General features: G+C 42.3%; 6 protein-coding genes and 1 long non-coding RNA gene across 59 annotated transcripts; 1 reads left to right on the top strand and 6 right to left on the bottom strand.

Moving 5' to 3' along the window:
- Nucleotides 1-20,898: 20,898 nt before the first annotated feature.
- LOC135541463 (neuroendocrine convertase 1-like) lies at nucleotides 20,899-45,837 on the bottom strand. The gene is given in 15 exon segments (XM_064967773.1): nucleotides 20,899-24,299; nucleotides 24,527-24,688; nucleotides 24,887-25,020; nucleotides 26,239-26,396; nucleotides 28,123-28,356; nucleotides 28,460-28,560; nucleotides 28,685-28,897; nucleotides 29,244-29,416; nucleotides 35,297-35,385; nucleotides 38,259-38,335; nucleotides 39,559-39,705; nucleotides 43,711-43,833; nucleotides 44,122-44,154; nucleotides 44,156-44,227; nucleotides 45,566-45,837. Coding segments are annotated over 15 exon segments (2,340 nt in total). The 5' UTR covers nucleotides 45,755-45,837; the 3' UTR covers nucleotides 20,899-23,864.
- A 22,660-nt stretch (nucleotides 45,838-68,497) lies between these two features.
- Nucleotides 68,498-174,155, top strand: LOC135541457 (nascent polypeptide-associated complex subunit alpha, muscle-specific form-like). Of its 50 annotated transcripts, none has more exons than XM_064967723.1 (66): nucleotides 68,498-68,642; nucleotides 70,698-70,784; nucleotides 115,432-115,497; nucleotides 122,971-123,120; nucleotides 123,542-123,625; nucleotides 132,196-132,324; nucleotides 133,045-133,167; nucleotides 133,965-134,009; nucleotides 134,115-134,216; nucleotides 134,337-134,417; nucleotides 134,977-135,012; nucleotides 135,939-136,025; nucleotides 136,220-136,300; nucleotides 136,700-136,777; nucleotides 137,051-137,119; nucleotides 137,464-137,586; nucleotides 139,212-139,292; nucleotides 139,688-139,765; nucleotides 140,132-140,218; nucleotides 140,413-140,493; nucleotides 141,461-141,505; nucleotides 141,709-141,837; nucleotides 142,550-142,672; nucleotides 144,382-144,426; nucleotides 144,630-144,758; nucleotides 145,471-145,593; nucleotides 147,301-147,345; nucleotides 147,549-147,677; nucleotides 148,390-148,512; nucleotides 149,237-149,338; nucleotides 149,455-149,535; nucleotides 151,454-151,489; nucleotides 152,404-152,490; nucleotides 152,685-152,765; nucleotides 153,165-153,242; nucleotides 153,607-153,693; nucleotides 153,888-153,968; nucleotides 155,003-155,047; nucleotides 155,249-155,377; nucleotides 156,094-156,216; nucleotides 159,697-159,741; nucleotides 159,945-160,073; nucleotides 160,781-160,903; nucleotides 161,632-161,733; nucleotides 161,848-161,928; nucleotides 163,847-163,882; nucleotides 164,768-164,854; nucleotides 165,049-165,129; nucleotides 165,531-165,608; nucleotides 165,882-165,950; nucleotides 166,243-166,365; nucleotides 167,988-168,068; nucleotides 168,346-168,423; nucleotides 168,695-168,763; nucleotides 169,040-169,144; nucleotides 169,322-169,438; nucleotides 169,572-169,685; nucleotides 169,895-169,984; nucleotides 170,095-170,199; nucleotides 170,441-170,533; nucleotides 170,824-170,868; nucleotides 171,019-171,135; nucleotides 171,371-171,457; nucleotides 171,955-171,978; nucleotides 172,097-172,199; nucleotides 172,635-174,155. In XM_064967723.1, the coding sequence occupies exons 1-65, from the start codon at nucleotides 68,589-68,591 to the stop codon at nucleotides 172,193-172,195; spliced, it is 5,721 nt and encodes a 1,906-aa protein (XP_064823795.1). In that variant the 5' UTR covers nucleotides 68,498-68,588; the 3' UTR covers nucleotides 172,196-172,199; nucleotides 172,635-174,155. The 50 variants fall into 50 exon arrangements, with proteins under 50 accessions (XP_064823795.1, XP_064823799.1, XP_064823835.1 ...); XM_064967727.1 differs by lacking the exon at nucleotides 68,498-68,642 and adding an exon at nucleotides 69,268-69,369; XM_064967721.1 differs by lacking the exons at nucleotides 68,498-68,642; nucleotides 70,698-70,784 and adding exons at nucleotides 85,870-86,012; nucleotides 95,195-95,290.
- A 123-nt stretch (nucleotides 174,156-174,278) lies between these two features.
- On the bottom strand, nucleotides 174,279-179,246 carry LOC135541462 (uncharacterized). The gene is made up of 4 exons (XR_010455971.1): nucleotides 178,986-179,246; nucleotides 176,676-176,739; nucleotides 176,443-176,529; nucleotides 174,279-176,261 (listed from the first exon to the last, which is right to left on the bottom strand). It is a non-coding gene; the product is annotated as an uncharacterized LOC135541462 (long non-coding RNA).
- Nucleotides 179,247-202,778: 23,532 nt separating this feature from the next.
- On the bottom strand, nucleotides 202,779-218,881 carry zmat1 (zinc finger matrin-type 1). 2 transcript variants are annotated; one of them, XM_064967719.1, is made up of 7 exons: nucleotides 218,735-218,881; nucleotides 216,286-216,389; nucleotides 215,914-215,988; nucleotides 214,967-215,114; nucleotides 204,916-205,185; nucleotides 204,617-204,707; nucleotides 202,779-204,468 (listed from the first exon to the last, which is right to left on the bottom strand). In XM_064967719.1, exons 1-7 carry the CDS (start codon nucleotides 218,874-218,876, stop codon nucleotides 203,448-203,450), a joined length of 1,851 nt encoding a protein of 616 aa, XP_064823791.1. In that variant the 5' UTR covers nucleotides 218,877-218,881; the 3' UTR covers nucleotides 202,779-203,447. The 2 variants fall into 2 exon arrangements, with proteins under 2 accessions (XP_064823791.1, XP_064823792.1); XM_064967720.1 differs by having other exon boundaries at nucleotides 216,286-216,386.
- Nucleotides 218,882-219,969: 1,088 nt separating this feature from the next.
- LOC135541019 (progonadoliberin-2-like) lies at nucleotides 219,970-222,544 on the bottom strand. Its single transcript, XM_064967161.1, has 3 exons — nucleotides 222,407-222,544; nucleotides 220,842-220,925; nucleotides 219,970-220,062 (listed from the first exon to the last, which is right to left on the bottom strand). The coding sequence occupies exons 1-3, from the start codon at nucleotides 222,542-222,544 to the stop codon at nucleotides 220,024-220,026; spliced, it is 261 nt and encodes an 86-aa protein (XP_064823233.1). The 3' UTR covers nucleotides 219,970-220,023.
- A 9,879-nt stretch (nucleotides 222,545-232,423) lies between these two features.
- On the bottom strand, nucleotides 232,424-252,427 carry LOC135541455 (receptor-type tyrosine-protein phosphatase alpha). 3 transcript variants are annotated; one of them, XM_064967716.1, is made up of 20 exons: nucleotides 252,364-252,427; nucleotides 252,152-252,172; nucleotides 249,584-249,668; nucleotides 248,427-248,500; nucleotides 247,684-247,820; nucleotides 247,212-247,302; nucleotides 246,360-246,436; nucleotides 244,953-244,989; nucleotides 244,696-244,793; nucleotides 244,211-244,366; nucleotides 243,722-243,888; nucleotides 243,396-243,531; nucleotides 241,335-241,481; nucleotides 240,913-241,006; nucleotides 240,705-240,781; nucleotides 238,647-238,781; nucleotides 237,633-237,758; nucleotides 237,056-237,207; nucleotides 236,782-236,917; nucleotides 232,424-234,373 (listed from the first exon to the last, which is right to left on the bottom strand). In XM_064967716.1, the coding sequence occupies exons 3-20, from the start codon at nucleotides 249,643-249,645 to the stop codon at nucleotides 234,299-234,301; spliced, it is 1,977 nt and encodes a 658-aa protein (XP_064823788.1). In that variant the 5' UTR covers nucleotides 249,646-249,668; nucleotides 252,152-252,172; nucleotides 252,364-252,427; the 3' UTR covers nucleotides 232,424-234,298. The 3 variants fall into 3 exon arrangements, with proteins under 3 accessions (XP_064823788.1, XP_064823789.1, XP_064823790.1); XM_064967717.1 differs by having other exon boundaries at nucleotides 240,913-241,003; XM_064967718.1 differs by having other exon boundaries at nucleotides 244,211-244,330.
- LOC135541481 (uncharacterized) lies at nucleotides 249,645-253,086 on the bottom strand. The gene is made up of 4 exons (XM_064967792.1): nucleotides 253,002-253,086; nucleotides 252,484-252,785; nucleotides 252,152-252,172; nucleotides 249,645-249,668 (listed from the first exon to the last, which is right to left on the bottom strand). The coding sequence occupies exons 1-4, from the start codon at nucleotides 253,084-253,086 to the stop codon at nucleotides 249,645-249,647; spliced, it is 432 nt and encodes a 143-aa protein (XP_064823864.1).
- Between the last annotated feature and the right edge of the window lie 34,228 nt (nucleotides 253,087-287,314).

The raw sequence follows: 287,314 nt of genomic DNA, 5'->3' as shown, positions 1-287,314 counted from the left end.
GTCCACTTAGAATTAGTGGAAATGTATGCTGCTGACTGACACCTACAAAGTTTTTATCGTTGACATGTATTTACTACTGACAGGTATTACTTTTAAATTAAAATATTTATTCATTGCTTTTCACTGACATGATCCAGATTCTCTTACAATAATTTATAGTGAAAACAATATATATTCATTGTAGGGTATCATAAAGATGAGACCCCCATAGTAAAGTATAATAATCCTTCTCAGCATGTTTCTCTGGCTGACAGTGACATTGCCAAACCAACAAACACTACAAAAAGTTAAAATACTCTCAATAAAGGATTTGTAAAACAGAGTTAGTATAGTACAGTCTATATGAAAAGAAGCCAACTTTTTTAGAAAGTACAGTCTCTGTTGGCTCTTTTTTGTAGATCAGGTCTGTACATTTACTCCACTGAAGCTTATTGTCCAAAAGGACACTCATATATTTATATTCCTCTACAATTTCTATATTCTGACCTCTGATAGATGTTTGGTTTTGTATTTAAATGTGTACATGACACTGCAACAAAATGTCCCCATGGGGACAATAAAGTCAGTAAGTAAGTATATTAGAGGCATAATGGCCAAACCAGTAACCATGGAAGAGCAGTCTCAACCTTTTTTGGTTACATATTTAGCTTATACCAGAGTACCCCCGAAGTACCCCCTTGTGCATTTACCAGTAGGCCTATGTTGTTATGAAGCTCAATGGGGTGTGCTTAGTCCCATCCTGTACTGCTTGTTCACCCACGACTGCGTGGCCAGCAGGTATTGCCCTGGAGGCAGAACTGAGTCATTTCCCCTTAGATAGGCCAGCCGCAAAGTCAAATTTGGCTTTATTGTAAAAAATGATGACGACAAGGTTTAAGGTTAGGCATTAGGGTTAGCAGTGTGTTTAAGGTCAGGTTTAGGTTTAAAATCAGATTTGATGACTTTGTGGCTGTGCCGGCGAGTGACCACTGCAGAGCTGCCTCCAGACAAAATACGCTAACCTGCGGGTGGCCATGCAAGACAGAAATGGTGCTTTCAAGACAACTGGGAACTCTGGGAATAAACAAGGTAAAATCATGATGTCAGTGACATTCAGGTCGGAGCTCTAGAAAGATGCCAGAGTTTCCGACTTGGAATTCCGAGTTGGATGACAGTTCAAAATTATTTTCCAATTCGGAGCTTGTTTTTTTCCCCCCAGAGTTCCCAGTTGTCTTGAACGCACTGAAGTTGTAAGTCAGAGATTTCCCAGATCCAAGTTCCCAGTTGCCGGTGATCAGGCCTACCATCATCGTGTCATCAACTAGGAATTCCAAGACGGAAACTCAGGCATCTTTCTCGAGATCAGGATTTCTAACCCGAAGATCACTGATGTCATGATTTGACCTCAGATTTTTCGGAGTTCCCAGTTGTCTTGAAAGCAAAAAGGGACCTGGCAGTGTGGAAGAGGCTAAATGGACACGCCTGGTGCCTAAGTTGATGACATATGTCACGCAGCAAGAGTCGAGTAGAGACGGAATGGATTTGGTTCACTCAGTCATTCTGATGAGCCATTCCCAGCTAGCTAGTTGGTGCTTGTGGCTTCAGTAAGAATTTGAAACTTGTCTGTCAAAGTTGGGACTTGGGAGAGTGTTCAGAATCATTCAATTATTATCGGTGTAATTAAAAAAAAAATGATTTGTACATTTTCTGTCAAAATAACTTGCCTACAATAAATGTGCTTAGCTGTAACACTGGCTTGATTTTGGAGACACTATCTAGGTACTTCCCTCTCCTTACTGCAGGAGCAGAGGAGCGTTGATTTTTGTGGGGACAGTCGAGTGTAAAAAGGCTACAGAGACAAGCGGGAACCACAGGAACTTCTGTTATGAGTGTGGGGACTAACTGCTGCACAAGACACTCTTCTGTTTCAGCTGTCAGGAATGGAAGAGGAAGAAGGCATTGAATTTAATGAAAATGGGGATAAAAAAAGAGATAGGGGGGCGAAGACTGGTGGCAAGTACAGACAGTGAGCAGTACGCCAGGTCGAATGCTAGAGGTGAAATGGAAGTCAGTTAGGGCAAGCTAAGTGAAGGGGAAGGTGTGTTAAATTGTATCAGCATATCGATTGCGTAACCAGGGCTGGTAAAACCTTGGATCATTGCTATTCTAACTTCCGCGACTCATATAAGGCCCTCGCCCGCCCTCCTTTCGGAAAAGCTGACCACGACTCCATTTTGTTGCTCCCTGCCTACAGACAGAAACTAAATCAAGAAGCTCCCGCGCTCAGGTCTGTTCAACGCTGGTCCGACCAATCTGATTCCACGCTTCAAGACTGCTTCAATCACGTGGACTGGGATATGTTCCACATTGCTTCCAACAACATTGACGAATACACTGATTCGGTGAGCGAGTTCATTAGAAAGTGCATTGACAATGTCGTTCCCATAGCAACGATTTAAAACATTCCCAAACCAGAAACTGTGGATTGATGGTAGCATTCGCGTGAAACTGAAAGCTCGAACCACTGCTTTCAACCAGGGCAAGGTGACCGGAAACATGACCGAATGCAAACAGTGTAGCTATTCCCTCCGCAAGGCAATCAAAAAAGCTAAGTGTCAGTATAGAGACCAAGTAGAGTCACAATGCAACGGCTCAGACACAAGGTATGTGGCAGGGAATACAGTCAATCACGGATTACAAAAAGAAAACCAGCCCCGTCACGGACCAGGATGTCTTGTTCCCAGACAGACTAAATAACTTTTTTGCCCGCTTTGAGGACAATACAGTGCCACTGACACGGCCTGCAACCAAAACCTGCGGACTCTCCTTCACTGCAACCGACGCGAGTAAAACATTTAAATGTGTTAACCCTCGCAAGGCTGCAGGCGCAGACATCCCCAGCAGCGTCCTCAGAGCATGCGCAGACCAGCTGGCTGGTGTGTTTATGGACATATTCAATCAATCCTTATCCCAGTCTGCTGTTCCCACATGCAGGCCACCATTGTACCTGTTCTCAAGAAAGCTAAGGTAACTGAGCTAAATGACTACCGTCCCGCCCCGTAGCACTCACTTCCGTCATCATGAAGTGCTTTGAGAGACTAGTCAAGGACCATATCACCTCCACCCTACCTGACACCCTAGACATACCCCAATTTGCTTACCGCCCAAATAGGTCCACGCTCTAACCCATCTGGACAAGAGGAATACCTATGTGAGAATGCTGTTCATCGACCAGAGCTCAGCATTTAACACCATAGTACCCTCCAAGCTCGTCATCAAGCTCGAGACCCTGGGTCTCGACCCCGCCCTGTGCAACTGGGTACTGGACTTCTTGACGGGCCGACCCCAGGTGGTGAGGGTAGGTAACCTCTTCAAAGAATACCTAGGATAGGTACCTAGGATAGGATAAAGCAATCCCTCTCACCCCCCCCCCTTAAATGATTTAGATGCACTATTGTAAAGTGGCTGTTCCACTGATGTCAGAAGGTGAATTCACCAATTTGTAAGTCGCTCTGGATAAGAGCGTCTGCTAAATGACTTAAATGTAAATGTAAACAACATCTCCACCCCGCTGATCCACAACACTGGGGCGCCACAAGGGTGCGTTCTGAGCCCTCTCTGCTGTACTTCCATGTTCAACCATGACTGCATGGCCATGCACGCCTCCAACTCAATCATCAAGTTTGCGGATGACACTACAGTGGTAGGCTTGATTACCAACAACGACAAGACGGCCTACAGGGAGGAGGTGAGGGCCCCCGGAGTGTGGTGTCAGGAAAATAACCTCACACTCAATGTCAACAAAACAAAGGAGATGATTGTGGACTTCAGGAAACAGCAGAAGGATCACCCCCCCTATCCACATCGATGGGACAGTAGTGGAGAGGGTAGTAAGTTTTAAGTTCCTCGGCGTACACATCACGGACAAACTGAATTGGTCCACCCACACAGACGGCGTCATGAAGAAGGCACAGCAGCCCCTCTTCAACCTCAGAAGGCTGAAGAAATTCAGCTTGTCACCAAAAGCACTCACAAACTACAGATGCACAATCGAGAGCATCCTGTCGGGCTGTATGACCGCCTGGTACGGCAACTGCTCTGCCCACAAACGTAAGGCTCTCCAGAGGGTAGTAAGGTCTGCACAACGCATCACCGGGGGCAAACTACCTGCCCTCCAGGACACCTACACCACCCGATGTCACAGGAAGGCCATAAAGATCATCAAGGACAACAATCACCCGAGTCACTGCCTGTTCACTATCATCCAGAAGGTGAGGTCAGTACAGGTGCATCAAAGCAGGGACAGAGAGACTGAAAAACAGCTTCTATCTCAAGGCCATCAGACTGTTAAACAGCCACCACTAACCTTGAGTGGCTGCTGCCAACACACTGACTCAACTCCAGCCTCTTTAATAATGGGAATTGATGGAAAAGTATGGACAATATATCACTAGCCACTTTAAACAATGCTACTTAATATAATGTTTACATACCCTACATTACTCATCTCATATGTATGTACTGTACTCGATACCATCTACTGCATCTTGCCTATGCCGTTCTGTACCATCACTCATTCATATATTTTTATGTACATATTCTTTATCCCTTTACACTTGTGTGTATAAGGTAGTAGTTTTGGAATTGTTAGGTTAGATTACTCGTTGGTTATTACTGCATTGTCGGAACTAGAAGCACAAGCATTTCGCTACACTCAAATTAGCATCTGCTAACCATGTATATGTGACAAATAAATGTGATTTGTGCAGAAGAGCATGAGACAAAGGAATGTGTAGTATTGGGGAAAGAAGTGGTATGTGTTGGACATGATACTGGAGATCAGAAGTGTCCGGTGCGAGAGAGGCAGGTTGAAATTACCAGGGTTAGAGTAGTGGAGAGGGTGTTGTATCCTGAGGCATTGAAAAAAGTAGAGGAAGATGGATCAAGGGTTTGGAATCCTGGGAGTATATCCGTGAGTAGTAGATCTGTGCCACCACACAGGGATAGATCAATGAGTAATATATGCTTCAGTAAGGTTGGATTTTTAGCGTTCATAGCTATGGTTATCAACTGTACAGCAGAGATGGAATGTAATTCACAGAAAATAGTTGTTGTGGTGGCAGCGGAAATAAGTATATGAGGGTATGAGATTTGACTTCAGAAGAGTTACAGGTGGTGGTGTCCGTTGGCCTGGGGTTGGGACAGATAGGGTTAAATAGTGGAATAGGGTGGTGGGTTTTAATTACTATTATTTATTTCCTTTTAAATTCTTCCATTTTGTGGGTCAAAGTATAATGGATTTATATCCCAGTCTAGTTGGTGGCGGTAATGGAACATAAATTGGATGCCAACCGCCATTAAAGCTCACCAAAGAAGAAGTACTGCAGGAGGGAAGGACACTGTTCCCTGTATTATTTTGTTGCCGGCTTGCAGCGCAAACTCTCCCCCTTGAGCAATGGACTGTATCACAGTGACATCCAGATGCTTACTACCAATATTACAAGTTATTTTTCATGTAGGATGCTATCCTACTTGAAATATAAACAAGTTAGATGGAAGAAATTGGCCACTTTAGCTACCGCCTGCACCATGGGAAGAAACTGCTGCCCAGTGGGATGCAACTGAAAAAGCACCTCGATACAACACCATTGCACTTGTCATTCACACCGGCTTGTTATGTTAGCTAATTGGCATGTCACGGTGACATCCAGATGGTTACCAATACTACAATTTACTTCTCTCTTCCCATCAAAATAAACACGTTTTAACTAGCGCCATGATGCTGTTGTTGCCAGCTAGCCAGCCCTGTATATAAACTAGCTAGCTGGGAAGGGATCATCAGGACAACTGAACTGAATCCATTCATCTCCAGACTTGGCTCTCAGCTACATGACATACATCATCAATTTGGACACAGCAAATTGTGGACAGCAACCTCTCCCTCAACGGCAGTAAGACCAAGGAGCTGATCGGGAACTACAGGAAACTGGGGGCGTGCACGCCCCTATCCACCTCAACAGGGCTGTAGGGGAGCGGGTCGAGAGTGTCAAGTTTCTCTGTGTCTAAACAAGCCTAAATATCTTATATTGTTTTATAATTCTCTTAAAATGTCCTTTTTTCTTGTTTTTTTCATACCAAGCTAAATTATCTAATGCCATTTTTGCGGTGTTATTTACATATTGCATCCTGATTGGCCATATGCTAATGAAGTGGGAATTTAGAGGTTCATGAAGAAAGTGTCTCTCTCTCTCTCATGTGGCTTGTAATGTGAAGCAATGTCAAGTTAGCAATACATTTTTTAAACATTTTTTAACATTTAAGTCATTTAGCAGACGCTCTTATCCAGAGCGACTTACAAATTGGTGAATTCACCTTCTGACATCATGGAACAGCCACTTTACAATAGTGCATCTAAATCATTTTGAGAAGGATTGCTTTATCATCCTAGGTATTCCTTGAAGAGGTGGGGTTTCAGGTGTCTCCGGAAGGTGGTGAACTCCGCTGTCCTGGCGTCGTGAGGGAGTTTGTTCCACCATTGGGGGGCCAGAGCAGCGAACAGTTTTGACTGGGCTGAGCGGGAACTGTACTTTCAGTGGTAGGGAGGCGAGCAGGCCAGAGGTGGATGAACGCAGTGCCCTTGTTTGGGTGTAGGGCCTGATCAGAGCCTGGAGGTACTGCGGTGCCGTTCCCCTCACAGCTCCGTAGGCAAGCACCATGGTCTTGTAGCGGATGCGAGCTTCAACTGGAAGCCAGTGGAGAGAGCGGAGGAGCGGGGTGACGTGAGAGAACTTGGGAAGGTTGAACACCAGACGGGCTGCGGCGTTCTGGATGAGTTGTAGGGGTTTAATGGCACAGGCAGGGAGCCCAGCCAACAGCGAGTTGCAGTAATCCAGACGGGAGATGACAAGTGCCTGGATTAGGACCTGCGCCGCTTCCTGTGTGAGGCAGGGTCGTACTCTGCGGATGTTGTAGAGCATGAACCTACAGGAACGGGCCACCGCCTTGATGTTAGTTGAGAACGACAGGGTGTTGTCCAGGATCACGCCAAGGTTCTTAGCGCTCTGGGAGGAGGAAACAATGGAGTTGTCAACCGTGATTTGCCTTCATGAAGATACACCTTTAGTTGTTATTTTACTCACGTATAGACAAGGCTGATTACACGATATAGTTTCAGAAGGGGACTAGAACGAGTGTATTTAATAACAGAGTTTAGCTTATCGGGTTAAAAAGTTTTGGGAAGAAAATTGAAGAGGCTAATCAGCATGGAAGACGTCGCAGGAGAAGCGCAGCAGCCACTGGCAGCAGTGGGTAGAAGAAGAGCACACACTGTTGTCTAATACCAACAGGCTCCTGAACAGCTTCTTTCCCCAATAGAAGGGGATAGAATATATATATATATATACATACTATACGGACTGTCTGCATTGACCCTTTTATTTTTATTTTTGCAGACTATGCACACTCACAGAACTCTACACACTCACTCACACACACAAACTCATACTGACACTCAAACACACATACACACTTGATTTGCCCACACACACACGCACACACATTCATACTGACTCACACACACACACACACACACACACTCACTCACATACGATCATCATATATGCTGTTGCTACTCTGTTTATCATACATCCTGATGCCTAGTCACCTTATGCCGATACATACCTACTTACCCTTACCACTCCAGTATCCCTGCACATTGTAAATATGGTATTGGCACTGATCATGGAACTGATGCTGTATATAGCTTACTTACTTTATCATGTTCTTTCTGATGTGTTTTTGTTCTACTTTAATTTGTTTTATAGTACTACTGATATTGAGTACTGCATTGTTGGGAAAGAGCAAGAAAGGCATTTCACTGTACTTGTGCATGTGACAATGAAACTTGAAACTTATTCGCAAGTAAGTACCTTCTGGGGATAGGCCAAGTACCTCCAGGGGTACATCTAGGCTAGCCCAGGTTGACAACCACTGGTGTATAATGCATTTTTTTTTATCAGGCTTGGGAAGTGGACTCAAAGTCATTAAAGCACATCTCCTTGTCTGTACACACCTGTACTATCTCTCCCTGCTGTCAGTCCCTACAGAAGGGAGTGTATTTTGGTGTGGTGTAGCCTCAGGCAGGGTGTGGGAAAGCCTGTTTGAATCCAGCAGATTACTGGATTCTCTGTAGCCTGTCCACCACACCCATCCTGACACACACACACACACGCGCATTTAAGGCTTCTTACTTACTCAAAAAACATGAACATACACAAACACAGCGAATTACTTACACTCAAACAAAAAGACAGACAAGAACACACACACACACACACACACCTACCTGAAACAGTCATCAGGACAGAAGAGGTCCTGAAGACTGCTCCTATCCCAGCCAGGCACCCATGCCTGGCACATAATGTGCAATGGATGGGATTGGACTAATTCACTTCACAACCATTGTTTTTACGACAGCCTAACCCATCCTACAGCATCTACTGTACACTGTGTCACGGAAGAAAGCAACAAGCCTTTGGGCATAATTCATTGACATTTGCATAATGTTAGACAAAGCAAGACATCTGTTTGAATACTCCTCTCTTTGTACTCCTCTCTTTGTTTAGGTTGATTTTAAAGTGAAAGTGATCATGACATTGACCTAAATATGCCGAACTAATAATAAAACACATAGCCTAACCCTAAATTGTCTTTGTCACTTTTTTAAATCCAAAATGGCTTCTTTGGAATCATTAGGCTAATTCCACAATGTATTGTGAATACCGGCGGGTAAAATTCAGCACAGGGATTCTTGACAGCTGGGAAATGTGCATCACAGAGAGACAGGTTGTGGCTGAATGGCCTATATCCATATGTACATAGTAGAACTCTTTTCTTTCAATGGTCATTCATTTTGTAACTCAGACTCTCCTCCCAACTGATTCTAGTTTGAGGGACAAGAAAAGTCAATCATTAATCACTGTGCTATTTGGACAGGTTCCCTCATCGGTGATAATCAACAACAGCACATGCTCACTGGACTGCCGCTGAAGCCGCTAATCAGTACACAAAGAGATAAAGATGTTCTTTCTCCATTGCCAATACCCAGAGGTGCTGTTAATGAATGGGTTATGCCCCAGAACTGAGGTCAATTCTAGGATATTGATGTTTCATCACAAGCCTGAATTTGGGTTGGAAATAGCATTTGTAAGACATCCAGTAAGACATCCAATGTGGATATATTAATTTGTGTTTCCCCCCACCTTCACAATGTTTTACTAAAACCACTTCCCACATGAAAAAATACTATAGTACAGTCGTGGCTGTACTAAAGTTTTGAGAATGACACAAATATTAATTTTCACAAAGTCTGCTGCCTCAGGTTGTATGATGGCAATTTGCATATACTCCAGAATGTCATGAAGAGTGATCAGATGAATTGCAATTAATTGGAAAATCCCTCTTTGCCATGCAAATGAACTGAATCCCCCAAAAACATTTCCACTGCATTTTAGCCCTGCCACAAAAGGACCAGCTGATATCATGTCAGTTATTCTCTTGTTAACACAGGTGTGAGTGTTGATGACAAGGCTGGAGATCACTCTGTCATGCTGATTGAGTTCGAATAACAGACTGGAAGCTTCAAAAGGAGGGTGGTGCTTGGAATCATTGTTCTTCCTCTGTCAAACATGGTTACCTGCAAAGAAACACGTGCCATCATCATTGCTTTGCACAAAAAGGGCTTCACAGGCAAGGATATTGCTGCCAGTAAGATTGCACATAAATCAACCATTTATCGGATCATCAAGAACGTTAAGGAGAGCGGTTCAACTGTTGTGAAGAAGGCTTCGGGGCACCCAAGAAAGTCCAGCAAGCGCCAGGACCGTCTCCAAAAGTTGATTCAGTTGCAGAATCGGGACAGAGAGTTTGACATGCAGACTACTGCAACACCACAGAGAGGGAAAAAGGAAAATGATAAGGGGAACGTTCCCATGAATAAACATTTCACTATTGTAGCTGGGCCTCCGCCTGATTCATTTCAACCAGTTTCCTATAAATTCTGGGTTTCAGGCTGAGAGTAATATAATTTAATTGGGTTATGAACATTGAGAACAAAATTCTCATGACACCAAGGCGCAGCGTATGTTGAGTTCCACATAATTTTAATGAATAAAGTGAAACTTAGCAAAGACAAAAAACAAATAAACAATAAACTAACAATGAATCATGACTACAGAGATGCTACGTGCAGTAACTTTAAACAATATCCCATAACACACAAGTGGAAAAAATGTTACTTAAGTATGATCCCCAATTAGAGACAACGACGTGACAGGACGTGACACAATGACCATGAAAGGCTCATGTTTCTTGCACTCCTTGACCCACAATAGTTCCCAATATATAGGGAAACACCAAACTTTCCAAACGATATGTTCTAAAGTCTTGAGGAAAGCTATGGCCCGGCTTAAAACAGAACTCAACGTTATGTACTCAATGTCTGACGTCGAGGGTAAGAGCCCGGCTGAACTGCTCCACTTTCTCCAGCAGAAGAGACTAATTGATAGTATGCACCAATTGTATCTGCTTACCTGTCTAGTTGTGACCATTCCAGTGTCCACTGCTTCAGTAGAAAGAACATTTTTTGCACTAAAATGGATCAAGACATATTCCAGGAACACCAGTGGACAGGCCCGACTGTCAGCCCTGGCTTTGATCGCAATCCAAAAATAACTTATTTTGGATTTAAAATCAAAAGACAATCTATATGAAGCTGCCATTGCCCATTTCATAAAGAAGGACAGGAGAATGAACTTCGTTTTTAAATGATAATCATAATGGTGAGTGGACTTTTTGTTTTCATCGACAGCTTGCTTTTTGTTGTTATCTCATTTATATCATTTTGACCCCTTCCCTTTTTCCATATTTTGTTACGTTACAGCTTTATTCTAACATGTATTAAATAAATAAATAAATAAATATAAATCCTCAGCAATCTACACACAATACGTCATAATGACAAAGCAAAAACAGGTTAACATTTTTTGGGGCAAATGTGTAACACAAAATATTTAAAAAATATTCAGACCCTTTGCTATGAGACTCGAAATTGAGCTCAGATGCATCCTGTTTCTATTGATCATCCTTGAGATGTTTCTACAACTTCATTGGAGTCCACCTGTCGTAAATTCAATTGATTGGACATGATTTGGAAAGGCACACACCTGTCTGTATAAGGTCCCACAGTTGTCGGAGCAAAAACCAAGCCATGAGGTTGAAGGAATTGAGCTCTGAGACAGGACTGTGTCGAGGCAGAGATCTGGGGAAGGGTACCAAAAAATTACTGCAGCATTGAAGGTCCCCAAGAACACAGTGGCCTCCGTCATTCTTAAAATGGAAGAAGTTTGGAACCACCAAGACTTACTAGAGCTGGGTGCCTGGCCAAACTGAGCAATTGGGGGAGTAGGGCCTTGGTCAGGGAGGTGACCAAGAACCCGATGGTCACTCTGACAGAGCTCGGGAGTTCCTCTGTGGAGATGGGAGAAACTTCCAGAAGGACAAACATCTCTGCAGCACTCCACCAATCAGGCCTTTATGATAGAGTGGCCAGACAGAAGCCACTCCTCAGTTAAGGCACATTACAGCCCACTTGGAGTTTGCCAAATGGCACCTAAAGACTCTCAGACCATGAGAAACACGATTCTCTGGTCTGATGAATTCAAGATTGAACTCTTTGGACTGAATGCCAAGTGTCACGTCTGGAGGAAACCTTGCACCATCCCTACGGTGAAGCATGGTCGTGGCAGAATCATGCTGTGGGGATGTTTTTCAGTGGCAGGGACTGGGAGACTAGTCAGGGTAGAGGCAAAGATGAACGGAGCAAAGTACAGAGATCGTTGATGAAAACCTGCTACAGAGCGCTAAGGACCACAGACTGTCAACAGGACAATGACCCTAAGCACACAGCCAAGACAACGCAGGAGTGGCTTTGGGACAATTCTCATTATTGTTTGAGTTGCCCAGCCAGAGCCCGGACTTGAACCCGATCTAACATCTCTGGAGAGAGAAAATAGCTGGTGCAGCAACGCTCCCCATCCAACCTGACAGAGCTTGAGAGGATCTGCAGAGAAGAATGGGAAGAACTCCCCAAATACAGGTGTGCCAAGCTTGTAGCGTCATACCCAAAAAGACTAGATGCTGTAATTGTTGCCAAAGGTGATTCAACAAAGTAATGAGTAAAGTGTCTGAATACTTATGTAAATGTTTAACCAAGATATATAAATTAGCAAAAAAATTCTAAACCTGTTTTTGCTTTATCATTATGGGATATTGTGTGTAGATTGATGAGGGGGAAAAAACAAATTGATCAATTTTAGAATAAGGCTGTAACGTAACAAAATGTGGAAAAAGTCAAGGGGCCTGAATACTTTCCGAAGGCACTGAATACCATTGTAATAAACGTTTTTGTAGATTTGACATAGAAGTGGAGGCTTTCTCCTTAAGGAAACCTACTGGAGAAATAATTTGCCATAATCTGTAGGTAGGTAGGACTGGAGTCTGAACAAATAACCTGTAGGGAATATATGCAAATAAAACAATTTAGTATTTACTATAGATAAACAAGTGTGATGTTTTTGTGGACTGTAGTGTTCTTGAGAACATTACTGTAATATTTACTACCGTGTTTTTTTGTCGATAATACTGTAGTATTTACTATAGTATTCTACAGTATACTACAACAATATATATTAAGTACTACACATGATCAAGGGATACTACAATTTGTAGTATAGTATTCTGCAGTATACTACAGTTTACTACAGAATTCTATAGCAAACTGTACTATGTTTTCATATGGGTTTATAGGCCACCTTTGTACTTATTCTGAAATTGAGACCCTCAAGAGTTTCAGATTCTTGTCCAGGTCATAATTGCAATGATGATTGGTTCTCAATTGGTCCAATAATAGATTTTACAGTATTATTGGGAGAAAAAAGTGTGCTCAACGATTAATTTTCTTGTGGTCGTGTTTATTGAGATGTATCGTTCTCAAAATATGTTTTCTGTCAGAATAATATGGCACTTTGACAGAACATTTACATTACATTTACATTTAAGTCATTTGGCAGACGCTCTTATCCAGAGCGACTTACAAATTGGTGAATTCACCTTATGACATCCAGTGGAACAGCCACTTTACAATAGTGCATCTAAATCATTTAAGGGGGGTGAGAAGGATTACATTATCCTATCCTAGGTATTCCTTAAAGAGGTGGGGTTTCAGGTGTCTCCGGAAGGTGGTGATTGACTCCGCTGTCCTGGCGTCGTGAGGGAGTTTGTTCCACCATTGGGGGGCCAGAGCAGCGAACAGTTTTGACTGGGCTGAGCGGGAACTGTACTTCCTCAGTGGTAGGGAGGCGAGCAGGCCAGAGGTGGATGAACGCAGTGCCCTTGTTTGGGTGTAGGGCCTGATCAGAGCCTGGAGGTACTGCGGTGCCGTTCCCCTCACAGCTCCGTAGGCAAGCACCATGGTCTTGTAGCGGATGCGAGCTTCAACTGGAAGCCAGTGGAGAGAGCGGAGGAGCGGGGTGACGTGAGAGAACTTGGGAAGGTTGAACACCAGACGGGCTGCGGCGTTCTGGATGAGTTGTAGGGGTTTAATGGCACAGGCAGGGAGCCCAGCCAACAGCGAGTTGCAGTAATCCAGACGGGAGATGACAAGTGCCTGGATTAGGACCTGCGCCGCTTCCTGTGTGAGGCAGGGTCGTACTCTGCGGATGTTGTAGAGCATGAACCTACAGGAACGGGCCACCGCCTTGATGTTAGTTGAGAACGACAGGGTGTTGTCCAGGATCACGCCAAGGTTCTTAGCGCTCTGGGAGGAGGACACAATGGAGTTGTCAACCGTGATGGCGAGATCATGGAACGGGCAGTCCTTCCCCGGGAGGAAGAGCAGCTCCGTCTTGCCGAGGTTCAGCTTGAGGTGGTGATCCGTCATCCACACTGATATGTCTGCCAGACATGCAGAGATGCGATTCACCACCTGGTCATCAGAAGGGGAAAGGAGAAGATTGATTGTGTGTCGTCTGCATAGCAATGATAGGAGAGACCATGTGAGGTTATGACAGAGCCAAGTGACTTGGTGTATAGCGAGAATAGGAGAGGGCCTAGAACAGAGCCCTGGGGGACACCAGTGGTGAGAGCGCGTGGTGAGGAGACAGATTCTCGCCACGCCACCTGGTAGGAGCGACCTGTCAGGTAGGACGCAATCCAAGCGTGGGCCGCGCCGGAGATGCCCAACTCGGAGAGGGTGGAGAGGAGGATCTGATGGTTCACAGTATCGAAGGCAGCCGATAGGTCTAGAAGGATGAGAGCAGAGGAGAGAGAGTTAGCTTTAGCAGTGCGGAGCGCCTCCGTGATACAGAGAAGAGCAGTCTCAGTTGAATGACTAGTCTTGAAACCTGACTGATTTGGATCAAGAAGGTCATTCTGAGAGAGATAGCGGGAGAGCTGGCCAAGGACGGCACGTTCAAGAGTTTTGGAGAGAAAAGAAAGAAGGGATACTGGTCTGTAGTTGTTGACATCGGAGGGATCGAGTGTAGGTTTTTTCAGAAGGGGTGCAACTCTTGCTCTCTTGAAGACGGAAGGGACGTAGCCAGCGGTCAGGGATGAGTTGATGAGCGAGGTGAGGTAAGGGAGAAGGTCTCCGGAAATGGTCTGGAGAAGAGAGGAGGGGATAGGGTCAAGCGGGCAGGTAGTTGGGCGGCCGGCCGTCACAAGAAGCGAGATTTCATCTGGAGAGAGAGGGGAGAAAGAGGTCAGAGCACAGGGTAGGGCAGTGTGAGCAGAACCAGTGGTGTCGTTTGACTTAGCAAACGAGGATCGGATGTCGTCGACCTTCTTTTCAAAATGGTTGACGAAGTCATCTGCAGAGAGGGAGGAGGGGGGAGGGGGAGGAGGATTCAGGAGGGAGGAGGATTCAGGAGGGAGGAGAAGGTGGCAAAGAGCTTCCTAGGGTTAGAGGCAGATGCTTGGAATTTAGAGTGGTAGAAAGTGGCTTTAGCAGCAGAGACAGAGGAGGAAAATGTAGAGAGGAGGGAGTGAAAGGATGCCAGGTCCGCAGGGAGGCGAGTTTTCCTCCATTTCCGCTCGGCTGCCCGGAGCCCTGTTCTGTGAGCTCGCAATGAGTCGTCGAGCCACGGAGCGGGAGGGGAGGACCGAGCCGGCCTGGAGGATAGGGGACATAGAGAGTCAAAGGATGCAGAAAGGGAAGAGAGGAGGGTTGAGGAGGCAGAATCAGGAGATAGGTTGGAGAAGGTTTGAGTAGAGGGAAGAGATGATAGGATGGAAGAGGAGAGAGTAGCAGGGGAGAGAGAGCGAAGGTTGGGACGGCGCGATACCATCTAAGTAGGGGCAGTGTGGGAAGTGTTGGATGAGAGCGAGAGGGAAAAGGATACAAGGTAGTGGTCGGAGACTTGGAGGGGAGTTGCAATGAGGTTAGTGGAAGAACAGCATCTAGTAAAGATGAGGTCGAGCGTATTGCCTGCCTTGTGAGTAGGGGGGGGAGGTGAGAGGGTGAGGTCAAAAGAGGAGAGGAGTGGAAAGAAGGAGGCAGAGAGGAATGAGTCAAAGGTAGACGTGGGGAGGTTAAAGTCGCCCAGGACTGTGAGAGGTGAGCCGTCCTCAGGAAAGGAGCTTATCAAGGCATCAAGCTCATTGATGAACTCTCCGAGGGAACCTGGAGGGCGATAAATGATAAGGATGTTAAGCTTGAAAGGGCTGGTAACTGTGACAGCATGGAATTCAAAGGAGGCCATAGACAGATGGGTAAGGGGAGAAAGAGAGAATGACCACTTGGGAGAGATGAGGATCCCGGTGCCACCACCCCGCTGACCAGAAGCTCTCGGGGTGTGCGAGAACACGTGGGCGGACGAAGAGAGAGCAGTAGGAGTAGCAGTGTTATCTGTGGTGATCCATGTTTCCGTCAGTGCCAAGAAGTTGAGGGACTGGAGGGAGGCATAGGCTGAGATGAACTCTGCCTTGTTGGCCGCAGATCGGCAGTTCCAGAGGCTACCGGAGACCTGGAACTCCACGTGGGTCGTGCGCGCTGGGACCACCAGATTAGGGTGGCCGCGGCCACGCGGTGTGGAGCATTTGTATGGTCTGTGCAGAGAGGAGAGAACAGGGATAGATAGACACATAGTTGACAGGCTACGGAAGAGGCTACGCTAATGCAAAGGAGATTGGAATGACAAGTGGACTACACGTCTCGAATGTTCAGAAAGTTAAGCTTACGTAGCAAGAATCTTATTGACTAAAATGATTGAAATGATACAGTACTGCTGGAGTAGGCTAGCTGGCAGTGGCTGCGTTGTTGACTTTGTAGGCTAGCTGGCAGTGGCTGCGTTGTTGACACTACACTAATCAAGTCGTTCCGTTGAGTGTAATAGTTTCTACAGTGCTGCTATTCGGGGGCTAGCTGGCTAGCTAGAAGTGTTGATTACGTTACGTTACGTTAAAAGAACGACAATAGCTGGCTAGCTAACCTAGAAAATCGCTCTAGACTACACAGTTGTCTTTGATACAAAGACGGCTATGTAGCTAGCTAGCTACGATCAAACAAAATCAAACCGTTGTACTGTAATGAAGTGAAATGAAAATGTGATACTACCTGTGGAGCGAAGCGGAATGTTGACCGGGTTGTTGACGTTCAATTCGGTAGACGTTGGCTAGCTGTTGGCTAGCTAGCTAGCAGTATCTCCTACGTTAAGGACGACAAATAGCTGGCTAGCTAACCTCGGTAAATTAAGATAATCACTCTAAGTCTACACACTCTAAACTACACAATTATCTTGGATACGAAGACAGCAAAGACAACTATGTAGCTAGCTAACACTACACTAATCAAGTCGTTCAGTTGAGTGTAATAGTTACTACAGTGCTGGTAATCGGTAGACGGTGGACGTTAGCTAGCTGCTGGGCAGATAGCAGTGTAGACTACGTTAGGACGCCGAAATACGATAATAACGCAATTATCTTTGATACAAAGACGGCTATGTAGCTAGCTAAGAAGAAATTGCTAAGGTTAGACAAATCAAACCGTTGTACTATAATGAAATGTAATGAAAAGTTATACTACCTGCGGACCGAAGTGTAGATGCGACCGCTCGCTCCAACCCGGAAGCTGTCAATACATGAGACAGTAAAGAACCACATTTAAAGAACCACATTTACATGAATCAGTCACCGTGTGCTGCTAACCATCATGCTAGAGGCTGCAAGGTGAGGTACAACTGGTCTAACCTAGTCATATCATGTACTGAGAAAGTAGAAAGTAGGCTAAGGACCGAGAGAGACCGTGATCCTACATCTGTGTTTGTTTTCTTAGCAACAGCTTAGCATTACTGAGTTAAAAACTAGTGGTATAGGACCCCTGTCAGCATTCTTCTAGTCGCATGTCAAAATCACTTATCCCTTTAATCAGTGTTTAACGTTAATCAGTACTGTAGCTGTTTGTTTGATGATTAAACCAACAGATATGCAGATAGCATACAGTGCCTTCCGAAAGTATTCACACCCCTTGATTTTTTCAACATTTTGCTGTGTTACAAAGTGGGATTAAAATGTTTTTCTTGTGAAAGTGGAAGAAAAATTGGAATATTTCAAAAAAATGTTGTGAAAAATAACACTCAGCTTTAATTTGATAGTATTTTCATCCATATCGTTTAGAAATTACAGCTCTTTTTGTTCGTGGTCCCCCATTTTAGAAGAGCAAAAGTATTGGGACAAATGCACTTATATGTATTTGAAGTAGTAAGAAATTAAGTATTTGGTCCCATAAGTTTACAGCCAAAAGGACAAAAAAATGCATTACTGTCCTGTCACATCTGCTCCTGCAATGCCCTCTACTGCTCATCCCGTGTCTCCTTGACCTGTGTCACGTTCGTCATAACGAGGAGACCAAGGCGCAGCGTGAGATGAATACATTCTTCTTTATTTAAACAAAGAACATTAAACAAACGAAAGTGAAGCTATACACACAAGTGCTGACATGCAACTACACATAGACAATAACCCACTAAACCAAAATGGAAAATGGCAACCTAAATAGGATCCCCAATCAGAGACAACGATAAACAGCTGTCTCTGATTGGGAACCAATTCAGGCCACCATAGACCTACATTTACCAAGACAATACCAAAACCCCATAGATATACTTAAAACCCTAGACAAGACAAAAACACACATACCACCCTTGTCACACCCTGACCTAACCAAAATAATAAAGAAAACAAAGATAACTAAGGTCAGGGCGTGATAACTTGCCACCACTCCCCCAGTACTCTTTCCCACTCTCTCTCTCTCTGTGTGTGTGTGTGTGTGTGTGTGTGTGTGTGTGTGTGTGTGTGTGTGTGTGTGTGTGTGTGTGTGTGTGTGTGTGTGTGTGTGTGTGTGTGTGTGTGTGTGTGTGTGTGTGTGTGTGTGTGTGGGCGGAGACAGGTGTGCTGGAGTCAGAGCAGATCCCCACCAGCTCACCTGTTCCATAATCAAGACCTCGACAAATACTCATCCCTGCCGCTTCCACGCTTCTACATGTCTAGCCTTTTGTTACCATTCAGATCCTGTTGTGCCTGTTTTCCTTGACTGACGCTGTTTTCCTCTCCGCTGCAGTTCTGCCCATTCTGACTTTGGTCCCTGTCTCTAGTCCCACATATCGTCATCCTGCTACTCTGTCCTGGATTCCCCACTCTACTACTCCCTTGGATTCCCCTCCGGACCTGCTTACCCTGTCTTAACCCCTCTTGCTCCAGCCTCAGCCTCCGCACCTGGTTTCCAGCAACCCGCCCGAGCTTCTCCTTACCTGCACTCCAACTCCCCCCCTGTGTTTCAACAAATGCCTTGGTTACTTCATCCCAGTCTCCTCATCTGAGTCTGCTCTTGGGTTCCCCTGTTCCACTCCGCACAACATGTCCCAATAATTACTGAGGGCACTGTATCTTGATTCTATAAGTATTCAACCCGCTGTCAATACATGAGACAGTAAAGATTATAGAATTACTGCGAGAGAGAGAGCGAGAGTTTTACTGTATGTGTCATTTGCAGATTCTCTGCTCTGATGAAACCAAGATTGAACTCTTTGACTTAAATGCCAAGCGTCACATGTGATGGAAACCAGACACCGCTCATCACCTGGCAATACCATCCCTACGGTGAAGCATGGTGGTGGCAGCATCACGCTGTGGGGATGTTTTTTAGCGGCAGGGACTGGGAGACTAGTCAGGATCGAGGGAAAGATGAATAGAGCAAAGGAAAGAGAGATCATTGATGAAAACGTGCTCCAGAATGCTCAGGACCTCAGACTGGGGCGAAGGTTCACCTTACAACAGGACAATGACCCTAAGCACACAGCCAAGACAACGCAGGAGTGGCTTCGGGACAAGTCTCTGAATGTCCTTGAGTGGCCCAGCCAGAGCCCGGACTTGAACATGATCGAACAGAGACCTGAAAATAGCTGGCTCTGAAAATGAAGCATTGATTTGGGAAGAAATGTAAGTCCACACTGGGAATGAGAAGAATGCACTCACACTTTCGAAGCGTGACAAGTTGGAATTCTTTAAGAAGTGAAATTATCTCTCAATATCATTACATAACTTGTAGGCTGTGTCAATTTTTATAAAGACCATGAAATCACAGAGAGGAAAGGGAGGTATAGAGAGAAAGAAATAAAGAGTGAAAGAAGGAGAGTGAAAGCAAAAGGAGAGGGGGGGAGGGGCGCAACAGTGAGAGACTGAGTAAATGGTGACATGAAAGCATGTTGGTGGCAAAGTTGGACTGACCTGAGAGCAGTTTGCAGAGTGGGAACAGCACCATGCTCTGGACAGACAAGACTCTGCAGCATGACATGGCTTTGGGCTAAGGCCTGGATGTCTTCCAGGAAACTATTCTTTCTCTTTCTCTACGTCTAGCACTCTTTGTAAAGCTATCAATTCTTGTTCTCCATCATCTGTATTTGTGAGTTGTGTTTTTATCTCATATCCCACTCCCTTGGCTTCCCTCCTCTCTTTCTTTTCTCCCCCCTCTCCTTTCACTCTTACCCCCATCAGGCATCTGGACTCTTCTCTTCTCGGGCCAAAGCAACCAGATGTGTTAGGAATCTCGGCTGATGGGATGAGTTTGGAGAGACAAGATATGGAGAGGGACGGAGATGATAAGGAATGGAGGAGAGGAAATTAGAGAAGAGGAATGAAGGTGCCTTCATCTGTACAATGCTGAAAATACAGGATAGGTGAAAGCGATGAGGTGCTGGGAGTCCTCTCTGCAGGTTGACATTTATTTGGATGACTCATGTACTGGAGGCAGCTCTGCAGGGTCCTCACTACCTAAGCTGTTGTTACATTAAGTAATACCATTTGATTCTAACCTTAACCCTTACCTTAACCACACTGCTAACCTGAACCCTTACCTTAACCACACTGCTAACCTTATGCCTAATCCTAAACTTAAATGAAGTCCAAAAAGCACATTTTTACAATAGAGCAAATTTTGACTTTGCCTCTGACCCATCTAGTGGAAACCGTTCAGCTCGGCCTCCAGGACAAGATTCATGCTAATAAACATCAACCTGTGTCTGGTTTCACCTGTCCAGTTGTGTTGTAACTGGAATATAGAACTACAGTGATAGAACTCAGAATGTTGTCTATATGATTTAAAGTCTCTACCAGATCTGAAATGTTTATATGAACTGAAATGACTATATGAACTGAAGTGTCCCTATGAACTGAAATTTTAAATGAACTGAAATGTCCATGTAGTATGAACTAAAATGGCTATAGGACCTGGAATGTACATATTAACTGAAATGTCTATATGAACTGAAATGGCAGATCACGGTTGTAATCCCAACAACTCAGACACATTCACCAGGTTACTTTGCAGTTTATTACGATAAATCTCATTTTGTACATCCATACTTAAATAGCGACATATTTCAGCTCTTGTGAACAACATTGGACAGAAGCATCAATAAAATCCAAAATATTAACAAACAGATCAAGAACACTGGCTACATTGAAAGATGTATAAATTACAGGATGCATGTAAACCATTCTTCATCTGTCATCTCAATCTTTCACCTTGTTTGGCAGAGAGTAGAGCTAGAGCCAATACCACAGAAAACAGGGGATACTTAACACTGTAGTGTATGGGTCTTTACATACATAGGGCTATGTAGCACATTCATAGCAGTTCCTAACACTGTCATAATCACTACATAAGCATTTATACATGCAAATGTCAGCTAAGCTTATCAACCGCAAGTTGCCATAAGATAATGCAGTGACATCTACCAATCTGCAGTTGAGCATAAACGTGAATGTTTATGTAGGGCATATGAAGGCATTATACTATAAATGTGTTATGGTTTTTTGGTGTGAAGCCCCGCCTACAGTAAAGTATAACTGGATTGAATCATGAAAGTCCACTAATACCAAAATATTGTATAAATGAACATATCCAATAAGTTGCATATAACCATGTAGTTGTATTAATATGAGTTTGTAAAGAAGCAACAACATCGAAGCCTGTTTTACAATCACCCAAACACAGGAAAACTTTTACAAAATTTGGCAGCACAACAGTTTGGCAGTGTTCATTTCTATTAATAATTCCATTTAGTTTGTATTAATATAAACCTAGAATTTGACTAAATCTAAAATAAAATGACTTTAAGGGATATATATATATCAGTATATATATATATATATACATACATACATATATATTTTTTTTAGAAAAATATTTCATTTATTGCAGCATTGTACTTTTGAATATAAAATGAATCAAATTGCACAACATTTGTATGATACTTAAGAAAATGTTTTTTATAGTTATTTTATATGAGCAGTTAAAATACATAAGTATTCAGATGGTTTCAACATTGCCAATTTGCAAAAGCTTCAATCATATTCATCATATCTATATATATCTTATAAGGTCGGATAACATCCATAAAAATTACACAACCAATTGATTCTTGGTCACTTATCTTCCCAATTTATTTTGTTTTAGACTGTATGTTGTTGTTTAAAAATAAAATATTTAAAGAATTTCCCCAAGAACGGAACTGCTGTTCTCAAACTCTCCAATGCTTTGTTGACACTGTGAAGAATATGCCACATATCAACATCTTTGAGCTTTTAGTTTGAAAAACAATCAGTACGGGGACTGCATTTTTTAAGCATATTAAAGTAAAGTCGTAAACCTAACTTGAAATTGTGCATATATCTTAAAATCACATTCTTCAAATTAGGATTTGGGTTTAAGATACAGTAGCACAGTGAGTACTTCAACTCTTACAGAAAACAAATACATGTCAAAGTAAAAATATTAAATCGATATTTCAGAGTTGGAGTTTAGAGAGGTGGATATTTTAGAGGCCAAGTATATTTAAAAACAACATTACAATCATTGTCTTTGTATAATATTTGATCATGTCAGTCATAATACAATTATGAAATGTATATTCTGAAGGTAGCATGCTCAAGCAGGTGGTAGAGTGAAGGGAGAATAGGGCTGCGTCCCAAAAGTCTTAATGTTATTTCCTTATCTCCTTCTCTTGTCTCCATTTCTTCAATACCACTGATAGGTAAAGGTGATAAATAGAGCCTCAAAATATAATTGATATACTAAATATATACAATTATTAATATTTTTCTCTCTGTCTCTTGGGACTCAAAAATCAAGTTTGTTGTGTCTGACAATTCATACCCAAAAAGTTATGAACAGATGAGTCTATGTCCCGTGTCAAATCTTGAGTAGATCCAGCTACATATATATGCCAAATCTGGAATGAATGGAAATACCTTTCCTTAATCTGGAATGAATGGAAATACATTTCCTCATTTTATTCAGTGGCAATATTTTTTCATTAATTTGGGGTTGAGGCATACAGTTGGATCTAAAAAACACATGTCCTGGTACATGAACTCATCTCTACACCAGACCACTTTTGAGGCCTGAAAACATCTTACTAACTTTTGTTTTGAAGTGAAGTGTCCCTTTAAGACTATTGGGACCCATCCTGAGGTGGAAAGATGGCTGGAGGAAGGGATGGAATGATGGTGGATAGATAGCTGGTGGAGGGGTGGAATGATGGTGGATAGAGGTGGATAGGTGGTTGGAGGAGGTGGTGGATAGATGGCTGGAGGAAGGGGGTGGAATGATGGTGGATAGAGGTGGATAGATGGCTGGAGGAAGGGGGTGGATTGATGGTGGATAGAGGTGGATAGATGGCTGGAGGAAGGGGGTGGAATGGAATCTAAGTATTCTATATGGGCCCCCTTTCCTTGCCTCTTTTCTTTCATGCATTCTGATCTTAGAAGACTGAAACAATATGGCGGAAGTCTATGGGCTAGCTAGGTTTCACTACATTAGGAGGAGGGGGAGGAGGAAGGGAAGCCACTTCCGGGAATTGAGATGCAACCGACCTACAACTGTGCTGAATGAAAGACAGATAAACAGAGAGACAGGCTAGAATGCTCCAAGGTAAAAAAGCAGAGCTTTGGAAAAACAACAACACATTTGGCTGGAAGAGTTTCTCTCTGGCTTTCACTCTCCCACTCTCTCGCATGCTCCTTCCATGCCGAGCCGCCGCCTCCTCACCCTATCTCTCTCACACCTTACCCCGGGGTGGCCAATCTTGACCAAGGAGAACCGCAGGGATGCGTAGGCTTGAGCCCAGCACTAACACACCTGATTCAACTACTAAGCACAATCTTCAATGTAGACCATGATTAGTTCAATCGGCCCTGAATCCTACAGGGCTGGATATGTTGGTTCTGGAACAAAAGCCTGCACACACTGAGTTCCACCCCATGCCCCCCCTCCCTCACTGCCTGTCGTTAGAGAGCATGTTGAAGAGTGCCTGCAGCAGCCGGTCATCTCTGTGCCTGTAGGGCTTGGCGCTGTAGAAGCCGTCACTGTAGTCACTGTAAAGGCTTTCATCCTGCCCGGCCCGCTGGTACTGGTTGATCCTGTCCAGGGCCTGGTATAGCGTCTGGGGAGCGATGCGAGGGCCTGCTCCCCCTGGAATGGAGTATGGCCTGCCCTGGTGCTGCTCTCCCCTGCTAGAGGGGGCCTTTTCTGGGGACTGGGGCAGGGCGGCGGGGGTCTGCCGGTTGAAGGCCATCTGGAGGAGACGCAGGAGGGCCAGGGAGGGTGACAGGGGTGGGGAGGAGGGCCTCATCTGCTTCATCTTGGGGGTGGCAGAAGGAGGGGTTTGAGGCTTCTGCGGTGAGTGGGCCTCAGCCTGGGTGGACAGTTCCTATAGGGTTGGATAGAAAGAAAGACAAACAAACATACAGACAGAAATGGTTTAGTGGATGAGGTAAGTAAGTTACACAGAATTACATTTGAGGTCTGACGACAGTCGACAGACCGTATTTGCACATGTATATTTAACTATCTCATATGTAGACACTAGTATGGTTCGGGAGATAATAAATATGAAGTTAAAAAGAGGTGAAAAGTCCCTTTAATTATCGCACTCACCTCCATCATGTCGTCCATGTGCTCTACTCCTCTACGGTCATTCTGGACAGCGTTGTAAGGGACATACACTCGGGGTTTCTTCATGTGCTCGGGCTTCTCTGACGTGCCGTGGAGAATCAACTTCCAGGTCAGGATCTGGCCTTCATTCTCCATCCGCCCAGACTGACAAAGGGAAATAGAAAAATAGTGTAAAAAAACACCCTGTTTAGACAATATGTTGATACAACACAATGCCTATGCTATGTGGCATTTGGAGCAGTTCGACCACCGTAAATGGCCAGCTCCATTTTCTATAAAGTTTGAAATCGTCTAAACAAACTTTAGTGGAAAGTAATGGATTGGAACTATCCCTTGACTGACCGTGTCAGTTATCTTGAGGGTCCAGGTGCCAGTGGGGTCTTCTCCCCAGGTGTGAACAGACATGAAGTCCCAGTTCCTGAAGCCGTTAGATGACATGTCCCTCTCTCTCTCTGCCAGCAGGACCGTGCTAGTGACTGATACCAGAAAATAATAATGGTTCATATAGCCTTGTTTGGCTCCAGTTTTCAGTATCCTATTGTATGTATGTGTTTTTTGCTTTTACTATCCCGGGGACCAGAAGTCTTCACAATGATAGTTAAACAAGGCAAATTCTGACAAGTTGGGACATTTTGCCGGTTCCCACAAGGAAAAGGGCTATTTTAGGCTTACGGGTTAAGTTTAGGGTTATAGCTAAGACACATCGGTAGGATTGTTAAACGTTTGCCTGCCGACTGTACTTATCACCTCTGAACAGTGTCAGCAGTCAATCGCATTTGTGAAATCATCAGATACTCAATTAAAATCATCCAAACCAGAAGGTGGCAATAGCGTTGTTTGTCAATGCATGTCTGTGTGTGTTGCTTATGGTCTAGATTCCAGTGTTAGCTAGCTGCGCTAATGTTGGTATTTTGTAGAAGTCATTGCTGATACTAGCCAGATGGCCACAGCTAGATAACTACCTAGCAATATGACGAAGAAATACTTTAATTCACTCTCCATAATCCCATACTGCCAGTGCCAGCACATAGCCAACTGTTTAGCTAGCTAGCGTTAGCATATTTGCTAAAGGACACTGCTCTAATTCGGCAGCTAACACAGGCAGCTGTTTCATGTAAACCAGCAAATCCATTGTGATTTAATTGTAAGGTCAATACTTGCTACAGTGGTTAGCTAGTTTGGAGGACGTTTTTAGTGTTGTGTGTATTGCATCTGTGTACTTACTATAACTAGCTACCATCCCATATCCTACATTGCACATGAAGTGTGACTGGCTCATCTGTGGATGTACAGAGAAAATGCCTTCTTTCAAAAAAAATGTTTGTTGTCACCAATGTTGGCTGCCCCATGTGGGGGTTCCTGCTCTCTGATTGGCTCAAGTCAGGTTGTTGGTCACTATTCTACAAGGAGAAAGGGTAGGTTTGTCACTACGGGGTCAGCACGCAGCAGGTACCACTTTTGTTCGAGCAAGGGAAGTAACGTCGTCCCACTGTGATAAGTACCTATCGGCAGTCTATGGGTAGTGAGATTCTCGGTGTGCTTCATGCTTTAAGGTTACAATTACGGGTTGGGTTAGGAGTTAGGGTTAGGGGATAAGGTTAGGTTAAGGCATATGGTTAGGGAAAATAGGATTTTGAAATGGAATCAATTGTTTGATCCCCACAAGGATAGTAAAACAAACGTGTGTGTCTAACCTGATGGGGATGTGAGTGTGATGTGTAGGTCTCCTCTCCTGGTGTACTCGATGCTGGCCTCCACTTGCACATGCTCCAGTGAGAGGACAGCGTTGTCCTGGCCATTACAGGCCTTGGTGGGGATCTCAATGGTGATCTCTCCTGCTGCTTTCAATGCCCTGGGAAAAAGACACAGGACAGGAAGTTAGTACTGTGGTTGTACTACCACCATAACATACCAAACCAAACGACATTGGTTCAACGTATACTGGCCACGATTCATATATTGTACAATCGAATACAGTCAGACAAAACATGTTGTCATTATAAATCAAAATAGTGACATTTAACCATTATTTACTGGTTATATTGGTATGTATCCACAAGTGACATATTACTTGTGGATACATGTCAACATTCTGACATATTTCTAATGAGAGTTGTCTGTCTGAGTATATTACATAAATATGACATGTTATATTGACTAGGTATGACAACACATACATTTGGATAGCCAGTGGTTGGCTCAGAATCAGGGTTAATCCGTATATTCACCCAGGATGTGAATGGCTGGAGCAATGACACACATGGATGCTTAAATCCTTTGGATTATACAGAGGTGGCGTGATCATGATGGCCTAGGTCAGAGTTACCTAACTGGTGGCCCCCCAAGGGATTTTATTTGGCCCTCAAAAGTTTCTGAGCAAAATAAAATAATGCTTTTTAAAATATACATATATTTTTTAATTGTTGGACATAAAATACTTAATGATGATCCCTGGCCTAGGTAAAAAGGGAACTGGGTGGCATGCCAATGAGTCGCTTAATCCCAGCTGCCTGGCAAAGGGACATGATCAAGAATTGGGTTGTACAAACATGTTTTGTGTTTGTCCTTTGTGTTTGTAGTCACAAATAACTTTATCCATAGCTAATATTGTCTTCGTGACCTAATCTCTTCCATTGATGTTTGGTTAGCAGAGGCAAGTAAGGCTGTTAAAGGAAATCCGAACTGTGGACTACAGTCTCTTATAGCCTGTAAACTACTGTCAGGGTAAGGAAACATAACTGTAAACTCTAAAATACCAAACCTATTCTTTGAACTGAAGGTCATTTGGAGGATGTAGCCTAGGGCTGGTGACTAAACTATCTAGCGCTCACACGTCCTAAAGCAGTTCATCCGAAATGAAGGTAAACAGAACGTCTGCTCAGATAAAAAAAATCCTTCCTTCAGAGGTTTAATCTGGAAATAAATGTTGGCTTTGCAACATTTGCCAGCTAGCTTTAGCTCTAGCTTTAAACTCCTAAAGCCTAAAAACCTAAAGTTATTAGTAAATAGAAGATTTCTCCAAAGATTGTTTGAGCCTTCCATTAAAGAAATCTAAGTCGGAATCCTAGCTTTCCTATCAATACAGACCGTGGACATACATACACACATGTGCGCTTATGCACGTACACATAACATAAACACACAAAAACACACATCTCTGGCTTTCATTTGACTGTTGTTATAATTGTCCCATATGAGAAACAGGTCAAACTACAGATGTCATTAGAAGAGCCAAAATGTAAGGACATCTCAGGACACAGGATTCTGTCCCTAATGGAATTATCGGTGCAACTCTATAAATTTGCTTGTCCACCAGGAATTAGTCTGAATTGAACAATACATGGGGGCAGGTTAACAGCACTGGGTCAGTAGCCGAAAGGTCACTGGTTCGAATCCCCAAGCCTTCTACGTTAAAAAATCTGCCAATGTGCACTTGAGTAAGGCACTTAACCCTAATTGCTCCTGCGCTGGATAAAAGCGTCTGCGAAATGACTAAAATGTTAATGACAAATGCAAGTATGTTATGTCAGAAGGATTAGATGTTTCTGGTGTACTAGAATGTTAGAGTGTCTTTGTACCTGGGCTGGAAGGAGTCATCCCTGATTATGCACTGTTTCTTCTCAGGGACGTGTTTCCAGGTGGCTGGGTCGGCCAGGTCCACCAGGGCCTTGGCATTGAGCAGGCCGAAGCCAAAACGACTGTTGACCATCAGGCCTGCCCCGTTCCTCTTCCAGCCGGGGTTGTTGGCCAGCGGGTCGAACTCAGACGTCCACACCACCAAGTGCTGCAGATCCCTCCACGTCAGCTCAGGGCTGGGGTGAGGGGTTAGTGGGGATAGACAAATTAGAAGTCTGACATGTCTCTAAACACCTCGTTCATTAGTGGAAATCGTTTAAGTCATGATTGTTGCCTTACTTCTGTTCCAGTGCGAGGGCAAATATCCCAGCAGCTAGTGGCGCGGAGGCGGAGGTTCCTGTGTGTGTCTCTGTGCATTCATTATGCAAATCAGCACTGGTCTGCAGGAAGACAGAAGTAAACAAAGTTATCATAGTTATTACAACGTAAAGTAACAAAATGTGACACAAACACTCATCTCAATTATACAGTGGTGAGGGGGACCTGGGGGCTAAAGTCACTCACTATTCTCTGGTCGGTGTAGTCTCCGCTGCTGTAGGCGGTAGCCAGGGTGGAGGAGCACTTCTCAGCGTACCAGGGGGACAGGCCCTGCTGGGAGGCACTGCTGATGGAGATGGTGTAGATGCTGTCTGTGTAGCCGTCGCAGTCACAGTTGTCCCCCTGGCGGCCCCCGTTTCCTGATGCCCACACGAAGATAGAGCCCTTCCCTCCCCGGCCCTGAGGGGAAGGAGATGGGTGAGGAGTTAGTGTTAAGTTTGTTTTTAGTAGCCTTTTGCTTAGGTTTCTTGTCTAGCTTTCCTTTTTTTAAATCAAATTTAAATATATTTAGATTATTTGTTTGGATTTTAGTTTGTTTTGACTTCTATGTGGTTAAAATGGAATAATGATGTTGGAATAATAATATGAGTTCCTTATTTCTAAATGAGTCATTATGAAGTGTGGAGTGCTGTTGAACGGTCAATTTTACAATCAATATGCACTTGGTGATACAACAGAATAACATGATGTAGATTCATGGGATGCTATTTTTTTAAAGGAAAAAGAGGGGACTTTGGTGTGTTACCTTCTGGATGCCGTACTCAAAGGCTTTTGACGCAAGGCGACCGGGACCCTCGACCGTTTTTCCATCGTCGTTGGGTCCCCAGCTGGCACTGTAGATGTCCACGTGGTCCGAATTGAAGCCAATAGAACTGGCCTCGATGGCATCCGTCACGATACCGTCCAACATGCGGATCCCTGCAAGTCAACATGATGGAACACGTCAGGGATATATTTGATTGACTGTAGTTGAAGTGTTTTGCACGTTGTGCGGTCTTGTATATTTGATTGACTGTAGTTGAAGTGTTTTGCACGTTGTGCGGTCTTGTATATTTGATTGACTGTAGTTGAAGTGTTTTGCACGTTGTGCGGTCTTGTATATTTGATTGACTGTAGTTGAAGTGTTTTGCACGTTGTGCGGTCTTGTATATTTGATTGACTGTAGTTGAAGTGTTTTGCACGTTGTGCGGTCTTGTATATTTGATTGACTGTAGTTGAAGTGTTTTGCACGTTGTGCGGTCTTGTATATTTGATTGACTGTAGTTGAAGTGTTTTGCACGTTGTGCGGTCTTGTGCCCATATATAAAACATGTATCAAATCAAATTTGATTTGAGACATGCGCCGAATACATCAGGTGTAGACCTTACAGTGAAACGCTAACTTACAAGCCCTTAACCAACAATGCAGTTTTAAGAAAAATAAGTATTAAGTACAAAATAGATAATAAAATAGATAGTAAAAAATAACAAATAATTAAAGAGCAGCAGTAAAATAACAATAGCGAGGAAATATACAGGGGGTACCGGTACAGAGTCAATGTGCGAGGGCACAGGTTAGTCGAGGTAATTGAGGTAATATGTACATGAAGGTAGAGTTAAAGGGAGTATGCATAGATAATAAACAGAAAGTAGCAGCAGCGTAAAAGAGATGGGGACAGATGGACAATGCAAATAGTCTGAGTAGCCATTTGATTAGATGTTCAGGGGGTCGAAGCTGTTGGCTTGGGGGTCGAACTGTTCAGAAGCCTTGCCGTGCGGTAGCAGATAGAACAGTCTATGACTAGGGTGGCTGGAGTCTTTGACAATTTTTAGGACCTTCCTCCGACTCTGCCTGGTATACAGGTCCCGGTTGGCAGGAAGCTTGGCCCCAGTGTTGTACTGTATCGAAAGCACTACCCTCTGTAGTGCCTTGCGGTCAGAGGCAGAGCAGTTGCCATACCAGGCAGTGATGCAACCAGTGCTCTCGATGGTGCTCTCGAACATGCTCTCGATGGTGCAGCTGTAGAACCTTTTGAGGATCTGAGGACCCATGCCAAATCTTTTCAGTCTCCTGAGGGGGAATATGCTTTGTCGTGCCCTATTCACGACTGTCCTGGTGTGTTTGGACCATGATAGTTTGTTGGTGATGTGGATACCAAGAAACTTGAAGCTCTCAACCTGCTCCACTACAGCCCCGTTGATAAGAATGGGGGCGTGCTCGGTCCTCATTTTCCTGTAGTCCACAATAATCTCCTTTGTCTTGATCACGTTGAGGGAGAGGTTGTTATCCTGGCACCACACAGCCAGGTCTTTGAACTCCTCCCTATAGGTTTGTCATCGTTGTCGGTAATCAGGCCTACCACTGTTGTGTCATCAGCAAACTTAATGATGGTGTTGGAGTCGTGCCTGGCCATGCAGTCATGATTGAACAGGGAGTACAGGAGGGGACTGACCACGAACCCCGTGTTGAGGATCAGCATGGCAGATGTGTTGTTACCTACCTTTACCACCTAGGGGCGGACCGTCAGGAAGTCCAGGATCCAGTTGCAGAGGGAGGTGTTTAGTCCCAGGGTCCTTAGCTCAGTGATGAGCTTTGAGGGCACTATGGTGTTGAACGCTGAGCTGTAGTCAATGACCAGCATTCTCACGTAGGAATTCCTTTTGTCCAGGTGGGAAAGGGCAGTGTGGAGTGCAATAGAGATGGCATCATCTGTGTATCTGTTGGGGCGGTATGCAAATTGGAGTGGGTCTAGGGTTTCTGGGATAGTGGTGTTGATGTGAACCATGACCAGCCTTTCAAAGCACTTCATGGCTACAGAATTGAGAGCTATGGGTTGGTAGTCATTTAGGCAGGTTACCTTAGTGTTCTTGGGCACAGGGACTATGGTGGTCTGCTTGAAACATGTTGGTATTACAGACTCAGTCAGGGACAGGTTGAAAATGTCAATGAAGACACTTGTCAGTTGTTCAGCGAGTGCTTGGAGTACACATCCTGGTAATATGTCTGGCCCTGCGGCCTTGTGAATGTTGACCTGTTTAAAAGTCTTACTCACATCGGATACGGAGAGTGATATCACACAGTCGTCCAGAACAGCTGATGCTCTCATGCATGCTTCAGTGTTGCTTGCCTCAAAGCGAGCATAGAAGTAATTTACCTCATCTGGTACAGTGCCTTGCAAAAGTATTCATCCCCTTTGGAGTGTTTCCTATTTTGTTGCATTACAACCTGTAATTTAAGTTGATTTTTATTTGGATTTCATGTCATGGACATACACACAATAGTCCAAATTGGTGAAGTGAAATTTAAAAAAATCACTTGTTTCAAAAAATTCTACAAAATTAAAAAGTGAAAAGTGGTGCATGCATATGCATTCACCACCTCTGCTATGAAGCCCCTTAATAAGATCTGGTACAACCAATTACCTTCAGAAGTCACATAATTAGTTAAATAAAGTCCAGCAGTGTGTGCAATCGAAGTGTCACATGATCTGTCACATGATCTCAGTAGATATACACCTGTTCTGAAAGGCCCCAGAGTCTGCAACACCACGAAGCAAGGGGAACCACCAAGCAAGCGGCACCATGAAGACCAAGGAGCTCTCCAAAAAATGTCCAAAACTTTGAACATCCCACGAACCACCATTAAATCCATTATTTAAAAAATTAAAGAATATGGCACCACAACAAACCTGTGAAGAGAGGGCTGCCTACCAAAACTCACGGACCAGGCAAGAAGGGCATTAAGAAGCAACAAAGAGACCAAAGATAACCCTGAAGGAGCTGCAAAGCTCCACAGCGGAGATTGGAGTATCTGTCCATAGGACCACTTTAAGCTGTACACTCCACAGACCTGAGCTTTACAGAAGAGTGGCCAGAAAAAAAGCCATTGCTTAATGAGAAAAAATAAGCAAACATGTTTGGTGTTCGCCAAAAGGCATGTGGGAGACTCCCCAAACATATGGAAGAAGGTACTCTGGTCAGATGAGACTAAAATTGAGCTTTTTGGCCATCAAGGAAAACGCTATGTCTGGCGCAAATCCAACACCTCTCATCACCCCGAGAACACCATTGAAGCATGGTGGTGGCAGTATCATGCTGTGGGGATGTTTTTCATCGGCAGGGACTAGGAAACTGGTCAGAATTTAAGGAATGATGGATAGCGCTAAATACAGGGAAATTCTTGAGGGAAACCTGTTTCAGTCTTCCAGAGATTTGAAACTGGGGCAGAGGTTCACCTTCCAGCAGGGCAATGGCCCTAAGCATACTGCTAAAGCAACACTTGAGTGCTTTAAGGGGAAACTTTTAAATGTCTTGGAATGGCCTAGTCAAAGCCCAGACCTCAATCCAATTGAGAATCTGTGGTATGACTTAAAATTACTGTACATCAGCGGAACCCATCCAACTTGAAGGAGCTGGAGCACTTTTGATTTGAAGAACGGGCAAATATCCCAGTGGCTTGATGTGCCAACCTTATAGGATCATACCCAAAGAGACTTGCAGCTGTAATAGTTGCAAAAGGTGTCTCTACAAAGTATTGACTTTTTTTTGGGGGGGGGGGGTGAATAGTTATGCACGTTCATGTTTATTTTTTTTGTCTTATTTCTTGTTTGTTTCATACACAAAAAATATTTTGCATCTTCAAAGTGGTAGGCATGTTGTGTAAATCAGATGATACAAACCCCCCAAAAATCTATTTTAATTCCAGGTTGTAAGGCAACAAAATAGGAAAAATGCCGGGGGTTGAATACTTTCGTGAGCCACTGTAAACTCTTGTCACTGTGCAGCTTGCGGCTGTGCTTCCCTTTGTAGACTATAATAGTTTGCAAGCCCTGCCACATCTAAAGAGCGTCGGAGCCGGTGTAGTACGATTCATTCTTAGTCCTGTATTGACACTTTGCCTGTTTGATGGTTCGTCGGAAAGCATAGCGGGATTTCTTATAAGCTTCCAGGTTAGAGTCCCGCTCATTGAAAGCGGTAGTTGTACCCTTTAGCTCAGTCCATGGCTTTTTGTTGGGGTATGTACGTACAGTCACTCTGGGGACGATGTCATGAATGCACTTATTGATGAAGCCAGTGACTAATGTGGTGTACTCCACAATGCCATCGGAAGAATCCCGGAACATATTCCAGTCTGTGCTAGCAATACAGTCCTGTAGCTTAGCATCAGCGTCATTTGACCACTTCTTTATTGATCGAGTTACTGGTACTTCCTGCTCCAGTTTTTGCTTGTCAGCAGGAATCAGGAGGATATAGTTATGGTCAGATTTTCCAAATGGTGGGCGAGGGAGAGCTTTGTACGTGTCTCTGTGTGTTGAGTAAAGGTGATCTAGAGTTTTTTTCCCCTCTGGTTGCACATTTAACATGCTGATAGAAGTGAGGTAAAACTGATTTAAGTTTCCCTGCATTAAAGTTCCTGGCCACTAGGAGCTCTGCTTCTGGATAAGTGCTTTCTTGTTGGCTTATTGCTGTATACAGCTCATTGAGTGCCAGCATCGGTTTGTGGTGGAAAATAGACAGCTACGAAGAATGTAGATGAAAACTCTCTTGGTAAATAGTGTGGTCTACAGCTTATCATTATATACTCTACCTCAGGTGAGCAAAACATCGAGACTTCCTTACTATTAGATTTCGTGCACCAGCTGTTGTTTACAAATATACACACACCGCCGTCCCTTGTCAAACCGGAGGTGGCTGTTCTATCTTGCCGAGGCAGTGTATAACCTGCTAGCTGTATGTTATTCAACCACGACTTGGTGTGATCATAGTTCATCTATTTTGTTATCCAATGATTGCACGTAGGCTAGTAGTACTGATGGTAGAGGCAGATTACCCACTCGCCGTAGGATCCTAACAAGGCACCCCACCTACGTCCCCAATATCTCCATCTCTTTCTCATGCGAATCACCTTGTCTGAAGTAAATCCTTGGTGTCGGACTCGTTAAAGAAAAAATCTTATTCCAGTACGAGATGAGTAATCGCTGTCCTGATATCTAGAAGCTGTCACGTTTCACTTGTCCTTGTCTCCACCCCCCTACAGGTGTTGCCCTTCTTTCCTATTATCCCCTGTGTATTTATACCTGTGTTCTCTGTCTGTTTGTTGCCAGTTCACTTTGTTTGTTCAAGCTAACCAGCGTTTTTCCTGTCAGCTCCTATCGTTTCCCAGCCTCTCTTTCCTTTGCCTGTCCTGACCCTGTACCCGCCCGCCTGACCTATCTGCCTGACCCTGAGCCTGCCTGCCGTCCTGTATCTTTGCTCCACCTCTGGATTACTGAACTCTGCCGGACCCTGAGTCCACCTGCCGTCCTGTACCTTTGCCTTACTCTGGATTTTCGACCCCTGCCTGCCTTGACCTGTCTTTGCCTGCCCCTGTTGCTACAATAAACATAAACATACTTCAACAGTCTGCATCTGAGTCTTACCTTGATTCCTGATAGAAGCTCTTTTCGAGAATTAGAGATGGAGGCAGAAACATTATGTACACAAACTATTATGTACAAAACATTATGTACAAAATCAGCTACAAATAACGCGGGAGAAAAACACACAATAGCACAATTGGTTAACTGGTGTAGGCCTACTGAAAGATCTGATAGATTTTCTCATTTTAATATTAAACATTAGCTACCTCCTCTGTGGAACAGGTGCCCAATTGTTGCTCAGTCATTTGGTAAAGTGGTGTTGCGTAATCATCCACTCAAAAAAGTAGGCTGCCACCAGGACAACTTCCCTTCCAGCTGCTGCGTGGGTCACCCAGATGCACACACACACACACACAAACACACACACACACACCAGGTGTGCTTGCGTTACATCTATTACCTCCAACCCTGGAGTTGTACGCCACTCCGACTCCACATTTATTGTTGTCTGCCTGCATGGCGATCTCACCGGCACACCTGGTCCCATGCCTGAGTACATACAGAAGCAGAAAACACAATTACAACTAAACATAACTTTTTCTTTACAATCTGTCCGTAACGGAATGAAGTTATATTTTCATATACATGTAGCAGTGGATTCAGAATACACCAGTCTGATCCTAACTTTTGTGAACTGGTTTATGGTAAATCTCAGTATTGCTTACAGTAAGCTTTAAAATCTCATCAAAACTTTGCCGATCCACCATAAAACCTCTGGAAGAGTGCCAGTGTCACTCGATTCACTTCGGTTTTGGTTACCTAAGATCATTCATCTCATTATGTGCTTGCCATAGAAAATATTGATACTGAGGGGAAATCTTGTCAATTGAAAATGAAAGGCCCTTTGGTTTCATGTCATTTGGCATGCTTATAAGAGACAATAAACAGTCTGCTGCTGGAGTCTAAATTATACAGAGAGCTCCCAGAGTAGATTGACAACAAAAGAGTGGGTGGGTAGTGGGATGGGTTGAGTGTGTGTGTTTTTGTGTGTGATCCTCACAGCTGTTATAGAGTGAGTCCTCATTTAAAGGAGAGAGAGAGAGAGGAAGGAGCATTGAAACATTGAGGGTTTTAGTAAGTGGTTGTCTGTGTGATTTTCTCTCTCTCCCTCGGCTTCAAATCAATTTCCGACGATGTGGCGCTGTCAGAGGTCAAATTGACTCTTTTCAGTTGTTATGGTTAGGATCTACCATATTAATAGATTTACTATAATTATACTATCTGTAATATTGTAATTCTACCTCTATGGGATCTACCACCCAAGCAAGCACTACCAGGCACAATGGCAGAGAGTGGAAAGGTTTAGTCGATAGCCTGACGTTACATTTACATTTAAGTCATTTAGCAGACGCTCTTATCCAGAGCGACTTACAAATTGGTGAATTCACCTTCTGACATCCAGTGGAACAGCCACTTACTTACGTTCATTTCTATGAACTACTTTTACTGACCCACACACTAGCCTGTAACCTACAGTACAACCTGTAAAAAGTTTGGACACACCTACTCATTCAAGGGTTTTTCTTTATTTTTTTTTATTTTCTACATCGTGGAATAATAGTGAAGACATCAAAACTGTGAAATAACACATATGGAATCATGTAGTAACCAAAAAAGTGTTCAACAAATCCAAATATATTTTATATTTGAGATTCTTCAAAGTAGCCACCCATTGCCTTGATGACAGCTTTGCACACTCTTTGCATTCTCTCAACCAGCTTCATGAGGTAGTTACCTGGAATGCATTTCAGTTACGAGGTATATGGCTCCCAGGCTTGATCTCTTGGACATGTAGTAGAATAATTCAATATACAGCATTTTCCAGTAAATGTTGAAAATTGGTCAGTCTATAGATTCCCTGGGAAATGTATTTCCTTTTAAAAAATTCACATTTACAGTAATATATAAAGCAAGTCAACGAGGAACCCTATCAATATGACTGTTATAACATTATTTTACATCAACAGCTCCAGTTGGATCATCTGTGTGTGTCTGATACACAAAGGAGATGATTGTGGACTTCAGGAAACAGCAGAGGGAGCACCCCCCTATCCACATCGAAGTGGAGAAGGTGGAAAGTTTTAAGTTCCTGGGCGTCCACCCACACAGACAGTTTGGTGAAGAAGGCGCAACAGCGCCTATTCAACCTCATGAGGCTGAATAAATTTGGCTTGTCACCCAAAACCCTGACACACTTTTACAGATACACAATTGAGAGCATCCTGTCGGGCTGTATCACAGCCTGGTACGGCAACTGCACCGCCGTCAACCATAAAGCTCTCCACAGGGTGGTGCGGTCTGCATAACGCATCACCGGTGGCAAACTACCTGCCCTCCATGACACCTACAGCACCCGATGTCACAGGAAGGCCAAAAAGAAAATCAAGGACAACAACCACTTGAGCCACTACCTGTTCACACCGCTATCATCCAGAAGGTGAGGTCACTACAGGTGCATCAAAGCTGGGACCGAGAGATTGAGAAACAGCTTCTATCTCAAGGTCATTAGACTGCTAAACAGCCATCACTAACTCAGAGAGGCTGCTGCCCACATTGAGACCCAATCACTGGACACTTTAATAAATGGACCACTAGTCACTTTAAACAATGCCACTCTAAATAATGTCACTTTAATAATGTCCACATATCTTACATTACTCATATCACATGTTTATACTATATTTTATACCATCTACTGCACCTTGACTATGCCGCTCGGCTATCGCTCATCCATATACAGTGGGGCAAAAAAGTATTTAGTCAGCCACCAATTGTGCAAGTTCTCCCACTTAAAAAGATGAGAGAGGCCTGTAATTTTCATCATAGGTACACTTTAACTATGACAGACAAAATGAGGAAAAAAATCCAGAAAATCACACTGTAGGATTTTTAATGAATTTATTTGCAAATTATGGTGGAAAATAAGTATTTGGTCAATAACAAAAGTTTATCTCAATACTTTGTTATATACCCTTTGTTGGCAATGACAGAGGTAGGGTGTTACTGTAAGCCTGCCCCCTTCTGATATGGTTATTTAATCGACAGAGAGGATGCTGTCACTAGGAAGTGAATTACATGGGTTTTATGGCGGCCTTCAGACTGCATGGGACCCGATCCATGATGAATAACATTCACTATTACTACTGGAGATGACTCATTTTGATGGGATACTATGCTAGATAGCCCACATAAATATAGGCATACAGTATGCATGTAAATCATGAATATACACATTATGGTTTGAAAACAGATGCATGTGTGCAAAAGTCCTACCTACACACTTAAAGCCCTACCTACACACTCCCATATGTCACAAATGGCCATGGTAGCAGGTATGTCCCTGAAATAAATAACCAACTTACTTGTTCTCATTGGTGGAGTCGTACCTGGGGAAGGGGTCAGGGTCGTTGTCATTGAAATCGTAGCTGGCTGCTGTGTCCTGGATAAGGACGAGACAGGGAAATCACAAGGGGATTCAGAACCCAATCTGGCAACCCACTTAACAGGTTACTAGACCAAGGGCCAACCTATTGTCACTGAGATGGACTGTAAATAACATCTATGGATGGTTGAACACCAGACAAGAGGAACACAGAGGAAATTATTTAGGGCTGAAACAAAGCCATTCGGTTTGAGGGGAATGTATAACATTTGTCAATATATCTTTGTCTTAAAGGTTTATTGCTAAAAGGTTGAAGTAACTGAACAAGACAATATAATCTGCAGTTAAAATGAGCGTCTGGACAATGCATCTAATAATTCAAAAGTTTTTCTTTTGAATCAGAATCATTAAAACCAGTCTGCTCTAATGTACAAGAAAACAAATAAGATCAAGAAAATGACTTTTAGTGTCAATTAAGGCAAGAATTAATCTGTGAAAATTATGCAAACGAAAGCAGAGGGCATCGATGAGTGAAGATGGATGAGCGTCTCACTTGAGTCCATTGATTAATCACAGCCATACTAATTATTGTCAGTCTATTCTATCAGCCTTGTTGTCATACTTTCTCTCCCGCCCCCTCTCTCTATCTCTCTGTCTTTCTTTCTCTCGCAATCTGCCTCTCTATATGGAGATTCTAGTGCTAGTCTGTCAATGCCTGGTGTCAGACAGAAATTACTGTTTGCCACCAAAACGCAGATATCTCAAGATTCACAGATTTCCTCTCATTTCAAGATTTGAGAAATGTGCCAACATGACTGTCTAATGAGCTTTGGTTCATTTTACAAAAACACCTGACCCCCCAAAAATATGTTCAAAGCTATCGTCTCACTTGCGATTGGGTTTGGCCGCCTAAATGTTGATTATTTGAAACTTTGACAGAAACCTTTTCAAAATGAGCAAACACCAAGTCACTAGCTAAGACTTCTTCACTATAACCTTTAACCAACTTGAGAAAAAACGTTGGTAAATGCTAAAGACAACTTTGCAGTTATACTAACGAAGTATCATATCTGTCAAAGCAGCAACTACAAAATAATCTAGAACCACAATAACTTCTCCTATTATTGATGTCCAGTTCTGTCCTCAATACACACTATACAACCGTCATCACCACCTAACATATAGCAATTTATTACTGCTTCATGAATGGCTGTGTAAGTGTCACCGACATTGCTATGGGAACGCTCTCCCTTAATGTTGCCGTGGAAACGTGGTCTTACATAGTTCGGGTAGATGTCGGTGTGGTTCCACTCCAGACCGTCGTCCAGCACGGTGATGACCACTCCTTTTCCTGTGAACCCTTTCTTCCACACAGGAATCACGTGGAGGTCCAGCTTGGGCAGGGAGGACGACGTCCGAGTGTCTTGCTGGAATGGCCGACACAGAGGGGGAAGAGGAGAAGGAGAGAGAGAAGGAGAGGGAGAGTAGTTTAAGTTGTTTGTAGTTAAATCATGTACACAGTACATTAAGCAATAAAGGTATACTCCAGGATTTTGGCAACGAGGCCCTTTATCTATTTCCCTAGAGTCAGATGAACTCATGGATACCATTTTATGTCTCTGAGTGTAGTTTGACAAAATCCTGAAGTATCCCTGTAAGACAAGATCTCATGACATTGGCACTGGATTTACATATAGGATTTAGCTCCCATACGACTCAAACAATGGAAAAAGAACAGTACAGCTGTGGTGCCTTAAGAGTGAGGTACTCCAACTAAATTGCATCTGTGAATATCAAGTATCATAGGCCAGTATCCAAAACAACGGAGAAAGGTCAACTGAAGATGGCCACCTCGCTTTGCTAGCCCCCTCTTCGCTAATGGAGGCTGTCATGTTCAAAGTTGACCTTCAGGAATTCATTATCAGCTTGTTGCTTTCTTTGTCCTGGCTGAGTCCACTCTCTTGACCACTTACAGTAGGAAACCCTTGGCGTAAAGAGCATGCAGGTTAATACTTCAATACAACAAAATTACTCAACTAAGTGGATCACTGAAGACCGCACTAAGGTTGAGAATCTTGCGACGCAATGTAAAACAATAATACTTCATGATTGTGCCATTGTGTGAGGCCAAGCCTCTATCACCTCTACCAAGCCTCTGTCTAATCAGTGATACCTTTAATGTATTTCATGTAAATATATGTGTATATGTTTGGGGTACCCAACTAGTGTTAATTGGCTAATCAGTAGGGAGTGAGAGTGCAGCGGTCCTCCCTGAGGGGAGATGGGATGATTCAGAGCAGGAGAAGGGACTAAAAAAAGACTAGGAAAGTCTTGGAGCTGCTGTGTTCCCTCCCGCATCATGCACAGACACTGCAGAACGCCACCCAGTGCAATGAGTCATCGCTGTGATCTCTCTATCTCTCTCTTGCTCTCCTTTTTTCTCCTTTCTCCTCTTTCTCCTCGCTTGCTCCGTCTTTCTTCCCCATTTCTCCTCTTCTCCTATCTCTCTTCTTCCTATCTGTTTTGCACCCCCTTCTTTCTCTTTTCCTCTCTCTTGATCCCTCTTTCTTTCCCATTTCTCTTCTCTTTTGGGCCATCTCACTTATCTTTCCTCTCTCTCTCCTCTGTTTTTCTCTGACTACTAGAGGAAGTGAAGAGATGGGGGGTGGTAGTGGGAGACTGGAGACAGACTCTGTTTGAATGATCATCAAAACCCTCAGATTCATCCTTACAACACAAATACCACACCATTAATTTCTACAACAGGGACGGTTGACCAAACAATCAAATGTACCACATTTTCCCCATATAGATATCCTACCAAATGACCAAAACGTATAAATGTGTCAGACTATCAAATATTCTGTAAGAAATCAGGCTGTGGGGTCCTGTTGACGGCTTCTGTAACTCCTTTGTCTTGGTATCGTATTGGATGACTCATCTATTGACTGGCACGTAAGCTGTGGGCTCCAAACAGCCTTCCTCGCACGCACAAGCAAACATTTAGAATGGACACTTACAGTAAACAAACACATCGGCATCCACACACTCTTACAGTATGTGCACAAACTGAGACCTACACACACACACACACACACACACACACACACACACACACACACACACACACACACACACACACACACACACCACTTGACAGAGGGGGTAATCTAAATGTATTATGAGTCACTACTTTGATTGCATTATCAGGCAGTCACCCACTCCTACAATCTCTATCTCTCTCCATCTCTCTATCTAAACACCACTTTCTCCATCCAATCCTTCTCTCCATCCCTCCCTCTCTCCATTATGTTTTCTCCCTCACTGCCTTCTTCCCCTCACTCCAACCCCCCTTCAATTCTTCTATCCATCAGTACCTCCATCCCTCTGTCCAAGTCATGTTCTTCATTCCTCCCTCCGCCCTTTTGCCTCTCTATGCACTCCTTATTCCCTCTCCTTTCACTATCACTTTTTTCCCTTCAACTTCCATGTCATTCCTGATGTCTCTCATTAGCTTTATCTCTCTTCCTCTATCCTTCGTTTTATGTCCTCCCACACACACCCTTATTTATATTTTCCCTTGGGGATTACTACTATTTAAATCTTTATTTCTTTATTTTTCTTTCTTTCATATTTGATATCCCTGACTGAAAGTCCTTAGGGCTGGCTTAGACCAATCAGAGGTCTGTAACAAATGAGTGGACAGGTGTAGGTGTTTGTCAGCTATGCCCTCTCAATGGCAGACATAAACGAGCACGTCATGACCAATTCAATTAGGGTCATCAGCTCAGATGAGTAAAAAGGATCCATCCAGATTTATTTTCTTATGTCCTACAGTGAGTGACTCAGTTCATTAAGTTCAGGGAACATAGAAAGAACGGACAAAATACACACACTGACGCACGTAAACATACTCAAACACATACGCACGTGCACACACACTCACTGACGTACGTAAACATTCTCAAACACACACACATGCACGTCACAATATTAAAACACACACACACTGACGCACGTAAACATACTCAAACACACACGCACCTGCACACACACACACTGACGTACATAAACATTCTCAAACACACACACATGCACGTCACCATATAAAAACACACACACACTGACGCATGTAAACATACTCAAACACACACGCACGTGCACACACATGTCCTATCATTATGAGATAACAGATGTTGACTTAGCCAGCACTGCTGCCATGGAAAACAAATAACTAAATTAGAAATAATGACTCGCTGCATTTAATAAATGACCAAATACCGTTACAAAAGTTCTCTCCACTCTCACAATAATTGCAAGGGGTCCATAATAGAGTATCAATGTTAGCAAAATCCTATTGGCACGCAATTATAACACAACTTGTAAAAGTAATGACATAGAATAAAATAGTTAAAATGGAGTATAGATTGGTTCAGCCAAATCCTAAACACAGGATGAAGTGGATGTGTCTGTAGTGTATCCGGTAGGGAATACATAGCTGTGACACTGTCCTCCACTGGCTTGGCCTCAGTGGGCTGAAATAGCCATTGTGTACGGCTAAATTGGGTCTTAATGACAGTCTTTTCCGTTCCACTGGATTATGGTTGGAGAGAGAGTTCCCTTACAATCTCCTGCCAGGCCAGCATGTTCAATTAAACAAATGGGTTTTACTGGGATTTTGGATGATTACTAATTAATTTGACTGTCGCAGAGTTAAAACCTTTCTTTCACATTTCTCAAGTCTCGCACATACATATTCATGTGTGATCGCTGAAGATACTTGTCTCATCCTTACACACGTGCATGGCAATATAGACACATGCTGTTCCTCACACATGTAGGCTTTCCTTTCATTTGGACAGATCCTAATTGTGATAGGCAACAACATTAATACATCTAAGTCTTAAGCAAGACCTCTAATGAACTGGTGCTATACACACTTCTCTAAAAGGCTTGTGAAGGCAAAGCTTCTACTCATTAGGAAGCTGTCCGTCCCTGCCAGTGCTGAATCTCAGGGGCTCTGGGATTGTGTTAGCCTGGTCCCAGATCTGTTTGTGCTGTCTTTCCAATACCCAATGACTATGACCATTAGGATTTGGCACGACAGCACAAGCAGATCTGGGGGCAGGCTAGGATTGTGTTTGTGAATCAGGTCAACCAGAAGGCAGCAGCAGACACCAGCCGGATCTGAACTGACATCACTGATAGTCGGGTCAGAAAACATATTTTAGACTGCTGTTTATTCAGCTTTTCAGTTCTGGTCCTGGCTATTGGCCACCATGACAAGAAATAACCAAATAACTACACAGACAGACAAACAACCAAATAACCACACAGACAACCAAATAACCTAGACTATTCAAAGTGTAATTTTACACACTGGGCATGAATTATAGGAAACATATGGGAACATGTGGATATTTGGGACTTACCAGGTACCACTGCTGGTTCCACATAGGGTCATTGAACAGCTCGTCCACCGGACATTCCCGGCATGACCCCAGTGACGCCCGCTTACTGCGCCGCTTCTCATATTGTTGCTCCGCCCATGATACCTTGACGCCCAAAGAGACAGAGAGATATGAGAATTCTGCCATATTTAGGTTTATGCTGTATATTCACTTACGTAGCTAATTCAAACACACATGTGTTTTATTCTGAAAACTGGAGGTATTTAGCCGTGAGAGGAGTCTACCAGAAGAGACACAGACGCACAGTGTGTCCAATATGGCCCACTATTCCCTTTAGTGTACTTCCCTTCTCAAAAGTAGTGCACTATAAAGGAAATAGGGTGCCATTTCAGACACTGCCATAGACAATGTTACAGATGCAAGACTGTTTACCCGATCATCCTCGGACAGGCGTTTGGTGATGTGGATCGGCACTTCGTTTCGTCCTGCTGGGATGAGTCTGGTGTTTGAACAAGTAATGGTTTTCTAGCGCCCCAATCTGCAGACAGGAGGAGAGTGATTGGTTATTGAATATTTCATAGAGGTGATGTAAGACCATTATCCTCTTCCTGTCAATCCCGTAACATAGGACTGCCTGCAATTATTAATGCAATAATTATTAATTATATATTAATCAAGTGCCTTGGATCATATTACACCCGGAAGGACATCTCCCTTTAAATGTCTTGAACAGCTTGTTGAATCAATACCTTCGATCATTCTCAAACATGGGTAGCTGTTGATATTAAATTATTATATTATAATGACAGGAAGGCAAATACCGCCACAACAGCAATAGGCCTGCTAGTTTCTTTATTAGTTATATTTATAGCCGGCCTTGTTTAGCAATTTCCTGGGAAAGAGAAACACAGCTAAACCCACTGAATCTAAAAGTGTTTAGCAGAATAGCATGCACATTGTGCAAATAATGAGTCAATCACAGATACTGCTTAAAAGAAAAAGAAAAAGAACACTAATCTAGGATTTGAGTTACTCTGAGCCACAGTTTAGGCCTATTATTATTATGGAGTTGAAATGGCATCATACCCATCCCCCTAGCTGAATGGAAACACAGGTTAACCATTGACCTGTGTAGTCAGAGCGCTAGTTTCCTCTGAGTAGACTATAGAGAGATAACCTGGGGGTGTATAGGCCTAATGTATTTGTTTTGGACAAGGTAGAAGGTAAATTACAACATTGGCGATCGACATATTTACAGAAGGTGGCTATCATCAGTATACAGCACACAATGAGTCATTGTTACAGTCTATTACATGAAATATGGATTGGATCCCCATCATTCGCCCAAATACATTGATAGACTAATTGTTTGTACTTGTTTGATGATATACATGTACTTATTATAAAGTAACAGTGATACACAAATACACTGATTGTAAAACAACTAAAAAGCCAATAATGGACATTTAATAGGTTACACGAGGACCGAGTTTGTGAAACCCTGGGTTACACTATTGAAATTCCCTTCTCACTCTGACCAGACTTATGAAGATGATTGACAGAGTGCACCAATCACAATAGTTGCTGTTTTTAAATCTCAGTTAAAGCATGAGTTCAGTAATGATGCTGTCTGTGTAGACTACAACATCAGGAACAAGGCTGCCATGGCACCCTCCATCTCAGCTTTCAGCATGTATAGAACCGAATGAATAGTACTAATAAAAAAGTGGAATACTGTTACCAAGACAAGATACTGAGCCAAACTGAACACATAAATATGCATATTAATTGTATAGTGTAAAGAGATACACGGTTCACAGACCACAATTGTGGGGAGCGAACTTGTTACCGGGGCGTTGCTGTGGCTCTAACCTACCTGGCGGACTACTCGGTAGTCCAGTTCTTTGGCAATGGACCTGGCGGCGTCCAGTCCTCCGGGAATCTCCACCGCCCATTCGTTGAGGTACTGTCTGTCCCCGAATGAAGCATTTACGGAACGAGCGACGGAGCAGAGAACCGCAAGAGCACAGCACATCACCGTTGTTGGGCGACATCTCATATCCATCTCAGAGAAAATACGATTAGATTAAAAATATATTTGATTGATGCTCTTGGAAGGCATACAAGACAACAAATTAAAAACAAAAATGCAAGTAATATTAAATAAATTGTCTCGCCTTGCATGTATTTTTCCTTCAAAGTGCAGGGTGGGAAAGAGTACCTGTCACGGCGTTATTGCCTTATTGAACCATCTAGGAAAGCAAGCGGAGAGTAAACCTTGGAAGGGGGCGAGAATATTTACACGTCAAATTACAAATCGTCTCTGACGTCAACGAGCCTACATACCAAGGGGTAGGGTCTATGTTCGAGTCCCGAGAGAGACACGAGGAGAGAAGGAGCGTCAGAGGGGAGGGGAAAGTTATATCTAAAAATATCCCTGTATTTTTTCATTCAAGCTAGTAGGGGTGACAATGAATACTACTGTAATAGTAATGCATGTGCACCAAACATGCTGAGGAAAATAAATGTAGCACCATCCTTCTCTAATGTTTAGCCTACGTGATAGTCTACTTTCCCCACATTCAATAATATAGTTTTTTTAATAGAAGAGACCCCCACCCTCGTAACCCCGCCTCACTAACGCATAGTCTATGTCATCTCTATGATTTTTGTTTTTGCTGTGCACGGGAAATGCAAGAGCAATAATAGGTTAATATAGGCACTATATCTTTCAGACCACACTACTTGAACGGGGATTGACTATTAGTCTATGTGTGACAAATCATGCCAGCATTGCAATATAGGTCTTTGATATGTGTAAAATAATGGCACGACTTAATTTCAATACCTTAGATTGACAATTTTCAACAAGTGTATCTGTTACATGCACCCCAAAAGAGAGCTCACTCCGACGGAGGCTGTAGTGACGGCAATGTGCAGCGCACATCACTGGAGTGTAGACGCGGTTTCAGCACCACGGTATTGGACAGCTCCACGGGCGATGACAAGGTTCAAGCAAACAGGTGGTTTCATATGGATAAATGATTCCATCGGGGAAAAACTTGGATGATTGAAATATATATATAATATATAAGGAAAGGAATAACAGTCTATTTTGCTTGATCAGGCCTTCTAATGTTCTCTTTAGAACAACTACATAAAAAAGGCTACTGAAGTAGCCTAAGTAACCTAGTCTATTGGTATTTGGTAGACTAAGTAGGGTATGGTATTCTATAATGTTATGGATTAATTTATTGAAATGTCCACCACTATTAGCAACTTACAAATTCGTTTGTGCTTCGTTTTATTCAATGATAAGCAATCGTCTACATAAGAACATTTGTGTCTGTATTTACAGCAAACATTATAATCTAGTCTATTCTAAGAAGAGACATTGGAGTTAAATTAACCCGGCCCACTTAAAACACGCACTCACACACAATTCATGCTAATTCTATGCTCTCTCATCTCATCAAAGCAAGAAGCGCGTCGTGCTCACTTGGTTGTAAAAAAGCGTTCTATTTGATGTTGTTTCACTTCTTGGCAAGCTATTGTGCTGTGTTTGAGCTCGAGCCGCAATATCAATTGCTCTTCGTATTGTTCATGCTGATTGGAGTGATGCCCTCAGTCCAGGTTGTGCGCTCAATAATTGCCCATTGGCGGGAACCTTCCTTCACGCCCACCCGCACGCCTGCTCTATAAATTAAGTCTAACACATAGGTCTTACATGATAATATGGCTAGTTAGGGTTTCTGGTTTCTTTACCAAGTCAGAAATATAAAATATAAAACCGCCACTGCTTTCATGAGGTTGGAGTAATGACATGTTCAACTACTTACGACATTGGCTCGAATCTAGGTTGTGCCTTTATAAGGAATACTTTTTTCACTTATTTCATTTACTTTTTAAACCCCAAACCTTGGTCTGGTCTGTTTTGATCTGTTTCGCAAGCTTTCCCGCAAGTGTCGCGATGTTGCGCCTCTGGGTTTAGAAACTCACTCTCCAGGGGGGACAGCAGCTAGCTCATCTGTGTAGCAATGACTTGTTTTAGCTTGTTTTCTGTGGAATAGAGTGCTACTGCTAACAGAGTTCATGGTCATTGTGGCAGACGTTTTTATCCAAAACAAATTGCAGGTATCACATTGATTCAGCATATGTGACTTGTGTTGGATTTGAACCCACAATCATGGTGTTGCTAGCAGCCCACTGAGCCGTCAGTGGCATCTCTTTCTATAATAACATAATCAGACTTTGTTCTTGATGCTGTGCACTAGATTTGTATGCATTCTGCAGTAGGCAACTCAGATACTGTATCTCATTCATACGCACACACACACACACACACACCATTTAACAGTTCAGTGTCCTTTCTATTGCTTACAGAGCAGCAAGACTAATGGAGATCCCAGCATGGTCTGTAGGCTGCTTGGAGAACACCCACTCCTCACTACATTTTCCCTTTGGGCAGCTAATCTATATGGGTATGGTTGATAGCACAAATATCACATTTAAGATAGTGGTGACTGCTAAAATCAGAGACTTAGATAAACATCTATGAAGGCAGATGACAGAGATGGTCTTGAAGTCTCTATCCCAAAAAATCAACCAAAACATATTTAGGATCACAATACACCCCTTCTCCGACATTCATTAAAAACGCTATCTTCTTATTTTCTCTCTCTCTTTCTTCCCCTCTCCTCTGTGTCTCTACTTCTCCTAGTTCAACCATGCCATTCGTCAAGGATGTGTGGTTGTCACGGCAACCACCTCTCTCTCTCTCTCTCTCTCTCTCTCTCTCTCTCTCTCTCTCTCTCTCTCTCTCGGCATCACAAGGAGCAGATTAAATTCTTCCCATATCTCACCTAACAAGCTATGACAAAACACCCAGATTAGAAAAGAAGACAGAGAGAGGGAAGAAACCAATCTGCTCAGACAAGAAGGGGTGGGGGATGGAGATATAGGAAAGGAAAGAAGGATGGTTAGAGGGAGGGAGGAGTCAGTGAGAGGGAGGGTGATCTTCAGGGCTCCCTCCATCTTATGTTACTGAGGAAATATATCTACCCCAATGACAGTGGACATACACAATACACACAAAACAAACAAACAAGTCCTTAGCATTCTATTTATAATTATGATAATCATTAATGGGTTTAAGTTGTTTGCCTTTCACTAAGCTCCCAATGGCTACCTATGGGGGTAGGTAGCTCACCCCATCCACCACCAATGTGTTGCATCCATCAACTCAAACCTGCGGAACCACCTGCTTTGGAACGATCTTTGGATACAGCCATGTTTTGTCGTAACCTCGTCTACAGCTGTGACCGCACTGGTCTGGAAAGGAGGCCGTTTGTTAATGCAATATTTGCTCAGAAATTGGTTGATTGGTTCTCTCAACAACAACAAAATTCTTTAGAGACCTCTCGTTGTTTGGATTTGAAAAGGGAGACATTGTAATGGAAGGGGGCAGCGCTGGGGGCTGTGTTTGGCTGTGCGTGTGGGTGTTTGCTGTGCGTGTGGGTGTTTGAGTGAGAAAGACACAGAGGAGAGCCAACCAGTAAAAGCACAGCCCCCTTCATTATCAACACATTGTGCTGACGACATCAAAGAGCCATTCCAGGCTTGAAGAGTTAGGTGTTAGCCAGACTATAGGGACTATGCATCGACAGTGTCAAACAAATGGAAAAAGGGTAAAATATTGATAGAGAGATAATTAGAGGTTTTCTCTTTCTTCGCCTTGCTGTCTCCCATGGGCTATTTCTTCATACCAACTGATACAGGAACTGTTCAGGAACAGTTCTACAAACTGCAACCAACCAGGCTGGAGCAAGTGAAGCGTGGACATGAGAATATGTGCATATGAATGATATTGTTGGAAAAATTGATAGATAAAGCATAAACAATTATATGCCAGGAGACAAAAGAGGGACCAAAATACCAATCTGTTATGTGCAAACTTTCCCTCCCTCTGTACTCCTGCCATATAGTTTCACCTGAGAGAAATCCAGATTGAGGAGCAAGTGAGAAACTGTATTGATATGACCAGTTGAGATTGAGCCAAGGTCCAGGCAGTTTCAGTCCTTGCCAAGCCTCGCTTGTTGCCGTGTGTGTTTGTGGTTGTGTGTGTTTATGTGTGTGTGGTAAACACACCAGCTACTTGAGCAAATAATGTGAAGAGAGGACAGAGTGGAGGCCATCATCAAGCATCAGTGTGTGAAAGACAGTTACTGACACATCTGTCTGCCTTAGAGTCCATTGATTCTCCATTCAGGTTCGGTGAATGGAGAGGACCGCAGGTGACTCAAGAACTGGATGTCAGCCCAGAATTCAATTGCCACAGATAGCATTTCAAAGCGTAATCAACAGCAAACAATACATATCTGCATCTACCACAATTGGGATTGAAACAGATATTTTCAGGACAATATCTCCACAATTTACCGCTGTCAAAATGTCACCCTGAATGTCACCCAACCTCCAACACAACAATGGGGCTCGTAGACCTTGGAAACATTGAGGAAAACACTCCCAACATTTGTGCAGTAGCGATAGGCTGTTATCAGTGTGGAGGAGATACAGCCTGAAGGTCAGCTGTATCTGTGAAAGCCATTGCCACGGTTCACAGTGTTATTGTCACCTCTCAGGTCTACAAGCAGTTCCTCCTGGCACAGGGCTGAGCTCTACAAAAAACCCTGCTGCACACTTCATCCACACCCTTTCTGATGAAGGAGACAGAGATGAGAGACAGAGGACAGAGTGGGAAGAAAGGCAGATGAGCATTGACAGAGAGATAGAGCAATGGAGTCTTGTTTACAATCCTTACCATATAGGGGAGACTGGGGGCAATTGTAACACCTTGAATTTCTTGAAACAGAAACAATCTTGAGTGATGAAACTCACAGAGTATTATTTTTCACTGGTTATCCCCAAAGCCAACATCTCCTTTGGCCGCCTTTCCTTACAGTTCCCTGCTGTCAATGATTGGAACGAATTGCAAAAATCACTGAAGTTGGAGACTTATATCTCCCTCACTAACTTCAAGCACGTCTGTCAGAGCAGCTTACCGATTGCAGTAGCTGTACACAGCTCATCTGTAAATATCCCATCCAACCACCTACAGTGCCTTGCAAAAGTATTCGGCCCCCTTGAACTCTGCGACCTTTTGCCACATTTCAGGCTTCAAACATAAAGATATAAAACTGTATTTTTTTGTGAAGAATCAACAACAAGTGGGACACAATCATGAAGTGGAACTTTTTTAACAAATCAAAAACTGAAAAATTGGGTGTGCAAAATTATTCAGCCCCTTTACTTTCAGTGCAGCAAACTCTCTCCAGAAGTTCAGTGAGGATCTCTGAATGATCCAATATTGACCTAAATGACTAATGATGATAAATACAATCCACCTGTGTGTAATCAAGTCTCCGTATAAATGCACCTGCACTGTGATAGTCTCAGAGGTCCGTTAAATGCGCAGAGAGCATCATGAAGAACAAGGAACACACCAGGCAGGTCCGAGATACTGTTGTGAAGAAGTTTAAAGCCGGATTTGGATACAAAAAGATTTCCCAAGCTTTAAACATCCCAAGGAGCACTGTGCAAGCGATAATATTGAAATGGAAGGAGTATCAGACCACTGCAAATCTACCAAGACCTGGCCGTCCCTCTAAACTTTCAGCTCATACAAGGAGAAGACTGATCAGAGATGCAGCCAAGAGGCCCATGATCACTCTGGATGAACTGCAGAGATCTACAGCTGAGGTGGGAGACTCTGTCCATAGGACAACAATCAGTCGTATATTGCACAAATCTGGCCTTTATGGAAGAGTGGCAAGAAGAAAGCCATTTCTTAAAGATATCCATAAAGAGTGTCATTTAAAGTTTGCCACAAGCCACCTGGGAGACACACCAAACATGTGGAAGAAGGTGCTCTGGTCAGATGAAACCAAAATTGAACTTTTTGGCAACAATGCAAAACGTTATGTTTGGCGTAAAAGCAACACAGCTCATAACCCTGAACACACCATCTCCACTGTCAAACATGGTGGTGGCAGCATCATGGTTTGGGCTTGCTTTTCTTCAGCAGGGACAGGGAAGATGGTTAAATACAGGACCATTCTGGAAGAAAACCTGATGGAGTCTGCAAAAGACCTGAGACTGGGACGGAGATTTGTCTTTCAACAAGACAATGATCCAAAACATAAAGCAAAATCTACAATGGAATGGTTCAAAAATAAACATATCCAGGTGTTAGAATGGCCAAGTCAAAGTCCAGACCTGAATCCAATCGAGAATCTGTGGACAGAACTGAAAACTGCTGTTCACAAATGCTCTCCATCCAACCTCACTGAGCTCGAGCTGTTTTGCAAGGAGGAATGGGAAAAAATTTCAGTCTCTCGATGTGCAAAACTGATAGAGACATACCCCAAGCGACTTACAGCTGTAATCGCAGCAAAAGGTGGCGCTACAAAGTATTAACTTAAGGGGGCTGAATAATTTTGCACGCCCAATTTTCCGGTTTTGATTTGTTAAAAAAGTTTGAAATATCCAATAAATGTCGTTCCACTTCATGATTGTGTCCCACTTGTTGTTGATTCTTCACAAAAAAATACAGTTTTATATCTTTATGTTTGAAGCCTGAAATGTGGCAAAAGGTCGCAAAGTTCAAGGGGGTCGAATACTTTCGCAAGGCACTGTATTTGAAAATGAACTTTTGAAGGAGCGGATCTACAGTAAACAATTCTAGCGAGTGGTTAGTGTTATAGTTCTGAGCTCAGTTAACCCACTTTCCCATTGGCCTATATGCTGCGTTCAAAACAATTGGAAACTGGGACCTGGTAACTCCCCGACTTCCATCTTCAGTGATTTCAAGACAACTGGGAACTTGAAAAAAAAACTAGCTCGATGGGAAAAATAATTTTGAATGATTGTCCAACTCGGAATCGGAAGTCGGAAACTCTGGCGTCTTTCTAGAGCTCCTACTTTCCGACCTGAAGATCACTGACGTCATGATTTGACCTTGAGTCCCCAGTTGTCTTGAAAGCACCACAAGGCTCAATCTCAGCATCCCCCCCAATCCAACATTCTCACAAAGTCTCATCCAATGATGTATACTGAACAAAAATATAAACTCAACATGTAAAGTGTTGGTCCAATGTTTCATGAGCTGAATTAAAAGATCCCAGACATTTTCCATTTCTCTAAAATGTTGTGCACAATTTGGTTTACATCCCTGTTAGTGAGCATTTCTCCTTTGCCAAGATAATCCATACACCTGACAGGTGTAGCATATCAATAAGCTGATTAAACATCTTGATCATTACACAGGTTCACCTTATGCTGGGGGCAATAAAAGTCCACTCTAAAATGTGAAGTTTTGTCACACAACACAATGCCACAGATGTCTCAATTTTTGAGGGAGCATGCAATTGGCATGCTGACTACAGGAATGTCCACCAGAGCTGTTGCCAGATAATTTAATGTTCATTTCTCTACCATAACCTGCCTTTTACGCAGTTTCAGAGAATTTGGCAGTACATCCAACCGGCCTCACAACCACAGATGACGTGTAACCACACCAGCCCAGGGCCTCCACATCCAGCGTCTTTACCTGTGGGATTGTCTGAGACCAGCCACCCTGACAGCTGACAAAACTGTGGGTTTGCTCAACTGAAGCATTTCTGCATAAACTGTCATAAAACATCTCAGGGAAGCTCCTCTGCCTGTGGGCGAGAGGTTGCCGATGTCAACGTTGTGAACAAAGTGCCCCCATGGTGGTGGTGGGGTTATGGTATGGGCAGGCATAAGCTTCGGGCAGCGAACACAATTGCATTTTATCGATGCTAATTTAAATGAACAGAGATACAGTGATGAGATCCTGAGGCCCATTGTCGTGCCATTCGTCCGCCACCTCATGTTTCAGCATGAAAACGCACAACCTCATGTCACAATGATCTGTACACAATTCCTGGAAGTTGGCCTGCATACTCACCAGACATGTCACCCATTGAGCATGTTTGGGATGTTCAGGATTGATGTAAACAACAACGCATTCCAGTTCCCACCAACATGCAGTAATTTTGCATAGCCATTGGAGAGGAGTGGGACAACATTCCACAGGCCACAATCAACAGCCTGATCAACTCAATGCAGAGGAGTTGTGTCGCGATGCATGGGGCAAATGGTAGTCACACCAGATACTGACTGGTTTTCTGATCCACGCCCCTACTTTAAAAAAAAGGTATCTGTGACCAACAGATGCATATCTGCATTCCCAGTCATGTGAAACCCATGGATTAGGGCCTAATGAATTCATTTCAATTGTCTGATTTCCTTATATGAACTCTAACTCAGTAAAATCTTTGAAATTGTTGCATGTTGCATATATATTTTTGTTGAGTATAATTTAAAAGTATGCATTAAGGTGTCTGTAATAGAATAAATATGGCAAAAACAAATGTAGACATTAATAAACGCATTTCTAAAGCTTCCCCCCAAACAATTACACCAGTGGGGGAGTGCCAAGATGGAGGCCCAGTGGCTTCAAAACAGAGCCACTTAATAGTCATCTAGTCTGTATATAAATCATTGGTCTCATCAGCAAACAAGAAAACCTAATTCAGGAAGACAAAAGAGAAAGCCATTATATAAGACATTGCATCTTAATGATTCTGGTTGTTTTTATGTTCTAAATCTCTAAATGTTGTACAACTGCATCAAAACCTCAGTAAATGTATTCGTGCCTTTCTTTCCATCCATTCAAATCCATTAAAATCCTTAATATGTATGGCCTTTCCTTTCAACGTAGCCTAGCTATTTCGCTGCTTTGCGTAGCTTGAAGTAACTTGAGACGATTTCATATTTTGCTCATGCTTATTGCCTAAACATGTTGTTTAGCTATTGCCTAGGGTAAGCTGTGCACATTTTGCTGTGTCTAAATAATTTGACGCTTGTGTCCCTTCAGACAGAGGTAGCATACAGTATACAAGGTGTGCCTGTATTCATGACAGGGCAGGCTAGTGAGAACTGGACTGTCCACTTGTCTGAAACGTCATTGCCAATTCATACTTTTCACCCAAACGTTTTTGCGTTGCAAATTATTCTGAAGAAATGTGTCCATATATTGGTATTTTAGTGCCACTTATCAGTAGTAACTGTGGATGCTACATCGGTCAATGGCTGAGCTGAGTTGAGCAGTATGTCATTTTGTCAGATGATATGAAATATGCCGGCATCAGAGGCTATCGCTTGTGTATCTTGGCTCCATTGGTATTTACATTTGAGGGCAGGTTGATATCTATGAGTGCCCGTGTTTACGGATTTGGGGTTGTACCTGGTAGGTTCATTGATAATTTGTGTGAGATTGAGGGCATCTAGCTTAGATTGTAGGACTGCTGGGATGTTAAGCATGTCCCAGTTTAGGTCACCTAACAGTACGAACTCTGAAGATAAATGGGGTGCAATCAACTCACATATTGTGTCCAGGGCACAGCTATATCATAAAATCACCAGGATAAAAAGAAAACCCATTACAATTGAACCAGCCTTCTTTATAGTTGGCCTAGGGTAAGGGTAGCCTATGGAGGGATTTGGTTCCTAAAAATGGGAACTGGGAAACAAGCAATTGTTACAGGAAAAGATCTTCTAAATACGAGGTTTACCGGTATTCACCGAGGTTCTCATTTAGTTTCATGATGGGCATGGAAACATGTAGCCTACATAAATGGTAAAAACATTAGTTTCTTATGTTTCTAAATATGAGGTATACAGGCACCAAAAGCACACTACTCTTGGTCCATGTGCATGTGGGTAAAGTGCGTCATGGCTGGATAAGCTACGTTTCTGCTGTCAAAATTCCTGCCAAAAGTAACAAATAATTAAAAAGCAGCACTAACAAAACAATAGCGAGGCCAGATACAGGGGGTACTGGTACAGAGTCAATATGCGGGGGCACAGTTTAGTCGAGGTAATTGAGGTAATATGTAGGAAGAGTTATTAAAGTGACTATGCATAGATAATAATAGAGAGTAAAATAAGTGTAAGAGGGGTGGGTGTGGGAGGGGGGGGGGCAATGCAAATAGTATGGGTAGCCATTTGATTAGATGTTCAGGAGTCTTATGGCTTGGGGTTAGAAGCTGTTTAGAAGCCTCTTGGACCTAGACCTGGCTTTCCGGAACCCCTTGCCGTGTGGTAGCAGAGAGAACAGTCTATGACTAGGGTGGCTAGAGTCTATGACAATTTTTAGGACCTTCCTCTGACACCGCCTGCTATAGGAGGTCCTGGATGGCAGGAAGCTTGGCCCCCATGTTAAGGATCAGCGGATGTGTTGCTACCTACCCTTACCACCTAGGGACGGCCCGTCAGGAAGTCCAAGATCCTTCTACTCCAAGATGGCGTAGCAGTCGGGCGTGTGTTTTTGTCTTGTCCCTTCCTGTCCCTTGTAAACATCTTTTTTCCTTGTTTTTTTGTGTATATATTTAATATTTTAATATCACAATCTATCTACAGACAGAATATACTCTCCTGCAACCAGCCTCAACCAATGTGGTACGGATCTGCTATTTTTATACTTAAGAACTCATCAACTTATCAAAAGCTAGCCTGCTAACTGGCTACCAGCTAACTGGCTACAAGTTAACCATGGTCCGCTAGCTGTCTAAAGTATATCGAACTGTTAGCTTAAGAGGCCCATCGAACAAATTCTTTGGCCACTATACCCATCATACAGAGCCCTGCTGATTTGTCGTCTGAACCGGAACCCCAACAGAAGCTAGCCAGCTAACTAGCTACTAGTTAGTAGTCAGCTAGCCACTGCTAGCAGTCATCAGCCACCTCTAGCTTGGACAACTCTCGCCAGTCTGCACAGCGCGACTCAAACCAGAGCAAATCGTTCTTATTTTTATCCATATCTCCGGATTCCTACCGCAAGCTCTGAACTTTTTTTTTCTTCACCTGGATCATCGCAGCTAGCTAGCTGCTATTCGAGTGGCCACTCCTGGCTAACGTCACTGTCCCGAAGCAAGCTAGTACTGCTAGCTGTCCAGAGCACATCAGACTGTTAGCTTAAGAGGCCCACCGGACAAATTCCTTGGCCGCTATACCTATTCTGCCAATTGGCCTGGTTTACCACATGGAGCCCTGTTGATCCGTCTGCCAACGTAATTAGCACGAGGGGGACACAACAGACTTTCTTCCGTCGTGACATCTCTCCAAGGCCCTTCTGTTACCTTGATTGCCCCGGCCCACAAGTTGCCTGAAGCCACTCACTGTACTCCTATGATCACTCTGCGACGCATGCCTCTCGCTAACATCAATATGCCTTGTCCACTGCTGTTTTGGTTACTATTTATTGCCTTATTTCACTGTAGAGCCTCTAGCCCTGCTCAATACGCCTTATTTAACACTTCAGTTCCACCTACCACACATGCGGTGACATCACCTGGTTTAAATGATATTTCTAGGCACAATATCTCTTTCATCATCAATCTATGCACAGGTTTACCCTCACTGTATCCACATCTTTACCAAACCTATGTCTATACATTATGCCTTGAATCTATTCTACCATGCCCAGAAATCTGCTCCCTTTAATCTTTGTTCTGAATGTACAAGACGATCAGTTATTTTAGCCTTTAGCAGTACCCTTATCCTATTCCTCATCTGTTCCTCTGGTGATGTGGAGGTTAATCCAGGCCCTGCATTGCCTAGCTCCACTCCCATTCCCCAGGCGCCATCATTTGTTGACTTCTGTAACCATAAAAGCCTTGGTTTCATGCATGTTAACATTAGAAGCCTCCTCCCTAAATTTGTTTTATTCACTGCCCTACCACACTTTCCCAACCCGCATGTCCTAGCCGTTTCTGAATCCTGGCTCAGGAAGACCACCAAAAACCCTGAAATTTCCATCCCTAACTATAACATTTTCTGACAAGATAAAACTGCCAAAGGGGACGGTGTTGCAATCTACTGCAGAGATAGCCTGCAGAGTTCTGTATTACTATCCAGGCCTGTACCCAAACAATTCAAGCTTCTACTTTTAGAAATCCACCTTTCCAGAAACAAGTCTTTCACCGTTGCCGCTTGCTATAGACCACCCTCTGCCCCCAGCTGTGCCCTGGACACCATATGTGAATTGATTGCCCCCCATCTATCTTCAGAGATCGTGCTGCTAGGTGACCTAAACTGGGACAGGCTTAACACCTGGGCCACCCTACAATCTAAGCTTGATGCCCCTAATCTCTCACGAATGATCAATGAACCCACCAGATACAACCCCAAATCCGTAAACACGGGCACCCTCATAGACATCATCCTAACCAACTTGCCCTCCAAATATACCTCTGCTGTTTTCAACCAAGATCGTGGCCTCCAACTGCTCTTAAATGCAAGTAAAACTAAATGCATGATTTTCAACCGATCGCTGCCCGCACCTACCCATCCCGTCCAGCATCACTACTCTGGACGGTTCTGACTCCCCTTCCAGACTCACATTAAGCATCTCCAATCCAAAATTAAATCTAAAATCGGCTTCCTATTTCACAACAAAGAATCCTTCACTCATGCTGCCAAACATCACCTCGTAAAACTAACCATCCCACCGATCCTCGACTTCGGCGATGTCATCTATAAAATAGCCTTCAACACTCAAATCAAAAAATTGGATGCAGTCTATCACAGTGCCATCCGTTTTGTCACCAAAGCCCCATATATTACCCACCACTGCGACCTATAAACTCTCGTTGGCTGGCCATCGCTCCAGGTCATCTACAAGTCTCTACTAGGTAAAGCCCCGCCTTGTCTCAGCTTACTTGTCACCATAGCAGCACCCACCGTAGCACGCGCTCCAGCAGGTATATCTCACTGGTCACCCCCAAAGCCAATTTTTCCTTTGGCCGCCTTTCCTTCCAGTTCTCTGTTGCCAATGACTGGAACGAACTGCAAAAATCTCTGAAGCTGAAGACTCATATCTCACTCACTACCTTTAAGCACCAGCTGTCAGAGCAGCTCACAGATCACTGCACCTGTACATAGCCCATCTGTAATCAGCCCATCCAACTACCTCATACCCATACTGCATTTATTTATTTATCTCGCTCCTTTGCACCCCAGTATCTCTACTTGCACATTCATCTTCTGCACATCTACCATTCCAGTGTAATTGCTATATTGTGATTACTTCACCACTATGGCCTATTTATTGCCTTACTTCCCTTATCTCACCTCATTTGCTCTCACTGTATATATAGGTATCTTTTTTCTACTGTATGTTTGTTTATTCCATGTGTAACTCTTTGTTGTTGTACAGTATATGTCGAACTGCTGTGCTTTATCTTGGCCAGGTCGCAGTTGTAAATGAGAACCCTTTCTCAACTAGCCTACCTGGTTAAATAAAGGTGAAATAAATGTTTTAAATGTAATTTCAGTTGCAGAGGGAGGTGTTTAGTCCCAGGGTCCTTAAGCTTAGTGATGAGCTTTGAGGACACTATGGTGTTGAACGCTGAGCTGTAGTCAATGAAAATAATTCTCACATTGGTGTTCTTTTTGTCCATGTGTGAAAGGGCAGTGTGGAGTGCAATAGAGATTGCATCATATGTGTATCTGTTGGGGCGGTATGCAAATTGGAGTGGGTCGAGGGTTTCTGGGGTAATGGTGTTGATGTGAGCCATGACCAGCCTTTCGAAGCACTTCATGGCTACAGACATGAGTGCTACTGGTCGGTAGTCATTTAGGCAGGTGACCTTAATGTTCTTAAGCAGAGGGACTATGGTGGTCTGCTTGAAACATGTTACAGACTCAGATAGGAAGAGGTTGAAAATGTCAGTAAAGACACAGGCCAGTTGGGCAGTGCATGCTCGGAGTACACATCCTGGTAATCCGTCTGGTCCTGCGTCCTTGGGAATGTTGACCTGTTTAAAGGTGTTAATCACATCGGCGTTGGAGAGCATGATCACACAGTCGTCCAGAACTGCTGATGCTCTCATGCATGTTTCAGTGTTACTTGCCTCGAAGCAAACATAGAAGTAATTTAGCCAGTCTGGTAGGCTTGTGTCACTGGGCTGCTCTCGGCTGTGCTTCCCTTTGTAGTCTGTAATTGTTTGCAATCCCTGCCACATCTGACGAGCGTCGAAGCCAGTGTAGTACAATTCGATCTTAGTCCTTTATTGACTCTTTGCCTGTTTGATGGTTTGTCAGATGGCATAGCGGGATTTCTTATAAGCTTCCAGGTTCGAGTTTGCTCCTTGAAAGCAGCAGCTCTGCCCTTTAGCTCAGTGTGGATGTTGCCTATAATCCACCCCTTCTTGTTTGGGTATGTACGTACAGCCACTGTGGGGATGACATCATCAATGCACTTATTGATGAAACCAGTGACTGATGATGTGGTGTATTCCTCAATGCCATTGGAAGAATCTAGGAACGTATTCCAGTCGGTGCAAGCAAAACAGTCCTGTAGTTTAGCATCTGCTTCATCTGGCTACTTTTTTATATACCGAATCACTGGTGCTTCCTTCTTTAATTTTTGCTTGTAAGCAGGAATCAGGTGGGTCGATTATGGTCAGATTTACCAAATGGAGGGCGAGGTAGCGCTTTGTAACCGTCTCTGTGTGTGGGGTAAAGGTGTTCTAGAGTTTTTCCCCTCTGATTGCACATTTAAAACGCTGGTAGAAATAAGGTAATACGGATTTCTGTTTCCCTGCATTAAAGTCCCGGCCACTAGGAGCGCCACCTCTGTATAAGTGTTTTCCTGTTTGCTTATGCCGTATACAGCTCATTGAGTGCGGTCTTAGTACCAGCTTCGGTTTGTGGTGGTAAATAGACAGCTACGAAGAACATAGTTGAAAACTCTCTAGGTAGATAGTGTGGTCAACAGCTTATCGTGATATACTCTACCTCAGGCGAGCAAAACCTTGAGACTTCCTTAGATATCGTGCACCAGATGTTGTTTACAATATACATAGACCACCACCCCTTGTCTTACGAGAGGCTGCTGTTCTATCCTGCTGATACAGTATATAACCCGCCAGCTGTATGTTATTCATGTCGTTCAGCCACAACTCGGTGAAACATAAGATATTACAGTTTTTAATGTCCCATTGGTAGGATATACATGCTTGTAGTTCATCCACTTTATTATCAAGCGATTGTACGTTGGCCAGTAATACCGATGGCAAAGGCAGATTAGCCACTCGTAGCCAGATCCTCACAAAGCACCCCGATCTCCTTCCGTGAAACCTCTGTCTCTTTCTCCTGCGAATGACGGGGACGAGGGCCTGTTTGGGTGTCTGGAGTAAATCCCTTTCGTCCGACTCATTTAAGAAATATTATTTGTCCAGTTCAAGGTGAGTAATCCCTGTTCTGATGTCCTGAAGCTATTTTCGGTCATAAGAGACCACAGCAGCAGCATTATGTACAAGATAAGTTATAAACAATGCAAAAAAACGAACAAAATAGCACTGTTGGTTAAGAGCCCATAAAATGTCAGCCATCTTTTTAAATAATATAGTCTATAGGCCTAGGTGAAGTGCATGCTTGGAGAAGCACAGGGCAAAGTTATATTTCTAAGAGAATGTACTTCCTTCAAGAGTTTTTGTACTGCTGGGATGGTGTATATTAAACTAAGCTGCACTGTATTGCTCACAGCATGGGATAAGCTATCCCAATCATGAACCTTGGCCAAAAATGTAATATCTTTGTGCCCGGACAAGGCCTACTGATGTCCTGTTCAGTTTGGACAAATAGAGCCTTTCTAGGACCATTACCTGGGTTAGGATGGTTCTGCTGAGCCTGAATATGGGACTCGATCTCCCAGGAGACAGCAGCAACGATGCAGGTGGATGGCACAATGGTCTCTAGCTCGGAACCTGTGTTGTTGGCGGTGAACTGGCGGGAGAGAGAGTCAGGCTTGGTATTCCTAGATCCGGGGCGATAAGTGAGTGTGAAGTTGAATCTCCCAAAGAACAATGCTGGCTTGCCGGAAGTTCAGACGTTTGGCGGTCTGGATGTAGGACAGGTTTTTGTGGTCCGTCCACACAATGAAGTGGAGAACCGAGCCCTCCAGCCAGTGACGCCATTCCTCAAGAGCTAGCTTCACTGCCAAGAGTTCCAGATGCCTATTTCTTTCTGCAGGTGAGAGCTTGCGGGAAAAGAATGCACATGGGTGGAGCTTCTGATCAGAGGGGATCATTGAGACAGAACAGCACCCATCCTGGTGTTGGAGGTGTCCACCTTCGACGATGAACTGGAGTTCTGGGTCTGGCTAGGTGAGGATTGGAGAGGAAGTTAAACGGGGCTTGAGTTCCCAGAATGCTGCCTCTGTCTCAGGGGTCCAGTGGAACGGGGTGGAGGTGAGATGTGCTGCCAAATGGCTGTAGTTTTTATTTTTATTTAACCAGGAAGGGCTCATTGAGAGTAAAATCTATTTTCAAGAGCGCCCTGGCCAAGATAGGCAGCACCAAGTCATTACAACAAAAATTACAGACAGACATGAAAAACTACAAGTAATCTAGTAAAAATAATTGAATTCACAAGAGTATAAAACAGCAAATTAAAAACATTGACAGGTCAGGGAATCAGCCTCAAAATCCATCATCAGTGATTTAAAAACACCAATCGGGACAAGTTCTTCCAGTTTAAAAGTATTTTGTAAGGTGTTCCAAGACGATGGCGCAGAGTACATAAAAGCCCTTTTACCAAATTCAGTTCGGACATTTGGAACAGTTAGCAGGATAAAGTCCAGCGAACGAAGAGAGAACCCACCACATTTCTGAACAATAAAAATGCACAAAGAAAAAGGAAGTAAACCCAAAATGGCTTTGTAAATAAAAGTATACCAGTGACTGAGCCTACGAGAGACTAGAAAAGGCCAGCCAACCCTGGTATACAAAGTGCAGTGGTGTGTAAGGGTTTTGCAGTTTAAAATAAATCTCAAAGTGCCATGGTAAAGAGTGTCAATTGATAGTTATGGATGGATGAAATGTCTGTAAAAATTGGCAAACAACAGCTGTTGGAGAAAGTGTTGCTGGTGAGCCTTAGGGTCCTTTTAAAGAAATCAGAATGTCATTCACATAGACAATAAAAACTCCAATCACATCCTGCAAAATTTCATTAACCAGGCTCTGGAAAACAGCAGGATTGTTAGTGAGACCAAAAGGCATGACCAAATACCCAAGAGCAGACTCAGACGAGGAGATTGGGATAAGGTATCCAAGGTTATTGATTGAAAAGCAGGGGAAAGATGGGGTGCAGGCCAGGGGAAGCTTGGGCGGGTTACAGGAAGCCAGGTTCTGAGGCTGATGCTGGAGCAAGGGGAGTTGGGGCTGGGTAAGTACGTCCAGAGCGGAATCCAAGGAAGCAGTGGAGTGGGTGTTCTGGGCAGGGTGGCAGAACTGAAGAGACGTGGGGCTGGACACAGGGACCAGAGTGGACGGAACTGTAGCAGAGAGAAACCAGCGTCAGGCAAAGGCAACCAGGCTCAATGCATGAGCCAATGACTAAAACGCAGACTAACTGGGCAGAGGCAACAATCTGGCAGCTGTGAAGTGGCAGTATTTGTAGAGGTCTTGATTATGGAACAGGTTGCAGCTGGTGGGGATCTGCTCTGACTCCAGTACACCTGTCTCCAACCACACAATAACAGACACAGAGAGAAGGTGAGAGCACTGGAGGAGTGTCGGCAGGTCAAGGAGACACAGGATGAGCAGTAAAGGGCGTGGCAGGAGCAGATGTAATAGTAAATGAGAATATGTTACATTATTTCATGCCTTAAGAAATAGGCCTATTAATTGATGATTGGTTGTAAATGGTATGGTCCAGGTGGGATGTTCCTAGCTATTTAAACATGGTCATTTCTGTCTTGATGAGATAGGGGTAATGCCGCATTTACATGCTAGTTGGAACTAGGAAACTCTAACATTTTCGACTTGGAAACTTATTGTAGAAACATGAGCTCAGAGTTTTCCACTTGAAAGTAATAGAATCAACAAATAGGAAGCTCTATGCAAATAACTTACGTTAATTTTAACTCTGAGGTTCTGAGTTTCCGATAGCACATGAATGCAGCATAATGCTGCGTTCAAGACAATTCAGAAACTCTGAAATTTCTGACTTGTAAATTTGTTTTAGCAAGATGAACTCCGAGTTTACCACTTGGAAAATATCAGAACCGACCAACAGGAAGCTCTACACAAAAAACGTACGCACATTTTTACTTGGAGGTTCCGAGTTTCCGAGTTGTCTTGAAAGCACCATAAGGTTGGCATACTGCTGGTCTAGTTCAGTCATTATTGAGGCCTGGTTGTTATGAGCTCAACTTATTATTTGCTTTACTTTCAGTTTACCTGTACAGCCCATATCATGTTTGTTGTGAACTATTGTTCACTCTCCGCTAAGAGCACCTCCCTGCTTATCACTGAAACCTTCTCCGCTAAGAGCACTTCCTTCACAGCCAGAAAGCTCACCACACATAAGATATCACAGAGGTGGGGAGTGAATCATGCCAGTAAGGAAGCAGTGGATGGTTAGATGGTCAAGATAGAGGTTGCGTTCCTGGCCGACTACATGCATTGCATCAACCAATGGTTATGTGCCACGTTATTGAATGGGTAGTCTGGCCTCAGATTGCTATATCATATGTGGTTATCGGACATGTTAAACACCTATCCAGGCGTTGTGACATCTGGCATGTGTCAGGAAAAAAGTATGAAAATGTAGGCTCTCACTACTGTAAGTCGCTCTGGATAAGAGCATCTGACTAACTCACAAACAAATACAAATGTGTCTGCAATGTAGTCAGTTAAGAACGTGACCAGAAAAAGGGGCATGTTGGGGATTTAGCCAGGACACTTCATACTCTGTAATACCTCGGTTGGACATTTCATCCGAAGGATGTGTACAGCCACAAGTAATTTATGTGTTGTCATTAATTGACACAATATTATAACAAGTTATGTTATAACAGAGGTTGTGCCATTCTTATGACTGGACTGTGAAGGAACAGTGAGTTCTGAAGAGCAACCATATCTTACAGACGGTATCCCTCAGATGAAAATAGATTCGAGGAGGCAGGTGGCTAGTGGTTAGAGTGTTGGGCCATTAACCGAAAGGTTGGTGGATTGAATCCCTATGCTGGCAAGGTCAAAATCTGTCATTCTACCCCTGAACAGGCAGTTAACCCACTGTTCCTAGACCGTCATTGTAAATAAGAATTTGTTCTTAACTAACTTGCCTTGTTAAATAAAAGTTAAATGAAAAATAAAAAAGAGATTAATCGTCATATTTTCTCCTGCAAGCTCGCGTGCACACACAGACACACACATCTGATCCCTGGGTCACACATTGATGTTCACACACTCGCTGGTGACGCATGTTTCTCTCTCTTGTCTGAACACCAGGGGGTGGGGCGGTGGGCTTCACTGCTTCATTCCCAAACCCAACCCTTCTGATGAAATGCCCTCAACACGTTCCACATATTACATTGGAAGTAACCTGTGCTACAAATGTTGTTTTATATTGAGCACCATATGCTCATGTGATCTTTCACGTTTTACTGATATTATATAGAAATGTATAAGCATTTTTTCCATGTTCCAAATGAGGAGCATTTAAGCAAATGGACAAACGCTATGAAATGTCTGTAGGGTTAAATCAGTAACACCACTGCAGCAATTGGCCAAATTAAGACCTAAACAGTGTTTTGGGGGGAAATGGTAAGAATATTAGCGTTGAAACAAATAAAAGTAGAACAGTTAAATGGTCAAATTGCACCACCCCCTGGACAAAACTCCCATGCTGCTGCCTGTGGAAGCATCGCTATACCTGCAACCAATTACTGTCTTTTGTCCGTACACCTAGGACTATCAGTCTAACATTTTAGCCATTACACCAAGGATGTTGTTGAGTTGTGGATTCAAAGTTATATTTGTGAAAAAGTATTTTGTTGGCTACCCAAATTAAGTCGTACATAAGACACAACACCCCTTACGGACTTTAAACCTCAAAACTCTTCCGTTTTTGAGGAAGCTTTATCGCAGGTGTTTGTGTTGAGAATATAACGATTAATTTGTGAATTTAGATCAAATGTGTGGGAATATCCATGACGAAACATCCCCGCGCCAACCAGTATCATTGAATACCACCAGGTGGCATAACCGATAGATCTCCTACTGGGAGCGTAATCAAAACAATCGTGGTGGTGACTACGTTCTCTGTAATTATGGGGTGTGGCTTCTCACTCTGGTCTGAAAGACTGTGAAAGCTCCAAGAGTATGTTTACAACCGAGAGAACTTCTCTTTCCATTTAGTAGCCTAAGCGAAAGAAAGAAAAATCCACACTCTAGATAAAAAGACAACTGACTATTAGACCAACAATACACTAGTGAAGCTGTCATCAATAACATGTGATTGCATAAAGAGCATATAGGTAGAGCCACATCAGTTGTTTGAACATTGAAAAAATCTGAAACTTTCTGTCCAAAAATGATGCAGAAAAATTAATCCATGCTTTTGTCACTTCTAGGTTAGACTACTGCAATGCTCTACTTTCCGGCTACCCGGATAAAGCACTAAATACACTTCAGTTAGTGCTAAATACGGCTGCTAGAATCCTGACTAGAACCAAAAAATTTGATCATATTACTCCAGTGCTAGCCTCCCTACACTGGCTTCCTGTCAAAGCAAGGGCTGATTTCAAGGTTTTACTGCTAACCTACAAAGCATTACATGGGCTTGCTCCTACCTATCTCTCTGATTTGGTCCTGCCGTATATACCTACACGTACGCTACGGTCACAAGACGCAGGCCTCTTAATTGTCCCTAGAATTTCTAAACAAACAGCTGGAGGCAGGGCTTTCTCCTATAGAGCTCCATCTTTATGGAACGGTCTGCCTACCCATGTCAGAGACGCAAACTCGGTCTCAACCTTTAAGTCTTTACTGAAGACTCATCTCTTCAATGGGTCATATGATTGAGTGTAGTCTGGCCAAGGAGTGGTAAGTTGAACGCAACGAACCGCCCTTGCTGTCTCTGCCTGGCCGGTTCCCCTCTTTCCACTGGGATTCTCTGCCTCTAACCCTATTACAGGGACTGAGTCACTGGCTTACTGGGGCTCTCTCATACCGTCCCTGGGAGGGGTGCGTCACCTGAGTGGGTTGAGTCACTGATCATCCTGATCATCCTGTCTGGGTTGGCGCCCACCCCCCTTAGGTTGTGCCGTGGCGGAGATCTTTGTGGGCTATACTCAGCCTTGTCTCAGGATGGTAAGTTGGTGGTTGGTTCCCTCTAGTGGTGTGGGGGCTGTGCTTTGGCAAAGTGGGTGGGGTTATATCCTTCCTGTTTGGCCCTGTCCGGGGGTGTCCTCGGATGGGGCTACAGTGTCTCCTGACCCCTCCTGTCTCAGCCTCCAGTATTTATGCTGCAGTAGTTTATGTGTCGGGGGGCCAGGGTCAGTTTGTTATATCTGGAGTACTTCTTCTGTCCTATTCGGTGTCCTGTTTGAATTTAAGTGTGCTCTCTCTAATTCTCTCTTTCTTTCTCTCTCTCGGAGGACCTGAGCCCTAGGACCATGCCTCAGGACAACCTGACATGATGACTCCTTGCTGTCCCCAGTCCACCTGGCCGTGCTGCTGCTCCAGTTTCAACTGTTCTGTCTTATTATTATTGGACCATGCTGGTCATTTATGAACATTTGAACATCTTGGCCATGTTCTGTTATAATCTCCACCCGGCACAGCCAGAAGAGGACTGGCCACCCCACATAGCCTGGTTCCTCTCTAGGTTTCTTCCTAGGTTTTGGCCTTTCAAGGGAGTTTTTCCTAGCCACCTTGCTTCTACACCTGCATTGCTTTCTGTTTGGGGTTTTAGGCTGGGTTTCTGTACAGCACTTTGAGATATCAGCTGATGTACGAAGGGCTATATAAATAAATTTGATTGATCAGATATATGTTCCTATATAGATTTTTTATTTTATTTATTTATTCTGGCAAGTCAGTTAAGAACAAATTCGTATTTACAATGACAGCCTATACCAGCCAAACCAATTGTGATACAGCGTGGATTTGAACCAGGGTGTCAGTAGTGATAATTGAAGCACTGAGATGCAGTGCCTTAACCACTGCGCCACTCAGGATACCAAATGTAACCTAGGCTTGAGGATTTGGCTTTGACCCTTCCCTGTCTTAATTTTTACTCCACTAAACACATGATTGGGATGTGGTTTCAAATTAGGCTACTGTGTATGTGTTATGGGTGGTTTGTTGAGCTGTTACAGTTACTGGGGAACGACAGCAAGGAGGGGTAATATCTGATAAGAAACTAAATACAAAAGCCTCCGTTTCGTAAAGCGTTAATCAGCAGTTGAAGCCTGTTTCGATAAAAAGCTGGGGAATGGGGACGGAGAAATGTAACTAATCTCAAATTCATAGACAGAGCTATGGATGCAATGACTGACGATCCATGATAGCAAACGTATAGTTCTAACCATGTTTTGAGGCTATGTAGTGTTTGTTTACATTTACTTTGTTTACAAGCATTGAAGTAAAACAAGCGTATATTTGGGGTTTTGATGGGGTACTACAGTCGAACTAAACTCATGAGGCATTTATATTCTTCAAGAATCAATGGTTACATATCATTAATTTATAAGTAAAAAAATTGATGTAATAACTGGATATTGCCCCTTTAAGCACTTAAACCCCCCGATTTACTCACACACACACACTGACTTTATTTGAGCAAATAGATTTTGTCATAGGCAACGAAACAAAAACATAGGTGAAGAAATAGTTCTTGGCGGGAGGGGCAAGTACTTTCCCACCAGAGGGGCAGATTTGACTCATTCTGTTCACAGAAGTATATCTGTTGGGCCACCGTTAACCTTTGGCAATAGAAAATAAGATATTTTCGTTCCAGCAATGCCGCACAAAAAGAGAAGCCATGCCCATGGCCATCATAAAAAGTCACAGGAGGTGAGTTTTCAGTTTAAAATTATTTTTTGCAGTTTAGGCTACTTTTTCAGTCAACTTTTTAAAATGAAGAGACCTAGACCTAGCCATAACTGTGCAATCGATAAAGCAACGTTCCAACACATGCATGCTTTTGGATGCAGGAATGTCCGAAGAGTAAGCGCGAGTTTTGCCTCAATTGGCGTCATCTAACTCGTAGCCAGGTAGATGTCGTACTTTTTGTGACAAACTTTGAGAAACGATTTGCTGATATCCTTATGGATAAAGGAATAGGCTATATTTACAAGAATCTGGCTTTATTTGAGGCTTTAAAAAAACGTGTTTTTGCATTACGCACGAATTGCGTAATGGTTTTGGATGAAAGGCTGTGAATGCAGTTTTACACTCGACTGTCAATTGGTTTTGCGGAAACGATAGACTCGTCGGTTAAACTTATCTAAAAAGATACAGCTATATGCCGTAGAATGCAAACCTAGCAGTCTTTTGACATCACCACAACCGCCCCATATAGACACTTCGTTTAGGGTAAGATCGTTATCAGTCTACTGTAACATTGTTTGAACATAAGGGGGTGGTTATATTCCCGAAACGTATGGGAAATAATTCTGCTTAAAAAAGACACGGGAAACAGGCTAGACTAGATGCTACACATGTTCGGACAGAGGTATCCGTAGGCTATAGTCGATTCTTCTCATCTTAACTGCTTCTCACCGTTTTTCCCATGAGCCTTGTGAGTATATGGCTATTAGCCAGCTATTTCTCATTCAACGTCTAAATGAACATAATATCCTTCAGGCAGTAATATATCTGGGCCTGTGCATCTCCATCTGAGGCAGCATTATTTTAGACAGTTGAAATACTTCCACTGTTGGAAACAAAACAGCCATTCCAACTATTGTCTTGGTAAAGTTGATGTATTAGTTTACAATGAGTAGTAGAATACACAAGAAGCCTATTGATGTGAAATGAATCACATGTTATGTAGCATAAAAAAGGGTTGGGACACATTTCTTGGCAGGCTAGAACATTATTTAGTAGGGTGTGTGACTGTTTAAACTTTAGATATGATAAAATACACATTCAGCTGCAGGCACCATTGCTTGGAAATTGACAGGTATGGAGAGACATTGGTGTTGATCACTCAATTACCTTTAACTCTTATTTGGATAAAACATCACAGTATATCCAGTCTCTGAACATCTCCTGAGTGTGCAAGTTCAAGTTGAGACAGATTCATTATTTGTTATTTACATCTTCACGTGCACATATTGGCACATAAGGAGATCATTTTTGTTATTAAAGGTTAAATAAAAAATAATTTGTGACACCAATATGGCTGTTACATACCACCATCTGAATTTTCATTAAACTTTTTACAGTATAATTTGACAGGGTTATGTTAGTTGGCTTGAAGTTGGCTTTTATGACAGGTAAATGTCACTCTTAGAATATAATAAATGGGTATAATAATATTAATAATAAATGGCATTTAGCAGATGCTTTTATCCAAAGAGACTTAGTCATGTGTGCATAGATTTTTTGTATGGGTGGCCCCAGCAAGAATCAAACCGACGATCCTGGCTTTCAAAGAAAATGGAGCATTACTTCATTGGCTTCATAACAATTATGGCTTTACTAAAAGTTAGGGACTTTACTGTAATATCCAAAACAATACTAGTAACCTATCAGACAACAATAGGTGGAGATGACCACTTCCTTCCCAGACCCAGGTGGTTTTCTGTGGCTGTAACGGAATGCTCGGGTAGATAGCCAACAACAAGAGCAGACCTTAGAACTTTCCAAGGGTACAGTTAGTTATTGTTTCAAGTTATTGTTTCAATTTCAATTTCAACAATCTTCACAGTTTGGACTGTTTGAATGGAATTGTAAAAACATTTTATCTGTGAAATATATTTATACAATTTCCAGTTAATAGAATTAATGCACTTAGTATCAAAAAATGTATTTTAGGGATTTATTTTAAATCATTTCAACTTGTATTTATATATTTCCAGTATAGCTTTCTGAAGAGGGACATGTGTGTGTCTTTTGCAACAGAGAACAGCTTCTAGTACCACACTTGGAGAGCAGCAGGTGGATGACAGGCCCTATAATACTCGAGCTGCTGCAGCCTCTAAGGCTCAGGTAAGACCCTTCTAAACAATGTTCACATCATGGTGCGGATACACATGCCAATTACCACTGTTAGTGCAGATGTGGTGCACTCAACTACACTTATGTGATGAATAACTGACTGAGAACTAAAGACCTACAGTGTCGTGAAAAAGTTGTCACGCGGAGCAGAACAGGTGAACCCAAGAGCAGACTCCGATGCGGAGACTGGGATGAGGTAACCAAGGTATTTATTGAAACACAGGGGAAAGATTGAGTGCAGGCCAAGGGAAGCTAAGGCGTGTTGCAGGAAACCGGGTGCGGAGGCTGAGGCTGGAGCGAGAGGTGTAGGACCACAGTAAGCAGGTCCGGAGTGGGATCCAAGGGAGCCGTAGAGTGGGGAATCCAGGACAGAGTAGCAGGACTGACAAGAAGTCGGACTGGAGACAGGGACCAGAGTCAGAGCGGACAGAACTGCAGCGGAGAGGAAAACAGCGTCAGGCAAGGGCAAACAGGAACAACTGGCTAGAAACATGGACTGACTGAGCAGAGATTACGATCTGGCAGTGTGGAAGAGGCAGGACTGAGTATATGCAGAGGTCTTGATTAGGGAACAGGTTGCAGCTGGTGGGGATCTGCCCTGAATCCGGCACGCCTGTCTCCACCCCCCCCCCCCCAACACACACACAGAGAGGGAGAGAGCACTGGGGGAGTGGCGGCAGGTCAAGGAGACACAGGATGAGCACTAGAGGGCGTGGCAGGAACAGATGTGACGGGACAGTGAAGCATTTTTTGTCCTTTTGGCTGTAAACTTATGGGACCAAATACTTTAATTTTAACTATTTTAATACACGTAGTTGAATTAGTCCCAATACTTTTGCTCTTCTAAAATGGGGGACCATGAACAAAAAGTGCAACAAATTTTAAGCTTTGAAATGGCCTAGTCAAAGACAAGACCTAATCCCAATTGAGATGTTGTGGCAGGACGTGAAACGAGTATCTCATGCTTGGAAACTCACAAATATCACTGAGTTAAAGCAGTTCTGCATAGATGAGTCGGACAAAATCCTCCACAGCGACGTGAGAGACGGATCAACAACTACAGGGAGCTTTTGGTTGGAGCTAAAAGTGGCACAACCAGTTATTGAGTGTAAGGGGGCAATTACTTTTTAACACAGGGTCATTGGGTGTTGCATATCTTTGTTTATGAAACAAATTCAATAATTATGCAATTGTTGTGTTATTTGTTCACTCAGGCTCCCTTGGCCCCCTCAGGCTCCTATTAGGTTTTGGTTGAAGATTTGAATTTCAGTATTAAAAATATGCAAAAGTAGAGAAAATTAGAAAAGGGGCAAATACTTTTTCACAGAACTGTACAGTATGTTAGCCTGGGAGTCAACAGCCAGACTTTAACTCTGGAGACTTTATCGCCCTCGAGTGGGGTAAAGAGGCATGTGCTCAGTTACAGGAATGAGTGGTGCAACAGGTGTTCATGCAGGCTGCTAATTTCACCATCCATTTGATGGGATCCCTTGCTTTAGCCATCTCAGTGATTTGGTTTCACAAGGCTCTCTGGGACTTTGTTTTTTTTTGGTTCTTACTTCTGTACAAGTTTTTAGTCTCAATTTTAAAGATTTTGTTGAGTTACAGTACATAAGGAAATCAGTCAATCTAAATAAATAAATGAGGCCACTTGACTGGGCATGGGTGGGCCTGGGATGGCATAGGATGACCCACTGAGGAGCCAGGCCCAGCCAATCAGAATGGGTTTTTCCCTACAAAAGGGCTTTATTACAGACAGAAATACCCCTGAATAGATCTGTATTAATTTCTAGCTGAAGGGACTTATGAGGGGACCAGGGGACTTACGACATAGCGTTTGGCAGTGGTTCCAGGTCTGGTGACACGAGCAGTATGGGACTGTAATGAACGACATGTATCTAAATATAGTGAGGAGCCCCACTTCACCCGAGACTCCAGTTACACAGACAGAAACACGCAGCCCAGGCCAAGGGAACACAGCCCAGTACAGATGTTGGGTCTTAATTTGATCATTCTTTTGTCACAGATATTTTTCTGCGCATCATAAAATTCAAATGAGCTTGAAAACCTACAGTTTTATTTCCGTGCAGGGGCAGTGGAGTCACTCGGACTAGTGCCAGCTGGTTAAAAAGCACAAGACAGATTATTAATACATGTTCTACTGCTATTGCTGGCCTGTAGGTCATGTTACAACATCATTCCAATCGACACATATGTATCTGAAATGCATCCATACATATTAACATGTGGCGTTTCATATAGCTAAATAACACAAGATAGATATTGGTCTCCACTACGGCATACAGATGTCAAGTTTATCCAAAATGCAGCCGTACAGCAGGCTACACCTAAACTATAGCCTACCCTAGCCTATCAAAACAAATTACACCCCGGCCTATAATATCAGACGTAAAACAAGATGACATTGAGAATAGTGAGGTAGCCTATGGAATGGAGCGCAATGCCGCATGAAAGAGTTGCTTTGAAAAATAACAAAATTGACTTGACTTAGTTACACATTTAAAATATGGACAGTACAGGGATATTTTACCCCCGATCGTGATAAGAAATGATCACACCAGACACTTTTATTTTAAAGACAGTTGTATTTAATGGATAACATGTATAGGACACAAATAAAATAGTAACAGTAGGCTACACCAACATTAGTTTCATTCATACAATGTGTTGGGTAAATTGCCACAGTAGATTTGCCCTGGTAAACAAGGAAATACTTTATATTGTAAGGAATGCTTGTCAAATTGATAAATCATCCTTAGTCTGTTCCAAAATAACTAAGTTATTCCGATGATAAAACCAACCAGAGGGCGAACATATCTTGAAAGACTTTGGTTGCAAGCTAGACTAACACTGATAGCATCTTTTAGGAATCTGGAATGAGGTGACCAATGATGTGTGCAATTGAGATCAGCTGTGCCGGTGAATTTATCACGTATTGATGGTTTAACAAGACATCAGCTGGCGATAATCTAGTGCCATTGATGGTTGCAATATCCCCTTTGTTATTAGATCATATTCCAATACATTCTGTAGGCCAGCCATTCGCCTATCCATTTTCAAACAATAATAGGTGTGAAAAACAATAACAGGCTACTGTTTGTGTTTCCCTGGCCGAGTTGATGAGCTGATTTGGGCCATCAGGTGATTGACTGCTGTACTCAGTTTGATGCCGGCATTTGATGTCATCCTTGTGGAATGTAAGCCTATATTATGAGGATTTAATAATTCATTTTATAAAGCTGTCAAGATATTTGTGCATTTGAGCTTATCCAAAAACGATTTTGTTGATCTTAGATTGGAACCCATGCTGACTCTGGCATATGTGTGCTGAACCACACAGCCACTGAGGCCACCAATAATGTATTCTGCTTATTGCTTGCATTAAACATATACTGAAAATAAATATAAGGGGGTAATATATTTGATTGGAGATGTTTAATATGAGTCTTGAAGGAGAGTTTACAGTCTAGCCAGACACCTAGGTATTTATAGTTGTCCACATATTCTAGGTCGGAAGCGTCCAGGGTGGTGATGCTAGTCGGGCGGGCGGGTGCGGGCAGCGAACGGTTGAAAAGCATGCATTTGGTTTTACTAGCGTTTAAGAGCAGTTGGAGGCCACGGAAGGAGTGTTGTATGGCATTGAAGATCGTTTGGAGGTTAGTTAGCACAGTGTCCAAGGAAGGGCCAGAAGTATACAGAATGGTGTCATATGCGTAGTGGTGGATGAGGGAATCGCCCGCAGCAAGAGCGACATCATTGATATATACAGAGAAAAGAATACTGTCTTTTATCGATGGCGGTTATGATATCGTTTAGTACCTTGAGCGGGGTTGAGGTGCACCCGTGACCGTCTCAGAAGCCGGATTGCATAGCGTAGAAGGTACAGTGGGATTTCGAAATGGTCAGTGATCTGTTTATTAACTTGGCTTTTGAAGACTTTAGATAGGCAGGGCAGGATGGATATAGGTAACAATTTGGGTCTAGGGTGTCACCCCCTTTGAAGAGGGGGATGACCGTGGCAGCTTTCCAATCTTTAGGGATCTCGGACAATACGAAAGAGAGGTTGAACAGGCTGGTAATAGGAGTTACAACAATGGCGGCGGATTGTTTTAGAAATAGAGGGTCCAGATTGTCTAGCTCAGCTGATTTGTACGGGTCCAGGTTTTGTAGCTCTTTCAGAACATTTGCTGTCTGGATTTGGGTGAAGGAGAAGCTGGGGAGGCTTGGGCAAGTAGATGCAGGGGAGGCGGAGCTGTTTGCCGGGGTTGGAGTAGTCTGGAGGAAGGCATGGCCAGCCGTTGAGACATGCTTATTGAAATGTTCAATTATCATGGATTTATCAGTGGTGACCGTGTTACCTAGCCTCAGTGCAGTGGGCAGCTGGGAGGAGGTGCTCTGGTTCTCCATGGACTTTACAGTGTCCAAAAACTTTTTGGAGTTAGAGCTACAGGATGCGAATTTCTGCTTGAAAAAGCTAGCCTTTGCTTTCCTGACTAACTGCATGTATTTGTTCCTGACTTCCCTGAACAGTTGCATATCGTGGGGACTATTCGATGCTATTGCATTCCGCCACAGAATGTTTTTGTACTGGTCAAGGGCAGTCAGGTCTGGAGTGAACCAAGGTTTATATCTGTTCTTAATTCTGCATTTTGTGAACAGGGCTTGCTTATCTAAGATGGTGATGAAATTACTTTTAAAGAATGACCAGGCATCCCCGATTGATGGGATGAGGTCAATATCCTTCCAGGATACCTGGGCCAGGTCGATTAGAAAGGCCTGCTCGCAGAAGTGTTTTAGGGAGCGTTTGACAGTGATGAGGGGTGTTCGTTTGACCTCGGACCCATAATGGATACAGCCAATGAGGCAGTGATCGCTGAGATCCTGATTGAAAACAGCAGAGGTGTATTTGGAGGTCAAGTTGGTCAGGATAATGTTTATGAGGGTTCCCATGTTTACAGATTTACGGTTGTACCTGGTGGGTTCCTTGATGATTTTTGTGAGATTGAGGGCATCTATATTAGGATTATAGGACTGCCGATATATAAGCATATCCCAGTTTAGGTCACCTAACAGAACGAACTCTGAAGCTAGATGGGGGGCGATCAATTCACAAATGGTGTCCAGGGCACAGCTGGGAGCAGAGGGGGTTGATAGCAGGTGACAACAGTGAGAGACTTATTTCTGGAGAAGTTCAAACTGTTTTCGTATAGACCTGGAAAGTATGACAGAACTTTGCAGGCTATCTCTGCAGTAGATTGCAATTCCTCCCCCTTTGGCAGTTCTATCTTGACGATAAATGTTGTAGCTGGGTATGGAAATCTCAGAATTGTTGGTGGCCTTCCTGAGCCAGGATTCAGACACGGCAAGGACATCAGGGTTAGCAGAGTGTGCTAAAGCTGTGAGTAAAACAAATATAGGGAGGAGGCTTCTGATGTTGACATGCATGAAACCAATGTTTTTTCGATCACAGAAGTCAACAAATGAGGGTGCCTGGGGACACGCAGGGCCTGGGTTTACCTCCACATCACCCGAGGAACAGAGTAGGATGAGGGTACGGCTAAAGGCTATCAAAACTGGTCGCCTAGAGCGTTGGGGACAAAGAATTAAAGGAGCCGATTTCTGTGTGTGGTAGAATAGATTCAGGGCATAATGTGCAGACAGGGGTATGGTGGGTTACGGGTACAGCGGAGGTAAGCCCAGGCACTAAGTGATGATAAGAGAGGTTGTATCTCTGGATAAGCTGGTTATAATGCGTGAGGTCACCGCATGTGTGGGAGGTGGAATAAAGGAGGTATCAGAGGTATAATGAGTGGATCTAGGGGCTCCATTGTAAACTAAAACAATGATAACTAACCTAAACAACAGTATACAAGGCATACTGACATATGAGAGAGACATACAGCGAGGCATAAAGTAATCACAGGTGTTGATTTGGAGAGCTAGCTAAGACAACAACGGGTGAGACAACAACAGTTAATCAGCTGGTAAAATGCCTCATGTTTGGCGGCTGCGGTTGTTTGGGGTATTGAGGCTCTGTTTCGCAAAGCACAACATTCCCAGCTGGACTCTGGGGAGGCCTGGCTAACCGGATGTTCGTTCCTGATTCGGTCCCAAGTCCTGGAATGGGCTCACTCCTCCAGGCTTAACTGTCATCCTGGTGCTCATCGTACCCTGGCTTTTCTTTGACAGCGCTTCTGGTGGCCCATATTTCACCATGGCTCCTGATGTCTCGGTCTTTGTCGCTGCCTGCATGGTGGGTTCCCAAAGCAAGACTCCATGTCAAGCACTGTCTGGTCTCCGTCAGACACTTCCTGTTCCTCATCGCCCCTGGTCCCATATTTCCCTGGATTTTGTTACCGGGCTTCCTCCGTCAGATGGCAACACCCCAATCCTGATGGTGGTTGACAGGTTCTCCAAGGCCACCCATTTTATCCCTCTTCCTAAATGACCTTCCGCCAAGGAGACGGCCCAGCTCAACGTCTTCCGAATCCATGGACTCCCGGTCGACATTGTCTCAGATCGGGGGCCTCAGTTTTCGTCCCGGTTCTGGATGGCGTTCTGCACCCTTATCAGGTTGTCAGGCCAGCAAGTCCTCCGGGTTTCATCCCCAGTCCAACGGCCAGTCGGCGCGAGCTAATCAAGATATGAAGATGGTACTCCGGTGTCTTGTTGCCAGTAACCCCACCACCTCAAGTCAGCAACTGGTCTGGGTGGAATATGCCAGGAACACTCTCCCCTGCTCGGCTACTGGACTGTCCCCCTTCGAATGCTCCGTGGGATATCAGCCCCTGCTCTTTCCAGAGCAATAAGTGGAGGTCAACATACCTTCAGCCCAGATGTTCGTCCGTCTCTGTCGGCGTACCTGGAAAAGAGCTCGGGTGGCTCTTCTCAAGACAACCTCTAGGTATCGTTGATATGCAGACCGCCACCAGACTCTGGCTCCTCGCTGTCGGGCCAAGGGTATGGTTGTGCACCCACCTACCCCCTCCGGGCAGAATCCTGTAAACTTTCCCCCGTGTCATTGGTCCTTTCCCCATTTCGAGAGTCATTCGTCCCACTGCTGTCCATCTGCTGTTGCCCTGTCCCCTCCGTGTTCACCCTACTTCATGTGTCCAGGATTAAGCCCTTGTCTCACAGTCCTCTGTCTTGCGTTTTCTAGGCCCATCTCTCCCCTGGGTCATCGATGGCCAGCCGGCATATACGGTGAGACGCCTCCTGAGGGTTCGACCACAGGGCAGGGATTTCCAGTACCTGGTTGACTGGGAGGGTTATGGTCCGGAGGAGAGGTGCTGGGTTCCTGCTAAAGACATCCTGGACCTGACCTTCATCGCCAATATTAAACATTAAAACAATTCTCCCCTCGCCACCTTGATTAATGAAAATATTCTTGGCAAATGCTTTCGCTTTCGTCTGTCTTGCGCCGGTCTAAGAATTTCACCTCTAGCTGCACAATACGAATGCATTTGCCAAGAATGGTCAGCCAGGTATGTGCCCAGGTCGGATGCCAGGTGGCGTCCCTAAAGGGGGAGGGGGGTACTGTCATGCACGGATCTGTTTCACCTGTTCTTGTGATTGTCCCCACCTCCTCCAGGTGTTGCTTATTTTCCAGAGTGTATTTATTCCTGTGTTTACTGTCTCTCTATGCCAGTTCGTCTTGTATGTTTTCATGTCAACCAGCGTGTTTTCTATTCTCTTTTTCTTGTCTTCCCGGTTTTGACCCTTGCCTGTTTTCCTGGACACCATACCAACCTGCCTGCCCTGACATCGAGCCTGTCTTCCACTATTTACCTCTTGGACTCAGAATCTGGTTTTGACCTTTTGCCTGTCCACGACCATTCTCTTGCCTACTCCTTTTGGATTATAAATAAACTATAAAGACTCTAACTATCTGCCTCCTGTGTTTGCATCTGGGTCTCACCTTGTGCCCTTATAGAACCAGGGTGGACACTAACCTGCCCCAGAGCAGACTGTCACAATCTTCTAGCTTTCAATAACGCACCCAGACATGCATGGAGGGCACATGCAAAAGTACATACATGCACAACATTCAAATATGTGCACACTAATTCCCTTCAGAGAATTTAGATTTGCTTCATGTTATTGACTTTAATTTAAATATATCTTATCAAGTGATTCAAATCGAGCTGGTGGTAGTTCACAATGATTATTACCGACACTTGGGGGACAAAAGTAGTCAAATCTCTGAAACAAAACGCAACCATTTGGTGTTTTTAAATGACCATTTTGCCTCAGCTGCTCATCAATTTGAAAGAATAGTTTCTGGGAGTACCTTATTTACCTCAAAACAGACTATATTCAATTACGCAATCCCAGATACACATTCTCTAGTTTCATTTTAACCATTTTATGTATATGATGTACTAAGTAGCTTGCAAAAATCAATGATTATCTTGATCCCTACTTATTGCAGAATAATTAACCTATATTAACTTGACAATTGTTTCTGGTGTTATCCCTAAGATTTAGGAAACGGCTCATGTCCTCCCCCCTACACAAAGAAGGAGATCATTCTGACGTAGAGAAATTGGATGTTAGTTATCTTGCTTTTCCAAAGTTTTAGAATCCTTGGCCAACTCTCAGCTAATAACTTTAAACTTCTCATTCTATTCTAAATGTTCACCAGTCTGGATTTAGACCTGGACATTTGTAACGCTCAATGAGTGAATGGGTGTGGAGTCAGGCGCAGAGAGCAAAGGATGCGGGAAAAAACACGCTTTAATGTCCAAAAACTCACAGGAACAAAATAGTATTACCCAACACAGGTGTAACTATAAAACAAAATAGTACCCTATTGTGAAATACAAGGACAGCGAGAAAACCCGACAAAACACTAACCACTCTCACAACTACAGATGAACAGGTGAAACCAATTAAACAAAACCAAACGAACACAGAACAAAGGATTGGTGGCAGCTAGTAGACCGGCGACGACGACAGCCAAGCGCCACCCGAACCAGAAGGGGAGCCACCGTCGGTAATATTCGTGACAACATTGCATAGTTTCAGCTGCTCCGCTTGTTCTAGATCAGTGGTTCCCAAACTTTTTATAGTCCCGTACCCCTTCAAACATTCAAACTCCAGCTAGCACTAGGGTCAGCCCGCACTCAAATGTTTTTTTTGCCATCATTGTAAGCCTGCCACACACACTATGCTATACATTTATTAAACATAAGAATGAGTGTGTTTTTGTCACAACCCGGCTTGTGGGAAGTGACAAAGAGTTCTTATAGGACCAGCGCACAAATAATAATCAATAATTTTGCACTTTATTTAACCATCTTACATAAAACCTTACATAAAACCCAAATTGTGAATAAATCACCACAGGTTAATGAAAAGGGTGTGCTTTAAAGGATGTACATAACTCTGCAATGTTGGGTTGTATTGGAAAAAGTCTGTCTTAAATCATTTTCCACACAGTCTGTGCCTGTATTTAGTTTTCATTCTAGTGAGGGTCACATAGGTACGTGGTTGCAAAGGGGATCAGTGTCTTAACAGCGCGATTTGCCAAGGCAGGATACTTTGAGCGCAGCCCAATCCAGAAATCTGGCAGTGGCTTCTGATTAAATTTTCACAGAACTTGTTGCAATTTTGATGAGGCTCTTTTGTTCAGATATCGGTAAGTGGACTGGAGGCAGGGCATGAAAGGGATAACAAATCCAGTTGTTTGTGTCATCCGTTTTGGGAAAGTACCTGTGTAATTGCGCACACAACTCACTAAGGTGCTTCGCTTTATCACATTTGACATTGTCCGTAAGGTTGAGTTCATTTGCACACAAAAAATCATACAACGATGGAAAGACCTGTGTGTTGTCCTTGTTAATGGAGACATAGAAGAGCTCCAACTTCTTAATCATAGCCTCAAATTTGTCCCGCGCGTTGAATATAGTTGCGGAAAGTCCCTGTAATCCTAGATTCAGATCATTCAGGCGAGAAAAAACATCACCCAGACAGGCCAGTTGTATGAGAAACTCGTCATCATGCAAGCAGTCAGACAAGTAAAAATTATGGTCAGTAAAAAAAAACTTAAAGCTTGTCTCTTTATTCCCCCCAAAAATGTGTCAATACTTTGCCACTTGATAACCAGCGCACTTCTGTATGTTGTAACAGCGGTACGTGGTCGCTGCCCATATCATGGCATAGTGCAGAAAATACAAGAGAATTCAGGGGCCTTGCTTTAATAAAGTTAAACATTTTCACTGTAGTGTCCAAAACGTCTTTCAAGCTGTCAGGCATTCCCTTGGCAGCAAGAGCCTCTCGGTGGATTTGCTTGCACATGCGTTACCACTCCACTATGTCTCCCTGTCTTGGCTTTTGCGCCATCAGTACAGATACCCACATGAGCAGCAGCTACGTTTGACTACATACAGACTGTTCCTGGAATTCCTGCGAAAGAGTAAAGGTTAATGTGATTGGATGTTAATTATTTGACTAGGCCCCCTGTATTTGACATTGTGTTGTTACTTCGCTGAACACTAGATGGTTTAATTTTATTTTTGGCAGTGAAATGAGGCTACTCAGGCAAGAAAAAAACCTCACCCAAATGTACAGCACCGTTGGATAATATAAATGGACTGTTTGAAAATGTGAAGAGAAAAAAAAATGTTAGAGCTGCAATCTGACTTTGTTGCCGTACATGTTGGTTTAGAAGTTGTATTTAATGTGGGCAAGACTAAAAACACGTTCTGTAATTCTTGCAAAAATGTTTCAAATGGACTACATATTTATTCATTAGATGGTTTTTCCATCGATTGGGTTCCCGCCTATAAATATCTCGGCATTTGGATTGACAGACTTTATGTAAAAACTCAAATACAGCTGAGCTCGTTAATAAGCTAAGAATACAAGTGGGGATTTTTTTAAAGAGATCTCTCTGTCCCTCTGTCTCAGGAAGCAAAATTTACAGTCAACTTTCCTGCTAGTTCTTGACTATAGTGACACCATTTATCAGATTGCAGCAGCCTTAAACCTTTGGAATCCATCTGCCATAGCGCCCTTCACTTTATCACAGGTGACAGTTTTAATACTCAACCCTGCATCCTGTATTAAAAGGTATGGCTGGTCCTCATTAAAGTCTTGTAGATCACTTCATTATTCCCTTTTTGTTTTCAGAACTCGACTACACAAGCTTCCGACTTACCTAACTTCTCTGTTAAGATATAAAAGAACCAACCTTGTGAACGGATTTGGTATAACTCTTGAGGTTCCTCGGGTCTCCACTGAACTAGGTAAATCCGTTTTAAAGCACCTCATTTCTGGAACAAACTAAAAAATACATTTAAATTGGATGTTCTGGTGCCACTCTGACAATTTAAAATATAGATTGGGGACCTTCTAATTGAGGAATGTAATTGTTTTTGTTGAATATTTGTTTTGTGATGTATTTTAATTGTTTTATATTGTATTTGATTTTACATTTTGTATAAGAAATTGTGTAGGCAAGGCTCCCTTGTGGCAGAGACCCTGGTCAAATCAAATCAAATTTTATTTGTCACATACACATGGTTAGCAGATGTTAATGCGAGTGTAGTGAAATGCTTGTGCTTCTAGTACCGACAATGCAGTAATAACCAACAAGTAATCTAACTAACAATTCCAAAACTACTGTCTTATACAGTGTAAGGGGATAAAGAATATGTACATAAAGATATATGAATGAGTGATGGTACAGAGCAGCATAGGCAAGATACAGTAGATGGTCTCAAGTACAGTATATACATATGAGATGAGTATGTAAACAGAGTGGCATAGTTAAAGTGGCTAGTGATACATGTATTACATAAAGATGCAGTAGATGATATAAAGTACAGTATATACGTATACATATGAGATGAATAATGTAGGGTATGTAAACATTATATTAGGTAGCATTGTTTAAAGTGGCTAGTGATATATTTTATATGGTCTCAATGGTGACTCCCTGCTTAAATAAAGGGAAAATAAAGTAAAAACAAAACAGGTTCCAGTATGTCTATGTTGTTCCCCTAGGTGCAACAGCTGGTTTTACAGGCTTGGTGATCTTACACAACAAATCTTTAAAGGTGTGTCTGAAAGCGTGAGTGTGCTTGATGATGTGTGGACAAGACAAGTCTGGAATGTGTGTTTGTGTGTCTCAGTGTCTATCTATGTATGTTTGAATATGTAAGCTGTAAGAGTAGTGAGGCCACATTTAGATGCAACTGGTGGCAGAAGTGGGATCTGCAATAGCAACAGGTGCCTCCAGGTTCTAAAATGGTTACTCTGGCTGCATTTAGACAGGCATCCCACTTCTGATCTTTCTTTCACTAATTGGTCTTTTGACCACTTAGATTAGCTATGAAAAGGAACTGATGTGAAATTATCTGATGTTATTGGTCAAAATACCAATTATTGGAAATAAAAACAATTGTGTATAAAACCTGACAGGGATGACTGACAGGGGGCGCTGTATTGAAGCCACCACGCAGTGATATTAGCACTCCTCAATTGTAAAAAAAATATTTTGAAAGCTATAGAAATGCATTTATTAATGTCTACATTCGTTTTTGACACTTAAAAAAAATAGATACCTTAATGCACACTTTTAAATTATATTATGTGAACTAAAGTATTTTTGTTGTTGAGAGTACTAATGTTACTGTCCCCATGACAACAACAAAAACACAGGTACATTTATCTTTGAAAAATTTAATTTAAATACTGTAGAATTCCATTCATTCCTCTCAATGGCCAATGCATACTATTCAGAGTTGATATACGTCATTGGTCTAAACCCAGCCTATGTGTTTACATACTGTATCTATTGCCTGACCAATGCACTGAAGATATAATTCACTGCTTGGTTCGTTCAATATCATTTTACAGGTACCATAGAGTTCTTTCACAATCTCAGTCATCTGGTCTTACTCCGTTTCTCACACTCAGTGTCCTGAGGTATATGGTGCAATGGGAGTGGCGTGGGTTCGAGGTACCTATTGACTAAGGTGCCTCGTGGTCAGTATTAGAACTGCTCCTACACCTGGTAGTTTAATACTGAGACTACACCTAGCTAGTAGTTTAATACGGAGACTACATTCTGTCACAATGACTCACTAAAAGACTGCATTGTCTACCCACCCCACCCAAAGATTACTCACAGGAACATAGTGAGGTCATGGATTAGGTACAGTGCCTTGCGAAAGTATTCGGCCCCCTTGAACTTTGCGACCTTTGCGAATAGTGCAGGTGCATTTATACGGAGACTTGATTACACACAGGTGGATTGTATTTATCATCATTAGTCATTTAGGTCAACATTGGATCATTCAGAGATCCTCACTGAACTTCTGGAGAGAGTTTGCTGCACTGAAAGTAAAGGGGCTGAATAATTTTGCACGCCCAATTTTTCAGTTTTTGATTTGTTAAAAAAGTTTGAAATATCCAATAAATGTCGTTCCACTTCATGATTGTGTCCCACTTGTTGTTGATTCTTCACAAAAAAATACAGTTTTATATCTTTATGTTTGAAGCCTGAAATGTGGCAAAAGTTTGCAAAGTTCAAGGGGGCCGAATACTTTCGCAAGGCACTGTATATTTCTCTGCGATAAAATGGAGTGAGGGGATTGTTCTGTGCACTCTCAGCAGTTTATAATTACACCACAATCTGACATGAGGGAAAGATAATAGATACTAGAACGGATGCCTACACGTGCAATACCTGCAGGCAAGGCAGGTGGATATTTACATTTATGTTGAACTTGTTTGAGTTCCCTTTATCTACAGTCCACTCAAAGCACATTGCATTGTATATAGACCAGGACTATGGACGAACACCATGTTTCTGACATACGTACTATTCAAATTTTGTGAATAGGCGTCACATTGAGGACTCACATCAAATTAAAAGTTGTTTGTTTAAGACAAGCGAGTCGAATGAAGGCAGGTAAAGGTAACACCCATACCTCCAGTCCTCACAGAGCTATTTGTCGCAGATCTTTGCACACCCAAGAACTAAGCATAGCTACTGAGAAACTGCAATAGAAGCTATGTGACTTCGTTGTTTTGATTCTGTGTGCTCGTCTCCGGACAGTGGAATACTATCCTCTTCCAGGAGCCTCTAACCATTGGTGGTTATGATAACACAGTCTACAAAGTCCAAGTTGAACTTGGCCATATTTTGATTTAAAAAAATGCCCCTGCCTCCTCCTAATGAGCTTGTCCTGTTGTTTGCACAACTTATCTCTTGTTGCTTAGTGATTGTATGAGTTGTATTCCATGTGGAAGTGGGTGTGTGCTTTTCCTCTGTGGATAACTTATTTTATTTTTATTTTACTAGGCAAGTCAGTTAAGAACAAATTCTTATTTTCAATGACGGCCTGTTCAGGCGGCCTGACAGATTTGTACCTTGTCAGCTCGGGGATTTGAACTTGCAACCTTTTAATTACTAGTCCACCGCTCTAACCACTAGCCTACCCTGCCGCCCCGGCTGTTTGCTGTATTGGTTTATGTGTGAATTTACGGTTTTATGGGTTTCTTTCCTGTCAGTGCATTTTAGCACAGTGCGTGTATGCACATTTGTGTGTTTGAGTGTGTTCATGTATGTGCATTTTTATTTATTGGTGTATGTGTGTGCTCACACATGTCGGTCTTCTCTGAGAAGGTACTCAGATGTGGCCGGATGTCAGGCGCTGTCACTCTTCTATCAGAGTCTTTCTCTTTATAGCTCAAGCTCTACTGAATGCAGACTTGGTTTCAAATACTATTTGTCATCTTTTAAATACTTTTTTAGCGTTTCCTTTTGTCTACCTGAGTGCCAGATGGGCAGGGTTTGCAGTCTGACTTTTTTCATTGGTTCTTTAAGCCATGCAAGCTATTAAAAAAAAGGATAGAAAAATTATTTGAAATGATTTGAACCCAGGTCTTACTGACTGCTATGTGTGCCTTCCCTTTACCCCTGCTCTGCTCCCTGTCCCTCCCCTTTTCTCCCTGTTCCCTCCCCTTCCCCTGACCCCTGTTCTGCTCCCTGCCCCTTCTCCCTGTTCCCTCCCCTTCCCTAATCAAGGCTGGGAACTATGCTGCAGTTCACAGAGTAGGTACAGAGTAGGAACAGTCAGACACATACACTCACACAGACAGACGGTGAACATGGGCCAGTTACTCAGCTGGATCCGAGCTCCTCGGGACAATCAAGCCTTACAGGATGTGGCCGTGGAACAACAGGTGAGCTTTCATAATGCAACTCTGCTCACAGGTTAGAGAGGTGTCTGTGTGTGTGCACAAGTTGGAGCGAGTGTTTTTTTAGCATAAAGAAAGTTTGCGTCCGTGAAAAGGTGTCCATGGATGCGTGCGTGTCTGTATTTGTGAATGAGAGCTCTTTAGTGTGTGTGTGTGTATTGTTTTGTATGTTTAGTAGCGAGCTTATATGGGAAGGCAAGTCACAAAAAAAGTTTTGCTGGCATTAATCCAAGTCAGACATCTATCCCTGGGGTGTTTTCATTAAACGTTTTGCAACAGAAACCGTTTACTCCAAATGGAAAATGTTTTGCAACTAAAACAAGAGTTTCTATTGGATAAATTCAGGTAAAGTCCCTCCCCGTTTTGTTACGTTTTCTCTATTTGCTTCCATTTGGTTCTTAATTAAATGGTAAAAGGTTTCTGTTGCAAGACATAATGAATACACCCTGCTCGAGCTTAGAGAGGAGGAGGAGGAGGAGGAGGAGGAGGGAAGTGGCGTTGGAATACAGAACAGTCTGTATTATATTAAACTGAGACAAAGACAAAAGCTTTGCTGTGCTCTTCACAAAGCACCAGCAAAAGTATGTGTTGCTTCCAGTTGTGTCAGTGTGTCTATTTCTGAAGCATTGAAAATCATGGTAGTTGAAGTCTGTCAACCTCTGAACAGAAGAACAGTACAGTCTGTACTGTTGTCATGAATAGAGGATATTGCACCAAGGCGAAGACAAGGTCTGTGCTCTTCACGTGGCCCAGAAAAGTGTGTTGCTTCCAGTTATGTCAATGCGTCAGTCTCTGTAGTTTATTCATTTGCCCATTTTTTGTTGTGTGTGTGTGTGTGTGTGTGTGTGTGTGTGTGTGTGTGTGTGTGTGTGTGTGTGTGTGTGTGTGTGTGTGTGTGTGTGTGTGTGTGTGTGTGTGTGTGTGTGTTGGTTAGGGTATGATACAATCAACCAATCAAATATATTTTACTATTTTTACCATCATTATTATTATTACCTGGTCATACACTATTACCTGATCATAAATTATTACCTGGTCATACACCATTATCTGTTCATACATTATATCTGGAGATACATTATATCTGGACATACATTATTACCTGGACATACACCATTATCTGGACATACATTATTACCTGATCACTTCATTATTACCTGGTCATACACCATTATCTGGACATACATTATTACCTGGACATACATTATTACCTGGTCATACACCAGTATCTGGACATACATTATTACCTGATCATGCATTATTACCTGGTCATACACCATTATTACCTGGACATACATTATTACCTGGTCAAACACCACTATCTGGACATACATTATTACCTGGGCATACACCATTATCTGTACATACATTATTACCTGGGCATACACCATTATCTGGACATACATTATTACATGGACATACACCATTATCTGGACCTACATTATTACCTGGTCATACACCATTATCTGGACATACATTATTACCTGGCCATACACCATTATCTGGACATACACCATTATCTGGACCTACATTATCACCTGGTCATACACCATTATCTGGACATACATTATTACCTGGTCATACACCATTATCTGGACATACACTATTACCTGGATATACATTATTACCTGGTCATACACTATTATCTGGACATACATTATTACCTGATCATACACCATTATCTGGACATACACTATTACCTGGGCATATATTATTTCCTGGTCATACACCATTATCTGGACATACATTATTACCTGATCATACATTATTACCTGGACATACATTATTACCTGGTCATACACTATTATCTGGATATACATTATTACCTGATCATGCATTATTACCTGGTCATACACTATTACCTGGTCATACATTATTACCTGGTCATAAAACCATTATCTGGACATACACCATTATCTGGTCATACATTATTCCCTGCACATACATTATTACCTGCAGATGGATTATTACCTGGTAATACAATACCTGGTCATACATTATTATTATTGGGGTGGCAGGTAGCCTAGCGGTTATGGCGTTAGACTAGTAACGGGAAGGTTGCTAGATCAAATCCCCAAGCTGACAAGGTAAAAATCTGTTGTTATGCCCCTGAACAAGGCAATTAACCCACCGTTCCTAGGCCGTCATTGCAAATAAGAATTAAATAAGTATTATGGGTTTACCTTGTCACTTAAGGGCCAGTATGAGCAGCTAATGTTCTATTCCTTAATGTTTGTTTATTTGTCATGGTGCAACATTGAATAGGTGTTTATGATGATAGACACATTAACCAATAGAAATACATGAACATTGAATACATATTTCTGCAGTGGAGAGTGGAAACATGACCAACCCTGTTACATGTGTATAATTCTAATAGTGGAATATGTTCAGGCATGTTTTTGAAAATAGTTCCCATGTTTTTTGTTGTTGTTGAGTTACAGTTGCTTATGAGTTGGGTATGTTTGTATTTGTGCATGTGTTCTGGTAGTATTTGTATGATAACACAAGTATCAGTTTTGTGTTAATGATTTGCAATAATGACATGCTCACTGGCTCTCTTATGCTCTGGTTGTATAAAAGCACCTCTGGGAGGGTTTCCAAGCCTTTGGGCTTACCTGATAATGTGCTGTTTACCAGGGCATTGAACAACTTGGCATTTGACTATTTGCTTGCTCGAGTTCTTGTGTTTTGGGGGGGATTCTTGGCTCTGCTTTGGGCTAGTTGGGGTACTTTCCCAGACTTTTGTTGTCAACATACTGACTGTGCCCTCTGCCATTCAGGCTCAGAATCATCTGCTGCTTTCATCACACACACAGGAAACAGCCACAGGGGAAATGTATCTGTGATACACATACCCAATACATTTCCTAAGCACACATTCAGCATGTAACTATATAACTTTAAGCTGTACAAAACATGCTTTTCACAATATATACTGTATGTATTTAAATCTGTTGCTTCTCTAACATCTAATATATCGACACAGTATTGTTTACATGGATCTCAAGTCATGTTACACAATGAATATAGGAACATATTCACACCAAAAATGTAAAGGCCTATTATAGATCCAGTTAAGTAAAGGCCCGTTTTGTGGCAATGTGTGGATGTGTCTGTTGTATTGACCAGAGCTCTAATGTGTGGATGTGTCTGTTGTATTGACCAGAGCTCTAATGTGTGGTTGTGTCTGTTGTATTGACCAGAGCTCTAATGTGTGGATGTGTCTGTTGTGTTGACCAGAGCTGTAAAGAGGGGAGGGATCTGTATTCCAGCATGTGGAAATATCTGTGGTATCCTGAGGTGTGTGTGTGTGTGTGTTTTTGTGTTTCCCTTTGAATACATTCAGTATTATGTGTTTCTGTGTGCATCAGAAAGACAGTCCAGCCTTTAGATTTCTCGTTCCACTGTCAGTTTGGCTTGAACCTGACTGATGATCCAATAATGACATGCTCAGTGGCTCTCTCATGCTCTGATTGTATAAAACTCTGGGAGGGTTTCCAAGCCTTTGGGCTTACCTGAGAATGTGCTATTTACCAGGGTGTTGAACAACATGGCATTTGACTTCACTTGCTCGTTTGTTCTCCTGTCTATTTCCATCTATTATGGTTGAGGCAAACCCTGGCTCTGTCCCAATACTCTAAGATAACTTCCTTTCCTTGCTTCCTTTCGCATCCTTCCCTTGTTCCTTTCCTTCATTGCCACTGATAGGTGATCTTGGCAAAAGGACAGCTCTATTTGCTGGTACCAGATATATTTTAGTTTAACAGGAATGGACAGGCAATGTCCTGAGTAATCACACGCCCTGTAAAGTGTTGAGGTAATGCAGGTTGGCATTTATTGAAATTACTCATGCACTGGAGGCAGCTCTGTGGAGTGGTCACTAGCTGGCAGAGCCACAAAGTCATAAAATCTGATTTTAAACTTAACCACACTGCTAACCCTGAATTAAATTAAGACAGACAGACAGACAGACAAACATAGAGAGACATACATACATATATCATGAATATAGCGAGTACCATCCCCCACTCTCTCACCGACTCTCTCTTCCCCCTACACCCAGGTTCTGTTATCTCAGGTCTAAATTCCTAGAGGAGACTCTCTCCTCATTGCCAGGCAGTATACAGTGCCTTGCGAAAGTATTCAGCCCCCTTGAACTTTGCGACCTTTTGCCACATTTCAGGCTTCAAACATAAAGATATAAAACTGTATTTTTTTGTGAAGAATCAACAACAAGTGGGACACAATCATGAAGTGGAACGACATTTATGGGATATTTCAAACTTTTTTAACAAATCAAAAACTGAAAAATTGGGCGTGCAAAATTATTCAGCCCCTTTACTTTCAGTGCAGCAAACTCTCTCCAGAAGTTCAGTGAGGATCTCTGAATGATCCAATGTTGACCTAAATGACTAATGATGATAAATACAATCCACCTGTGTGTAATCAAGTCTCCGTATAAATGCACCTGCACTGTGATAGTCTCAGAGGTCCGTTAAAAGCGCAGAGAGCATCATGAAGAACAAGGAACACACCAGGCAGGTCCAAGATACTGTTGTGAAGAAGTTTAAAGCCGGATTTGTATACAAAAAGATTTCCCAAGCTTTAAACATCCCAAGGAGCACTGTGCAAGCGATAATATTGAAATGGAAGGAGTATCAGACCACTGCAAATCTACCAAGACCTGGCCGTCCCTCTAAACTTTCAGCTCATACAAGGAGAAGACTGATCAGAGATGCAGCCAAGAGGCCCATGATCACTCTGGATGAACTGCAGAGATCTATTCCTGAGGTGGGAGACTCTGTCCATAGGACAACAATCAGTCGTATATTACACAAATCTGGCCTTTATGGAAGACTGGCAAGAAGAAAGCCATTTCTTAAAGATATCCATAAAAAGTGTTGTTTAAAGTTTGCCACAAGCCACCTGGGAGACGCACCAAACATGTGGAAGAAGGTGCTCTGGTCAGATGAAACCAAAATTGAACTTTTGGCAGCAATGCAAAACATTATGTTTGGCGTAAAAGCAACACAGCTCATTACCCTGAACACACCATCTCCACTGTCAAACATGGTGGTGGCAGCATCATGGTTTGGGCCTACTTTTCTTCAGCAGGGACAGGGAAGATGGTTAAATTGATGGGAAGATGGATGGAGCCAAATACAGGACCATTCTGGAAGAAAACCTGATGGAGTCTGCAAAAGGCCTGTAAAGGCGTTCTTCATTTGTCGCAAGAAAGTCGGACCGAAATGCAGCGTGGTGGTTACTCATGTCTTTTAATGAAATGAATCGCGGTACATGAAATAACTGAGACAAATACAAAAACAACAAAACGGAACGTGAAACCTAATTACAGCCTATCTGGTGAAACTACACAGAGACAGGAACAATCACCCACGAAATACACAGTGAAACCCAGGCTACCTAAATACGGTTCCCCATCAGAGACAACAAGAATCACCTGACTCTGATTGAGAACCGCCTCAGGCAGCCAAACCTAAACTAAACACACCCCTAATCAACCACAATCCCAATGCCTACAAAAACCCCAATACGACAACACAATAACATAAACCCATGTCACACCCTGGCCTGACCAACTAATTAACTAAAACACAAAATACTAAGACCAAGGCGTGACAAGACCTGAGACTGGGACGGCGATTTGTCTTCCAACAAGACAATGATCCAAAACATAAAGCAAAATCTACAATGGAATGATTCAAAAATAAACATATCCAGGTGTTAGAATGGCCAAGTCAAAGTCCAGACCTGAATCCAATCGAGAATCTGTGGAAAGAACTGAAAACTTCTGTTCGCAAATGCTCTCCATCCAACCTCACTGAGCTCGAGCTGTTTTGCAAGGAGGAATGGGAAAAAATTTCAGTCTCTCGATGTGCAAAACTGATAGAGACATACCCCAAGCGACTTACAGCTGTAATCGCAGCAAAAGGTGGTGCTACAAAGTATTAACTTAAGTGTGCTAAATAATTTTGCACGCCCAATATTTCAGTTTTTGATTTGTTAAAAAAGTTTGAAATATCCAATAAATGTCGTTCCACTTCATGATTGTGTCCCACTTGTTGTTGATTCTTCACAAAAAAATACAGTTTTATATCTTTATGTTTGAAGCCTGAAATGTGGCAAAAGGTCGCGAAGTTCTAGGGGGCCGAATACTTTCGCAAGGCACTGTATATAGAGAGAGAGTTTCATAGTAGAACAAAGGAACTTCTTCTACAGCACATAACTTGAGAACTGAACAATATCCATGTTTTGGTGAATGTGTAAATGTTCGGTGGAGAAGCCAGCTACGACCGGTCCGTTTTGTTTCATGTTGTGACCTCAATGAAAGACAATACAGCCACATTACCATAACTCTGTTTATACAGGACCCTCCGTTATGAGGTTTGCATCTAATTATTGTATAAAATGAATGAGTAAAGATGAAACTATTTGTGAAATGATGTATGGTGATGTTGAACCATTAATGTAAGAGAATTGTATTCCATTCAAAGTTTAACTAAGTCATTGGCCCGCCACTGTGAGCACAGACATGATCTGGCTCATGGGACAGCCCTTTTCTACTGTTCCGAATAAAACCCCCACCTGAAGAAATCCTCTTTAGGCCATGCATACTCTCGGTCAGCTGAGGGAGTGAAGGTTTGAGTAGAGACCACCAAAAACCTCAATATAAGCTATGGTTGTAATGGTTGTTGAATTCCAAACCAAACCACGTGGAGCATTGGCTACACGGTTGGAAATGGTTAAACTCTGAGACTATCGATATCACGAGAGACTTCATGGGAGCAGAGACGATCAGATGAACTTTCCAACAGAAAGACGGACGATTCCAATAGGGATCGACACACTGAACGTAAATACATATTGATTGCAATTATTCCCGAATGAGTGAGCGTTCATGTGCAAAGGATTAGCATTTCGATTAATAATTATCAACTGTGTAGTGACTCTTGTAATTCCCGCCCTTCTGAGTCCACACCCACTTCCCTTTGTCCACCAAGCCACCATATCGGCTTAGCCCACTAGGGAGACTCCCCTATCATTTCCTTGTAACCATAACTGTTGTTTGTTTATTAAGACAATTGATGTATGAATGATTGATAGTAAAGCCTGGGTTCGTGCAGATAACCAACAATTTACGACATTTGGAATGAGACTAACATGAGGTAAAGAGTAATTCATTAATTAGAAGACTAATTGATCAGATATTAAAATATCTGAAAAGTTATATTAGGAAAATTCTAACTTGGCAATCTGAAGATTTTCCTTGGTGCCCCGACTTCCTACTTAATTACATATACATGATTAGTTTAATCACAAAATAATAATTACAGAGAATTGATTTGATAAAAATAACAGTCTTCAAATTAATGATTCCAAAGACACGATACAGACAGACAGACAGACAGACAGACAGACAGACAGACAGACAGACAGACAGACGTAGAGACAGAGAGAGAGACAGGCGTAGAGACAGAGAGAGAGACAGGCGTAGAGACAGAGAGAGAGACATTGACACTTATGTAGCCAGTCAGTCTGCTGTCATATCAGTCAATGCATGTTCAACAGAAAGGGATTTAGAAAGGGATGTTTCAAGACAATTGTCTTTTGAGTATTCACCTGCATGGCAGAACTACACATCTGTGTTTTATTTACTTATCAGAGATAAATGACTTGACAGCTGTGACAATGTGAAGACTGACTAGTGTGTGTACATTTTTTAAACCTTTATTTAAAAACTAGGCAAGTCAGTTAAGAACAAATTCTTATTTACAATGACGGCCTAGGAACAGTGGGTTTACTGCTTTGTTCAGATGCAGAACAACATATTTGTACCTTGTCAGCGCAGGGATTCAATCTAGCAACCTTTCAGTTACTGGCCCACACTAACCACTAGGCTACCTGCCGCCCCAACACACATTTGTGTGTTTACATGTGTGTATTTTGTGATATTATTCAATAAAAAGTATACTTATGTGTACTTATCTGTTTGAAAGTATATGTGTGTCCATCGTGAAATTGGGATTCTTTGTGTGTATTTAGGGTGGCACTACCTGACAGACAACATACTTATTGTTATTTATGGTGTTGAACGTACATGAGCCACATATAGTGGCCTGACTGGCTGTACTCTGTACTGTAGGAGAGGGATATAGGACAGCTTGTATCTATTGTTGAACAAGGCTGGTCTCCTGAACAGATTGAGTAACTTCCAGTTTTCTCTATGAGAAGAAGGCTCATCCCTTTGTTCCAAATGAAACACACATTTTGACCTGTAGAGATACATATATTAGATATGTTATACATATATTGTAGTTTATTCTGTGTTTTGTTGTATTTTATTCTGTGTTTAGACCCTCATTGACTGTGCTTTGTTCCGGCCCATGATTGTTAGCTAGGGTATAACGTTGCTGAGTACACACTGTTTGCCTAGTGTCTCCCGAGAAACAAAACCTTATCGACTGGACCCTCTCACCTGCACTGATTTGTTCCTGATGCAGGCCAAGTAATCTGATTTGTCTACTCCCCTGGGATGGGTGGGCCATACTTTGGCCAATCACTCAGTTGTCAGAGATAAGGGGTGCATTGGAGAGCATCAATATTGTGCAGTCGCTAATCAGCAACTTTCAATGTGTGTTGCATTATGAGGATAAAAGTTATTGAACTACATCTGCATGAGCGTTACAAGAACCACATGATCGAGGGTCATGCAGTTTCTTATGTTTGCTGCAAGTTTCTGCATTTGTTCCTCATCAACAGCACCATGCATCCATCGCCTACATAATGGCCACGGTCGAGGTCGACTGCGGACTGACTCATGTATCCATCATGAATTTTATGCTCTCGAACACAATTGTCTACCAATAACTAGGGGGTTTGCTCGACTCATGTGGATGTGACTGAAACGGAGCAAACTTTCTAGCGAGATTTACAAGTTATGACAGATTCAAATAAGAAAGCTCTCTCGCCAACCATTGGGATTTCCAGTTTGTGAGTGTGTAAGGATAATATGGAGGTTAGAGTTTATTTTGACATTCTAACAAAAAACTCTTAGAAACAATGGAAGCATATTACCACTGCCATGTTGTGAGCCTAGAATACAACTAACCAGCAACTTTTTGTTTCTCCCTTGACTGCAACAGCCTGCTTTTGACTGCTGTCAATGCTTTAAGAAAGCGCCCAAAGGTTACCAAGAGTTACCGAGTGAGTCGTTCCCACCCGAGTTGTTCCACCCCAGTGTAAGCATGCCACGCCTACACACATGCCACGCCTACACACATGCACGCATGCACACACACTAGTGGAAATGCACGGACTGTGTACAACGCTAGAGTCAGTAGGGAAGATAAAGATGGAGGCGATTTTTCCTCAGATCACTCAACACAAATCAAACACAAATAAATGCTAAGGGCAGCGACGACATAGCAAGAAGAGAGTTCAGTGGTTCGTTCGGTTTTCCTTTTAAGGAAGTTTTTTTTTAGATCCAATCCGGTTGGAGGAATACAGACACAATGCAGAGCCTTCAGATCCAGGACAAACGTCTGGGGAACACTGCATAGGTATTACATGATGTTATTACATAAAACAAGTGAAAGGCATGGCAACAGCAAACAACTCATCAGGGTGTGAGCTTTACTTGGGTGGAACCTTTCATCAGCTCCCCTGTCTGTAACTGCGTCATCATAAAACCGCCCAGAGCAACGTGGACCACCCAAAACAAGTTCTGCCTGATCTGTCCATTTTCATCTAGCCCTTTCTATCTTCCATGTTTCATTGTCAACAAACGTTGGCTGAGAACATTACATGTATTGTACTTTAGATTATATCTTTAGGTGAAAATGCCGAGAAGCTGGTGTTTGGAGGATATATTGGTCAGATGGAACAGAGTAAATAGACATTTTAACACCATAGATTTTTTAGCTGGTGGTAACTTGTGGAATAGGCTCTGTCTGGAATGTGGTTTTAACCAATCAGCATTTAGGATTAGACCCACCCGTTGCATAATTGTCATTAAAACACCTTCACAGATACAAAGTAACAATCACAAATTAAGTTTGAAGGGATAAGGTGCATTGAAGGGGTGTCACACTACAATGGTTCTGAGGATTTCCCCTTAGAATTTGTTCACTTTAAAACACACTCAGATCTGTAGTTTACAATAACTTCCACTCATTTTGCCCAGGTGCCATACTGTGTCTGGACACTAGGGGGAGCCACCCTGCTAGACAGGCTCTACTCAGTTTAACACTTTTACATATAGTGGTTCCTCATCTTAGAAAATACATTGTTTAAGAAGTTGCCTTCTATTTGAGGAGTCAAGCAAATGAGTTTTGCAATATGTTTATTAATCAATTAAATCAAAGCTCATATGACATGGTAGTGTGTAAACATGTTGTTCCACACTCTTACTTAAGGCTTGGCTAATGTCCCATTGCTACATTTTTCTGTGTGTTTTCATAGTAGCTACAATAAGGTTTTTGACAATTGTTTTGCATAGAGAGACAGCGTGGCTGTGCTTGTGTTTGGGTCTCCATTATTTTCAAAAATGTCCTCTCTCTCATCCCCCCCTCCAGTCCCCTCCTGTCCCCGCTCTCTTTCCCCTTCCTCCCTCCTCCCACTTTTCCTTAGCATACACTTAGCTCTGCTCTTTCTCTCTCCCCCCAACCATTGCTTCTCTGTAAAAAGGGTGCAGTTTGTGCTAGAGGCTGCATGCGATGCTCCCTCTTTCTCCTTTTGTCTCATTCTTTATATCTTTCTGTCTGTATTTATATGCCTCTCTTTTCTCCCTCATCATGTTCTCTCACTTTCTCCCACTTTTCTCGCTCTCGCTGTTTTTTAGACACTGCAGTTCAGATTCCTAAGCAGTGAGTGTATCAGACACACCCTACTGCTGCCAGACAGACAGACCTTGCAGCAAACCACCTCTGCCCAGACTGCTTTGGCTACACCCATCTCTATCACCATCAACTATATGTCGATTACCTTCACTCCACATAGGATTTGGTCCTCTTAGTTGGTAGAGTATGGCCTGGCAACACCAGGGTCGTCGGTTCAGTTCTTGCTTAGGCAACCTATATGAAATATGTATGCATGTAAGACTACTTTGGATAAAAGCGTCAGCTAAATAGCATATCATATTTTATTACTGTTTTACTTTATCATCAAAGTTTAACAAAGCATACAACTCTACAGACAATGACTACTTTTAACAATACACAGAAAATTTGACAAAAGCACATTTACTGGAAGAAGTGTTTAGGTGCAAAGTTTGGTAACCAAAATTTGTTCAAATCTCCCTCAGTTTTTTTGTGTCCACGTTTTCCAAAAACGTAAATATCTGCTCCAAACTAAGATTCAACGATGTCTGTAGATAGAATGGGGTCAGCTATAACATGACAAATGGACTGTGAAAAAATATACATTGGTCATTGAACTATCAGTAAGTGAATTGGATTTACACCCGGTAACAGAGTTGCTGTAACGAAATGACATCATGGGTTCTTGATCTGTACTACGCAGAAATTCATAATTATGCATATGAATGTCATTCTCTTCATGGTGATGTATCCTAAATAGGTACACAAAGGTGTAAATATGCAATATCCTACTTTGTGCATATTTCAGTATTATTCTAAACACTGGCTATTATTTTAATGAGCTCTGTTCCAAACAAGACCAAATTTGGTTGGTCCGGACCGGACCAAATTGGAACCAAGTTTCACAAGTTTGGACATCAAAGTACAGCACAGTAGAGTACATCACAGCATATAACAGTAAAGTAGATTAGAGTTCAGTACAGTAGATTACAGTAGAGTATAGAACAGTAGAGTTTAGTAAAGTACAGTACAATACAGTAAAGTAGAGCATAGTTCAGTACAATACCTTATAGTGTACTCAGCTCGTGTGCTCTACTGTGTACTATACTCTACTTTTCTTTACTGTACTCTGCTGTCCAAACTTGTTAACCCGACTGTTGTGATTACTATGATTTCCCATTGTAGCCAATTCAATTGCAAAATTCCGTTACCTATTTTTCAAAAAAATTGGTAACGAATTGAAGTCTTAATCAGTTAAAAATTCCTTAACAAAATTGATATCAGTAAAAACAGTAATTAATTGCTAGGTTTACCTTTACTTGTTACTACTGTGAACTTGCATTATCCTCCCTCATGAGAGAGACATGAGAAAATATCTGTAAGATGTGGGTTTTTGGTAACGGAATTTCAAGGCACAAGACAATGTTTCACTTACAGAAGGCAAAAACATTTATCCAAAACTAAATACAAGTGTTGATATTAGTTGGCAGGGGTCTTTCAACATTATCGTGTTTTGATGTATTTCTAAAACCTTAACACTTTTTTTCTGATAGATGTTTTCTAAGACCCCTTTTAAATCTGACCCAAAATCAAAGCCTTTGCTGTTCCTTATTTTTAGGAAGGAAAATGATTTATTTATATATATATGCCTCAATTAGAAATAGACTCTTAGCAATCATTTGACACCCAATTTGACATGCTCCCATGAACTTCACATTGCTGCTCATGGGACCTTTTACCTGGAAGTGACCTCATTACTTGTTTCTACATGTAGGCTGTTGTATCTGTATTTTTGTGCTGCCGCACCTACCTCCATATACGCACACACACCCAGTCAGAAGACTCAACCCAAACTTTCCCTTGGAAATTGACAGGTCTTGCTTGTTTTTCCTGGCTATCCTTGTGAAAGGAGGGCAGTGTCCTCTTTCGACCAATCAGGTCCAGGCTGCGTCACATTCAGGGAGCGTCACTTCCTTGTTGGAAAAGGGGGAGGGGATTGTCGGAGGAGCAGAAGTTTTTTTTTCCTTTAGTCTGTGTTTTGTGTGTCAATCGTATACTTAATCCAAAGTGAATCGAAATTAACCTGGCCTCGGGACAGTTTGGGATTACCCAGATAAATACAGGATACACTCAAATCTATGGTATGTACCTAAACACAGTTTTTCTGTGTGTGTGTTGTAGTTCCCTCTTGGTGCCAGCCCTATCGATTTAGTTTGAGGGTTTGTAATATCACCGAAGTGGCAGACACTTCTGATGAGTGACGTTCTGTTTTATCTTTCATGAGCAGACATATCCACCACATATGTTACTTAAATCACTCAGACGAGACCATGGGGCTTCTGATCTGTACATGTTATCGAAGAAACTTGGCAAAGCGCTCAGTACAGCTGTACGTGACCTAGGGGAAAATACAGAGATGTGTATGCATTGCTTGGAGGAAAATGGTTTAGTCATTCAATTAGACTTGCTGTCATCAGAGTACTACTGAAGGTGTAGATTTTATTTTACACTCAAAAACATTCTCAACATTCACAGATTCTAGAAATTCAGACAGGGCAGAGACAACTGGAGCCTGTGAAACTAAGAGCGAACATAATTTTATTTACACACAAATTCTGCCTGAGTCAATTACCATATTGCTGATGTGACATTTTGAAGTACGAGACGATCCATTGTGAAAAATAATATTAATTATGCTTATGACAACAGGAAGTAGGGTGGTTATAATCTGTGAGACGTTCTAACCGGAATCTGTTCCAAAAGCCTCGTAAATAACAAGGTTGCCAACAAACAACGCATACAAAGTTGTATAGCGGCAGAATAAGATACCGGGTAGGGAGTGGGCAATTTGTTTAAGTTTTTCACTCACCGCGTTTATTCCGAAAATTGTCTGTCCTCACTCTGGTAGCCTATGGACAAACATTAAGAATAAGCAACGTGGTGAGTTGATGCCTATTCGGCAGGTAGTTAGCTAGGTGAATTGATCATGCTACTTTGTATGCGTTGTTTGCTGGCACCCTTATTTACAAAGTTTTTTTGAATATTCTTGTTGGAATGAACCACAAATTATACACACCCCAGGAAGTATGCAGTGTTTTTTTAAATTTTAAATATTTTTTATATATATATATTTTTTAATAACAAATCAATACATAAAGCACATGAGGGAACACAAGCATACATAGATTACAAACAATAGACAATCGAGCTAGGGGGTACAATATCACATTACAATTACACAAGGACCTTAAAGGACATGCATATACTTACAATTCTAACAGCTTTTTTGTTAGTAGAGCATTTATGTAACGGCGTTCTTCTGTTGAAGGAGGAGCGGACCAAAATGCAGCGTGGTGGTTACTCATGTTTATTGATGAAAAATGACTAGACATGAAATAACTGAAATGTACAAAAAAACAACAGATGGAAACGTGAAAAAAAACTATACAGCCTATCTTTTTTTTAATAATAAATTATTTATTATCTTCAATACCATTCATTCTTTACAACTCATAATTTACATACATACTCAAATAATGGTATTTTAATTAAACTAATTAAACTAAACATAAACCCCAAACAAAACCTCAGGGGAGCATCTTCCCTCCCCGTCACCCTACAAAATACCTTTCCTTATCTCCCCGTCCCTAATCTATCCTCTTACAAATCTAAATGACACCCAGCCCTAAACCCCCCTTCCACCTCTCCCGAGCAGCATGCTGCCCCCACTTCCTCTCCTCCCTCTTCATCCTCCCCCTCAAATCTCCTTCCACTCTCCTCACTATCCCTTCCACCCCCCAATCTCTCCCTGTCTTCACCATGTTCTGCCTTGCTTCCCACAGCCCCCGTTTAAAGAGACTCATGAGAAACCAGAGCAGAAACCTGTCCCTATCTGTCCCTCTCGCTCTCCCTACACCCCTCTCTAACCTGGCCCACGTCAATACAAAAACCCCTTTACCAAACCTAACAACACCCGTGCCCTAGCCCATACTACTCTGGCAAAGGCACAGTCCCAAAAGACATGGCGCACAGTCTCCTCCCTGCCACAAGAGGATCTTGGACAGGTGGGGGATTGCACCAAACTGTACCGGTACAAGATGGAACGTACCGGCAAACACTTATGAAGGCTCAACCAATTCAGGTCCTTGAGCCTGTTGTCCAGACCCCGCGCCTGCACTCCCTCCCAGACCACTTCCGAGATGCCCACTACAGGCGCCGGACTCCCTGCCTTTCTGACCTCCTCGTACAGGTGCCTATGATCTAAACCTACTCGGACAACTTCAACCTCAGGGTGCGCACGCAGCCACTTGGCCGCATGACCAAAGTCCCACGGCAGCTGTTCCGCCCGAGGACCCGTGTTAGACCACACCATTATGCTTCTCGCCTGATACGAGAAAAATATCCGCAGGAGGTAACCGGATGGGTGTATCACTGGCTGAGCAAGCTCCGTTAACAAGAAAGAAACAAAAATTGTGTCCAGCTTGAGGGGGAAATGTGGTACACCCCTACCTCCCTCCCCGATGGGACAGATCATGCGTGCCCTGGCGACCCACTCGCACCTGCCACTCCACATAAACTGAAACACAAGCCTCACTAGAGGCCTCCTCAGACAAGCCAGCAATGGGTAGATGTATGCCAAATACAAAAGAGACGGCAACACATCCACCTTTAGGACTTTGCCCATAAAAGACAAATACCTAGCTTTCCACATTGCTAGCTTCCTCTGTACCACTGCGATACGCATGTTCCAGTTTAGCGTCGCTGAGCCGGAGGTCTCAAAATGGACCCCGAGAATCCTCAGGGCCCCCTCACAGAGAGATAACCCCCCAGGCACATACGTTCTACCGCGCCATCTTCCAAAAAACTTGACGGAAGACTTTGCATTGTTCAGAACTGCTCCCGATGCTCGGGTGAAATCCCCAAAGATGGCAAGGGACCTTGTCAGGCACGAGTCCTTGCACAACAGCAAGGAAGTGTCGTCGGTGTACTGCGTCATCTTAAAACGCAGCCCACCACTTCCAGGGATCAGCAAACCTTCCACCCCTGTGTCTGCCCTAATGGCAGCCCCCAGAGGCTCCATGTACAGAACGAAGAGAAGAGCCGAGAGTGGGCACCCCTGACTGACCCCAGACGAGAGGTCAAAAACGTCAACCAAGTGACTATTTACACTAACTCGGCACCCCGCTCCGACATATAATGTACGAATCCATCCTATAAACTTCTCCCCAAATCCTAATCGACCTAACCCTCTGAATAAAAAGGATCTATTCACGCGATCGAAGGCTTTCACCTGATCTAGCGCTGCTACCATAAAAGGCAGTCCTCTATCTTCAACCCAAGCGATGGAGTCCCTGATTAACTGTAGGTTCCATCTAATAGAGCGGCCCTTTACCCAAAGACCTGGGTACAAAAATATAATCGAGCCTCCGCTCAACCCCCCTGGAGTTACGCCATGTAGGACCGTCCATTTTCGGAGTAGTGTGCAGACCACCATCTACCAGACCATGGCAAGCCATTAGCCTGGCAATGGCGCCTGCACTGCTATCCCCCCCTCTTCCTAAATCTGTATTAAAATCCCCTCCTATCACTAATTTCCTATTTGTGACACACAGGGAAGTCAGACAGTCCACCATCTCCCTCCTGTCTGCCACCACCTGTGGCCCATACACCACCACTAATCTAAATTTACAATCCCTTATCGTGACATCCACCCCTATAACCCTCCCCTGCATTACCACAAAAGAATCCTCCACTTTTACGTCCCTGTGCCCACACAAAATCCCTACTCCCGATGAGTGCACCCCCCCAACACCCCAAACCGACTCCCCCTTGTCCCACTCCCTCTTAAACCTACTAACATCCCCTCCATCCCTCAGGTGAACCTCCTGTAAAAAACAAAAATCAAACCCCACACCCTCCAAATAACTAAAAACCGCCCTCCTCTTAACAATATCCCTTAAACCCCTTACATTTAAACTAACAAAAGTAAAATTAGACTCCATGAAAACATAAAAACATGTAATACACTCAAATTCTAAACCCAGACAGAAAAAAAACAGGCGACTCACCCGATGCTCCCCTGCTCCATATCTACCGGTCAGAACACCATCCGTAATCCCGACATCCCCCCCTCTTCCTCCATCACACCATCCCAGGATGCAGGAATAGTGTTTGGCTCCGGGGTGCCCTGCACCCTGGGTCTACCCCCACAATCCTCCCCCTCCCCAGTGTTGCAGCTGGTTTGGAAAAAAATCGGGGAGGCTGAGTCCCCAAACAAAAAACTCCCCACCTCCTCCTGCATCCAGTCCTGAGTCTTGTTAGGTGTGTCCCCACCCAAACAAAGTTGAGAGCCTGGAGAAACCAGCAGCAACCCAGAGGTTTCTCCCACCCCCATCACTCTCTTGGCCATCCCCTCCCCCTCGCTGTCGGCCAATCGCACCCTCCTCTTCATTCTCTTCTTTGGTGATGGCGGCAGTGGAGAGAAACCACCCTCCCCCCCGCCAGCTCCTCCACCATACCCCTCATCTCTTCCACCAGGGCACTTTCCCCCCAGTCCACTTGCTCTTCCACCTTCTCCACCACTCCTCCCTCGCTTTCTTCTCTCTCATGCTCCTCCACTCGGTTGCCTTCTTCCGCCGCTTTTCCTGGTTCTCCTACTCCGTGCCTTCCGTTTCCTTCTCTCTTCCATCCGCTGCTTCTTGCTCCTCTTCATTCCTTGTGGCCTTCCCCTCTGGACTTGTACTCTTGTCATGAGGCGTGCTTCCTTCCCCTCCTCTTCTTCCCCCATCCCCCGCTCCTGCTCCCCCCCAGCCGCAGACGCATATGACCTCTGACGGGCCGGGCACCCCCGCCACAGGTGTGCTGATGAGCCACACCCATGGCACGTCTTAGGCTTGTCACAATCCCTCGCCTCGTGATCCTCAGATCCACAAAATCTGCATTTTCTCATGCTGCACGAGGCGAAAATGTGTCCGTAGGCCATACAGCGCCTGCAAAATGGGGGCTGACGTGCATAAAACAACGTCCCCCTGTCAGCCCCAAGGGAGAACATAGCAGGAGGATGGAGGTAGCCACCATGTCCCTTTGGGTCCTCCCTGAGAAGGGCCTGGAAGCCTCTCCTCCCATTCCAAAACCCAAGGGAGTCTTTGAGGTGCCTAGCTGAGGAGACGTTATCCATGTATCTCCCCAGAAAAGCCCTCACCTCTTCGTCCTTAACGTAAGGGTTGTAAATGTTGACAGTTACAACCCTAAAGTTATTCTTCGCCAGGCTTGTTATTTCGTAGTGGCACATCGGCCTCTCACCTCCCACTGCTCTTGCCCTTCTCAGGATATCATCGTGTTTTTCTTCTGTATATAGTGCCACGCCGTATGCTCCCTCCAACGAGTTGCCTTGGAAACAAAACACGTCCTTCACCGTCAGCTTTAGAATCCCATCAATATTATCCTTCCAAAAGATTCCCGTCCTAAAGGCTCCAACTCCTTTTCCTTCCAAGCAAAACGAATCGTGTTGGCCAGCCCAATCCCAGGGACCGACCGTGTTGATGTATTTAGGACCATCTCCGTAAGGAGAATGGCGCTCGTTCTCTTCTCTTCCAAAACAAGGAAAAAAGAAAATCCAAAGTGACTGAGCCTATCTGGTGAAACTACACAGAGACAGGAACAATCACCCACGAAACACTCAAAGAATATGGCTGCCTAAATATGGTTCCCAATCAGAGACAACGATAATCACCTGACTCTGATTGAGAACCGCCTCAGGCAGCCATAGACTACGCTATACACCCCACAAAACCCCAAGACGAAACACACCACAATAAACCCATGTCACACCCTGGCCTGACCCAATAAATGAAGATAAACATAATATATTTTGACCAGGGCGTGACAATTTAACCGTCTTAAAATACAGTTCAATTTATTTTTGTAGGGTACAAAAATGTGGTTTTCTGTTTGTAAATTTACATTTGTGTATATGAAATTTGGCCAAAAGAATAATGAAATTAATTACATAAAAATTATTCCGCTTATTTCTATTGTATGTAAAGAATCCAAACAGTACATCTCTCCACAATTGTGTAAAATCTTCATAAATGTGTTCAATTATAAACCTACTGATGTCCTGCCACAGTTTTCTTACATGCATACAATGCCAAAAAAGATGCAAAACTGTTTCTGGGTGGTCATTACAAAAGGAGCAATTTGAGTTGATGTTTTCCTTAAACTTCTTCATATAGTGGTTGGCAGGATAATATTTATGAATAATTTTAAAGGAAACTTCCTTAATTTTGTTAACAAGTAGGTAGGTGTGTGGCAACATCCAAATTTTTTTCCAACAGATATTATCAATAAATCCAGTCCAATAAGGCATGACATAAGGTATAGATACAACATCCTGCTGAAACAAGGATTGTATCGCTCTGTTGTTGAATGGACCAAAAGAGAAACAAATCTTTCCTACTGATGAGTCAACAGGGTCAATAGAAGGTAGGCTCTGAGGGTCAGGTCTTGACACGTTCCTGAATAATAAAGAAACACCTGAGGGAATAGCATCTAAAACAATTGCAAAATATTTAGGTGTTACAGGGACCTTGTAAAGTGATAAGAATTCTTTATAACTGAGTAAAAGACCCTCTGCATTTACCAGTTGGCTCACCAATATGATATTATTTCGGAACCAAAATTCTAAATACAGAGGTATTTTTATTCAATATATCCCGATTATTCCATATATAATATCTGTGTGGAGAAAAATTGTGTTTATAAATTAAGGACCATGACAAGAAAACCTGCCGATGAAAAGCAGAAAGTTTCACTGGAACTTTGTCAATATAATAATTGCAAAACAACATGAAGTTAAGGCCACCAAAAGTAGAGAAGACATGATGAGAAATAAAATTCCAGATAGAAGTGGGTCTTCTTAGGAATTGTTTTATCCAATTGATCTTAAAAGTATTATTTAAAGTAGTAAAGTCCAGAAAATTCAGTCCACCATTCTCATGAGTGTTCATTACAACAGTTTTCCTAATGAAATGGGTACGGTTTCTCCAAAGAAAGTTGAAAAGCATCTGGTCTATCTCCATGCTTATTTTACGGTCAAGATATAAAGACAGAGCACCATATGTTAGTCTAAAGATACTGTCAGCCTTGGTTATTAGGACTCTAACTTTTAAAGATAAGTCCCTCTGTAGCCATTGATTTAGTTTCTTCTGGGGTTTTTTAATAAGAGGGTTACAATTTAGTAAGCCTCTAGACTTCTGATCCTTTATAATGGTTATGCCTAAATATGTAAGTTCTTCTTTTACTGGAATACCATAATATGAAGGTGTCACACAATCTTTGACAGCCATGAGTTCACATTTCTTAATGTTAAGATATAGACCAGACGCTTTGGAAAAGGATTGTATCACATTGATCGATATGGGAATTTGGTTAGCGTCTTTCAGAAAAGGTGTAGTATCGTCAGCCAGCTGGCTTATAATAATTTCTTTACCAGCTATAGAAATACCTTGTACAGGACTATTATTTAAAACATTTGCAAGAAGTTGGTGATTAATAAAAACAGGTACGGAGAGATAGGACAACCTTGCCTAATTCCTCTCTTTAACTCAAATCTCAGTGAGGTGCCATATTTCAATTTGATAGAGCTGTTACCATGTGCATAGTCTTAATAGCCTTACAGAAAAAATCCCCAAAGCCAAGTCTCTCAAGGGAGTGGAAGAGAAACTGATGCTCTACTGTGTCAAATGCTTTATAAAAATCTAAAAAATAATATGAAGCTATCCTCAGTTATTAGGTCTGAGTAGTCAAGTACGTCTAATACTAGTCTGACATTGTTAGAAATATGCCTGTTCCTCATGAAGCCAGACTGTGTTTCATCAATGATTGCATCCAGGACTTCTTTCATTATTTTTGCAAGTAGTGAGGCTAATAGCTTATAGTCATTATTAAGAAGACAAATTGGACGCCAGTTATCGATGAGCAGCACTTCTTTTTTAGGTTTAGGTATCAGTGTTATTAACCCCTAACTCATTGTAGGAGGGAGAACATTGTTTTTAATAATCTCTAAAAAGACTTCAAATAGGAAGGGAGCTACTTGTTCAGAAAATAATTTGTAAAATTCAGATGTAATTCCATCAACACCTGGTGATTTATTGTTCTTTAGATGTTTGATAGACTCTATAATCTCTTCAACTTTGATGGGTTCATCACACTGTTTAGATTCTATATCACTGATAGAGTGAACATTATTCAGTGAGTTAAAAAACATATCTGTGGATTCCTGACAGTACGTAGAGCTATACAATTTTCTGTAAAAATTGCTGCAGTATTTAGCGATTAATTTTTGGTAAAGGAGGCTGCTGAATTTCACTTTAAATCACAAACTTAAAGGGTGCAAACTGAAAGGGTGCATACTGGCACCTGGTGTGTAGACATAATTCAAATGTTTGCAACGGAAACTATTTACTCAAAACTGAAAATATTTGCCGAGCTTCCTGAAATGGGTCACAAATATTTTCAGTTTTGAGTAAATAGTTTCCGTTGCAAACATTTGACTTATGTCTACACACCAGGTGGCAGTATGCACCCTTTCAGTTTGTTTACCAAGACCATAGAAGTAGAAGAAGAAGAAAATGTACTACCTCAAAATGGAGATGGCCTCAATGTTGCTGCCCAGGCTCTCACACACGCCATAATGGGACATACAATGTTACGTCCTATACCTATCTCTATTCGCTGATATTGGTGTCTAGTTATCAGCTGGAACTGTATGCTTGTTGTTACTGCTATCCACAGTAACTATAACCCTTAGCTTTACACTGCGGTTCACTACTGTGTGTGTGTGTGTGTGTGTGTATGTGTGTGTGTGTACTTGTTCATCTGTTTGTTCACCCGCACCCGCCCGCAATCACCCGACTTTATGTGATTTAAAGTGAAATTCTGAGGCCCGCTAAAATAGAAAATGAGCTGTACAGTCAGGTGCTGGAACCATCTTTTGACGGGGTGTGGGATTATTTCTTTGTTTTAAGCCTAATTTAGATAAGACTACGTTTCTGTTCATAATGTCCGACATTTGGTAGGCTATTTGGTAGTCAACTTGTCTATAATTCGATCACAGGTGGCCGGTGGCACCATAATTGGGGAGGATGGGTGGATGTAACGGAATAAATGGAATGGTATTGAACACATCAAACACATGGTTTCCAGGTGGTTTTTACCATTCCATTAACTCTATTCCAGCCATTATTATGAGCCGTCCTCCCCTCAGCAGCCTCCTGTGAATTACATACAAGCAGCTTCTCTTCTGTTATTAGCCTACTTATTGCCCTAGAAGACAAAATAAATCCTTGCTCACCAGAAAATATGTTCATCAATGTGCATACATCAATATAATTATTGTTTGAATTTAGTTGACATCAATGAAGTTCTCTTTCATCTCTGCTTCTCTCACACAGCAAAAACGTTTAGGGACCAGGGAGAAAATGCAATAACAAAAGAAACGGAAAGGTTTTCTGTGCAAAGATTCCAGATGGCAGTTTGAAGGGAATTAAAAGCTGTGTAAACGACCCAACATGTTTCTGATAAGATTTCCAATCGGCCTGGATGCATATTTTATGTGGTTGAAATACTATCAGCATTTATGATGCTGATATAGATAGCACCACAATCTTTACATTTGGTCCCTAACCGCGCATTAATTCTCTCATTGATGCTGAAAAAATAAATCATATTTCTTCACTCCTGTTCCTGAGTCCAAATGTACATTTGGTGTATAATTTTACTGCAAGAAATGCTTAATTCTGCAGGAGTTAATATTAAGGTTATGTGAGATTTGGTCCCTAAGCATTAATTCTCTCATTGATGTGAAAAAGAAATAATTTCTTATGAGTCCAAATGTACATTTGGTGTATAATTTTACTGCAAGAAATGCTTAATTCTGCAGGAGTTAATATTAAGGCTATGTGAGACGTTATAGACCTACAGTCAGTGTGCATTTGTTAGTTACTGTTCCATTTAACCAATCTGAACATTAGTGTACCATTGACTGTCAAATTTGTACAGCGCCTCACAATCATCACACAACATCTTTATCCAACATTAGGCTACTGTTCTGGCCACCTTTTCTTTATTTTCAACTCCATTTGCAGATTTTCTCATATTGAATTAAACTCCAACATTATACTTTTTTGCCTCAGTGATCAACTTACATTTTTTCTGCCCAAGTTCCCAAAAGCATGTGGCGTGTATTTGCTGCGCTTACAGTTAGGCCCTAAAGCTTAGGCTTACACACTGACGCCAGATAAAAATAATGAAAGAAAATCTTCAAAGTAGCCTATAGATAGGAATTATACACTTATGGATTTTCAATGCATTGTTTTCTCTTTATTCAACCAGGCCGCCAACCGTCCGTCCTTCATTCACACAATATTTCATGACCCTAAACCCGCCCGCGCAGACTCCAGGTTGAGTCAACCTGCGCATCACTAGTATGTACGTATGTATGTACTTAAACAGTAATTATACATTACCCCCTGCCCTCATAACATCCTCAGTTCGTTGGGGCATGGACTCAACAACTGTGGTTCTCAACTGATTTTGCCTCGGTACCCAAATTTAACCAGGTTGTCTAGGTCGTGATCCAATATTCAAGATTTTTTTATTTGCCAAAATGGAATCTGGAAAATTATTTTTAATGCTATGTTGATAGTAAATTTACCAATCACATGACAAGGGAACAACACTCCCACCTTTTCATTGTCAATAATAATTACATTTTGTCCATTTTCTTGATGAAGAATGTTAAGCGCACTGGTTTGATACCAGAAAAATCAACCAAATCCACAAAATAACACTGCTAATAACTCACGCAGCCCAGTCAAAACCCCCCGTGACCCACCAGTTGAGTATTGCTGCTCTGCAAAGTGTCAAGTATTCCACAGGGATACTGGCCCATGTTGACTCTAGTGATTCCCACAGTTGTCAAGTTGGCTGGATTTCGTTTAGGTGGTGGACCATTCTTGATCTACACGCAAAATGTTGAGTGTGAAAAACCCAGCAGCGTAGCAGTTCTTGAGAAGAAATCATGGTAAGACTTGTGCATCCAGGTATAATGCATTATGACTTGTCATGACCCCTTTATAATGTCATATAAGCATCTCATAATGACCCGGACAAAATAACAGCCAGTTTGAGACATTTGATCAATTATAATGACATATCCAACCTTGTTATTACACATTACAAAGGCTCATACACAAGTTATAAAGCATTAGACCTGGACAATCATCATTATTTATATATATATATATTAGTTACACTTTCCCAGCGACAGCCAGGTATGCATTAATGCACCAATTTTAAAATCAAACAATGTTTTTATGTAGCGGTTTTCATGCGGTGAAAGAGAGTCGTACCAAAATGCAGCGTGTAGATTGCGATCCATGTTTAATGACCAAACGTAAACACGAATCAATACAAATACTACAAAAACAAAAGAACGTAACGAAAACCGAAACAACCTATACTAGTGTAAACTAACACAGAGACAGGAACAAGGACACTAAGGACAATCACCCACGAAACACACAAAGAATATGGCTGCCTAAATATGGTTCCCAATCAGACAACGATAATCACCTGACTCTGATTGAGAACCGCCTCAGGCAGCCATAGACTAACGCTAGACATCCCACAAAACCCCAAGACAAAAACACACCACAATAACCCATGTCACACCCTGGCCTGACCGAATAAATGAAGAATAAACATAATATATTTCGACCAGGGCGTGACAGAACCCCCCTAAGGTGCGGACTCCCGGACGCACATCAAAACAATAGGGAGGGTCCGGGTGGGTGTCTGTCCATGGTGGCGGCTCCGGCGCGGGACGTGGAACCCACTCTATAAATGTCTTAGTCCCCCTTCCTCGCGTTCTAGGATAGTCCACCTTCGCCGCCGACCATGGCCTAGTAGTCCTCACCCAGAACCCCACTGGACTGAGGGTCAGCTCGGGACAGAGGGTCAAAAGCTGGCCAAATCCGACAGACAGAGGGGCAGCTCGGGACAGAGGGGCAGCTCGGGACAGAGGGGCAGCTCGGGACAGAGGGGCAGCTCGGCACTGAGGGGAAGCTCGGGACTGAGAGGAAGCCCAGCACTGAGAGGAAGCCCAGCACTGAGAGGAAGCTCAGCCAGGTAGTTGGATCCGGCAGATCCTGGCTGGTTGACGGTTCTGGCAGATCCTGGCTGACTGGCAGATCTGGAAGAGTCTGGCTGACTGGCGGATCTGGAAGAGTCTGGCTGACTGGCGGATCTGGAAGAGTCTGGCTGACTGGCGGATCTGGAAGTGTCTGGCTGACTGGCGGATCTGGAAGAGTCTGGCTGACTGGCGGATCTGGAAGAGTCTGGCTGACTGGCGGCTCTGGAAGAGTCTGGCTGACTGGCGGATCTGGAAGAGTCTGGTTGACTGGCGGATCTGGAAGAGTCTGGCTGACTGGCGGATCTGGAAGAGTCTGGCTGACTGGCAGATCTGGAAGAGTCTGGCTGACTGGCAGATCTGGCTGCTCCATGCTGACTGGCGGCTCTGGCTGCTCCATGCAGACTGACAGCTCCTTGCAGACTGACAGCTCCTTGCAGACTGACAGCTCCATGCAGACTGGCAGCTCCGGCTGCTCCATGAAGACTGACAGCTCCGGCTGTTCCATGTAGACTGACAGCTCTGGCTGCTCCATGTAGACTGACAGCTCTGGCTGCTCCATGTAGACTGACAGCTCTGGCTGCTCCATGCAGACCGACAGCTCCTTGCAGACTGACAGCTCCTTGCAGACTGACAGCTCCTTGCAGACTGACTGCTCCTTGCAGACTGACAGCTCCGGCTGCGCTAAACAGGCGGGAGACTCCAGCAGCGCTGTAGAGGAGGAAGGCTCTGGCTGCGCTAAACAGGCAGGAGAATCCAGCAGCGCAGGAGAGGAGGAAGGCTCTGGCTGCGCTAAACAGGCGGGAGACTCCAGCAGCGCAGGAGAGGAGAAAGGCTCCGACAGTGCTGAACAGGCGGGAGGCTCCGGCAGCGCAGGAGAGGAGGAAGGCTCTGGCTGCGCTAAACAGACGGGAGACTCCAGCAGCGCAGGAGAGGAGGAAGGCTCTGGCTGCGCTGAACAGGCGACGCGCACAGTAGGTCTGATGCGTGGTGCTGGCACTGGTGGTACTGGGCCGAGGACACGCACAGGAAGCCTGGTGCGGGGAGCTGCCACCGGAGGGCTGGTGTGTGGAGGTGGCACAGGATAGACCGGACTGTGCAGGTGCACTGGAGCTCTTGAGCACCGAGCCTGCCCAACTTTACCTGGCTCGATGCCCACTCTTGTCCGGCCAATACGAGGAGCTGGTATATACCGCACCGGGCTATGCACCCGCACTGGAGACACCGTGCGCTCCACAGCATAACACGGTGCCTGCCCGGTCTCTTTAACCTCCCGGTAAGCACAGGAAGTTTGCACAGGTCTCCTACCTGGCGTAGCCATTCTCCCTGTGAGCCCCCACCCAAGAAATGTTTGGGGCTGACTCTCGGGCTTCCTTCCGCGCCGCCGTGCTTGCTTCGCCATCTCCATTCTCCTATACCCTTCTTCGCACTGCTCCAGTGAATCCCAGGCGGGCTCCGGCACTCTCCCTGGGTCGACCGCCCAACTAGCCTACCTGGTTAAATAAAGGTGAAATATTAAATAAATAAATAAACATTTGCATAGAAATGTCACTCCAACATGTCACGCCTGTATGACATCATACTGTATAGGCACCGCTGTTAGTTTGAGAATATAAAAGAACACCAATTCAATGCAAATGAGTCCAACATAACTAGATGACTTGTGATCACGGATGCTTCTGAAAGTAGTATTTTTTTGTTTTTCAAAATGGTAACAATGTTTGGCCTTTAACGTCAGTAGTGTTTTAGCAGCAGTAACAACAATGTCTAGTCAGTAAAAATGTCAATACTGGGTTAGTCTAATGAAGTATGCCTACCTTCAATAGTTTAGACTCAGTCTCCTATCACAATCAGCAGTAAAAGCGACTGCTACTGGCATTTTATGACACTGTTTAGGTTGGAGTCTGATAGTTGCATTGATGTGGTTGGCCGGTTTCATCTGTACTGTCACGGTTGTCATGGAGACGATGCCTGAGTGCATGCTCTCATGCTGACTGGTACCTGCCCTGTATTCTCTACCCTCCCAATGCATTGCGTGGTTCTTCATGGGTGTGTGTTGTAAGATTGATTGTTGTTAATCTATCTGCCTCTAATATAGTGTCTGGGTAGTTAGGTGAGCTAGTTGAGCCTAACCTGTCTAGCTAGTAGTTACCCCTCAGAGCCTGGTTCCTCTCTAGGTTTCTTCCTAGGTTCCTAGTTTTTCCTAGCCACTGCTTCTACATCTGCATTGCTTGCTGTTTGGGGTTTTAGGCTGGGGCTCTGTATAGTGCTTTGTGACATCTGCTGATGTAAAAAGGGCTTTATAAATACATTTGATTGATTGATAGTTAGCTCACCAGAGGTGAAAATGCATGGATATTGGCCAAGTGTGCAATGTAAAAAATAATAATAATCTTGTTTTGTCTTGGGGAAATAAATAAAACCTAAATGCTGTTCATCGTTACCATTGTTTAGTGAGTCCAACTGATCTTTCACTTGACTTGACAAATATGTCTTTTGAGCGTGTACTTTTTGATACTGAATAAAGAGTTTGTGTTACATTAGAACTGAGAAGTGTGGTTTGTTTTTACACACAAAAAACCCACTTCCTGTGTTGTGTGTTGGTTGAAAGACAAGAGGAGAAAGCTGGCAGTGAGACTGCCATGTTCCTTGGCTGCCATGATCAAATGACTTCAAGTGCAGCCAAATGCCTTTCATAAAGAATCTTTGTTTTGTGTTTGTTTTCCCCCTCAACAAAGTATTTGTTTTTATCAACCATAGTCTGCAATTCAATTTAAAGTAAACATGGGTAATATTTCAACAGCATTTAAATAGAGGTCTCTGGGATATTTTGTCAACATAGAGATAGAATTAGTATTATCTCTTTGGTTTCCAAAAGATGAGCCAGTCAGTATGCCCCTGTGCCACGCCAAAACACCAATCTTTGTCTATCCTTTAATTTGCCTGCGGATTCTGGTGTGTTGCCTAGCACCAAAATATTTATCAGAAAGGAAGGCAGCGTGACTCGTCAGCCTACTTTCCGCCCCTCCCTTGCCACTTTCTCCAAACCTGAGTGGGGACTTGTTCCAATATTTTAAACATGCATCCTTCCTTCTTTCCTTCCTTCCTTCCCTTCCTTCTTTGATGTTCATTACTGATCATCACTAACTGATCAACACACGATTGGGCTGGTGAAAAACAGCAGGCTGTTAACCATGATTTCACTTATTTAATCCTGAACAAATCAGTGATTGCCTCAAGGAAAAGGAGGGAGGAAAGCACTTATAAGGTATTTGAACTTGGCCTAGGCCTAATTTGGCTTAGTATTGGCTGAAGGGCAAGGTCACAGCCTTGCTAAAGCTCTTAACTAGGTTTCAACAAGGTTTTTGTCAAGTGTGTCAACACCACTGTCCTCCCACTGGACATAGATTAAGTAATATCGTCAGAGTGAACAACAGTAATCGTCTCCAAGTAGTGTAGTATGGCAAAATAAAGTTTGTCTGAATACTATAGTACAGAATTTCAATAGTAAGAATTTAGTATGCAGCTTGACTAGTAAGACCACAACCTCTCTGTCACACTTACTGTCTCTCTCAATCTGTCTCTCTGTCTGACTGTCTTTATCTCCCAGCCATCTCTCTGTAACATGTAAAATTATTCTGAGCCGGCATGCCTGGTTGGTTCGCTCTGAAACTTAAAGATACAGTACTTTTCAGGGCATGACACACTCACACACATTCTTGGGAATAAGACATACATTCTGCTCGCCAGTATGGGTGGAGAGGGTGTAGGCTTCTTGCCATGTGGCTCACCACCACTGAAAGGGCACTGTTTAACATATTCCACCTTGTTTACTGCATTTCTTAAACCTGCAATGTTTGTAACTAACTATCACTGCTTCAGTCACAATGTGTATATTCCATATACAAAACACAGTGGGAAATGGGATCCACCTGGTTATGTAATATTATGAGAAACAGCTGTATAGAAGTCCTTAGACAAACTGTTTTGATCAAATTATATGGCACACACACACACACACACACACACACACACACCAGTGTTTCCCTTATTCATTTAGCATCGGTGGCCCACCGCTAGTGAATATACTGTACGTAGAATCATTGGTCATTTTATCAATGGAACAGGATTGCTTCATGTGATGTTTCTCTTGTCATGGAGAATGAGTTTGAGGAAATGGTACTGCATCATTCATTATTTTCTCCAGACATTTGAGCAGCATGGAATGCTTTTTGTTTTGTTTTGCTCAGAGTTATTTCAAGCCAGGATTATGCATTATGGTTTCAATGATTCTGACAATGATCAAGTCTGTGTTTTCTGCTATGAGTGACAACGATTCCTGTTAATTGTGTTTTTTTTTCTCTCTCTCCAGTCGCAGCCTAGACAGTATTCACCCACTTCAGTGGCACAGTTGGCTGTGAATCCAGCACAATTTGAGGTAACGTCAACACACACATGCACACCTCTTCCTTTGCTCAGTCCATAGCCTGCAGTCACCTTTTCTTTGGGATAGGTCTTAGTCCAATCTGGCTTCTAGTCTATTTGACACCTTCTTTGGGCGATATTTGGTACTGTTAATGTCTTTCCTGTTGTAGTGTTGTTCAGTGTGGCCTAATCAGGCAAAGGATTGGTCACACCCAAATCTGCAGGGAGTGGAACTTGTGAGCCACCGATATTATATTTTTGGCCGATACCAATATCCAATATTTTCCTTGCCAAAAAATGATACTGATAACAGATATTACATTTTTTTGTGGCCTTTTAAGCTTTCTAGTACAGTTAAATAGTTAACACACACAATGACGCAGCAGTCTAAGGCACTGCATCGCAGCGCAAGAGGTGTCACTAAAGTCCCTGGTTCGAATCCAGGCTGTATCACATCCGGCCGTGATTGGGAGTCACATAGGGCCGCGCACAATTGGCCCAGCGTCATCCGGGGTTTGGTTGAGGTAGGCCGTCATTGTAAATAAGATTTCGTTCTTAACTGACTTGCTTAGTTCAATAAAAGCTATTAACACACACACACAAGTTATTTAGTTGGCATTTACGTATGTCCCCATTACCAATAAAACATCATCAAAATCAACATTTGTTTCACTTACTTGCTGTGCTGTTTTGTTCATTTGTTTAGTCGTTTCATTCTCAACCAGGATTTCTATGGAACGCCGTGTGGGTCTTTGCAATAGAATGCCGTTTGGGTCTTTGCATGTCAAAAAAGATACACCTCAAATAACACTTAGAATTTTTTATTTTACCTTTATTTAACTAGGCAAGTCAGTTAAGAACACATTCTTATTTACAATGACGACCTAGGAATAGTGGGTTAACTTCCTTTTTCAGGGGCAGTACGACAGATTTTTACCTTGTCAGCTCGGGGATTTGATCCATCAACCTCTCGGTTACTGGCCCAGCGCTCTAACCACTAGGCAAGTAACACTATTTGATGTGTCAAATTAGCTTGTTGACCAATCAGGACCTGAATATGACTGCACGTCACATAATAATTTAACGCGTTCATAAATGTTTTACGTAGTTATTACACATTGATTACACAATCACTCGTATTTCATATGTCTCAACGATTCATCGATACGTATGCAATGATGATGGTAAAGTCGTCTCGTGCACCTACAGTGCTTGCTGGTCATAAAAAAAAGATAGCTAGCTCATGGTTGCAAACAATGTTCTTCCCCAAAAACATAGCAAAACGACACGTTTCAGTATCTATAGTTAGCTACTATATAGCTCTTAAATAACCCTAATTTATAAGACCACTCTTATTTGATTAATGGTGGTCGGACCCATCTATGTGAAGCTAGCCACAATAAGGATTAGCGACGATACTGGACTTTGCAGTTAGCCTTCAAGATAAAAGTATTGCATAATTCTACTACTTTTATTAATTTGCATCACTATCAATTACATACTTTTATTTTGAAGACAAACCACAAATTCCACTATTGTGCATAATCCTTATTATAATCCTCACTAGCCAGATAAAGCTAACTGGCTGCTTATAATGTTAGCTTTGGGCAACAGTGTTTAGTTTTATTTATTTATTTACTTCACGTTTATTTAACCAGGTAGGCCAGTTGAGAACAAGTTCTCATTTACAACTGCGACCTGGCCAAGATAAAGCAAAGCAGTGCGACAAAAACAACAACAGAGTTACACATAAACAAACATACAGTCTGTAGTGGCTTCCTTTCGTCTTTACCATAGCCACTGCCCAAGCCTGAAGCGGGGTTGTTTGGTACGCATACAGTCCACACTCAAGGTTTCCAACCGGCCAAACATTCGATGACATCCAGGGATATGGTGCAACAAAAATGTTTATTCTTCTTATATCTAACAAATAAATTATTCTCCAATCAACTTAAAGCATAGAATACTTGATATGGAAAATACATATTATGTCTGTATGTCTGTATGGTCAAAAAACTATACCGCTCCCGCATCTAGCAAGGACTCCCTCTCCCGAAGGCCCAACTTCCTGCCTTTATCCTAACACACTTACCACAATACAATGGATAAGCAAGAGGGGGGGGACAAAAACTGAGTTACACAAACAACAAATGAATATATCTCAAATCAGGTAAATATAAATCATAATGGTACGTACCTAATATTTCATCATTTACATTAATATATTTACACAAATATACATGGAGCTCCATATGTTCAGTCTTTTACACAAATATGTCCAAATCGGCTCTAACACAGTCAATAACACAAAAGTACAGTGTGTGCAAATGTAGAAGAGTAGGCAATAAATAGGCCGTAGAGGCAAAAATAATTACAATGTAGCATTAATACTGGAGTGATAGATGTACAGATGATGATGTGCAAGTAGATATACTGGGGTGCAAAAGAGCAAGAGTGTGAGTAATAATATGGTGATGAGGTAGTCTGGTGTGCTATTTACAGATTGGCTGTGTACATGTACAGTGATCGGTAAGCTGCTCTGACAGCTGATGCTTAAAGTTAGAGAAGGAGATATAAGACTCCAGCTTCATAGATTTTTGCAATTTGTTCCAATCATTGTCAGCAGAGAACTGGAAGGGAAGGCGGCCAAAGGAGGTGTTGGCTTTGGGGATGACCAGTGCAATATACCTGCTAGTGTGTGTGCTACGGGTGGGTGTTGCTTTGGTGAACAGTGAGCTGAGATAAGGCAGGGCTTTACCTAGCAAAGACTTATAGATGACCTGGAGCCAGTGGGTTTGGCAACGGATATGTAGTGAGGGCCAGCCAACGAGAGCATACAGGTCGCAGTGGTGGGTAGTATATGGTGCTTTGGTGATAAAAAGGATGGCACTGTGATCGACTGCATCCAGTTTGCTGAGTAGAGTGTTGGAGGCTGTTTTGTGAATGACATCGCCGAAGTCAAGGATCGGTAGGATGGTCAGTTTTACGAGGGTATGTTTGGAGGCATGACTGAAGGAGGCTTTGTTGCGAAATAGGAAACCGATTCTAGATTTAATTTTGGGTTGGAGATGCTTAATGTGAGTCTGGAATGAGAGTTTACAGTCTAACCAGACACCTAGGTATTTGTAGTTGTCCACATATTCTAGGTCAGAACCGCCCATATTCTAGGTCAGAGTAGTGATGCTAGTCGGGTGGGAGGGTGCAGGCAGCAATCGGTTGAAGAGCATGCATTTAGTTTTACTAGCATTTAAAAGCAGTTGGAGGTCACTGAATGAGTGTTGTATGGCGTTGAAGCTCGTTTGGAGGTTTGTTAGCACAGTGTCCAAAGAAGGGCCAGATGTATAGAGAATGGTGTCGTCTGCGTAGAGGTGGATCAGAGAATCACCAGCAGCAAGAACGACATCATTGATATATTCAGAGAAGCTGGCTAGCTATTTATTTTCATGACCTCAAGTTCAATTTCAATAGGCAAACAACAAGTGCCAACCTAGTTAATACTTACTCACAAGGATTCCCAAATCTTTGCTAAGAATAATGAAAATGACTGCAGTTTCTACTGGTTATTGTTTCAGGCTGGTTGCATTGATGCTAGCTAGGTACCAAGCTAAAGCTAGCTACCCCAGAAGTTGAGGTCAGACAAATTATACTTTATTACCAGCGCGGTATTGCAAACACATCGTTCGTGGCCACTGTTCGCTTGTTTCCAGACTTTTTTGCACAGCTTTGACAGTTCTACTGTATCTTTTTTGACACGCAAAGACACAATCGGCGTTCCATAGTATGTATGCCGTGAAGCTAATAGCAGTGGTGCTATTGCTGTGTAACTCCGGTAGGGCAACATCTGAAAAATAGCGCACTTGGTAGTATGTACCGGTGCTCAACCAGTCGGTGAAAGCCAACATCACCCACGATAGAGAACGGTTGATTGTCAAGGGCAATGAATTCCATTATGTTGGCTTCAATGGATTTCGCCTATGAGTTGTCTCGCTGAAATGTTCTTATTCTTTCAATTGACTGCTCCACTTGTTGACTGCTCGATCCACACAGCAGACATTGTGGGTTAGCTTAGGAATGCTGTGTTGCACATGTAGCGCAAAATCTTACGTGGTGTCATTATGTCATGTACCTACGTTATATAGGTATGCACGTCAGCTTTGACTTCAATGTTGCACGTCGGCGTTAAGCTAGACATCGGCCTATACCGATGTTGGCATTTTTAGCTAATATTGTCAGATTCCGATCTGTTCCCCAATATATCGTGCATCCCTAAGTGGAACAATGGTTTAAGAATGACATTTTCTATATTCTATATGTTCTATGTTCTTTATGTTCTACACCTTCTATACTCTATACATTATATATGTTCAGGAGGCTTGGTAATGTGCCTGTAGGCTTGGTATTGTTATGTGCTTGGTTTTATTGAGGGAAAACATGCAGCACTTCCTTGGCTCTATAAAATGTGTTGACCTCCAGACCTAGGTTGTTAAGAAATGGGTTGTCATGAGGTTAATTGCTTTCTTAGTTCTATTATTAGGTCCAGCTTAGATTGACTGTTGTGTGTGTCAATCTGATCCCAACTTCTGTCAGTGCAAAAGCTCCACTCTAAACACTGTAGAACTTTCTGCTAGTTGGTCTTGCTCCAGAAAATAGAAAGATGAAGGACAGAGAACGCCTCGGGTCGGCACACATTCAACTGGACCTTCTTTAACTGGTCTCCAGCCTAATATTTATAATAATAATAACAATAATAATATTTATAGGGTCTTAACAGATTGGACAAAACTGTTCTTTTGGTTGAATGTTTTTTGTTGTTGTGGTAATTGGGTGGGCTGTGGGAGGACTGAACATATTCTTATAAATGGGTTTTAATCAAAGTGCAACCAACATTTCAACATGGGTTTAGGTGTTCGTTGTGTCGTTGACCACTCGGGACAAAGGGATTGCAGAACTGGTTTCCCCAGAGATGTTGTCAGTTGCCTGAATCTCTTCCCTGAATTTATTCCAAAAGTCCTCTCTTCTATGCCCAGACAATGCCATGGTGACGACACAGGGCAGAGATGCCAACCTGTGGTGGCGTATTCATGTGTCGCTCAACTACCCTTTTGGGCCTTTTCCATGACAATGCAACATAAAATGTCACATATCCTGGTTTCTGCCTCTGTGTGTAACCCAGGGAGAGGCTTTGGTTGAACATGCAAAGCTATTTTTCAAAGCAGACTATGTGCTTCAGTGTGGTATGTTATGTCAACATAGTCACATTTAACCATGATAGTTATGTCACCTAAGCTGACATACACTATTGAGTGTATGGGATAATGCTGATTGAATAGGGTGTTTTAAGAGCTTTTATGGTTACCCCTTATAAGAACTTGACCTTGAGGTGCCCTCCTTCCGGTTAAAATTCCTTTGGCTTGAGCTACTCAATTCCTTTGGCTTGAGCTACTGAGCTAATCAAGTTTCACTTGTATCATACACAGGCAAGCACTGCATACCTACAGTGGGGCAAAAAAGTATTTAGTCAGCCACCAATTGTGCAAGTTCTCCCACTTAAAAAGATGAGAGAGACCTGTACTTTTCATCATAGGTATACTTCAACAGACAAAATTAGAAAATGAATGAATTTATTTGGTGGAAAATAAGTATTTGGTCAATAACAAAATTTTATCTCAATACTTTGTTATATACCCTTTGTTGGCAATGACAGAGGTCAAACGTTTTCTGTAAGTCTTCACAAGGTTTTCACACACTGTTGCTGGTATTTTGGCCCATTCCTCCATGCATATCTCTTCTAGAGCATTGATGTTTTGGGCTGTTGCTGGGCAACACGGACTTTCAACTCCCTCCAAATATTTTCTATGGGGTTGAGATCTGGAGACTGGCTAGGCCACTCCAGGACCTTGAAATGCTTTTTACGAAGCCACTCCTTCGTTGCCCGGGCGGTGTGTTTGGGATCATTGTCATGCTGAAAGACCCAGCCACGTGTCATCTTCAATGCCCTTGCTGATGGAAGGAGGTTTTCACTCAAAATCTCACGATACATGGCCCCATTCATTCTTTCCTTTACACGGATCAGTCGTCCTGGTCCCTTTTGCAGAAAATCAGCCCCAAAGCATGATGTTTCCATCCCCATGCTTCACAGTAGGTATGGTGTTCTTTGGATGCAACTCAGCATTCTTTGCCCTCCAAACACTACGAGTTGAGTTTTTACCAAAAAGTTATATTTTGGTTTGATCTGACCAAATGACATTTTCCCAATCTTCTTCTGGATCATCCAATGCTCTCTAGCAAACTTCAGACGGGCCTGGACATGTACTGGCTTAAGCAGGGGGACACGTCTGGCACTGCAGGATTTGAGTCCCTGGCGGCGTAGTGTGTTACTGATGGTAGGCTGTGTTACTTTGGTCCCAGCTCTCTGCAGGTCGTTCACTAGGTCCCCCCGTGTGGTTCTGGGATTTTTGCTCAGCGTTCTTGTGATCATTTTGACCCCACGGGGTGAGATCTTGCGTGGAGCCCCAGATCGAGGGAGATTATCAGTGGTCTTGTATGTCTTCCATTTCCTAATAATTGCTCCCACAGTTGATTTCTTCAAACCAAGCTGCTTACCTATTGCAGATTCAGTCTTCCCAGCCTGGTGCAGGTCTTCAATTTTGTTTCTGGTGTCCTTTGACAGCTCTTTGGTCTTGGCCATAGTGGAGTTTGGAGTGTGACTGTTTGAGGTTGTGGACAGGTGTCTTTTATACTGATAACAAGTTCAAACAGGTGCCATTAATACAGGTAATGAGTGGAGGACAGAGGAGACTCTTAAAGAAGAAGTTACAGGTCTGTGAGAGCCAGAAATCTTGCTTGTTTGTAGGTGACCAAATACTTATTTTCCACCATAATTTGCAAATAAATTCATAAAAAATCCTACAATGTGATTTTCTGGATTTTTTTTCTTCTCATTTTGTCTGTCATAGTTAAAGTGTACCTATAATGAAAATTACAAGCGTCTCTCATCTTTTTAAGTGGGAGAACTTGCACAATTGGTGGCTGACTAAATACTTTTTTGCCCCACTGTATCTACAGATGTAGGATCTTAATTTGATCACCCTGTTGCAGGTTAACTTTCCTGCAATGCAGAAGATTTAAGACTTGTAGTGTATTTGAGGTTTAAAAAGGCTTCTGAAGTTTGTAATTTCTACTTTTACATTTCTGATTTGATTTTCCCTAACATTTTTCATATCAACCCCTCCAAAAATGTATTGGAATCCACATTATAATTCAAATTTCCTGTTGCCGCAGGATTATTATCCTGCTGTAGCAAACTGGCTCAAATTAAGATCCTACATCTGTACTCACACGATTATGTATAGTACCGTATGCATCTGTACAGACTTGATGATTAGTTGTTTGTTGTTTGATCACAAGGCACAGAATGAAATCGGGAAGCAATTGGATAAGACAAGCTGAAAGTAATCAAATGTAACTGAGCTTCGTTGCATTACAGAGTGCATCTGCCGCCTCCACCATGGCTACAAAGCCAGGGGCGGTGTCCGTGACAATGGGTGGTGCCACAGCAAGTGGTGCCACAGGGGGAGGAAGTCCTACTACAGCAGGGACAACACAAAGAGGAACGGCCAAAGTGGTGATGCCAGAGGTACACTAACTTAGCTGGGTCTTTGGAGATTAGTTTGGGACAACCTTGGCGCATTCTGATGTTCTTAACCCCCTTCCCTCATTAACATGGGTGTAGTGTACTCTGTTACATGGAATCTCTCTTATCCCTCTCTTCTCTTCATGCTCATTTTCATCTTCTGAAACACTTCATTCACAAAGTCTACAGCTGCTTGGGCTCTCTACCATTGACTTCTTCTCAGCTTCACCTATGGTGCATTCAGATATGCTTACTTCAACCTTCACCATGACCGCAAAGAGCTTATTGATTGTGCTATTTTCCATGCTGGAGAATGGGATTAGGACTCTTCACTGTCCATTGGAATGGTGCATAAATGTGTTGTTGCCTCACTTTCTCAACCACATTTCCATAATATGTTCTGCGCCTGCTTCTTGGTTTGTAGACGGCATTCGTCTCTCCAGCAGGTGCTACTATTATTGACATACCAACACCTGGGACCAAAGGCAGCCCTAAAGACACTCCAAAGGTAACTCAAAACACCCCTCCCCTAAATATAGTTCATGGTTTCATCCTCTGAATCTTATTGTGTATGTATCTTCTGAATCACTAACACAGAGAAGATGCTGCCTATATACAGACTCAAATCATTGGCCATTTTAATAAATGGGTCACTTTAAATAATGGTACTTAATTAATGTTTACATATCTTACAATACTCATCTTATATGTATATACTGTATTTTATACCATCTATTGCATCTTGCCTAAGCCGCTCGGTCATTACTCATCCATATATTTACAGTGCCTTGCGAAAGTATTCGGCCCCCTTGAACTTTGCGACCTTTTGTCACATTTCAGGCTTCAAACATAAAGATATAAAACTGTATTTTTTTGTGAAGAATCAACAACAAGTGGGACACAATCATGAAGTGGAACGACAAACTTTTTTAACAAATCAAAAACTGAAAAATTGGGCGTGCAAAATTATTCAGCCCCCTTAAGTTAATACTTTGTAGCGCCACCTTTTGCTGCGATTACAGCTGTAAGTCGCTTGGGGTATGTCTCTATCAGTTTTTCACATCGAGAGACTGAATTACAGAGTTTCCCGTATACACATATCTAGGATTAACTTACTCTCCTCACATGTCTAATTTAACCTTAACTGCCGTGGGCTAGGGGAAAAAATCTGGCGGGAAGTGAGCTGGCAAATTGAAGCATGTGTGGCAGCTCCCCGCACCTCTCCAAAAGCTGTCAAAGCAATCCAAATCAAATAGAATTTTATGTGTTGCATGCGCCGAATACAATGGGTGAACCGTGAACTTCTTACTTACGAGCCCTTTCCAAACAATGCAGAGTTAGAAAGTAAGACAATGTGCTGGAAAAAAAGGAAATTGTAACACAATAAGATAATAACGAGGCTATATACAGGGAGTACTGGTACCAAGTTAATGGGCTGGGTTACGATGTGGTTGAGGTGATTGAGATAATATGTACATGTAGGTAGGGGTAAAAATGACAAGGCAATCAGGAAAGATAATAAACAGAATAGCAACAGCGTGTGCGAAGAGTGTGAAAGTGTGAGTGGGTGTGTGGCATCAATATATAGTACCAGTCAAAAGTTTGGACACCTTCTCATTCAAGGGTTTTTCTTTATTTTTACTATGTTCTACATTTTAGAATAATAGTGAAGACATCAAAACTATGAAATAAAACATGGAATCATGTAGTAACCAAAAAAATATTAAACCTATCAAAATATATTTTAGATTTTAGATTCTTCAAAATAGCCACCCGTTGCCTTGATGACAGCTTTGGACACACTTGGCTTTCTCTCAAACAGCTTCACCTGGAATTATTTTCCAACAGTCTAGGAGTAGTTCCCACATATGCTGAGAAATTGTTGGCTGCCTTTCCTTCACTCTGCGGTCCAACTCATCCCAAACCATCTCAATTGGATTGAGATTGGTTGATTGTGGAGGCCAGGTCATCTGATGCAGCACTCCATCACTCTCCTTCTTGGTCAAATAGCCCTTACACAGCCTGGAGGTGTATTGGGTCATTGTCCTGTTGAAAAACAAATGATAGTCCCACTAAGCGCAAACCAGATGGGATAGCATATTACTGAAGAATGCTGTGGTAGCCATACTGGTTACGTGTATGGTAAAGTAACCCCCACACCATCACACCACCTCCTCCATGCTTCACGGTGGGAACTACACACGTGCAGATCATCCGTTCACCTATTCTCTTTTTTTCTCTCACAAAGACACGGGGCGGTTGGATCCAAAAATCTAAAATTTCCACTGGTCGAATGTCCATTGCTCGTGCTTCTTGGCCCAAGCAATTCTCTTCTTATTATTGGTGTCCTTTAGTAGTGGTTTCTTTGCAGCAATTTGACCATGAAGTCCTGATTCACACAGTCTCCTCTGCACAGTTTATGTTGAGATGTGTCTGTTACTTGAACTCATTGAAGCATTTATTTGGGCTGCAATTCCCGCGGCTGTTAACTCCAACTTATCCCCTGCTGCAGAGGTAACTCTGGGTCTTCCTTTCCTGTGGTGGTCCTCATAAGAGCCAGTTTTATCTTAGCTCTTGAAGACAACACTTGAGGAAACTTTCAAAATTCTTGAACTTTTCCACATTGACTGAACTTCATGTCTTAAAGTAATGATGAAATGTCATTTCACTTTGCTTATTTGAGCTGTTCTTGCCATAATATGTACTTGGTATTTTACCAAATAGGGCTATCTTCTGTATACCACCCCTACCTTGTCACAACACAACTGATTGGCTCAAACGCATTAAGAAGGAAATAAATTCCATCAATTAATTTTTAAGAAGGTACAACCTCTTGAGACTCCCCATCCCGGATCCGGGATCGTGAATAAAGCCTCAGGCTCATTAACATAACGCAACGTTAACGATTTCTGAAAATCGCAAATAAAATGAAAATAATGCGCCTGCTCTCAAGCTTAGCCTTTTCTTAACAACACTGTCATCTCAGATTTTCAAAATATGCTTTTGAACCATAGCAAATCACTAATTTGTGTAAGAGTATGCTAATCTAGCTTAGCATTTTGAGTAGCATTTAGCACGCAACATTTTCACAAAAACCAGATAACCAAATAAATAAAATCATTTACCTTTGAAGAGCTTCGGATGTTTTCAATGAGGAGACTCTCAGTTACATAGCAAATGTTCAGTTTTTCCTGAAAGAATCTTTGTGTAGGAGAAATCGCTCCGTTTTGTACATCACATTTGGCTACCGAAACGAACCGAAAATTCAGTCACCAACAACGTCAAACTTTTTCCGAATTAACTCCATAATATCGACCGAAACATGGCAAACGTTGTTTGGAATCAATCCTCAAGGTGTTTTTTCACATATCTCTTCATTGATATATCGTTCCTCAAAAAAAGCCTGCTTTCTTCTCTGAATTCCATGGAAAAATACTTGCAGCTGAGGTTTGCGCACCAATTTCGGCGCAGGACACCGGGCGGACACCTGGTAAATGTGGTCTCTTATGGTCAATCTTCCAATGATATGCCTACAAATACATCACAATGCTGCAGACACCTTGGGGAAACGACAGAAAGGGCAGGCTCATTCCTCTCGCATTCACAGCCATATAAGGAGACAATGGAAAACGGAGCCTCAAAAATCCTGCTGATTTCCTGGATGCCGTTTCATCTTGGTTTTGCCTGTAGCTCACGTTCTAGGGCACGCACAGAGAATATCTTTGCAGTTCTGGAAACGTCAGAGTGTTTTCTTTCCAAAGCTATCAATTATATGCATAGTCGAGCATCTTTTTGTGACAAAATATCTTGTTTAAAACGGGAACGTTTTTCATCCAAAAATGAAATAGCGCCCCCAGAGTTTCAAGAGGTTAATTGAAATGCATTCCAGGTGACTACCTCATGAAGCTGGTTGAGATAATGGCAAGAGTGTGCAAAGCTGTCATCGGGGCAAAGGGTAGCTACTTTGAAGAACCTCAAATATAACATTTGTTCAACACTTTACTACATGATTCCATATGTGTTATTTCATAGTAGTGTTGTCTTCACTCTTATTCTACAATGTAGAAAATAATAAAAATAAAGAAAAACCCTTGAATGAGTAGGTGTGTCCATACTTTTGAGTGGTACTCTGTGTGTAAGTGTAGTATGTGTGTGAGTGTAGTATGTGTGTGAGTGTAGTATGTGTGTGAGTGTAGTATGTGTGTGAGTGTAGTATGTGTGTGAGTGTAGTTTGTGCGTGAGCGTAGTTTGTGCGTGAGCGTAGTTTGTGTGTGAGCATAGTATGTGTGAGCGTGTGGGTAGTCCAGTGAGTGTGCATAGGGCCATTGCAAGGGAGTCAGTTAAAAAAAAAAGCTGGTCGATGGAAGTAGTTCAGGTAGCCATTTGATGAACTGTTCAGCAGCCTTATGGCTTAGGGGTAGACGCTGTTCAGGATCCTTTTGGTCCCAGACTTGTCGCTCCAGTAACGCTTGCTGTGCGGTAGCACAGAGAACAGTCTATGACTTGGGTGACTAGAGTCTTTTGACAATTTTTAGGGCCTTCCTCTGACACCGCCTGGTATAGAGGTTCTGGATGGCAGGGAGCTCGGCCACAGCGATGTACTGGGCCTTACTCACTATCCTCAGTAGCGCCATGCGGTCGGATGCCAAGCAGTTGCCATACCAAGTGGAGATGCAGCCAGTCAAGATGCTCTCAATGGTGCAGCTGTATAACTTTTTGAGAATCTGAGGGCCCATGCCCCCAAAAAATTGGCCTCATGATGGGGAACAAGCATTGCCATTCCCTCTTCACGACTGTGTTGGTGTGTTTGGACCATGATAGGTCCCTTGAGATGTGGAGACAGAGGAACTTGAAGATTTCAACCTGCTCCACTATAACCCTGTCAATGTAAATGGGGGTTTCCTTGGCTCTACGTTTCCTGTAGTCCACGATCAGCTCCTTTGTCTTCTCACATTGAGGGAGAGGTTGTTGTCCTGGCACCACAATGCCAGGTGTCTGACCTCCCTGTAGGCTGTCTCATCGTCATCGGTGATCAGGCGTACCATCATTGTGTCGCCGGCAAACTTAATGTAGGAGTTGTGCGTTGCAACTCAGTCATGGGTGAACAGGGAGTACAGGAGAGGACTAAGCACGCACCCCTGAGTAGCCCCCGTGTTGAGGGTCAGCATGGAAGATGTGTTAATCCCAGGGTTGATGAGCTTGGAGGCCGCTGTGGCTGAGCTGTAGTCAACGAACAGCCTCCTCACAGAGGTGTTCCTTTTGTCCAGGTGGGTAAGGGCAGTGTGGAGTGTAATTAGAGATTGCGTCATGGAATACGCAAATTGTTATTGATCCAGGGTGTCTGGGATGGTGGTGTTGATGTGAGCCATGACCAGCCTATCAAAGCGTTTCATGGCTAACAGATGTGAGTGCTACGGGGTGATAGTCATTTAGACAGGTTACCTTGTGGGTCTATGGTGGTCTGCTTGAAACATGTAGGTATTACAGACTGGATCAGGGAGAGGATGAAAATGATCACTGTGGGGACGACATTGTCACTTATTAGTGAAGCCAGTGACTGATGTGGTAAATTCCTCAATGCTATCTGATGAATACTGGAATATATTCCAGTCTGCTAGTGAAACAGTCTTGTAGTTTAACATCTGCCTTGTCGGTCCACTTCCGTATTGAGTGTGTGACTGGTACTTCCTGTTTGGAGTTTTTGCTTGTCAACAGGAATCCAGAGGATAGTTATTTTCAGATTTACCAAATGGAGGGCGATGGAGAGCTTTGTATGCATCTCTGTGTGTGGCGTAAAGTTGATCTAAAGTTTTTATTTGCCTCTTGTTGTACAGGTGACATGCTGGTAGAAATTTTGAAGACAGATTTCAGTTTCCATGCATTAAAATCACTGGCCACTAAGAGCGCTTCCTCTGGGTGAGAATTTTCTTGTTTTCTTATGGCCCAATACAGCTCGTTGATTGCGGACTTAGTACCAGCATTGGTTTGTGGTGTTAAATAGACAGGTAAGAAAAATATAGATAAAAACTCTTGGTAAATACCATGGTCTACAGCTTATCATGAGGTATTCTAACTCAGGAGAGCAGAACCTTGAGACTTCCTTAATATTAGAGGATGCACACCAGCTGTTGTTAACCACCCCCGAGCTTACCCGGTGGCGCTGCTGTTCTGTCCTGCCGTTGTATAGCAAAATCAGCTTGATTTATATTTTCCATGTCCTTGTTCAGCCACGACTCAGTGAAACGTAGGATATTACAGTTCTTCATATCACTTTGATAGGATAGTCTCGAAAAGAGCTCATCCAGTTTATTCTCCAGTGATTGCTTGTTCACTAATAGAACGGATGGTAGACGCGGTTTACCAGTCACCGACGTAGTCTCGTCAAGTATCCCTCACGCCGGCCTCTATGACGCCTCCTCTTCCGAGTGTTGGGGGATTTGGGCCTGGTCTGGGATGAGCAGTATGTCCTTTACCTCCTATTAATTGAAGTAGAAAGCCTCATCCAAATCGAGGTTAGTGATCGCTGTTTTGATGTCCAGAAGCTCTTTTTCGGTAATTGGAAGCGATAGTGGAAACGTGATGTACAAAAAAAAAAGTACAAAATCGCACAATTGGTCAATAGCCTGTAAAACGGCTGCTATTTCCTCCATCGCCATTCTTTTGAGGAAAAAGAAACTGTATTTGTAAGAATGTGTCTCTTTTGGAGTGGTAGAGTTAAAAGCAGAAGTCAAATTTCGATTGGACCTCATGTGCAATTGACCAATAAAGTAATTTTAATCTTAGGAGAAGGAAATGCAAAAATGATCCAAGATCAGTGTCCAGGGCCAACTTGACCCTACTTTACATTTGTACAACCCTTGTACCTCACCCTCACTGGACCCCTTTCACCTTTACATAATTTAATTTAAGGAATGTTAAACAACGGTTAATGTAAGTAATAACACCGGTTAATGATTTTTTTCATGTAATGAAGCCGGTTAATGTAATAACTTGCTGGATAACATTAAAAAAAAAGTTTTTTTAGTCTAATAAATTATTAGGTTATACGGTGGTTATTACACTGTCAGGTGAGTCAACTTTTTTTAATGAATAACTTCAATAATCATGTAATAACATACCAAAATCAATGTTTTGATTGACTTCCCTTAATTTGATGCACAAACCACCAACCACCAGCAATTACAAACACCGACAAACTCATGCACATCATACAGTCACCCTCACAAGCATACATTGAAATGTGCCCACACCACATTCACCCACCCCTCTCTTTCGTGTCGTCTGAGTTTCCCAAAGATTGGAAAGCAGCTTGCGGTCATCCCCCTCTTCAAAGGGGGGGACACTCTTGACCCAAACTGCTGCAGACCTATATCTATCCTACCCTGCCTTTCTAATGTCTTTGAAAGCCAAGTCAACAAACAGATTATTTCAAATGCCACCATACCTTCTCCGCTATGCAATCTGGTTTCAGAGCTGGTCATGGGTGCACCTCAGCCACGCTCAAGGTCCTAAACCATATCTTATCCGCCATCGATAAGAAACAATACTGTGCAGCCGTATTCATTGACCTGGCCAAGGGTTTCGACTCTGTCAATCACCACATCCTCATAGGCAGACTCGATAGCCTTGGCTTCTCAAATGATTGCCTCGCCTGGTTCACCAACTACTTCTCTGATAGAGTTCAGTGTGTCAAATCGGACGGCTTGTTGTCCAGGCCTCTGGCAGTCTCTATGGGGGTGCCACAGGGTTCAATTCTTGGACCGACTCTCTTCTCTGTATACATCAATGATGTCACTCTTGCTGCTGGTGAGTCTCTGATCCACCTCTACGCAGACGACACCATTCTGTGTACTTCTGGCCCTTCTTTGTGTTAACAACTCTCAGGCAAGCTTCAATGCCATACAACTCTCCTTCCGTGGCCTCCAACTGCTCTTAAATACAAGTAAAACTAAATGCATGCTCTTCAACCGATTGCTGCCTGCACCTGCCCCCCGTCCAACATCACTACTCTGGGTGGTTCTGACTTAGAATATGTGGACAACTACAAATACCTAGGTGTCTGGTGAGACTGGAAGGAGAGTTTACATTCTAACATCATGCATCTCCAATCCAAAATTGCACCTAGAATTGGCTTCCTATTTCGCAACAAAGCATCCTTCACTCCTTCTGCCAAACATACCCTTGTAAAACTGGCCATCCTACCGATCCTCGACTTCGGCAATGTCATTTACAAAATAGCCTCCAATACCCTACTCAATAAATTGGATGCAGTCTATCACAGTGCCATCCGTTTTGTCACCAAAGCCCCATATACTACCCACCACTGCGACCTGTACGCTCTCGTTGGCTGGCCCTCGCTTCATACTCGTCGCCAAACCCACTGGCTCCAGGTCATCTACAAGACACTGCTAGGTAAAGTCCCCCGTTATCTCAGGAAGCTGGTCATTATAGCAGCACCCACCTGTAGCACACGCTCCAGCAGGTATATCTCTCTGGTCACCCCCAAAACCAATTCTTCCTTTGGCCGCCTCTCCTTCCAGTTCTCTGCTGCCAATGACTGGAACGAACTACAAAAATCTCTGACATTGTAAACACTTATCTCCCTCATTAGCTTTAAGCACCAGCTGTCAGAGCAGCTCACAGATTACTGCACCTGTACATAGCCCATCTCGAATTTAGCCCAAACAACTACCTCTACACCCTACTGTATTTATTTATTTTTCTCCTTTGCACCCCATTATTTCTATCTCGACTTTGCACATTCCTCCACTGCAAATCTACCATTCCAGTGTTTTACTCTCTATATTGTATTTACTTCGCCACCATGGCCTTTTCTTTTGCCTTTACATCCCTTATCTCACCTCATTTGTTCACATTGTATATATACTTATTTTTCTACTGTATTATTGACTGTATGTTTGTATTATTGACTGTATGTTTTTAAAAACTTGTTCTATGTGATATACTGAATGTGAAGTTATTACATTAATCAGTGTTATTACATTAACTGTTGTTCCAGTGTGTCAATACATTGAATACTTTTAAATACATTGAGTTTTAACTCATCCTTGATTGTAGCCAGCACCCATGCATCCGGCCAAAGCTACACCTCTTACCACGGGGGGAGGCAATATTGTAGTGGAGGCGACAACGCCATGGAAAGCTGAAGTACCAAAGCTTCAAGAGTCTTCGGAACAGACAGCCAAGGTAGATGGCTGACAGTCGAGGAGTGTGGGGCCTCTCTCTTTGGATCTTTATTCTTTACCCGACCTGGCTCTCTTTACGCTCACTTCCCCATACAACACACTCTTCCTGGGTCATTATTCCATGTGTTATGTCTTCCTCATCTCTCCTGTGATCTTGAGGTTTTAGTCATTCTTCCACCCCTTTATATGGTATTCTATCTTCCTCTTCTCTCTGCCAATATATTTCAAAACATATCTCTGCTTTGGACTTCCTTACTTCTGGCCTAGAAGGTGTCTGTGTGTCTAAGTGGGAAGTGGACAGACACTCTTACTCTTAAGCTTACTCTTTAAGAGTCTTCCCAGCATGCCCACACTTGTGGTACACTCAACACGGCAAGACAAACCATGTCTGTCACATCTGTTGTCGCCACAGAAAAGCCACAATACATTTCCACTTTTTCTTCTGGTAGCTACACACCATATATAGTATTGCTTCTGGGTATGTTTACCTGGTTTAGGTTGACAGGATTTGTTTACCTTCTTATTAGCTTACTAAACTGTGACAACAAATTCTGGTCAGGTACTTCTCTTCTCACGGCACCTTTCCTTTCCATTACCAATGACAGACAAGCTGCTAACTTTCATCCTATCACTCTACTAGACTGTGACTGTGAGATTATGTGCAGCACTCTGAACTCTTCTCTGCACCTCGTCTAATGGCTTGAACCATATGCGTTTATAGAGTGTGCCCACCACATCAAGCAAAGTTGACATGGCTAAAAAGGATCCTGCTAAGTTGGTTACGGCTGTTGCTGCACCAGCTGCCGCGGCTGGAGATGCCTCTCTGAAGGGGCCACAGACTAAGGTAGACTCCAGTTTACTTTGGTGTATTAACCACGCTACAGTACAAGGCTCTTGAGGGTGGAGCTATCCCTGGGGTTAGGGGGCTATCATTGATCACTTGTTTGTTTCCTTGTCATTCTTTCGCTGTTTTCACACAATATATCCAAGATCATGAATTAACAGAGTGGCACAGTAACAGAGACTCACAGTGCATTGGACGCAGTGAAGGATTTCTACTGTACCATTCTACATTTTAGCCATTTTGCAAACGCTCTTATCCAGAGCGACTTACAGGAGCAATTAGAGTTAAGTACCTTGCTCAAGGGCACATCGACAGACTGTTCACCTAGTCGGCTCAAGAATTCGAATCAGCAACCTTTTGTTACTGGCTCAACGTTATTAACCCCTTGGCTATCTGCCACCTGCTTTACCATTCTGCAATTTTTTTTGACTTAAAGGAGAATAAAGAAGAAACTTGCATACTGCTCTGACGAAGGCCTTGAGGCCGATGCTTAAACGCTTAATAAAGAGCAGTGATTCTATGAAGATTAGTGTGCAGGTTTCTTATTTTTTCTCATGTTATTCAATTGTTACAATGCACCTGCAACAAAGATAACTCAGATGTGCAAGTGCCTTTTGAGATTTGACTACATGAGGAAGAGGGTGCTCTTGTTCCTGCATGAGTACTACCTACGTATGTAGGTTTGGTTGAATTGAGCCCACAACCATCCAGAAGCTCAGTTGGGTATAGGAGCTGAGTAGTATCACAGAAAGTAGCCTAGTGTTGTATTCACTAACCTCTCCTGCTCTGGGTTACAGGTACAGGTGGAAGTAGTTCCCCCAGGAGCTAAGGCAGCCAAAGAGGTAAATCATCCATGTATCTTTTCTCTATGTGGGTTTGATATTGCACTAAATTGATATGCATGGAGTTGCATTGCTTGTGTTTGAGTTTTGTTGCATCATGTGTAGGAGCTAGCTGTGGACCCGTTCGATGCCCTGGCTGATTCCTTACCCTCATCAGAGTCTTTCGCCCCTGCAGCCCATGTATACACTGGGCCAGAGGTGATAGAGGTACAGAACCTTGACAGAGTGTGTGTGTGTGTGTGTGTGCACAGTGCAGTTTAGATTGGGTTGTGTGTGTGCACCCGGTCACCATGTAAAACAGTGTGTGTTGTTGTATATGGCTCACAGCATGGATTAACCTCAAAGAAGGGAGTGATCTGTGGGGGGAACGACTGCCCACTGCCCCCAGGATACCGATTTGAAGACATGGTCAGTCTTTAAATCACCCTCCCCCTCCAGTGTTCTTCCTCCTCATCATCATCATCACTTCTGCATCTTAATCCAACCCTCAGCCTTCTGCTGTTAGAGAGCTTTGAGTTTGCATGTATCTTTAGCTTTGTACTGCAGTACTCCCTTTGACATGAGACATTTGCCTGGAACCCCTTGGTTATCAGGTCTTCCAACAGAGAGATACACCCCATCCAGAAACAGCACCTAGACCATGTCCTATCCCCTGGACACTTGTGTTAATCTGAGAGGAATGGATAGGTTTTAGCAATATGGGCCCATTTTCACCAAGCTGATCAGATGACAAGATGAAGTTACTACCATATCTATCCTTTTATTTCAGATTTATATGATGGACTAGGGTTTGTTTCTGGACTTTGCCAAAAAAGCCTGTATATAGTTACTACACGTTAATATTCTTTTGTCATTCTTTTGTCAGAACATGATCAGATTTTATTTAAATCTAGGCTTACTCAATTAGAATATATCATTCATGTACTTTTATTACATTGAATTACAATGTTAAATTACATGTTCATAGGCCCCAGTTGCAGATGTCAAGCCAAAAGATGTTCCGGTAAGTCATTGTATTTACTGCAAGGGGATACACTGTATGCTGGGGAGAAATATTGAGATATTGACTTTCTCCTCTCAATCTTTCTCATACCCACATACTAATGCATGTGCGTACACACACACACACACACACACACACACACACACACACACACACACACACACTAAAGGTACTAAACAAACCATAGGTCATCCCATGGTCTCTTCTGACAGTTTTGGGTACCTCCTACAGTGTGGAATGTTGCTTTGCGCTGTGGGGTGTTGGCTCTGCAAACAACATTAGACCCACCTCAACCAGCTTGCTCTAGTTCTGTTAAACCCATCCTTTATAAACACACCCACACACTAACAACAGATAAATAGTCAACACACAATCACTCATTACTCCACACCTATTCACTTATACACACTTGCACACACATACACCCTCTACGCCACACCTTGTTTTGTACTGTAGTTCTCTGTGTAGTATACTTCTGCTTCTAAGAGCTTGTTAGGACAGAAGGCAAACTCTTTTACCCCTGAAGTATGTTGTGTGAGTTGTCAAAAAAAATAAGTGAGTTGTCTAAAGTTGCCCGCTTGGTTATAAAGCGTTTTTTAAATTTTATTACGGTTACATTTTAGTCCACTTCAGGGATTTGAACCAGCAACCTATTAGCTCAATGTTCTTAACCACTAGGCTTCCTGCCAAATCTGATGTTTTGTAAAGAGATTCTGCTCGGAGTCCTTTGCGGAGTGCTTTGTTGTGATTTAGATTCTAGGAAATGTGATTGCTGGGTGTGTCGGTTATTTTGCTCCTGGTCTCTTTTAAATGGTTGGAGTTATTTTGACTTGCCCTCAAGTGGTGCAGTTGAAGACAAAACTGTTACTGTAATGCTTTGTGTATAACTGAGGTTATTTGTTTGCTTGTTTGTTTACTTGTATCAGAAACCCATGAGCACCGATGAGGCTCTGGACTCCCTGTCCTTTGGGTTCACAACCTCTATGGCTCCCATCCCTCAGAAACAGGAGAAGGTGAGACGTTGCACTATTAACAGGTTATAATCACTTATAAATCAATTAGAGCCCTGTTCCCTAAAACATGCATAAAGTTACAGAATGATTATTAGTCCCATAGTCTTTTGGGTGAGACTGAGGTCCTGACCAGTGATACTGTAAATAAGAAGTGAGGTGTCATTATAACCCAATGATATTTCATCTGTTGACAGAAAGTGGAAGACTTGGCTGCCATTGATGCCTTGTCTGCTGGCTTCTCAAACTTTGCTCCACCTCCAGCCGCTCCCATCAAGGTAAACAAAGACTGATAATATTTTTATTCAACCCTTCATTATAAAACTGTTATTAGCATGAGATGGTAAACTGTTATGATAACCAATATCAAGTTGTGTCAACTGACATAACACAGTCATAATGACACAGCACAATGTAGACTACCTTGTTGGACAGCTAACTTCCTAGCCACCTACTGCTTATCATGTCATGACATATTAATGATGTTTACAAGATGACCATGTCATATCATTTTGACAGTGTCAGCTGTAATAGTTTATCACAACTGTGATGTAATTTTACTGTTCTGTAAAAACAGCTTTCTAGTGAAGGTTTCAAATGAACGTTCCCCTGTTCCTCTTAACTAGAACCTAAGAAACAGTATTTAACAAACCAAATAATCTCTCTTCTTCTTCCAGAAAGCTGAAGAGTTTAAGTCTGCACCTGTTACCAAGTCTCCTGCTCCCCCCGTTGACAAGAAAGCTAAGGTGGAAAAGGTAAATAACACCAAAGAAAGTAGGTCCTACATCCTGCATGACTACATAACATAAGCCATGCATAATACACAATAAACAGTGACAAACGCTTATGTCCAGTGTTAAACTGGGATGTCCTTTGTTACAGCTGACGCTGTGCGACTGTTGTGTTGAGTACTTTGTCATCAAAAATGCTATATCCATGCAAATAGACAACAAACTCTTCAACTATTCTATGTTATACTTATGTTGGGTTGTGAAGCTGTTATCTATTGACTTGTGTTTGTGTTTCAGTTTGCTGATGACTTCTCTCTGATGTCAGGATTGGACTCCCCACTGGCTACCAAGCCCAAGACAGATGAGGTTTGTCATATGAGGGCTACAGTTTCTAGGTTGATGGTTTAGGTTGGTTTAGGTTGACAGGTTTAGGTTGACAGGGTTTGTTTATCTGGTTTAGGTTGACAGGGTTTTTTAAAACCTGGTTTAGGTTGATTGGGTTTGTTTACCTTCCTATTACTTTACAAAACTGACAACAAATTCTGGTCAGGTACTTCTCTTCTCATGGCTCCTTTACTTCACATTACCAATAACAGACAAGCTGCTAACAATCATCCTGTCACTCCAGTAAACTGACTGTGAGATTATGTGCAGCACTCTGAACTCTTCTCTGCACCTCGTCTAATGGCTTGAACCATATGCGTTTATAGAGTGTGCCCACCACATCAAGCAAAGTTGACATGGCTAAAAAGGATCCTGCTAAGTTGGTTACGGCTGTTGCTGCACCAGCTGCCGCGGCTGGAGATGCCTCTCTGAAGGGGCCACAGACTAAGGTAGACTCCAGTTTACTTTGGTGTATTAACCACGCTACAGTACAAGGCTCTTGAGGGTGGGGCTATCCCTGGGGTTAGGGGGCTATCATTGATCACTTGTTCATTTCCTTGTCATTCTTTCGCTGTTTTCACACAATGTATCCAAGATCATGAATTAACAGATGGGCACAGTAACAGAGACTCAAAGTGCATTGGACGCAGTGAAGGATGTCTACTGTACCAATTTACATTTTTATGTAAATACGGTATTTATTTTTTAGAAATTAGCAACAAAATAAACAACCTGTTTTCACTTTGTCATTATGGGGTATTGTGTGTAGATTAATAAGGGGAGAAATGATGTAATCCATTTTAGAATGAGGCTGTAATTTAACAAAATGTGGAAGAAGGGAAAGGGTCTGAATTCTTTCCGAATGCACTGTATATAGTGTATTAACCTTCCACAACCATAAGACCAACTAATAATTGAATTATTTTATCAAAATAGTTTCACCTGCTTTTTTTGCTATAATTACTGATCTGGCTTTCAAGTCTGTCTGTGAAAATGCCCTTTTTTGTTACAAATGTAAGTAGAACCAAGCATAATGCACATTCACTGATAATGACTAACTTCTTGTAGTGGTCATTAGGCTATATAACATGAGCACAGGTCTCAATATCTAATCTTTAGCTAATCTTTTTATATTTCAAGTTCAGCCAGCTTGGATCTATTTGCTAGGTAACAAGGTTGAACAGTTGAATTGTTATGAACACACACTTTTGTCTGTCTCCAACCTTTTTTTAAAGCATGTTAGCCTGTCCACTTTGTTCAGATGTTGAATTCAGGTGGTCTACCTTATTTCTCAGAATGAGAACGAATTGCCAATTCCGCATATAATAGTTTGTTATGCTTATTGCACATTTATAAAACACTGGCGAGACCGCGAGTACAACAGAATGTGGATAAAATGCTGCTAGCGGTACCCAATGCGTGAGCTCAATCAATTTCTTTCATACTCTAGTTTTAGACGTGTTGGCTCTGCGCGCAATTTGAGTAGTTGAGACATAAAAAGGATATCATTAGAAAAGTTAACATATCCCCTATCACAGTAAAATAATGTTTCAATGTGTTTTGGTGTCCATATGACCGATTCTGTTGCACCAAAACTAAAATGCAAATGGCGAGTTGAAACCGCTTGTCAGAGAGGAACATGTGATTTCTCAACTTTGTTGGCGTGAGAGAACAGGTGTGTAAAATCATAGAGAGAGAGGCAAAGCGGAAGGGTTCGCTCTCGATCAAATCTGTCCAAAATAAGCCCAATCAATGCGTTTCTGTGGGTTTATTTTGGACCTAAGCTTGTTAAGGCAGAGACGTGCATCTCTTCATTATATATAGACCTCTCGTGTAAATGGGGAGATGCACACCGCACAGAAGGAGCGAAAGAGACGAGACCAAAAATACAACACGAGAACAAGCGGAAGTAAACCCTCTTAAAAAAGATAAATAACAACCTCGATTCTTGCGGTACAGGCATTTGGAATATCGCGCAAGAACAAAAAATCAAATTAATCGAATGAATTCAATGTATCGCCCAGCCCTAAAGTGAGATGTCATTATAACTCGATAATATTTCATCTGTTGACAGAAAGTTGAGGATTTGGCTGCCATTGATGCCTTGTCTGCTGGCTTTTCCAACTTTGCTCCACCTCTTCCCGCTCCCATCAAGGTAAAGAAAGACTGATAATTATTGTTCTTCAACCCTTCATCGTAGAACTGTCATTAGCATGAGATGGTAAACTGTTATGAGAACCAATGTCAACTGACATAGCACAGTCATAATGACACAGCACAATGTAGCCTAGCTTGTTGGACAGCTAACTTGCTAGCCACCTACTGCCAATGCTAATGCCATTTTGTATTTATGATACATACAAGATGACCATGACATATAATTTTAACACAGTGTCAGCTGTAATAGCTTATGACAACTGCTATGTCATGCTAACGTTCTGTAAAGACAGATTTCTAGTGAAAGCTTGAAATTAGCTGTCCCCTGTTCCTCTCAACTAGAACCTAAGAAACAGTATTTAACAAACCAAATAATCTCTCTTCTTCTTCCAGAAAGCTGAAGAGTTTAAGTCTGCACCTTTTACCAAGTCTCCTGCTCCCCCTGTTGACAAGAAAGCTAAGGTGGAAAAGGTAAATAACACCAAAGAAAGCAGGTCCTACATCCTGCATGACTACATAACATAAGCCATGCATAATACACAATAAACAGTGACAAACGCTTATGTCCAGTGTTAAACTGGGATGTCCTATGTTGCAGCTGACGCTGTGCTACTGTTGTGTTGAGTACTTTGTCATCAAAAATGCTATATTCATGCAAATAGACAACAAACTCTTCTTCATTGGTGGGTGTGTCGGTTATTTTTCTCCTGGTCTCTTTTAAATGGTTGGAGTTATTTTGACTCGCCCTCAAGTGGAGCAGTTTAAGACAAAACTGTTACTGTAATGCTTTGTGTATAACTGAGGTTATTTGTTTGCTTGTTTGTTTACTTGTATCAGAAACCCATGAGCACCGATGAGGCTCTGGACTCCCTGTCCTTTGGGTTCACAACCTCAATGCCTCCCATCCCTCAGAAACAGGAGAAGGTGAGACGTTGCACTATTAACAGGTTATAATCACTTATACATCAATTAGAGCTCTGTTCCCTAAAACATGCATAATGTTACAGAATGATTATTAGTCCCATAGTCTTTTGGGTGAGACTGAGGTCCTGACCAGTGATACTGTAAATAAGAAGTGAGGTGTCATTATAACCCAATGATATTTCATCTGTTGACAGAAAGTGGAAGACTTGGCTGCCATTGATGCCTTGTCTGCTGGCTTTTCAAACTTTGCTCCACCTCCACCCGCTCCCATCAAGGTAAACAAAGACTGATAATATTTTTCTTCAACCCTTCATTGTAAAACTGTTATGAGCATGAGATGGTAAACTGATATGATAACCAATATCAAGTTGTGTCAACTGACATAACACAGTCATAATGACACAGCACAATGTAGGCTACCTTGTTGACCATGTCATATCATTTTGACAGTGTCAGCTGTAATAGTTTATCACAACTGTGATGTAATTTTAATGTTCTGTAAAGACAGCTTTCTAGTGAAGGCTTCAAATGAACGTTCCCCTGTTCCTCTTAACTAGAACCGAAGAAACAGGTTTGTCATATGAGGGCTACAGTTTCTAGGTTGATGGGGTTTGTTTATCTGCTTTAGGATGATGGTGTTTGTTTATCTGGTTTAGGTTGATGGGGTTTGTTTATCTGCTTTAGGATGATGGGGTTTGTTTAACTGGTTTAGGTTGATGGGGTTTGTTTACCTTCTTATTACTCTACTAAACTGTGACATTGTCATTTTTTCTCTGTTGTCACACAATGTATCCAAGATCATGAATTAACAGAGTGGCACAGTAACAGAGACTCACAGTGCATTGGATGCAGTGAAGGATGTCTACTGAACCATTTTAGCCATTTTGCAGATGCTCTTATCCAGAGGGACTTACAGGAGCAATTAGAGTTTAGTACCTTGCTCAAGGGCACATCGACAGATTGTTCACCAAGTCAGCTCAGGGATTCGAATCAGCAACCTTTCGGTTACTTGCCCAAAGCTCTTAACCGATCAGCTTCCTGCCACCTGCTTTACCGTTCTGCAATTTTTTTTGACTACGTTAGAAAGAGGGTGCTCTTGTTCCTGCATGAGTTCTACCTATGTTGGTTTGGTTGAATTGAGACCACAGCCATCCAGAAGCTCAGTTTGGTATAGGTGCTGAGCAGTATCACAGATAGTAGCCTTGTGTTGTATTCATTAACCTCTCCTGCTCTGGGTTACAGGTACAGGTGGAAGTAGTTCCCCCAGGAGCTAAGGCAGCCAAAGAGGTAAAACATCTCTCGCTTTTCTCTCTATTATTTGTTATTAAATGTACCAATTTTATTACATTAAACATCTATATTTATTACATTCAGATAAGTTATTACATTAACCAGTGTTATTGCATTAACTGTGGTTACAGGGTGTCAATACATTGAATTTGCTCTTTTTCTGTTGTATACATTGAGTATTAACTCATCCTTGATTGTAGCCAGCACCCATGCACCCAGCCAAAGCTACACCTCTTACCACGGGAGGAGGCAATATTGTAGGGGAGGTTACAACGTCATGGAAAGCTGAAGTACCAAAGCTTCAAGAGTCTCCGGAACAGACAGCCAAGGTAGATGGCAGACAGTCGAGGAGTGTGGGGCCTCTCTCTTTGGATCTTTATTCTTTACTCGACCTGGCTCTCTTTACGCTCACTTCCCCATACAACACACTCTTCCTGGGTCATTATTCCATGTGTTATGTCTTCCTCATCTCTCCCGTGATCTTGAGGTTTTAGTCATTCTTCCACCCCTTGATATTGTATTCTATATTCCTCTTCTCTCTGCCGATATTTTTCAAAACATATCTCTGCTTTGGACTTCCTTCCTTCTGGCCTAGAAGGTGTCTAAGTGGGAAGTGAACAGGCACTTTTACTTTTAAGCTCTATGACTGAGTCTTCCCAGCATGCCCACACTTTGTTGCACTCAACACGTCAAGACAAACCATGTCTGTCACATCTGTTGTCACCACAGAGAAGCAACAATATATTTCCACTTTTACTTTTTCTTCTGGTTGCAGCACACCATATCTAATTTACTTCTCGGTTTGTTTACCTGGTTTAGGTTGATGCGGTTTGTTTACCTTCCTATTACTCTACTAAACTGCGAAAACAAATTCTGGTCAGGTACTTCTCTTCTCACGGCACCTTTCCTTTCCATTACCAATGACAGACAAGCTGCTAACAATCTTCCTATCACTCCAGTAAATTGACTGTGAGATTATGTGCAGCACTCTGAACTCTTCTCTGCACCTCGTCTAATGGCTTGAACCATATGCGTTTATAGAGTGTGCCCACCACATCAAGCAAAGTTGACATGGCTAAAAAGGATCCTGCTAAGTTGGTTACGGCTGTTGCTGCACCAGCTGCCGCGGCTGGAGATGCCTCTCTGAAGGGGCCACAGACTAAGGTAGACTCCAGTTTACTTTGGTGTATTAACCACGCTACAGTACAAGGCTCTTGAGGGTGGGGCTATCCCTGGGGTTAGGGGGCTATCATTGATCACTTGTTCGTTTCCTTGTCATTCTTTCGCTGTTTTCACACAATGTAGCCAAGATCATGAATTAACAGTGACACAGTAACAGAGACTCACAGTGCATTGGATGCAGTGAAGGATGTCTACTGAACCATTTTAGCCATTTGCAGACGCTCTTATCCAGAGGGACTTACAGGAGCAATTAGAGTTAAGTACATTGCTCAAGGGCACATGGACAGATTGTTCACCTAGTCGGCTCAGGGATTCGAATCAGCAACCTTTCGGTTACTTGCCCAAAGCTCTTGGACTTCCTTACTTCTGGCCTAGAAGGTGTCTGTGTGTCTAAGTGGGAAGTGGACAGACACTCTTATGCTTACTTTTAAGAGTCTTCCCAGCATGCCCACATTTGTGGTATGCTCAACAGGTCAAGACAACCCATGTCTGTCACATCTGTTGTCACCACAGAAAAGCCACAATATATTTCCACCTTTTCTTCTGGTTGCATCACACCAGATATAGTATTGCTTCTGGGATTGTTTACCTGGTTTAGGTTGATGGGGTTTTTTTACCTTCGTATTACTCTACTAAACTGTGACTACACATTCTGGTCAGATACTTCTCTTCTCACGGCGCCTTTCCTTTCCATTACCAATGACAGGACAAGCTGCTAACAATCATCCTATCACTCCAGTAAACTGGAGTCCCAGACTTGCTGTTTTCAACTCTCTAGAGACAGCGGGAGTGGTAGAGATACTCCACCCGGCACAGCCAGAAGAGGACTGGCCATCTCTCATAGCCTGGTTCCTCTCTCGGTTTCTTCCTAGGTTTTGGCCTTTCTAGGGAGGTTTTCCTAGCCACCGTGCTTCTACACCTGCATTGCTTGCTGTTTGGGGTTTTAGGCTGGGTTTCTGTACAGCACTTTGAGATATCAGCTGATGTACGAAGGGCTATATAAATACATTTGATTTGATTTGCTAAGTTGGTTACGACTGTTGCTGCGCCAGCTGCCGCCGCTGGAAATGTCTCTCTGAAGGGGCCACAGACTAAGGTCGACTCCAGTTTACTGAGGTGTATTAACCACGCTACAGTACAAGGCTCTTGAGGGTGGGGCCGTCCCTGGGGTTAGGGGGCTATCATCGATCACTTGTTTGTTTCCTTGTCATTCTTTCGCTGTTTTCACACAATGTATCCAAGATCATGAATTAACAGAGTGGCACAGTAATAGAGACTCACAGATCTTGGAAAGAGTGAAGGATTTCTACTGTATCATTCTACATTTTAGCCATTTATCAGACGCTCTTATCCAGAGGGACTTACAGGAGCAATTAGAGTTAAGTACCTTGCTCAAGGGCACATCAACAGATTGTTCACCTAGTCGGCTTTGGGATTCGAATCAGCAATCTTTCGGTTTCTTGCCCAAAACTCTTAACCGCTTGGCTACCTGCCACCTGATTTACCATTCTGCATTTTTTTTACTACATTAGAAAGCGGTTGCTCTTGTTCCTGCATGAGTTCTACCTATGTAGGTTTGGTTGAATTGAGCCCACAGCCATCCAGAAGCTCAGTTGGGTATAGGAGCTGAGCAGTATCACAGATAGTAGCCTAGTGTTGTATTCACTAACCTCTCCTGCTCTGGGTTACAGGTACAGGTGGAAGTAGTTCCCCCAGGAGCTAAGGCAGCCAAAGAGGTAAAATGTCTCTCTCTTTTCTCTCTATCATTAGTTATTACATTTACCAATTGTATTACATTAAACATCTATATTTATTACTTTCAGATAACTTATTACATTAACCAGTGTTATTACATTAACCAGTGTTACAGGGTGTCAATACATTGAATTTGTTCTTTTTCTGTTGTATACATTGAGTATTAACTCATCCTTGATTGTAGCCAGCACCCATGCACCCAGCCAAAGCTACACCTCTTACCACGGGAGGAGGCAATATTGTAGGGGAGGTTACAACGCCATTGAAAGCTGAAGTACCAAAACTTCAAGAGTCTCCGGAACAGACAGCCAAGGTAGATGGCAGACAGTCGAGGAGTGTGGGGCCTCTCTCTTTGGATCTTTATTCTTTACCCGACCTGGCTCTCTTTACGCTCACTTCCCCATACAACACACTCTTCCTGGGTCATTATTCCATGTGTTATGTCTTCCTCATCTCTCCCGTGATCTTGAGGTTTTAGTCATTCTTCCACCCCTTTATATGTTATTCTATATTCCTCTTCTCTCTGCCGATATTTTTCAAAACATATCTCTGCTTTGGACTTCCTTCCTTCTGGCCTAGAAGGTGTCTAAGTGGGAAGTGAACAGGCACTTTTACTTTTAAGCTCTATGACTGAGTCTTCCCAGCATGCCCACACTTTGTTGCGCTCAACACGTCAAGACAAACCATGTCTGTCACATCTGTTGTCACCACAGAGAAGCAACAATATATTTCCACTTTTACTTTTTCTTCTGGTTGCAGCACACCATATCTAATTTACTTCTCGGTTTGTTTACCTGGTTTAGGTTGATGCGGTTTGTTTACCTTCCTATTACTCTACTAAACTGCGAAAACAAATTCTGGTCAGGTACTTCTCTTCTCACGGCACCTTTCCTTTCCATTACCAATGACAGACAAGCTGCTAACAATCTTCCTATCACTCCAGTAAATTGACTGTGAGATTATGTGCAGCACTCTGAACTCTTCTCTGCACCTCGTCTAATGGCTTGAACCATATGCGTTTATAGAGTGTGCCCACCACATCAAGCAAAGTTGACATGGCTAAAAAGGATCCTGCTAAGTTGGTTACGGCTGTTGCTGCACCAGCTGCCGCGGCTGGAGATGCCTCTCTGAAGGGGCCACAGACTAAGGTAGACTCCAGTTTACTTTGGTGTATTAACCACGCTACAGTACAAGGCTCTTGAGGGTGGGGCTATCCCTGGGGTTAGGGGGCTATCATTGATCACTTGTTCATTTCCTTGTCATTCTTTCGCTGTTTTCACACAATGGAGCCAAGATCATGAATTAACAGTGACACAGTAACAGAGACTCACAGTGCATTGGATGCAGTGAAGGATGTCTACTGAACCATTTTAGCCATTTGCAGACGCTCTTATCCAGAGGGACTTACAGGAGCAATTAGAGTTAAGTACATTGCTCAAGGGCACATCGACAGATTGTTCACCTAGTCGGCTCAGGGATTCGAATCAGCAACCTTTCGGTTACTTGCCCAAAGCTCTTGGACTTCCTTACTTCTGGCCTAGAAGGTGTCTGTGTGTCTAAGTGGGAAGTGGACAGACACTCTTATGCTTACTTTTAAGAGTCTTCCCAGCATGCCCACATTTGTGGTATGCTCAACAGGTCAAGACAACCCATGTCTGTCACATCTGTTGTCACCACAGAAAAGCCACAATATATTTCCACCTTTTCTTCTGGTTGCATCACACCAGATATAGTATTGCTTCTGGGATTGTTTACCTGGTTTAGGTTGATGGGGTTTGTTTACCTTCGTATTACTCTACTAAACTGTGACTACACATTCTGGTCAGATACTTCTCTTCTCACGGCGCCTTTCCTTTCCATTACCAATGACAGACAAGCTGCTAACAATCATCCTATCACTCCAGTAAACTGGAGTCCCAGACTTGCTGTTTTCAACTCTCTAGAGACAGCGGGAGTGGTAGAGATACTCCACCCGGCACAGCCAGAAGAGGACTGGCCATCTCTCATAGCCTGGTTCCTCTCTCGGTTTCTTCCTAGGTTTTGGCCTTTCTAGGGAGGTTTTCCTAGCCACCGTGCTTCTACACCTGCATTGCTTGCTGTTTGGGGTTTTAGGCTGGGTTTCTGTACAGCACTTTGAGATATCAGCTGATGTACGAAGGGCTATATAAATACATTTGATTTGATTTGCTAAGTTGGTTACGACTGTTGCTGCGCCAGCTGCCGCCGCTGGAAATGTCTCTCTGAAGGGGCCACAGACTAAGGTCGACTCCAGTTTACTGAGGTGTATTAACCACGCTACAGTACAAGGCTCTTGAGGGTGGGGCCGTCCCTGGGGTTAGGGGCTATCATCGATCACTTGTTTGTTTCCTTGTCATTCTTTCGCTGTTTTCACACAATGTATCCAAGATCATGAATTAACAGAGTGGCACAGTAATAGAGACTCACAGATCTTGGAAAGAGTGAAGGATTTCTACTGTATCATTCTACATTTTAGCCATTTATCAGACACTCTTATCCAGAGGGACTTACAGGAGCAATTAGAGTTAAGTACCTTGCTCAAGGGCACATCAACAGATTGTTCACCTAGTCGGCTTTGGGATTCGAATCAGCAATCTTTCGGTTTCTTGCCCAAAACTCTTAACCGCTTGGCTACCTGCCACCTGATTTACCATTCTGCATTTTTTTTACTACATTAGAAAGCGGTTGCTCTTGTTCCTGCATGAGTTCTACCTATGTAGGTTTGGTTGAATTGAGCCCACAGCCATCCAGAAGCTCAGTTGGGTATAGGAGCTGAGCAGTATCACAGATAGTAGCCTAGTGTTGTATTCACTAACCTATCCTGCTCTGGGTTACAGGTACAGGTGGAAGTAATTCCCCCAGGAGCTAAGGCAGCCAAAGAGGTAAAACATCTCTCTCTTTTCTCTCTATCATTAGTTATTACATTTACCAATTGTATTACATTAAACATCTATATTTATTACTTTCAGATAACTTATTACATTAACCAGTGTTATTACATTAACCAGTGTTACAGGGTGTCAATACATTGAATTTGTTCTTTTTCTGTTGTATACATTGAGTATTAACTCATCCTTGATTGTAGCCAGCACCCATGCACCCAGCCAAAGCTACACCTCTTACCACGGGAGGAGGCAATATTGTAGGGGAGGTTACAACGCCATGGAAAGCTGAAGTACCAAAACTTCAAGAGTCTCCGGAACAGACAGCCAAGGTAGATGGCAGACAGTCGAGGAGTGTGGGGCCTCTCTCTTTGGATCTTTATTCTTTACCCGACCTGGCTCTCTTTACGCTCACTTCCCCATACAACACACTCTTCCTGGGTCATTATTCCATGTGTTATGTCTTCCTCATCTCTCCCGTGATCTTGAGGTTTTAGTCATTCTTCCACCCCTTTATATGTTATTCTATATTCCTCTTCTCTCTGCCGATATTTTTCAAAACATATCTCTGCTTTGGACTTCCTTCCTTCTGGCCTAGAAGGTGTCTAAGTGGGAAGTGAACAGGCACTTTTACTTTTAAGCTCTATGACTGAGTCTTCCCAGCATGCCCACACTTTGTTGCGCTCAACACGTCAAGACAAACCATGTCTGTCACATCTGTTGTCACCACAGAGAAGCAACAATATATTTCCACTTTTACTTTTTCTTCTGGTTGCAGCACACCATATCTAATTTACTTCTCGGTTTGTTTACCTGGTTTAGGTTGATGCGGTTTGTTTACCTTCCTATTACTCTACTAAACTGCGAAAACAAATTCTGGTCAGGTACTTCTCTTCTCACGGCACCTTTCCTTTCCATTACCAATGACAGACAAGCTGCTAACAATCTTCCTATCACTCCAGTAAATTGACTGTGAGATTATGTGCAGCACTCTGAACTCTTCTCTGCACCTCGTCTAATGGCTTGAACCATATGCGTTTATAGAGTGTGCCCACCACATCAAGCAAAGTTGACATGGCTAAAAAGGATCCTGCTAAGTTGGTTACGGCTGTTGCTGCACCAGCTGCCGCGGCTGGAGATGCCTCTCTGAAGGGGCCACAGACTAAGGTAGACTCCAGTTTACTTTGGTGTATTAACCACGCTACAGTACAAGGCTCTTGAGGGTGGGGCCATCCCTGGGGTTAGGGGGCTATCATTGATCACTTGTTCGTTTCCTTGTCATTCTTTCGCTATTTTCTTACAATGTATCCAAGATAATTTATTAACAGTGACACAGTAAGAGACTCACAGTGCATTGGATGCCGTGAAGGATGTCTACTGTACCATTCTAGCCATTTAGCAGACGCTCTTATCCAGAGGGACTTACAGGAGCAATTAGAGTTAAGTACCTTGCTCAAGGGCACATCGACAGATTGTTCACCTCGTCAGGTCAGGGATTCGAATCAGCAACCTTTCGGTTACTTGCCCAAAGCTCTTAACCGCTCAACTACCTGCCACCTGCTTTACAATTCTGCAATTTTTTTGACTACATTAGAAAGAGGGTGCTCTTGTTCCTGCATGAGTTCTATCTATGTAGGTGTGGTTGAATTGAGCCCACAGCCATCCAGAAGCTCAGTTGGGTATAGGAGCTGAGCAGTATCACAGAAAGTAGCCTAGTGTTGTATTCACTAACATCTCCTGCTCTGGGTTACTGATACAGGTGGAAGTAATTCCCCCAGGAGCTAAGGCAGCCAGTCCATGTATCTTTTCTCTATGTGGGTTTGATATCGCACTAAATTGATATGCGTGGAGTTGCATTGCTCGTGTTTGAGTTTTGTTGCATCATGTGTAGGAGCTTACTGTGGACCCGTTCGATGCCCTGGCTGATTCCTTACCCTCATCAGAGTTTTTCGCCCCTGCAGCCCATGTATACACTGGGCCAGAGGTGATAGAGGTACAGAACCTTCACAGAGTGTGTGTGTGTGTGTGCACAGTGCAATTTAGATTGGGTTGTGTGTGTGCACCCGGTCATCATGTAAAACAGTGTGTGTTGTTGTATATGTCTCACAGCATGGATTAACCTCAAAGAAGGGAGTGATCTGTGGGGGGAACGACTGCCCACTGCCCCCAGGATACCGATTTGAAGACATGGTCAGTCTTTAAATCACCCTCCCCCTCCAGTGTTCTTCCTCCTCATCATCATCATCACTTCTGCATCTTAATCCAACCCTCAGCCTTCTGCTGTTAGAGAGCTTTGAGTTTGCATGTATCTTTAGCTTTGTACTGCAGTACTCCCTTTGACATGAGATATTTGGCTGGAACCCCTTGGTTATCAGGTCTTCCAACAGAGAGATACCGTGCATTTGGAAAGTATTCAGAATCCTTGACTTTTTCCACATTTTGTTACGTTACAACCTTATTCTACATTTTTTATTTGTTTCCCCCTCATCAATCTACACACAATACTCCATAATGAGAAAGCAAAAACAGGTTTTTAGACATGTTTGAACATTAAAAAAATGAAATATTACATTTACATAAGTATTCAGACCCTTTACTCAGTACTTTGTTGATGCCCCTTTGACAGCGATTACAGCCTTGACCATCTTCTTGGGTATGATGCTACAAGCTTGGCACACCTGTATTTTGGGTGTTTCTCCCACTCTCTGCAGATTCTCTCGAGCTCTCTCAGGTTGGATGGGTAGCGTCGCTGCACAGCTATTTTCAGGTCTCTCCAGATATGTTTGATCGGGTAGAAGTCCATGCTCTGGCAGGGCCTCTTAAAGACTTGTCCCAAAGCCACTCCTGCATTGTCTTGACTGTTTCCTTAGGGTCGTTGTTCTGTTTGAAGGTGAACCTTTGCCCCAGTCTGAGGTCCTGAGTGCTCTGGAGCAGGTTTTCATCAAGGATCTCTCTGTACTTGGCTCCGTTTATCTTTCCCTCGATCCTGATGAGTCTCTCAGTCCCTGCAGCTGAGAAGCATCTCCACAGCATGCTGCCTCCACCATGCTTCACCATAGGGATGGTGCCAGGTTTCCTCCAGGTGTTATTCTTGGCATTCAGGCCAAAGAGTTCAGTCTTGGTTTCATCAGACCAGAGAATGTTGTTTCTCATGGTTTGAGAGTCCTTTAGGTTCCTTTTGTCAAACTCCAAGCGGGCTGCCATGTGCCTTGTACTGAGGAGGAGCTTCTGTCTGGCCACTACCATAAAGGCCTGATTAGTGGAGCGCTGCAGAGATGCTTGTCTTTCTGGAAAGTTCTCCCTTCTCCACAGAGGAACTCTGGATCTCTGTTAGAGTCACCATTGGGTTCATGGTCACCTCCCTGACCAAGGCCCTTCTCACCCCGATTGCTCAGTTTGGCCGGGCGGCCAGCTATAGGAAGGGTCTTGGTGGTTCCAAACTTCTTCCATTTTAAGAATGATGGCGGTCACTGTGTTCTTGGCGACCTTCAAGGCTGCGTAAATGTTTTGGTACCCTTCTCCAGATCTTCTCCAGATCTGTGCCTCGACACAATCCTGTCTCGGAGCTCTACAGACAATTCCTTCGACTTCATAGCTTGGTTTTTGCTCTGACATGCACTGTCAACTGTGGGACCTTATATAGAAAGGTGTGCACCTTTCAAAATCATGTCCAATCAATTGAATTTACCACAGGTGGACTCCAATCAAGTTGTAGAAACGTCTCAAGGAGGATCAATGGAAATAGGATGTACCTGTGCTCAATTTCGGGTCTTAAAGCAAAGTGTCTGAATACTTTTGTAAATAAGGTACTTCTGGGTTTTTTTCATACGCAAAAAAATCTAAAAACCTCTTCACTTTGTCATTATGGGGTATTGTGTGTAGATTGATGAGGGGAAAAAATAATGTAATCAATTTCAGAATAGGGCTTTAACCCTAGAGGGTTTGGACTAGGGTTTGTTTCTGGACTCGGCCTGTATATAGTTACCACTCTTTAATTTTATTTTGAGAAAATGATCAGCTTTTACTTAAATCTAGGCTTACTCAATTAAAATATGTAATAAGGAACTTTATTTATATTGAATTAAAAAGTATATTTTACTTTTTATAGACCCCAGTTGCAGATGTCAAGCCAAAAGATGTCCCAGTAAGTCATTCTATATACTGCTAGGGAATACACTGTATGCTGGAGAGAAATATTGAGATATTGACTTTCTCCTCTCAATCTTTCTCACATACCCACATACTAATGCATGTGCGTGCACACACACACACACACACACACACACACACACACACACACACACACACACATTAAAGGTACTAAACAAACCATAGGTCATCCCATGGTCTCTTCTGACAGTTTTGGGTACCTCCTACAGTGTGGAATGTTGCATTGCACTGTGGGGTGTTGGATTTGCAAACAACATTAGACCCACCTCAACCAGCTGGCTCTAGTTCTGCTAAACCCATCCTTTATAAACACACCCACACACTAACAACAGATAAATAGTCAACACACAACACTCATTACTCCACACCTATTCACTTATACACACTTGCACACACATTCACCCTCTGCGCCACACCTTGTTTTGTACTGTAGTTCTCTGTGTAGTATACCTCTGCTTCTAAGAGCTTGTTAGGACAGAAGGCAAACTCTTTTACCCCTGAAATATGTTGTGTGAGTTGTCAAAAAAAATAAGTGAGTTAACCAAACGGGCAACTTTAGACATATGACAATTACATTTAATTACAGTTACATTTTAGTCCACTTCAGGGATTTGAACCAGCAACCTACTAGCCCAATGCTCTTAACCACTAGGCTTCCTGCCAAATCTGATGTTTTGTAAAGAGATTCTGCTCGGAGTCCTTTGTTGTGATTTAGATTCTAGGAAATGTGATTGGTGGGTGTGTCGGTTATTTTTCTCCTGGTCTCTTTTAAATGGTTGGAGTTATTTTGACTCGCCCTCAAGTGGTGCAGTTGAAGACAAAACTGTTACTGTAATGCTTTGTGTATAACTGAGGTTATTTGTTTGCTTGTTTGTTTACTTGTATCAGAAACCCATGAGCACCGATGAGGCTCTGGACTCCCTGTCCTTTGGGTTCACAACCTCTATGGCTCCCATCCCTCAGAAACAGGAGAAGGTGAGACTTTGCACTATTAACAGGTTATAATCACTTATACATCAATTAGAGCTCTGTTCCCTAAAACATGCATAAGGTTACAGAATGATTATTAGTCCCATAGTCTTTTGGGTGAGATTGATGTCCTGACCAGTGATACTGTAAATAAGAAGTGTGGTGTCATTATAACCCAATGATATTTCATTTGTTGACAGAAAGTGGAAGACTTGGCTGCCATTGATGCCTTGTCTGCTGGCTTCTCAAACTTTGCTCCACCTCCACCCGCTCCCATCAAGGTAAACAAAGACTGATAATATTTTCCTTCAACCCTTCATTGTAAAACTGTTATTAGCATGAGATGGTAAACTGTTATGAGAACCAATATCAAGTTGTGTCAACTGACATAACACAGTCATAATGACACAGCACAATGTAGGCTACCTTGTTGGACAGCTGACTTCCTAGCCACCTACTGCTTATCATGTCATGACATATTAATGATGCTTACAAGATGACCATGTCATATCATTTTGACAGTGTCAGCTGTAATAGTTTATCACAACTGTGATGTAATTTTAATGTTCTGTAAAGACAGCTTTCTAGTGAAGGCTTCAAATGAACGTTCCCCTGTTCCTCTTAACTAGAACCTAAGAAACAGTATTTAACAAACCAAATAATCTCTCTTCTTCTTCCAGAAAGCTGAAGAGTTTAAGTCTGCACCTGTTACCAAGTCTCCTGCTCCCCCCGTTGACAAGAAAGCTAAGGTGGAAAAGGTAAATAACACCAAAGAAAGCAGGTCCTACATCCTGCATGACTACATAACATAAGCCATGCATAATACACAATAAACTGACAAACGCTTATGTCCAGTGTTAAACTGGGATGTCCTATGTTGCAGCTGACGCTGTGCTGCTGTTGTGTGGAGTACTTTGTCATCAAAAATGCTATATTCATGCAAATAGACAACAAACTCTTCTTCATTGGTGGGTGTGTCGGTTCGTTTGCTCCTGGTCTCTTTTAAATGGTTGGAGTTATTTTGACTCGCCCTCAAGTGGAGCAGTTTAAGACAAAACTGTTACTCTAATGCTTTGTGTATAACTGAGGTTATTTGTTTGCTTGCTTGTTTACTTGTATCAGAAACCCATGAGCACAGATGAGACTCTGGACTCCCTGTCCTTTGGGTTCACAACCTCAATGCCTCCCATCCCTCAGAAACAGGAGAAGGTGAGACTTTGCACTATTAACAGGTTATAATCACTTATACATCAATTAGAGCTCTGTTCCCTAAAACATGCAAAAGGTTACAGAATGATTATTAATCCCATAGTATTTTGGGTGAGATTGATGTCCTGACCAGTGATACTGTAAATAAGAAGTGAGGTGTCATTATAACCCAATGATATTTCATTTGTTGACAGAAAGTGGAAGACTTGGCTGCCATTGATGCCTTGTCTGCTGGCTTTTCAAACTTTGCTCCACCTCCACCCGCTCCCATCAAGGTAAACAAAGACTGATAATATTTTTCTTCAACCCTTCATTGTAAAACTGTTATTAGCATGAGATGGTAAACTGTTATGAGAACCAATATCAAGTTGTGTCAACTGACATAACACAGTCATAATGACATATAGCACAATGTAGGCTACCTTGTTGGACAGCTGACTTCCTAGCAACCTACTGCTTATCATGTCATGACATATTAATGATGCTTACAAGATGACCATGTCATATCATTTTGACAGTGTCAGCTGTAATAGTTTATCACAACTGTGATGTAATTTTAATGTTCTGTAAAGACAGCTTTCTAGTGAAGGCTTCAAATGAACGTTCCCCTGTTCCTCTTAACTAGAACCTAAGAAACAGGTTTGTCATATGAGGGCTACAGTTTCTAGGTTGATGGGGTTTGTTTATCTGCTTTAGGATGATGGTGTTTGTTTATCTGGTTTAGGTTGATGGGGTTTGTTTATCTGCTTTAGGATGATGGGGTTTGTTTAACTGGTTTAGGTTGATGGGGTTTGTTTACCTTCCTATTACTCTACTAAACTGTGACATTGTCATTTTTTCGCTGTTGTCACACAATGTATCCAAGATCATGAATTAACAGAGTGGCACAGTAACAGAGACTCACAGTGCATTGGATGCAGTGAAGGATGTCTACTGGACCATTTTAGCCATTTAGCAGACACTCTTATCCAGAGGGACTTACAGGAGCAATTAGAGTTTAGTACCTTGCTCAAGGGCACATCGACAGATTGTTCACCTAGTCAGCTCAGGGATTCGAATCAGCAACCTTTCGGTTACTTGCCCAAAGCTCTTAACCGATCAGCTTCCTGCCACCTGCTTTACCATTCTGCATTTTTTTTGACTACGTTAGAAAGAGGGTGCTCTTGTTCCTGCATGAGTTCTACCTATGTAGGTTTGGTTTAATTGAGACCACAGCCATCCAGAAGCTCAATTTGGTATAGGAGCTGAGCAGTATCACAGATAGTAGCCTCGTGTTGGATTCATTAACCTCTCCTGCTCTGGGTTACAGGTACAAATGGAAGTAGTTCCCCCTGGAGCTAAGGCAGCCAAAGAGGTAAAACATCTCTCGCTTTTCTTTCTATTATTCGTTATTAAATGTACCAATTTTATTACATTAAACATCTATATTTATTACATTCAGATAAGTTATTACATTAACCAGTGTTATTGCCTTAACAGTGGTTACAGGGTGTCAATACATTGAATTTGCTCTTTTTCTGTTGTATTATGAGTATTAACTCATCCTTGATTGTAGCCAGCACCCATGCACCCAGCCAAAGCTACACCTCTTACCACGCGAGGAGGCAATATTGTAGGGGAGGTTACAACGCCAAGGAAAGCTGAAGTACCAAAGCTTCAAGAGTCTTCGGAACAGACAGCCAAGGTAGATGGCTGACAGTCGAGGAGTGTGGGGCCTCTCTCTTTGGATCTTTATTCTTTACCCGACCTGGCTCTCTTTACGTTCACTTCCCCATACAACACACTCTTCCTGGGTCATTATTCCATGTGTTATGTCTTCCTCATCTCTCCCGTGATCTTGAGGTTTTAGTCATTCTTCCACCCCTTTATATGGTATTCTATATTCCTCTTCTCTCTGCCGATATATTTCAAAACTTATCTCTGCTTTGGACTTCCTTACTTCTGGCCTAGAAGGTGTCTGTGTGTCTAAGTGGGAAGTGAACAGACACTCTTATGCTTACTTTTAAGAGTCTTCCCAGCATGCCCACACTTTGTTGCGTTTGTGCTCAACACGTCAAGACAAACCATGTCTGTCACATCTGTTGTCACCACGGACAAGCCACAATATATTTCCACTTTTTCTTCTGGTTGCATCACACCAGATATAGTATTGCTTCTGGGATTGTTTACCTGGTTTAGGTTGATGGGGTTTGTTTACCTTCCTTTTACTCTGCTAAACTGTGACTACAAATTCTGGTCAGGTACTTCTCTTCTCACGGCACCTTTCCTTTCCATTACCAATAACAGACAAGCTGCTAACAATCTTCCTATCACTCCAGTAAACTGACTGTGAGATTATGCGCAGCACTCTGAACTCTTCTCTGCACCTCGTCTAATGGCTTGAACCATATGCGTTTATAGAGTGTGCCCACCACATCAAGCAAAGTTGACATGGCTAAAAAGGATCCTGCTAAGTTGGTTACGGCTGTTGCTGCACCAGCTGCCGCGGCTGGAGATGCCTCTCTGAAGGGGCCACAGACTAAGGTAGACTCCAGTTTACTTTGGTGTATTAACCACGCTACAGTACAAGGCTCTTGAGGGTGGGGCTATCCCTGGGGTTAGGGGGCTATCATTGATCACTTGTTCGTTTCCTTGTCATTCTTTCGCTGTTTTCACACAATGTAGCCAAGATCATGAATTAACAGTGACACAGTAACAGAGACTCACAGTGCATTGGATGCAGTGAAGGATGTCTACTGAACCATTTTAGCCATTTAGCAGACGCTCTTATCCAGAGGGACTTACAGGAGCAATTAGAGTTAAGTACATTGCTCAAGGGCACATGGACAGATTGTTCACCTAGTCGGCTCAGGGATTCGAATCAGCAACCTTTCGGTTACTTGCCCAAAGCTCTTGGACTTCCTTACTTCTGGCCTAGAAAGTGTCTGTGTGTCTAAGTGGGAAGTGGACAGACACTCTTATGCTTACTTTTAAGAGTCTTCCCAGCATGCCCACATTTGTGGTATGCTCAACAGGTCAAGACAACCCATGTCTCTCACATCTGTTGTCACCACAGAAAAGCCACAATATATTTCCACTTTTTCTTCTGGTTGCATCACACCAGATATAGTATTGCTTCCGGGATTGTTTACCTGGTTTAGGTTGATGGGGTTTGTTTACCTTCGTATTACTCTACTAAACTGTGACTACACATTCTGGTCAGATACTTCTCTTCTCACGGCGCCTTTCCTTTCCATTACCAATAACAGACAACCTGCTAACAATCATCCTTTCACTCCAGTAAACTGGAGTCCCAGACCTGCTGTTTTCAACTCTCTAGAGACAGCAGGAGTGGTAGAGATACTCCACCCGGCACAGCCAGAAGAGGACTGGCCACAACTCATAGCCTGGTTCCTCTCTCGGTTTCTTCCTAGGTTTTGGCCTTTCTAGGGAGGTTTTCCATGCCACCATGCTTCTACACCTGCATTGCTTGCTGTTTGGGGTTTTAGGCTGGGTTTCTGTACAGCACTTTGAGATATCAGCTGATGTACGAAGGGCTATATAAATACATTTGATTTGATTTGCTAAGTTGGTTACGGCTGTTGCTGCGCCAGCTGCCGCCGCTGGAAATGTCTCTCTGAAGGAGCCACAGACTAAGGTCGACTCCAGTTTACTGAGGTGTATTAAACACGCTACAGTACAAGGCTCTTACGGGTGGGGCCGTCCCTGGGGTTAGGGGGCTATCATCGATCACTTGTTTGTTTCCTTGTCATTCTTTCGCTGTTTTCACACAATATATCCCAGAGTTAACAGAGTGGCACAGAAATAGAGACTCACAGATCTTGGAAAGAGTGAAGGATTTCTACTGTATCATTCTACATTTTAGCCATTTATCAGACGCTCTTATCCAGAGGGACTTACAGGAGCAATTAGAGTTAAGTGTCTTGCTCAAGGGCACATCCACAGATTGTTCAAATCAAATGTTATTTGTCACATACACATGGTTAGCAGAAGTTAATGCGAGTGTAGCGAAATGCTTGTGCTTCCAGTTCCGACAATGCAGTAATAACCAACAAGTAATCTAACTAACAATTCCAAAACGAATATCTTATACACAGTGTAAGGGGATAAAGAATATGTACATAAAGATATGAATGAGTGATGGTGCAGAGCAGCATAGGCAAGATACAGTAGATGGTATCGAGTACAGTATATACATATGAGATGAGTATGTAAACAAAGTGGCATAGTTAAAGTGGCTAGTGATACATGTATTACATAAGGATGCAGTAGATGATAGAGTACAGTATATACGTATACATATGAGATGAATAATGTAGGGTATGTAAACATTATATTAGGTAGCATTGTTTAAAGTGGCTAGTGATATATTTTACATCCTTTCCCATCAATTCCCATTATTGAAGTGGCTGGAGTTGAGTCAGTGTGTTGGCAGCAGCCACTCAATGTTAGTGGTTGCTGTTTAACAGTCTGATGGCCTTGAGATAGAAGCTGTTTTTCAGTCTCTCGGTCCCAGCTTTGATGCACCTGTACTGACCTCGCCTTCTGGATGATAGCGGGGTGAACAGGCAGTGGCTCGGGTGGGTGTTGTCCTTGATGATCTTTATGGCCTTCCTGTAACATCGGGTGGTGTAGGTGTCCTGGAGGGCAGGTAGTTTGCCCCCGGTGATACGTTGTGCAGACCTCACTACCCTCTGGAGAGCCTTACGGTTGTGGGCGGAGCAGTTGCCATACCAGGCATACAGCCCGCCAGGATGCTCTCGATTGTGCATCTGTAGAAGTTTGTGAGTGTTTTTGGTGACAAGCCGAATTTCTTCAGCCTCCTGAGGTTGAAGAGGCGCTGCTGCGCCTTCTTCATGATGCTGTCTGTGTGAGTGGACCAATTTAGTTTGTCTGTGATGTGTATGCCGAGGAACTTAAAACTTACTACCCTCTCCACTACTGTTCCATCGATGTGGATAGGGGGGTGTTCCCTCTGCTGTTTCCTGAAGTCCACAATCATCTCCTTAGTTTTGTTGACGTTGAGTGTGAGGTTATTGTCCTGACACCACACTCCGAGGGCCCTCACCTCCTCCCTGTAGGCCGTCTCGTCGTTGTTGGTAATCAAGCCTACCACTGTTGTGTCGTCCGCAAACTTGATGATTGAGTTGGAGGCGTGCGTTGTCGCGCAGTCGTGGGTGTACAGGGAGTACAGGAGAGGGCTCAGAACGCACCCTTGTGGGGCCCCAGTGTTGAGGATCAGCGGGGTGGAGATGTTGTTGCCTACCCTCACCACCTGGGGGCGGCCCGTCAGGAAGTCCAGTACCCAGTTGCACAGGGCGGGGTCGAGACCCAGGGTCTCGAGCTTGATGACGAGCTTGGAGGGTACTATGGTGTTAAATGCCAAGCTGTAGTCGATGAACCGCATTCTCACATAGGTATTCCTCTTGTCCAGATGGGTTAGGGCAGTGTGCAGTGTGGTTGAGATTGCGTCGTCTGTGGACCTATTTGGGCGGTAAGCAAATTGGAGTGGGTCTAGGGTGTCAGGTAGGGTGGAGGTGATATGGTCCTTGACTAGTCTCTCAAAGCACTTCATGATGACGGAAGTGAGTGTTACGGGGCGGTAGTCGTTTAGCTCAGTTACCTTAGCTTTCTTGGGAACAGGAACAATGGTGGCCCTCTTGAAGCATGTGGGAACAGCAGACTGGTATAGGGATTGATTGAATATGTCCGTAAACACACCAGCCACCTAGTCAGCTCAGGGATTCGAATCAGCAACCTTTCGGTTACTTGCCCAAAGCTCTTAACCGATCAGCTTCCTGCCACCTGCTTTACCGTTCTGCAATTTTTTTTTGACTACATTAGAAAGAGGGTGCTCTTGTTCCTGCATGAGTTCTACCTATGTAGGTTTGGTTGAATTGAGACCACAGCCATCCAGAAGCTCAGTTGGGTATAGGAGCTGAGCAGTATCACAGATAGTAGCCTAGTGTTGTATTCACTAACCTCTCCTGCTCTGGGTTACAGGTACAGGTGGAAGTAGTTCCCCCAGGAGCTAAGGTAGCCAAAGAGGTAAAACATCTCTCGCTTTCCTCTCTATTATTTGTTATTAAATTTGCCAATTTTATTACATTAAACATCTATATTTATTACATTCAGATAAGTTATTACATTAACCAGTGTTATTGCATTAACTGTGGTTACAGTGTGTCAATACATTGAATTTGCTCTTTTTCTGTTGTATACATTGAGTATTAACTCATCCTTGATTGTAGCCAGCACCCGTGCACCCAGCCAAAGCTACACCTCTTACCACGGGAGGAGGCAATATTGTAGGGGAGGTTACAACGCCATGGAAAGCTGAAGTACCAAAGCTTCAAGAGTCTCCGGAACAGACAGCCAAGGTAGATGGCTGACAGTCGAGGAGTGTGGGGCCTCTCTCTTTGGATCTTTATTCTTTACCCGACCTGGCTCTCTTTACGCTCACTTCCCCATTCAACACACTCTTCCTGGGTCATTATTCCATGTGTTATGTCTTCCTCATCTCTCCCGTGATCTTGAGGTTTTAGTCATTCTTCCACCCCTTGATATGGTATTCTATATTCCTCTTCTCTCTGCCGATATTTTTCAAAACATATCTCTGCTTTGGACTTCCTTCCTTCTGGCCTAGAAGGTGTCTAAGTGGGAAGTGAACAGGCACTTTTACTTTTAAGCTCTATGACTGAGTCTTCCCAGCATGCCCACACTTTGTTGCGCTCAACACGTCAAGACAGACCATGTCTGTCACATCTGTTGTCACCACGGAAAAGCCACAATATATTTCCACTTTTTCTTCTGGTTGCATCACACCAGATATAGTATTGCTTCTGGGATTGTTTACCTGGTTTAGGGTGATGGGGTTTGTTTACCTTCCTTTTACTCTGCTAAACTGTGACTACAAATTCTGGTCAGGTACTTCTCTTCTCACGGCACCTTTCCTTTCCATTACCAATAACAGACAAGCTGCTAACAATCATCCTGTCACTCCAGTAAATTGACTGTGAGATTATGTGCAGCACTCTGAACTCTTCTCTGCACCTCGTCTAATGGCTTGAACCATATGCGTTTATAGAGTGTGCCCACCACATCAAGCAAAGTTGACATGGCTAAAAAGGATCCTGCTAAGTTGGTTACGGCTGTTGCTGCACCAGCTGCCGCGGCTGGAGATGCCTCTCTGAAGGGGCCACAGACTAAGGTAGACTCCAGTTTACTTTGGTGTATTAACCACGCTACAGTACAAGGCTCTTGAGGGTGGGGCTATCCCTGGGGTTAGGGGGCTATCATTGATCACTTGTTTGTTTCCTTGTCATTCTTTCGCTGTTTTCACACAATGTATCCAAGATAATTTATTAACAGTGACACAGTAACAGAGACTCACAGTGCATTGGATGCAGTGAAGGATGTCTACTGTACCATTCTAGCCATTTAGCAGACGCTTTTATCCAGAGGGACTTACAGGAGCAATTAGAGTTAAGTACCTTGCTCAAGGGCACATCGACAGATTGTTCACCTAGTCAGCTCAGGGATTCGAATCAGCAACCTTTCGGTTACTGGCCCAAAGCTCTTAACCGCTCAACTACCTGCCACCTGCTTTACTATTCTGCAATTTTTTTTGGACTACATTAGAAAGAGGGTGCTCTTGTTCCTGCATGAGTTCTATCTATGTAGGTGTGGTTGAATTGAGCCCACAGCCATCCAGAAGCTCAGTTGGGTATAGGAGCTTAGCAGTATCACAGAAAGTAGCCTAGTGTTGTATTCACTAACCTCTCCTGCTCTGGGTTACTGTTACAGGTGGAAGTAATTCCCCCAGGAGCGAAGGCAGCCAGTCCATGTATCTTTTCTCTATGTGGGTTTGATATCGCACTAAATTGATATGCGTGGAGTTGCATTGCTCGTGTTTGAGTTTTGTTCCATCATGTGTAGGAGCTTACTGTGGACCCGTTCGATGCCCTGGCTGATTCCTTACCCTCATCAGAGTCTTTCGCCCCTGCAGCCCATGTATACACCGGGCCAGAGGTGATAGAGGTACAGAACCTTCACAGTGTGTGTGTGTGTGTGCACAGTGCAATTTAGAATGGGTTGTGTGTGTGCACCCGGTCACCATGTAAAACAGTGTGTGTTGTTGTATATGGCTCACAGCATGGATTAACCTCAAAGAAGGGAGTGATCTGTGGGGGGAACGACTGCCCACTGCCCCCAGGATACCGATTTGAAGACATGGTCAGTCTTTAAATCACCCTCCCCCTCCAGTGTTCTTCCTCCTCATCATCATCATCACTTCTGCATCTTAATCCAACCCTCAGCCTTCTGCTGTTAGAGAGCTTTGAGTTTGCATGTATCTTTAGCTTTGTACTGCAGTACTCCCTTTGACATGAGATATTTGGCTGGAACCCCTTGGTTATCAGGTCTTCCAACAGAGAGATACCGTGCATTTGGAAAGTATTCAGAATCCTTGACTTTTTCCACATTTTGTTACGTTACAACCTTATTCTACATTTTTTATTTTTTTCCCCCTCATCAATCTACACACAATACTCCATAATGAGAAAGCAAAAACAGGTTTTTAGACATGTTTGAACATTAAAAAAATGAAATATTACATTTACATAAGTATTCAGACCCTTTACTCAGTACTTTGTTAATGCCCCTTTGACAGCGATTACAGCCTTGACCATCTTCTTGGGTATGATGCTACAAGCTTGGCACACCTGTATTTTGGGTGTTTCTCCCACTCTCTGCAGATTCTCTCGAGCTCTCTCAGGTTGGATGGGTAGCGTCGCTGCACAGCTATTTTCAGGTCTCTCCAGATATGTTTGATCGGGTAGAAGTCCATGCTCTGGCAGGGCCTCTTAAAGACTTGTCCCAAAGCCACTCCTGCATTGTCTTGACTGTTTCCTTAGGGTCGTTGTTCTGTTTGAAGGTGAACCTTTGCCCCAGTCTGAGGTCCTGAGTGCTCTGGAGCAGGTTTTCATCAAGGATCTCTCTGTACTTGGCTCCGTTTATCTTTCCCTCGATCCTGACGAGTCTCTCAGTCCCTGCAGCTGAGAATCATCTCCACAGCATGCTGCCTCCACCATGCTTCACCATAGGGATGGTGCCAGGTTTCCTCCAGGTGTTATTCTTGGCATTCAGGCCAAAGAGTTCAGTCTTGGTTTCATCAGACCAGAGAATGTTGTTTCTCATTGTTTGAGAGTCCTTTAGGTTCCTTTTGTCAAACTCCAAGCGGGCTGCCATGTGCCTTGTACTGAGGAGGAGCTTCTGTCTGGCCACTACCATAAAGGCCTGATTAGTGGAGCGCTGCAGAGATGCTTGTCTTTCTGGAAAGTTCTCCCATCTCCACAGAGGAACTCTGGATCTCTGTTAGAGTCACCATTGGGTTCTTGGTCACCTCCCTGACCAAGGCCCTTCTCACCCCGATTGCTCAGTTTGGCCGGGCGGCCAGCTATAGGAAGGGTCTTGGTGGTTCCAAACTTCTTCCATTTTAAGAATGATGGCGGTCACTGTGTTCTTGGCGACCTTCAAGGCTGCATAAATGTTTTGGTACCTTCTCCAGATCTTCTCCAGATCTGTGCCTCGACACAATCCTGTCTCGGAGCTCTACAGACAATTCCTTCGACTTCATAGCTTGGTTTTTGCTCTGACATGCACTGTCAACTGTGGGACCTTATATAGAAAGGTGTGCACCTTTCAAAATCATGTCCAATCAATTGAATTTACCACAGGTGGACTCCAATCAAGTTGTAGAAACGTCTCAAGGAGGATCAATGGAAATAGGATGTACCTGTGCTCAATTTCGGGTCTTAAAGCAAAGTGTCTGAATACTTTTGTAAATAAGGTACTTCTGGGGTTTTTTCATATGCAAAAAAATCTAAAAACCTCTTCACTTTGTCATTATGGGGTATTGTGTGTAGATTGATGAGGGAAAAAATCATGTAATCAATTTCAGAATAGGGCTTTAACCCTAGAGGGTTTGGACTAGGGTTTGTTTCTGGACTCGGCCTGTATATAGTTACCACTCTTTAATTTTATTTTGAGAAAATGATCAGCTTTTACTTAAATCTAGGCTTACTCAATTAAAATATGTAATTAATGAACTTTATTTATATTGAATTAGAAATGTATATTTTACTTTTTATAGACCCCAGTTGCAGATGTCAAGCCAAAAGATGTCCCAGTAAGTCATTCTATTTACTGCTAGGGAATACACTGTATGCTGGAGAGAAATATTGAGATATTGACTTTCTCCTCTCAATCTTTCTCACATACCCACATACTAATGCATGTGCGTGCACACACACACACACACACTAAAGGTACTAAACAAACCATAGGTCATCCCATGGTCTCTTCTGACAGTTTTGGGTACCTCCTACAGTGTGGAATGTTGCATTGCACTGTGGGGTGTTGGATTTGCAAACAACATTAGACCCACCTCAACCAGCTGGCTCTAGTTCTGCTAAACCCATCCTTTATAAACACACCCACACACTAACAACAGATAAATAGTCAACACACAACACTCATTACTCCACACCTATTCACTTATACACACTTGCACACACATTCACCCTCTGCGCCACACCTTGTTTTGTACTGTAGTTCTCTGTGTAGTATACCTCTGCTTCTAAGAGCTTGTTAGGACAGAAGGCAAACTCTTTTACCCCTGAAGTATGTTGTGTGAGTTGTCAAAAAAAATAAAAGTGAGTTAACCAAACGGGCAACTTCAGACATAAAGCGTTTTTTTTTTTAAATTACAGTTACATTTTAGTCCACTTCAGGGATTTGAACCAGCAACCTACTAGCCCAATGCTCTTAACCACTAGGCTTCCTGCCAAATCTGATGTTTTGTAAAGAGATTCTGCTCGGAGTCCTTTGTTGTGATTTAGATTCTAGGAAATGTGATTGGTGGGTGTGTCGGTTATTTTTCTCCTGGTCTCTTTTAAATGGTTGGAGTTATTTTGACTCGCCCTCAAGTGGAGCAGTTTAAGACAAAACTGTTACTGTAATGCTTTGTGTATAACTGAGGTTATTTGTTTGCTTGTTTGTTTACTTGTATCAGAAACCCATGAGCACCGATGAGGCTCTGGACTCCCTGTCCTTTGGGTTCACAACCTCTATGGCTCCCATCCCTCAGAAACAGGAGAAGGTGAGACGTTGCACTATTAACAGGTTATAATCACTTATACATCAATTAGAGCTCTGTTCCCTAAAACATGCATAAGGTTACAGAATGATTATTAGTCCCATAGTCTTTTGGGTGAGACTGAGGTCCTGACCAGTGATACTGTAAATAAGAAGTGAGGTGTCATTATAACCCAATGATATTTCATTTGTTGACAGAAAGTGGAAGACTTGGCTGCCATTGATGCCTTGTCTGCTGGCTTCTCAAACTTTGCTCCACCTCCACCCGCTCCCATCAAGGTAAACAAAGACTGATAATATTTTTCTTCAACCCTTCATTGTAAAACTGTTATTAGCATGAGATGGTAAACTGTTATGAGAACCAATATCAAGTTGTGTCAACTGACATAACACAGTCATAATGACATATAGCACAATGTAGGCTACCTTGTTGGACAGCTAACTTCCTAGCCACCTACTGCTTATCATGTCATGACATATTAATGATGCTTACAAGATGACCATGTCATATCATTTTGACAGTGTCAGCTGTAATAGTTTATCACAACTGTGATGTAATTTTAATGTTCTGTAAAGACAGCTTTCTAGTGAAGGCTTCAAATGAACGTTCCCCTGTTCCTCTTAACTAGAACCTAAGAAACAGTATTTAACAAACCAAATAATCTCTCTTCTTCTTCCAGAAAGCTGAAGAGTTTAAGTCTGCACCTTTTACCAAGTCTCCTGCTCCCCCTGTTGACAAGAAAGCTAAGGTGGAAAAGGTAAATAACACCAAAGAAAGCAGGTCCTACATCCTGCATGACTACATAACATAAGCCATGCATAATACACAATAAACAGTGACAAACGCTTATGTCCAGTGTTAAACTGGGATGTCCTATGTTGCAGCTGACGCTGTGCTACTGTTGTGTTGAGTACTTTGTCATCAAAAATGCTATATCAATGCAAATAGACAACAAACTCTTCAACTATTCTATGTTATACTTATGTTGGGTTGTGAAGCTGTTATCTATTGACTTGTGTTTGTGTTTCAGTTTGCTGATGACTTCTCTCTGATGTCAGGATTGGACTCCCCACTGGCCAACAAGGCCAAGACAGATGAGGTTTGTCATATGAGGGCTACAGTTTCTAGGTTGATGGTTTAGGTTGACATGTTTTTTTAAAACCTGGTTTAGGTCGATTGGGTTTGTTTACCTTCCTATTACTTTACTAAACTGACAACAAATTCTGGTCAGGTACTTCTCTTCTCATGGCTCCTTTCCTTTCCATTACCAATAACAGACAAGCTGCTAACAATCATCCTGTCACTCCAGTAAATTGACTGTGAGATTATGCCCAGCACTCTGAACTCTTCTCTGCACCTCGTCTAATGGCTTGAACCATATGCGTTTATAGAGTGTGCCCACCACATCAAGCAAAGTTGACATGGCTAAAAAGGATCCTGCTAAGTTGGTTACGGCTGTTGCTGCACCAGCTGCCGCGGCTGGAGATGCCTCTCTGAAGGGGCCACAGACTAAGGTAGACTCCAGTTTACTTTGGTGTATTAACCACGCTACAGTACAAGGCTCTTGAGGGTGGGGCTATCCCTGGGGTTAGGGGGCTATCATTGATCACTTGTTTGTTTCCTTGTCATTTTTTCGCTGTTTTCACACAATGTATCCAAGATCATGAATTAACAGATGGGCACAATAACAGAGACTCAAAGTGCATTGGACGCAGTGAAGGATGTCTACTGTACCATTTTACATTTTTATGTAAATACGGTATTTATTTTTTAGAAATTAGCAACAAAAAAAACAACCTGTTTTCACTTTGTCATTATGGGGTATTGTGTGTAGATTAATAAGGGGAGAAATGATGTAATCCATTTTAGAATGAGGCTGTAATTTAACAAAATGTGGAAGAAGGGAAAGGGTCTGAATTCTTTCCGAATGCACTGTATATAGTGTATTAACCTTCCACAACCATAAGACCAACTAATAATTGAATTATTTTATCAAAATAGTTTCACCTGCTTTTTTTGCTATAATTACTGATCTGGCTTTCAAGTCTGTCTGTGAAAATGCCCTTTTTTGTTACAAATGTAAGTAGAACCAAGCATAATGCACATTCACTGATAATGACTAACTTCTTGTAGTGGTCATTAGGCTATATAACATGAGCACAGGTCTCAATATCTAATCTTTAGCTAATCTTTTTATATTTCAAGTTCAGCCAGCTTGGATCTATTTGCTAGGTAACAAGGTTGAACAGTTGAATTGTTATGAACACACACTTTTGTCTGTCTCCAACCTTTTTTTGAAGCATGTTAGCCTGTCCACTTTGTTCAGATGTTGAATTCAGGTGGTCTATCTTATTTCTCAGAATGAGAACGAATTGCCAATTCCGTATATAATAGTTTGTTATGCTTATTGCACATTTATAAAACACTGGCGAGACCGCGAGTACAACAGAATGTGGATAAAATGCTGCTAGCGGTACCCAATGCGTGAGCTCAATCAATTTCTTTCATACTCTAGTTTTAGACGTGTTGGCTCTGCGCGCAATTTGAGTAGTTGAGACATAAAATGGATATCATTAGAAAAGTTAACATATCCCCTATTACAGTAAAATAATGTTTCAATGTGTTTTGGTGTCCATATGACCGATTCTGTTGCACCAAAACTAAAATGCAAATAGCGAGTTGAAACCTCTTGTCAGAGAGGAAGATTTGATCTCTCAACTTTGTTGGCGTGAGAGAACAGGTGTGTAAAATCATAGAGAGAGAGGCAAAGCGGAAGGGTTCGCTCTCGATCAAATCTGTCCAAAATAAGCCCAATCAATGCGTTTCTGTGGGTTTATTTTGGACCTAAGTTTGTTAGGGCAGAGACGTGCATCTCTTCATTATATATAGACCTCTCGTGTAAATGGGGAGACGCACACCGCACAGAAGGAGCGAAAGAGACGAGACCAAAAATACAACAAGAGAACAAGCGGAAGTAAACGCTCTTAAAAAAGATAAATAACCTCGATTCTTGCAGTACAGACATTTGGAATATCGCGCAAGAACAAAAAATCAAATTAATCGAATGAATTCAATGTATCGCCCAGCCCTAAAGTGAGATGTCATTATAACTCGATAATATTTCATCTGTTGACAGAAAGTTGAGGATTTGGCTGCCATTGACGCCTTGTCTGCTGGCTTTTCCAACTTTGCTCCACCTCTTCCCGCTCCCATCAAGGTAAAGAAAGACTGATAATTATTGTTCTTCAACCCTTCATCGTAGAACTGTCATTAGCATGAGATGGTAAACTGTTATGAGAACCAATATCAAGTTGTTGACATATAATTTTAACACAGTGTCAGCTGTAATAGCTTATGACAACTGCTATGTCATGCTAACGTTCTGTAAAGACAGATTTCTAGTGAAAGCTTGAAATTAGCTGTCCCCTGTTCCTCTCAACTAGAACCTAAGAAACAGTATTTAACAAACCAAATAATCTCTCTTCTTCTTCCAGAAAGCTGAAGAGTTTAAGTCTGCACCTGTTACCAAGTCTCCTGCTCCCCCTGTTGACAAGAAAGCTAAGGTGGAAAAGGTAAATAACACCAGAAAGTAGGTCCTACATCCTGCATGACTACATAACATAAGCCATGCATAATACACAATAAACAGTGACAAACGCTTATGTCCAGTGTTAAACTGGGATGTCCTTTGTTACAGCTGACGCTGTGCGACTGTTGTGTTGAGTACTTTGTCATCAAAAATGCTATATCAATTCAAATAGACAACAAACTCTTCAACTATTCTATGTTCTACTTATGTCGGGTTGTGAAGCTGTTATCTATTGACTTGTGTTTGTGTTTCAGTTTGCTGATGACTTCTCTCTGATGTCAGGATTGGACTCCCCACTGGACACCAAGCAGAAGACAGATGGGGTTTGTCATTTGAGGGCTAAAGTTTCTATCTAACAACCAATGAAATACTAGTATTTTACGGAAGACCAGTAGAGATTTATTGCAGTTGTTCATGTTCTATGCACCATCCAGTATACTGTTGATCACATGATCTAATCTCCCTCCCTATGTCCCACTTCCCCACTCTCTGCCTCTGTGTTCCTTTCTCTGTCTGTGTGTCTCTCTCTCTCTCTGTCCCCTCTGTCTGTGTGTCTCTCTCTCTGTCCCCTCTGCCCCCCTCTGTCTGTGTGTCTCCAGGGTGGCTCCATGTCCCTGGATGCTCTCAGTGCTCTGGGAGACTCTCTGCCTGCTCCAGAAGCAGCACCTGAACCTCCCAAGATCAGACATGAGGACATAGTCACGGTATACTCACACAGACTTGTATTACCTTTCTTTATTTATGGGGCTCGTAGCTGAAGTGTTTAGCCTGAAGATGACAGAAACTCCTGCTGTGACGGATAGAGTTAATGTGGTATTTTGAATGGCCACAGGTGCGAAACTTGTGTGTGACATTATTTTGTGTTTATTTCTGCTCTTCAGGAGGGCAAACTCACATCGAAGAAGGGAGTTTTTGTGGGTGAGCGAGATGACACACTCCCACCAAAATACAGGTTCACAGAAAACAAAGTCAAAGACCTGCCTCCTCTGAAGCCAGAGGTGAGTCTCATATTGGCAGAATGCAAGTCATTGGGAGATAAGAGGACAAATTCTGTATCACTTTTAGAAGAACCAGCACTAAAGAGAACCAGGAATTTTTGAAGCGAGGGAATCTCTCTCTCTCTCCCCCCAGCCCTCCATGGACTCTGGTGAGGCTCTGGAGATCTTGTCAGGTGACTTCATGTCTTCCTGTGTGGCTCCAGCTGTCCATGCTCCTGTCCTCTGCCCCCCAGCTCCTCCCACACAGGTGAACAACACATTCTCTACGATTGATCGTTCACTTATAAAACCATCCGCTGATTGGTCTGCTCTGTATAGATCTATGATCATCCAATATGTGTTTTTATGTCTAGCTGCTTACGTCTCTTCGTTGTTTCATTATCAGTAGTATAACAGCTTAATTAACATGTACATGCCGTGTTCTTGTTTTTTAATTTCTCTCTCTTCTGTCTCCAGGCCTCAGATGACTTTGCCTTGGATGCCCTGGCAGGGGACTTTGTAGCCCCAGCTGTTGCTCCTGCAGTCAAATCTGCTGTTGACCACCAGGTACTGAGACACACTTCATGTGATATCATTGTTGTTTTATGCTTCATTCACGTCCAAGATATCGAGTCAGTCAGATTCCCATTGTAACTTGTCAGTGTATGTGTGTGTAGCTATCTAGAGGGACAGTAGATGCTCTGGATACCTTGTCAGACTCCCTGATGGACAAGGCTCCTATCCCAGAGCCTGCTCCTGTCTCAGTCAGAGACATCGTCAAGGTACTTAGGTTTTATAAAGGGTTTATGCATGCTTCATTAAGCCTACATAAGATATACTTAGTTTAAAGTGTGACGGAAAATTGCCTTAGGCAGTTTTGTTGCACGAAGGCTAAATAATCTGCATTTTCGAGATTATTCATTGGTCAAAATAGAAGTTTTACCGCAATGCAACTAAACCTGTAACAGATAGCATTAGCTCATATTGGATATTTGACATCAGTCTGCTCTCTGCTCATCCTAGGAGAAAAAGGTTATAGAGGAGAAGCTTACCAAAGTGGGGGAGAGGGATGACAGCCTTCCAGCTGAGTACCGGCACACAGAGAAAGACCGAAAGGTGACATGTCCATAGTTGTAGTAAGAAATAAAATGGAGAATCCTGAACATACTAATCTAATGTGCTAATGTTAACATAAATGCTAATAGGTGTGTAAATAAATGGGTAAACAACCTTTATGTATTTACACTCCACTACACACCCAGAACATTTTGCAATAAACCATAAATAATACTGTACCATTCAGATCACTTTTGGACTAAATAATAAAAAACAGTTTACCCTGTGCCAATAAGTTATGTGAGGTGTAAACAAGGCTGTATAAGGTTATGTTTCTTTTATTCTCAAAGGCAAGGGCAGAGGCCAAAGTCCAGGCTGATGTTAGAGCCAAGCAGGTGAGGTGTCTGTCCAATTGTATCTATAAACGCACAGATCCGTCATATTCAATGTCATACTGTGTTGAACATAGTGCAACTCCTAAAGGTCATGTTTAAGTCATGTAAACCGGATGTACAGTACATAAGTGACCGTCTTCCTCTTTACAGCCGTTAATGGATGACAGCGAGGCCCTTGACCTCTTGTCTAGAGACTTGTCTTCATCCGCTGGTCCAGCTGCAGCCTCAGTAGCCGTGACAACGGAGCAGAGACAGCCCAAACTGGAGGTACTTACCTACTGCAGACTTACAACCTAACAGACCACTAAAGTGAGTCTCAGAGTAGGAGGGCTGATTTTGGATCAGTTTAGCCTTTTAGATGAATAAGATTATATAGATAGGGGTGAGACCTAATCCTAAATCAGCACTCCTACGCTGAGACGCTTTTTGAATACAGGCCCTGAGATGTTCTGTTGGTTGGCAGGTTAATGAATTGACTGGCTGTTTGTGTTTCTCTGTCCAGCCCATGTCTGCCCCTGTCCTGGATGACCTGGCAGGCACCCTGCTCCCAGACACCCCCGAGTTCAAATCCAAGGGAGACAAGCCAAAGGTGAGGAGGGTATCTAGCAGCAACATGGTCTCATTAGAATAATTATGTAAAAATAGTAACATTTTACCATTGTAGTTGTATGTCTCCGTGGCTTTCATATTAGTTATGTCTCAAAACATTCACACATTTTTCTAATGCAGACTTCTAGTTTAGGAAAAGCAAACGAAGGCCGAGATTTAATCCAATTGCGAGTTATAGGCAATTCAGATTTAAAAGGCAATGTTCCTGCGGTTGCGGAGATTGCATTCACGGCAAAAGCTGCTTATGTCAGCTCAATCAGACATTGCATTTCAAATACATCGCTTATAACCCTCGATTTAATTGAACCCGAGTCGAACCATTGATTATTTGGTTATAGAGACAGTCGTTGTTGATTGTCTTACAGCGCCCTCTAGTGTTAACCAGACTTCTTACAAGTCTCCCATATCACATATGACCATGGTGCCCCCTGAAGTTTAAATCCACTCTGACCAAGGTCTCAACTTTGTTTGTTGCAGAGCAAGTCAAGGTCAAAGTCAAAGGTAAGGATACTATAGAAAACATGAATGAAATTAGATCCTAATAATAATTTGAGATACATGCCCATATTCATGTGATTTGATATCAATGTCCTCTAATTGACTTGAACTTTTGCCTCAGAAACAAAGGAAGGAGGATCCATCATCCATAGACCATCTGTCTGGACAGCTGAGTTCAGACGTAGTGTCAGCATCCACAAATAAGGATGGCAAGACCTAGACATGTATGTAAGGACTACAAGACTCAACCATCTTTATTGAAACAGTTTTTATTTATTTTTTTAACCTGTATTTAACTAGGCAAGTCAGTTAAGAACACATTCTTATTTACAATGACGGCCTAAACCGGCCAAACTCAGACGACGCTGGGTCAATTGTGCGCCGCCCTATGGGACTCCCAATCACGGGCAGTTGTGATACAGTCTGTATTCGAACCAGGTTGTCTGTAGTGACGCATCTAGCAGAGATGCAGTGCCTTAGACCGCTGCGCCACTTGGGAGACCATGTGACTGTAATGCATGATTGCATGTCTCTTATTCCCTAAAGTACTAGCATGCATACTTTTTAGTCTGAATCTACTGGCCTGGCATACTTATTATGACAGGTTTTTGATTCTTCTCCTGTGACATTGACTGATGTACGTTTCTGATATATTGCAGGTTTCTAGCGCACTACATGTCCCCTGCCACACGGTGGCGCCACTCGAGGGAGCTGCTGTGAATTATTCTATTTTTCTAAATGGGTGGAGAACATATACTGGATATAAAAAATAAAAAATGACCACACACTTACACACATGCGCATGTACACACACACACCACAGTGTGCAACGCCTTTCCTGCTTGGTTTCGCACATGACAGAAGATTGTACTAGGTTTTGGTTTCTTTCATTTGAGACGAGGAGAGCAAAATAAAGAGAGGGAACGAGAGCGAGCGAGGGAGGGACTTTGTCCTGACTTATTTCCCAGGATTGAACAGAGAATCTGTCCAATCCTGTAAGGAAAATTAAATCTGGGCTTTGCCTTTCAAGTGGCCTGACTGACTGTCCATCCTAGCTAACTGTCTGCATTGCCCCAACGTTGTAGTGATGTTGCTGCAACATTGCTACAGTGTTGGGGGTAATAGTGAGTGTCATGTGTTTAGGAACAGTATATAGGGGTTATGTAGGATTGGGATGTCTGTCCAATATTGATGTACACAGAAGAGTGAGTTTTCTCTTAAGTGGACACCCACCATAATACACTAGTGTACAGCACAGTCTACTCAATATTGAAATGTATAAAAGGTTTTACAGGAAATTATCTGCTTGATATGGATGCATCTGTGAGCAATTCTATATATTTACTTTCTGTAAAGCAATATCTATTAAGAAGGGTTTATATATGTGTGAACTTTGTCTTATAAAAGCATTTATTGGTTTCAGAAAGTGGACACAGAAGTTAACTTAGGCAGTCACTATGTCTGTAAACTGTCTTTGTTTGTATACTGTGAAGACTTGCTCTAGATATGAGGACACTGTCATTTACACAGTCTAAAGGGCTATCACTTCTAGTCAAAAAGTCCAAAGCTTTGTGGATTATTTCCCCAAGATGGTATCACAGAATTCTACATATTTAGGTGCAGGTCTCAAACTTAAAACTTGAGAGATATTTTGGAAATGGGAATTCTAATTAAATAAATACAAATAATAATTGTGTTGTGTGTATTCAGCATTCATGTGTCTGGAGTAACTCCTTGTGCCACCCTCAACAATCGAAAACAGAAACACAATACTTTTTGTAGCTAACATGGGGTAACCTAAAAATGTACGTTGCCAATAAATAAATGAATGCCTATAACAAGACATGACAGTATTATAATACATTTGTGTAAGAGGGTCTTTCGGTATAGGGAACTTACTGTATATCTGTGTTGCAGTTAAAGGGAAGAAAGTTATACTATTTTAGAAATATTTTGACATGTAATATTAGGACCATCTTTCGCTTGTACAAAGCAGCGCAGGTGTTTTTTATGTTTTATTTTACAAAGCTCCTTCCACCTCTGAGTTTTGGAACGTGTGTTCAACCTCGCCTCAAGTCTTCTTTTTTTGTCTTTTGTTTGTGCAACGGCCTTCGGCGCTTGAGGAGTAGAATTTGAGTGTCGTAAAATAAAACATAATAAAAATCGATGTGGTTTCACCATTTCTGTCTTTTCATTCAGATTGTAAGAGGTTACTAATGGAGAGTAACGGAGATAGAGGTTCACTCTAACATGGTCCTACAGTAACAAGAACACACACAATTACGTACACTATGGTTCAATCATTCAAGTATTCCAAAATATTGCTTTATATGGCACATTTCTACCAAACATTCATAGACGTCTAGGAAGAAAGTAAATATGAGTATCAGGAAGAATTCCAACAATTTGAGTTAGAAAATGTTACCTTGGTTTTATTGAAGTTTCACTGCAGAGCTTTTGTCTTTGGTTTAATTTACAGGCCAGGAGAAGGAGAAAAGTATCTCATAACATCATTTTAAACTAAGCTATAAGCAATACATATCTCGTCAGACTGAGTGACGACATGAAACATCTACACAAACCTGCCATAAAGCTATTATGTTGATTAAATGAAGAGAGCGAGAATTCTACTATTTCAATGGTGTTACGGAACAAATGTCTCAGTAAAAATGTATGTAATAGAACAAACTAAATGGTTGATAGTAGAGACGTCGCACCGTCTTCCGTCTCTCTGTCTGTGAGAAGAATAGACAAACGTAGTAAGCTACATAAATCACCTGTGTTATAAGCATCACTAACGACATTGTGAATGTCATATGCTCAATTGTTATTTAAAAATAAAATGTAACCACTCAAACAATGGGGGGGTTGGGCTGTCTTGTAATTACTTTATAATAAACACTAACCAGGATTAGAAAAGTCTGTTATTGGCTATAGGATGTTGTTGCCATTCTCGGCCTGAATACAAGAGAAAAATAAGAGAAACTTGTCGTCTCTAATCACAAACTCAGTTGGACTTTTAGGGGAGAAAACTCCCAAAAGTGTGGACCTTCTCTTTTTTCAACTACTAATTTTCTAGGCTGCATACATCATTACAGGACTCATGTTTGACATATTAAAGAAGGAAAATGTCCTGTCTTTTGTAATGTGGGCATTGCTTCGTTCTAAATGAAAATAATTGTAACGTTTTAAATGAACAAATAAAAATATTGATTTAATATTTTTTATAATTCATTTAAAATGGAAATATGGAAATGTATATGAAAATGTTAATACACTATATATACAAAGGTATGTGAACACCCCTTCAAATGAGTGGATTTGGCTATTTCAGCCACACCCGTTGATGACAGGTGTATAGCCATGCAATCTCATTTGACCAACATTGGCAGTAGAATGGCGTTAAGAGCTCAGTGACTTTCACCGTGGCATTGTCATCGGATGCCACCTTTCCAAAATAAGTTTGTCACATTTCTGCAACACTTCTGTGAGTGTTGCATTTCTGCTAAACTCACTACCAAGTTCCAAACGGCCTCTGGAAGCAACGTCGGCACAATACATGTTCGTGGGGAGCTTCCAAAAATGGATTTCGGCTGGAGTGGTGGAAATTATATGAAAGCTCGCCGCCACCGCTGGACTTTGGAGCAGTGGAAACGCATGAATATCGTTTATCATCTGGCAGTCCACCGGACTAAACTGGGTTTGGCAGATGCCAGGAGAACGCTACCTGCCCCAATGCATAGTGCCAACTGTAATGTTTGGTGTTGGAGAAATTATTATCTGGGGCTGTTTTTCATGGTTCGGACTAGGCCCCTTAGTTCCAGTGAAGGGAAATCTTAACGCTACAGCCAGGCCTAATCGCACAACATCAATGCATGAGCTCACTAAGGCTCTTGTGGCTGAATGGAAGCAAGTGCCTGCAGCAATGTTCCAACATCTAGCGGAAAGCTTTCCCAGAAGAGTAGCAGCAAAGAGGGGGACCGACTCCATATTAATCCCCATGATTTTGGAATGAGATGTTCAACGAGCAGCTGTCCACATTCTTTTGGTCATAGAGTGTACATTCTAACAGAAAAATGAAGGCAGCATATTTACATCAGTTGGTTCAATACTCTTGTTTTGTTTGGTGGGTGTGTGTTTCATGGGTACATGGGGCTATATTGGTGAGTGAATGCAGGACTCAGGGTTGCAATGGGATACGGTGATGTTGAAGAGGAGGCCACAGCCAGCAGCCAAATGGGGCCCAAACAATCAAATCACAGGAGCACTAGGTTCCACCTTTCCCACTGCAAAAACACAAGTCAAACACGGAAGACATTTGGGATAAATGATTTACAATGTTCAACCCCATTCAATAATGGAAAATTAAACTTTGATTATCCAAATCAAATCAACCCTATCAAAGATATGAGGGCATTTATATAATGATAAGAATAATTATGATGTTGACGATGTCAAATATTCTACCTTTGCACGACTTGGCAGTTGTAGAGCTGGTTAGCTCTATGGTTGTGGTCATTGGTGCAGTCATTGTGGTTGTTGTTGTCATAGGGGCTAAAAAGTGAAAGTGTTAGCATGGATAACTTTCAGACTGTTAATAGGCTATAAAGAACCTCTGATTTAAAAAAAACATTGATGTTTAGAACTTTATTATTCTGATACAATTGATTTATGTAATGTAGCCTAGCTAGCCTACTCACCTGGCCAAGCAAGGTGCATGGTCACCATCCCTTTTCTCTGTTAGATAATTCCGTTGGAGAGTTTCTGATATCGTTTGTGATTTTTTTTTTTGAAGGGAAGAAAGTACAAATTAGAGATTCAACAAATTACTAACTACTTTATTTCTTATTGAAGATGTCTTATTAATTTATATTTGCATACAGTGGGGCAAAAAAAGTATTTAGTCAGCCACCAATTGTGCAAGTTCTCCCACTTAAAAAGATGAGAGAGGCCTGTAATTTTCATGATAGATACTCTTAAACTATGACAGACAAAATGAGAAAAGAAATCCAGAAAATCACATTGTAGGATTTTTTATGAATTTATTTGCAAATTATGGTGGAAAATAAGTATTTGGTCAATAACAACAACTGTATCTCAATAGTTTGTTAAATACCCTTTGTTGGCAATGACAGAGGTCAAACGTTTTCTGTAAGTCTTCGCAAGGTTTTCCACACTGTTGCTGGTATTTTGGCCCATTCCTCCATGCAGATCTCCTCGAGAGCAGTAATGTTTTGGGGCTGTTGCTGGGCAACACAGACTTTCAACTCCCTCCAAAGATTTTCTATGGGGTTGAGATCTGGAGACTGGCTAGGCCACTCCAGGACCTTGAAATGCTTCTTACGAAGCCACTCCTTCGTTGCCCGGGCTGTGTGTTTGGGAGCATTGTCATGCTGAAAGACCCAGCCACGTTTCATCTTCAATGCCCTTGCTGATGGAAGGAGGTTTTCACTCAAAATCTCACGATACATGGCCCCATTCATTCTTTCCTTTACACGGATCAGTCGTCCTGGTCCCTTTGCAGAAGAACAGCCCCAAAGCATGATGTTTCCACCCCCATGCTTCACAGTAGGTATGGTGTTCTTTGGATGCAACTCAGCATTCTTTGTCCTCCAAACACGACGAGTTGAGTTTTTACCAAAAAGTTATATTTTGGTTTCATCTGACATTCTCCCAATCTTCTTCTGGATCATCCAAATGCTCTCTAGCAAACTTCAGACGGGCCTGGACATGTACTGGCTTAAGCAGGGGGACACGTCTGGCACTGCAGAATTTGAGTCCTTGGCGGCGTAGTGTGTTACTGATGGTAGGCTTTGCTACTTTGGTCCCAGCTCTCTGCAGGTCATTCACTAGGTCCCCCCGTGTGGTTCTGGGATTTTTGCTCACCGTTCTTGTGATAATTTTGACCCCACGGGGTGAGATCTTGCGTGGAGCCCCAGATCGAGGGAGATTATCAGTGGTCTTGTATGTCTTCCATTTCCTAATAATTGCTCCCACAGTTGATTTCTTCAAACCAAGCTGCTTACCTATTGCAGATTCAGTCTTCCCAGCCTGGTGCAGGTCTACAATTTTGTTTCTGGTGTCCTTTGACAGCTCTTTGGTCTTGGCCACAGTGGAGTTTGGAGTGTGACTGTTTGAGGTTGTGGACAGGTGTCTTTTATACTGATAACAAGTTCAAACAGGTGCCATTAATACAGGTAATGAGTGGAGGACAGAGGAGCCTCTTAAAGAAGAAGTTACAGGTCTGTGAGAGCCAGAAATCTTGCTTGTTTGTAGGTGACCAAATACTTATTATCCACCATAATTTGCAAATAAATTCATTAAAAATCCTTTTCTGGATTTTTTTCCCTCATTTTGTCTGTCATAGTTGAAGTGTACCTATGATGACAATTACAGGACTCTCATCTTTTTAAGTGGGAGAACTTGCACAATTGGTGGCTGACTAAATACTTTTTTGCCCCACTGTATATTATGGATCCCCATTAGCTGCTGCCACTCTTCCTGGGGTCCAGCAAAATGAAGGCCGTTTATACCATTTTAAAAACATTACAATACATTCACAGACTGTGTGTCCTCAGGCCCCTACTCCACCGCTACCACATATATACAGTATCAAATCTACCTGTACATGTGTATGTTATCGTGTGTATACATGTGGCTGTGCCTATATGTGTTGCTTCCCTGTGTCATTAATTAAAATTGCAATTGCTGAACGTGATATATTGTATGATGGTTTACCAGGCTACAGCCTAAACAATAACTTTTACTTTAAAAATACACTCCAGACAAAACTACAACACTGAATTAATTTGGACAACAAATAAATTACCATTCAAATTGAAATTAAAATAGAATATAAAATGCTATATGGCAAGCCTTTATAATGACACTGTATGAACTAGGCCTGTGAGAGTTCAAGTATTGTGGCAACATCAAATCGATTACTTAAAAAGATCATCTGAAGGGAATGAACGTACTACAGGATAGTACTATGAAAAAGTCTGACTTACCTTGACAAAAGAACAGTAAAACAAGTGTCTGCATCCACTTTTGGACCATGTTCATGTCCTTTTGCACAGCAACACGTTCAAGCTCTTCTTCATGGGATGTAGAAACAGGTGTGATGAGGAGCTCAACACGAACCTAAAACCCGCGCAAAGTCTTCTTTCATCACTGGTAAAAAGAAGTCATTGCAGGAGTATTGCACAGAGCTCGTGCACCCAAAGGTGGTCTGCAAGGCTGCTCGAGCAGAGCCCACCAATCCGCGCTGCGCTTCGCGACCGACTGGTTTTGCGTGCAAACCGTACGCGCTATGAGCACTCACACAGCACATTGTGGCGACATAAACTAGGTGATGACGGTAATTACGAATGCAGTCTACATTTCAAAGGGGGAATTTAATCCAAGAGCAACAGATCATTACAGACACTTTTGAGGACGTGACTCTGTGCTGACCTGTTGAGAAACATCATATTGCAAGAATAACCTAATATTATCAATAGGCCTGTAATTATTAAGGCTATTGGATACTTGGAAATACATTTTCTTTCCCCAAAAAATAAAAATAAAACACACAAAATAAATAGTATATTTTATTTATTTGTTTTATTACTATTATTTTTGCAGCATAATGTATTCATGATGGAGTAGCCTACGCCTATATCATGCCAAACGTAGGCTGTGATTCACTAATCTACAGCCTATGTCAGTAATGTTATGTCAAAGTTTAATAGATAGGCTATAGCAGATTAGAAATATCCCTGGAATCGTTTCACACAGCCATAGTTGTTCCCAATAAAGGTTTAAATATTGACTTGAACCTGGGTGTTTGAAAAAGAGACAGGTATGGCTGGTTTGAAACAAATCTATTTCCTGTTTGTTTGTTTTTTTACAATAGAAAAAACAGCAGCACCATATTCCTTATCCCAAATTGTGAGTAGGCTTTGTATTAGTCGAGGATTCTCAAGAATTTTGTTTAGCAGATGGTCAAGAAATAATAGATTGAATATTATGACATGATTTGAGACAACATGCAAATACATGTTTGAGTTTGTTTTAAATGTTGAGGCTCTGCTCATAAGATCATTTAGGGTTCCTCCCTTGTGCAAATAAAATATAATAAAAATTCATTTTGATAACATTTCAATCAAAAACTATAAAGGCTAAAAAATAACGAGGAGATATTGAATGATGTGAATACATGTTTTGTTATATTGCCCCCTAAATGTAAGAAATAGTCTAATCTAATTTGGTGAAAATAGCCAACAGTCTACTTCCATTTACGATTCAAATCGAGAAAATGAATATGTCTGCACTTCTTGTCAATGACTCAGTGGGAACCTAGGTTTCGACGAGGAAATTGTAGCCTAGACTCATTGTAGACACATTGACCACCTTATACGCATGCGACTAGATGCCTATCAACATAGATATTACGTCAGTCTTACTGGCCTACAGGCTATAGTTATAATGACCTGTCTTTTGCCAATTTGTTGGCATAGTCGAATTTGTCGGCAGCATTATATTAGCAGTTTGGCCAACATCTCCAAATGTAAAGCAAGGACATTACACTAGCACATAACATTCTGAAAACCATGTTTCTTAGAGATTGGTGAGAGCGTGGTTGTCCTAAAGTTATTTTGCATACAACCTTCCCGTGCAGGATAGTTGCGTTGGAACATTTTCAGCACATTTAAGAACTTGACAACAAAAATATAATTTCTTGGTATTTCATTACTTGAACAAAACATTTTCCTAAAGGGTCAAACGTGGTTACATGGCATTTAAATGTTTGATATTGTTCTAGGAATGTTATACAACTGGTTTGACATTGGGACTTTTCTCAAATAATTCAGAGAATGTTAATCTTGTTACGAGCAATCCCGTATCCGGGATCGTAATTATAGCCTCAAGCTCATTAGCATAACGCAACGTTAACTATTCATGAAAATCGCAAATTAAATGAAATAAATATATTGGCTCTCAAGCTTAGCCTTTTGTTAACAACACTGTCATCTCAGATTTTCAAAATATGCTTTTGAACCATAGCTAAACAAGCATTTGTGTAAGAGTATTGATAGCTAGCATAGCATTAAGCCTAGCATGCAACAGCAGGCAACATTTTCACAAAAACAAGAAAAGCATTCAAATAAAATCATTTACCTTTGAAGAACTTCAGATGTTTTCAATGAGGAGACTCAGTTAGATAGCAAATGTTCAGTTTTTCCAAAAATATTATTTGTGTAGGAGAAATCGCTCCGTTTTGTTCATCACGTTTGGCTAAGAAAAACCCCAAAAAATTCAGTCATTATTAACGCCAAACTTTTTCCAAATTAACTATTCAAGCGTAAAAAAAATGGCATGCTAGCTCCATCCTGGTAGTGCAGTGGACTAATTCCATGGATAAAGAACTGAAAATTACAAGTTCCAATCTCACTGATGCCTTGTCACAATTTTTTTTTAAAGATGCGTTTATATGATTAATGCCTAAGGAAGTGAATTTCTGTGTCCTGTCTGTGCTTGGAGTAAACTTTTTTTTATTTTTACCCCAAATAAGCTAGTTATTATATTATATATTATTATAGTGTTATTAAAATACTTATTGAAACATTCAGTGAAAGGAAGTTCAGGAAGTTATTGAAAAACCTCAAAAATAACATATCATTTCTGTTCTCAGAGCATAAAACCTCACAGGAAAACTTTCAAGGAACCAGAGTAAAACGGTCTCAGAACCTACCTGCAACCTAAAAATAAACATTCCCAGAACAGGCGAAATTGTAATTTCTCAGGACTTTAAAAAAACGCTCCGTTTTACCGGTACTTAAGTAAAAGTACTTTAAAGTACTACTTAAGTAGTTTTTTTGGGGTATCTGTACTTGACTATTTATATTCTTGACAACTTTTACTTCACTACATTCCTGAAGTAAATGATGTACTTTTAGCTCCATACATTTTCTCTGACACCCAAAAAGTACTCGTTACATTTTGAATGCGTAGCAGGACAGGAAAATGGTCCAATTCACTTACTTATCAAGAGAACATCCCTGGTCATCCCTACTGCCTATGATCTGGTGGACTCACTAAACACAAATGCTTCATTTGCAAATTACGTCTGAGTGTTGGAGTGTTCCCCTAGATATCCGTAAATTAAAAAAAACAAGAAAATGTTTCCGTCTGGTTTGCTTAATATAAGGAATTTTAAATGATTTATACTTTTACAATTGATACTTAAGTATATTTTAGCAATTACATTTATTTTTGATACTTAAGTATATTTAAATCCAAATACTTTCAGACTTTTACTCAAGTAGTGTTTTACTAGGTGACTTTCACTTTAGTCATTTTCTATGAAGGTATCTTTACTTTTACTCAAGTATGACTATTGGGTATTTTTTACACCACTGAGGCTTTGTTCCCTAAACCAATGTGAAACCAAGAACATATGTTCCCACAACTTCCAAGGAACCAAATTTGCTAGCTGGGGTGGCTGTGGGCATAACAACTGTTCCATTTGAGTTTCCATTTGAGAGATGTAATTAAGTACTCCTCTCACCTTGTTCATATTGCTATAATGTCTTGTGTCACCTCATGCTCTTCCTTGACTTTGGAAAAGGAAAGAGCACTTTTACTTGCTTTAATGTAGCCTAAAGTAACAAAAAATCTGAATGTCATGTTGAATGTCAGTGCCTAATACTGTAGGTCTATAAGTGACACAATAACTCATAACCACAGGGGGATTGTGCAATGTGTTGGTGGATCATGTAGTTAGAAGGTGGGTGTCTAGGAAGAACCAGTCAGACAGTTTATATTTCTTTGTATCTGTGTTCACTCACCTAACCGTCCATAGTGCTTTCTCTCTACCCCTACCTGGGCTTCCCTGTCTTACTCACAACGAGGGCTCTCCGACCCCAAACAGTGTGTGTGTGCGTGCGTGTGTTGTTTGTGTCTGGAGGGATGACTGGGGAATGCCTGTGAGAGAGAGTTCCTTGAACATTTAGCACTACATTAGACAGAGTGTGTGAGTAACTTGCCATTCAAATGTAGTTAGAAGAAGGCTCCTCTCATTTGAGATGGAACAGCAGCAGGATCATTTCCCCTGCCCTTATAGGGGCTCTATGCATTGTGGGAAGGAAAGAGAAAGAAGCTACAGTTGGGTGAACTTGTTCTCAACTAGCCTACCTGGTTAAATAAAGGTGAAATAAAAAAAATAAAAAAATAAGCATACATTAAGTAGCAATGGCTGACTAGCTGTGATATAGCTTGCCTTGTCTGTCATCATTAGAGCTAGATAATCAACACAGACAGACAGACACAGACAGACACAGAACACACACACACACACACACACACACACACACACACACACACACACACACACACACACACACACACACACACACACACACACACACACACACACACACACACACACATTCCATGACTTAAATGTAAATGTAGCATTGTTTAATGAATTGCTTGTGCAAGGTGAACTATATTTCAATGTTTCTTACAGTACCAATCATAGCAAGTAGCCTAGTGGTTAAGAGTGTTGGGCCTTAACATTTAGTTATTTGAAAACAATATATCGTTTTTTTTTAAACAAGCCTTAGAAAGTTGGTTGCAATCTCAGTTTAATCAACCCGAAAAGACTCAAATATGCTAATTGCTAGAATGTTTAAAAAGGTATAATTTTTGTAAATAATATCATAAGTTGGACTGGTGGAGTTATGTCACACATGCGACATATGGAAATGTCTGCTCTACCCAAAATTACAACCAACTAATTGCAGCATTACCACAAAAATGGAATATGCAAGTGGAAGGGGAGAAAAGCAACTTGTCTGTCTGCCCTGCATTAAATATTTAAAATGGTTAAAGAAAATTGTGATGAATAAAAATATATACCAATTTAATTTAAGGACCAAAACATTTACAGGTGTGCCATATAAATTGCAAAATAGTTGGGAAGAGATTTTCGATGAACCGACTCCACGGACCATGGTTTATGAATTGACACGCAAAACGATGCCGGATTCAAAACTTCTAATTTTTTAAATTTAAATGATTATACAAAATTCTTGCAACAAATATAATGTTATATATATGGGGGATACACTATTCCCAGCTCTGCAGATTCTGCTGCGAGGACGCAGTTATTAGATAATTTATTTCGGGATTGTCCATATGTAGCTCGTTTTTTGTCACAGGTCCAGGAATGGCTGATGAATTGCAACATTTACCTAGAACTAAAGCTGCAGATAACAATACTGGGTGATTTCAAATGTCACAGTCAATCGTTCAATAATATAATCATTATTTTAGCAAAAAATGTTATTTAATTTACAATCTGTAGTAGCTATGAGAATAGAAAGGTTCAATACTTTTGTGAAGCATCACAGCACAGTTGAAAAATATATAGCAAATAGAAGTCCAAAATGGATGGTGTTGAGGTAGATGGGACGGGTTGGATGGAGCTGAAGGGTGGGACGAACAACAACAATATAACCAATGTAAAGCATACGGGGACTGTAAAATGTATATAGGTTCAGAAATTTGGTGAAATAGCACAGTTAAAAATAGAAATCAAACTGGATAGACATCAGAAATAGAGGAAGGACTAAAAACAAACAAAATAGAACTATTGTAAAATGAATTTTGCCTGTAAAGTGTGTATAATATGCATGAGCTGAAGGTAGAAGCCTAAGTGTTATTGTTTATTAGTTTACTCCAATTGGGGAGAGGTGGTAGGGTTTGCTGGGAATAGGTATATTCAACAACAAAAAGTGTGTATATGTATTTATGTATGTATGTATGTATGTATGTATGTATGTATGTATGTAATGTATGTATTTATGTATATGTATGAATATTTATATATATATATATATTTACCCCAAAAATATATGGGGGATTGGAAATGATGCAGACAATTACATTGATGGAAGCAACAATCTATATGCAATATTAATTCTGATCCACCCCCTAAAATAATTATAGTGTTGGGCCATTAACCGAAATGCCACTGGTTTGAATCCCTGAGCCGACTACGTGAAAAATCTGTCGATGTGCCCTTAAGCAACTTGCTCCTGTAAGACACTTTGTATTAGAGTGTCTGCTAAATGTTAAAAAAAAAAAAAATGTTGGTAAAGTATTTAACCAAATGTTTGATATAGGGGACTTTTGTGTCCAGTCTATGATTGGCTTTTAATAATTGTTATTTTTCAAAAAGCTATGGATTTTAAGCTTGTGGAAAATGAAACAATGACAAAGGTAAATAAAAGTGGTTCTTGCCACTGCTGTTGATTGCCTTTTGTTGTAACAATAGTAACAGAAATGGATGAGCCCAAGTTAACAATTATATTGTCAGAAGGAAATATAAATAAATTCAGTTATGAGATTACAAATACTACAAATGATGAGAATAGCAGAAATATAAAAAATAATATCTTCAACCATAGTTACATTAGATTTTGTACACAGGATTAACTATATATTATATATGTGTTTAACTAAATATACTACTATTGTTCTGATCACAATATCATTGTTTCATTCTCTTTTCAAATATTTTTCAAAGCAAATAAAAGAGAAACATTTTAGGAGCGCTGTTGTGTTTCATGTAATCCTAATATTACATTGATAGATATTACATTGTTTGTTCAAGTGTATATTTATGAGTGATATACATTATTTGTACTATGCTCAAACAGAAATCATGGATTAAATGACAGGATTACTTTTCAGTTATAGTTTTCAATGTCAAGTTTTATTATGCTCCGGCAACAAGCATTCATATTTCTTGTACATTTATTAGTATTCTTAGAATATCTTCAGATTCTACGAAATGTTCAGCAGTGTTTCCTATTTATTTAATAGAAAATAATATAATAGCAATGCCAAAGAAACAGTTTATCAGCTACTATATCAAATACGTAGTGATGATCTTTTCAATTAATCCAAAAGAAACCCAATTGTAATTATTACAAAGTGATTAGGTAATAACCACTGTAAAATAAAGTCTAACTATGAACAAAAATTACATGTTGTCACGTCCTGACCATATAGAGGCCTTATTTTCTATGGTAGAGTAGGTCAGGGCGTGACTGGGAGGTTTTCTAGTTATTATTTTCTATGTGGGGTTCTAGTTTAGTTTTTCTATGTTGGTGTTTGGTATGAATCCCAAATAGAGGCAGCTGTCTATCGTTGTCTCTAATTGGGGATCATATTTAAGGAGCATTTTTTCCCACCTGTGTTTTATGGGATATTTTTTTGAGGTAGTGTATGTTACAACTCTTAGTTACGGTTCGTTGTTTGTTTCGTTCTTTCTTTGTTGTTTTGTGCGTTTGTGGAACGCACATCGTTTTGTGCGATATGTGGAAACCATATCACGCTGCAGCTTGGTCAGGTAATTATTCCAGCGAACGTGACATAAGTACACTTTTCTGATGCCCAATTCCACCATCAACGACTGCAGTCAACTTTGCCCCATTTCTTTTGTTAGGACACAACATAAAAAATAAACAATGTGACAGACATTCAATGCAATGACAGGAGTTGAAATAAAGTTGAGGGTTTTGTAATGTCTGACAAATGTACACATGCCTTTTCACTTTATTTTCCTCTCTCTCTATCTGCCTGTGGCGTGGTCTGTGGTCGCACTGCGTTTGTTTTGTTTCAGCGTCAAGATGAGGAACTCAAAGTTTAAGCAACGAGAGAGCTATAGCATCTCAATGTGCGCAGCGCTCTCTCACATAGGAAATGGTCTTGTTCACTCGTCGAGAACCGAAGAACCAACAAAGAGACGTTTTTATCACCCCATTCAAATGATAACGGTGTGCATGCTGTTTAAAACAATTCTTATCTTTGTGTGTTTATCATGTAGACTAATATTGTGGTTATCAATAAATACTTTTTACAGTGCATTGCGAAAGTATTCGGCCCCCTTGAACTTTGCGACCTTTTGCCACATTTCAGGCTTCAAACATAAAGATATAAAACTGTATTTTTTTGTGAAGAATTAACAACAAGTGGGACACAATCATGAAGTGGAACGACATTTATTGGATATTTCAAACTTTTTTAACAAATCAAAAACTGAAAAATTGGGCATGCAAAATTATTCAGCCCCTTTACTTTCAGTGCAGCAAACTCTCTCCAGAAGTTCAGTGAGGATCTCTGAATGATCCAATGTTGACCTAAATGACTAATGATGATAAATACAATCCACCTGTGTGTAATCAAGTCTCCGTATAAATGCACATGCACTGTGATAGTCTCAGAGATCCGTTAAAAGCGCAGAGAGCATCATGAAGAACAAGGAACACACCAGGCAGGTCCGAGATACTGTTGTGAAGAAGTTTAAAGCCGGATTTGGATACAAAAAGATTTCCCAAGCTTTAAACATCCCAAGGAGCACTGTGCAAGCGATAATATTGAAATGGAAGGGGTATCAGACCACTGCAAATCTACCAAGACCTGATCGTCCCTCTAAACTTTCAGCTCATACAAGGAGAAGACTGATCAGAGATGCAGCCAAGAGGCCCATGATCACTCTGGATGAACTGCAGAGATCTACAGCTGAGGTGGGAGACTCTGTCCATAGGACAACAATCAGTCGTATATTGCACAAATCTGGCCTTTATGGAAGAGTGGCAAGAAGAAAGCCATTTCTTAAAGATATCCATAAAAATGTCGTTTTAAAGTTTGCCACAAGCCACCTGGGAGACACACCAAACATGTGGAAGAAGGTGCTCTGGTCAGATGAAACCAAAATTGAACTTTTTGGCAACAATGCAAAACGTTATGTTTGGCATAAAAGCAACACAGCTCATCACCCTGAACACACCATACCCACTGTCAAACATGGTGGTGGCAGCATCATGGTTTGGGCCTGCTTTTCTTCAGCAGGGACAGGGAAGATGGTTAAAATTGATGGGAAGATGGATGGAGCCAAATACAGGACCATTCTGGAAGAAAACCTGATGGAGTCTGCAAAAGACCTGAGACTGGGACGGAGATTTGTCTTCCAACAAGACAATGATCCAAAACATAAGGCAAAATCTACAATGGAATGGTTCAAAAATAAACATATCCAGGTGTTAGAATGGCCAAGTCAAAGTCCAGACCTGAATCCAATCGAGAATCTGTGGAAAGAACTGAAAACTGCTGTTCACAAATGCTCTCCATCCAACCTCACTGAGCTCGAGCTGTTTTGCAAGGAGGAATGGGAAAAAAATTCAGTCTCTCGATGTGCAAAACTGATAGAGACATACCCCAAGCGACTTACAGCTGTAATCGCAGCAAAAGGTGGCGCTACAAAGTATTTACTTAAGGGGGCTGAATAATTTTGCACGCCCAATTTTTCAGGTTTTGATTTGTTAAAAAAGTTTGAAATATCCAATAAATGTCATTCCACTTCATGATTGTGTCCCACTTGTTGTTGATTCTTCACAAAAAAATACAGTTTTATATCTTTATGTTTGAAGCCTGAAATGTGGCAAAAGGTCGCAAAGTTCAAGGGGGCCAAATACTTTCGCAAGGCACTGTATATACAGTGTTACAGAATGTCCCTGCTCTCCGAAATGTGAAGTGAAATAGTGGAGAGCAGGCTTGATTATGTTTGTGTTTAAACACACACAGTGAGATTAAAAGTATTCTACTCAACAGCTAAACAAGGAAATAACACACACACTATGCTGTAGACACACACTTTTCTCTGGTCCCTGTGATAAGATGACAGTACGTAGACATGAGGTAATTAAATGTGTTTTTTTACAGCTTATTTATCATCAATACATGTTGCACACATCCAATAATCATAACATTAGGCTACTGCAGCAGAATGCATAGCATTGGTGCAATACTAGCACATATGAGTGTAATACCTGCTCAGTATAAAGGTTTTATGATACATTCCCTTAATTACAAATCCATAGCCAGAGACATTAACATTGTGAACAGAATCCTAAATGTTTTATTTTAGACAGTTGGAACTTCAGGCTGTTTCTTCGTTGTAATGAACAAAGAATAGAAAAGTAAGATGCTAATAAAACAGTCTTCAGATTCATAAAGTGGAAGGAGATCCCTGTAAGGACACATACAGTAAATACAGCACTGTCTCTGAGTCTGCAGTGTAGGCGCTCTGAATTACTCCAATGGTCCTTTCCTGTGAGGCAGATACAAACAGTCAAAGAAAGTCAAATACACAGAGATGAATACAGGGACAAAGACACTGTCAAATATAGAGAAAGTGATCAATCACATATAATCATATTCATTGTGATCTAAAAGGCCAAACTGATCCTATTCTGAAACACTTTATGAATACAGGCTCAGATCTACTTCTTAGAAAAAGAGTAAGAACCTGCTCTCCGAAAGTGCAGCGTGGTAAGTGCAGCGTGGTAAGTGCTCATGATTTTTAAAAATAATCAAAACTGAACACTGAATAACAAAACAACAAAGAAACTGTCTGTTGCAGTTCTGTCTGGTGCAAACACACAAAGACTGAAAACAACCACCCACAAAACACAATGGAAAACAGGCTACCTAAATATGGTTCTCAATCAGGGACAATGATTGACAGCTGCCTCTGATTGAGAACCATACCAGGCCAAACACAGAAATAGAAAATCATAGACAAACTAACATAGACAACCCACCCAACTCATGACCTGACCATACTAAAACAAAAGACAAAACAAAGGAACTAAGGAACTAAGGTCAGAACGTGACAGATGCCTTGGGGCTGAGGCTTTGTGATGGGGGGTAATGTTGGCCGAGTTTCTGGTGGGTCACAAAAATACACAATGTGATGGATATAAGAAACACTGTGAGAGAGCCAAAATGCACAAAAGATCATGGAGAGAGATTTGGACAGATGAAGAAACTTAGACGTTAACTCAACTGGCACAGAGGAATATTAACTTCTAATTGCTTTTTCTTTTCGCTAACAAGGCTGAATTGCCCACTGATGTCCTGACTTCACTAGACATTAAATGAATTCCAACGCATACAAAGCAAAATCTGAATTATACTGTTTCGGGAGAATATTGAAAATCAAGAAATTGGTCTGTTCTCGGGCCATTAAAATAATAATAAAGTAGTATAGTGTAAGAGAGTGCATTCCATTGTTGTGTAACTAGTTCTAGGTCAGAAATGTAGGAATTCTGGATTCATCTCATCTTCTCATCTCTAATCAGCCATAAGAAGAATGGGAAGCGTCAGTGCCATGCAGGGGAATGGGTTCCTCTCACCTCCAGGTCTGAGAAGAACTCCTGGCCTCCACAGCTCGTTCTCGTTCTGGTTCTGGAGCATACAGGTGGAAAGACCTGTGTCCTCTGACCTTATGTTAATGAGGCGCAGTGTGAAAGTCATCTTGCTTCCCCCATCCCGCTTACTGGCCTTGAACCGGTGTTCGTCCACACTGGGTTCATGGCTGGTCCGGCCAGCATTGTTGAAGCTGAGAAGGAACTGGATGTCAAGGTTGTTTTGGAGAGTGAGGAACCAAAAGACCGTCTGGCAGGAGCGGCTGGAACACTCACAGGTGAGGACCTCTGTGTCATTTATCTGGGGGAAGCGGACGAAGTCGGACTCTGAACGTGTCTGGCGGGACACTGGGATAGGAGAAGTGAATGGAGGTTTAGTTCGAATAAACAAACTGCCAACACATCAAAGGAGACATACAGTATATAAACAATACTGATGGAATGAGGTTCTATTGCCATTTGTGTGAGAACTTGTTCTCAGCTAGCCTACCTGGTGAAATAAAGGTGTATGCTGGACAGAGATCAAAATAATAAGACATGATAGATGTCCGTAACACATACGCTGTCCTACAATATTTTCACCAGACAAAGATCTGTAAAAGATTGAAACATGATCTGCTTATAATGTAATTAAATAAATATGCTTTCACCAGTGTTGTGAAGCAAATAACCTGAACAGGCACAAACCAACACTATCATCAAACCAGTCGTTTTGCAATAGTGGAAATGTTAAATGACAGCGCCTTGGAAAGAAACACAAAGAAACGCAAATGAAAGGTTAGTGGAGAGACTTATCTATAAAGGCGACATTATGAAGCAAACATTGTGCGAGACACTGCTGATGTCACGCCCTGGCCATAGAGAGGCTTTTATTCTCTGTTTTGGTTAGGCCAGGGTGTGACTAGGGTGTGCATTCTAGTATCTTTATTTCTATGTTTTCTATTTCTATGTTTTGCCCTGGTATGGTTCTCAATCAGGGACCACTGTCTATGGTTGTCTCTGATTGGGAATCATACTTAGGCAGCCTGTTTTGCCACGTTAGGTGTGGGTAGTTGTCTTTGTTAGTGACCTGCATAGCACTGGTAAGTGGCATGTTCGTTGGGTCTTGTTGGCTACATTCAAAATAAAAAAAGAAATGTACACTCACCACGCTGCACCTTGGTCCGGTCATTTCCCTGATGACGTTCGTGACAGCTGAACTGTTTCACTTGGCTTCTCCATATGTAATGAATCGCAGAAATCTGTATAAATATCTTAACTGCAGAGCTCTCGTTGGATTTAAGAATAGCTCTTGGTCGTCTTTGAATTTCCGTCATGTCTTGGAGACAATATTGAGGGTCTGTGCATTTTGGCTCCAGCATACTGTTTATTTACTGTTATTTAATCATCGCAGACTAAAACATCATATCACTTAAATATTTTAAAGAACTTTATATAAATAAACTTAAAGAAAACACAGGGGCCTCTTCAACACTCCATTAAGCAAATAAATAACACACACATTTAACATTCTGACTTGCACTAGTTGTCAAGGTGGGTCTAACGCTGTTCCTGAGGACTCAACAGAGAAGAACTTGACAGTGGGTAGACAGAATATTGCGGTCCTACCTGTTGTCATCAAACACACCATTGTCCAGACCAGTCCCAATGGGGTCATCTTGAGTGGCTGTGGACTTGTGGTGTATGCCTCGAGTGTTAGCTGAGGGTCGGCAAAAGTGCTTTCTTTTCCCTTCAAGCATCTGCCCGAGAACAGGGGAGGAACTGAAGTAACATGGCCAAGTGTTGTATGATCAACACCCCTATGTGACAACACACAGCCACACACCAGGCCTATCAGAGAGTGAGCCACACACACACACTTGTAATGTAGAGATGATATTCAATGTATATGTAATTTTTCCCCAAATAAGAAATGATCTTTATATCCTCTTGTTGATTGTTTGGAAGTTGTCGTCTGTATTTGTCACTTGTATATGGTAACTTTATACTCCTAACTCAAAACCTGTATTGCGGTATGTCTAACTATTCTTCTATATTCCTCTATTCCTCTTTAACCAAATCTCTACTGTTGATGTAAAAGGCATGCTGTAGAAATGTTCAGACACTTCTTTTCTTTACATTTTACTTGGTTTTGAGAAACTTACTCTACCAGCAATAGCCCTCATCAGGGATATAGCCTAGTGCTATTGCTTTGCAATATACTGGATGCTACACAAATATGTATCTATTCTGACTAAGGTAAAACTCATGGACCAACAGAAAGTGAACAATTTCATATCAACAATGACTTTGTCTCAAACAACCTCTGGACTTCTAGAACCACCGGCATAGAAATTTCAGTCAAGGTCGAAAGTATTTAGTCTGTATAAATAGTACTTGTCAACACTATTTTAGCACTATATTGTATTGTTTTATACCAACACATTTAAAATCAAGACCTCATTTTTTTCTGGTGTGACAAGTTTGCACAATTGCCAAGTGTGGATCACCTGTCCTAACCCGAACCGCTCTGCCCAGGTGTGTGACCTAGACCAGCTGCAGCAGCACTGAGTACTGGAGCACAGCTGCAGATCCAGCTACCTTAACTCCAGTTCATGTTAAAGCAATACACACCCAACCAACAACGGTGCTTATTGAGTACTTCTGTCATTGCTAAAACAGATAAATACCCGTATAAATATATCTGAGAAAATCTAAATGAATAGACTCTGTCAATAAAGTACTAAGGCTTGACCATTTCATCAGAGCATGAACTCTACCATATGATGTAATGAAGTAGCTTTTTAGGTCACTGTTCCTACAATAAAGTGATATGCAGCCTATATTTGATATTAAAATGAATGACCAATATTGCTGTTTGATAGAAAATATAGTAGTTCACATTTATGTGTTCACAACCTTAAAGCAATATTTTCAGAATATTGTGGGAAAGCTTTTTTGAGTCTCACGTTCACGCTGGTGTGATTTTGTTCTTGTAACCACTCTTAAATATTGTGTGTTTGAGCTACAGACTCCTGTTTTTACATTGGATTTGTCCATTTCTTTTGCATCCACCAATACCAACCATTAGCATGTGTGATTGACAGGGCTGAACTAGAACAGTGTTTGTGAGACAAGGGCGAATCCCAAAATGGCTATTCTTACAAAAACTTCTGTAACATGTGAAAGGTTTGAGCTGAGACTTTCACAAACACGCACGTTTTCTGTTTTGCTCTATGACGCAACATAGAAGATCATAGTAAATCCCAGGACAAGGAGACCTAAGAATGTTCAAGTCTTCTTCCCATCTGTATGATTTGTATTGCTGTTTGCAAAACAATTCTGAATGAAAGGTTAAAAGTCAATATGTTTACTTGATAACAATGATCCAATAGACATTGTTCAAATATACACCAGATGTAACTGCTGTATATGAACTTTCATTCATTCTACAATAAACCGTAGTATGCCAAGTGTCCTCATTTCTACCTCCTGCACCTGTTTGACCCGACACAAATGCAAGCTCACACACATGCACGCACAGACACATTTTCTGCAGACGTCGCTCTCTCTCTCTAGAGTCTAGACACTCAAAATTAGATCCATATAGATAGAGGTATCAGGCCTCCTCTATATTTAACCAGATTCACTAGTTGTGTTACCTCCTTCAACTGGTTTTTATTACACTGAGATTAACAGTCCTACAGTATTGTAGCTACGGTAACTACCAGTAATAGTACGCTATTTGTTGCCCTGATTCCTGAAAATGATCTGATGTATTTTTTATCCAACATAACAGATTTACATTGTAATTTAAAAACTAGAATAGGACTTTTCTTGAAGACAACATGTGTGTGTTTGCTCTTCTTGAAGTATTTTTCATGGTAGTGAAAGAGGCCCTGAGATTACAGAGTTGGATTGACCAGCTACTGCCCCCTATGGTACATCTTGGCCATTGCACAGCAAAGAGGTGAGCTCTCCTTTCCAAACCTGCCTTACCATTACATTTATTTAATTTTATGTGACATTGGAGATCCAGTCCGCCCACATCAGTTGCCGGTCAACTCCATCAGCAGTTGAGTTTAATTGGCTTATACTGACTAAGAGTGGCCCAACGAAACAGCACTAATGGGAGTCTAGTAACGACCAACAAAAAAGAGCTTTCCTTAGCCCAGCAGCCCATTATATCAACAGAAGAGTAGGGAGAACATGTATAACCAATATGGACAAATATTCTGTGTACTAATCCACTGATGCTTCTGGACAGGATATGATTTGTAGGTTTCATAAAGATTTTTTGGCCTCCTTCTGCCATGAAGAGCTAGCTGACGCAGCCCTTGTTGAGCTTCACATGGAGAGGCTAAGAGACTGGTTCAATCTGCGTGGGGTGTTAACTGGGCCTTTGTGGACTGCAGGACCATCGCTGGCCTAGGATGTCCATGACACATATCTGCTCTGTGGGTCAGTGACAAGTAGGACAAAACCTCCTTTCTGCTAAGTACAGGCCACTAGTATGATGGAAGCATCAGCCTCAATAAAATGACACTATTCCTGTTAGTTACTCTCACTTTTACTCAAAGTCACACAGACCACTAGGCTCACTGTTGAAAGATTATATTTTTCACTCACCTTTTCTCTTTGTATAACAAGTTGGGGCAGGTATTGGAGGACCACAGAGATTCCCTTGCCACCGTGGTGTGATAAAGGGAGATGGTGGTGATGATGGAGTAGGATAGTTCTGTAATACAAAATATAACACTTTGCATCAATGATATGACAATGATCACTTTTTCAATAACAGTGGTGTGACAAGAATTAAGGATATAAAGTGCCTGGTGAAAGTCTACACACCCTTTGCACAGTCTTAACATTTTTCTGCCTTCAAATTAAATAAAACAATTGATGTAATTAGATTTTATTCCGACCAATGTATAGAATCTACTCCACATTTCCAAACTGAGAGAAAAATGAGAGAAAATGTTCCAAATAAATTAAAAATACAAAACAAAGATGTCTTGATTTCATATGCTTTTACACCCCAAAATTAAATCAGTGTGGAAGCAACTTTGGCAGCCATTACAGAGGGGTGAAACATTTTGAATAAAATTCTACCAAATTCTTAGAGAAACACGTTATGTTAGAATATATCCATTGTTTTGATTATGGTAGCAGCATGATGTTATGGGTATGCTTATCACCGGCCGATACTAGTGAGTTTGTCAGGATCAAAATAAATATTAAAGGTGCAAAGCCCAGGTAAAACATTTGAAGAAAACCTGCCTCAATCTTCTGAAAACCTAATCCTGGGATAGCGGTACATTTTTCAGCGGGACAATGACACAATTTTGTATGCCAAAAACGCACCAGGATGGCTCTTCCAAGAGGTGTGGAGTGTTCCTGAGGGGTCCAGCCTCAGTCCTGACTTAAAATTGATTGACAATCAGAGACGTTTGAATATAGTTGTCCATCAATGACTCCTCAACAAATTTGACGGCATCCGTCAAAGCAGTGATTTATTACCTATTTTATGGGTCACGTGGTTACGCACATATATGTACATCCTGTCCATCCATTCTCACGGTATGAGTGAGTGCTTATGCCCATATATGTACATCCTGTCCTTCCGTTCTCACGCTCTCGAGTGTTTATTTAACCAGATAGTGCATCTGTTTATGTTAAAGCTTAAAGCTATCTTGATGATTGATGTGATGTGACCTCGTTGAACTGTGGAATGTGTTTGAACATTTCAAAGAGTATGGCCCCCCCTGTTGTAGTGAACTTAGGCCCGGGCTTGTTGTATATGAAACAGAAATGTCCAGGGGTATTGGACGTAGAATGAGTAAGATCTGTAAGATATGATAAGTAAGATCTGTGAACACACGAGCGACCTCGATAAACCCCAGAACACTAAAGAAGAAATTAAACATGGATTTTGTGATCACTGACACACACGTGATGACCGTAACAACGGAAGCAGGACCCCGGTTAACACATAGAGAAAGGGAAAAGTATAAAGCATCAATATATGATGCGCCAAAAAAGCGTTTTCTAAATATGTATATACCCCAAATACCCCCAACTGTGTTGAAAGATCAAGTGTTGATGTCTAATGGACAGCTATGGGGCTATCTGTTTGATGACCCTGCTTGTAGAGTGAAACTCTATACTGTAGCCGAAGGAGAAGAATATACAGACCAGACTTTAGGAGTGGACTACAGGCTTGAAGACTGGCATGTGTTTCGCAAGGTGGTGTGTCCTGAACTGAGAGATATCACAAAGGGGTATAGCTTGTTCACGGGCTATGAGACCCGTTGGGACAGTGCACCTGACTCCTCAGGAAGAATATTTCATAGGGTGAAAATACAAAGAAAGAATGGACTTCCATGTGGGTGCGTGGAGTTCTAGATCAGCAACGAGGAAACCCGCAACGATAACATCCGTGAAGGTGGCCTCACTGGGGATTTTAGGTTGCATATGCTTATTCCTTTTAAAAGTTGGGATATAATGGAATTGAAAATGCTAGAGCTAGTGGATGATCTTTTTGTACAGAGCCAACAATGGCAGAGTATTGTTCAACTAAGGAAGCGCATGATATGTACGAATCCTAAGGATTATTATTCAAAGGAAGCCAGAACCCCAGAAGGGTCATCCTCAGAAGGGTCATCCCCTGAAAAGAACTAAGTACGTGTCTGTTACGTTAACCACGCCCCGATACCAAAGGAATGGTTCAACAATAAAACGGGTGACCATAAAGCCTCTGGTTCTTAATTTCAGCACATACCATATCAGGACTCCGATACGTCAAGGGTACCAGACCCTAAGGACTCTATGCCTCACAGACCTTTCTACTCCCTCCAGTCAAGCCCCCTGACATCCCCTACATGTACACAGCCTGAGGATGTGTTTGATGGAGTGGTCAGTACTATTTTTCTGGGCACCATCAAGGCCTCTGTAGCCACACTTTTAGACGTGGTGATTGGAGAGTATTTTAGAGAACAATGCCCGGTTGTGAGATCAGTCATCCCAGCCAACGACGACCTCCGTGTTTATACGACCCACCCCGGTACTACTTCTTCAACCACTTTGAGGAGCTGGTGAAAAGACTGTGGTCCAGCCACTTTATACCTTTGATAGTCAGAGCCCTGGAGTCTATGGGTCTTGAGCCGTCTATTCCAAGGTTGTATGGTGTAACCGAGGCTTTCCTAAATGAACTGAAGGAGGTGATCTACATCCATGAGAAACTCAAAGAAATCAGGCTTTGGTGGCTGATGTGGTGACTTTCTGGCTCAATAAACCAAGAGAATGAGGAACAATATATTTTTTTTATTTAGATGTAAAGCAATGGGTAACTATATGCATACGATGCTAGAGAGAATAAATACATTTTTAATTCATACATTTACAAATGTTATGCAGCAAATTTTGGAAATAAAGTGAACAATATATTGCTCTACACAACCCACAATACAGGGGTTAATGCAGAGCGTGTGCTAAAAATGGAGCAAATCATGAGTCAGGTAAGACATACAATGGACACAACTGGTATCCCATCTTGTGGATGATTCTGAAGAACTAGAAACATCCTTGTCTAAGATTTTAGTTTATTTGTTTGAAACATAATTTAATTGTAACATGTATGATATTTGTTGTTTATATACTTATATAACAGATGTATGTGTTTTAAAAATTCACTGCGTTGCAGTGTGTATATACCCAGGTGGAAGCAGCACATGAGGAGCAGGAGGTAACTGAGGGCACGGGCTGGTTTCTGGAGATTGAGTGTACATCCAGATACACCAGGCCGGGGTGTTGGGACAGCGTTGGTCTGGTCCACACACAGTACTCCTTACAGCACCTGCAGAGGTAAAGATCGTCATGTCTCTCCTTGGTGGGTTCACAGTTCTCACTTGAAGTGAGGTCCAGCTGCATAATGGGTGAGCTTGAAGACGCCATGACAGAGGAAGCAGAGCTAAAGAGTGAAAGGAAGACTAGATTCCACTGTAGACATGAAGATGGGTTGGGTCTAGGAGCTACTTTAACCACCATAGTTGGGTTGGGTTAGCTGCTTTATTGGTTAATGCATCATATGAAAGGATAGATATTGGGGTAATTGTGCTCTAAACATTTTGGAGGCATTGATGTGAAAGTCTATAAAGTGCTGGGTTACCTCATGAGTATGTCATGTAAATCCATGATTATCGAAAACTTCACCAAGCATTTCTCAACGGCTGGCCATGCCTTCCGCCTGGCTACTCCAACCTCGGCCAACAGCTCCGCCCCCCCTGCAGCTACTCGCCCAAGCTTCTCCAGGTTCTCCTTTACCGAAATCCAGATAGCAGATGTTCTGAAAGAGCTGCAAAACCTGGACCCGTACAAATCAGCTGGGCTTGACAATCTGGACCCTCTATTTCTGAAACTATCCGCCGCCATTGTCGCAACCCCTATTACCAGCCTGTTCAACCTCTCTTTCATATCGTCTGAGATCCCCAAGGATTGGAAAGCTGCCGCAGTCATCCCCCTCTTCAAAGGGGGAGACACCCTGGACCCAAACTGCTACAGACCTATATCCATCCTGCCCTGCCTATCTAAGGTCTTCGAAAGCCAAGTCAACAAACAGGTCACTGACCATCTCAAATCCCACCGTACCTTCTCCGCTGTGCAATCTGGTTTCTGAGCCGGTCACGGGTGAACCTCAGCCACGCTCAAGGTACTAAACGATATCATAACCGCCATCGATAAAAGACAGTACTTTGCAGCCGTCTTCATCGACCTTGCCAAGGCTTTCTACTCTGTCAATCACCATATTCTTATCGGCAGACTCAGTAGCCTTGGTTTTTCTGATGACTGCCTTGCCTGGTTCACCAACTACTTTGCAGACAGAGTTCAGTGTGTCAAATCAGAGGGCATGCTGTCCGGTCCTCTGGCAGTCTCCATGGGGGTGCCACAGGGTTCAATTCTCGGGCCGACTCTTTTCTCTGTACATATCAATGATGTTGCTCTTGCTGCGGGCGATTCCCTGATCCACCTCTACGCAGACGACACCATTCTATATACTTCCGGCCCGTCCTTGGACACTGTGCTATCTAACCTCCAAACGAGCTTCAATGCCATACAACACTCCTTCCGTGGCCTCCAACTGCTCTTAAACACTAGTAAAACCAAATGCATGCTTTTCAACCGTTCGGTGCCTGCACCCACACGCCTGACTAGCATCACCACCCTGGATGGTTCCGACCTTGAATATGTGGACATCTATAAGTACCTAGGTGTCTGGCTAGACTGTAAACTCTCCTTCCAGACTCATATCAAACATCTCCAATCGAAAATCAAATCTAGAGTCGGGTTTCTATTCCGCAACAAAGCCTCCTTCACTCACGCCGCCAAACTTACCCTAGTAAAACTGACTATTCTACCGATCCTCGACTTCGGCGATGTCATCTACAAAATTGCTTCCAACACTCTACTCAGCAAACTGGATGCAGTTTATCACAGTGCCATCCGTTTTGTCACTAAAGCACCTTATACCACCCACCACTGCGACCAGTATGCTCTAGTCGGCTGGCCCTCGCTACATATTCGTCGCCAGACCCACTGGCTCCAGGTCATCTACAAGTCCATGCTAGGTAAAGCTCCGCCTTATCTCAGTTCACTGGTCACGATGGCAACACCCACCCGTAGCACGCGCTCCAGCAGGTGTATCTCAGTGATCATCCCTAAAGCCAACACCTCATTTGGCCGCCTTTCGTTCCAGTTCTCTGCTGCTTGTGACTGGAACGAATTGCAAAAATTGCTGAAGTTGGAGACTTTTATCTCCCTCACCAACTTCAAACATCTGCTATCTGAGCAGCTAACCGATCGCTGCTGCTGTACATAGTCTATCGGTAAATAGCCCACCCATTTTTACCCACCTCATCCCCATACTGTTTTTATTTATTTACTTTTCTGCTCTTTTGCACACCAATATCTCTACCTGTACATGACCATCTGATCATTTATCACTCCAGTGTTAATCTGCAAAACTGTAATTATTTGCCTACCTCCTCATGCCTTTTGCACACAATGTATATAGACTCCCTTTTTTTCCTACTGTGTTATTGACTTGTTAATTGTTTACCCCATGTGTAACTCTGTGTTGTCTGTTTATACTGCTATGCTTTATCTTGGCCAGGTCGCAGTTGCAAATGAGAACTTGTTCTCAACTAGCCTACCTGGTTAAATAAAGGTGAAAAAAATAAATAAATATGTCACGTTGATTATGGATATGCACTTGCTTATCAGGTGACGTGCCTATCAGGTGACAAAGGAGATGTGGAGCAAAGTGATAATGCCATGGCTTGGGAACACCTCTTGGATCCTGTGGTCTGACGGGGAACTGGGCCAAAGCATGAGGAGGCTTTTTAGGGCTTCCATTTTTACCAAACTCAGCAGAAAAGTGTCCTGAAGGCATAGTAACGTGAATAGAGTGGGAATTGTCATGTTATCATACTTTGGGTTTTCATGCATATATAATTATGCATAGCTTACCACATTGTTAATACTGTTATGTTTTGTGTTTCTCGTTGCTTTTCAAGTCTTGTGCAGTCACTCTCTTAGGAACCAGAAGGAGAAAGGTGAAATGAAAGGAGTCAACGGCTCCAGCGGACATAATATCAGTGTTCTATGAGAAATGGAAATAAGATTGTGTGTGGTGTGATCATAGAACAGAGGCCATAAGTCTCTGAGTTTGTAAACCTCATGGTGAATGTTAATCATGTTTAGGTTCATTTTGTGTTTATATATTATTATCATTGTTTGTCCATTTTTAAGTACTTTCCAAGTGTATGTAACGTTGAACAGTATGATATCAGGTGTTCAAAAAGGGGGGACTGATAGGTTTGGATCTGAGGGGTGCCATAGCCGAGGGGCTAAACCAGAGGTTAATGGTTATCTGTAGGAAGAAGGTATATGGGGGGTGCAATTAAGCTTCGAATGTACTGAGTGTAGGGAAAGCGATCACATGTGGCAGGCATTGATATTGGGGGAAGAGAGCCATGGATTAGTGATGAAGGGGGTCGAGGACAGGTCAGGTCACGTTAAGGGAGAAGAAACGTTTATTACCCTTTATCACATAGTTTCCTGCATACCAATAAAGATACAATGTTTAGTGAGGAGCAGACTCCACCCAAAGTGGGGTATATATACCACAACTATTGTAAACATGTTTTTGTCTAATGTAGCTGTATTGACCCTTTGGGAAGAATAAACTTAGTTTAAAACCTCTCTGGGATATGTGGGACGCTCATGTCCCACCTGGCCAAAAGCCAAAGAAAATGCAGAGCGCCAAATTCAAATAAATTACTATAAAAATCCAACTTTCATGAAATCACACATGTAAGATACCAAATTAAAGCTACACGTGTTGTGAATCCAGCCAACATGTCAGATTTCAAAAAGGCTTTTCGTTGAAAGCAAACAATGCTATTATCTGAGGATAGCACCATAGTAAACCAAGAGAGAAAACATATTTCAACCCTGCAGGCGCAACACAAAACGCTGAAATAAAAATATAAATCATGCCTTACCTTTGATGAGCTTCTTCGGTTGGCACTCCAGTATGTCCCATAAACATCACAAATGGTCCTTTTGTTCGATTCATTCCGTCGATATATATCCAAAATGTCCATTTATTTGGCGAGTTTGAAAAACACCGGTTCCAACTTGCGCAACGTGACTACAAAATATCTCAAAAGTTACCTGTAAACTTTGCCAAAACATTTCATACTATTTTTGTAATACAACTTTAGGTATTTTTTAAAGTAAATAATCAATAAAATTGAAGACGGAATGATCTGTGTTCAATACAGGAAGAAAACAAACTGACGCTACCTTTCTGGTCACGTGCCTCTATCTAACAGTACACTTGAAGTAACCCTCGTTTTGAACAGGGCTACTTCTTCATTACACAAAGGAAAAACCTCAACCAATTTCTAAAGATTGGTGACCTCAAAAAAACCTGAATGGTTTTTCCTTGGGGTTTCGCCTGCTACATAAATTCTGTTATACTCACAGACATGATTCAAACAGTTTAAGAAAATTCAGTGATTTCTATTCAAATCTTCTAATAATATGCATATCTTATCTTCTAGGGATGTGTAGCAGGCAGTTGAATTTGGGCATGTATTTCATCCGGACGTGAAAATACTACCCCATCACCAAGAAGTTATTACGTTTTCATGGTTCTAATTCTCAGAGTAAAAACTCAACAGTTTTAACTAAATTGGTTTATATGTTTATATGTAGGATAATATTTTAATGGTTTGTCAGTCTATTTTTTAAATCGTATTTAATTATTTCATATATTTGACATGTGTTAAGGCCACACAGAGGGCCAGATATGATTACAGACACCTGTGATAATCTGAAGTTCCAAAATGGGCCACTAGATGTTTTGTGACAGATTACATAAAACCCTTGAAAGATACAGTACCAAAACTATGGTATTTAAAAGGTAAACTTAAAAAGTTTCTAGTAATATACCCTCCCTTTGTAACCTTATATAAAACACAGGAAATCACATTTTTGACTGCACTGGGCCTTTAATGTCATTGCAACATTATATTATTTTGCTCCGTGAAGTGTGCTCTGTTACTTCAAAATGGATGTGCAATAGAGTTGCGTGTCGAGGTTGCCGACAACATGACATATTTCTTGTACACCCATCATCTCGCTGTCAGAAGCACGTTATAGCAGACGTAATAAACAGTCATGGCAGCTGATGTGAATAAACTATATTACATTCATGACACAAACCCTTATTTTACACTAAGCATATGGCTAGCCAGCTAGCATTACTACACTACTGCTTGTGTCATGACTGTGTAACGTCAGTCGTCGTAAGCCAATGTTGTTGTCGTTGTTGACGTCTGTAATGTCCGGCTTGACAGCTGTAAAACTTGGAACATACTTAACGCGTTAAGACGTCTAGTGACATCATCAAGAGCTGACAGTTGGTGAACATAAAAAACAAGAACACGGGAGCTTGTTTGCTGCAAATTGTGATGCCAAATGGATCGGTAACACGTCTTCATGTGAGCCTACTTTGCTTAACAAAGTATGGGAAGCACGTAGAACTTGGTTGCTTTTGTTCATGTTCACCAACTGTATACTTTTTATCATGTCACTAGACATATTTGCATTGAGTATGTTCCTGGCTTTAGCATTCAGATGGTGGGTTCCAGGAGATTCTCTGCATCACAAGCCTATGATGGACTCATCCCATAGCTTTTCCTCCTCTGTCCTGGTGTCCACTTTCTCCTTGGTCTTCTTCTTGTCTTTCCTGTGTTTGGCCTTGGTCTCCTTGGCCTGCTCCCTCTCTTCTATCTCTTCCTGAATCTCAGCCTGAATATGCACCTCCTTCTCCTCTCCTCTTCCCACCCTTTCCTCTGTACTCTCTTCTTTCTCCTCCTTCCTTCCTTTTTCTTCATCCTCTTCCCGGCGTTTCTTTGCCCTGTGTCCCTCCCTGTGACTCCTGCTACTATAGTGCAGTCTTTTTCTCTTCCTCTTACTCTCTTCCTCCGCTTCTTCATCATGCTCTCTTCCTCTTCTCCCTTCTGTGTCATCATCTCTTAGACTCTTCCCTCTCCTCCTCCTCTTCCTCTCCTCTGAGTCCTCTTCTCTCGCCCTCCTCCCTCTCTCCTTCCTCATCTTCCTCTTCCTCCTCTTCCTCTCTCTGTGCCTGTAGTCACTGTCACTGCTGTCACTGCTGTCACTGCTGCTGCTGTAGGAAGAGGAGGAGCTTGTGTAGGAAGAGGTGGAGCTTGAACATTCATTGTCCCTTCCCCTGGCTTTAGGCCAGCCAATAAAGCCTGCCGGAGCAGATCCTGGGGGGAAGGGCTGAGGGAAAGTGTGGCCCCAGGCCGTTTGCTCATAGGTGCCTCCCTTGAACCCAAAGTGAGTGGGAGGAACCTGATAGGGCGGGCACCAAAGTGGAGGAGGATAAAAGGCAGCAGCAGGATGCAGAGGAAGAGAGGTGAGAAGAAGAGGAGGGCGGGAAGAAGGAGGAAGGCCCAAGGTGGTTTTATTTTGGCCGTCAACCTTGCTGAGGTTCGCTTCTCCTTCACCCTCTTCCTCTTCCTCTTCCCCGGTAGCCCCGAAGCTGGTTTTTGGGGCTATACCACGGGCCTTCTGCACGTGGATGTAGTCAGCCAATTCATCTGCAAACGAATCATACACCTTCTTCTGAGACTTGCATAGGTCAACAACCTTCTTCTCTCTGATGGGACACAGGGTGAGAGCCAAAGGGTTATATATTTTAACATAGTGCAGAGCTGGGAACTTAGTGAAAATTATCTGTTTTGGGGAAACAAAGTGTGTTCTTCATGAAATGTATGAGGTCAAAATGAATGTGGCTGTCCTCTTACTTGATCTGGTGCTTGTTTCCTTGCATGTGAGCGTGGTACATCTCCACAGAGTCAAGCTTAATGTTACACACCGGACATGTGAAGGAGTTGGCTGCAAACAGGAATAGTGGACAGAATAGTATAATTACTCCTCAGAGGAGACAGAAACCTTGTTTTTGCATTTTGGGAGAAGATGGAACTATTTGAGGGATTAAAAGCCTTGGCCAATTACTTCCTTTCCTCTCCAGGCATGCTTTCCTTTCCACCCATTTCACTGACCGGTCTATTACCACAGACAGACAGACAGACAGCGTAGGTACCTTGTGCAGGGTCCTCTCCCAGGTCTTTGAGCAGCTGCTGGCGGGACTGGTTCCTCTGGTGCTTGCGGCCGGCGTAGTGCTGCTGGGCCATGTGGGGGTTGTTGAAGGAGGCGGCACACAGGCGGCAGTGCTTGTTAGGGTCACTCAGGTCCACAGTCTCTGAGGTGTTCTGGGGTCCCTTCCCCCCCTCCCCGACCATTCCCTGGTCAACGCCAGAGGCCTGGAGTGGGCCTGGTATGGCCAACCCGAGGCCCCTTTGAGGGAGAGTGTCTGATAGCAAAAGAGAGATGTGTGGGTTCAGTTTTAACCACTGACTATAATAGTATTAGATTAATTGTAGTAACCTGCCTATTAGGCAGAGTGAAATAAACTTTAACACAATGAACAAACTACAGTCATATAAGCAGTACTTACCTGTCTATTAGACACAACTTACCAGTCTATTAAACATTGTGATAGAGGCAGTACATACAAGTCTATTAGACAGTGTGATATAGGCTGTACTAACCTGTCTATTAGACAGAATGATACAGGCAGTACTAACCTGTCTATTAGACAGTGTGATATAGGCAGTACTAACCTGTCTATTAGACAGAATGATACAGGCAGTACTAACCTGTCTATTAGACAGTGTGATATAGGCTGTACTAACCTGTCTATTAGACAGTGTGATATAGGCTGTACTAACCTGTCTATTAGACAGTGTGATATAGGCTGTACTAACCTATCTATTACAGTGTGATATAGGCTGTACTAACCTGTCTATTAGACAGTGTGATACAGGCTGTACTAACCTGTCTATTACAGTGTGATTATGCTGTACTAACCTATCTATTACAGAGTGATATAGGCTGTACTAACCTGTCTATTAGACAGTGTGATATAGGCTGTACTAACCTGTCTATTAGACAGTGTGATACAGGCTGTACTAACCTATCTATTAGACAGTGTGGTTATGCTGTACTAACCTGGCTATTACAGTGTGATATAGGCTGTACTAACCGGTCTATTAGACCGTGTGATACAGGCAGTACTAACCTATCTATTACAGTGTGATATAGGCTGTACTAACCTGTCTATTAGACAGTGTGATATAGGCTGTACTAACCTGTCTATTAGACAGTGTGATACAGGCTGTACTAACCTGTCTATTAGACAGTGTGATATAGGCTGTACTAACCTGTCTATTAGACAGTGTGATATAGGCTGTACTAACCTGTCTATTAGACAGTGTAATACAGGCTGTACTAACCTGTCTATTAGACAGTGTGATACAGGCTGTACTAACCTGTCTATTACAGTGTGATTATGCTGTACTAACCTATCTATTACAGTGTGATATAGGCAGTACTAACCTGTCTATTAGACAGTGTGATACAGGCTGTACTAACATGCCTATTAGACAGTGTGATTAGGCTGTACTAACCTATCTATTACAGTGTGATATAGGCAGTACTAACCTGTCTATTAGACAGTGTGATACAGGCTGTACTAACATGCCTATTAGACAGTGTGATTAGGCTGTACTAACCTATCTATTACAGTGTGATATAGGCTGACTAACCTGTCTATTATACAGAGTGATATAGGCTGTACTAACCTGTCTATTAGACAGAATGATATAGGCTGTACTAACCTGTCTATTAGACAGTGTGATATAGGCTGTACTAACCTGTCTATTAGACAGAATGATATAGGCTGTACTAACCTGTCTATTAGACAGAATGATATAGGCTGTACTAACCTGTCTATTAGACAGAGTGATATAGGCTGTACTAATCTGTCTATTAGACAGAATGATATAGGCTGTACTAACCTGTCTATTAGACAGAATGATATAGGCTGTACTAACCTGTCTATTAGACAGTGTGATATAGGCTGTACTAACCTGTCTATTAGACAGAGTGATATAGGCTGTACTAACCTGTCTATTAGACAGAGTGATATAGGCTGTACTAACATGCCTATTAGACAGTGTGCTTAGGCTGTACTAACCTATCTATTACAGTGTGATATAGGCTGTACTAACCTGTCTATTCGACAGAATGATATAGGCTGTACTAACATGCCTATTAGACAGTGTGATTAGGCTGTACTAACCTATCTATTACAGTGTGATAATAGGCTGTACTAACCTGTCTATTAGACAGAATGATATAGGCTGTACTAACCTGTCTATTAGACAGAGTGATATAGGCAGTACTAACCTGTATATTAGACAGAATGATATAGGCTGTACTAACCTGTCTATTAGACAGAGTGATATAGGCTGTACTAACCTGTCTATTAGACAGTGTAATTATGCTGTACTAACCTATCTATTACAGTATGATATAGGCTGACTAACCTGCCTATTATACAGTGTGATATAGGCTGTACTAACCTGTCTATTAGACAGAATGATATAGGCTGTACTAACCTGTGTATTAGACAGAGTGATATAGGCTGTACTAACCTGTCTATTAGACAGAGTGATATAGGCTGTACTAACCTGTCTATTAGACAGAATGATATAGGCTGTACTAACCTGTCTATTAGACAGAGTGATATAGGCTGTACTAACCTGTCTATTAGACAGAGTGATATAGGCTGTACTAACCTGTCTATTACACAGTCTGATTCGGCTGTACTAACCTATCTATTACAGTGTGATATAGGCTGTACTAACCTGTCTATTATACAAAGTGATATAGTCTGTGCAAACCTGTCTATTAGACAGTGTGAAATAGGCTGTACTAACCTGTCTATTAGACAGTGTAATTATGCTGTACTAACCTATCTATTACAGTGTGATATAGGCTGTACTAACCTGTCTATTAGACAGAGTGATATAGGCAGTACTAACCTGTATATTAGACAGAATGATATAGGCTGTACTAACCTGTCTATTAGACAGAGTGATATAGGCTGTACTAACCTGTCTATTAGACAGTGTAATTATGCTGTACTAACCTATCTACTACAGTATGATATAGGCTGACTAACCTGCCTATTATACAGTGTGATATAGGCTGTACTAACCTGTCTATTAGACAGAATGATATAGGCTGTACTAACCTGTCTATTAGACAGAGTGATATAGGCTGTACTAACCTGTCTATTACACAGTCTGATTCGGCTGTACTAACCTATCTATTACAGTGTGATATAGGCTGACTAACCTGTCTATTATACAAAGTGATATAGTCTGTGCAAACCTGTCTATTAGACAGAGTGATATAGTCTGTGCAAACCTGTCTATTAGACAGAGTGATATAGGCAGTACTAACCTGTCTATTAGACAGTGTGATACAGGCAGTACTAACCTATCTATTACAGAGTGATATAGGCTGTACTAACCTGTCTATTAGACAAAGGGAAATAGGCAGTACTAACATTTCTATTTCACAGTGTGATACAGGCAGTACTAACCTGTCTATTAGACAGTGTGATATAGTCTGTGCTAACCTATCTATTACAGTGTGATATAGGCTGTACTAACCTGTCTATTAGACAGAATGATACAGGCAGTACTAACCTGTCAATAAGACAGTGTGATATAGGCTGTACTAACCTGTCTATTAGACAGAGTGATATAGGCTGTACTAACCTGTCAATAAGACAGTGTGATATAGGCTGTACTAACCTGTCTATTAGACAGAATGATACAGGCAGTACTAACCTGTAAATAAGACAGTGTGATATAGGCTGTACTAACCTGTCTATTAGACAGTGTGATATAGGCTGTACTAACCTGTCTATTAGACAGTGTGATATAGTCTGTACAAACCTGTCTATTAGACAAAGGGAAATAGGCAGTACTAACATTTCTATTTCACAGTGTGATACAGGCAGTACTAACCTGTCTATTAGACAGTGTGATATAGTCTGTGCTAACCTGTCTATTAGACAGTGTGATATAGTCTGTGCTAACCTGTCTATTAGACAGTGTGAAATAGGCAGTACTAACCTGTCTATTAGACAGTGTGATATAGTCTGTGCTAACCTGTCTATTAGACAGTGTGATACAGGCAGTACTAACCTATCTATTAGACAGAATGATATAGGCTGTACTAACCTGTCTATTAGACAGTGTGATATAGTCTGTACTAACCTGTCTATTAGACAGTGTGAAATAGGCAGTACTAACCTGTCTATTAGACAGTGTGATACAGGCAGTACTAACCTATCTATTAGACAGAATGATATAGGCTGTACTAACCTGTCTATTAGACAGTGTGATATAGTCTGTACTAACCTGTCTATTAGTGTGATATAGTCTGTGCTAACCTGTCTATTAGACAGTGTGATATAGTCTGTACTAACCTGTCTATTAGACAGTGTGAAATAGGCAGTACTAACCTGTCTATTAGACAGTGTGATATAGGCTGTACTAACCTGTTTATTAGACAGAATGATATAGGCTGTACTAACCTGTCTATTACAGTGTGATATAGGCTGTACTAACCTGTCTATTACAGTGTGATATAGGCAGTACTAACCTGTCTATTAGACAGAATGATACAGGCAGTACTAACCTGTCAATAAGACAGAGTGATATAGGCAGTACTAACCTGTCTATTAGACAGAATGATACAGGCAGTACTAACCTGTCAATAAGACAGAGTGATATAGGCAGTACTAACCTGTCTATTAGAAAGAATGATACAGGCAGTACTAACCTGTCAATAAGACAGAGTGATATAGGCAGTACTAACCTGTCTATTAGACAGAATGATACAGGCAGTACTAACCTGTCTATTAGACAGAGTGATATAGGCTGTACTAACCTGTCTATTACAGTGTGATATAGGCAGTACTAACCTGTCTAATAGACAGAGTGATATAGGCAGTACTAACCTGTCTATTAGACAGAGTGATATAGGCAGTACTAACCTGTCTATTAGACAGAGTGATATAGGCAGTACTAACCTGTCTATTAGACAGAGTGATATAGGCAGTACTAACCTGTCTATTAGACAGAGTGATATAGGCAGTACTAACCTGTCTATTAGACAGAATGATACAGGCAGTACTAACCTGTCAATAAGACAGAGTGATATAGGCAGTACTAACCTGTCTATTAGACAGAGTGATATAGGCAGTACTAACCTGTCTATTAGACAGTGTGATATAGGCAGTACTAACCTGTCTATTAGACAGAGTGATATAGGCAGTACTAACCTGTCTATTAGACAGAGTGATATAGGCAGTACTAACCTGTCTATTAGACAGAATGATACAGGCAGTACTAACCTGTCAATAAGACAGAGTGATATAGGCAGTACTAACCTGTCTATTAGAAAGAATGATACAGGCAGTACTAACCTGTCAATAAGACAGAGTGATATAGGCAGTACTAACCTGTCTATTAGACAGAATGATACAGGCAGTACTAACCTGTCTATTAGACAGAGTGATATAGGCTGTACTAACCTGTCTATTACAGTGTGATATAGGCAGTACTAACCTGTCTAATAGACAGAGTGATATAGGCAGTACTAACCTGTCTATTAGACAGAGTGATATAGGCAGTACTAACCTGTCTATTAGACAGAGTGATATAGGCTGTACTAACCTGTCTATTAGACAGAGTGATATAGGCTGTACTAACCTGTCTATTAGACAGAGTGATATAGGCTGTACTAACCTGTCTATTAGACAGTGTGATATAGGCTGTACTAACCTGTCTATTAGAAAGTGTGATATAGGCAGTACTAACCTGTCTATTAGACAGAGTGATATAGGCTGTACTAACCTGTCTATTAGACAGAGTAATATAGGCTGTACTAACCTGTCTATTAGAAAGTGTGATATAGGCTGTACTAACCTGTTTATTAGAAAGTGTGATATAGGCTGTACTAACCTGTCTATTCGACAGTGTGATATAGGCTGTACTAACCTGTCTATTAGACAGAGTGATATAGGCTGTACTAACCTGTGTATTAGACAGTGTGATAGGCTGTACTAACCTGTCTATTAGACAGTGTGATAGGCTGTACTAACCTGTCTATTAGACAGTGTGATACAGGCAGTACTAACCTGTGTATTAGACAGTGTGATATAGGCAGTACTAACCTGTCTATTAGACAGAGGGAAATAGGCTGTACTAACCTGTGTATTAGACAGTGTGATATAGGCAGTACTAACCTGTCTATTAGACAGTGATATAGGCAGTACTAACCTGTCTATTACAGTGTGATATTGGCTGTACAACTTCTGGCGCCGACAGAGATGGCCGCCTCGCTTCGCGTTCCTAGGAAACTATGCAGATTTTTGTTTTTTTTACGTGTTATTTCTTACATTAGTACCCCAGGTCATCTTAGGTTTCATTACATACAGTCGAGAAGAACTACTGAATATAAGAGCAGCGTCAACTCACCATCAGTACGACCAAGAATATGACTTTCACAAAGCGGATCCTATGTTCTGCCTTTCACCCAGGACAACGGAATGGATCCCAGCCGGCGACCCAAAAAAACGACTTCGTAAAAGAGGGAAATGAAGCGGTCTTCTGGTCAGACTCTGGAGACGGGCACATCGTGCACCACTCCCTAGTATACTTCTCGCCAATGTCCAGTCTCTTGACAACAAGGTTGATGAAATCCGAGCAAGGGTAGCATTCCAGAGGGACATCAGAGACTGTAACGTTCTTTGCTTCACGGAAACATGGCTCACTGGAGAGACGCTATCGGAGTCGGTGCAGCCAGCTGGTTTCTCCACGCATCGCGCCGACAAAAACAAACATCTTTCTGGTAAGAAGAGGGGCGGGGGCGTATGCCTTATGGCTAACGAGACGTGGTGTGATCACAAAAACATACAGGAACTCAAATCCTTCTGTTCACCAGATTTAGAATTCCTTACAATCAAATGTCGACCGCATTATCTACCAAGGGAATTCTCTTCGATTATAATCACAGCCGTATATATTACCCCCCAAGGAGATACATCGATGGCTCTGAACGAACTTTATTTGACTCTTTGCAAACTGGAATCCATACATCCTGAGGCTGCATTCATTGTAGCTGGGGATTTTAACAAGGCTAATCTGAAAACAAGACTCCCTAAATTGTATCAGCATATCAATTGCGCAACCAGGGCTGGCAAAACCTTGGATCATTGCTATTCTAACTTCCGGCGACGCATATAAGGCTCTGCCCCTCCCTCCTTTCGGAAAAGCTGACCACGACTCCATTTTGTTGATCCCTGCCTACAGACCGAAACTAAAACAAGAAGCTCCCACGCTGAGGTCTGCCCAACGCTGGTCCGACCAATCTGATTCCACACTCCAAGACTGCTTCCATCACGTGGACTGGGATATGTTTCGTATTGCGTCAGACAACAACATTGACGAATACGCTGATTCGGTGTGCGAGTTCATTAGAACGTGCGTTGAAGATGTCGTTCCCATAGCAACGATTAAAACATTCCCAAACCAGAAACCGTGGATTGATGGCAGCATTCGCGTGAAACTGAAAGCGCGAACCACTGCTTTTAATCAGGGCAAGGTGACCGGAAACATGACCGAATACAAACAGTGTAGCTATTCCCTCTGCAAGGCAATCAAACAAGCTAAGTGTCAGTATAGAGACAAAGTAGAATCTCAATTCAACGGCTCAGACACAAGAGGTATGTGGCAGGGTCTACAGTCAATCACGGATTACAAAAAGAAAACCAGCCCCGTCACGGACCAGGATGTCTTGCTCCCAGGCAGACTAAATAACTTTTTTGCCCGCTTTGAGGACAATACAGTGCCACTGACACGGCCTGCAACGAAAACATGCGGACTCTCCTTCACTGCAGCCGAGGTGAGTAAAACATTTAAACGTGTTAACCCTCGCAAGGCTGCAGGCCCAGACGGCATCCCCAGCCGCGCCCTCAGAGCATGCGCAGACCAGCTGGCTGGTGTGTTTACGGACATATTCAATCAATCCCTATCCCAGTCTGCTGTTCCCACATGCTTCAAGAGGGCCACCATTGTTCCTGTTCCCAAGAAAGCTAAGGTAACTGAGCTAAACGACTACAGCCCCGTAGCACTCACTTCCGTCATCAGTGCTTTGAGAGACTAGTCAAGGACCATATCATCTCCACCCTACCTGACACTCTAGACCCACTCCAATTTGCTTACCGCCCAAATAGGTCCACAGACGATGCAATCTCAACCACACTGTACACTGCCCTAACCCATCTGGACAAGAGGAATACCTATGTGAGAATGCTGTTCATCGACTACAGCTCGGCATTTAACACCATAGTACCTTCCAAGCTCGTCATCAAGCTCAAGATCCTGGGTCTCGACCCCGCCCTGTGCAACTGGGTACTGGACTTCCTGACGGGCCGCCCCCAGGTGGTGAGGGTAGGCAACAACATCTCGACCCCGCTGATCCTCAACACTAGGGCCCCACAAGGGTGCGTTCTGAGCCCTCTCCTGTACTCCCTGTTCACCCACGACTGCGTGGCCACGCACGCCTCCAACTCAATCATCAAGTTTGCGGACGACACAACAGTGGTAGGCTTGATTACCAACAACGACGAGACGGCCTACAGGGAGGAGGTGAGGGCCCTCGGAGTGTGGTGTCAGGAAAATAACCTCACACTCAACGTCAACAAAACTAAGGAGATGATTGTGGACTTCAGGAAACAGCAGAGGGAACACCCCCCTATCCACATCGATGGAACATTAGTGGAGAGGGTAGTATGTTTTAAGTTCCTCGGCATACACATCACAGACAAACTGAATTGGTCCACCCACACAGACAGCATCGTGAAGAAGGCGCAGCAGCGCCTCTTCAACCACAGGAGGCTGAAGAAATTTGGCTTGTCACCCAAAGCACTCACAAACTTCTACAGATGCACAATCGAGAGCATCCTGGCGGGCTGTATCACCGCCTGGTACGGCAACTGCTCCGCCCACAACCGTAAGGCTCTCCAGAGGGTAGTGAGGTCTGCACAACGCATCACCGGGGGCAAACTACCTGCCCTCCAGGACACCTACACCCCCCAATGTTACAGGAAGGCCATAAAGATCATCAAGGACAACAACCACCCGAGCCACTGCCTGTTCACCCCGCTATCATCCAGAAGGTGAGGTCAGTACAGGTGCATCAAAGCTGGGACCGAGAGACTGAAAAACAGCTTCTATCTCAAGGCCGTCAGACTGTTAAACAGCCACCACTAACATTGAGTGGCTGCTGCCAACACACTGACTCAACTCCAGCCACTTTAATAATGGGAATTGATGGGAAATGATGTAAAATATATCACTAGCCACTTTAAACAATGCTACCTAATATAATGTTTACATATCCTACATTATTCATCTCATATGTATACGTATATACTGCACTCTATATCATCTACTGCATCTTTATGTATCACTAGCCACTTTAACTATGCCACTTTGTTTACATACTCATCTCATATGTATATACTGTACTCGATACCATCTACTGTATCTTGCCTATGCTGCTCTGTACCATCACTCATTCATATATCTTTATGTACATATTCTTTATCCCCTTACACTTGTGTGTATAAGACAGTAGTTTTGGAATTGTTAGTTAGATTACTTGTTGGTTATTACTGCATTGTCGGAACTAGAAGCACAAGCAATTCACTACACTCGCATTAACATCTGCTAACCATGTGTATGTGACAAATAAAATTTGATTTGTACTCACCTGTCTATTAGACAGAGTGATATAGGCTATACTAACCTGTCTATTAGACAGTGTGATATAGGCTATACTAACATGTCTATTAGACAGTGTGATATAGGCCATACTAACATGTCTATTAGACAGTGTGATACAGGCTATAGTAACCTGTGTATAAGACAGTGTGATATAGGCTATAGTAACCTGTGTATAAGACAGTGTGATATAGGCTATAGTAACCTGTCTATTAGACAGTGTGATATAGGCTGTACTAACCTGTATATTAGACAGTGTGATATAGGCTGTACTAACCTGTATATTACAGTGTGATATAGGCTGTACTAACCTGTATATTACAGTGTGATATAGGCTGTACTAACCTATCTATTAGACAGTGTGATATAGACCGTACTAACCTGCTGGCTGGGTGGTGGGATAGAGGGCCTGTTTTCTCAGGTTCTTGGCATGGACCTTGCCGTCGTAGTGGGAGCGGGCCACCACCGGAGAACTGAACACCATGCTGCACAGCTCACAGAAGCGGTCCTTGTCCATAGTGATTCCTCTCTGCTCAACACAACATCAGACACCCACACTCATAACTTTAACAATAACATGATAGTCTACAACCTTTCAGAGGTTAATGCTCTCTAGAAGCTTATTGATTTCACCTGGATCGGGTTGGAATGCATTGGACCATATCGGACCCATTACAACAACACTTTAGGGATGTGATCGTGGCATTCACTGCAGGTAGCCTAGTGTTTAGAGCGTTGGGCCAGTAACCGAAAGGTTGCTGGATCAAATCCCCAAGCTGACAAGGTAAAAATCTGTCGTTCTGCCCTTGAGCAAGCCAGTTAACCCACTGTTCCCCGGGCCCTGAAAACGTGGATCTTGATTAAGGCAGCCCTCCGCACCTCTCTGACTCAGAGGGGTTGGGTTAAATGCAGAAGACACATTTTAGTTGAAGGCATTCAGTTGTACAACAGACTTGGTATCCCCTCTTTTCCCTTCTGATGGTTGGAACGTCAAGACAATGTCTAATTTTGATTTCATCGGGATTGGGTTCATACAATTGCTACCAGAAGCTGGATTTACACACACACACACACACACACACACACACACACACACACACACACACACACACACACACACACACACACACACACACACACACACACACACACACACACACACACACACACACACACACACACACACACACACACACACACACACACACACACACACACACACACACACACACACACACACACACACACACGACTTGCCTAGTTAAATAAATAAAAAATTAAAATGCAAATAACATTTTGTCCAGGCATCTGTTCCATCAAAGTCTTACCTGGAAGTCTTTACTTCGTTTCTCATCTTTCTTGGTCTGCACGTAGAGTCTCACTTTCTGAGCATGCTTCTTTCCCTGCAGTCAGAGGGCATTATCAATTTTTCTCTATCTTCTTTGCAGAGCTCAAACTGTACAGTTGGCTAACATTAAGACATTCAGCTCGTAAAATGAACACACTAAAATATGATGGTATCTGTTGAATTAAACTTGGGTTGGTGCGTAGACAGACACATTGGTGGTGGGTGGAGCGAGTTATCCCCAAACAATGTCAAGTGCGTTGAGACCTAAAGGAATGTACTGTTTAAATGTTATTGGTTATCATAATTACAACACACGTGTTGAGCCGTGGAAGACGGACACACACTCACATACCTCGTAGTGCGCGATCCTCTGGGACTCGAACAGCAGAGAAGCCTCACACACATGACAGTGGCTGTCCGTGAAGAGACCCTTCAGGTCACTTTCTCCCAAGTCTGCTGGGAAGAGGGAACGCTCCTTTAACATTTTTTAATGTTCAGAGAACATTCTGAACAAAAGACTGCCTGGATGATAGACAAAATACACAATACAAATGAAATCTTCAAAACAGAAGATAAATATTTGCACCATGCTGTGAACAATAGAGTACATCTGTTGTTGTTGTGATTGCATGAATCACTGTGTGAAATGGATAATAAAGTTGAAAGAACACACAAAAGAGAAAACCTGGGACATCGACCCACATGTGTACTGTACATAACCAAGACAAAAATAAAATAACTTAAGAGCGACCATAGGTCTTCACTCAAGTCAACATCTTAGTCCACATGTGCAGATGAATGAGAAAATGTGTGGACATTTGACAAAATGGAGAGGGCAAGTTGTAAGAGTAAGGAAATGTGACCATTTCGTTGGAAGAAACAATATGAAGTACAACTATAAAGAACCAACCTCACTACTCAGATTCAATTTTCTCGACCCAATGACTGCCAAACCTGAGTCTTGCAAATAAATCAATGTCAGTCTTTGTTGCAAGTGAATCTCCGCACTGATGTTTAAATGTTTATATGTGATCTACAGTAACACTAATGCACTATTTTGATTCATATTAGATTGATAAGATGTAGTCTAACTTGGGGGTCATTTGGACCTTTTCTACTGATCATTTTGACAACAGAACGTAGACAAATCACTGTTCGCACATAATGTAGACACTGATATGATGCTGGAGATCATGAATGTGAGGTTAGAAAGTGCCCCTTTAATGTGATAAACTGGTATGAAAATCACTGATTCTAACCTACTGTGTCGATTGTGTAGGGTGAAAGCTCAGTTCATTACATGTACACTACTATGTAATCTCTTGCATGCAGACGGTGTATCATGTACACTACCATCTTTCTGTAGAAGGAAGTACTAAAAGGACTAAAATTGAATTCACAGATGTGGCTGAAACTTTGGGTGAGGACAATGCACTGTTCCTCTGCCTAATCACAAATCATTTTAACTGTACCCCAATCATAAACCGTAAAGTAGGCCTTAAAAACACTACTCAATATTACTGATAACTTATCTGTCTTGATTATAAAGTGCCCATATTTTGCCTTGACTACACCCTGTAATATTAATTTAGAAATCAACCGTTTCCTTTCCCACTTGTTTGCTCTCCTAATTTTGAGAGGACTCCATGGAGAATAACTCACCGGCAGGCTACATACTAGGTTCATTGACGCATGCCCATGCTTGAATCTTGGGAGTTATAAATCATCGTTTCCAAACCATCTACGATTGAGAATGCACTTCGTGCTATTGCTAGAACTCAAAATGGCTATTGCTTCCACAACCTTTACTTTCAAAATGTCCCATAAAGAAACTGGATTTCTACACACATATACTACTTTAAAGTACAGTACTTACCAAATGTTAACCGCACCCTTTAGTGTTGGTAAACAAGATAGCAGAAATAGAACTGAACTTGATGTTCAGAAGGTTTGAACACCAGTGTGTGGGCATTTTCAATATGGCTGATGTGAATTGACAGAATTGGTATACAAGTCTCTTACTACTGCACAAGTTATAGTTATATTAAGTATAGCAATGAACTGAAAACAACTGTTTGTTGATGTTGACAACCTATTGGTATTGCATACTCCCTCCAGACAGTCATGTTGAGCACTGTGTAGAGATAGCCTATGCCTAATAATGGAATTGAATGTAAAACTAGACAAGTCAAAAAGTTTCACAAGAGGTAATACACTGTAACAATGTTTAGCTAGTTAGGCAGCAGTTTTGAATAAATTAGCCAAGACCCTATTTCAAGACTGGTGACCCAGGTAAGACAAAAAACAATGTGCCTTGCTGTGTATAGCTAGTTTCTTAACCCAGGCACCGGTTCTGATTGAATAGGAGTTGAATAAATAGTCAATAATTTCGTGCTAACCCATCCAATGTGACAGCAACTGTAGTGGGGGGGGATTGTGCTAGCAAATTGGCTTCAATGCAATGGCAGCTACTTTAGGGCCTCCCAGTCAAGTGTTTATACGTATTAGCTAACGTATAGCTAATAGTTAGCTAGCTGGCAGTGATTACAAGGATATGCGTAAAAACGACGTTCACATGGGAAAGACACGATTGTTAAACGACAGAAAGTGGTCATATCGGATAACTAGCTCGCTAAAGTTGATCCTATCATAGGCAAAAGTGCCTACTTCGACATTTAACAGTTAGCTAACTTGCTAACTTTGAGAACGCCCTTGGCTAACGTCAGCATTGCTAGCTAGCTTGCTACGAACTGGGCATCCATTCACCAGACGCTGTAATTTCGCGTTCTTAATGAACTCACCTTCAATCTGTGAACTATTGGTATTATTAGTGTTTATTACTGTGTCAGCATCTGATACAGAAGCCACGTTATGAGTAGAAATCATGTTATTTTCAGTATCTGACTCCGCCAGCAGCGGAGCACAGATACTTCCCTTCTCCATCTTTCTTCCTATCTGAGCAACGCAGGCGCAATGTGTCGATACATGTTAGCAGAACATGATAACGAAGATTACGTATTTAACCACGGTTGTGTGAGCTATATCGATCACTCCAATCCAATATAGTGAAACATAACATTATTTACTCTCTGTAAAGTTAAAGTTTTGTTTTGACTTGGTTGGGAATTCTGTGTGCTCAACTACCTTTTACTGTATTGTTTATGTTTTTCTGCTCAATTGTATTTTCAAATCTGAACAAAATATAAAGGCAACATGCAACAATTTCCAAATGTTTACTGAGTTATAGTTCATATAAGGAAATCGGTCAATTTAAATGAATTGGATTTCACGTTGGCGCAGCTATGGATGGGCCTGGGAGGGCATAGGCCCACCCACTTGGCAGCCAGGTCGATCCACGGGGAGGCAGGCCCAGCCAATCAGGATGAGTTTTTCCCCACAAAAGGGCTTTATTACAGACAGAAATACTCCTCAGCACCTCAAAATAGTGGAGATATGAATATTACATTTTCTGGGAACAGCTCTGGTGGACCTTCAGCATGCCAATTACATGTCTAGCATTGTGTTGTGTAACAAAACGGCACATTTTGGAGTGGACTTTTATTTTTCCAAGCACAAGGCGCACCTGTGTAACACTGTTTAATCAGCTTCATGATATGCCTCACCTGTCAGGTGGATGGATTATGTTGGCAAAGGAGAAACTCTCACTAACAGGGATGTAAACAAATTTGTGCACAACATTTTAGAGAAATATAATTTTTGTGCGTGTGGAAAATGTATGGTATTTCAGCTTATGAAACATGGGACCAACACTTTGCATTATACGTTTATATTTTTGTTCAGTATATTTCTATACCTATTCTTTCTTTGGATCAAATTAAATGAAGAGGACAAAGATGAAGACATTAATAACAAAATAGATACTTTATTACAGGAAATGGCATGTGCATGATGCTACATCTGTAATTGAGTCTAAAGGGACAATAAAGGGGGTGCAAGGGTAAAGGAGGGATGTGACATTATCAAAATTGATAAACCATCAAATTGGATCAAAGGACATAAGATTAGAATAGCGGTCATTTGAAATAAACAGATAGACAAGGAAGGATTTAAGTCAGCTTCAGTTGTAAGGTTACTTTATCTTCTCGAATTCTCTGGCCAGGGCATCCAACTGCAAAGAGAGTAACACCATATGAATTACAGGTGCAATATACCCCCCCCCCCCCCCATTTCCACCTCTATGCAGCATGCTTGTAACACGTGTAGATACAATACACTCCTATGCTCACACACAAGTGGGTTTTTATTCTTCTCCTTTAATCAGGGACTGATTTAGACCTGGGACACCAGTGCTGCATTCAGCAGGGCACAACATTAAAGGGTGGCAGGTAGCCTAGCGGTTAGTTAGAGCATTGGACCAGTAACTGTAAGGTCACTGGTTAAAATACCTGAGCATTTAAGGTGAAAAATATGTCCATATGCCCTTGAAAACAACACATTTAACTGCACCTATCCGGTGTGACAATGGTGTGACAATGAAACATTATTATGAAACGTTCATATAAAAAACATTATGTACAACAAACATGCCTCTCTGACACATTGAATAAGGATTAGAATCTGCAATGTTCCACAACGGTTGGCTACGGAACATGGCTCTCAGGCTCTGAGTGGCCAATCAGTGAAAATTAAACTAGCAGTATTCCGGCCTCCCAGGCTCAGATTTGAGGTACTGTATCCCTGGCCTATGTGAATGCCACCTGATACATCAACTGTGTTATTTTGAATGCAGCATAACTGCAGTATTATATTGCACTCTAACTGCAGTTACACTGCAAAATTACTGCAGTAAAAAAAAACGGTGTTATTTTGGATGTAGTATTTGCTGCATACTGCAGTTATACTGCACTCTGACTGCAATATTTTTCATAAGGGCGCACCTGCACTCACAAGAACGTTCCTAAGGATGTTCCTTCGCTGTGGTCTCAGGTAGCTGCATTCTCCTGCCTCACAGAGTTTAATCTCCTCTGAAATCTGAGAGAGAGAGAGAGAGGGAGAGAGAGAGAGAGAGGGAGAGAGAGGGAGAGAGAGAGAGAAAGCTGTGAACGATCTGAGAGACAAGGCAAGAAGGGCATTCTATGCCATCAAAAGGAACATAAATTTCAACATACCAATTAGGATTTGGCTAAAAATACTTGAATCAGTCATAGAGCCCATTGCCCTTTATGGTTGTGAGGTCTGGGGTCCGCTCACCAACCGAGACTTCACAAAATGGGACAAACACCAAATTGAAACTCTGCACGCAGAATTCTGCAAAAATATCCTCCATGTACAACGTAGAACACCAAATAATGCATGCAGAGCAGAATTAGGCCGATACCCACTAATTATCAAAATCCAGAAAAGAGCCGCTAAATTCTATAACCACCTAAAAGGAAGCGATTCCCAAACCTTCCACAACAAAGCCATCACCTACAGAGAGATGAACCTGGAGAAGAGTCCCCTAAGCAAGCTGGTCCTGGGGCTCTGTTCACAAACACAAACACACCCTACAGAGCCCCAGGACAGCAGCACAATTAGACCCAACCAAATCATGAGAAAACAAAAAGATAATTACTTGACACATTTGAAAGAATTAACAAAAAAACAGAGGCAAATTAGAATGCTATTTGGCCCTACACAGAGAGTACACAGCGGCAGAATACCTGACCACTGTGACTGACCCAAAATTAAGGAAAGCTTTGACTATGTACAGACTCAGCGAGCATAGCCTTGCTATTGAGAAAGGCCGCCGTAGGCAGACATGGCTCTCAAGAGAAGACAGGCTATGTGCTCACTGCCCACAAAATGAGGTGGAAACTGAGCTGCACTTCCTAACCTCCTGCCCAATGTATGCCCATATTAGAGAGACATATTTCCCTCAGATTACACAGATCCACAAAGAATTCGAAAACAAATCCAATTTTGAAAAACTCCCATATCTACTGGGTGAAATTCCACAGTGTGCCATCAGAGCAGCAAGATTTGTGACCTGTTGCCACGAGAAAAGGGCAACCAGTGAAGAACACGCACCATTGTAAATACAACCCATATCTATGCTTATTTATTTTATCTTGTGTCCTTTACCATTTGTACATTGTTAAAACACTGTATATATATATAATATGACATTTGTAATGTCTTTATTGTTTTGAAACTTCTGTATATGTGATGTTTACTGTTAATTTTTATTGTTTATTTCACTTTATATATCCACTTTATATATTATCTATCTTACTTGCTTTGGCAATGTTAACACATGTTTCCCATGCCAATAAAGTCCTTGAATTTAATTGAAAATTGAAATTGAGAGAGATAGATAGATAGATAGATAGATAGATAGATAGATAGATAGATAGATAGATAGATAGATAGATAGATAGATAATAGAATGATGGTGACACAAATGGCTACTGTGTATTTTACACATGCATAATATCCATTTGAGTCATTGTGATTGTAGTACTGTAACCCACCTCAGAGGTGGTAAATGAGTCCAGTTCCCGCTTGCCTCCTGGGTACCAGCCATGGGACCAGTGTTGGGAGAAGGACAGCTGGGATCCCAGACACAGCAGCAGCCCCAGCATCAACACCAGCCGAGCCACACTCACCATCACTGGAGCTGGAGAGATGTAAGGAGAGGGAGGTTGTGGGTAAGAGAGCATGAGACACCTGTCAGGCTTGCACACCTTTCACAAGGAAAGAAAGAAGGGATGGGGGATCGTTATACAATTCACGCCACGGGAACAAGAGAAAGTGCGAGAAGGGGGAGAATACTGTGATGACCCTAGAGTTCATTCTCTTGGGATTGCATGCTTGCCTTAGTCTCGTAAACCCGACCCTAGGCAACAGTAGCATTGGATACATTGTGGGAGGCAACCGACTGCCTAGGGAGACTATGCTTGCCTTGGGGTTAGACAACTGGGGTTGAACATCCCCATGTGGCCATACCTACTGCTACATGGTCGCTACATTGGTGTTAGAAGTGTGTGATGGCGGCGTCTGATCTGCCAGGCAAATGAGGGTAATTATTCAAATATTGGTGAAGAGGCACAATTGGAGAAACAAAAAGCAATAAGACAACGTTTTTTTTGTGTTCAGCTCATAACTTAATTTTATGCAGGATAAATATTTAATACAATACATTAATACTATTTATACACAGGGAAAAATCTCCACAAACAAAAACAGTACGTTTACAGTGGGTTTCAAAGATCCGTTTCTCATAGGCAATTGTTGTGGTAATTTCATCTCAAGATTCCACCTAGAAAGGCAGGATTGAAAATAAAGAGCATATTAAGTGTAATTTTAGGTTGTTAATTTCAAAATATATACGGGTACTGCCATCATTCATTCACTATACAATGGAACGAAAAAAAATGTAGCTATCTATGGGTTTAATGTATACTTCATAGAAAGCATAAAACCTAAAGCAAATGGAAAAATTCTCTCAGAGCTCACTTTTTAACCCATTGATATCCAATAGCAAAAATCATAGCAATTCTTACCTTAGATCCTTAGTCTGATAATACTTGTTGTATGGAATCGGTTATCACTGTTGATGTCCACCAAGTCAGTCTATGTGCGCTGCTCACTTCTATTACTTTCAAACCTGTTGGTATACAGCAACTCAGTGTCAAATCACTTTCCCAAGGCGACGATGAGTGTTGTAGAGCTGCTTTCTCATGATATCTCTGAAGCCTCCTCTATTTATGTCCCCACCTCAAATGCCCCCGCCACCTCCCTCCCTCACCCTACCCCACCTCGTCCTCATTGCTCCTTTCCCTCCCAGCGGTCAGCTCAGAGGTGTTTAGGGACGCGGGGTGTGCGTAAAATCCACTCAATTCCAATTATCATCTCTAAATAGTCCTGACCTCCCCTGGGATGTTCATCCTGTCTGTACCTAATACCCACCCCCTTCCATTACACTCCCCAGCCACCCTGCTCCCAGACACCAAAATCAATAGGTTGACATGGTTTACTATAAACATCCTGTGGCTGGATGAATCCAGTTCTGTCACTTCATGATGTTCTTACATTTCTTCACACATCACGTTCATGGAAAAATGTACTGGACTTTTTCAGATTTTGTCATTTGCGTTGAGATTTCAGAACTGTGGAGAACAAATAGACAACCTGACAAAACCTGAAACTAACAAAGATTGAACACATTGAATCTCCAATGTTTCTCAACCTTGTTATATCAGGGACCGGCATGCTACGGTCCTTACTTTATCAAGGACTGGCAACCGGTTGTCCTTCCCGCTTAGACACCTACAACTAGCACTTGAGAACTGTAATTTTGCTAACAGTCTGTGGGTCAACAACATTCCAGGATCCTGTGTTGGTCTGCAGACCGGGGTTGAGGATCACTGACCTAGGCAAAATCTCATTTCCTCTGTATTTTCCCCTGCTTAAAGTGGTGCAGTGGCCTGTCTCAAACCCTCCATCACACCCGAGTGACCGCCAGAACACTTTGACCATGGGGACACTGGATGACAAGCAAACACGAGCACGGGCAAACACACCAGTTGCCACCATCTCTCTTAATTCCAGTCTGACAGGCCTTTTGGCTTGGGTGAGGGGGTATCAATTGGGGACTGGCAAATTTTCATGTTTAAAATGCATAGGGGGAGTTCCTATCTGGCGGTTGATTGACAGCATGTCTTCTCGCTGTTGACTTAGTTAATCTGCTGACTGACACAGGGCTACCAGCGCGAGGAGGGCGCAGGAAGCAGGAGGACATGACGGAACGCTGCATGAGTCACTGAGGAGAATTCATCTCGCCTGCCAAACCTTCATGAGACGCGGCCCGCCAACGGAAGCGGAGAACTTGGGCCGTATCCACAAAACGTCTTAGAGTAGAATGTAGGATCAGTTAATCTAGGATCAATTTAGCCTTTTAAACCATAATGAAGAGGGGGGACCTGATCCTAGATCAGCACTCCTACTCTTAGACGATGTGAATAGGGGCCTTGGATCTTATCAAGGGTGTGGGATCGTCAATTTGGATCTCGCAGAGATGGAAAATTGCAGTCCTGGAGAGAGCTATAGCAGATTGTGCAGGCTTTTGTTCCAGCCCAGCACTAACACACCTTATTTAGCTAATCACTAATCCTGATCTTCAGATTAGACCATGATTAGTTGGATCAGGTGTGTTAGTGCTGGAACAAAATCCTGCACTGAGTGGACTTCCAGAAAGGGGCGTCATGAACCCCAAAAATCTGTGGGGGCACAAAGTACGTTAGGATAGCTGGGTGGTGGAAGTTGGACAATTTGGAAATTTTCTAACACCTGAAATGTTTTTCTTCCTGCAACCTAGAACCATAAGCATTATGCTTATATGTTTATTTTCTGCATATCTAAGCATATCTTGAAGCTGTCTATCTTATTGACTGGTTATTTTTTCAAGAAAATAAACATGATTCTTTGCATCTCTGCTAAAATATGGGTAAGAGATGGAAAGGAATGCAAGTCTTATTCAATACATGTAGCAATTGCTTGCCAGCAGGCATGCCAGCTAAAATAGACAAACTAGCCACTCTAACTTGAGAGCATGAAATGGCTGCTTGGTAGCTAGTTATGAGGTTAGGAGATTGGGAACCTATCTGGGCTCGCTAATGCCAACATCATAAAATTGCTAGGTGGCTTGTAGTATTAGAGAGAAACAAAATCAAAACATAGATTTGTCCTGTTTAAAAATATGATGGGGCACCTGCCCCTGTGGGCATGACACTCTGCTTCCAGGTCCAGAATCCTTCCATTCCTGCAGGAGTAGCTTCAATCAAGTGCTTACTCCAAGCTGTAGATTCTAGATAATGTATTATCTGGCTATGGACCACAGGAGGTTGGTGGAATCTTAATTTGGGAGGATGGGCTCGTGGTAATGGCTTGAGCGGAATGGTATCAAATACATAAAACACGTTTCCATGTGTTTAATGCCATTCCATTTACTCTGTTCCAGCTATTATTAGGTGAAGTCTTCCCCTCAGCAGCCTCAACTATTATGGACTACTATAATGTTCAAATACTAAGAAGCAGCCTCAACTATTATGGACTACTATAATGTTCAAATACTAAGAAACATATTGCTTCACACTCATTCCACCACAACCCCTGCTGCAGTGTGTAACAACCCCTGCTGCAGTGTGTAACTTCCCTCTGCTCATACCTTCTCCAACCTATCTCCTGATTCTGCCTCCTCAACCCTCCTCTCTTCCTTTTCTGCATCCTTTGACTCTCTATGTCCCCTATCCTCCAGGCCGGCTCGGTCCTCCCCTCCCGCTCCGTGGCTCGACGACTCATTGCGAGCTCACAGAACAGTGCTCCGGGCAGCCGAGCGGAAATGGAGGAAAACTCGCCTCCCTGCGGACCTGGCATCCTTTCACTCCCTCCTCTCTACATTTTCCTCCTCTGTCTCTGCTGCTAAAGCCACTTTCTTCCACTCTAAATTCCAAGCATCTGCCTCTAACCCTAGGAAGCTCTTTGCCACCTTCTCCTCCCTCCTGAATCCTCCTCCCCCTCCCCCCTCCTCCCTCTCTGCAGATGACTTCGTCAACCATTTTGAAAAGAAGGTCGACGACATCCGATCCTCGTTTGCTAAGTCAAACGACACCGCTGGTTCTGCTCACACTGCCCTACCCTGTGCTCTGACCTCTTTCTCCCCTCTCTCTCCAGATGAAATCTCGCTTCTTGTGACGGCCGGCCGCCCAACAACCTGCCCGCTTGACCCTATCCCCTCCTCTCTTCTCCAGACCATTTCCGGAGACCTTCTCCCTTACCTCACCTCGCTCATCAACTCATCCCTGACCGCTGGCTACGTCCCTTCCGTCTTCAAGAGAGCGAGAGTTGCACCCCTTCTGAAAAAACCTACACTTGATCCCTCCGATGTCAACAACTACAGACCAGTATCCCTTCTTTCTTTTCTCTCCAAAACTCTTGAACGTGCCGTCCTTGGCCAGCTCTCCCGCTATCTCTCTCAGAATGACCTTCTTGATCCAAATCAGTCAGGTTTCAAGACTAGTCATTCAACTGAGACTGCTCTTCTCTGTATCACGGAGGCGCTCCGCACTGCTAAAGCTAACTCTCTCTCCTCTGCTCTCATCCTTCTAGACCTATCGGCTGCCTTCGACACTGTGAACCATCAGATCCTCCTCTCCACCCTCTCCGAGTTGGGCATCTCCGGTGCGGCCCACGCTTGGATTGCGTCCTACCTGACAGGTCGCTCCTACCAGGTGGCGTGGCGAGAATCTGTCTCCTCGCCACGCGCTCTCACCACTGGTGTCCCCAGGGCTCTGTTCTAGGCCCTCTCCTATTCTCGCTATACACCAAGTCACTTGGCTCTGTCATAACCTCACATGGTCTCTCCTATCATTGCTATGCAGACGACACACAATTAATCTTCTCCTTTCCCCCTTCTGATGACCAGGTGGCGAATCGCATCTCTGCATGCCTGGCAGACATATCAGTGTGGATGACGGATCACCACCTCAAGATGAACCTCGGCAAGACGGAGCTGCTCTTCCTCCCGGGGAAGGACTGCCCGTTCCATGATCTCGCCATCACGGTTGACAACTCCATTGTTTCCTCCTCCCAGAGCGCTAAGAACCTTGGCGTGATCCTGGACAACACCCTGTCGTTCTCAACTAACATCAAGGCGGTGGCCCGTTCCTGTAGGTTCATGCTCTACAACATCCGCAGAGTACGCCCCTGCCTCACACAGGAAGCGGCGCAGGTCCTAATCCAGGCACTTGTCATCTCCCGTCTGGATTACTGCAACTCGCTGTTGCCTGGGCTCCCTGCCTGTGCCATTAAACCCCTACAACTCATCCAGAACGCCGCAGCCCGTCTGGTGTTCAACCTTCCCAAGTTCTCTCACGTCACCCCGCTCCTCCGCTCTCTCCACTGGCTTCCAGTTGAAGCTCGCATCCGCTACAAGACCATGGTGCTTGCCTACGGAGCTGTGAGGGGAACGGCACCGCAGTACCTCCAGGCTCTGATCAGGCCCTACACCCAAACAAGGGCACTGCGTTCATCCACCTCTGGCCTGCTCGCCTCCCTACCACTGAGGAAGTACAGTTCCCGCTCAGCCCAGTCAAAACTGTTCGCTGCTCTGGCCCCCAATGGTGGAACAAACTCCCTCACGACGCCAGGACAGCGGAGTCAATCACCACCTTCCGGAGACACCTGAAACCCCACCTCTTCAAGGAATACCTAGGATAGGATAAAGCAATCCTTCTCACCCCCCCTTAAATGATTTAGATGCACTATTGTAAAGTGGCTGTTCCACTGATGTCAGAAGGTGAATTCACCAATTTGTAAGTCGCTCTGGATAAGAGCGTCTGCTAAATGACTTAAATGTAAATGTAATGTGTGTTTTGTCCTATATTTTTCATCCCAGCGGCCTTTTGGTCGGCCGTCATTGTAAATAAGAATTTGTTCTTAACTGACTTGCCTAGTTAAATAAAGGTTAAATAAAAAAATATAAATTTGATTGAGGGTAAGGTTTAAACTCTTAACTGAAAAGCCAGTCCAGACAAACTCAATAACAGTGCATGACCTGGATGTGCATTGGGGCTCATAGTCATCATCATGCAGTGTAAATAGTCTCAGAAGAGGGTTGTGTTCAGTGGGGAGAAAACGTTTTGAAAAGGAATTAAAAAGGAGAGGCCTGTAACGTTACTTATCAAAACACAGATTTCCATTTTCCATTATAACATTTTAGCTGTGGATTGCCCTACTGAACAGAATGCAGGTTAGAGAACTTGGTTCAATTACAGTATTGAAGATTTTAGTACTGATGTTGGGATTGGTGTTAACACTGAACATTTGTAACTATTGCAAATTTCATCAGATAATGCTGTAGCTAACAAACAAATAACACAAAATCTCAAGCATTTTATTAGGTTTAAACAATATCTTGCTTAGAAAGGCCATTTGGCATTATATAATTATATATCATTTTATCATATATATAATTATATATACATATATTCAACATTTTAATAAAACACTAGAAAACAAAAGATGCAAATAAAAAATAGGATTTTCTTAAGACAATAATAATAACAAATAAAAACAATAGCAAGAAAAACAAAATATCTAATACATTTCTAAATTGTCCCAGTACAGCTCATGTACATTTTCTTAAAAAAGGCAAAGAAAAAAAAAAGCAAGGCAGCAGACAGGAATTAAATATAAATAACCCTACATTATGTACAGAAGGGAATGGGGCAGTGAACGGTTATCGATGAGACAAATCCAGCCCAAGGGGCAAATTGAACAAGAGAGGAAGGAAATATGAGTTAATTAAGGGAAGGAAGGAAGGAAAGAAAGAAGGAAAGAAAGAAAGGAGAGAGAAAGAGACAGACAGACAGAGAGAGAGACAGACATCCAAGGGACAGCTAAACAGGATCAGGAGGAGAGAGACAGGTTAAAGGGGTGGGGTCGCTAAAGAGAGACAGGTTAAAGAGGCGGGGTCACTAGAGAGAGACAGGTTAAAGAGGTGGGGTTGCTAGAGAGAGAAGTTAAAGAGGTGAGGTCGCCAGAGAGAGACAAGTTAAAGAGGTGGGGTCGCCAGAGAGAGACAGGTTAAAGAGGTGGGGTCGCCAGAGAGAGACAGGTTAAAGAGGTGGGGTTGCCAGAGAGAGACAGGCTTAAGAGGTGGGGTCGCCAGAGAGAGACAAGTTAAAGAGGTGGGGTCGCCAGAGAGAGACAAGTTAAAGAGGTGGGTTCGCCAGAGAGAGACAAGTTAAAGAGGTGGGTTCGCCAGAGAGAGACAGGTTAAAGAGGTGGGTTCGCCAGAGAGAGACAAGTTAAAGAGGTGGGTTCGCCAGAGAGAGACAGGTTAAAGAGGTGGGGTCGCCAGAGAGAGACAGGTTAAAGAGGTGGGGTTGCCAGAGAGAGACAGGCTTAAGAGGTGGGGTCGCCAGAGAGAGACAAGTTAAAGAGGTGGGGTCGCCAGAGAGAGACAAGTTAAAGAGGTGGGTTCGCCAGAGAGAGACAAGTTAAAGAGGTGGGTTCGCCAGAGAGAGACAGGTTAAAGAGGTGGGGTCGCCAGAGAGAGACAGGTTAAAGAGGTGGGGTCGCCAGAGAGAGACAGGTTAAAGAGGTGGGGTCGCCAGAGAGAGACAGGTTAAAGAGGTGGGGTCGCCAGAGAGAGACTGGTTAAAGAGGTGGGGTCGCCAGAGAGACAGGTTTAAGGCTGGGAGAGACAGGTTTAGAGGTGGGAGAGACAGAGAGACTGGTTAAAGAGGTGGGGTCGCCAGAGAGACAGGTTTAAGGCTGGGAGAGACAGGTTTAGAGGTGGGAGAGACAGAGAGACTGGTTGAACCCTAAGAAGCCCCACTCTGTCTAGCTCTCTTTCTCCATCTCTGAAGGAAGGTGTGCCCTGTTGCTCAGACAGGGACATTACATTACTGGGATGTTGAATCACATTTCTATCGGCAGCCAGCAGGGGTGTGGAACAAGGGCCCGGATGCACCTGGCTGTCCTCTGTAATAACCAGTAAACAATGTCATTGTGATTTGTGGTTGGAATAACTCAGGGCAATGTATTTTACCCACTATAGTGGGTGAAGGTTAGGTAGAGGACCTGCCTAGGGGACATACTGAAGGAATAGTCAAGGGTCCAGCACTTCAGTGGAATGGAATGAAGACATGGAGCCAAGACAAAGCTGGTTCAAAACAAAGCAATGGAGTTTGATTGGAATGGAACCCGGCGTTACAGCATGAAATGGAAAGGAGGCTGGTGGATTATGAACTTGAACAGGATAATAAAAGGCCCTGATCTTGGTCTCAGTGTTACAAAGCCAAGGGTCAGCTACAGCTTTGGGGCTTTGTACAGAGGTGCTTTGTCGATAAAGTTATCTACAATGGCTCAAAAATAGTAGTGGGAAGGGGCCAAATAGATGTACTAATCTGTAGGATGATACTGGTTTACCAAGAGTCTATACACCTACACTCAATCAACTCACTGAGGGAGAGGTGCAGTGAACATATTTGCCATAGAAATCAACCTGTGAGGCACTTTTTAGAGTAAAGCCTTAAGTCACTAGGATTGGGGGTTGGCACAGTGTTGTTGGGGACAGGTGATTACATTCAGCAAACCTTCTGGCTCCAAAGAAGCGTTAAAGACCCTCCTCACCAACGCCCACCCTGACGATTACTAAGATCCAACACAACCAAACATCCGTAAGGATAATAAAATGGCACCAATTGTAACACACAGGCCTTTGAGATGCTTTGGAATGGAACACGGTCTGAAATGACATTGACAGTATTTTTTAAAGTGACTGGTCTAAGTGAGACATCCGGTTTGAAGATCTCTACCTTGCTATCTATGTCCTGTGGTTTAACCTAATAGAACTAGTCAGAACTAGAGGCCATAACCAGTCTTTAAAAAGGCCTCTTCAATACTGACATCAGGGTTGCAAAATCTTTTTTTTAAAGACCAAAATCCCCCCCCCGCCCAGAAATCCTGTAATCAGAAGGGAATAAGCTGTGAGGGAATCCTCACATTTACTATCTCAGGGTCATGTTACCCATCTGGCCTTTGCATCATCGGTTCGGATTTTTATTTTGGCGCAAATAGTACAAGCATTCGAACAATCAACCATAGCAACAATTTGTCAATACTGGTGCTTTTTTTTGGTGGAGTTTCAGATACTATTTCTAATTTCCTGATCCCATATGATTCAATCACGACGGAGTTGAATTGTGCTCCTTCCTTTCGACCTATAAAAATATAGAAAAGGGAGAAGCTAAAGAAGTCCATTCTAACTCCTGAACAGTATAGGTTGTGCAGTTATTTCTCTACAGACTGTGGGCTTTCCTTATATCCTAATGACAAAACAACGGTTCACCTTTATGACCGGACAAATAGGGCCATCTGTGTATAAGAGAATGCGTTTGGCATCAACTAGGCTTGGCAGATCTTCATGGCTGTCTAGCATACCCATCAACCACAGGAGGTTGGTGGCACCTAAATTGGGGAGGACGGGCTCGTGGGAATGGCTGGAGCAGAATTGGGGGAATGGTATTTATTAATACATGGTTTCCAGGTGTTTGATGCCATTCCATTTGCTCCAGTCCGGCCATTATTATGAGCCCTCCTCCCATCAGCAGCCTCCTGTGCTGTCAACTCCACAGACCAATGAAGAAACTAGGAACAAAATGGCAGCTCTTATAATTGACCAATAATCCCCGATCACAATTGACAGCTAAAACCTCATGTCAGTTACCCCTCATACACTCAAACCTTGCAGATATCAAGTGAGTGGGGTGGTTGGGTTTGGTTGGGTGGCGAAGTGGGTGAGAATCTCTTAAGCACACGCTGTTTATTACAATCATTTGAGGGCAATTAGTAGCTGTGATTGGCTATCGGACCAGGGGCGGGGTCAATTCCATTTGCACTCAACCAACTAAGTAGACAAACTGAAATTAACTGTATATACATTGAAAGAACCCGTACAGGAACCCCCCCCCCCCACCACCCCCCCCCGATAACTTTAAGTCATTTCCTGAGTTGACCAAGCAGAGATGGAATTGACCTCAACCTTGTTGCTAGCTAACTGACATCATTTATCTTGCATTACAATCTCAACTGAAGACTGAGGTACGCCCGAGGGTGGCCTCATCCACAAACCCATTGCGTGTGTTTCTAGCCAAACTGTCCTTATAGGCAGCCATTCTGAAGAGAGAAAAAAAATCACTGCAAACATTCCATTATGTCACACATTTCAACATTAAAATGAACAATTTATCCATTTGAGGGTGGGAGTATCAAAGCAACAGCATTAAAGTATAACAAATTCTCAGCATGTGACATCGGAGTTGAATTCTATTTCATCTGCGTTGAATTCTATTTCAATAAAACAGAAAGACGTTCTAAATGGTGCAGATAGAAATATAATGAAGAGCTGACAATTTCTATTCTATATGACAACCGTATATGTTCTACACAATACATTTCTATCTGAACATTCTGTAATGTTTCATCACCCTGAACAGGCCCCAGTTGAAAAACAGAGAGGGGTCTTCACATTTTGACGCCATCTTCTCAACCAACCTATACCGAAAAGAAATATACCCAACAGATTACAAACAAGTAAATGGAATGACACGTAAATAATAGATAGGAAATGTTTTCCCCATTCCAACTGTAAGCAATTAAATATGAAAACATACATAAGAATTGGTTCATTTCTATGATGCAACAAAGGATAGGACATGCACAGTAATTGCATGGTTACTATATGTTGAGATATATGGACATACACCCAAAATCGACAGTTTTATACAGGGTAATTCTGAAATAATCATTATATTGTGGCAACATATCGACCTCATACTCATCATTATTATGCAAAGGCTATTTTGAATGCATTGCTGGCCAAATCTTCAACACGCTCCTTACATTTCAATATATTTGACGTTTGATATTTGATTTATTTTCAGTATGGGAAACTTCAACTTCCCTAAACGTTCTACACACATATAATCCACTGTGACACCCAGCATGTACAAGACCACCTAAACTACAGCGTTTCCTAGGTCCTTAAACACAAACACAGCAAAGCCACAATATGTTGGAGATATGTGGCTAGCTACGCCCTTAGTCCTGCCATGATTCATTGACCTCTGTGTGAACTGTGAACTCAATGGAAAACTAGTCAAAAGAGTTTGGACCATGTGATTAGCAAAGCCATCGTGGCCAATTCTGGATGTGCTCCTGGCCAGCTGTAACGTGTGTGCGTTCGTGTGAACAGAATAATTCTGATTGGCTGTGTCAATCTATTCCTCTGAGGTCGACCTATCAGCTTTAAGCTGCAGCCTGAATCAGATGAAGCCATCAACCACGTAAGTCTCAGTCACTGAACCGTAAAAAACAAAAGACAAGAGAAATAAAAAAACACCAACATCATTCCCTCAATTCTCAACTTTTGACATAAGCCTCTGAAGTGTCCGATTTATATTCATATATATTTATATAAACCAATAAAATACATTATAAATGTCACCCTAAAATTGCAGCAAAAAAGGTCTTAAAAACAAAACAACAAAATGTGACAGGCTAAGTATATGTACATGATTGGGGGATGTCTGGATGGGGCAAGTTTGGGACAAGGGGGCCGTATTAACAAGATCAATATTACAAAATATTCAAGAAGGCATCTCTGATATTCACTCCCTCCCTCCGGTACACTGCAGCGCTGCACTTTGCTCTGTCACAAGACTTCCCTTCCATTTTCCTTCTTGCACACAGGCTGTCCAGTCATCTAAGCCGTGACCAGTTTCTTTGCTTCTGTCGGGTGTTTGCTTTGTTTTTATGACTGTATATGGATGTCCATCCCCTGTGTGGGTCTGTCCCTACTTGAAGTTGGCATAGTCAGAAAAGGCATCAATATACTCCTGGACCACTTTGTAGCAGAACTCGTACTGCTCCTAAAACAGAGAGGAGAACATCACAATAATGATTAAAAAGGATATTACTAAATACACAACCAAGATCAATTCATTTGCACACAAATGGAATTGCAAAACTATTCTAAGTCACTGAAAAAGTTGTGTTTTAAATGCTGTCCAAAAAGACAGTAGAGAAAATTGTGTATGTGAAGTATCTTATATGGCGGCGATCACATAGAGGACAGAAATATGGGGGGAAAAGAAAATGTGGACAGAGGTGAGTTTCTGACGTGGTGAGTCAAGAGCTCGTTGATGAGCTCATATAATCTTGTTTGTGTTTACATTTGTTGTTGACAAAAAAGCTGGTATGGTAGAAATAGAGTCAAACCTATATTGTTGGTCGATATTGGCCGTTTACCGCTATATCGGTATCGGCCCATAATTCAACCGATATTCAATGAGTAGGATGAATAAAGGGAATCTCATGCTTATCTGAACATTTGCGACATTCATGACGTGTCATTATCGCGCTCCTGAGTGCAAGAGGCGGCACTAGAGTGCTAGAGGCGTCACTACAGATCCTGGTTCGATTCCAGGCTGTATCACAACCGGCCGTGATTTGGAGTCTCATAGGGCGGCGCACAATTGGCCCAGTGTCATCCGGGTTTGGCCAGGGGTAGGCCATAATTTTAATTAAGAATTGCCTAGTTAAATAAAAGGTTAAATAAAAAATATTGCAGGTAGCCTAGCACTTAAGAGCATTGGGCCAGTAACTGAAAGGCCGCTGGTTCGAATCCCCAAGGTGACTAGGTGAAAAAACTGTCGATATCGCTCTGGTTAAGAGTGTCTGCCAATTTTTTTAATAAACATCACAATGTATGAAATCAAATTTTTGAAGCATAGTTATTGGACAATTGCTCTTTTCAAATCAAATGTTATTTGTTACATGCGCCGAATACAACCTTACCGTTAAATGCTTACTTACAATCCTTTAACCAACAATGCAGTTCAAGGAAGAGAAAATATTAACTAAATAAACTAAAGTAAAAAATGCAATAAAAAGTAACAATAAAATAAGGCTATATACAGGGGGTACCGGTACCAAGTCAATGTGTGGGGGTAGAGGTTAGTCGGGATAATATGTACATGTAGGTAGGGTTAAAGTGATTGTGCATAGATAATAAACAGCGAGTCCAAAAACAAAGGGGAGGGGGGGGGGGAAATTTAAATAGTCCAGGTCGCCATTTGATTAATTGTTCTGCAGTCTTATGACTTCGGGGTAGAAGCTGTTAAGGAGCCTTTTGGACCTAGACTTGGCAGTCTAGTACCGCTTGCTGTGCGGTAGCAGAGAGATGTCTGACATTTTTTGGGGCCTTCCTCTGACACCGCCTAGTATATAGGTCCTGGATGGCAGGTAGCTTGGCCCCAGTGATGTACTAGGCCATATGCACAGCCCTATGTAGCGCCTTACGGTCGGATGCCGAGGAGTTGCCATACCAGGTGGTGATGCAATCAGTTGGGATGCTCTCGATGTTGCAGCTGTAGAACTTGAGGATCTGGGGACCCATGCCAAATATTTTCAGTCTCCTGAGGGGAAAAGATGTTGTTGTGCCCTCTTCACGACTGTCTTGGTGTGTTTGAACAATGATAGTTTGTTGGTGATGTGGACACCAAGGATCTTGAACTCTCGACCCGCTCCACTACAGCCCGTCAATGGGAGTGTGTTCGGCCCTCTTTTTCCTGTAGGGCATGATCAGCTGCTTTGTCTTGCTCACGTTGAGCGAGAGGTTGTTATCCTGGCACCACACTGCCAGTCATGGGTGAACAGGTAGTACAGGAGGGGACTAAGAACGCACCCCTGAGGGGCCCCTGTCTTGAGGATCAGCATGGCAGATGTGTTGTAGCCTACCCTTACCACCTGGGGGTGGCCTGTCAGGAAGTCCAGGATCCAGTTGCAGAGGGGGGTGTTAAGTCCCAAGGTCCTTAGCTTAGTGATGAGCTTTTTGGGCACTATGGTGCTGAACGCTGAGCTGTAGTCAATGAACAGCATTCTCACATAGGTGTTCCTTTTGTCCAGGTGGGAAGGTGATTGAGTCATTGTGGATCTGTTGGGGCGCTATGCGAATTGGAGTGGGTCTAGGGTTTCCAGGATGATGGTGTTGATGTAAGCCATGAACAGCCTTTCAAAGCACTTCATGGTTACCACATTTCCAAAATACAGGAAGGCATATTTATTCAATGCGAGTTCTTAAGCTTGTAACTCGCAATTGCATCACGTGCATCCCATGCATTGTACAGTTGGCTAAACTCAGGTTGAATAATTGCATTATTATAACGCATATCATTAAAGCTGGAATCCTTAAATGGTGAAACTGCAACATCCATTTGAGATAGTGTAACAGTCTGCATCATGTATGTCGGTGTCGTGTAACATAGCATGTCCTCACCAGTGTCTGCACCATGTGGGGTCTCTGCAGCCGGAGGCTCTTGACGGTCTGGAAGACGTCAAGGATGGCCTCAGCTTTCACCCGCTCCAGGACCGTGCTCAGGGCACAGAAGGTCCCCGTCCGCCCTGCGCCCGCACTGACACACACACACACACGCACACGCACACACACACACACACACACACACACACACACACAGGTTAGCTGTGGTTAGGCACACACACAAGATGTTGATAAGATATGATAAATTGTTAAAACATTCGGTGTAGGTTACCTGCAGTGGACAGTGATTGGGTGGTTGCCAGATTGTTGCTGCTGCTTCTGGACAGCAGCAATGATGTTGATCATGCCTTTCCCGTCACTGGGAATGCCCACTTCTGGCCAGCCATGGAAATGAAACTGTCTCACCGTACGAGCCTTGTTCTCCTAAAGAGTGAGAAAGGAAAGAGTAAGACAGGAAGAGACACGCCCAACACCAGTGTTTCCCAAAGGGATATTTTCAGCAGCGGTGGCAAAGTTAGCCTAGCGGGGTAGTGGCAGTCTTATGCTATCTGAGTGACTCAAATATTATTAGAAATCTATGACGGCCCCATGCCATGCTAAACATTTTTCCGATTCTCCCTGTCTGTCTAGTTTTTATTTTGGCAGTTATTGTTTCTCAAAGATTATGTAAAATTATGATTTATGGGTGAAGGGGTAAACACTGCCCACACATACAAACACACACTGAAGACCCATAGACGTGACTAATCAAATCTTGTTGACATTTGCTTGGCGTGTGCGTGTGCATGTAGAGTTTTGAATGGGTTATGTTGACTGCTAGTGTTTTTCGAAGCGGCCTCTGTCCTCACCCTGTTGTTGGTGACCAGGAGGTCTCTAACAGTGTAGCTCTCACTCTCCTCCTCCTTCTTCAGCTCGATGGAGATGTCCCCACACACCATCACCCCATCACTGGGCCAGTACTGGGCACACTTCTCCTACAGAGAGAGGGGGGAAGAAAGCGAGAGAGAGGTAGATAGGGGGAGAAATTAGCAAGAGACAGACACTCACAGACAGACAGACAAAGGTAGCCTGGCGGGTTGGAGTGTTGGGCCAGTAACAAAGGCTGCTGGATCGAATCCCTGAGCTGACAAGGTAAATATCTGTCCTTCTGCCCCTGAGCAAAGCAGTTAACCCACTGTTTCCTGGGTGCCGAAGACGTGGATGTTGATTAAGGCAGCCCACCGCACTGCTCTGATTCAGAGGTATTGGGTAAAATGCGGAAGACACATTTCAGTTGAATGCATTCAGTTGTACAACTGACTAGGTATCCCCTTTCCCAAAGATAAACAAAGAAAGAGAGAGAGGCAGACAAAGATCTGATGGCACTCTGCAATCAGCTCCAGGAAGTATTTAAACTAACAGAGAATGATCCTCTAATCACGAGACAGAACCAGGAAACAGACCAATAAGGAGACATTTCTCTTCCAATCATTGTTCTCAGTAATAACATACTTTACTGGCATGACTGAGCTTAGCGAACACAGTGTCGTCAGATTAGTTCAATGGGCCCCATCCTTCACTGTGCCCTCTCCTTTCTGCCCATCTCCTCCTTCCTATGGCCTCCATGCTCCCTCTCACACTGTCTTCAGATTAGTTCAATGGGCCCCATCCTTCACTGTGCTCTCTCCTTTCTGCCCATCTCCTCCTTCCTATGGCCTCCATGCTCCCTCTCACACTGTCGTCAGATTAGTTCAATGGGCCCCATCCTTCACTGTGCTCTCTCCTTTCTGCCCATCTCCTCCTTCCTATGGCCTCCATGCTCCCTCTCACACTGCTCCATCCCTCTCTACATGCTGTCTCTCTGTTGTGTCCTCCCTCCATACCTGTCCTCTCTCCTCCAGCTCAGTGAGCATGACTATGGAGCAGCTCCTCCACTCCCAGATCATCCTCCAGAAGTCTTCGATGGTGTGCTGCAGCGGGCCCTGGCTGGCCATGTACGAGTCCTTCTGACGGTACCCCTGGGCCAGACACAGGTAGAAATACGCAGAGGTTAGATGTGTACGCACACGCACACACACACACACGGGTTTGTCTTTATTTGTACTATTATTTTCTACATTGTAGAATACTAGTGAAGACATCAAAACTATTAAATAACACATATGGAATATTGTAGTTACCAAAAAACGTTAAACAAATCAAAATGTATTTTATATTTGAGATACTTCAAAGTAGCCACCCTTTGCCCCGATGACAGCTTTGCACATGGTATTCTCTCAAACAGCTTCGTGAGGTAGTCACCTGGAATGCATTTCAATTAACAACTACAAGTTAATTTGTGGAATTTTTTTTCTTCTCAATGCGTTTGAGCCAATCTGTTGTGTTGTGACATGGTAGGGGTGATATACAGAAGATATCCACATCATGGCAAGAACAGCTCAAATAAGCAAAGAAAAAATTTAAGAACTTTGAAAGTTTCTTCAAGTGCAGTTGAAAAATCATCAAGTGTTATGATGAAACTGGCTCTCATGAGGACCGCCACAGGAAAGGAAGACCCAGAGTTACCTCTGCTACAGAGGATAAGTTCATTAGAGTTACCAGCCTCAGAAATTGCAGCCCAAATAAATGCTTCAGAGTTCAGGTAACATACACATCTCAACATCAACTGTTCAGAGGAGTGAATTAGGCCTTCAGAGTCAAATTGCTGCAAAGAAATGACTACTAAAGGACACCAATAATAATAAGAGACTTGCTTGGGCCAAGAAACACGAGCAATGGACATTAGACCGGTGGAGTCCAAATGTGAGATTTTTGGTTCCAACCGCAGTGTTTTTGTGAGATGCATAGTAGGTGAATTGATGATCTCCGCATGTGTGGTTCCCACCGTGAAGTGTGGAGGAGGTGGTGTGATGGTGACACTGTCAGTGATTTATTTAGAATTCAAGGCATACTTAACCAGCATGGCTACCACAGCATTCTGCAGCGATACGCCATCCCATCTGGTTTGCGCTTAGTGGGACTATCATTTGTTTTTCAACAGGACAATGCCCCGAAACACCTCCTTGCTGTATAAGGGCTATTTGACCAAGAAGGAGAGTGATGGTGTGCTGCATCAGATGACCTGGCCTCCACAACCACCCGACATCAACCCAATTGAGATGGTTTGGGATGAGTTGGACCGAAGAGTGAAGGAAAAGCAGCCAACAAGTGCTCAGCATATGTGGGAACTCCTTCAAGACTGTTGGGAAAGCATTCCAGGTGACGCTGGTTGATAGAATGCCAATCATTTCTCTACACCCGCAACAACATCTGCTAAACACATTTTTGGTCACTACATGATTCCATGTGTTATTTCATAGTTATGATATCTTCACTATTATTCTACAATGTAGAAAATAGTAAAATGAAGATAAACCCTTGAATAAGTAGGTGTGTCCAAACTTTTGACTGGGACTGTACATAGGCACACACACGCGCCAGCTTAGACATACACACAACAACCACTATATGATCCATTTCTGCCCGTATTAGACTAATCTCCTGTGTTGTGTATATGTCTGTATTTGGATGTTTCTGTACACTAGGGGTCTACCCTTCCCAAAGGTCTCTACTGTATCATCACTATCATATCTCCTGATAGGCATCTCCTTACATTCACATTTGAGTCATTTAGCAGACACTCTTATCCAGAGAAACTTACAATAGTGAGTGCATACATCTTCATACTGGTCCCCCATGGGAATCAAACCCACAACCCTGGCATTGCAAGCGCCACGCTGTACCAACTGAGTCACACGGGACCATCTTGTCACCTTTTATGTGAAGACAAACTTGTATCTGTGCTAACGTTTTGTTAATTTGTCTCATTTTAAAAACACTCATAACACAGGTGAAGTGAGCCATAATATGGTGTCGGTTTCATAGTTGTTTTGTCTACTCACGTCAATGAAGGAGGCGTTGACATAGTCCGTGTTCTCCTCCCCTCTCTTGACTGGGATGATCACTCTGTTGAACTCATCTACGAGACACCAACAAACAGTTTACATTACATGGAGTTCTGTGACCGACGAGGTTTGAATACCAGACTGCATTAATCTGTGGAGCTAAAGCCTAGGAATTAGCTCAGGGAGGTTTGTAGCCGTGACTCACATGGGATGATCTGGAGAACTCGGTTCTTCTTCATGTTAGCTGGCAGGTTGCCTGTTCTCATCTTGTCGTTCTGGATCTTGATGGAAGTCAGCTTCTGTGTGGGGAGACAAAACCACTGGCTTGGCTCTCACACTCAGGGGAAAAAACACAGCTACTTCAATGGTTTAGATCTGGGTCATATTCATTGGTCAACACCAAAGCAAAACATGTTGCAAGGAAAATAAAAACAAGCATTTTCAGGTAGTCCCTCCCTGTTTCAATTTCAATGTATCAATTCCTTCCTTGCTAAATAAATATGATCCAGAGTCAAACGGATAGGCTGTCAAACATTTAAGCGTAGCTGAAGTGAGCTTGCTTAAGCTTGTGCTTTGTACTTTTGGGACTATTCCATTAGTTCCATTGTACCAGGCAAACAAAATCACCTTGAACTCCGCTTCCATGCCCCCACAGCCGGCGGCGGAGGGGGCGTAGAGCTTGGCCAGGTGGGACTCCAGGGAGGTCACCTCCAGCTCAGTGTCCCCATACAGATAGTGCTCCAGCATGGCCTGGAAGATGAACACGTACTGCATCTGTGGAGAGGGAGGGGGAATAGAGAGAGGGTGGAGAAGAGATAAAGAGAGAGGGGGAGGAGAGAGAGGGGGATGAGAGAGAAAGGGGGGGGTAGGGGGGATAGAGAGTGGGTGAAAGAGAAATCGCTAAGACTTTTAGTGCACTTGTGATGCCCATATCATATATCCAGAAGAGGAGTCAGATGACAACACAACATAAATGGGAAATAACCACATACCCTGAACACTGCCAATATTGAGATTTGAATGGAAACCTGTTCATATAGTATATTGATATGAGTGTGTGATCTATTTCAGGTCAAGGTAATGTGGTCTTAGTCAGGTCAGGGTAATAATGCTATAGTCAGGTCAGGGTAATAATGCTATGTGATCTTGTTGTGATCTTGTGTTAGTCAGGGTTATAATGTTATGTGATTTTGTTGCAGTCTGAGTACTTTGAGGTCTTGTGTTGGTCAGGGTACTAATGAGTAATGGTTTGGGTCAAGGGTAAAAATGTGTACTGGTTTGAGTCAGGGTACTAATGAGTACTGGTTTGGGTCAGGATAATAATGAGTACTGGTTTGGGTCAGGATAATAATGAGTACTGGTTTGGGTCAGGATAATAATGAGTACTGGTTTGGGTCAGGGTAATAATGAGTACTGGTTTGGGTCAGGGTAATAATGAGTACTGGTTTGGGTCAGGATAATAATGAGTACTGGTTTGGGTCAGGGTAATAATGAGTACTGGTTTGGGTCAGGATAATAATGAGTACTGGTTTGGGTCAGGGAAATAATGAGTACTGGTTTGGGTCAGGATAATAATGAGTACTGGTTTGGGTCAGGGTAATAATGAGTACTGGTTTGGGTCAGGGTAATAATGAGTACTGGTTTGGGTCAGGATAATAATGAGTACTGGTTTGGGTCAGGGTAATCATGAGTACTGGTTTGGGTCAGGGTAATAATGAGTACTGGTTTGGGTCAGGATAATAATGAGTACTGGTTTGGGTCAGGGTAATAATGAGTACTGGTTTGGGTCAGGGTACTAATGAGTACTGGTTTGGGTCAGGATAATAATGAGTACTGGTTTGGGTCAGGATAATAATGAGTACTGGTTTGGGTCAGGGTAATAATGAGTACTGGTTTGGGTCAGGGTAATAATGAGTACTGGTTTGGGTCAGGATAATAATCAGTACTGGTTTGGGTCAGGATAATAATGAGTACTGGTTTGGGTCAGGGTAATAATGAGTACTGGTTTGGGTCAGGATAATAATGAGTACTGGTTTGGGTCAGGAAATAATGAGTACTGGTTTGGGTCAGGATAATAATGAGTACTGGTTTGGGTCAGGGTAATAATGAGTACTGGTTTGGGTCAGGTAATAATAGTATAGGATAATAATGAGTACTGGTTTGGGTCAGGGTAATAATGAGTACTGGTTTGGGTCAGGGAAATAATGAGTACTGGTTTGGGTCAGGATAATAATGAGTACTGGTTTGGGTCAGGGTAATAATGAGTACTGGTTTGGGTCAGGGTAATAATGAGTACTGGTTTGGGTCAGGATAATAATGAGTACTGGTTTGGGTCAGGGTAATAATGAGTACTGGTTTGGGTCAGGATAATAATGAGTACTGGTTTGGGTCAGGGTAATAATGAGTACTGGTTTGGGTCAGGGTAATAATGAGTACTGGTTTGGGTCAGGGTAATAATGAGTACTGGTTTGGGTCAGGGTAATAATGAGTACTGGTTTGGGTCAGGATAATAATGAGTACTGGTTTGGGTCAGGATAATAATGAGTACTGGTTTGGGTCAGGATAATAATGAGTACTGGTTTGGGTCAGGGTAATAATGAGTACTGGTTTGGGTCAGGGTAATAATGAGTACTGGTTTGGGTCAGGGTAATGTTGTGGTTAGTGCTTGTTGCGGTCAGTTCAACTTACGTCTGTCTGGACCATTTGGCAGCGCTGGGCTCTGATACGTGTGACAAAGCCAAAGACGTCCACCTTTCTCTCGGTGTTCATCATGTCCAACATGGCATCTATCACTATGAAGGTACCTGTCCTCCCCACCCCCGCACTGACACACAGACAGAGAGGGAGAGACAGACAGGCAGACGGAGAGAGAGAGAGTCAGAAAAGAGCACGCACATAAAGATAGTATGTGGTATGTGACTGAACCTAGGGCGTGTTAGCCCACCAAGCTTAAGCCTAGGCATTAGCTTGGCATCTAAGCGTCACAGAACCACCTACACCAATAACACACTCACCTGCAGTGGACAACGATGGGGCCAGCGTACTGGGGGTTGCAGGTTTTGACCTTCTTGAGGAACTTGAGCATGCCGATGGGCGTGAAGGGGACGCCAAAGTCTGGCCAGCTGGTGAAGTGGAACTGGGTCACCAGCCGCTGAGGCTTCTTACCCCCCACATCGCCCACCTAGAGAGAGCGAGAGGTAGAGAAGGGGGGGTGTAGATGTAGAGACAGAGACACCATTAGTTTAACTGTTTTGGAGCGTTATTCAAGACTAATGTTATCTTCAAATTATTTTTTGTTTTTACATTTTCACATGAGCTTTGCCATCAGTGTACCTGCTTGGTGTACATCCATATCACATGGGTTTGATAGATGGTGTTGTGAGAGGAGAAAACAAAACAAGAAAAAGAGAGGGGAAAGAGAACAGTCCCCGAGGAGAAAGAGGTGAGAAGACAAGTCCAGAGAAGACAGGAGAAGGAGAGAGGAAAAGGGAAGAGCAGGGTACCTGTTGGATGCAGAACTTGCGGATGGTGTAGTCCACCAGCACCATCATGTCCTCCACAGAGACCCGGATGTTGCCGTAGGTCCAGCAGCCCTGGTCTGGCCAGTACTGGGCACACTTACACTGAGACACACAGAGAGATTGCCGCTGTATGGATTTCTTTCAAATGAAAAGAAACAAACACTCATAGTCGTACATTCATATGCCTTTTCACATTGCAAATTTGACATGCTTAACATACCCAATCTTCGTCATATAGCAACTACTATGAAAGACCTAGTAAAGGTCTGTTCAGAAGAGTGGAACATTACACAACAGTTCCAGTAGATTTTGTACTGTGAAGAACATATTTTAAATGCATTTCATGTTGAGTGGGCAGTTGTGTCAATGGTTTTAATGAACTTTCTATCTGCAAAATTCTGAACCTTCCACCTTCCTGAACACACCTGTTGTCACCCCTCCCCCGCTCTTCCCTCCTTCTCCCCTACCTCTTTTCTTTCCTTCAGGTTGGTCACCATGACAATGGTGGCTGTGTTCTGTTCCCAGATCATTCTCCAGAAGTCGTTCACCGTCTCCTCCTTTGGCCCTGAGAGAGAGGGAGACAGAATATATTATAATCCACTGTTTATTATCATCATTGAATTAATAAGTTCCTATATGTTTGCACAGGCAATGATATATGTGGTAATATTAACATGGCAATCACCACATTAGCCTATCCCAGTGGCTAGAGTAGCCTCTTTACCTTGAGCTGCAATGAACTTGTTCTTCTCTTGGTAACCCTGTGAACAAGAGGAAGGCAGAAGAGGAAGAGTGTGAGAAAAATGTTTGATCGCTGAATAGGTGTAATGACTGTGTCTGTAATGTTAGGTAATGTTCTGCTGTATCATTGATGTATAATGACCTTGTCTTGCATTGTTAGGTAATGTTCTGCTGTATCATCGATGTTTAATGACCAGGTCTTGCATTATTAGGTAATGTTCTGCTGTATCATTGATGTTTAATGACCTTGTCTTGCATTGTTAGGTAATGTTCTGCTGTATCATCGATGTTTAATGACCATGTCTTGCATTATTAGGTAATGTTTGGATGTATCGTCGATGTTTAATGACCTTGTCTTGCATTGTTAGGTACTGTTCTGCTGTATCATCGATGTTTAATGACCAGGTCTTGCATTATTAGGTAATGTTTGGATGTATCGTCGATGTTTAATGACCTTGTCTTGCATTGTTAGGTAATGTTCTGCTGTATCATCGATGTTTAATGACCAGGTCTTGCATTATTAGGTAATGTTTGGATGTATCGTCGATGTTTAATGACCTTGTCTTGCATTGTTAGGTAATGTTCTGCTGTATCATCGATGTTTAATGACCAGGTCTTGCATTATTAGGTAATGTTCGGATGTATCATCGATGTTTAATGACCAGGTCTTGCATTGTTAGGTAATGTTTGGATGTATCGTCGATGTTTAATGACCTTGTCTTGCATTGTTAGGTACTGTTCTGCTGTATCATCGATGTTTAATGACCAGGTCTTGCATTATTAGGTAATGTTTGGATGTATCGTCGATGTTTAATGACCTTGTCTTGCATTGTTAGGTAATGTTCTGCTGTATCATCGATGTTTAATGACCAGGTCTTGCATTATTAGGTAATGTTCGGATGTATCATCGATGTTTAATGACCAGGTCTTGCATTGTTAGGTAATGTTCGGATGTATCATCGATGTTTAATGTTTAATGACCTTGTCTTGCATTGTTAGGTAATGTTCTGCTGTATCATCGATGTTTAATGACCAGGTCTTGCATTGTTAGGTAATGTTCTGATGTATCATCGATGTTACTCTACTTTTTGATGTATTGATGTTGTTTCTACTTCATGTGCATTTAGCGTGGGACATAAGTTCTACAAATGAATTATTTTTATTTTGTAAAAAAAAAGAGAGAAAGAACAAAGGAGAGAGGGACGGAGAGCGAGAGTGATGAAAAATACTTTTCTAAGGCAACCTTTTATTTATTTATTTTACCAGGAAGTTTAATTAAGGTCAAAAGACTTCTTTTACAAGGGAGTCCTGGCCAAGGAGTAGCTAAAAAAAACAAAAAAAAACAAGTCAGCGCCTGTCATTGATGCCAATGGCTTGTGGCGTCACTCACGTTGATGAAGGATGCGTTAATGAAGTCGGAGTCTGGAACTCCCTCTAGTGATGACAAATGCACCCTGGAGTGATCATCTGAAACACAACAGAACCTTGATTAACTGAATGGCCAGCCTGTTTTAAAGGAGCTACATGTAACATTTCACTACCGTTCAAAAGTTTGGGGTCACTTAGAAATGTCCTTGTTTTTTTTAAAGAAAAGCACATTTTTTGTCCATTAACATAACATCAAATTGATCAAAAATACAGTGTAGACATTGTTAATGTCCATTAGAAGCCCATTATCAGCAACCATCACTCCATCACGTTCCAATGGCACGTTGTGTTAGCTAATCCAAGTTTATCATTTTAAAAAGGCTAATTGATCATTAGAAAACCCTTTAGCAATTATGTTAGCTTAGCTGAAAACTGTTGTTCTGATTAAAGAAAAAATAAATAAATAAATAAAACTGGCCTTCTTTAGACTAGTTGAGTATCTGGAGCATCATCATTTGTGGGTTCGATTACAGGCTCAAAATGTACAGAAACAAATAACTTTCTTCTGAAAGTATTACGTCTTTGCAAATGGTAAGAAGCCACCATGAGATGTTAGCCATTATTAAGCAGTGTCCTTAAAAAAAAGAATTATGGCTAAAATATTAAATGTAGCTAATTTAAAGTCTGTTCCAGGAAGAGTAGTATGACAGACTAGTGCCCGATTCAGACTATTGGGCTGAACTGATCCAAGCTATACTGGTGGTGTTACGCATCCGCCATAGATGCTGGAACAGTGCTGGAAAGGAAACATACAAGCCAGCACAGTACGTTCTCAAAGGTTGAATCAGGCTTTAGCCCCATGTTGAGGACTCACATGGCAGGATGTTGACGTAGCGGTTTTTATCCTTGTTCTCCTCTTTAGAGGCCGCGTCGCACGACGCCTGAATGGGACACACTGGCAGCGCCTGGACACAGAGCGCATTAGACACACAGACAGGTAACAGTGATATTAGCTGAATTCCCAGTGATGCGTTTCTATGGGTGATATTCTTATTCCCAAAACCAGCCCTGCTGGACACGAAAATAAAGCAAACAAGGGAAGAACGAGAAAGGGAATTAGGAAGTATTGGAACACAGCCATAGGCTCTGTGTAAGTTAGTACCTCTCCAATCTGAGTCAGTAGCTAGAATCACAAACATAGAGGGTTCTAATTGCAAGTACGATCTGCCCATTGTCCTGATATGGCCCATAGACGACTAAAATGCGTGTGTATAAATGTAAATGTGTGAGTATGTGTGAGAGTATGAGAAAATATATATGTGTGTATGTGCATAAGGACTTCATACGTTGAACTCCTCCCGGAAGAGCTTGTTGTCGTCAGCCATGCGACGATTCATCTCCTCCTCCAGCTTGTCGACAACAAGGGGAGGGTACTTCCTGTTGGTGCTGGGTGAACGGGCCAATAGTGGCACACTCTGGAGCTCTGCGAGAGCAGGAAGCAGGAAGGGAGGGAAGAGGGAGAGGAAAGAGAGGAGGGAAGGAATGGGAGGAGAAAAATGGGTTGAGAGAGTTCCACAGGAGATAGACAGAGACAGAAAGATAGAGACATAAACCCTTTGTTGTGACACTGCCAACAATAAATTATACAAATACAATTAATTATATACACTATACATAGTATTTCAATAATTTTTACAGTAAAATACAATAACAAAAACCTGTTGTAAGAGCCAGATAGTGACACATTCACCAACCAATGATTATAAACTAAATCAATACACTGTAGAAAAATATATTATATATTACATGTCCTAAACATTACATTCCAATCTGCACACGCAATGTCTCCAAACTGACTGTCTGTTCTGTAACAAAAGTCCACAAGGGGGCGCTGTAAACCAATCCAACGCTGCTACTGAACCACAAGTGGAACAACAGCATAGGCCGGGAACCAGTAAATGACTACAAAACCAATGTGATCTTATCCAAACAGAGAACAATGCAGAAAGTTGGCTATGATATAGATTACAAGTCCCTGTAAGTGTGCTACCACAGGCAAAACGTGTTCACAAAACTACAGTGATTTTACCTGTATCGTCTGATCTACCGTTGGTCAGCCTGAAGGAGTTGGAATGACTCCCGGCCTGCTTGTACTTCTTAAACCTGTCAATCAGACGACATGCATGAATAGATATATCCAGAATGACACACACTGCCATTGCCATGGTAACATCTGTAAAACTTAGTTCATCAATAGTCCTCAATAGGGTGTGAGTGTATGAAAGGTGACAAGAAAGCCATTTCCTGCGCTGCCCTTTAAAAACGGTAATGAATTGTGTGAGCAGGTTTGTGTGTACAAGACAGTTAGCGTTTTACGTGGGTCTCATGTCTCAATATTGTAATGCTCTACACACTTTTCTTGTCAGTTTAAATATGCCAGCCTGAGATGAGGCTGAAGACACTTCTGTCAGGCAGAAAACCAGGGATGTAATTCATTATGGCGCACCATAGCAAAACATAGTACTTGTTTCTTTTTGGACAAAACAAGCATTTTTTATTGGACAAGTTCAGGGAGCCCTCCCGGTGTCAGTCCATTTTTTTCTCTTTGGTGCCTCATGAACAGGACCCAGGGGCGAGTCCCCCTAAAGCTTCGTAGCTAATGTGGCACTATTTTCACCCTGACGTAGAGTATAGACCCAGGCCCCTTGCAGAACAGCAAAAGGCTTAATTTTGAGAACTTTGCTCACTTCAAACGAAGAAGATGGATTGTCAAACATAAGATTTAACCATTCTGACTCTCTCACTGCTGTGGGGCATGGTCGTCATTTTAGCCACAAAGCTTTCAGGGAACCCACCCCATGGTTGTGTTCAGCAGGGAGACAACATTTGAAAAGGACAGGTACAAGCTGAACTCAGCCAAGGTACGAGCTGAACTCAGCCAAGGTACTAGCTGAACTCAGCCAAGGTACTAGCTGAACTCAGCCAAGGTACTAGCTGAACTCAGCCAAGGTACTAGCTGAACTAAGCCAAGGTACGAGCTGAACTCAGCCAAGGTACTAGCTGAACTCAGCCAAGGTACTAGCTGAACTCTCTCTCACTTTGTTGAAAATTGTTTTGTTACCGTATATGCTCTAATGAACAGGAACCAGGTGAGCAGTGTGGGTCCGAGTTAGCGGTGTGGGTCAGGGTTAGCGGTGTGGGTCAGGGTTAGCGGCGTGGGTGGTTTTACCTGAGTGAGTGACTGACCTGAGCATGTAAAGGATGATGATGATGAAGACAATGACGAGCAGGGACGACAGAGCCACCATCACCGCAATGATGGGTGTGTCATCTGAGAGAGACAGGAGAGAGATAATTCACAACATGTTTTAAAAGTGTATCTATCCATTGTACAATGACTACTTGTCTTATGTTGGTCACATTACAAGACTCAACACACAAACACACTACAGGCTGGGAGCAGCACAGGGTCAGCCTCAGAGCAGCGCCCCTGGAGCACATTGCCTCGCACAAGGGCACAACGGTAGTAGGTGGCGGCCGGGCACAAGAGACACCAGAAACCCCCTGGTTGCCGGTTCACTAGCCTACATTTTCATGTCAGCACTGGGATTCCCTTTGGCAAGGCAACTTCTTTCATTCCCAGTACCTACAAAAGCAAGATGGTGAAGGTGGCTGGTGTGGTAATATTTGGTTTGCTCTCTAAGAAAAATAACCGTGCTGAGCGTACACGTGGACACTGTCCTTGAGAGTGTAGATACATCACTATTTAATTGGCAGGCAGAGTAAACCTTTCACATGATAGGCTACAAAACAGGAGGCTGGCGTCAGGCTTGTGTTCAAACTGTATTTGACTGATTTGACAAATGATTGAGCCTGTCTGGAGTGACAAATTGGGTTTGGGTTGGCACTTTGTGCTAAGCAAGCTTGATCAAGTGCACAAATTAAGTATTTGAAAAGAAAAACAATTATATTTAATATGGTTCATGGTAAACATGTTAGACAGGCTATATGCAACTCTGGCTGCTTTGTGACTTCTACACTGATTACAGGAGCTCCGAACTAAGGACATCATGGTGACAGTTAAACTGGACAGCTTTGTTATGTCTTACGTACCATTTTCATTCCAGTGACATGAGAGGTCCTTAACCGTCATTACAGAGACGTCATTAACCGTCGTTATAGAGACGTTATTAACTATTAAGAGTCTAAGCCAGGGGGAAGGGGGTTCTACTAAGCTATATGAAATTGTATGAATAAGGTCATACTAAGGATCATTTAGCTATTTGATTTTGAATTTCAAGACCCCTTGAAGAATACATTTTTTAAATAATAATTTAAAGAAATGATTTTTGGTCTTACTGCTATTAGCCAATACAAACTCATAGAATAACAGATTTACTACCAAAAGACAAGTCTTGTGAGGTCTGTAGGTGTCCTAGAGCAAAAAACAACCAACATTTACATTTTATTGTCCATTAAAATAACATCAAATTGATCAGAAATACAGTGTAGATATTGCTAATGTTGTAAATGACTATTGTAGCTGGAGACGGCTGATTTTTAATGGAATATCTACATAGGCGTACAGAGGCCCATCATCAGCAACCATCACTCCTGTGTTCCAATGGCACGTTGTGTTAGCTAATCCAAGTTTATCATTTTAAAAAGGCTAATTGATCATTAGAAAACCTTTTTCTATTATGTTAGCACAGCTGAAAACTGTGGTGCTGATTAAAGAAGCAATAAAACTGACCTTCTTTAGACTAGTTGAGTATCTGGAGCATCAGCATTTGTGGGTTTGATTACAGGCTCAAAATGGCCAGAAACAAAGGACTTTCTTCTGAAACTCATCAGTTTATTCCTGTTCTGAGCAATTAAGGCTATTCCATCTGAGAAATTGCCAAGAAATGGAAGATCTCGTACAACGCTTTGGACTACTTCCTTCACAGAACAGCGCAAACTGGCGCTAACCAGAATAGAAAGAGGAGTGGGAGGCCCCAGTGCACAACTGAGCAAGATGACAAGTACATTAGAGTGTCTTGTTTGAGAAACAGATGCCTCACAAGTCCTCAACTGGCAGCTTCACTGGCAGACTCAACGTCAACAGCGAAGAGGCAACTCCGGGATGCTGGCCTTCTAGGCAGAGTTCCTCAGTCCAGTGTCTGTGTTATTTTGCCCATCTTAATCTTTTTTTTTGGCCAGTCTGAGACATGGCTTTTTCTTTGCAATTCTGCCTAGAAGGCCAGCATCCCGGAGTCACCTCTTCACTGTTAAAGTTGAGAATGGTGTTTTGCAGGTTGGATAAAATCAACAGTAAGTGATAGTGATCCCAGTGGGAATCTAACCCAAAACCCTGGCATTGCTAGCACTAAGCCACTCTTACCAACTGAGCCACACGGGCCACATTTGATTTCATGTGGTTCAAACTGCCATCTTGGCTATTTCAGCTAATTGTTGTTCATTTTTCATTATTTTGTGGAATGTTCAGTGTTCTCTGAGGGACAATGTACACATTGAATGGTGCTGCACCACGTTGTTAGGAAGGTAATTGAAACTGAGAAGAGGCACTATTCGGTCCATTTAATTTCAATGTCTCATACCATGGGCATAGAGGATGGACAGAATCCACAGACAGAGGAGAGATACTGGAGGGCTTGAATACTGCGTGTGTTCGACAGGCCAGTTAAATTATTGGCACATCGCTACCACGACTGCTTATGACATCTGTCATGCTATCATAAAGTGTCAGCGCGGTGGTATGACCGCTTGGCATGCCATTTTAATGAGACATCAAAACCTCACACACAGTCTTACCGGTGTCTTCTTCTCCACCACCTGAGGAGGATAAAACAAGACTCATTACTATCAAACCTAAAAAAAACATACAACAACCCCCTCCGCCCTTAAATTCTCGACTTTCACTCTCACACACTCCACTATCAATCAAATGTAATTATAAAGCCCTTATTACATCAGCAGATGTCACAAAGTGCTGAAACCAACATACAGTTAACACAGACACACACCTGGAACAGTAGCACCGCCAGTGGCCGTCGTGACTTCCACCGTTGGCTTTGTGTCTGTGTTGGTGGCGGTGTCTGGTGACTGAGTCTCTGGAACAGAGGTCCCATTCTCCCCACCCCTACCTGACTGATTGTGGTTGAAGCAGGTGGGGGCTGCGTGGTGGAGTTCACGCCTGTGGGGATTTTGGGGGCTTCAGTTGGGCCAGGTGGTGGTGGAGGGGGGACGGGCGCAGGGGTGGCACCACTTGGGCCTGCAGTCAATATGACACCATCCACGGTTCTGGTAGTTGTCATTGTTGTCGCGGCAACCTTCGGGGCTGTGGTTGTTTGAGGGGGAGGAGGGGGGGCGATGGTTGTTGTCAAGGGAACATTGGGGAGGGTGGTGGCGGGAGGGTCCTTGGATTTGGCAGTGGGGACTGGACCTCCTAGGGATGAAAGGTAAGGTGTGAGAGAGGAGAGAGAAGAAAGACAGAGAGAGAGGAGTGAGAGAGAGCGACATATTCAGTTTATTTAGGCTATTTCTGTTGAGTCAATTTGCAGCTTCATGAGAGGTGCAGTAAACAATAGCGTTGAATATGTCAAATGGTGTCAGTGGTGGGATCCGGCTGTTCAGGTGATGATGTCATGTGGGTCCTTCTTACCTGTGGGGGTGGGAGGTGGTACCTGGGCCGAGATGGAGACCCTGAGGGCCACACTGAGCAACAGGAGCAGGACACACACACCCATACTGCCCTGGGAGAATCGGGGCACATGCCTTATTACCCTTTCACAGTGCAAACAGATGATTGGATTATTAATCCAGATGTGTAGTTGTAACTGGAGGCTAATCCTGGGTGATTACTTTTACAGTATAATCCAACTAAATGTAGGTACTTACAAACATGTTTTTTTTGGGGGGGGGGTATGGGAGTGATATATATATCTTTTTACAAGTGAATATAAAACTTTTTAAATGCATTTATTATCATGATTTGAGTGGAACAAGGAGTTGACCTCTTACCTTAAGAAGCGAAGTTGGCATCAATCACTCATTCGCACAGTGTGGTCCTGGATCCAAACAGAAAGGAAGACACTGTTAGAACTGCACACTGCTCTTGATAGTATTACTGATCTTTAATAGGCTTACATATCGGGCTCACGGCCTTCGTCAGAGCTTTTATGAATAAAAAAAATTAGCACCCTTATGTAGACCTAGCCCCACCCACATCCGTTCCACTTATCGAAATGGGTTGGAGGCAAAGGAAAAATAAACAAGTGCTACCAAATATAACAATATGCATTTCATAAATATTAGAATAAAGTGTGTAAATAAGACATATTAAACACACCTGTAAAACCACAATGAGGACATAGACCTACCGAGCAAGTTATCATTCATCATTGGGTACATCGTACGAAAAACATCAGAGTGATCTTAAATGGGGGTATAATTCATGTTCAAACTCACAACATAACATACATAGGCATTTCATCATTAAGTCCTTCAGGAAATAATGTCTGGAGGGTGAAAATCCCAAACCATTCTCTTTTACTCAGAGTATTATTAATGTCATCTCCCCTGTCTGATATATTAACTTTCTCTATGCCACAAAATCTAAAGGTAGAAATGTCCTGCTTTAGGTCATTCACATGTACTGCGACTGGATAATCACTGTCATTTCTCCTGATTGAATTTTTATGTTCCCTGATTCTCTGTTTGAGAGACCGAGAGGTTTTACCTACACAGCACAGCCCACATGGACAGGATATAATATAAATAACATGGATGGTGGAACACGTAATAATGTCATTTATTTGGAACCGTTTTCCTGTGTGTGGGTGGCAGAAATATTTACACTTCATCATATTGTTGTACTGTGCGCATCCTCTGCCTTTTGAATTAGGGTCAAGGTCAAATATTTTTCCCAGAAGGATTGACTGATCCCAAACTTGCTAGGTGTGATTTATCCCCAAAATCTCCTCAGTTTAAAAAAAACAATACTGAATGCACTACATATTCTGCGGTTAGGTTATCAAACAATGCCTGCATCATTTATTTTATCTGCTGACTTAGCAGCAGCTTTTAAATAATGTGATTTACAGTTAGTTTAACACATACAAGCTCACAGAACGGGACCGCCGAGTGCTGAAGCACGTAAAAATCGTCTGTCCTGGGTTGCAACACTCACTGCCAACTTCCGAACTGCCTCTGGAATCAACATCAGCACAAGAACTGTTAGTCGGGAGCTTCATGAAATGTGTTTCTATGGCCGCGCAGCTGCACACATGCCTAAGATCACCCGTCGCAATGCTAAGCGTTGGCTGGAGTGGCGTAAAGCTCGCCGCCATTAGACTCTGGAGCAGTGGAAATGGGTTCTCTGGAGTGATGAATCACGCTTCACCATCTGGCAGTCCGACGGACGAATCTGGGTTTGGTGGATGTCAGGAGAACGCTACCTGCCCCTATGCATAGTGCCAACTGAGAAGTTTGGTGGAGGAGGAATAATGGTCTGGGGCTGTTTGTCATGGTTCGGGCTAGACCCCTTAGTTCCAGTGAAGGGAAATCTTAATGCTACAGCATACAATGACATTCTAGACAATTCTGTGCTTCCAACTTTGTGGCAACAGTTTGATGAAGCCCCTTCCCTGCTTCAGCATGACAATGCCCCCGTGCACAAAGTGAGGTACATACAGAAATAGTTTGTTGGGATAAGTGTGGAAGAAGTTGACTGGCCTGCAGAGCCCTGACCTCAATCTATGGAACACCTTTGGGATGAATAGGGACGCCGACTGCGAGCCAGTCCTAATCGCCCAACATCAGTGCCCGACCTCACTAATGCTCGTGGCTGAATGGAAGCAAGTTCTCGCTGCTGTGTTCCAGCATCTAGTGGAAAGCATTTTCCAGAAGAGTGGAGGCTGTTACAGCAGCAAAGGGGGGACCAACTCCATATTAATTTTGGAATGAGATGTTCGACGAGCAGCACATACTTATGCCATGTCGTGTATATATCGTCAATAGTCCATCAATAAATACATTAAAAATATGTTGTTGTTTTTTAGGCCATATTGCCCAAACCTACTATGACCCATGCGGGCATCGAACCCACAACCCCATTTTTGCCAGCTCTGTGCTACAACCAACTGAGCCATTAGATGTACATAGAAGCCCACCATTCTGTGTTCTAAATCCCCGTCACTCTCTCCCTCGTGTTATGGATGTGTCTTGTATCCAGGTGGTGCATTGTAACATGAATATTTTATTTTAATTTTTTTATTTTACCTTTATTTAACCAGGCATGTCAGTTAAGAACAAATTCTTATTTTCAATGACAGCCTAGGAATAGTGGGTTAACTACCTGTTCAGGGGCAGAACGACAGATTTTGTACCTTGTCAGCTCAGGGATTTGAACTTGCAACCCTTTGGTTACTAGTCCAATGCTCTCACCACTAGGCTACACTGCCGCCCCATAGTGGGACACGGTGAAGGAAACGGAATCTGGGAAAAAAAGCATGTTATGTATGCATTTCAGCTTGGGCCTAGCCCTATGTGCAAGATGAGACAAAGTTAACCTACTTTTGGAAAGAAATCGAGAAGTTAGGGACTGCGAAGGACCCACGAGTCGGGATTGAGACAATTTTTTCAGATTTTGAATTTGGACATGGAAAAATTGCTTGTATTGTGTAATAGCTTTCTGCATTGACTGCAGTGGGGCTCACCTCAAACAACAATGAAGGGGATTCAGTTGAAATGTGTGTGTAGGGAAGGGCCTAGAGAGCGCCGGCATGGTGGGCTGACTGTCTGATGTTATCCCACCAGTCCACTGGGTGCGGTTTTACTGACTGAGCTGTGATAATCCCTGGCCTAATCCCATGGTTTTGACCCAGGAATAATCTAGTCCGTCTGGCTCTCTTTATTGCAATCTAGCCACACACACACGCACAGGGATGACTGCAGACAGACACACAAATCCTGGTTATCAGGAATTTGCTGCTAGAACCTTCAAATTGGGTGCAAAAAACAGCTACTGTGCCACTTCTATCTAGGGGGAAAGGCTGTGATTCTTACAGTTTAGACCAGTATTTCCCAGCCCTGGTCTTCAATCAGTTGGACACTTCCAAATGGGGACCTGTTGGCCTACTCATCCACTATCAAATGTATGATATTAAATGCCCACACCGGTAGAAATTCACTTTTTTGAGCTGAAAGACGATGGCCAGAGCTTACCCATTATGTTGCACATCGACGCAAGTCAATAAGTCATCATCAGTAAATCAAAGTATGATATTTGGGCTTGAAGTGCCAAATCCGAATGTGTGACTTCGGATGAAACCATGAGTCTTAAATGTCTTTTCCTATGAGATGACGAGCACATTTATTTCAACCTATGTTTTGTTTCAGGGTGGGTTTTATTTAAAATGGTACCAGCCACCAGCAAGGCAATGTTTATTAATCAGAAACACCTGCTGCAAATGTCTTCCTATTCATGAGTCGTCTGAGCCAAAAAGCTTTTCTCTGTAGCCTACACTTGGATTTCCACTAGATAAAAACAGCCACAAAGTCAAAATTGGCTATATCATACAAATTGAACAAAAATTAGCTTGTTGGTCTTAATTAAAAGGTTAGGGTAGGGCTAAGGCTAGCGGTGTGGTTAAGGTGACAGTAAGGTTTAAAATATGATTTTGAGAAGAGAAAATGTATTAATAGTTGCCCTTTCAAAAAATATGACAGTTTTGAAACTGCAGTAAATGTGCAGTAACTGCAGTCGACTGGTATTTTGGACGCAGTATTTGCAGCATACTGCAGTTATACTGCACTCTGACTGCTATCTTTTTCAAATGGGTGGTTTTATGACTTTGCGGCACGCCTGGGCGGGCAGGTAGCCTAGCGGTTAAGAGTGTTGGGCCAGTAACCAAAAGGTTGCTAGTTCGAATCCCTGAGACGACTAGGTGAATAATATGCCGATGTGCCCTTAACTTCTTATGGCTGCAGGGGAAGTATTGAGTAGCTTGGATGAAAGGTGCCCAGAGTAAACTGCCTGCTCCTCAGTCTCAGTTGCTAATATATGCATATAATTAGTAGTATTGGATAGAAAACACACTGGCGTTTCTAAAACAGTTTGAATGATGGCTGTGAATATAACAGAACTCATATGGCAGGCAAAAACCTGAGAAGTAATCCAAACAGGAAGTGGGAAATCTGAGGTTGGTCGATTTTCAACCCAGCCCCTATTGAATACACAGTGTGATATTGGTTATGTTGCACTTCCTAAGGCTTCCACGAGATGTCAACCGTCTTTAGAAACTTGTTTGAGGATTCTACTGTGAAGTGGGACCGAATGAGAGAGGAATGAGTCAGAGGTCTGCCAGCAGTCACGCGCTGGTCACACGCATTTCACATGAGAGGTAGCCGCATTCCTTTCCTTTTCCAAAGACAAAGGAATTCTCCGGTTGGAATATTATTGAAGTTATGTTAAAAACATCCTAAAGATTGATTCCATACATCGTTTGACATGTTTCTACGGACAATAACGGAATTTTTTGACATTTCGTCTGCAACTAGGGAACACGCTTCATGACTTTGGATTTGTTTACCAAACGTGCTAACAAAAGTAGCTCTTTGGACAAAAATGATGGACATTATCGAACAAATCAAACATTTAATGTGGAACTGGTATTCCTGGGAGTGTAATCTGATGAAGATCATCAAAGGTAAGTGAATATTTCTAATGCTATTTATGACTAATGTTGACTACCCAATATGGCGGATATCTTTTGGCTGCTTTGGTGTCTGAAAGCTGTACTCAGATTATTGCATGTTTGCTTCCGTAAAGCTTTTTAAAATCTGACACAGCGGTTGCATTAACTTCTTCGATATAGGGGGCGCTCTTTAAATTTTCGGATGAAAAACGTTCCCGTTTTAAACAAGATATTTTGTCATGAAAAGATGCTCGACTATGCATATAATTGACAGCTTTGGAAAGAAAACACTCTGACGTTTCCAAAACTGCAAAGATATTATCTGTGAGTGCCACAGAACTGATGTTACAGAAAAAACCCAGATAAAAATACAATCAGGAAGTGCCGCATTTTTTGAAACCGCCTCATGGCAATGACTCCTTATATGGCTGTGGAGGAGCTAGGAGTCAGCTTACCTTTTCCACGTTTTCCCCAAGGTGTCTGCAGCATTGTGACCTATTTGTAGGCATATCATTGGAAGATTGACCATAAGAGACTACATTTACCAGGTGGTCGTTTGGTGTCCTCCGTCGCAATTATTGCGTAATCTCCAGCTGCAGTATTTTTCCGTTTTCTTCTGATGAGAAGCCAGCTGCCACCACTGATAGATTATCGAATAGATATGTGAAAAACACCTTGAGGATTGATTCTAAACAACGTTTGCCATGTTTCTGTCGATATTATGGAGCTAATTTGGAAAAAAGTTTGGCGTTGTAAGTGACTGCATTTTCGTTTTTTTTTCTTAGCCAAACGTGATGAACAAAACGGAGCTATTTATCTATCTTACACAAATAATATTTTTTGAAAAAATTAACATTTGCTATCTAACTGAGAGTCTCGTCATTGAAAACGTCCGAAGTTCATCAAAGGTAAATGATTTTATTTGAATGCTTTTCTTGTTTTTGTGAAAATATTGCCTGCTGAATGCTAGGCTTAATGCTATGCTAGGCTATCAATACTCTTACACAAATGCTTGTGTAGCTTTGGTTAAAGCATATTTTGAAAATCTGAGATGACAGTGTTGTTAACAAAAGGCTAAGCTTGTGTTTCAATATATTTATTTCATTTCATTTGCGATTTTCATGAATAGGAAACGCTGCGTTATGGTAATGAGCTTGAGGCTATGATTACGCTCCCGGATACGGGATTGCTCGACGCTAGAGGTTAAGGAGAAGTGTATCTATATTTTCATGTCTAACACTTGTATTTTCATCGCCATTTACAATGAGTATTTCTGTAAAATGATGGGGCTCTCTGCAATATCGCCGGATGTTTTTGGAACTAGTGAACATAACGCGCCAATGTATACTGAGGTTTTTGATATAAATATGCACTTTATTGAACAAAACATATACAGTGGGGCAAAAAAGTATTTAGTCAGCCACCAATTGTGCAAGTTCTCTCTGAGGTCTGTAATTTTCATCATAGGTACACTTCAACTATTACAGACAAAATGAGAAGAAAAAAAATCCAGAAAATCACATGGTAGGATTTTTAATGAATTTATTTGCAAATTATGGTGGAAAATAAGTATTTGGTCGCCTACAAACAAGCAAGATTTCTGGCTCTCACAGACCTGTAACTTCTTCTTTAAGAGGCTCCTCTGTCCTCCACTCGTTACCTGTATTAATGGCACCTGTTTGAAGTTGTTATCAGTATAAAAGACACCTGTCCACAACCTCAAACAGTCACCCTCCAAACTCCACTATGGCCAAGACCAAAGAGCTGTCAAAGGAGACCAGAAACAAAATTGTAGACCTGCACCAGGCTGGGAAGACTGAATCTGCAATAGGTAAGCAGCTTGGTTTGAAAAAATCAACTGTGGGAGCAATTATTAGGAAATGGAAGACATACAAGACCACTGATAATCTCCCTCGATCTGGGGCTCCACGCAAGATCTCACCCTGTGGGGTCAAAATGATCACAAGTACGGTGAGCAAAAATCCCAGAACCACACCGGGGGACCTAGTGAATGACCTGCAGAGAGCTGGGACCAAAGTAACAAAGCCTACCATCAGTAACACACTACGCCACCAGGGACTCAAATCCTGCAGGGCCAGATGTGTCCCCCTGCTTAAGCCAGTACATGTCCAGGCCCGTCTGAAGTTTGCTAGAGAGCATTTGGATGATCCAGAAGAAGATTGGGAGAATGTCATATGGTCAGATCAAACCAAAATATAACTTTTTGGTAAAAACGCAACTCGTCGTGTTTGGAGGACAAAGAATGCTGAGTTGCATCCAAAGAACACCATACCTACTGTGAAGCATGGGGAAACATCATGCTTTGGGGTTGTTTTTCTGCAAAGGGACCAGGACGACTGATCCGTGTAAAGGAAAGAATGAATGGGGCCATGTATCGTGAGATTTTGATTGAAAACCGTCTTCCATCAGCAAGGGCATTGAAGATGAAACGTGGCGGGTCTTTCAGCATGACACTGATCCCAAACACACCGCCCGGGCAACGAAGGAGTGGCTTCGTAAGAAGCATTTCAACGTCCTGGAGTGGCCTTGCCAGTCTCCAGATCTCAACCCCATAGAAAATCTTTGGAGGGAGTTGAAAGTCCGTGTTGCCCAGCAACAGCCCCAAAACATCACTGCTCTCGAGGAGATCTGCATGGAGGAATGGGCCAAAATACCAGCAACAGTGTGTGAAAACCTTGCGAAGACTTACAGAAAACGTTTGACCTCTGTTATATACCCTTTGTTGGCAATGACAAAGTGTTGAGATAAACTTTTGTTATTGACCAAATACTTATTTTCCACCATAATTTGCAAATAAATTCATTAAAAATCCTACAATGTAATTTTCTGGATTTTTTTTCTCATTTTGTATGTCATTCTGAGATTTCTGTTGTTTGAATTTGGTGCTCTGCATTTTCACTGGCTGTTGTCATATCAATCCCGTTAACGGGATTGCAACCCTAAGAAGTTTTAAGGATGGCACTTAACCGTTCCTAAAATGTAAACGTAAATGTTTGACTTTGGCCGTTTTCTATCCCTAAATGATTACAGCCTAGTGGTTAGAACGTTGGACTAGTAACCGGAAGGTTGCGAGTTCAAACCCCTGAGCTGACAAGGTACAAATCTGTCGTTCTGCCCCTGAACAGGCAGTTAACCCACTGTTCCTAGGCCATCATTGAAAATAAGAATTTGTTCTTAACTGACTTGCCTGGTTAAATAAAGGTAAAATAAAAATAAAACAGAGAATGAGGGTTCATCCCTGTGATAAATTTAGAAGAGGTGTTTCTAAATTTAAATAGTGGCCTTGTGCATTGCGAGTGTTTCACTTGACTTTGCTCTTAAAGCAGACTAATCACTGCAGAGCTGAATCCAGGATAGAACTAAAAGGAAAACAACCGACAAAGAGGCCTACACACTAAACACACTCAATATAGTAGATTATGCATTTCATACTAAAATTTTATTGAGCAAATTTCCTTCCTTCTTAAAATGGCGTTTTGCTTCATTTAAAAGTTGCCACAATAACTTAACGAGCAGAAACAAAGCATGGAAAGCAGACAAATAAAATGCATCGCCTTTTATCTGCTTTTCTCCCTCCATAGTAGACCATCTCCCTAGCTGATTCAGACTCCAGGAAAGTCGTAAAACAGCAAGAGCCCAGACCATTGCTTCCTTCCCCTGCAGTCTGTCTGCCCGCTAGTACCCTAAACCCCTTGCTCATCCAAAACCAGCCTCTGACCTTTTAACCCTTCCTGTCGAATGCCCCAGCCTCCCCTCACCTGACCCACAGAACAACCATCCTCACAACCAATGATTCAGCTATGACACCACCATCCCCATTAACATTAGCGACTATAAATTAATGTTAGACCGATTGAAACAGCAGCATCCTCTTTAAATTTGGCATGGTTGCATCAGCTGTCTTGTATGAATCAGCCTTTGCACTTGAAATCGGCTTGCAACACTGGGAGCCTAAATGACCTTTTTAGACACCATGTGATTGGGCGGAGTGTTTATGGTGGTGAGGTGAAGCCCTCCGATGCTAACCGGAGCTAGTAGCTCCGTAACTGATACAGTTAGTGAGTGTAGTGTACAAGTGTAGCCTACCAGTCTGATCTAAAGGTCTGAGTGCATTAGTCTATGGGGACTCAGATAGAGGTATTTTGTCCACCTAAGCAGTCCCTAAACCCTTTCTCTGAGTGTGTGTGCGTCCACAGAGAGGTGTGGGTGCTCTGAGAGGCATGTCCCAGTGACTTAAATGGAGAGAGGAAATTATTAATTCAAGAGGCACTAGTCAAGTGTTTCTACTTCATAGGCCTACCTAGGCTACACTCACTCAACATAACAACAAAGTGCTCTCTTTGCTCTCTTTTATAGTCAAGTAAAAGAACAAAACACCCTTTGGAGTGATGGCTCTTATAGGTCTATTTGTAGCAGAGACCGTAGAGAAAGCTTACTGAACAATCTCTGGTTGTAGTAGCAGTAGAATGTGAGGGACTCGGAATAGTGCACATCCATCCGTATGAGAATATTCAGCCTCATCACTCAAAGCTTATAGTAAATATAGACTAGCACCCCCCAAAAAATCTAAGTTTGACAACACAAACATCTTCTAACCCTAGTATGCCATGATACTCTGTACTATACAGCAAACGTACAATGTTCTCCTCTTGCTCAGTTTCCTGTTGCGCAAGCTTTGTTGACAGCTATACCCGATCAAGATATTCTGCTACCCCAGAGAAGAAAGACGTGGTCCACAGTGGCTTCCTATCAATGCTTCATTTCGGATCGCAATCTTCCGATATCTAAGGCTTAGTTCCAAACAGGCAAATCCAATTGATTAAGGCCATGTCTATAACGTTCTAGCCAGCTCATCAGAACTAAAAATGTTTTTATCAATGTTAGTCCACCTGGTTCTGCTTGGCCCAGAACGTGCATAACTTTTCCAAAAGTGCCCTATTTCTCACTTCCTATGTTTTGATATCTTGCTGCATTATCCTCCATTTTCATCACAGCAACCCCCTGAGATGAGCGGTCTCATCAAACGCCCTATTTCTAGGGAGATAAACAATTCAGGCAGAGATATGTTGTTCTTCTACTACAGGACTGACTAATAAGGTGTTCAACAGGGCTACTGTTTATTATTATTTATTGTTTTGACTCCGAACCACAAATCAGGGACGAACCACAAACGCGGTAATAGTAAGTATTGTGGCAAGGAAACAAAATACAAAAGAGGATTTCTCTTCTTTAGGATAACAGTCCTAATATCATAAACAAACATCATTATGTTATCATCGAGTCACATCTATTTATTTTCCAAGCACACAATATTTTACATACATCAGGTTAACGGACCGACGAGTTAAGTCTACATCGTGTTTTCATTTTTGCCTTGGAGGAAAATAAAAGTGATACTGGGATCATCCTGGCCCTAACATGACTGGAACGAATTGCAAAAATCGCTGAAGTTGGAGACTTTTATCTCCCTCACCAACTTTAAACATCTGCTATCTGAGCGGCTAACCGATCGCTGCAGCTGTACACAGTCCATCGGTAAATAGCCCACCCAATTTACCTACCTCATCCCCATACTGTTTTTATTTATTTACTTTTCTGCTCTTTTGCACACCAGTATCTCTACCTGCACATGACCATCTGATCATTTATCACTCCAGTGTTAATCTGCTAAATTGTAATTATTCGCTTACCTCCTCATGCCTTTTTACAATGTATATAGACTCTTTTTTTCTACTGTGTTATTGACTTGTTCATTGTTTACTCCATGTGTAACTCTGTGTTGTTGTCTGTTCACACTGCTATGCTTTATCTTGGCCAGGTCGCAGTTGTAAATGAGAACTTGTTCTCAACTAGCCTACCTGTTTAAATAAAGGTGTTCTCAACTAGCCTACCTGGTTAAATAAAGGTGTTCTCAACTAGCCTACCTGTTTAAATAAAGGTGTTCTCAACTAGCTTACCTGTTTAAATAAAGGTGTTCACAACTAGCCTACCTGTTTAAATAAAGGTGTTCTCAACTAGCCTACCTGTTTAAATAAAGGTGTTCTCAACTAGCCTACCTGTTTAAATAAAGGTGTTCTCAACTAGCCTACCTGTTTAAATAAAGGTGTTCTCAACTAGCCTACCTGTTTAAATAAAGGTGTTCTCAACTAGCCTACCTGTTTAAATAAAGGTGTTCTCAACTAGCCTACCTGTTTAAATAAAGGTGTTCTCAACTAGCCTACCTGGTTAAATAAAGGTGTTCACAACTAGCCTACCTGTTTAAATAAAGGTGTTCTCAACTAGCCTACCTGTTTAAATAAAGGTGTTCTCAACTAGCCTACCTGTTTAAATAAAGGTGTTCTCAACTAGCCTACCTGTTTAAATAAAGGTGTTCTCAACTAGCCTACCTGTTTAAATAAAGGTGTTCTCAACTAGCCTACCTGTTTAAATAAAGGTGTTCTCAACTAGCCTACCTGTTTAAATAAAGGTGTTCTCAACTAGCCTACCTGTTTAAATAAAGGTGTTCTCAACTAGCCTACCTGGTTAAATAAAGGTGTTCTCAACTAGCCTACCTGGTTAAATAAAGGTGTTCTCAACTAGTCTACCTGGTTAAATAAAGGTGTTCTCAACTAGCCTACCTGTTTAAATAAAGGTGTTCTCAACTAGCCTACCTGGTTATATAAAGGTGTTCTCAACTAGCCTACCTGGTTAAATAAAGGTGTTCTCAACTAGCCTACCTGTTTAAATAAAGGTGTTCTCAACTAGCCGACCTGGTTAAATAAAGGTGAAATAAATAAAACATAAGTGTAGACTTAGACGACATTGGAGGAAATGTTTTATTACTGGCCTAACCTTCATGTCACTGCATTAATAGTCACACAGGGCTCTGCATGCGACCATTATACTCACGTATGCACCCAAATATTTTGCTGTGTGACCTGGGTTCTCTTTTTTTAGCACTAGTGCACCTAGAAAAATAAATAAGGATTCTAGCTTTAATATCTCAAATATTTCTCATTGTGCTCCTAGATTTCTTTGTGTACGCCTACATTTTTCATCTCATGCACACGTGCTCCTTATAAAAAAGGTCTTCGTAAGGCCCCTTCACAATTGCGATAATGCAGCAGTCCACAAAACACATTCAGTTCAATACTGCGAAGGCCTATTTTTCAGTATTTTTCCTCACGCTTTGTTTAGTTGCCATCGGATCTCAAATGGATCAAAATAGGTGAACAATTTAAAAGAAAAGCCTTAATTTCAACATCGGCATTTGTTGGTAAGACAGGTAAAGTATTTAAGTTCAGAAGGGCGCGGGCCCAAACGTCATAATGTTCATGTGCCTCCTTATAAACAGCAACAGTGGTGCATACATACACAACCTATTCAGAACAGCCAATCCAGTGCAAACGCTGCATTCTATCTGATCGCCAAGATATTCCAAAAGCATCATGCATGTGAGTCACTGGTGTTGACTGTTGCCTCATGAACAATACACTCCTGTCCAACACAAGGCTCAATCTTACAGGGAAAATGTCTTCCAAACCTGAACTCAAATCAGCAAAAGTCTTGCTGGATTTAGGCTTCTTGAGATCAGGACGCTGCAGGATAACGATGCCAATGTGCATTAGGCCTAACCGTATAAGCAAAGACCCAAAAAGCACACAAGATCCTGTCCAAGTGTGACAGTGGTTCAGTTCATTATAAAAGATACATTCCTCACACACGATTACCTTTGCATGTTGTTTAGCCTATTGTAATTGTGTGTGATGGATATTTTATAATCCGTTACATTTTGGGTTTATAATTCCCTGCGCCACATAGGCCTATATAAAACAGTGGTGGCGTTAACGTTCATATTTAAAAGCATGAAGTGGGACAGAACATAGGTTAACCACTGCACTTACGCTGCTTTTTTTGCGCAAAACAGTGAGTTTTCTACCTGACCCCTTAGCTGTGGCTGGTGGTTTATCAAGCCTCTGATCCTTTTCTTTCGCACCAACTGTGCCTAGGCTAATACTTATTATAAAACAACAACACAGAGTTACACATGGCATAAACACATGTACAGTCAATAACACAATAGAAAAAGTCTATATACAGTGTGTGCAAATGAAGTAAGATTAGGGAGGTAAGGCAATAAATAGGCCATAGAGGCAAAAATAATTACAATTTAGCATTAACACTGGAGTGATAGATGTGCAGATGATGTGCAAGTAGAGATACTGGGGTGCAAAAGAGCAATAGGATAAATAACAATATAGGGATGAGGTAGTTGGGTGTGCCATTTACAGATTCACTGTACCTGTACACAGCCATCGGTAAGCTGCACTGACAGCTGATGCTCAAAGTTTGAGAGGGAGATATAAGTCTCCGGCTTCAGTGATTTTTGCAATTTGTTCCAGTCATTGGTAGCAGAGAACTGGAAGGAAAGGCGGTCAAAGGAAGTGTTGGCACAGCAGGACTAAAGTTGGCCTTTACATACATACTTTGCAGTTCTTAACAATACGAGAGCTTGGAACTAAAACTTGGTTCTATCTGCAAAAAGATGATTAGCTTCGAAGTTCAGAACCCTCATTGGTTTGAATGGTGTCAGCGATTTTGATATTGTATTCTTTTGAACTTAACAACATGAATTGGGATATTTAGAGTACTATATAGGCTAGGTAGAGAACATTGAACTAAACAAGGCTATGTCAATAACTCAATTTTTACAAAAATGCAGAATCCGATAGAACCTTATAGTCCCAAGCTCTCGATTAACATGCTTCATAAACAACAGGTGTAGACTAACTGTGAATTGCTTCCTTTTGGGCCCTTCCCAACAATGTAAAAAATATGAGGAATAAATACACAATGAGTAATGATAACTTGGCTAAATACACAGGGTATCAGTACCGATTCGATGTTCTAGACCTGGTGCATTGGTACCGCTTGCCGTGCGGTACCAGAGAGAACAGTCTATGACTTGGGTGGCTGGAGTCTGACAATTTTCTGACACCGCCTGGTATAGAGGTACTGGATGGCAGGGAGCTCGGCCCCAGTGATGTACTGGGCCGTACGCACTACCCTCTGTAAAGACTCTTGTCACCTGATCAGCGCATGCTCAGAGTACGCGTTCCGGTAATCAGTCTGGCCCTTTCTCCCGCGTTGTATATGGTCACTCTCCATGGTTCTGAAACAATCTTCAGTGTGCCGTAAATTGGTGACTTTACCTACGTTGCTATGTGCATAATAGCAAAGTTAACCAGCATACTGATTCCGTGAGCACCAAGCCTCATGCAACAGAAAAATGTTGGATAAAGCAATTTCACAGAGTCAGCTGTTTTTAATCTTTGTAATGCTTTAATAAACGCTAGAACAGACAGGTATCATTTAGAATTTCTTTAGTGTAGTTTACACTGTTCCAAACAGGCCGAAAAATTGTAATTTAACAAATTTGTCCCACATAATATGCACGCAGGTCTCACTCCTATACTCTCCTTTTTTCTTGATCTCCTTCTTATTGTTATTACAATTATTATTATGATCATTATAAAAAGTAATGTCATTATCATTATCAGGCTTTGTATAGTATCCTTCTATAACCACCATTGAGCTGTAGGCCTAAGAGCGTATCCTGTTTAGTCTTAATACCATAACTTACATTAGCCTGTATATTGAAATATAGAGCTAAGTTGCATCATTCCTTCATGCCATTACACGAGACATGCATGCTCTGAAATGCAAACAAGCATTTTAGTTTTAAAATGAAATAACAAAAGGGAGCTTTGAATAGTAAGGCCAAAAAAGAAATAAACCACTATTCACGAATGCATGCAACTGTTTAAGTCTTATACACACACATAACCAGTCAAAAGTTTGGACACCTACTCATTCAAGGCTTTTCCTTTATTTTTTACCATTTGTATAAAGAAATATATATAATATTTGTACAATAATAGTGAAGACATGTAGTAACCAAATTTGTTAAACAAATCAAAATATATTTTATATTTGAAGTTCTTCAAAGTAGCCACCCTTTGCCTTGATGACAGCTTTGCATACTCTTGGCATTCTCTCAACCAGCTTCATGAGGTAGTCACCTGGAATGCTTTCCCAACCATCTTGAAGGAATTGCCAGATATGCTGAGCACTTGTTGGCTGCTTTTCCTTCACTCTGCGGTCCAACTCATCCCAATTGGGTTGAGGTCGGGTGATTGTGGAGGCCAGGTCATCTGATGCAGCACTCTATCCCTCTCTTTCTTGGTCAAATAGTCCTTACACAGCCTGGAGGTGTGTTTTGGGTCATTGTCCTGTTGAAAAACAAATGATAGTCAGACTAAGCGCAAACCAGATGGGATGGCATATCACTGCAGAATGCTGTGGTAGCCATGCTGGTTAAGTGTGCCTTGAATGAAGAATAAAAATCACAGACCATCACACTTCCTCCATGCTTCACATGGGAACTACACATGCGGGGATCAGCCGTTGACCTACTCGGCGGTTGGAACCAATAATCTCAAATTTGAACTCATCAGACCAAAGGACAGATTTCACTGGTCTAATGTCCATTGCTCGTGTTTCTTGGCCAAAGCAAGTCTCTTCGTCTTATTGGTGTCATTTAGTAGTGGTTTCTTCGCAGCAATTCGACCATGAAGGCCTGATTCACGCAGTCTGCTGATGTTGAGATGTGTCTGTTACTTGAACTCCGAAGCATTTATTTGGGCTGCAATTTCTGAGGCTGGTAACTCTAATGAACGTATCCTCTGCAGCAGAGGTAACTCTGGGTCTTACTTTCCGGTGGCGGATTTCATGAGAGACAAGTTTCATCATAGCGCTTGGTGGTTTTTGTGACTGCACTTGAAGAAACTTTCAAAGTTCTTGAAATGTTACGCATTGACTGACCTTCATGTCTTAAGGTAATGATGTAATGTTGTTTCTCTTTGGTTATATGAGCTGCTCTTGCCATTATATGGACTAGTTCTTTTACCAAATAGGGTTATCTTTTGGATACCATCCCTACCTTGTCACAGCACAACTGATTGGCTCAAACACATTAAGGAAAGAAGTTAACCTGTTAAATCTATGGGGGCGCTATTTCATTTTTGGATAAAAAGATGTGCCCGTTTTAAGCGCAATATTTTGTCACAAAAAGATGCTCGACTATGCATATAATTGATAGCTTTGGAAAGAAAACACTCTGATGTTTCCAGAACTGCAAAGATATTGTCTGTGAGTGCCCCAGAACAGAAGCTACAGGCAAAACCAAGATGAAACTGCAACCAGGAAATGAGCAGGATTTTTGAGGCTCTGTTTTTCATGTTCTCCTTATATGGCTGTGAATGCGACAGGAATGAGCCTGCCCTATCTATCGTTTCCCCAAGGTGTCTGCAGCATTGTGACGTATTTGTAGGCATATCATTGGAAGATTGACCATAAGAGACTACATTTGCCAGGTGTCCGCCCGGTGTCCTCCGTCGAAATTGGTGCGACATCTTCAACTGCACGTCTTTTTCCAAGCGATTCACCGGAGAAAGGAGACTACCACGAACGATATATCAATGAAGAGATATGTGAAAAACACATTGAGGATCGATTCTAAACAGCGTTTGCCGTGTTTCAGTCGATATTATGGAGTTAATTTGGAAAACAGTTCGCCGTTTTGATGACTGAATTTTCGCTTTTTTTTGGTACCCAAACGTGATGTACAAAACGGAGCGATTTCTCCTACACAAAGAATCTTTCAGGAAAAACTGAACATTTGCTATGTAACTGAGAGTCTCCTCATTGAAAACATCCGAAGTTCTTCAAAGGTAAATTATTTTATTTGAATCCTTTTCTGTTTTTTGTGCAAATGTTGCCCGCTAAATGCTACGCTAAATGCTACGCTAGCTATCACGAATGCTTGTTTTGCTATGGTTCAAAAGCATATTTTGAAAATCTGAGATGACAGTGTTGTTAAGAAAAGGCTAAGCTTGAGAGCTAGCACATTCATTTAATTTCATTTGCGATTTTCATAAATAGTTAACGTTACGTTATGCTAATGAGCTTGAGGCTATAACTGGATACAGGTTTTTTTCATCACCAAACGTGAACAAAACGGAGCGATTTGTCCTACACAAATAATATTTTTTTGAAAAACTGAACATTTGCTATCTAACTGAGAGTCTCCTCATTGAAAACATCTGAAGTTCTTCAAAGGTAAATGATTTTATTTGAATGATTTTCTTGTTTTTGTGAAAATGTTGCTGGCTGAATTCTAGGCTTATAGCTATGCTAGCTATCAACACTCTTACACAAATGCTTGTTTAGCTATGGTTGAAAAGCATATTTTGAAAATCTGAGATGACAGTGTTGTTAACAAAAGTCTAAGCTTGAGAGCAAATATATTTATTTAATTTCATTTGCGATTTTCATGAATAGTTAACGTTGCGTTATGCTAATGAGCTTGAGGCTATAAATAGAATCCCGGATCCGGGATTGCTCGACGCAAGAAGTTAAACAAATTAACTTTTAACAAGGCACACCTGTTATTTAAAATGCATTCTAGGTGACTACCTGATGAAGCTGGTTGGGAGAATGTCAAGTGTGTGCAAAACTGTCATTAAGGCAAAGGGTGGCTACGTCGAAGAATCTCAAATATATATTTTGATGTGTATGTATGTATGTATGTATTTTGACGTGTCTCTTTCCTGAGCGGTATGACAGCAGCGTGGTCCTATGGTGTTTATACTTGCGTACTATTGTTTGTATGGATGAGCGTGCTACCTTCAGGCATTTGGAAATTGCTCCCAAGGATGAACCAGACTTGTGGAGGTCTACAATTTATTTTCTGGGGTCATGACTGATTCCTTTTGATTTTCCCATGATGTCAAGCAAAGAGGCCCTGAGTTTGAAGTTAGGCCTTGAAATACATTCACAGGTACACCTCCATTTGACAAAAATGATGTCAATTAGCCTATAATAAGCTTCTAAAGCCATAACATCACTTTCTGGAATTTTCCAAGCTGTTTAAAGGCACAGTCAACTTAGTGTATGTAAACTTCTGACTCACTGGAATTGTGATACAGTGAATTAAAATCGGTCTGTAAACAATTGTTGGAAAAATTACTTAGGACATCTACTTCGTGCATGACACAACAGACTTGCCAAAATTATAGTTTGTTAACAAGACATTTGTGGAGTGCTTGAAAAACAAGTTTTAATGACTCCAACCGAAGTGTATGTAAACTTATGACTTCAACTGTATGTATGTATGTATGTATGTATGTATGTATGTATGTATGTATGTATGTATGTATGTATGTATGTATGTATGTACTGTATATAGTTAGAACAGACTGTCTGGTAAACTTATTTATTCAGTGCTGTTTACACTGTTCCAAATGGTCAGAAAAAGTAATAAATATTGTAATCTAACAGCAACTGTTTGGCACACATAATACGTACGCAATGCTTGCTCCTATACCCTATTTTTTCTTGAGCTTTAGTAGTTTCCACAACTAAGTCAAATGTTATCCACAGATCTGACTTCCCCCTTTCCCTCCTGAGCAACCAGTAAACATTTGCCTGTTTCAAGGTTCTTTTTCACATCCTCCGCATCCATTTTGCTTTCACGTGTTACTGTGTCCGGAGTTTGTAATAACCAATTCATTGATATGATTATGATGGGCTGTATATCAGGCCCTATTGGTCACATGCATGCTATGTTTACGTGTTACACGTAAAGAGAGCAAGGGTAGAGGGAAAGGGGAATGTTTTTCCTTAACAAATGAGGGATTTCGGTAACAGAACTACTCAGTCAGAAGAAAGTAAGAAACGAAATGGCTGAAATTATGTTGCAGCTTTAGCACAGGGATGCAAACTGGTGAGGGCCCAAAAAGGTGACACTTTTTTTGTTGCACCGAAACATGAAAAACAAAAACAATATTTGGGTTACACTGCACATTATTACATTGTACATGTTCTACCTGTGGACATCTGTTCTACAATATGCCAGCAAAAGTGAGAAAGAGGGAAACGTGTGGTGTTCCTTTCACCTCTATAGTGGCATCCAGCTTAAGGCAGGCCCAGCTCCAGCAACACTTGATCCCCGAATCCACTTGTTTTAGAAGCAACATTTTCCCTTAATTCTCATACTGTAGAGGGAAAACATTAGTTAACAGATAGTGGTTAGTTTGTTAGCTAGTTAACATTTCACACAGATTGCCAGGGTCCAGTAAGCAACTAACGAGTTAAAACTTGAGGAACGGCAAGGAGTCGTACACCAGTTAATATTAAAGTGAATTGGTTAGGTTGCTAATGTCAGCTCATCTGATGTTGTAACGTTAGCTAGCTAACGTTGGCTGTCTGACTTTATTAGCAAGCTAATTTTCACACCATAAACATAAATTATTTGATCAGATGAGTTGGTCAATGTTGCTCAACATTTCTCTAGCTAGCTAACAGAGAATTTTATCCAGCTAGCAAGATACTTAACAATGCTAACAATTCTTGTTCCACCACACTTGCTCCCTCACCTCAAACTTTCCAAATGCCAGTTGTTTTTCGTTTACAACTCATGAAGTACAGTTCATCACCTTCTCACCCGTCTCCATGGTCAGGCTTCTCACCTAACAATACCTCTTCGTTATCATTCAGGGACGTGCCGCTGTAACTGGTAAGCTGCCTTTCCAGAGCGGGCGCTGAGGTTGTAACTAGTAAATGGGTTGTCTCTCCTTTCCTCAGTCACGTACTGCGCTGCATTCTGTTTTGTGAACGATTGACTGAGCCTTGGATAGAGCCAGCAGTGGTTTGTGGTGGTAAAGAGACAGCTACAAAAAATATGAAAACTCTTGGTAAATAAAATAGCTCATGATAAAATGTAGACCATACTAACTCAGGCAAACAGAACCTTGAGACTTCCTTAATATTAGAGATCACTCACCAGTTGTTGTTAACAAAGAGAAACCACCCCCCCAGCTTCCACGACACAGATGTTTTGTCCTGCTGGTCGGTGTATAGAAAAAACAGCTAGATTTATATCTACCAATATAACACAGGATATTACAGTTATTCAGAAAAGTTTGATAGGATAATCTCAAACAGCGCTCATCCAGTTTATTCTCCAGTGATTGAACATTTGCCAATAGAACGGTGGGTAAAAGAGATTTATCCACTCTCCGACGTAGTCTCTTTAGGTGGATATCCCACACACAGGCCTCTATAGCGGCCTCTGTTCCTCCTCATGGTATTTGATTCATAGTGTGAGAGATTTAGGCTACTTAAAGCTGCAATACGTAACTTTTTGGTACGACCTGACAAAATCCTATAGAAATGTGAGTTATAGATCTGTCATTCTCATTGAAAGCAAGTCTAAGAAGTGGTAGATCTAGAAATCCAAAATGGATGGTGTTAAGAGATTTAAAAAAAGTTATTTTATATATACACACACACACTAACGCGCTTGTATGTATGTAAGTTGTTTTGTCTGAAACGTTGTTCCCCCCTGCGGCTATTGGACCAGGTCTCTCTTGGAAAAGAGATTAAATCTCAATGAGAAAAAACCTGTATAAATAAAGGTAAAATATAAATATATTTTTGAAATGTATGCATATGGATATAGATATTTACCCCAAAAATATATAGGGGATTGGAAATGATGCAGACAATTACATTGATGGAAGCAAGAATCTTTCCGCAATATTAAAGCTGACACACCCCTTATAAAAAGTGGTAGATCTGTTATATGTGCGTAATTTCTACGCTTCACATTAAGTCTTGTTTTTGTGTCTTTTACTCTTTGAACTATTAGAATTTTAGCCAACAGTGCATCTTTAAAAGGGGCATTTTACAATTTGTTTCATATGTCCATCCACCCTCAAAATATCATCATAAAATTAAAACATCTAAACCACAATGCATTTTAGTGGTACGCTAGATCCTCCCACTTGTTCCCATCGGCTTTGCGTTTAATCTATGCTCATAACAAGCAGGCCCACATTGATCGCCGATTGCCGATCCTCTTCTTCCTGTCACGTTTGCACCTTACAACATCAATCTGAGCAGAGCTGTCATTCTCAGTGGATTTCACCTAATTCTCTAACATCATGTTTCATTCTCTACAGTTGTAAAATATACCGAATTACAATTACATTTGACTGAGTCACCCTCTACAGCTCCAGCAAACCAGCTCATAAGGGTACATGTGCGCCAAATGCCATCAACTCTACTTCATCAAGGGTGGGTAGCTCAGACTGTCAGAACAACTTGCCAGGAGCCTCAGCGATAAGAACCCCAACGTCCTTGATGGAATGACGCCAGCAAGGCAAGCAAATACGTGAGGAGGATGTCTGGTTATTCTCCCATTCCACAGATTGAGCAAGGAGAAGTTTGCGCTCTCACTTGAGAGTGCACTGCTTCACGAGTCATCGCGGGGAGAGATAAGGACAGTCTGTCTGTCCCCATTCATGGCATATTAATACTCTGCCTGTGTCCTGAGGGAGTCCGCTGTGACAAGAATACTCTGAATGCCCCTCTTCATGGTGGCTAAAGTAGGCCATGCCAAGGGCTGAGAGGACTACTCTCCCTCACCCCCAACACAGACCACGGATTATACATCCTCAACACCACATGCGTCACCCACAATCCTCTGGATTTCCCTTTGTAGGGCTAATACGGCTCCTAGTATGCTCTGTGACTGTGTTCACTCACCTCATTCACATGAGACAGTAAATCGCCCAAATGGAGGGGAGGATCCAGGACTAGCGCCAAGGCAAAATGTGCAGAGTAACCTTAGTGTCCGTCAGCCGAAGCTTGCGTGAGCTCGATCATGTCCGGTTCGAAGGACCAAGCACAACTCATCCCAGTGAGTGAATGAACATGTTGACTTAGTCAGGCTGTATAGGCAGGCTGCTCCTTCTTTGTTGTGAGGTTTCACACAGAGTTCACCAGGGGCCAACACAGTCTGCCCACATCACACAGAGGAGAGGATGTGGTGGCACTAGGCAGCGGCCTTCCTCCAAAGCCACTGTGACCCGTGAGCGTGGTGTAGGGCCAAGAGGAGAGCTGAAGGCCGCAAAACCCACACTCACTCACTCTACCAGCCCAATGTAGAGGCAGCGGGCTGCCATGCATTGCCCTGCACACAAAACTATAACAGAAGGTTCAGTAGAGTAGAGTGAATTTGGCTGCTGTTGTGTTTGGCTTTGAAACAAGATTCCAACAACCATGTTTTCCACTCAGTTTAAACCTGTGTGATGTGGGCAGACTAGAGGCCCCTGGTGAGCTCTGTGAGAAGCCTCACAATAAAGCAGGAGCAGCCTGCCTGCACAGCCTGATAGTCAACATGTTGTTGAACTTCTTTAAATTGATTGATCACAGTGACGTAAAACAATGTAACGGTGAGTTTTAAAAGTAGATACTTCCGACATTGATTTTTTAAATGTATTTTTTATCCCAGTTATCCTCATCATTCAGATGAGAAACCCACTGTTACCTGAAGACGTGGATGTCGATTATGGCAGCCCTCCGCACCTATCTGATTGAGAGGGGTTGGGTTAAATGCGGAAGACACATTTCAGTTGAATGCATTAGCGACCTGAGTGCCGTTAGCAAGTTGGAAATATTTTTGAAATATTTCACCTGTCTACCCAGTGCGCCAAATCAAGTATACATTATATTTTCAAAGAACTAGCCCCAACCGTAAGCTCCAGGCCTATGTGACTGGGAAAACTGACCAACCTCTGCTAAGACCATGACACTCCCTTAGCTATGCAAGATAAGAAACCCATCCCAGGCTCATTAAAGAACCAGAGCTGCTCTACACCCTCTTTGTGACATCAGTTTTTTGTATTTTTACTGAAGAGATGACACCAAATAACTTTTCCACTGAAATCATGAGGCCTAGCCTAACTTGGCGGCAGTCAACCGACCTAGGGGAGATGGGCGACCCACCATAAATAATGGTTGAAGAACACTGTAGACATTAACCTACATACCATACTAGAAACCCCCCCTCTAGTCAGTTATTGTGTGACTTAAGACTCAACATGCTTCAGTTCGGGCTTGCGCTTAGCTGAACTCGGCTAGCCGAACGAGCATGCTCACATCATTAGTACCAGTTGTCAATTTTGAGACACCGTAGCCAGTATACACTTCCTCAAAACAGACAGAATTAATCTGTCATTAATTTGTATGTTTTTGCCGAGGAGATCTTAGTTAGATGTAAAATTGTGTAACTAAGATGTTTGGGGCAGTTTCTCTATGAAAAATGTGCATGAAAAATTGTCATCTCTCGTTGAATGACAAGACTTTATTAAAGAATCCCTACTGTTGACCAATCACCGACAAAGGGGCGTAGACTTCGGCTCTGAACTTCGGCTTACCAAATTATGTGTCACCGAAGTCCAATCACCGAAGTCCAAAACAAACAAAAACATCTCAAAATGTCATCATAATATATGCACAAACTCTTCCAAACTGTTTTGGCTGAGAAGCATGCGAACACCTTTAGTCCAAAAGCGAGTTCATGTCAGTGATTTGGGTCCCCAGAAAAAAAAGTGCTACTGTCAATGAGACCATCACTATTTCATAAACTTTAAATAGGCCTAAATTCTGGAGCAAGCATGCAAGTTGACAGTGTATGTTGGAGCAGTGAAGATGGGCCTAATGAATGAAAATAGCTCCACTGTAGTGTCAAACTGTCACTCAAGGTGCACTTTTTAAATGAGCTGCTACGGGCAATTCCACGATAACGGAACTCCGCTGAGAACAGGGATTTGACAAACAGACATTTTTTTGGGGGGTTTTCCGTTAAAACGATAAGTAAAATTAATAAAATTCCACATTAATTCACAATGCCGCTGCAAGCAACGGTTTGGGTGTCATAGTACATCCCTTTCAGATGGTTAAGCATTGCACATGTACTACCATTACTGTACCTCAATTCCACCTCACAAAGTTTGCATTTCCTTCTCACTAGGCCTGGGAGGTATACCGTAGACCACGGTATTTGGAAAAAGCCATGGGACCGTTGAAACGATTTCTTTTAATTTGTTTTATTTATACATTTTAGTAAATACCTGCAGTCAACTTGTGCAATACATTAGGATATATTTGAAAATGTATATCCTAATGTATTGCACAAGTTGGTCCCCAGTCACATGGTGTTTGTTTACAAGCACACAAAGATGACAGGAGCCTTGTGAATCACTCACTGTCGTGCAGCAGGTACACCTTACAGTGAAATGTTTGTTTACTTAACCAACAACACAGGTAAGAAAAAAGTAGAGAAGTAAAAAATCTAAATAACAAATAGTTAAAGAGCAGCAGTAAAATAATAGTAGCGAGGCTGTATTTAAAAAATAAAAAAAATGTTTTACCTTTATTTAACAAGTCAGTCAAGAACAAATTCTTATTTACAATGATGGCCTAGGAAGAGTGGGTTAACTGCCTTGTTCAGGGGCAGAACGACAGATTTTTACCTTCTCAGCTCGGGGAGTCGATCTAGTAACCTTCCGGTTACTGGCCCAACACTCTCACCACTAGGCACCTGCCGTATACAGGGGGGGTACCGGTACAGAGTCAATGTGCGGGGGCACTGGTTAGTCGAGATAATATGTACATGTAGGTAGAGTTAAAGTGACGATGCATAGTCTATGCAGATCGTGTTCATCATTTCGCCCATTAGATCATTTGTAATAACGAAGCTTTTTCCATTATGAAGCTTATTGGTACTAGTTTCCCAAAACAGTGGTTTGAGAGCAAGTCACGTGTGTTTGTTTACAAAAGAAGCACAACGAGCAAAATGGGAGGTAGTCATCTCTGCAGCACAATTTAAGTGAGGTGATCAAGTTACACTTGTATGAAATTCATTACTAAATGTTTATCAGCTATATATACACAGTTGAAGTCAGAAGTTTACATACACCTTAGCCAAATACATTTAAACTCAGTTTTTCACAATTCCTGACATTTAATCCTAGTAAATATTCACTGTTTTAGGTCAGTTAGGATCACCACTTTATTTTAAGGATGTGAAATGTCAGAATAATAGTAGAGAGAATGATTTATTTCAGCTTTTATTTTTCATCACATTCCCAGAGGGTCAGAAGTTTACATACACTCAAATTAGTATTTGGTAGCACTGCCTTTAAATTGTTTAACTTGGGTGTCACGTTCTGACCTTTATTTCCGTTGTTTTGTCATTATTTAGTATGGTCAGGGCGTGAGTTGGGGTAGGCAGTCTATGTTTGTTTTTCTATGATTTGGGGATTTCTATGTTTCGGCCTCCTATGGTTCTCAATCAGAGGCAGGTGTCATTAGTTGTCTCTGATTGAGAATCATGCTTAGGTAGCCTGGGTTTCACTGCTTGCTTGTGGGTGTTTGTCACCACACGGTACTGTTTTGGGTTTCGTTCATTGCGTTTGTATTCAGTTGTGTTCATGTTAAGTATTCCTTATTAAAAGAACCATGGACACTTACCACGCAGCATATTAGTCCTCCGATCCTTCTCGCCTCTCCTCTTCAGACGAAGAGGAGGAAATCCCTTACATTGGGTCAAATGTTACAGGTAGCCTTCCACAAGCTTCCCACAATAAGTTGGGTGAATTTTGGCCCATTCCTTCTGATAGAGCTGGTGTAACTGGGTCAGGTCTGTAGGCCTCCTTGCTCACACACGCTTTTTCAGTTTTGCAAACACATTTTCTATAGGATTGAGGTCAGGGCTTTGTGAGGGCCATTCCAACACCTTAACTTTGTTGTCCTTAAGCCATTTTGCCACAACTTCGGAAGTATGCTTGGGGTTATTGTCCATTTGGAAGACCCATTTGAAACCAAGTTTTAACTTCCTGACTGATGTCTTGAGATGTTGCTTCAATATATCCACATAATTTTCCAGCCTCATGATGTCATCTATTTTGTGAAGTGCACCAGCCTCTCATGCAGCAAAGCACCCACAACATGATGTTGCCACCCTCGTGCTTCACGGCTGGGATGGTGTTCTTCGGCTTGCAAGCCTCCCCCTTTTCCCTCCAAACATAACAATGGTCATTATGGCCAAACAGTTCTATTTTTGTTTCATCAGACCAGAGGACGTGTCTCCAAAAAGTACGGTCTTTGTCCCCATGTGCAGTTGCAAACCATAGTCTGGCTTTATGGCGGTTTTGAAGGAGTGGCTTCTTCCTTGCTGAGCGACCTTTCAGGTTATGCCGATATAGGACTAATTTTGGTGTGGGTATAGATACTTTTGTACCTGTTTCCTCCAGCATCTACACAAGGTCCTTTGCTGTTGTTCTGGGATTTATTTGCACTTTTCACACCAAAGTACGTTCATCTCTAGGAGACAGAACTAGTCTCCTTCCTGAGCGGTATGACGGCTGCGTGGTCCCATGGTATTTATGCTTGCGTGCTATTGTTTGTACAGATGAACGTGGTACCTTTAGACATTTGGAAATTGCTCCCAAGAATGAACCAGACTTGTGGAGGTCAACATTTATTTTGAGGTCATGACTGATTTCTTTTGATTTTCCTATGATATCAAGCAAAGAGGCACTGAGTTTGAAGGTAGGCCTTGAAATACATCCACAGGTACACCTCCGATTGACTCAAATGATGTCAGGGTAGCCTAGTGGTTAGAGTGTTGGACAAGTAACTGGAAGGTTGCAAGTTCAAACACCCGAGCTGACAAGGTACAAATCTGTTGTTCTGCCCCTGAACAGGCAGTTAATGAACCCACTGTGCCTAGGCTGTCATTGACAGCCTAAAGCCATGACATCATTTTCTGGATTTTTCCAAGCTGTTTAAAGGCACAGTCAACTTAGTGTATGTACACTTCTGACCCACTGGAATTGTGATCCAGTGAATTATAAGTGAAATAATCTGCCTGTAAATAATTTTTGGAAAAATTACTTGTCATGTACAAAGTAGATGTCCTAGCCGACTTGCCAAAACTATAGTTTGTTAACAAGAAATTTGTGGAGTGGTTGAAAAACAAGTTAATGACTCCAACCTAAGTGTATCTAAACTTCTGACTTCAACTATATATATATATTTTATAACTATTAAGCTAACTATATATATAAGATGTGCCAACTAAACTTTCCACCTATGTTTTGCTAACTTTAGCTTGCAAGATCAAGCTCATTGGTAACAGCAGACAATCCCCTCCTGGATTCAGATAGTATTTTGGCCTTGTCCGGGGGTATCCTCGGATGGGGCCAGTGTCTCCTGACCCCTCCTGTGTCAGCCTCCAGTATTTATGCTGCAGTAGTTTATGTGTCGGGGGGCTAGGGTCAGTTTGTTATATCTGGAGTACTTCTCCTGTCCAATTCGGTGTCCTGTGTGAATCTAAGTGTGCGTTCTCTAATTCTCTCTCTTTCTCTCTCTCGGAGGACCTGAGCCCTAGGACCATGCCCCAGGACTACCTGACATGATGACTCCTTGCTGTCCCCAGTCCACCTGGACGTGCTGCTACTCCAGTTTCAACTGTTCTGCCTTATTATTATTCGACCATGCTGGTCATTTATGAACATTTGAACATCTTGGCCATGTTCTGTTATAATCTCCACCCGGCACAGCCAGAAGAGGACTGGCCACCCCACATAGCATGGTTCCTCTCTAGGTTTCTTCCTAGGTTTTGGCCTTTCTAGGGAGTTTTTCCTAGCCACCGTGCTTCTACACCTGCATTGCTTGCTGTTTGGGGTTTTAGGCTGGGTTTCTGTACAGCACTTTGAGATATCAGCTGATGTACGAAGGGCTATATAAATAAATTTGATTTGATTTGATATTTGTTTTGTGCGTGCTGTAAACTGTGTTTTGAGAAAGTTGCCTAACTTTATGAGCTGGGTTGTCTGTCCTAGTAGTAAAAGTTTGCATGCACTTGTTAGCATTTACCTATAGCCGCTATGAGAATTGTGCACTATACCCGGGATGGCACAGGCACAGTATGAAGGTATGGAAATCTGGATATTGCCCAACCCTACTTCTCACTATACACAATTACTACTTTTAACAATTTACACTGAACATTTTACAAAAACACATTTACTGGGAGAACTATGCCGATGCAAAGTATGGTAATAGAATTTCTGTAAAATCTCTCTATTTTTTGTGTGAACATCTGCTTCAAAAGATGTCTGCAGAAAGAATGAGGTTTCAATCATGGAAAAAGCTTGGTTATTGAACTAGAGTAAGTTAATTGTATTCACACTAACAGAATTGTTGTAATGGAATTTCATCATGGGTCTCTGATCTGTACTACACAGAAATGCATAATTGTGGATATAAATGTAATTCTTGTCATGGTTATGTATCCTAAATAGGTACACAAAAAGGTAAGAAAATACAATATGCTCCTTCGCAAATTTTGGTACAATTTACTTTATTTTACCCCCCTTTTCGTGATATCCAATTACGATCATCTCGTTGCTGCAACTCCCCAACGGGCTCGGAGAGGTGAAGGTCGAGTCATGAGTCCTCCGAAACATGACCCGCCAAACCGCACTTCTTAACACCCGCCCGCTTAACCTGGAAGCCAGCTGCACCAACGTGTCAGAGGAAACACTATTCAACTGACGACCGGAGTCAGCCTGCAGGCTCCCGGCCCGCCACAAGGAGTCGCTAGAGTGCGATGAGGAAAAGTAAAGCCCCCACGGCCAAACCCTGTTGTTTGGACATAAAGTACAGCACAGTAGAGCTCAGTGGAGGACAGTAGAGTACATTACAGAACAGTAAAGTATAGTTCAGTACATTATAGTGTATTCTAATGTGCTCTACTGTGTATTGTATTGAACTCAATGTACTATACTCTACTTGTATTTACTGTACTCTACTGTGCTGTCCAAACTTGTGAAACATAGAAGTCTATGACTGGTTAAGATTTGGTTCGTTCCAGGACAAATCTTAACCAATCATGGACGTCTATGTTTGGGCCAAAGGAAGGTCAGGCCAGACGTCTGTGGTTGTTGAAATCAGGGCTGGTCCGGACAGAACAAAAAACAACGTCTATGGGCGTTGAAATTTAGGCCAGGGCGGACTGACCAAATGTAAACTTTTTATCAACGTCCATGGTTGTCAGGTGTCGGTCGGTGCTTAGTGGGTGAGGATGCTGGTTACAGTAAATGGAAAGACGTGGCTCATTGGTAGGTGTCAGTTAGAGCTGGGAAAGGTGACATTAATTGGAGAGAGGGGAGGGGGGTTTATCTAGACTTTACACACTCGCTTAAAACCACCAGATGACAGAAAGAAAACAGTTATCAGCTGATCATAACAGTATGCAGGTGGAAGGGAGGACAGTAGCTGGTGACCCAACTGTGGTTTGTGACTACTATGATTTCTCATTGTAGCCAATTCAATTGCAGAAATTCAGTTACAGATTTTTGGGAAATTCTGTTTCCGATTTGGAAACAGAATTTTGGGCTTTAATCAATTAATAATTCAAACAAAATGTATATCAGTAAAAACAAACCAATTGATAGGTCTACCTTTACTTGTTACTTCTGTGAACATGTATTATCCTCCCTCATGAGGGAGAGAAATGTGAAAATATCTTCAATATTTTTGGTGACAGAATTTCAAGGCTCAAGGCAACGTTTTCTTAAACTTACAGAAGGCAGAAAACATTATTCCAAACGAAATATAAGTATTGGTATTAGCCGGCAGAGGTCTTAGATTTCAACATTATTGTGTTTAATGCATTTCTAACACCTTTCAATACTTTTCTGCTAGATGTTTTCTAAGACCCCTTTTCCATCCGTTAAATTAAAGCCTTTGCTTATTCTTCATTTTTAGGATGGAAAATGGTTGAATAATGTATACACTGAGTATACATTAGGAACACTTTCCTAATATTGAGTTTCTACAAAATATAGCCTCTTCACGTGTTGGTGCTCATGGGTCCTTTCACATGGAAATGAACCTACTCCTGTGTCTACACTCTGGGGCACTAGAAACGGTCCTAGGACTGTAAAGACAACACTCATCCCTAGTTGTTAGATAAAGATTTACTGAAGGATCTGATGTTATTTGCTTCACTAGCTAGGCCTATGCCAGCATACCGTGTTATCCTACCCATATTTAGGGGAAAGTGGGAGGCAAGAAAGATTCTCTTGTTTCTCCAAGTAGGCAATTGTTTTCATATTTCCACCACTTTCAATCACTATAGTACTGAAATATAGGCCACAACTGCACTGACAAAAGAACATAAAAAAGAATACATTAGCCTACATCTACAGTATAGCACAACTTTTTAAAACATCTCTGAACACGTTTGCTGCAGCATTCAGCAATGCAGTAACACTGAGAAGTTGTATTCCATGTGTTACATTGGTGGAAACAGAGTATCGGTCTGTCTGCCTCCCACCCCACCAATGCCCACCCCGCCCCAACCTAAAGTACTTTTTTTATTTTTTACTGTATTGTGTCAGGATTGTGAAATTTCCCAGCATACTATATCCGATAGTTTCAAACACACACCAAACAAAACATTGTACAGGCTGTCCTTTATAAAATAGCCTAGGCTACATCTTCAGTGTTCTCATGGAAATACTAAGCTAAATTAACAAAGTTATAAGAGCCACCTCTAATACATTCAGACATGGTAGAACCAAATTGCTTTCCCTAAATATTGACATGAATCTCCCAACTGTTGCAAAGACGCTAGATGAGGCCCAGTTGCTCTTACACCTAGACACCACTTTGTGAGGAGCAGTGACGAGCCCAGACATGACCACCCGATGTCAGGGCAGGCCTGTCGGCACGCTAGGGGAAGTCCAGGTATGACGAGTCAATGTCAGAGCGAAGTGAGCAGCTTCTGCTTTGCACTTGAATAATCAAAAACATGACAAGCTGAACTTGGTGAAGAGGTGAGACCGGTGCAACCGCTTACTAGGGATAGGCATGAGTAATCAAGTACTCGAGCGGACGTCAAAACTCGATCTTTAACCAGAGATCTTTTTTTATTTGGTCACTAGAATCAAATTTGCTGTGATTCTAGTGTTCCATTTGTACATGTGTATTTGTGGGGCACAACAAAAAAGAAACCAAGCCAACAATCAAAGTTCTTCTCCATAAATTCCCTTTCCCCCTACGTCTCACTCACTCAAATTGCATTCCGACTTCTTCCTCTACACATGCTTGCTGGGCTCCCGTTAAAGTCTACAGAAATGAACGCCTATAAAAACGTATCTACAGTGCCTTCAGAAAGTATTCACACCACTTGACGTTTCCACATTTTATTGTGTTACAGCCATTTAATATGGATTCAATTTTGATTGTGTGTCACTGGCCTACACACAACAGCCCATAAATTCAAAGTGGAATGATTTTTCCTAAATCTTTACCAATTAATTATAAGTTAAAAGCTGAAATGTCTTGTGTCAAAAAGTATTCAACCCCTTTGTTATGGCAAGCCTAAATAAGTTCCGGAGTAAAAAGTCTCAGAATAAGTTGCATGTGTGCAATAAGTGTTTAACCTGTCTCGGAACCCCTCGCCAACAGCCAATGAAATTACAGGGCGCCAAATTCAATCAACAGAAATCTCATAATTCAAATTTCTCAAACATACAAGCATTAGACACCATTTTAAAGATTCAATTCTTGTTAATCTAACCACAGTGTCCGATTTCAAAAAAGCTTTTCAGCAAAAGCAGAACATATCATTATGTTAGGTCAGCAACTAGTCACAGAAAGCATACAGTGATTTTCCAACCAAAGAGAGGAGTCACAAAAAGCAGAAAGAGATAAAATTAATCACTAACCTTGGATAATTCTTCATCAGATGACACTCCCAGGACAACATGTTACACAATAGATGTATGTTTTGTTTGATCAAGTTCGTATTTATATCCAAAATCCTCAGTTTACATTTGGCTTTGCCTCCAAAACATCCCGTGAATTTGCACAGAAACACATCAATTTACAGAAATACTCATAATAAACATTGATAAGACAAGTGTTATTCACAGATTTAAAGATAAACTTCTCCTTAATGCAACAGCTGTGCCAGATTTCAAAAACAATTTACGGAAAAAGCAAACCATGCAATAATCTGAGTACGGCGCTCAGAGACCAACACATACCCCAAAAGATATCCGTCATGTTGGAGTCAACAGAAGTCAGAAATAGCATTATAAATATTCACTTACCTTTGATGATCTTCATCCGAATACACTCCCAGGAATCCCAGTTCCACAATAAATGTTTGATTTGTTCCATAAAGTCCATCATTTATGTCCAAATAACTCCTTTTGGTTTGCGCGTTCAGTACACAATCTAAACTCACGACGCGCGGGCAGGTCCAGGCAAATGTTCAGCCGAAAATCATATTACAGTTCATAGAAACATGTCAAACGAAGTATACAATCAATCTTTAGGATGTTTTTAACATAAATCTTCAATAATGTTCAAACCGGAGAATTCCTTTGTCTTCAGAAATGCAATGGAACGCAAGCTACCTCTCATGTGAATGCGCATGACCAGCTCGTGGCACTCTGCCAGAGCTCTGACTCAATCCCCTCTCATTCCCCCCTCCTTTGTAGTAGAATCATCAAACAAGGTTCTAAAGACTGTTGACATCTAGTGGAAGCCTTAGGAAGTGCAAAATGACCCCATAGACACTGTGTGTATTCGATATGCCAAGAGTTGAAAAACTACGAACCTCAGATTTCCCACTTCCTGGTTGGATTTTTCTCAGGTTTTTGCCTGCCATGTGAGTTATGTTATACTCACAGACATCATTCAAACAGTTTAAGAAATGTCAGAGTGTTTTCTATCCAAATCTACTAATGATATGCATATATTGGCAACTGGGACTGAGTAGCAGGCAGTTTACTTTGGGCACGCTCATCCAAATGTGAAAATGCTGCCCCCTAGCCATAAGAAGTTAACGTGATTTTTGAATGACTACCTCATCTCTGTATCTCACAAATACAATTATCTGTAAGGTCCCTCAGTCGAGCAGTGAATTTCAAAACACAGATTCAACCACAAAGATTTCCCAATGCCTCGCAAAGGGCACCTATTGGTAGATCGGTAAAAAATAAAAACAGATATTGAATATCCCTTTGAACATGGTGACGTTATGAATTACACTTTGGATGGTGTACCAATACAACCAGGCACTACAAGCTGAAATGAGCTAAGCACAGGCTAAATCCTAGAGAAAAACTTGGTTCAGTCTGCTTTCCAACAAACACTGAGACAAATTCACCTTTCAGCAGGACAATACCCTAAAACACAAGGCCAAATCTACACTGGAGTTGATTACCAAGACAACATTAAATGTTCCTGAGTGGTCTGGTTAAAGTTAAATTGTATTTATCTAGGCAAGTCAGTTAAGGAAAAATATATTTACAATGATGGCCTACCAAAAGGCCTCCTGTGGGGACGGGGGCTGGGATTCAAAATAAATTAAATCAAAATATAGGACAACACACACATCGTGACAAGAGACAACACTACATAAAGAGAGAACAATGACAACAACATAGCAGATTTATGCCTTGAAAATAACTGTCTAGCAATGAACAACAACCAACTTGACAGAGCTTGAATACATTTTAAAAGAATAATGTGCAAATATTGTACAATCCAGGTGTGGAAAGATCTTAGAGACATAGCCAGAAAGACTCACATATGTAATCTCTGCCAAAGGTGATTCTAACATTAATTCAAATCAAATTTTATTTGTCACATGCGCCAAATACAACAGGTTACCTACAAGCCCTTAACCAACAATGCAAGTTAAAATAAGAGTCATGTAACATTTTCTTCAAAAGTTACAAATAATTTGAGAACAGCAGTAAAATAACAATAGCAAGGCTATGTACAGAAGTACCGGTACAGAGTCAATGTCCGGGGGCACCGGCTAATCCAGGTAAATTAGGTAATATGTACATGTAGGTAGAGTTATTAAAGTGACTATGTATAGATAATAAACAGAGAATATCAGCAGCATAGAAAAAGGGGTGGGGCAATGCAAATAGCCTGGGTAGCCATTTGATTAGCTGTTCAGGAGTCTTATGGCTTGGGGGTAGAAGCTGTTAAGAAGTCTTATGGACCTAGACTTGGCACTCTAGTACCGCTTGCTGTGCGGTAGCAGAGAGAACAGTCTATGACTAGGGTGGCTGGAGTCTGACATTTTGTAGGCCCTTCCTCTGACACCGCCTTGTATAGAGGTCCTGGATGGCAGGAAGCTTGGCCCCAGTGATGTACTGGGCCGTACACACTACCCTCTGTAGTGCCTTGCGGTCGGAGGCCCAGTAGTTGCCATACCAGGCAGTGATGCAAGCATTTAGGATGCTCGGTGGTGCAGCTCTAGAAC

This window comes from Oncorhynchus masou, chromosome 6 (genome assembly GCF_036934945.1).
Source record: "Oncorhynchus masou masou isolate Uvic2021 chromosome 6, UVic_Omas_1.1, whole genome shotgun sequence".
Taxonomy (NCBI): domain Eukaryota; kingdom Metazoa; phylum Chordata; class Actinopteri; order Salmoniformes; family Salmonidae; genus Oncorhynchus; species Oncorhynchus masou.
Note: the sequence above shows the minus strand (reverse complement) of the source record. Positions and strands in the feature narration are given on the sequence as shown.

Coding starts and splice junctions, on each gene's coding strand:
- LOC135541457 (XM_064967721.1), top strand. CDS start 85,938: ATGGGCCAGTTACTCAGCTGGATCCGAGCTCCTCGGGACAATCAAGCC. Junction 123,626..132,195: donor GCCCTAAAGACACTCCAAAG/GTAACTCAAAAC, acceptor CCTTGATTGTAG/CCAGCACCCATGCATCCGGC. Junction 165,609..165,881: donor AGAAAGCTAAGGTGGAAAAG/GTAAATAACACC, acceptor TTTGTGTTTCAG/TTTGCTGATGACTTCTCTCT.
- zmat1 (XM_064967719.1), bottom strand. CDS start 218,876: ATGGAGAAGGGAAGTATCTGTGCTCCGCTGCTGGCGGAGTCAGATACT. Junction 215,989..216,285: donor AGAGGATCGCGCACTACGAG/GTATGTGAGTGT, acceptor CTCTGACTGCAG/GGAAAGAAGCATGCTCAGAA. Junction 215,115..215,913: donor AACGAAGTAAAGACTTCCAG/GTAAGACTTTGA, acceptor TGTGTTGAGCAG/AGAGGAATCACTATGGACAA.
- LOC135541019 (XM_064967161.1), bottom strand. CDS start 222,544: ATGGTGAGTGTGGCTCGGCTGGTGTTGATGCTGGGGCTGCTGCTGTGT. Junction 220,926..222,406: donor ACTCATTTACCACCTCTGAG/GTGGGTTACAGT, acceptor TCTCTCTCTCAG/ATTTCAGAGGAGATTAAACT. Junction 220,063..220,841: donor ACATCCTTAGGAACGTTCTT/GTGAGTGCAGGT, acceptor CTCTCTTTGCAG/TTGGATGCCCTGGCCAGAGA.
- LOC135541455 (XM_064967716.1), bottom strand. CDS start 249,645: ATGGTGGCTCTGTCGTCCCTGCTCGTCATTGTCTTCATCATCATCATC. Junction 246,437..247,211: donor CTACGTCAACATCCTGCCAT/GTGAGTCCTCAA, acceptor GTTGTGTTTCAG/ATGATCACTCCAGGGTGCAT. Junction 244,794..244,952: donor CAAGTTCATTGCAGCTCAAG/GTAAAGAGGCTA, acceptor CCTCTCTCTCAG/GGCCAAAGGAGGAGACGGTG.
- LOC135541481 (XM_064967792.1), bottom strand. CDS start 253,086: ATGGGTGTGTGTGTCCTGCTCCTGTTGCTCAGTGTGGCCCTCAGGGTC. Junction 252,173..252,483: donor CTTCAACCACAATCAGTCAG/GTAGGGGTGGGG, acceptor TATCCTCCTCAG/GTGGTGGAGAAGAAGACACC. Junction 249,669..252,151: donor TGGTGGAGAAGAAGACACCG/GTAAGACTGTGT, acceptor TGTCTCTCTCAG/ATGACACACCCATCATTGCG.